Consider the following 288,358-nt stretch of genomic DNA (forward strand, 5'->3'; position numbering starts at 1 on the left):
TCTCAAAATCACCCTCTGCAAACCTTCCAGGAAGAATCTCACTTCCAGCCTTGCCTCTCAGTATTTCTTGAAAAACCTTAATCCTACTCCCAACATCACCACAGCCGAAGCCCAGGCTATCCGCGATCTGAAAACTGACCGATTCATCATCATTCTTCCGGCTGACAAGGGTTCCACGACTGTGGTACTTGATAGTCGGGAGTATGTGGCTGAGGGACTGCATCAGCTTTCAAAGTTTGCCAAGGTAATCCCATTCCTGATGTCCAGGCACGGCTTCAAGGAATCCTCACAACCTTAGGCCCCCTACAAAACCTTTCACCTGACTCCATCAAACTCCTGACCTCACCGACACCTATTTCCTAAAATTCACAAACCCAAACATCCCAGCCGCCCCATTGTAGCTGGTTACCAAGCCCCCACAGAATGTATCTCTGCCTACGTAGATCAACACCTTCAACCCATTACATGCAGTCTCCCATCCATCATCAAAGACACCAACCACTTTCTCGAACGCCTGGAATCCTTACCCAGTCTGTTACCCCCGGAAACCATCCTTGTAACCATTGATGCCACTTCCGTACACACAAATATCCTGCACGTCCAGTGCCTCGCTGCAATGGAGCACTTCCTTTCACGCCGATCACCTGCCACCCTACCTAAAACCTCTGTCCTCATCACCTTAGCCAGCTTCATCCTGACCCACAACTTCTTCACTTTTGAAGGTCAGACATACCAACAATTAAAGGGAACAGCCATGGGTACCAGGAAGGCCCCCTCGTATGCCAACCTATTTATGGGTCGCTTAGAGGAAGCCTTTTTGGTTACCCAAGCCTGCCAACCCAAAGTTTGGTACAGATTTATTGATGACATCTTCATGATCTGGACTCACAGTGAAGAAGAACTCCAGAGTTGCTTTCCAACCTCAACTCCTTTGGTTCCATCAGATTCACCTGGTCCTGCTCCAAATCCCATGCCACTTTCCTTGACGTTGACCTCCATCTGCCCAAAGACAAGCTTCACACATCCATCCACATCAAACCCACCAACAAGCAACAGTATCTCCATTATGACAGCTGCCACCCATTCCATATCAAACGATCCCTTACCTACAGCCTAGGCCTTCGTGGCAAACGAATCTTCTCCAGTCCTGAATCCCTAAACCATTACACCAACAACTTGAAAACAGCTTTCGCATCCCGCAACTACCCTCCCGACCTGGTACAGAAGCAAATAACCAGAGCCACTTCCTCATCCCCTCAAACCCAGAACCTCTCACAGAAGAACCCCAAGAGTGCCCCACTTGTGACAGGATACTTCCCGGGACTGGATCAGACTCTGAATGTGGCTCTCCAGCAGGGATACGACTTCCAAAAATCCTGCCCCGAAATGAGATCCATTCTTCATGAAATACTCCCCACTCCACCAAGAGTGTATTTCCGCCGTCCACCTAACCCTCGTAAGCTCTTGGTTCATCCCTATGAAATCCCCAAACCACCTTCCCTACCCTCTCGCTCCTACCCTTGTAACCGCCCCCAGTGTAAAACCTGTCCTATGCACCCTCCCACCACCACCTACTCCAGTCCTGTAACCCCGAAGGTGTACACGATCAAAGGCAGAGCCACGTGTGAAAGCACCCATGTGATTTACCAACTGACCTGCCTACACTGTGACGATTTCTATGTGGGAATGACCAGCAACAAACTGTCCATTCGCATGAATGGACACAGGCAGACAGTGTTTATTGATAATGAGGGTCACCCTGTGGCTAAACATGCCTTGGTGCACGGCCAGCACATCTTGGCACAGTGTTACACCGTCCGGCTTATCTGGATACTTCCCACCAACACCAACCCATCTGAACTCCGGAGATGGGAACTTGACCTTCAATATATCCTCTCTTCTCGTTATCCAATAGGCCTCAATCTCCGCTAATTTCAAGTTGCCGCCACTCATACCTCACCTGTCATTCAACATCATCCTTGCCTCTGCACTTCCACCTCGACTGACATCTCTACCCAAACTCTTTGCCTTTAAATACACTCCTGGAAATTGAAATAAGAACACCGTGATTTCATTGTCCCAGGAAGGGGAAACTTTATTGACACATTCCTGGGGTCAGATACATCACATGATCACACTGACAGAACCACAGGCACATAGACACAGGCAACAGAGCATGCACAATGTCGGCACTAGTACAGTGTATATCCACCTTTCGCAGCAATGCAGGCTGCTATTCTCCCATGGAGACGATCGTAGATATGCTGGATGTAGTCCTGTGGAAAGGCTTGCCATGCCATTTCCACCTGGCGTCTCAGTTGGACCAACATTCGTACTGGACGTGCAGACCGCGTGAGACGACGCTTCATCCAGTCCCAAACATGCTCAATGGGGGACAGATCCAGAGATCTCGCTGGCCAGGGTAGTTGACTTACACCTTCTAGAGCACGTTGGGTGGCACGGGATACATGCGGACGTGCGTTGTCCTGTTGGAACAGCAAGTTCCCTTGCCGGTCTAGGAATGGTAGAACGATGGGTTCGATGACGGTTTGGATGTACCGTGCACTATTCAGTGTCCCCTCGACGATCACCAGAGGTGTACGGCCAGTGTAGGAGATCGCTCCCCACACCATGATGCCGGGTGTTGGCCCTGTGTGCCTCGGTCATATGCAGTCCTGATTGTGGCGCTCACCTGCACGGCGTCAAATACGCATACGACCATCATTGGCACCAAGGCAGAAGCGACTCTCATCGCTGAAGACGACACATCTCCATTCGTCCCTCCATTCACGCCTGTCGCGACACCACTGGAGGCGGGCTGCACAATGTTGGGGCGTGAGCGGAAGACGGCCTAACGGTGTGCGGGACCGTAGCCCAGCTTCATGGAGACGGTTGCGAATGGTCCTCGCCGATACCAGGAGTGTATGTCTGCTTGTGTCTGTATATGTAAGAATGGATATGTGTGTGTGTGTGGCGAGTATATACCTATCCTTTTTTCCCCCTAAGGTAAGTCTTTCTGCTCCCGGGATTGGAATGATTCCTTACCCTCTCCCTTAAAACCCACATCCTTTCATCTTTCCTTCTCCTTCCCTCTTTCCTGACGAAGCAACCGCCAGTTGCGAAAGCTCGAAATTTTCTGTGTGTGTTTGTGTGTTTTTTTCTTGTGCCTGTCTACCAGCGCTTTCCCGCTTGGTGAGTCTTGGAATCTTTAATATACACTCCTGGAAATGGAAAAAAGAACACATTGACACCGTTGTGTCAGACCCACCATACTTGCTCCGGACACTGCGAGAGGGCTGTACAAGCAATGATCACACGCACGGCACAGTGGACACACCAGGAACCTTGGTGTTGGCCGTCGAATGGCGCCAGCTGCGCAGCATTTGTGCACCGCCGCAGTCAGTGTCAGCCAGTTTGCCGTGGCATACGGAGCTCCATCGCAGTCTTTAACACTGGTAGCATGCCGCGACAGCGTGGACGTGAACCGTATGTGCAGTTGACGGACTTTGAGCGAGGGCGTATAGTGGGCATGCGGGAGGCCGGGTGGACGTACCGCCGAATTGCTCAACACGTGGGGCGTGAGGTCTCCACAGTACATCGATGTTGTCGCCAGTGGTCGGCGGAAGGTGCACGTGCCCGTCGACCTGCGACCAGACCGCAGCGATGCACGGATGCACGCCAAGACCGTAGGATCCTACGTAGTGCCGTAGGGGACCGCACCGCCAATTCCCAGCAAATTAGGGACACTTTGCTCCTGGGGTATCGGCGAGGACCATTCGCAACCGTCTCCATGAAGCTGGGCTACGATCCCGCACACCGTTAGGCCGTCTTCCGCTCACGCCCCAACATCGTGCAGCCCGCCTCCAGTGGTGTCGCGACAGGCGTGAATGGAGGGACGAATGGAGACGTGTCGTCTTCAGCGATGAGAGTCGCTTCTGCCTTGGTGCCAATGATGGTCGTATGCGTATTTGACGCCGTGCAGGTGAGCGCCACAATCAGGACTGCATCCGACCGAGGCACACAGGGCCAACACCCGGCATCATGGTGTGGGGAGCGATCTCCTACACTGGCCGTACACCTCTGGTGATCGTCGAGGGGACACTGAATAGTGCACGGTACATCCAAACCGTCATCGAACCCATCGTTCTACCATTCCTAGACCGGCAAGGGAACTTGCTGTTCCAACAGGACAATGCACGTCCGCATATATCCCGTGCCACCTAACGTGCTCTAGAAGGTGTAAGTCAACTACCCTGGCCAGCAAGATCTCTGGATCTGTCCCCCATTGAGCATGTTTGGGACTGGATGAAGCGTCGTCTCACGCGGTCTGCATGTCCAGCACGAACGCTGGTCCAACTGAGGCGCCAGGTGGAAATGGCATGGCAAGCCGTTCCACAGGACTACATCCAGCATCTCTACGATCGTCTCCATGGGATAATAGCAGCCTGCATTGCTGCGAATGCTGGATATACACTGTACTAGTGCCAACATTGTGCATGCTCTGTTGCCTGTGTCTATGTGCCTGTGGTTCTGTCAGTGTGATCATGTGATGTATCTGACCCCAGGAATGTGTCAATAAAGTTTCCCCTTCCTGGGACAATGAATTCACGGTGTTCTTATTTCAATTTCCAGGAGTGTATTTTTCCCATGTGGAAGTTTCTTTCTAATATATATATATATATATATATATATATATATATATATATATATATATATATATATATATGTGTGTGTGTGTGTGTGTGTGTGTGTGTGTGTGTGTGTGTGTGTGTGTGTGTAGAAGTGTGTAGAAAGAGAGAGCATACAAATACAAGGCTGCATAGTAACCTAGACAATCTCACAACTTTGATTATTTACATAAATGAATGAAAAAGGTATTTTACATTGACAACTTACCTCAGCTTTGCATAAAACATATAAGAGTTGTAACACTTCTGTTCAAAATGACTAGCTCTGATCAAAGCAAAAATTTTACTGAAAATGCTATTGACATGACTATGGCAAATAGTAAATGAATATAATTATTTGCCAACAGGTTATTCCAGGGATTACTTTACACTGTAATATCAGCTGATCATAAACAATTTGAATATTGATTCATTAAATCTAAACAATTTTTATTTTTTTTATATTGGCTGGTAGTTTGTTAACACAATCTAGTACCTTGAATGTTTGTTTCTGTGCTACAGCCTTGTTTATTCTTTTTTATGGCTGAATTATACCTAAGCAGATCTGAGTTGGCTTATATATTATTAGTGCACCTTTTTACATTACTTACACTTTTTGTATGTGGAGGCTTCGTTAAATTAGAATATTTAGCTGCTTAAATAATTGCCTGGATAGTGTTAGCCTTGAGCTGTTGATAATTATTCTAACAGTTAATTTCTATAGTGTGAAGATATAGATATGTCTTATTATGACCCCAGTAACTGCAGCCACAGGTAATAGAAGAGTGAAATTAAGCAAAGTAGACAACTCTACTACACTGTTTATTAGACACATTATTAATTACATGTTGTGCAGAGCAAGCAGAACTTAACTTGATCGTGACTGGGCCAAATATCTCACAAAATAAGCGTTAAACGAAAAAACTACACAGAACGAAACTTGTCTAGCTTGAAGGGGGAAACCAGATGGGGCTATGGTTGGCCCGCTAGATGGCACTGCCATAGGTCAAACGGATACCAACTGCGTTTTTTAAAAAATAGGAACCCCCATTTTTTATTATATGTTCTTGTAGAACGCAAAGAAATGTGAATGATTTAGTTGGAGCACTTTTTTTGCTTTGTGATAGATGGCGCTGGAATAGTCACAAACATATGGCTCACAATTTTAGATGATCAGTTGGTAACACATAGGTTTTTAAATGAAAATACAGAATGTAGGTAGATTTGAACATTTTATTTCGGTTGTTCCTGCGTGATACATGTACCTTTGTGAACTTATCATTTCTGAGAACGCATGCTGTTACAGCATGATTACCTGTAAATACCACATTAATGCAATAAATGCTCAAAACGATGTCCGTCAAACTGAATGCATTTGGCAATATGTGTAACGACATTCCTCTCAACAGCAAATAGTTCGCCTTCCGTAATGTTCGCACTGGCATTAAAAATGCGCAGACGCATGTTGTCAGGCGTTATCGGTGGATCACGATAGCAAGTATACTTCAACTTTCCCCCACGGAAAGAAATCCAGGGACGTCAGATCCGGTGAACGTGCGGGCCATGGTATGGTGCTTCGACGACCGATCGACCTGTCATGAAATATGCTATTCAATACCGCTTCAACTGCACGCGAGCTATGTGCCGGATATCCATCATGTTGGAAGTACATCGCCATTTGTCATGCAGTGAAACATCTTGTAGTAACATCGGTAGAACATTACGTAGGAAATCAGCATACATTGCTCCATTTAGATTGCCATCGATAAAATGGAGGCCAATTATCCTTTCTCCCATAATGCCGCACCATACATTAACCCGCCAAGATCGCTGATGTTCCACTTGCCGCAGCCATCGTGGATTTTCCGTTGCGCAGTAGTGCATATTATGCCGGTTTACGTTACTGCTGTCAGTGAATGACGCTCCGTCGCTTAATAGAACGCGTGCAAAAAATCTGTCATCGTCCCGTAATTTCTCTTGTGCCCAGTGGCAGAACTGTACACGACGTTCAGAGCCGTCACCATGCAATTTCTGGTGCATACAAATATGGTACGGGTGCAATCGATGTTGATGTAGCATTCTCAACACCGACGCTTTTGAGATTCCCTTTTCTCGTGCAATGTCTCTGCTACTGATGTGCAGATTAGCCGCGACAGCTGCTAAAACACCTACTTGGGAATCATCATTTGTTGCAGGTCGTGGTTGATGTTTCACATGTGGCTGAACACTTCCTGTTTCCTTAAATAACGTAACTATCTGGCGAGCGGTCCGGACATTTGGATGGCGTTGTCCAGGATACCGAGCAGCATACATAGCACACTCCTGTTGGGTACTTTGATCACAATAGCCATACATCAACACAATATCGACTTTTCCGCAATTGGTAAACGGTCCATTTTAACACATATAATGTATCACGAAGCAAATGCCGTCCGCACTGGCGGAATGTTACGTGATACCACGTACTTGTACGTTTGTGACTATTACAAAGCCATCTATTGCAAAGCAAAAGAAGTGGTCTAACTAAAACATTCATATTTCTTCATGTACTACACGAATATGTAATAAAAAATGGGAGTTCGTATTAAAAAAAAAAAGTTGATATCCGTTTGACCTATGGCAGCGCCATCTAGCGGGCCAACCATAGCGCCATCTGGTTTCTCCCTTCAAGGTAGACGAGTTCCATTCTATGTTGTTTTTTCGTTTGATGCTTATTTCGTGAGATATTTGGCCTGGTCACTATCAATGGACCACCCTGTACATACACACATACAAATTTTGTGATAGTTACTATGTTATCTTCTTTATTTTGTATCCTGTTGTCCAGGTCATTTTTTGACTTTATTTTCCCGTAATGTATATAATTAGTTTTTGAAATATTTAAGGTTAACTTATTCATTTCAAACCAGTTTTGTAGATATTCCAAAACTCCAGTTGTACATGTTGGCAATACCTGCTTTAAATCAGTACAGTAACATTTTTATTATCAGCAAACTGTGTTATGTGAGTACCATTACTGGAATTTTGATGTAATTTAAATAAATTAGAAAAAAAGAGAGATCCTGGACACTCCCCTGTGGTACCCCAATTTGTACACTCTGAAAGTGAGATACATATGCAATACTTCAGTCCTCATTGTTTTTATTATTCTTAGAACTTATTATTTATTTATGGAGCAAATCAATACTGAATTGACACTTTGTTCTCTTGGGACTGATGTTCCACTATTCCTAAGGCAATTTTTACTCAGGTTGACCGGAGCATTTATGAAGTATTAATGTATGTAATTTGGTAGAGTAAGATTTCTGAGTAAAACTTAGTGATCATCTTTCAAAACAATGTCATCTTGCCTTTTAACATTTTTGTATATTTCTTTTTTTATTACATTCCATATTTTTTTGATGTGTTTGCTGTCCATAAAATTACTTTGGCATTGTGCATTGTATAAGCTTTTTTAATCACCTTCCTATAAATGTTCTCATGTGTCTTAACATGGTCTGTGTAGTGTTTATTTTTGTTGTCAGCTTTTATTTGACTGAGATGTTTTAGTATTTGACTAGATACTCTGAGAGCAGATGAGATCCACTGGTCGTTGTTCCTTGGCAAGACATTGATTTTCCTAAGTTTTCTGGGGAAACATGTCTCAAATAGGGATATAAATGCATTAGGAAAAGTGTTGCATGGGTCATCAGGTTTTTTTTTAAATGCATTTTCCCCAGTTTCTTTTGCAGCTGAATGAAAGTATTTACTTTATTCCCACTTAAATTTTATTATCATGACTATAAAATTCTTACATATAATGAGTGTGTTGTGATCTGAAAGACCTAAGTTTACTTTTTAGTGCCTCAGTGAGACCATTTTTCATATTTGTAAAGATGTTTATTTAATATGGCTGATGGCATCTCTTTTATTCTACTGAGGTCCATAGAGAGTGGTTTCATGCGAAACTTGTTTAGAATACTCAGAGGCTGTCTCTTTCTTCACTTTCAATTAACATTTTAACGTTAAAATCGCCACATAAAAAATAATTTCACTACATTATTGCATACAGTGCTTAACACTGCCTCCAGCTTCTTAAAAATTATGTTTTATCACCCATTGTTGATCTATATATTGATATAACAAATAATTTTTTACTGTTCTCCACAGTTATTATATCTGTGGCGCATAGTTCAAAATATTTTCCACTTCTGCTTTTGCTTTAAACTGTAATCCCACTCTTGTATAAATGTATACTTCTTCATTTTTATATGCACATCCGCTATAATGCGATGCTAATTTAAATTTGCTTATTTCTATACGGCTTAATTCATTACCCTTCCACCATTGTACAGATACACAAATACGTGAGGCGTCACCGAAATTATTTAAAGCTAATTCTAAAGCTAAAACTTTGTTCTTGAGGCACTGCATGTTTTGACACATTAACGTGCCTTTATTTGTATATACTTCACGGGAGGTACTGTGGTTTGTGCCTCTTTCAAAGATATAGTTTGGCTGAAGCATCTGGTTTGGATTTCAAGCTCGTAATTGGTGTGTTTCTATTATAACCACATCATGACTTACGTCCTGTAAATAAATACTGTTTCGATACGTAGAGGATCTCTCGAAAATATTTATTAGTTTATTGGTATTAAATGCCTGAAAATTAACTATCGGTGTATAAAAGTTTATGGAGGTGTATCGTACAGGACAATGTTGTATGGCAACAATGTGGCGTCATGGGAAACGATCTGTGTAGTGTATGAAGAGATGGCTTTGCAAAGGTAATAATTCTGTTTCGCTACCTGCCAGTGGCAAAAATTTTGTTATTCACTTTCACATTACTGAGTGTGCTTCTGGGACTTGTCATTGTCAATCATTTTCAAAGTAAGCATGAAACACGGAAATACGAGTAAATATTCAAAACACATTGATTATGTAGGAAAAACAAATTACCACTCATTGTCACAATTAACCTAAAAAAATTAATAGGTGCCTTGTAACTTTCAGACGCCTTTAAAGTATAAAAGAAAATTTGCAGATTATCTATTTCAGGATATTTGTTTTCCAAACAAGAACGTCTTCAAGTAAAAGCAATAATGCAGACGAAATATATTCTGGTACAGGGACATTTCTCTTGGTATTTTTTTTCGTTGTTTCATTTGTTTTCATAAACAAAGGAAGAATTTTACTTTTCTGGCAGGAAATTGTAACTTTTCACACAAATTAGAAGATACGTCACACAACCAACACATTTATTTAGCAGTGGGGGAGCTTTTTCAGTACAGACACAGTGCCTTTCGTGAAATATATACAAATAAAGGCATGTCACGTATTATCATGAACATTTGCCAGTATTTTTGTTTCTATCATTACCTGGGAATATGCTGCTTTTTTCCTGATAGTTCTCATTTATCTGCAAGTTTTCAGGCTGATTTGTCAGTCTTTCTATTTCTTGCTTTGAAGCCACAATTGAACCTAATTAAGTGAAGTAGATGTACCTTGCTTTTGCAACTGTTCTTATTGATGTTTGTGTTGCTGCAGATATGATTATTTGTACAGGTGTTGTCTTCGTTTCCTTTTCTGATGTTGTTGGTACTGTTGATGTCAGATCTGCTGCTTTTGCTGAAGTTGGTTTTGCCACTGTACTTAGTTTTGTTGCTGTTACTGCGATGAGTCTATTATTTGTATTGAGTCTGATGCTGCTACCGATGTTGGTTTTGTTGTTGTTGCTGCTGCTTCCATTGTTGTTAGTAGTGGTGGTGGTGATTTTGCTGCTGCTGCTACTACTACTTGTGTTGTATCAGCTGCTACTGGTATTTGTGACGTTACTGGTACTAATACTGTTGTTGATACTGCAGATGCATCTTTTTGCCTCTTAGTTTCTTCTAGTATTTTCTACATCACAGTTTGGTTCCTCAAGCCATTCAAGTGAAGTCCATGCGAAGTGTGAAATCTGCGCTCTACGCTGTTAATGTCAACAACACAAACAATCCCGAAAAACGCTCGTTAACAGTAATAATCTCCTTGTTTACACATGACCAGCGTGGCAAATTGTAGCGGTGTGAGATGTTTGCAAAGAGAGCATTTGTGACTGGCAAGTGAACCAGATGCTTCTCTAATTCTGAGCAAGCAATTGATGTTTCGTTCTTGTATACATCGTTTCAGACGCCAAACAGACAATTTGATAATTTCTTCAGTGTGGACGTTTTTATCTCAGAGAGGGATGCCCCAGGCTTCACAAAACTAATGGATTCCGCAATTGATCCTTCATTAAGAGATGATACGATTTCGCGTTTGTCGGTATCCGCTAAGATGTGGAGCTTCCCTAAGCATTTATGAATTTTCTGTTGTGACATGAGAGTATCTCAACGTGGCTTTCGAATGTTCTGGGCACAGCAACAGTTAAATCATATATCTGTGTACTTTCAATTACATTTACTGAAGCGCTTCCATCACTTATTCCTCTTAGCACTTCGTATCTGTTTTTTAGTGGTGTATTTAGTTCATCTCTGTAGTTATCAGACGTCCACTTTGTTATTGTGTTTTCACATGTTTTCGGCGACGGATTAACTTTGCGACACCGAATATGGAACTTAGCTCCGCATACAATACATATGTTACCATTTCTGTCTACTCTCCGGTACTTTTTGCAAATGCTATAGGTTCAATTTTTGCTGCTAAAGTTTCTAGTATCCGGGTGCAGTTTACTATGTGATTCATTTGAGATCTTTGCATTATCCTGTGTGAATTTGTTGCACTCGTATTTAAAAACACCGTACCTCTTGCAGTAACACTGCAATAATTTTTCTTGTGCAACATTCCTCGTTGACTTTTTTATCTACATCATCTACGCTGCATTTTTTGCGGACTCGTACTTCACGTTTCGGATCTGCATTAACAAATTTATAATGAGATATAGGTTTACATATCATTCACATTATACCTTGAACTGCATGTCTCTTGAAGTGGCTGGAATCCAAGCCTAATATTACACTCGATTTAGACCAGTGGTCGTCAAAATGCTACCTGTGGGTCGCATGTGGCCAGAATCAAGTAGTCGTGTGGCCCGCGATTCTCAGCCTTATTTTATAACAATATGCATCTGACAACTAACAGCCGAATCCGAAACGTCAACTAACGTTAAGAGCAGTAGTTTTCCTACTTAGTAAGAAACAAAAAAAAAGAAAATACTAACACAGCCAGTTACGATTTTTAGATGTGCTTCATTTTAATCGATATGGATGAATTTGTCCATGAGCTAAGTAGAGTTACCTCAGGGGTATAGGGGTCAAGTAGCGCGGCCACTGGTGCTTTACAGCGGGAAACGTTTATTGTTTTGTCTTGCAGTACCGATAACTCACGTGTGCGAGCGTCTCGTAGCGATCAAGTGCTACAGTATGAACTTTGAGACGGAAGTAATATGGATTTGTGAATACGTGTTACAGAGACGGTCCTCTTCAAATATAGTTCTTACCTGCAGTGAGGAACATTACATCACAGATCTGATAATACAGTGCAACGAGTAGAACAAAACTGACATTCAAATCATATGTCATAGTGTCTCATATTGAATAACGCTTTGAAACATAAGTACAGTTACCTCTATTAACCAATTTACCATCCGTTCACACAGACAACAGACTGTGCTATGACGTTGGGGTCGCTGAGGGAGCAACAGTCTGAAATAGAGAACAGCTGACACGAAGTGGTCTGAATGGTACCGATTTTTAACGATGACTACATGGGAGATAGCTGCCAACTTATCGCGCACTTACCACAACTAGTCTACTGGACGCTTACAACTTCCCGATTTGTATGTTGTTGTTATTGTGGTCTTCAGTCCTGAGACTGGTTTGATGCAGCTCTCCATTCTACTCTATCTTGTGCAAGCTTCATCTCCCAGTAACTATTGCAACCTACATCCTTCTGAATCTGCGTAGTGTATTCATCTTTTGGTCTCCCTATAGGATTTTTACCTTCCACGCTGCCCTCCAATACTAAATTGGTGATCCCTTGATGCCTCAGAACATGTCCTACCAACCGATCCCTTCTTCTAGTCTAGTTGTGCTACAAACTTCTCTTCTCCCCAATCCTATTCAATACCTCCTCATTAGTTATATGATCTACCCATCTAATCTTCAGCATTCTTCTGTAGCACCACATTTCACAAGCTTCTATTCTCTTCTTGTATAAACTATTTATCTTCCATGTTTCACATCCATACATGGCTACACTCCATACAAATACTTTCAGAAATGACTTCCTGACACTTTAATCTATACTGGATGTAAACAAATTTCTCGTCTTCAGAAACGCTTTCCTTGCCATTGCCAGTCTACATTTTACATCCTCTCTACTTCGACCATCATCAGTTATTTTGCTCCCTAAATAGCAAAACTCCTTTACTATTTTAAGTGTCTCATTTCCTAATCTAATACTCCCAGCATCACCCGACTTAATTCAACTACATTCCATTATCCTCATCTTGCTTTTGTTGATGTTCATCTTATATCCCCCTTTCAAGACACTACGCATTCTTTTCAACTGCTCTTCCAAGTCCTTTGCTGACTCTTTCAGAATTACAATGCCATTGGCGAACCTCAAATTTTTTATTTCTTCTCCGTGGATTTTACTACCTACTCCGAATTTTTCTGTTGTTTCCTTCACTGCTTGCGCAATATACAGATGGAATAACATCAGGGAGAGGCTACAACCCTGTTTCATTCCCTCCCCAACCACTTCTTCCCTTTCGTGTCCTTCCTCTCTTATAATTGCTGTCTGGTTTCTATACAAATTGTAAATAGCCTTTCGCTCCCTGTATTTTACCCCTGCCACCTTTAGAATTTGAAAGAATTTCAGTCAACATTGTCAAAAGCTTTCTCTAATTCTACAAATGCTAGAAACGTAGTTTTGCCTTCCCTTAATCTAGCTTCTAAGATAAGTCGTAGGGTCAGTATTGCCTCACGTGTTCCAATATTTCTACTGAATCCAAACTGATCTTCCCCGAAGTCGGCTTCTACCAGTTTTTCCATTCGTCTGTAAAGAATTCACGTTAGTATTTTGCAGCTGTGACTTATTAAACTGATAGTGCGGTAATTTTCGCATCTATCAACACCTGCTTGCTTTGGGATTGGAATTATTATATTTTTGTTGAAGTCTGAGGGTATTTCCCTGTCTCATACATCATGCTCACCAAATGGTAGAGTTTTGCCAGGACTGGCTCTCCCAAGGCTGTCAGTAGTTCTAACGGAATGTTGTCTACTCCTTGGGGGCCTTGTTTCGACTCAGATCTTTCAGTGCTCTGTCAAACTCTTCATGCAGTATCGTATCTCCCATTTCATCCTTATCTACATCCTCTTCCATTTCCATAACATTGTCCTCAAGTACATCGCCCTTGTACAGACCCTCTATATACTCCTTCCACCTTTCTGCTTTCCCTTCTTTGCTTAGAACTGGGTTTCCATCTGAGCTCTTGATATTCATACAAGTGGTTCTCTTTTCTCCAAAGGTATCTTTAATTTTCCTGTAGGCATTATCTATCTTACCCCTCGTGAGACAAGCCTCTACGTTCTTACATTTGTCCTCTAGCCATCCCTGCTTAGCCATTTTGCACCTCCTGTCGATCTCATTTTTGAAACGTTTGTATTCCTTTTTGCCTGCTTCATTTACTGCATTTTTATATTTTCTCCTTTCATCAATTAAATTCAATATTTCTTCTGTTACCCAAGGATTTCTATTAGCCCTCGTCTTTTTACCTATTTGATCCTCTGCTGCCTTCACTATTTCGTCCCTCAAAGCTACCCATTCTTTTTCTACTGTATTTCTTTCCCCCATTCCTGTCAATTGTTCCCTTATGCTCTGCTTGAAACTCTGTACAACCTCTGGTTCTTTCAGTTTATCCAGGTTTCATCTCCTTAAATCCCCACCTTTCTGCAGTTTCTTCAGTTTTAATCTACAGTTCATAACCAATAGATTGTGGTTAGAGTCCACATCTGCCCCTGGAAATGTCTTACAATTTAAAACCTGGTTCCTAAATCTCTGTCTTACCATTATATAATCTGTCTGAAACCTATCAGTATCTCCAGGCTTCTTCCATGTATACAACCTTCTTTCATGATTCTTGAACCAAGTGTTAGCTATGATTAAGTTGTGCTCTGTGCAAAATTCTACCAGGCAGCTTCCTCTTTCATTTCTCCCCCCCCCCCCCCCCCCCCCCCGCCCCAATCCAAATTTACCTACTACGTTTCCTTCTCTCCCTTTTCCCACTACCGAATTCCAGTCACCCATGACTATTAAATTTTCGTCTCCCTTCACTATCTGGATAATTTCTTTTATTTCATCATACATTTCTTCAATTTCTTCGTCATCTGCAGAGCTAGTTGGCATATAAACTTGTACTACTGTAGTAGGTGTGGGCTTTGTATCTATCTTGGCCACAATAATGCGTTCACTATGCTGTTTGTAATAGCTTATCTGCACTCCTATTTTTTTATTCATTATTAAACCTACTCCTGCATTACACCTATTTGATTTTGTAATTATAACCCTGTATTCGCCTGACCAAAAGTCTTTTTCTTCCTGCCACCGAACTTCACTAAGTCGCACTATATCTAACTTTAACCTACCCATTTCCCTTTTTAAATTTTCTAACCTACGTGACCGATTAAGGGATGTGACATGCCACGCTCCGGTCCTTAGAACGCCAGTTTTCTTTCTCCTGATAACAACGTCCTCTTGAGTAGTCGCCGCCTGGAGATCCAAATGGGAGACTATTTTACCTCCGGAATATTTTACCCAAGAGGACGCCATCATTTAACCATAGAGTAAAGCTGCATGCCCTTGGGAAAAATTGCAGCTGTAGTTTCCCCTTGCTTTCAGCCGTTCGGAGTACCAGCACAGCAAGGCCGTTTTGGTTAGTGTTACAAGGCCAGATGAGCCAATCATCTAGACTGTTGCCCCTGCAACTACTGAAAATGCTGCTACCCCTCTTCAGGAACCACATGTTTGTCTGGTCCCTCAACAGATACCCCTCCGTTGTTGTTGCACCTATGGTACAGCTATCTGTATCGTTGAGGCACGCAAGCCTCCCCACCAACGGCAAGGTCCATAGTTCATGGGGGGGGGCGGGGGGGGGGCCGATTTGTACAGCTTACCAATTAATAATAAGATTGGTACATACGCATCCCGAGGTGTCGTCCCTCAATGTTAATACTGGCTCTCGAGCAAATAGCTTTGACGATCACTGATTTAGACTACCCACATGAGTAATTATTATCACGTCCCCTCGTTAATTCTTTGATTCGTTCAGTTTCTGTTTTGATAATGTAGCACTACAAGCACAAATTATCCCAATATAGACCGATTACATACTAACGTAGATTACTAGGGGGGGGGGGGGGGGAAATCCTCCCCCATAGCTGGAAGAAAGCACTGGTCGCAACCATTTACGAGAAGGGTAATAGAATAGATCCACAAAACTACGGCCCTATGTCCTTGACATCGATTTGCTGTAGAATCTTAGATCATATTTTGAGCCCAAATTTAATGAGGTATCTTGAACAGAAAGACCTCTTCAAGGCTAACCAGCATGACTTCTGAAAACATCGCACTTTTCTTAAATGATACACTGAAAGCTTTGTTAGGAGGATGCGGTATTCGTCGATTTACGAAAATCATCTGAGGCAGTACTACATCTATTCATATTGTGAAAAGTATCAACACATGTCTTATCAAGCGAAATTTGAGACGGATTGTGGATTTTTTGATAGGGAGGACGCAACATGTTACTGCGGCTGGAGAGTCATGATCAGATGAAGAAACTTCGTGTGTGACCCTTGCTGCTCATGTCGCGTATTAATGACCTTTCGGACAATAATAATGGTAACCTCAGAATTTATGCAGACCTATAGTGAAGCACTATCTGAAAGAAGCTGAGTAAGTATTCAGTCAGGGCTTGATAAGATTTCAAAGTGGTGCAGAGATTAGCAACTTGCTTTAAATGTTCACAAATGTAAAATTGTGCCCTTCACGAAGCGAAAAAACGTAGTACTTTATGATTATGTCAATGAGTCACTGTTGGAATCAGCCAATTCCTACAAATACTTGGGTGTAACATTTCGTTGTGGTATGAACTGGAACGGTCACATAGGCTGTCATGGGTAAAGCAGGTGGCAGACATCGGCTTATTGTACATACTGGGAAAATGCAATCAGCCACTCGTGCGAGCCCTTCTGTAATATTGCTCAACAGTGTGTCATTGGTCTTCACTATTTTTTCTTAATTACGAAAACGGGGGGGGGGGGGGGTTGCAGCGAGATTAAGCGTTCCTACCAGGTCGCAGAAATCATTGATCTGAGGGATATGGCGCAAATATTCGTTGCCGAGGGAGACGCGGCTGTTTACTGTACTGCTGCGCCACTGCCTTCCTGATACGGGATCTCGAAAACGGTGGCTGTGGCTACTGTGTCGATGTCGGTGTCATCTCTGGTGCTTGATTGATCGGTATTGTGACAGTGTCGGTGCAGTGAATTGGGTATATGTCGAAGGACGTATCTAGCTGAGCTGTTGTTGTAGTAGACGCAATTTAGCGCTCTTTATATTTTGAGGCAAAAGATACAAAATTAATCATTTACAATGGCTGAATATGTGGAATTTCGTGCGGAGGAAATGATTAAAGAACTTGAACAAATGGAGAAACTTCAATTGTTCGACAAATCGGAAATTAGGTGAGAAAACCACATCGGTATCCTACTGTACATAGCTTGCTGGTTTGTTTATTTTTGTTTGAGAGACAGCGCAACGCCCATGATACAATCGGGTGGCATTTGTTACTTGAGCCCGAGGCACAACTATTTTGTGGCAAAGCATTGCTATGACTATTATTGTTATAGTATCTTTATGTACAGTAGTAACAAATAGTCCAAAATGTGCTGTGCATTTGGATTCGATCTGTCGCCTAAATGCACAGTCTACATCTGAAAATGCTTTTTACTATAGTTCTACTGCACCGTAATGTTGTTTTTGGATGACAGAATTTAGTTTATAGCTCTTTTATACAGTGATATTCGAATAGTTAAGTGCAATATGGGGTAAAAGTTACGTCTTGGAACCCCTTGCATTATTCAATATGGCGCAGACGTGAACTTCAGGCTTCGCTATCGGTCCATTTGTTACCACAAACTTTATTTGGCATTTGCATTTGTTGGCTTCGTCAATGACTACGAGATTGCCGTCTTTGAACATATCCTGGACCTCGTGCCATGCTACAGTTCAGTCTGTCACAAAAGCTTCGATTTGGTTAATGTATTAAAATTTTGAAAACTGTAGGTTAATTTGAGTTAAATATCAACTTGGTTAAACATAATGAATTTGTTGTGTGAATAAAGTCTTTCAGATATTGCTGTCACCAAATCAGACCTTAGAACTTGTAAATAGACGTTGAGAGGCACCATCAGTAATACCTATAGCTATGTGGGATTGGTATTTCTACTGGATGTTGTATGAAAAGTTAGAAGTTTTGATCTAATGTTGACAAAGCCAAAACAATAGTTTGAATAAGAAAATACAATAAACAATTTTTGATGGCTATTTATGGATATCCACAATGATCACATACTCAGTCATGAAATATATTTCTCCAGTACCTACATACATTGGCAAGTTTGTATGCATGCCAATTTATTCACATAACTTAAGTCTTCTTTCCGCACTGTGGCCAATTCTACATACTCTAAAACATTGAATTCATCATATCCTCTGTTTTTATCCAGTTATACTGCTATTTGTTCAGAGTTTGTTGATTGCTGCCTTCTGTGATTCTGATTTGGTTGCCATCAGAAGAGTGTGAGCCAGCAGCACTTTGTGTCCAGCTGCTACCAACTTTTGTTATGTATTGAAACTCTGTGATGCACTGTAGTATTCTTTCCATAGTGAGTGTAGTACTACAGTATTGATTTGTTCATATACTTGTTTTGAACTGAATGATAAATTAATTTCTGGTCCACCCTCTTTGAAAATCATTGGAGAAGAACAGTGACAATATTTAGTGAAACATGTCAAGTCTGTCTTTTTGGTGTGAGACTCGAAGCTTGTGTGTTCTCTATGCACTGTGTGAAGAGGGTGGAACTTGTCCAACTTGTACCACTCCATTCCATGCAGTGAGCCTTTCTGTTGGGTGGATAAAGCTTTATCTACACACTGCAAGAAATATATTTTTATTTTTTGTACTGAGTTATTTGCTCGCTAAACGTTCAGTATGCACTAAGTGAAAGCACAGTTTAAACCTATACTCAGACTTAATTTTTGCGTAACTGCACAGAAGTATAGGAGAACAGTAGAAAAGTCGTAGATATGACCTTCATTGATTGACCTCTAGCAGATGAACATATTATGTGAAAAATTTCTAAGTAGGGCCATTCGATCATGATGCACAAATATTAATGCTAAACTGAGTAAATGCTGAGGTGTACACCAAACTATTAATCATAAGGTTTGGAGTTGGGGATGCACTTGCAATGGAAATGTATAATACCAGTCTTGAAGAGAACACCAAGAAGAGTATAATCAAACAATGGAAGATTCAGGAGGAAGAGGAAATGTAACAATACTATGAAATGGGAAGCTCTCTCTCTCTCTCTCTCTCTCTCTCTCTCTCTCTCTCTCTCTCTCTCTCTCTCTCTCTCTCTGCTGTGTCTGGCAACTGAAGCTTCAGTGTTCTGTTTTTGATGAAGGCCATACTGGTGAAAACCTAACTTGTAACAGTCTTTTTGTTGTGCCTATCTGCGACTCAGAATCTCCACTGTATGTCAAGAAGAGTACAATTTAGACATATTGTTGATAGGTATAATAAATTGGCCCTTCTCCGTCTAAATAAATTGTAAATAGAAAAACATTGCCAGTTAGCAAACTGTTTGGATATCTGATAGCATTAAAATATCTTGGTAAAGAAGTAGGAGCTTTATCATGATATAATAGCCTACAGATAGTCACAGCCAAATTATAACTAATGTAACTGCAGATAGAAACTTCTGAATCATGTCATCAGATAGGCAAAAGCTATACAGGGCAGAACGTGGCAACTCAACCTATTACATCGCTTTGTGTACGAGGATGCAACTTTTAGTGCTCAAATACATCGTTCTTACACACAGTAATAAGAGTTTAATTATTGTATCCTCTTAACAGTTGGGGAAATTAAGTCAAAGGTTTATTGGTACCAGAAGGGTAAGATATTCTACCTGAAAATCTCAAATTTATTTTAAAATTTGGTGCATCCAGTGATCAAAATAAGAGCTGGAAAATTGCCAATTTGCAGAGGTGTATGACAACTGCGAAGAAAGTTGCAGGCTAGCTAAGTATGAAGTTTGGAACTTGTGTAAAATTTACATGCATCTGTCTCATCATAAATTACTATAATCCTGGTTCTATTCCACAGCAATAAAACTTAACATCATGGAAAAGCTAATGAATAGAGCTTTACATTGGTATACAGCATGCCACGTTTCTAAGAATTTTCACAAGTAGCTACTCTGACCTTGACTTTTGACCTTCAATGCCTAAAAACTTATTTATTTCATGTTCCATTGATCCACATTGTGAATATATTGCAGTATATGGAACATGTCAGATTTACAAATTTGTTATGATGTAATGTAAATAGTACTGATCAGTTACATCTTAGATACTTTAAGCTTAGGTTCTGTTAGAAAAAAATAAATTTTGAAGTTAAATAAACATTGCAGAAAAATAAAAATTACAGAAAATATAGAAAAATAAATATCTTTTACCATAATAAATATAGACAGGATCACAAATAAAGATCTGGTGATGTGTGTGAGTGTTACAGGTACATGGGTACTATTCATTCTAGTAAATAAGAGCTCATCATCTGTGAAACAATGTGTGATGCGAGGGCATTAAAAATCACTCAGCCACTGAAATGGACTCCCTTCTGTACCATAATCATGACTGCATGCTCATAATAGATATCATCTTTTCTTCTAGTGTCAGGAGTGTGGTACACACTGCTAGTTTTGAAAATGTGCTGATTTTAACTTATGAAACACATCAGGGAGAATATGTATTGTGCAGTGGATGTGAAGATTTAAAGTTCCTTGAAAAGATTTCCGCATCTGACTGTAGTGGGCCATCTGCTTGTAATTCTTAAGACACTTTTCTTGCAAGTGGCTGCAGTGGCATAGTGAACTGGTGCCCCGGGCACGATACTTTATTGGCATCCTCAACCACCGCCCAACACACACATTGGTGCCTGCAGCAGAGCCCTTCATTAGCTCCCCCTCCTCCTCCAGAAATCCATATAGTAATATAAGGGGCATTCAAAAAGAACCTGGTTAACATCGCAGCCCCAGGTACTTTATGAGACAGCCATTCACTGCCATGTGTCACAGTGGGACAAGTGTCTCAACAGCCAGCGTCAATACTTTTAATGTACAGGTACTGGTTTCTGTAGTTATGTCTTTGGCTCATTTCTTTTTGAACGCCCCTTATATAATACATAAAGTTTACTCTGATGATGATAATAATATAGTTTGTGGAAAATCTTGTTTGTCTTGGATGCCATTTGGTATTGTTCCTGTAAGTGGCACCTGGGACACGATGTCCCACCACCACCCACCTTGCTATGCCACTGGGTGGTAGATTTCTCCAGAATGTGATTCCATATGCCATAATGACATGAAAATAACCACAATAAGCTGATTTAATGGTTCCCATATTTTTTGTGAGAGAAGACAATGCATAAAGCATAAGTTGCGGAATTCAGTCTGTTGCTCAGACTCAGCCTGTGCTCTGCAGTCAGTATGTAAGCCCATGTATTTTGAACTGTCCACCATAGCTATCTGTATGTCACCTACTTTTCCTCCTGTTTCATCGTTTTCAGAGATTGTGTGATACTGAATGAAGTTTTACTGTTACTAACAGAAAGACTGTTTATGCTGAACTAATTCACAGTATCCCTAAGAATCTTATTAGTTGATGCCTCAAATTTATTTGTTGAATTATCAATAATTAATGTAGTGTCATCAGCATAGATTGTGAATTTACAGTTGTCTGTACAGAGAACGAACATTAATAAAAATAATACAATGTAAGGGGGCCAGAATAGAGCCCTTGGGCACTCCCAAGTGTGATGGCACCCCATCCCAATGATGCTGAGACACTTTCTGAATTATCTAGTACAACTTTTCGTTTTCTATTTGAAAGATAGACAGATCAAGCCACTTCCCTGCTGTGCCAGTTGTACCTAGATATGTAGGTTTGTGTAAAGAAATTGTAGGTGACTAGATCAGTCAAATGGTTTTGATAGATCACAAATTATTCCACCCATTTTCATCTTTTTGTCAATGGACTAAAAAATGTTAGTAGAAAATACTAATATTGCATCTTGTGATAACCCCATCTGAAATTCAGAATAACTTTTGTTGGTGATGATATTCTCACTGAGGTGCTTAAAACACACACACACACACACACACACACACACACACACACACACACACAGTCACTTCTATTTACAGTAATTCACTTCAGTAGAGACATATTGTTGAGAACCAGGTTGCTTTGTGCATGTATAACTATTGTAAGCATGTGTGGTCAGGGATGAAGTGGCAGTAGAGTGCTAGTGTCAATATTTAAAATTTTTAGTCGCTCAATAAAATGTTGAAAGGCACATGTGGGAATGTGACAAGTACCAAGCACAGTCACAAAGTGGAATGTCGTACATAAAATAATCGTCAAAGTGGTTTTCAGTCCTAAGACTGGTTTGATGCAGCTCTCCATGGTACTCTATCCTGTGCAAGCTTCATCATCTCCCAATATCTACTGCAACCTACATCCTTCTGAATCTGCTTAGTGTATTCATCTCTTGGTCTCCCTCTAAGATTTTTACCCTCCACGTTGCCCTCCAATGCTAAATTTGTGATCCCTTGATGCCTCAGAACATGTCCTACCAACCGATCCCTTCTTCTAGTCAAGTTGTGCCACAAACATCTCTTCTCCCCAATCCTATTCAATACCTCCTCATTAGTTACGTGATCTATCCACCTTATCTTCAGTATTCTTCTGTAGCACCACATTTCGAAAGCTTCTATTCTCTTCTTGTCCAAACTAGTTATCGTCCATGTTTCACTTCCATACATGGCTACACTCCACACAAATACTTTCAGAAACGACTTCCTGATACATAAATCTATATTCGATGTTAACAAATTTCTCTTCTTCAAAAACGCTTTCGTTGCCATTGCCAGTCTACATTTTATATCCTCTCTACTTCGACCATCATCAGTTATTTTACATCCTGAATAGCAAAACTCCTTTGCTACTTTGTGTCTCATTTCCTAATCTCATTCCCTCAGCATCACCCGATTTCATTTGACTACATTCCATTATCCTCGTTTTGCTTTTGTTGATGTTCATCTTATATACTCCTCTCAAGACACTGTCCATTCCATTCAACTGCTCTTCAAAGTCCTTTGCTGTCTCTGACAGAATTACAATGTCATCGGCGAACCTAAAAGTTTTTGTTTCTTCTCCATGGATTTAAATACCTACTCCGAATTTTTCTTTTGTTTCCTTTACTGCTTGCTCAATATACAGATTGAATAACAACTGAGAGAGGCTACAACCCTGTCTCACTCCTTTCCCAACCACTGCTTTCCTTTCATGCCCCTCAACTCTTATGACTGCCATCTGGTTTCTGTACAAATTGTAAATAGCCTTTCGCTCTCTGTATTTTACCCCTGCCACCTTCAGAATTTGAAAAAGAGTATTCCAGTCAACATTGTCAAAAGCTTTCTCTAAGTCTACAAATGCTAGAAACGTAGGTTTGCCTTTTCTTAATCGTTCTTCTAAGATAAGTCGTAAGGTCAGTATTGCCTCACGTGTTCCAACATTTCTACGGAATCCAAACTGATCCTCCCCGAGGTCCGCGTCTACCAGTTTTTCCATTCGTCTGTAAAGAATTTGCGTTAGTATTTTGCAGCTGTGACTCATTAAACTGATAGTTCAGTAATTTTCACATCTGTCATCACCTGCTTTCTTTGGGATTGGAATTATTATATACTTCTTGAAGTCTGAGGGTATTTCGCCTGTCTCATACATCTTGCTCACCAGCTGGTAGAGTTTTGTCATGACTGGCTCTCCCAAGGCCGTCAGTAGTTCTAATGGAATGTTGTGTACTCCGGGGGCGTTGTTTCGACTCAGGTCTTTCAGTGCTCTGTCAAACTCTTCACGCAGTATCGTATCTCCCATTTCGTCTTCATCTACATCCTCTTCCATTTCCATAATATTGTCCTCAAGTACAGCATTAATATTATTTAGTCATGGAAGTGCAACATTAACTTCATTCAAATTATTCGAGTGGGGTAAAGCATTTTGCCATCACTCTCTTGTAAGCAACAAATGATCAAATGATTAACGCTGTATGAAAAATAAGCTTGGCAAAAGTTTTTATAAAGCCACAGGGGTCCAGTAGTATCATGTTTCTGATTTTAAGGATTTTGATGTTCGTAAAATTCAAGTGGTTCCAGATCCTGCATGATTTTGAACAGATTACATGACTTGTTGTTCGTGCCTATGGCATCATTGCTTAATTAATAGTGTTGATTAATATTAATGTGTCTGTAGAATGAGGATATAATTAAGTAAATTATTCGTAATCTTTTTTGAGCGCGTTTTGTTATGGTGTATGTTGAAATGTCTTCACAGTTAACATGGAATAGCCAAATGTGAATTTAAATTTAAACATATAACTCTTCTAATGTAATAAATTATCACTAAATAAAAATAATGATTTGACGTCCTTCTTTGGTTTTTGGCATATTAAATCCTAGTAACAAGTACAAATCCCCACAAAGACTGTACAAAGATGCTGAGTTCGAGTAAAATAAAATTTAATTTTTTTATTTTATTTATGTTTTATTCCGACTGGAACACAATCATGAAATTTGACACACACATTAACAAATAATTTACGGGTAACACACACTTTTTTTCCAAAACATATTCAAAATTAAAACACAATTTCATCTGGGGAAAATTCAGTGTTATTTCATACTTTTAAAGCTTATAAGAAACTGAATAAAATGGTACAAATTTTAGTTGTGTAAGTCAAATAATTTTTGAGACGATGATGTTAAGGCTTCAAAATGTAACAAAAAATGATATAATTTTGGAAGTTTTAAAAATTAACAACTCGGACATGAAAGGTCCACAACAAATTTCAATTGAGATTTTTCCTCCCCCCCTTGCTCCTGGTACTGTTAATGTACCAAAAATCATCAAAATCTAATATGTCAAGGACTAGACCATGGGTTGATTGCACATAAACTGATCCAGTAATTACTGTTGTTACTTTGGTCTGGTTCACTGTGTTAAGTACATTGGCATGCAGAAAAATCGTTGATATATGGAGCGTTGTGATCCTATTTATTCCATTACTGTTGAAAATGTTTGTGGAGTATGTCAATAACTATTTTTGGATCACTAACAAGATGACCCTGAGTTTTTATTTGGATATTTTCACTGCAAACTGCACTTTTCTCTGCTTCCTTATTTACAAAATTCTTGATAGTTTTTACCATAATACTTGATTTATCAATTTTCTTTGGTGTTTTTACGGTTTTGTTGAGAATGTTATTGTTCTGTTTGTAATGCCTAACCTTATTCGGATCATTTGATATCTTGGCTGCTGTATAAAGCTCCCTTTTCATTCTACAAGAAATTTTGATTTCATTAGTAATCCAAGGTCTGTGACCTGATTTAAACAGAGTTTTCTTTCATTAACTTTTTAGGAAATTTCTATTCAAATGGACTTGTAAATTTACTGCTAAACATATTAAATTTACAGTTTAAATTAACAGCAGCATTTACTGGAGACCAGTCCACATGCTGCAGTTAATGTCTAAAGTTTCCCGTTGTGTGTCTTTATAATCCTAATATTTTTCCGAATGAAATTTACTTTTCTTTTTTACATTTATGTGGCTTATGGTGAGGCATTTGACTCTTGACTGAATTTTTTTCTGAAATGTTTACATATCTGGTAGCAATTTTAGATGCAAGTAAAAATAATCCAACTCAATTTATTCATGGACAAAGAATAAAATAAAAATGCCTGTCGCACATACCATCCACATCAAACACTATGAGCAATTGAAGATGAATAAAAACCATTTGCATGCCTTGAAAAATTGTGGTTGGTGTGTAGATAAGAACTGTAAACAGGTGAGAGCCGAAGTCGGTATCAGTCTTTCACTTAATGTATATGTTACATTTCACTGTGAAGAATTAAGAGTCAGCTAGGGTGCACAAATGTGGTACTATAACCTTACTCCAGTACCGTAAATGAAAATGACATCATCAGTGTAATTTTAGTTAATCTGAGAGAATTGTACATTCAATTTTGCAAGCTGTATCAAAATATCAACTTTTCTAGATTCTGAGTAGAGGTTGAAGTGGTGCATACCTGTTGATGGTGAGGCTTTAGAGCGTGTGTGTGCGCGTGTGTGAACGCATGTGCCCAATTCCAGGGAGGGACTGTACAATAATTCATTGCACATAAAAGGCAGATCTGAAAGACGATGATATCATAAACATTTGTAAGGGCATGTATGCCAACAGAACTACCATAGTCACACTTCAGCTGCCTGTGACTGACTTCTGTGAAAATCTAACCGAGGTGGTTGACGATTTGAAGCAGCATCATTACATGTCGCTAGGAATATTTGGCCTGTTCTGAAATACTAGTTATTTTAGTCTTTGCTGAAAATCATATTTTCTTGGTGGATGCAGAGATACCTCTGGGATAATTCTCAGGCAACACTGCACACACATATACAATATCTGTTCAAAAAAATTCCAGAACTTTGTCCACAAAATTTTTCTGCATGTACCTTATACTTATTGTGGACAGTTTCCTTTGAAATATTCTCCTCCACAATTGATACGCCACTCCCAATGCTGTTTCAACTTTTGAAAGCAGTCGGTCTTGGTATGCTTCTTGTTGGATCACACTAAGTGCTGTCTACGAATTTTATCTTGTCTATCATTGCAAATCTTTGTCCTTTCAGCACCTCAAAACCATAACCATAGACCCACGTCTCATCACCAGTAATGATTGTCTAAAGGAACATCTTATTCTCATTTGCACGATCCAAAAGCATTTTACAGATTGCGAGTGAAGGTCTTACTAGTTTTGTCTCATGAGCTGTGGGACAAATGTGGCGGTAACACGTATTCCAAGATACTGTGTCAGGATTTCATTACATGATCCAATTGAAATCTTACATTCTTCTGCAATCTCTGACAAACAGTCTTCGATTGGCATGCACTATTTTGTCAATGTTCCTAACACGAGCATCATTGGTAGACGTCAAAGAACGCGTACATCGTCAGTCACCTTTAATTTCCCCCTGGCCATTGTTAAACCATGTGAATCATTCGTAACATCGAGTACAGCTTACGCAGACATCACCGTAAGCTTCCTGCACCATTTGGTTTTTCTCTGTAAAGCTTTTCTTGAGTTTCATGCAAATTTTAATGCAGACGCATTGTTTCTCTAACTGTTCCATCTCAAAATTTGCAGACTGTGAGGTTCAACATTCTACTCAATACTGCACAGAACAATAACTAACAGACATACAACAATGAAATATTGGCAGTTACACCGTAATCACAGATGTTTGCAGGGCTGCAGCCCCATTTTGCTCCAACACACCATTGGCGCAAAGTTACAAATGTTTCGGAATTGTTTTGAACAGACCTCGTACACTATATTACAAATTTAACAATTCTGTAAGATCTAAGAGCCTGTGCTGTATACCTGAAAACGTGCAGTACAATACCACAGCTCAGCATGTTTTTCTCATACATTTTGTCAGAATTAAAAAATATGTGTACTTCAGTGATGGTGCTGCATCATAGTACGAAATTACAAGAACCTCACAAACCTGAATGAGCTGCTGGAGATGGCAGTCGCATGCGCGTTTGTTTGTTTGTTTGTTTGTTTGTTTGTGTGTGTGTGTGTGTGTGTGTGTGTGTGTGTGTGTGTCCTTTTCTGAAGAAGACGTTGCCTGGAAGGCAGATGTGTAACAGTCTTTTTGTTATGCTTGTCTGCAACTCAAGATGTCACCTCCTTAAACTGATGTCTACAAGATAATCGTGAGTGAGCAGTACATATTATTCTTATACCACATTTTTGAGCAGTAAAGACTTTGTTTCTTAAAGATGAGTTGCCCCAGAACATTATTCCATATGACGTTATTGAATGAAAACATGCAACACATGTCAACTAAACTGATTTGCCTCTTTCTGAGATTTGCAATGATTTTAAGTGCAAATATTGCTGAACTTAGTAGTGTCAGGAATTCCAAAATGTGCTGTTTCCAATCTAAATTGTCATCAACATGGATACACAAAAAGTTTGCACTTACCATTGATGTAGTGCCTCTAGATGCGCAGAATGGAATATGTTGTGCCTTTTTAAAGTTTAGGTTGAGACGACTCAGAAATAGTCATCGGTACTTTCAAGAACACTGTTTACATTTTTTTTTTCTGTTACTGTACGTATGCTTGGATTGATTACAATATTAGTGTCATCGGCAAAAAGAACTAACGCTTCTGGTTGTGGGACTACACTGGTTGGATTACTAAGTACAAATTTCGATAATATAATATAAATGGATAGGGAAAAAAAAGATCTACTCATCAAGCCGTGGCAGGGGAACACATACACAAAAGGATTTAATTTTTACAAGCTTTCGGAGCCTGTGGCATCTTCTGGCTGAAGAGTCGAAGGGAAGGAAGAGGGCTGAAGAAAATGCACTGGAGAGGTTTAGCGAAAGGGGTACAGTTCAGAAAAGTAACCCAAAAAAGAGACTTACTGGACGAGATGAGAAGGAAAGACTGATTGTTGGACTGCACCGCACGAGATTTGTAAACCTGAGAGCTTAAAGTGGAAGACAGGATAGTATGCAACACAGAGATTACTACTAAAACATTGTGTAAGAGTTAATAAGAGTGAAAAACTAAGTGCATTGTTTGCAAGAGAGATGGGAGGGGGGACGGCGAAAAATAGACAAGTCAGAAAATGAAAGATATGTAAAACTTATTTGGAAGGAAGGAAGGGGTAGTTACTATGAAGAAATACTCAGACGGAAGGAATTAACATAAATTAAAGCTTGGTGGCTGATGAGAACCAAGGACATGTTGCAGCGCTAGTTACCACCTGCGGAGTTCTGAGAAACTGGTGTGTGGGGAAGGAATCCAGATGGCGTGTGTGGTGAAACAGGCACCGGGGTCATGACTGTCATGTCATACAGTATGCTCTGCAACAGGATATTGTGTGTTGCCTGTATACACCCTCTGTGTATGCCCATTCATCCTCACTGATAACTGGGTGGTAGTCATGCCGATGTAAAAGGCCCAGCAGAGTTTACACAACAGCTGGTATATGACATATCACTTCATACGTGGCTCTCTCTTTGATAGTATATGTATTGGAATGGGTAGTGGTAGAAGGGTACATAGGCAGACTGGTCACAGGGGTAGGAGCCATAGGGTAGGGAGATGGGTGCAGAAGGAGCATAGGGTCTGGTAAGGATATTGTGAAGATTGGGTGGGTGACGAAAAGCTATTCTAGGGGTAGTGTTTAAAATCTCAAGCAGAATGGATCTCATTTCAGGGCATGATTTTGAAAGTCATGGCCTTGTCGTAATAGCTGATCAATACATTTAAGACTAGGATAATACTGGGTGACAAGTAGTGTGCTCAGAAGTTGTTTCTTGTTTCAAAATGTAAGTAACGTTGTTTGTTATTAGGTTTGATGTGGATGGAAGTATGTAGCTGGCCTTCAGTGGGGACGAGCAACTTCAAATAAACATTTTCTGCATTCTTTTGTTTAGATATGACTTTATCCATTAGTTGAATATACCATCAATCCCATGAAACCTCATTTGTCTAGGTCAATATTGTGATTCATACAGTCAAATGGCTTTGGTACGCTGCAGGAAATACAAACTGGCACTATTTTGTTATTTAGTCCTTGTAAAATTTGGTGAGTGAACACTTAAACAGCGTTCTCAGTAGAGAAACTTTTATGAAATACAAACTGTGATTTGTTGAGGGTATTATTGTAGCTCAAGTAAGATACTATTCTAGAATATATCACCACATCAAAAATTTTGGAAAATGCCATCAGAGAGAGGCCGGTAGTTTCTGACATCTCTCGTATTGCCTTTCTTAAAGAGGTGTTTGGCGACAACAACATATTTCAGTCTCTCTGGCAAAATTCCTTAAGTTGGTGATGCATTACATATTTCACACGAGACAGGGCTTATTACATGGGAATAAATCTTGAGTATTGTAATGGTAACAGCATCAAACCAGATGAGATTTTATTTTTGAGAGAATATATAATTTTCTTAATTTCAGAGGAAGAAGTTGTTGAAACATTCATGTGATTGAATTCATTTCAACATACTGCTGTGATTTTTCTCTTGAACTGTTTACTCCTATACTTCCTACTATGTTTAAGAAATGATTATCTATGCTACTGTTTAAAGACAAGTTGTCATTTAAATTTGTTACCAAAAGTCTCTAACATTTCTTGTCCAGTTTGCTCCAGATATCTACACATTACTCTAATAAATATTTGGACGGAGCTAGGCTATATATTTTTTAATATGTTTAGGTAGGAATTGAAGGTGATAGCACTTGGATAAACTGAAAGAACCAGAGGTCATAAAGAGTTTGAGAGAGACCATTAGGAAACGGTTAACAAGAATAGGGGAAAGAAATGCAAAACAGAAGAATGGGTAGCTTTGAGAGATGAAATTGTGAAGGCAGCACAGGATCAAGTAGGTAAAAAGAAGAAGTCTAGTAGAAATCCTTGGGTAACAGAAGAAATATTGAATTTAATTGATGAAAGGAGAATATACAAAATGCAGTAAATGGAGGCGGCGAAAAGGAATACAAATGTCTCAAAAATGATATCAACAGGAAGTGCAAAAAGGCTAAGCATGGATTGTTAGAGGACAAATGTAAGGATGTAGAGGCATATATCACTAGGGGGTAAGCTAGATACTGCCTAATGGAAGATTAAAGAGACCTTTGGACAAAAGAGACCACTTGTATGAATATCAAGAGCTCAGATGGGAAACCAGTTTTGCACAAAGAAGGGAAAGTAGAAAGGTGGAAGGAGACTGTAGAAGGTTTATACAAGGGCAATGTACTTGAGGGCAATATTATGAAAATGGATGTAGATAAAGATGGAATGGGAGATATGATACTGCGAGAAGAATTTAACAGAGCATTGAAAGACGTAAGACGAAACAAGGCCCCGAGAGAAGACAAACTGGTAGAAGCTGATCTCGGGGAAGATCGGTTTGGATTCCGTAGAAATGTTGGAACATGCGAGGCAACACTGATCCAATACTCTTTCAAATTCTGAAGGTGGCAGGTGCAAAATACAGTGAGCGAAAGGAGATTTATAATTGGTATAGAAACCAGAGTCGAGGGGCATGAAAGAGAAGCAGTGGTTGAGAGAGGAGGGAGACATAGTTGTAGCTTATCCCCAGTGTTATTCAATCTGTATATTGAGCAGACAGTAAAGGAAACAAAAGAAAAAGTTGGAGTAGGAATTAAAATCCATGGAATAGTAATAAAAACTTTGAGGTTTTCAGATGACATTGTAATTCTGCCAGAATCAGCAAAGGACCTGGAAGAGCAGTTGATCGGAATGGACAGAGTCTTGAAAGGATGTGAAAGTAGTTTTTATGGCTTGTTGACTAATGATTAGAATATACAGAATCTGAATCATCCAAAATGTAATCCTACATGTGTCCAAAACTATGCAAAACTCTCGTATTGAAACTGTTATCCGTAGGGATCCAGCAGCTGGGGAAGTCTGTCTCATATCTTGAATACCAATGAGACAAACAATTTTCCGGTTCTTTTTAAGCGACTTCAATTTCCAATCAAAGTTCCATTTGTAACAACAGTAAACAGGGCTCAAAGTCGGAGGGAGGGTGGAAGCAATGGACAGAGGAGGAAATGAACATAAAGAGGGGGAAGGAGGGGGGAGATGGGCAGAAGGAAATTGCAACATATTCTAAGCAGATACATATTTAGCAGTTGCAAAACTTTGCCAAGTTCACTAGTTAAATATATTTGCTACCTGTGAGTCATCATTCAGGTCAGTAATGAACAGAGTGAGTTGGCACAGTGGTTAGCACTTGGACTCGCATTCGGGAGGATGACAATTCAAATCCTCATTTGGTCGTCCAGATTTAGGTTTTCTGTGATTTCCCTAAATGGCTCTATGCAAGCTGGTATGGTTCTTCCGAAAGGGCATGATTGATTTCCTTCCATATCCTTGACACAATCTGACCTTGTGCTCCATCTTTAACGATCTTAATGTTGACGGGATGTTAAACCCATTCTTCTTTCCTTCAGTTCCTTTTCTGAGGTTGATTGTCCTGTCTCTCGTTTCACTACATTCCGTATAGCCTTAGGTGTGTTGCCGGCATTAGTGTTTTATGACATTATTTGCATGTTCCTTAATTTTTTAATAACAGCTGTTCTTCCAGTTTTGGAGAGCCACTTAAATTGAACAAGATGGGTGACATATTGCAAACGTGTTGCAAACCTGTAGTGACATTAATAGGTTCTGATAACTTTGAACTACATTTGATCTGTACCACATTATCTCTGTACATTTCAATAACAATTTGTAAAAGGTGATCATCCATACCTATATCTTTCATAGCATCCTGCAGCTTGGATCTAGGGACTGTATTGTAAGCTTTTGCTAAATCTACAAAAGCAATGTGTAGCTCCTTCCCTACTGCTGTAAATTTCTGCATAGTTGTTGTAAAATAAATAGGTTATCTGTACATGATCTGTTCTGCCTAAACCCGCTCTGGTATTCTCCAATATGTTGGCCAACATTTTGTCTAATTTTTTTCAAACATTATCTTGCCAAATAAGTGGCTCATTGTACAGTTGACACTAACGCCTCTATAGCAGTTTGTGTCTTTTCTATTCCCATTCTTGAAAATAGAAACCATATATGACTTTTTCCATTCTGAGGGGATTTCAGTCCTTTTACAACAGTTGTTCCTTAGGCAGGTTATTCGTTCTTCAAATATCTTCCTCCAGCCTTCAATAATTCAACAGGAATGTTTCCTGGACCAGGTGATCGGGCCTTCTTCATTTTAATTAAGCAAAATTCAACTTCCTCTATTGTAATATTTATATTTCGATCTGTTTCTTCAGTCTTCTTTTCATTCCCTTGTGTGTAATGTGGCCTATTGTTAATTGAAAGGTCTGCATAATGCTTTTTCCATTTCTTTAAGGGAATTAGGTTGTCTATTGCTTTGTTTATTTGTGTTTTCTTCATACTAGTAATTAATTATCCTTCTGTTGTTTCTGGTCCAACAATTAGACTCTAAATTACAATACATTTCTGTTCCCACATCTTGTTTTTTTTCTAATTTAATTCCGTTTCTTAATTCATAATTTGTTGTCTGGTAGTTTTGCGTGTCGTGTAGTGATTTAGTTGATAACTATTTTTTGTAGAGATCTTTTTTTTCCCTTAATCAACATCTTCAGGTCATCAGACATCCACGGAGGCTCCCATTTAGCTAGACTCTTACTCTCAGTCCATAATACCTCTATAGAAATTTTTGTAAGAGCTTTTTTAATATTTTCATATTCTACTTCAACAATTTCATTTTCTGGAATCGCTTTTTCTAATCTACGTTGAAATAAATACTTTATGCTGAACTGCTTCAGGAGAAAGAGCTTCTACTTTGCCTGCTCTAATTTCTCATGATTTCTGTGGTCAGCCACTTGTCCAGTTGTTGATGGTTTTCTCCTAAATGGGTATATCTACTTTGCTAAAACTGAGTAGTGATCAGACCGACAGTTGGCTCCCAGCATGCCTCTACAGTCCTGAACTACCATTTTTTGGCCATTGCATGGTAATGATGTAATCAATTATTGATTTCTGCTGTAATGATGACCTCTCCCATGTATATCTGTGGATATCTTTATATGAATAGTGAGTGTTCAGAATTTTCAACTCATATTGGTTAGAGAATACTAAAAGATTTTCTCCAGAACTATTAATGACATTTTCTCCACATCTTCCTACTACTGCATCATTTACTTTTGAGCCAACGCTTGCATTAAAATCTCCTGCCATTATTACTTCTTGGTGCTTTTTGACTTGGTTTGTGTAGATCGTCTAATTTCTGGTAGAAATGGTCTTTGGTTTGCTGTGCCGCATCATCATTTGGTTACACCCTTATAACTTTTTCAGTGCCATATACCTTGATGGTAGTAGTAACAATTGTTTTGCATAAAAATGCATAGTCCTTGATGTAACAGCTTTGTTAATTAGAATGGAAACACCTACTTTTGCTTATTTGTTTATCAACTCCATACCAGAAATGGATGAAATTTCCATATGTCTCATTCCCTTGTCCCTTCTTTTTTTGTTCCTGACAGAATAATTATGTCCACCTTCAGTCGACTAATTTCATTCTCTATTTCAGTGTGTTTGTCAGGCTTTGAACTTTCCATGTACCAACTCTCAAAGTCCTTTACCTTGCCAATAATTGTCGTAAAGAGTTTTTATCCAATTTCCAAGACTCCACTTTAGAGTCTTGAGCTTGTAGAAGTTTCTTGTGGATAATGGGGTGCTGGCCCATTGACCCAACCCCCTAACTTGATAGGGGTTTCCTCCCCTAGGAGGGTTGGATTTACCACACCTATAGAGACCCCCCTTCCCTAAGTGGGATATATTTAGTCTGACTCCTCCATTGAGGTCTGCCAGCTTGAGTGACCCTGCCAGTAGCTACGCTACTGCCGGCATAGCCTTCAACTTAGCTGCAGCACGCAAACCCTCCTGCCCAGTACTGAAGGTACCTTTGATAAGGCAGTGTCCCTTGGGAGGATCTCAGTACAATACAGTTAGTACAATATGCTGCCATTAAAGAACAGATGTTGGCTTACTGTGTTATTCCCTATGTAAGTTTAGTTGTTGAGATGGATGCACAGCCTGGAACTTTTGGCTCATACCCATCCCACATTTTTATTCTACCTATGCCTCACAGTCTTATTTTACACCTTTAGGTGAATCTGAAGATGCCTCACAAGGGCGAAACATGGCATTGCCATTAAACTGCCACTGACAGTTTTAATAATGGTTAATAAAGGTCATTTTCCCCTCTAGTGTTGTAGGTATCTACCTCACTGTTCTTCTCAAAATGTGGTAGATTATTTATCACAAATTTCATTTGAGAATATATGTATTGTGGCAGTGTGGTTTAAATGTGTAACTCTTCAAGGAAATACCTACATGATGACTGCGGATGAATACCTTGTATTATTCTCACTGTTAGATTTAGTGGAATCAGTACTTCCTTTCTGTATGGTGTGTCACCCCAGTATATTATTCTATAAGACATTGCTGACTGGAAATATGCAAAATATGTCTGGAGCTTGATTCATTTGTTTCCAAGACTAGCTGTTATACAAAGAGCAAATATAGTCGAACTTTATTGTTTGAGCAGATAGTAATATACTTCTGGTTCAAGTTTTCATCAGTATGTACACCCAAAAATTTGGAGCATTCTGCCCTATTTACTGACTTCTGTTCATGTGCTACATCAATTGTTTGTATGGCTCAGTCATACAGAATTTAATATATTGTTTTTTCTCACAGTTTAGGGATAGCCTGTTTAAAGAGAATCACTTAATAATTACCTTCTTGTAATTTGGGTCCACAGCACCTATGAAGTGTTTAAATAATGTCATCATGGTTAAGCTGTTAGTGGTTTATTTTACAATTGCAGTTTCAGTGTTACTCCCTGTGTTGTATTATGTTTTGTAGATGCTTGAGAAAAGCCAACAGCTAAAGCAAGATTACATAATTTAAAAAATACACTTAACAAGTATTTGAATAACATTATTAAAAAACTCAGCTGTTATTTCTCTGTAGTGAGATTTACTATAACCCCAGTATTGTCTCTGCAAAATGCACAGTTTCTACTTGTTGAATGTAAACGGAAGGTCATTCATATATATATAAGGAATAGGAGTAGAACCACAATTGAACCTTTTGTGATTTCTTTCAAGTCACTAAAATTTTCTACTCTTCCAACATTATTTGAATTATTTAGTACAACTTTTTGGATTATATTTTTTAACTGATAGGAACCAGTTGCGAGTAAAGCGATAAGTTCCATAAAACTTGTGGCTATCTAAGTGAGTAGCATGATCTACATTATCTAACACCTTGACAAGATCACAAAGGATTCCAAATGATGATATTTTAATATTTAAGCCTAGTAATGTTTGGTGAGGGAATGTAAATAGCATTCTTGGTCCAGCAACCCTTCTGGAATACAAATTGCGCTATACTAAGTAAATTGTTTCTACCTAAATATAAGACAGTAAATTACTTTTCAAAGACTTTGGAAAATAATGTCAGTAAGGAAATTGATTGATAATTATTTAATTCTGTATTATCACCTTCCTTCTAAGCAGGTCTAACAGTTGTGTATTTTTATCTTCTGAAAAAATTCCCTGTGTCTTTGATGCATTACATGTCTCATTATGGGCATTACTTGTTAATATTAAATTAGAACAGCTTTTCAGAATTCTGTTAGGCATTCCAACACCATATAGAGTTAATTTCAGTGAAGGGTGTTGCTGGTACTTCTAGTTGCTTAAAGTTTTGTGGAATAACATTTTTAATATAAGTACAACTACATTTATAATCTGCACACCACCTTATATTTTGGTGCAGAGGGTACTTGGTGTATCAACTGTGTCACTTTCCCCCTTTCCTGTTCCAGCTGCGAATGATTCATGGAAAGAATGTTTGCTAGTAATCCTCTGTGTGTGCTCAGATCTCTCTAATTTTGTCTTTGTGGTCTTTTTGTGAGACAGACAGAGGAAGAAGCAGTATATTGGCAGATCCTTCAAGGAATATACACTCTCAGAACTGTGAATAGTAAACCAAACCATGATGCAGATGCCTCTCTTGCAGGATCTGCCGCAGGAGTTGACTGAGCACCCCCGTGACACTTCTGCGCTTGCTAAATGAACCTGGAATGAAACATGCCGCTATTTTTCTGATCACATCTATTCCCTGTTTCAATCCTATCTGGAACAGATCCCAGACTGATGAACATTAGTCAAGTATTGGTTAAATGAGTGTTATGCTTCTTCAGCTGACCCATTTAATTCTGTTTCTGTGGCTAGATTAAGAAAGTGATTGACAGTTCATAAGTTGCAAATTATACTTTCAAGGGTCATGACACTGTCATTTAGTGTAATTGTTAGGGTATCTCACATACTGAGTGGCTGTACATCTCCCATTTGACAGAATCCCATATAATTTTAATCTTACTGTCTCCAATATTCATTTATGCTAGGCTTTACACGCTTTGTAACATTTTCATGACTTTCCTTAAACTATTACAGTATTTTTTAAGTATACAAATAATGTCTGATCTTACCTTAGTCTGACATTTATATAAATTTCCCTCTTCATCTAAGACAAGATTTTAATTCCCTTAGTTATCCATGCTTGCTTGTTTTTTATGTATTTTCTGTATAACTTTTTAGGAAAGAAACTTTCAGATATGGACACAAGTTTATTATAGAATAAATTGAATTTGACATTAACATATCTTTCTATATATGCATCATCCCATACCATTTTTTGAACTTACTTTTAAAATGTTTTACTTGCTGTATTAGTATGCCTCTCTGTTTTGTATGACCCTGCCTCAGGGTTGAAAGGTGACGTATTGTGCATTGTCATTAACTGTGCATTATGATTAGATAGTACATTAACAATTTAGTACACATTGATTATTTCAGCCTGAGCACTCTCTATAAAAATATCATCAGTCGGGTTCCTAGTCTGTTGCTGCATGTGCATTGGAAAATTGACTACTGAAATTAGGTCAAAACATCCAAATAAATCATTCCAAATTATTTTTCCTGTCCTCATCTTTTAAGAAATCTACATTGGAATCTCCCACAAACTGCTAACTGTTTCATCCTGTCTGCCAGGTAGCCCAGTATGCAACTAAATATCTCATAAATAGCTGAAAGTTTCCTAGAGGGGAGACAGAGAGATCGTTTCAATAACCATAGAAGTGACAAATTAAATTCACTGTACATGGATAGTGATGGTACAAGGACCTGTTTTTATCAGTATAGTGTTTTTTTATTCAGTCAGTTATTTCAAATGAAAAGAGTCTTTGCGGCCACACCATATGTATGAATGTTTTTCATTCACTCTCTAGGTTTGAATGGTTTCACTTATTGTGAGACAACCAACTGACCCAAGTATCTGACAGTTAAATCTGTTGTTTGAATGTTTCATGGGCTTCAGTGATTTTTCTTGCATATTTTTTCATCCTTTCTCCATCTGAGGTGACATCAGGGTCTGGTGTGTGGCTTTGCTGCCATCAACTTTCTGCTGTTCCCAGGATCATAGCCAGCACAAAGAGATTGCCTGGCTGTGCGCAACTGCTCGCCAGTTACGCAGCACACATTCGTAGTTCCCCTGAGCATCTGAATTACCGTCTTCTTTTACCACCTGCAGCAGTCCCATCTCCCGCATTGGTGGCCCAGGTCAGGGCTAACGATTGTCGTTCACGTGCGGTCCTTTCTGAACTGGAGTCCTTCTCTTTACCACCTCTACTTGCGGTTCGTTCATGTACGCCTCGGCTGCAGCTTCATCTGGACCTTTCACGTGGCCCTAAGGACTCCATTAACCCAGAGGCTCTCCGTCATTTCCTCTCGATTCTTGATGTGTTCCGGGGCCCTGAAGTGGTTTACACCGATGGCTCGATGGCTGATGGTCGCATTAGCTTTGCCTACACGCATAGCGGCCATATTGATCAGCATTCCTTACCTGATGGCTGCAGTGTATTCACTGCGGACTGGTGACCATTTCTCGTGCACTTCAGTATCTCCGTTCATGCCCTGGGGAGTCTCTTCTTTTATGTAGTGACTGCTTCAGCAGCCCGAAAACTAACGACCAGTGCTACCCTTGTCATCCTTTGTTAGCGTCCATCCAAGAGTCCATCTATGCCTTGCAGTGGTCCAGTCGTTCAGTGGTGTGCGTCTGGACCCCTGGTCATGTCGGAATCCCAGGAAATGAACTTGCCGACAGGCTGGCCAAACAGGCTACACGGAAACCACTTCCGGAGATGGGCATCCCCGCAAGTGACATATGTTCGTTATTACACCACAAGGTTTTTCAGCTTTGGAAGATAGAATGGCAATATCTCAGTACGCAAAACAAACTGCGAGTCATTAACGAGACCAGGAATGTGTGGAAGTCCTAGATGAGGGTGTCTCGCAGGGACTCTGTGGTTCCCTGCTGGCTCCACATTGGCAATGCATTGGCGACCCATGGCTACCTCCTGCGCCATGAAGACTCACCTCAGTGTTGGTGCAGCACCATGTTGACGTGTCCTTCTTTGACTGCCCTGTGACTTTATCTTAGGTTGCCAGACTCGTTATCATTGATTTTAGCAAACACCACCTCATCGGCTGATTTGGTTTTACATTTCATCTATGAGGGTGGGTTTTGTCATTCAATCTGAGTTTTAGTGCATGTCCTTTGTCCCTCTCTGTCCTCCACCCTAATACTTTTAGGTTGGAAGTTTTAACGTGTTGCAGGGTGGCTGGTGTTTCCTTTTTATTTTGGTGGTCGGCCATCCACTGTAATCTGCTTCATTGTTTTACTCTCTTCTAATTGTTTCTTGCATCTCTCTTTTGTTCTCTTGTCCTCTTTCGTACCTTGTAGTGTTCATTGCCTCTCGTTCATTATTGTGACTTTTCCTCTCTTTCCATTTTGTGTTATATGTTTCATCTATGTTATTCTCATCACACTTGTGGCATTGTTTTATTGGGAACAAGTGACCGATGAACTCGTAGTTTGGTCCATTTCCCCCTCGTTTAAATCAACCAACCAACCAACCAACCAACCTGGCTGTCAGTGCAGTGCAAGATCCATCCTCTGCACTAACAGGCCTCCACCTCATGCCAAGTACACTCCTGTGAGGCATACAGGCGATCAAATGAGTTTCTAATTAATGGGCGTCAGTCATCACAGCTTTTCAGCAAACAGGTTACAAACGTTGGTTAAAATTTGGCTTTGTTTTTGTTTTTTCTTCATATACCTCTGAGGGATAAAAAACAGTAACAAAGCCAAATTTTAACCTCTCGGGTCCCCCCCCATAAACCATGGACTTTGCCGCTGGTGGGGAGGCTTGCGTGCCTCAGTGATAGAGATAGCCGTACCGTAGGTGCAATCACAGTGGTGGGGTATCTGTTGAGAGGACAGACAAACTTGTGGTTCCTGAAGAGGGGCAGCAGCCTTTTCAATAGTTGCAGGGGCAAGAGTCTGGATGATTGACTGATCTGGCCTTGTAATACTTACCAAAACGGCCTTGTTGTGCTGGTACTGTGAACAGCTGAAAGCATGGGGAAACTACAGCCACAATTTTTCCCAGGGGCATGCAGCTTTACTGTATGATTAAATGATGATGGCGTCCTCTTGGGTAAAATATTCCGGAGGTAAAATAGTCCCGCATTTGGATCTCCGGGTGGGGACTACTCAAGAGAACGTTGTTATCAGGAGAAAGAAAACTGGCGTTCTACGGATTGGAGCGTGGAATGTCAGATCCCTGAATCGGGCAGGTAGGTTAGAAAACTTAAAAAAGGAAATGCATAGGTTAAAGTTAGATTTAGTGGGAATTAGTGAAGTTCGGTGGCAGGAGGAACAAGACTTCTGGTCATGTGAATACAGGATTATTAATACAAAATCAAATAGGGCTAATGCAGGAGTAGGTTTAATAATAAATAGGAATGCGGTAAGCTACTACAAACAGCATAGTGAACGCATTATTGTGCCCAGGATAGATGCAAATCTCACGCCTACCACAGTTATACAAGTTTATATGGCGACTAGCTCTGCAGATGATGAAGAGATTGATGAAATGTATGATGAGATAAAAGAAATTATTCAGATAGTGGAGGGAGATGAAAATTTAATAGTCATGGGTGACTGGAATTCGATAGTAGGAAAAGGGAGAGAAGGAAATGTAGTAGGTGAATATGGATTGGGGAAAGAAATGAAAGATGAAGCCGCCTGGTAGAATTTTGCACAGAGCATAACTTAATCATAGCTGTCACCTGGTTTAAGAATAATAAAAGAAGGTTGTATACATGGAAGAAGCCTGGAGCTACAGACAGGTTTCAGATACCTTATATAATGGTAAGATACAGATTCAGGAACCAGGTTTTAAATTGTAAGACTTTCCCAGGGGCAGATGTGGACTCTGACCACAATCTATTGGTTATGAACAGTATATTAAAACTGAAGAAACTGCAAAAAGGTGGGAATTTGAGGAGAGTCTGGATACACTGAAAGTCTTAGAGGTTGTACAGAGCTTCAAGGAGAGCATTAGGGAACGATTTACAAGAATGGGGGGAAAAAATACAGTAGAAGAAGAATGGGTAGCTTTGAGAGACGAAATAGTGTAGGTAGCAGAGGTTCAAGTAGGTAAAAAGACGAGGGCTAATAGAAATCCTTGGGTAACAGAAGAGATATTGAATTTAATTGATGAAAGTAGAAAATATAAAAATGCAGTTAATGAAGCAGGCAAAAAGGAATACAAACATCTCAAAAACGAGGGCAACAGGAAGTGCAAAATGGCTAAGCAGGGATGTCTGGAAGACAAATGTAAGGATGTAGAGGCTTATCTCACTAGGGCTAAGGTAGATACTGCCTACAGGAAAATTAGAGAGACCTTTGGAGAGAAGAGAACCACTTGCATGAATATCAAGAGCTCAGATGGAAACCCAGTTCTAACAAAGAAAGAAAAGCAGAAAGGTCGAAGTAGTATATAAAGGGTCTATACAAGGGCGGTGTACTCGAGGACAATATTATGGAAATGGAAGAAGATGTAGACCAAGATGAAATGGGAGATACGATACTGGGTGAAGAGTTTGACAGAGCACTGAAAGACCTGAGTCGAAACAAGGCACCCGGAGTAGACAACGTTCCATTAGAACTACTGACGGCCTTGGGAGAGCCAGTCCTGACAAAACTCTACCATCTGATGAGCAAGATGTATGAGACATGTGAAATACCCTCAGACTTCAAGAAGTATATAATAATTCCAATCCCAAAGAAAGCAGGTGTTGACAGATGTGAAAATTACCGAACTATCAGTTTAATAAGTCACAGCTGCAAAATACTAACACGAATTCTTTACAGACGAATGGAAAAACTGGTAGAAGCCAACCTTGGGGAAGATCAGTTTGGATTCCGTAGAAATGTTGGAACACGTGAGGCAATACTGACCCTACGACTTATCTTAGAAAATATATTAAGGAAAGGCAAACCTACGTTTCTAGTATCTGTAGACTTAGAGAAAGCTTTTGACAATGTTGAATGGAATACTCTCTTTCAAATTCTGAAGGTGGCAGGGTTGAAATACAGGGAGTAAAAGGCTATTTACAATTTGTACAAAAACCAGATGGCAGTTATGAGTCGAGAGGCACGAAAGGGAAGCAGTGGTTGGGAAAGTATCGTGACAGGGTTGTAGCCTCTCCATGATGTTATTCAATCTGTATACTGAGCAAGCGGTAAAGGAAACAAAAGAAAAATTTGAAGTAGGTATTAAAATCCATGGAGAAGAAATAAAAACTTTGACAGAATTACAATGTCATCGGTGAACCGCAGAGACAGCAAAGGACATGGAAGAGCAGCTGAATGGAATGTACATGGTCTTGAAAAGAGGACATAAGATGAACATCAACAAAAGCAAAACGAGGATAATAGAATGTAGTTGAATTAAGTCGGGTGATACTGAGGGAATTAGATTAGGAAATGAGACACTTAAAGTAGTAAAGGAGTTTTGCTATTCAGGAAGTAAAATAACTGATGATGGTCGCAGTAGAGAGGATATAAAATGTAGACTGGCAATGGCAAGGAAAGCGTTTCTGAAGAAGAGAAATTTGTTAACATCGAGTATAGATTTAAGTGTCAGGAAGTCGTTTCTGAAAGTATTTGTATGGAGTGTAGCCATGTATGGATGTGAAACATGGACGATAAATAGTTTGGACAAGAAGAGAATAGAAGCTTATGAAATGTTGTGCTACAGAAGAATGCTGGAGATTAGATGGGTAGATCACATAACTAATGAGCAGGTATTGAGTAGAATTGGAGAGAAGAGAAATTTGTGGCACAACTTGACTAGAAGAAGGGATCGGTTGGTAGGGCATATTCTGAGGCATCAAGGGATAACCAATTTAGTATTGGAGGGCAGCGTGGAGGGTAAAAATTGCAGAGGGAGACAGAGAGATGAATACACTAAACAAATTCAGAAGGATGTAGGTTGCAGTAGGTACTGGGAGATGAAGAAGCGTGCACATGATAGAGTAGCATCGAGAGCTGCATCAAGCCAGTCTCTGGCCTGAAGACAACAACAACAACAACAACAACAACCACCACCACCACCACCACCACCAATCTGAAGGACTGGCCATCAGATTTATTAGTTACACACTATTGCATCTGACTTAACTTAATCCACAACAATACATTAATGAGTTTTAAATTATGAAGAAAAGAATAATAAGCCTATTCAGTACAAAATTAAATGAATATGTATAATGCATATCTTAACTTTGGTGTCCTCCCTGAGATTTCTAATAATGCCTTAATGTATCCCAGAGTTAAGTCTTACTGTCCAGGGTGATTTATGTGTACCACAGTTTTCTCTTTTAGTTTCATTAATGAAAATACTACAAATAGATTTCACTCAAAAGAATCAGAGCATAGCTCACTCAACTAAAATACGTAGGAATGGTTTCAGTTAAAAGAATGAATACCTGGTTCAAGTGACAGAAAAGCTGCAGACTTGTTTCACTCGAAAAGAATGAATGGAATAACTCGGTCAGTACGCAAAATTATAACAGACCAGGTCAGCTGTTTTCATTCGTTTGCTTTTGCAGATTGGTTTTACTAAAAAAGAAGGGATGACTAATAATCTAACGATTACATAAAACTACAGTCAAATGAATCGGTTATTTTCCAACAGCCGACCTGTTAGATTTTCATTCAGTTGTTGCCACCACTACTGCTTGACATTGTCAAAAATATTGTAAAATCTGTGAGATTATGAGCATGAAAATGCTATCAAAGTAACTGTATAATAATTAAGATTCCAAGACTTACCAAGTGGGAAAGCGCCGGTAGACAGGCACAATAAAATAACACACAAACACGCACACACAAAATTAAGAGTTTTCGCAACCGGTGTGTGTGTGTGTGTGTGTGTGTGTGTGTGTGTGTGTGTGTGTGTGTGTGTGCGCGCGCAGACATATTTAATGGCAAAGAGTTTGGGCAGAGATGTCAGTCGAGGCGGAAGTGCAGAGGCAAGATGATGATGAATGACAGGTGAGGTATGAGTGGCGACAACTTGAAATTAGCGGAGATTGAGGCCTGGTGGATAACGAGAAGACAGGATATATTGAAGGGCAAGTTTCCATCTCCGGAGTTCGGATAGGTTGGTGTTGGTGGGAAGTATCCAGATAACCCGGATGGTGTAACACTGTGCCAAGATGTGCTGGCCGTGCACCAAGGCATGTTTAGCCACAGGGTGATCCTCGTTACCAACAAACACTGTCTGCCTGTGTCCATTCATGCGAATGGACAGTTTGTTGCTGGTCATTCCCACATAGAAAGCGTCACAGTGCAGGCAGGTCAGTTGGTAAATCAGTGGAAGTTTCTTTCTATTTTATTAACTGTATAATAAATCACATATTTTGTGTGACATTTGACCTGAAATTCACACAGCCAATGACACGGAACTATGAAAAGTTTATGAAGATTGTGGCTTTTACTCCTACGCCATTGTCAGACACTATAATCACCAACAGAAGGAAATGACATTGCGAATTACTTTGGTTATTATATGATTAGCAAATGACAGGAGCAATCCAACCCAACCAGAAACAAGGAGATACAGTTATAAATTCAAAAAATTTGAAATATCACACAGCTACATTCCTGAGTGATCTGGAAGTAAATAGATTGTCAGTAGAAATTCATTTGTTGATGAGATATTGTAGTTGCCTCACATGGAACCTTTCTGACACTCTGTCATGGAAGTTAGTTACAATCCAGAAAAAAAAAGTAACACCTCTGGCTGTATACAAACTCTTTGTGAAACAGTAGTGTTTATAATATCTGTGTAAGATGTTTTTATTAAAACAACAAGCAATGTAAGTGATGATTTGCATGTGTGTGTAATATTTTCTGTAATAGTTGTAGCATAATACTTGTTAACATACAGACACAATTATAGTATTTTTAGCATTAGCACTTAAAATTAGTCCCAAGATTTACTTTACCCAATTGGAGTATAACATCAAAAAGAAAACTGCAGTGCAAGAGAGGTGGAAAACCACATATGCAAACACCACAAAAAAAGTAGACAAATGCACTTGAAAATGAGAATAAATTCTCTAAATACATTGTGTTAGAACTTAAAAAAAGTCACTTATGCAGTTTTTCATTATTCATTATTATTCCACTCAGTGACACAGTTTCATGCTTTTGAAGAACATTAATTATGATGAAAGAAATTAAGTTATTAGTGCCTAAATGGAAATGGAAGTGACATAACACTTCAAAAACATGAAAATGAAAGTTTTCAAAATGACTGCATACACAAAATTCAGCAGTTAAGTCTGATTCCAAAGTACATTAATGTTAAACCACGATACAGAAGTCACTGTACAAAGATTGTGAAGTTGAAAATAGAAGCAATATTGGTCAAATGCAGAAATAAAGCTGTTGCACAAGAAGAAAATACATTCTAAACAGATAACTTTTGGACATACATTTAGAAATAGCCAACAGCGTGGACCCTAATACACTGAATATTATATGGGAGAAAGTTCATGACATAATATGTAAGGTGTACCTTAAGATCTGTGACACACACAGTAAGAAACTGAAAAAACCTGAAATCCAAATGATATCAGAATAATACGGAACAGTGTTAAAAACACAGACTTTCTACAGTGGAGTAGAGAGCAACAAAGACATAGTAAAAAAGTGAAAACAGTTAAACCATGAAACAAAGGTTTGAAATATGAAAAAAGAAACCTGTCTATGAACACATTAAAACAGTCATAGTGACTAAAACTAAACAGCAATCAGAAATCTGCTGTAAGTCACAAACTAAACAAACTCATAGAGAAGGAATTATTTGGGTATGAAGGTAACGGTAGACTCCATAAAATGATTCAAAACAATAGGCAATATAAACAAAACACTTAGAGAAAATCAGGCAACAACCATAAAAGCAGATAAGTCACACAAAAGTCATTATGAAAGAAAGTGAACACATTGAAAAACCTTTTAAATTTTTACAGAAAACAATGTAGTACATCTGAACAAAGATCCAACAAAACAATTCCACAACAGAAGCAAAGAGCAGTTAAGGTCAACGCATTTCAGACTGACAGAACAGAAAAGAAATATATCACCGGGAGTTGGTTAGTTATTTAGTTTCATGTTCCATTTATCCTTTTGCTCGTTAGATCTTGATGATGTTGAACGAATCATTTACATTTGCATCACAAATTAATTTGCACATGTGGTTGCATTTTGAACATTTCTAAGTGTCTACAAGTTGTGAGTTAGAAAGACGTACCCATTATCCTTTAATAGAAATTCTTCTGTGGAAAAGGAGGAGTTGTCAAGGAGAAACTTTTTCAGTTTGTTTTCAAATTTTACTTTGTATTCTGTCAGAAATTTTATAACACTGGGTAAAATATCAAAAGTTAAGTTGCAGCATTGTGTATCCCTTTTTGTGCTAAGGACGATTTTAATGTGGTGGAATGAAAGCCATTTTTTTTTTCTTGTGTTGTTGTTATATACATCATCAATCCTTTTGAAGTGCTGCAGATTATTTACAACAAACTTCATGAGGGAATAAATGTACTGTGAAACTAGTCAAATGTCCAACTCACTAAATAGACATCTACAAGATGATTGTGGGTAAGCACCACATATTATTCTTACAGCACACTTTTGCACAAGGAAGATTTTTTTCTTAAAGATGAATTACTCCAGAACATTATTCCATATGACATTATTCAGTGAAAATACGCAGAATATGTCAACTTATTGATTTGTCTCTCCCCAAAATTTGCAGTGATTTAAGTGCTAATGCAGCCAAGCTAAGTTGTTTCAGGAGTTCCAAAATATGCAGTTTCCAATTTAAATTTGTATCAATATGGATGTATAAAAAGTTTAAAGTTTCCATCCTATTTATTATTTCGTTGTCGTGTGTTATGCTTATCTTTGGTGTAAAACTCCTAGATGTGCAGAACTGAATGTTGACTTTTTTAAAAATTGAGGGTGAGATAACTTGGAAAAAAAAACATGGTTTACTATTTCTTCTGTTGCTGTATGTATGTTTGGATCAATTACTAGTGTCATCTGCAAAAGTACTAATTCTGCTTGTTGTATATTAGATGGAAGATTGTTTACATATGTGAGGAAAAAAAGTGAATTTAAGATTGGGCCGTGGGGAACCCCATGCTTGATTTTTCCCCAGTCATAATTCTATCACCAGACTATATTGGCTGAAATACTACTTCTTTTAGTTAGATGGGACATCCACTGTATCACCAAACCCATAAAACTTCAAATTAATCTAGGCAAAAACTATGATTCACACAGTCAGATACCTTAGATTGCAGAAAATACCGACTGACACGCTATTATATTATTCAGTGCTTGTAAAATCTGGTGATTGAACATATAAATGCCATTCTCAGTAGATCAACCCTTTTGAAACGCAAGCTGTGATTTGCTGATATTACTGTTGCTAAGGGTAACATCACCCTCTCAAAAATTTTGGAAATTGTCAACAGTTAAACAGGTGAGTAGTTATTGACATCTCTCTTATCAACTTTCTTAGAGAGAGATTTAACAATGGGACATTTCAGTCTGTCTGAAAAAAAGCCTTGAGTTATTGATGCATTACATATTTCAGATAGGATTGGGCTTATTATACAGTGTGGTCCATTGATTGTGATCAGGCCAAATATCTCACAAAATAAGCATCAAACGAAAAAACTACAAAGAACAAAACTTGCCCAGCTTGGAGGGAGAAACCAGATGGCACTATGGTTGGCCCACTAGATGGTGCTGCCATAGGTCAAACGGATATCGACTGCATTAAAAGAAAAAAAAAAAAATAGGAACCCCCATTTTTTATAACACATTCGTGTAGTATGTAAAGAAATATGAATGTTTTAGTTGGACCACTTTTTTTGCTTTGTGATAGATGGCGCTGTAATATTCACAAACATATGGCTCACAATTTTAGGCAAACAGTTGTTACTTGATAACAGGTAGGTTTTTTAAATCAAAATACAAAACATAGGTACGTCAACATTTTATTTCGGTTGTTCCAATGTGATACATGTACCTTTGTAAACTTATCATTTCTTAGAACGCATGCTGTTACAGCGTGATTACCTGTAAATACCACATTAATGCAATAAATGCTAAAAATGATGTCAGTCATCTTCAGTGCATTTGGCAATACATGTAAGGACATTCCTCTCAACAGCGAGTAGTTCGCGTTCCGTAATGTTTGCATACGCAATGACAATGTGCTGACACATGTTGTCAGGCATTTTCGGTGGATCACAATAGCAAGTATACTTCAACTTTCCCCACAGAAAGAAATCCATGGATGTCAGATCCCGTGAATGTGCGTGCCATGGTATGGTGCTTCAATGACCAATCCACATATCATAAAATATGCTATTCAATACCGCTTCATGCGCATGCGAGCTATGTGCCAGACATTCGTCATGTTGCACTTACATCGCCATTCTGTCATGCAGTGAAACATCTTATAGTCACATCAGTAGAACATAACGAAGGGAAATCAGCATTTATTGCACCATTTAGATTCCCATTGATAAAATGGGGGCCAATTATCCTTCCTCCCATAATGCCCCACCATACATTAACCCACCAAGGCCACTAATGTTCCGCTTGTCGCAGCCATCATGGATTTTCCATTGCCCAATAGTGCATATTATGCCGGTTTACATTACCGCTGTGGGTGAATGGTGTTTCGTCGCTAAATAGAATGCGTGTAAAAAAAATCTGTCATTATCCCGTTATTTCCCTTGTGCCCAGTGGCAGAACTGTACACGATGTTAAAAGTCATTGCCATGCAATTCCTGGTGCATAGAAATATGGTACGGGTGCAATCGATGTTGATGTAGCATTCTCAATACCGACGTTTTTGGATTCCCGTTTCTCGTGCAATTTCTCTGCTACTGATGTGCAGATTACCTGCGACAGCAGCTGAAACACCTACTTGGGCATCATCATTTGTTGCAGGTCGTGGTTGACGTTTCACATGTGGCTGAACACTTCCTGTTTCCTTAAATAACAAAACTATTCGGCGAACGGTCCAGATACTTGGATGGTGTTGTCCAGGATACCGAGCAGCATACATAGCACACGCTTGTTGAGCATTTTGATCACAATAGCCATACATTAACACGATATCGACCTTTTCTGCAATTGGTAAATGGTCCATTTTAACACGGGTAATGTATCACGAAGCAAATACTGTCCGCACTGGCAGAATGTCACGTGATACCACGTTCTTATACGTTTATGACTATTACAGCGCCATCTTTCGCAAAGCGAAAAAAGTGGTCCAACTAAAACATTCATATTTCTTCATGTACTACACGAATATGTAATAAAAAATGAGGGTTCCTATTTACAAAAACGCAGTTGATATCCGTTTGACCTATGGCAGCGCCATCTTGCGGGCCAGCCGTAATGCCATCTTGTTTCCCCCTTCAAGCTAGAGAAGTTTCGTTATTTGTAGTTTTTTGTTTGATGCTTATTTCGTGAGATATTTGGCCCGGTTACTATCAATGGACCACAAATTTTGATTGTTGTATTGGAAACACAATCAGCTTTTATTTTTGAGGGAATTTATAGTTTTCTTAAATTCAGGAGGAGAAGTTGGTGATACATTCATATGATTGAATTTTATGAGAGAACTTTTTCAACATACTGCTGTGATTTTTCTCATGAGTTTTTTGTCCCTTTGCTTTCTGATATGTTTAACAGATGATTATTAAACACATTTACTACCTGTGACTCATCTTTTCTAGCCATTTCATTCAGTTCAGAAGTGACGTTATCCTGTTCTGTGGCTGGTTGTCATGCCTCCTGTTTCACTACGTCCCAGATAGCCTTATATGTGTGCCAGAATTACTGATTTCTGCCATTATGTGCATTTTTCTTGATTTCTTAAAAACCTTTCTAAGTAATTTTCGGTAATTTTTGCAGTGTGAACTACTGCAGGAACCCTAAAGACCTCATATTAAGATACCAACCTAAAGTACACAAGAATGAATGTCCAATGAGACAGTTATATCTCTTGACATCAAAAACATATAATCCAGTATCCCTGCTAAAGAAGTCATTGCAGCAATAAATAGCAATTTACTAAAGCAAAAAGTGTTCACAAGCTGAAGTTATTTAACTTATAGAGGTATTGGAACCAATTATCAACTACAATTTCTTTGCACAGTGATGATTATAAACAACCAGATGACATCCCAAATCCGGTACAATAGCAGACATCTTCATAAAGTACTTATAACAGAAAATATTTGCTGGCTTATTCATCAGCCTTGATTACCTATCGGCATGCCCTGAAATGAGGGTCGTCCTTCCCAAGATACTTCCCAGCCCTCCTAAAGTAAAGTTCCATCGCCCACCTAACCTCCACAACATCCTAGTCCATCCCTGTGGCACTCCCAGCCCCAACCCCTTGCCACAAGGATCATATCCCTGTGGAAGACACAGGTGCAAAACCTGCCCAATCCACCCACCCAGCGCTTCCCGTTCCAGTCCTATTACAGGTTTATCCTACACCATCAGGGGCCAGGCCACCTGTGAAAGCAGCCATGTCATTTACCAGCTCTGCTGCAATAATTGCACAGCTTTTTATACTGTTATGACTACAAACTATCTGTCTGTCAGGATGAACGACCACTGCCAAACTGTGCCCAAGAGCAAAATAGACTACCCTGTGACACAACATGCAGCTGAACATGCCACAGTTGATTCCATTGGCTTCTTCACTATCTGAGCCATCTGGATCCTTCCCTCCACCACAAGTTTTCTGAACTGCACAGATGGGAGTTATCCTCAAAACACATTTTCCACTCTCTTAAGTATGCTGGCTTCCACATACTGCCCCCATACCCTCCACCCTACAGTTTCCACCCCCTTCTGTCCTATCATCTTCTCCCCATTCTCATCTCCCACCCTGTGCATTTGTAGCCCTCTGCCAACTCATCTGTCCATCCTTCCCCGCTCCTCTCCTATTTTAGTCCTTTTTTTCCCTACCTCCCTCCTCCACAGCCTCCTGACGTTGCACCTGTTGCCAGTCTAGTCCCAGCATACTCTACCAGACAGCGTTCGTCTCTTTCCCCACTACTATCCCTTCCCCTTCCTGTCCCCTCCAGATGGCTGCTGGCGTCCCACGTGATCCTGCCAAGATGCCGGAATGGGCGTTTGTGTGTGCATGAAGTGTGCTTCCTGGTGTGAGTATCTCTTTTACTGATGAAGGCTGTGGTCAAAAGCTTTGTGTAAGTGTCTTTTAATTGTGCCTGTCTGCAACTTGACGTGTCTTCTTTGCAGTAAATAGCTGTCTTGTCTTTTTCTACCTTGTTGATCGATAATTTAATTAATATAGTGGTCGGTAACAGTAAAATAATTTTTATAATTAATAATATAAATAATGTAATCCACAAAAAAATGTAACACCTTTATACAAACTCTTTGTGGAACCATACTGTCATTGTATTTTTGTAACTTATTTTCATTATGAAAACAGGCAGTGTAAGTGATGATATTGTGTGTGTGTGTGTGTGTGTGTGTGTGTGTGTGTGTGTGTGTGTGTGTGTGTGAGAGAGAGAGAGAGAGAGAGAGAGAGAGAGAGAGAGAGAGAGAGATATTCTGTGTAATGGAGGAGATGTGCTGAACATGAATAACTACATACCTGGTGCATCTTTTCGTTATTTAAAGTATGGATGACACAGTTACAGGCTTTCCAAAAACATCATTTACTGATGAGATGAATGAAATGTATATTTTGTGATGAGGCAGTGAATAGGGTCATTAATTGTGCATTGTAGTCAACTTTTGTTTTACTTTTGTTCCTCTTTCAGGCAAATTATAAAGAAAAGGAAAGATTTCGAGTACAAACTGATGAGGAGAACCAAATGCAAAGAAGATTTTCTTCGATACATACAATATGAAATGGATGTAATGAAACTGGTCAAAATTCGGAAAGAGGTAATGCTTGTTTCTGCATTGTATTAAATCATTAGTACACTCACTTCATGTTTTAGGAGGATGATATGCACATATCTCATTTATTTGCTCTAACTTCTAACAGTTGTAAACAAAATGACTCATAGAGCGATTGCGGAGGTTCAGCACAAGATGTTAGTGATAACAATCAGAATAGTTATTCCTTTTCAGGGAGCTAATGATGTTTGCTGGTGGAGTGTGCAGAGCCTGTTGAGGTAAATGTAATAGATTTGTTTTTAATGTTCCATTCTTTATCCCTATGTTTTGAAATATTGTTAGGCTGAATTCATTGGATTTAGAGGTTAATACATTAAACTGACCTCACCTGTCTGGCTGCTCTTGTTATCAAGAAGCTGAATATTATTTGCCTTACATGAAATTTTTGCATCTTATGCGGTATGAATACTTTTAATGATGCTGCTGAAGATAGGCATAATGCTTAACACTAGTTCAGCAAGACAGAGCTTCAGTCTGTAGTATTATATAAAAAATGCTCTTCATTTAGCCAAGCTTGGTTGCTGACACTATCATATTAGAAGCAGTTAATGGTTACAGACTGCTATATTTTGATGCTTATCTGTGAGACTTTTGTGTGTCCGCATCACCTATTCAACAGCAAATCTAATACAGATTTTGCCAGAAGTGAGGTAAGAACACCAAGGAAAGGTAGACAAGCACTGTAAATGTACACAGACTGAGAAACACACATTAGGAAATATGTTAGACAAAACTTTCACTTAGCATAAAACACAAAACCCATAATACAGAACAGTTACACTGAAGTGACAAATATCATGGGATAGCGATATGCGTGAATACAGATATAAAGACATTGCTTTCGTTTGTACTCAGACAATTCATGTGGAAAGGTATCAGACGTGATTGTGGCCACACAATGAGAATTAAGACTTCGAAAACGCAGTGGTAGTTGGAGCTAGACACATGGGACATACCATTATAAAAATTGTTAGAGAATTCAATAGTCTGAGATCCACAGTGTAAAGTGTGTGGCGAGAATACCAGTTAGTTGTCAGTACTAACAGACAAGCAACAGTGCATGAAATAGCCTCAGGAATCAATGTGGGACATGTGACAAGCATATTAGTTATGACAGTGTGGTGAAATTTGATATTAATGGGCTATGGGACCATACATCTGATGATTGTCTTTGCTAACAGCACGACACCACCTGCAGTGCCTCCCCTGGTCACGTCACCATATAGGTTGGGCCCTAGACGACTGGAAAACTGTGGCCTATTCAGATGAGTCCCAATTTCAGGTGGTAAGAGCTACTCGGAGACCGTTTGCATCCATTCATTGACTCCATATTCCCAAATAGTGATATAATTTTTATGGATGACAATGCACCATTTCACTGGGCCTCAATTGCTCATGGTTCATTTGCAGAACCTTTTGTAGAATTTGTGCAAATGATTTGGTCACCCAGATCCCTAATATGAATTCCATCAAACATTTATGGGACACGATCGAGAGGTCAGTTAGTGCTCAAAATCCTGCACCAGCAACACTGTCACAGTTATGGATGGCTATAGAGGCAGCACCTAAGTATTTCTGCAGGGGACTTAAAATGACTTGTTGAGCTGCTGCACTACACTGGGCAAAAGGAGGTCTGACACAGGGTTAGTACAGTGGTTAGCACACTGGACTAGCATTCGGGAGGATGACGGTTCAATCCTGTCTCTGGCCATCCTGATTTAGATTTTCCGTGATTTCCGTAAATCGTTTCAGGCAAATGCCGGGATGGTTCCTTTGAAAGGGCATGGCCGATTTCCTTCCCAATCCTTCCCTAACCCGAGCTTGCGCTCCGTCTCTAATGACCTCGTTGTCAACGGGACGTTAAACACTAACCACATGGTTAGTAGATAACCTGTGACTTTCGTCACCTTAGTGTAGAATCAGATATTGGTCAACTTATTTGCACTAATTGTAGACCTGATGATCATAAACTTCAAAACACAAATTAATACGGAATATACACAAGTCTCATAATATGTTACAAACCTTCTACACTGAATGTGCCTTTGTGACCATATCCACACATTGGGAGCTCCCATACTTTTCTTTTGACGGAAGGAAGGCTTTGAGAATACTTGTACTAGGAAAAACTTCCTTTTTCAGTGATTACTCCAATTTTAAATCATAACTAATAACACAGAAACCGTAATAAAATTTTTGGAAAATAATCAGTAGTATCAAAATCTGTGATAAAAACCGTGCTATTAGTAGTGTCTTGCAGAACACTTATTCATTTTTCGCAGAACACAGTTTGGGAAATAGTGCCTTATATTATAAAATAAAACAATAGGGACCATCTTCAGAACAAGCTGTCCTCAACCCAAAAGTGCATTTGAATATTGCAGTATTTTAGTATGCACGGTCCCTTTGTAGGTGGTGGTGTTGCTTTTCTCAATTGATTCTACATATATAAAGTTGTACCTCAAGAGGAAACCTTACTCAGTGACATTGCAAACATCAGAAACTGTACTATCTTTAGACTGATAAAAAACGCTTTAACTGAATTACATTTGAAAATAAATTAACGAATACATCGTCCTTTCTGCTAGTAACAAAACTATCTCATATTTTCAGAGCATGCTAATACACAAATTGTATACTGCACATTTCTGTTTTTCATACATTGTCTTGGTTTATTTTTCCATTAATTTGTCATTTTGTGTAGACCCCATCATGAAAGAGGAGCTTCACGGATGAGGAAAAGATAAAGGCACATATTAACATATGCTAAAGAGGAACATAAAATTTGTAAGAAGTATGCCACTTAAGCTACTACTTCACCATTTACTTAGTTTATGAACCAGCTATGCAGTCTCTTACTACCGAGGGAAAGATACGACGCAGTCAACGTTGGAAAGTATTACACTGACACGAATTACATCAATGACTACTGGCTGCCAGTAGCAGCAGACAGCTTGCTGGCCAATAATGCTTTTGAGGCTATCCCATCAGTTGCAGCTATGAACATAGTGGTCTTAAGTGTGTAATGTACTGCTTTATGTCAGGCGCAGATAGGCACCACAGCAGCAAAATACTATGGTGTGGCACTAAAAATAACTACTCTCAACACACGCCTGGCTCTCCATTTGTGCCATCCAATCAAAAATCAATGGCATCCCTGTAACACTGACAGAGCAGGACAAAATAACACTGCATAAGATTTGAATGCGGCATTGTCCCGTGATGATGACTAATTGCTACAGTGGCTGAAACATTGGTACACACACACACACACACACACACACACACACACACACCGGCTGCCCAATAGACTGTACTTTTTGTTCTTTTTTTGTTTATCACTGACCAGTAACAGGCACACATGCCAATCATCATTGGCGTCTGCATTATGGAAGAGTAAAAGTCTTTCAAAATATATTAATCTCTAGTGTCTAGTGAGTCATATGAGTTATGTGAATTATGTGACTGTTACTTTTCCCGTATCATAATTTAACTGGCATTACATATTTTGTGTTTCAAAGTGCTGTGTTGTTATAATTAAACTGAAGGTGTTCAGAGTGCAGGACTGCGGGCTGTATGTATTGGAGGACACAGACATTGTAGGTATATTCATTAATTGGTACATTTTCGGAATATGCTGGAAAAGAAAATAGTTCTACTTTCTGCCACCAGGTGAAAATATGGCACCGCAAGCAATCAGAATGTGGTGTGGGTGCAGAAAAATGGGAGGCACAATCGCACACATGATAACAGTGAGTTGGGCACTTTTATTAAGGTGTGGTCACAAGTTACAACACGGGTCCAATACGATCTCCCTACTCAGCAACACGCTACACCCGTAACAGTGTGGTCGACAGTTGCTCGCAGCATATCCGGTGTAATCAGTGCGATATGTCGTCATATGCTATCCTTCAGATCAGGAAGAGCCCGGATACATCCATGATTGACGTGATCTTCCAAATGTTCCCATACCCAGAACTCGCGTGAATTTAGCTCAGGAATCTGGAAGGCCACACATTTTGAAATTGTATAGAGATGATGTGCTTGTTACCAAAGGTTTCTCGAAGCAAATCTTTCACCTGGTGAGAGGCATGTGGTGTCAGCCAATATTGGATGAAAATAGTGGTGTGGTCACAGTTGCATTTTTGCAAAGCTGTAATTGTGTTGTACACCTAACATGCCCTTTAGGTGTCATCTCCTCGAAGAAAAATGGGCCCAGAATGAAGAGGCTTGTCAAATCGTACTACACCACACAGTGATTTAAGCTGAGTGCAGTGGATGTTCCTGTAGAACATGTGGTTTAGTAATACCTCATATGTGACAATTTTGTATACTCACGGCACTGTGCAGAGTAAAATGTGCCTCATCATGTGGTGCCCATCCTGAATCTTGTGTAAAACGCATGGCAAAATCTTTTGAGCTGTTGACCAGGAGAGAGAGAATTCCCATTACGCAGCTTGAGCACTGGCTGCAGAATTTGAAGCATGTGCTGCATTGCTGGCCGTAGCTAAAGAAAATTCATCAACAGCTGCCATGGGAATGAGTTGCCTCCGTATCCCTGCTGCACCACTTAATTATCAGTTTCTTCAAGTTTCTTAACCCATTAAGTACCAGTGCCCTATTTTAAGGACAGAGCACATATTTATTTATAAATACACAATAAATTATTAATTTGCAACTACTACTGTTCTACATCATTTGTTGATGCTTCTTATAACAAATGTATGCTTACAGGAAATTAAAAGCAATAAATCCTACCATTAATTGATTATTGAATGCTAAGGCACACTTTTCGTTATTAAAAGTATTTACTTTATCGACAGTTTAGTAACATTTGAAATATGTGGCAAAGATCTTTATGCGATTATTTATAGTCAACAATGTGTCTTTTAAACTACTTGCATTGTTAGCTCAATTGGAGCTATATTCATTGTTTTCCATTGTTATAAAATTTGGTGTACTCGAAATAGGACACTGGGACTTGGTGTTATCATTTCAGTTGTTTGTATTGCTGCACGTTCGAATATGAAACTCTGCTACTGCTGATGTATTTTCTTTTTAGAACGTGGTAATTTTACCAGGTTGTTGAGGTAAGTAATGACCCCGAGGCAAGCCTATTAGATTTGGCTATAAGTTGTGGTCTCTTTGTGGAGCAAGTGGCTATTGTTTCAAATTTGATTTATACTGTGGAAAAGATCCAGAAGATACTGCAAGGGATGACCTACTATTGGGATCAAGAGTAGTCCTAAACAAGTCGGACTGCATTGAAAAACCCGAGAATCATTGTGTGTACTTTGACAATTTCTTCATTAATAGAGATCTTCTGACTCATCTGAGAAATTTGGGTTTTCTAGCAACTGGGACTGTCAGAGAGAATTGAGTTGGTGAATGTCCACTATTGAACAGCAATGAACTGAAAAAGACAGTTCGAGGAAACTGTGACTACCAGTTCGACAGGAATGGTGAAGTTTTATTTGTTTGATGGCACGACAACAGATGTGTTAAAATTGGTACAAATTTTGACCACGTTGAACCTTTGGGAGCAGCTACGCGGTACAATATACAAGCAAGCAAGAAGACACAAGTGCAACAACCTGCCGTTTTGAAGTTGTATAACACATACATGGGAGGTGTTGACCATCATGACTGGTTAGTTGGAAAATATGCGACTGTAATTAGTGGGAAAAAATGGTACTGGGTCCTATTACACGTTTGCTGGAAATGGCCCTCGTAAATGCCGGACTCTTCTACAAACTAGTACATGGGAAAAATGCACAGGATTTACTGGATTTCAGACGTGCTGTTACAGTTACATACTTGAAATGGGACACTGGAAGACTGAATATTGGACGTCCAATGGAATACCCGCCAAGTCAGTTGAGGGTGATACCAGACATCAGGTTTGATGGAATTGGTCATATGATTGAGAAAAGAAGCACGCAGAGATGTGCAAGAGCTAAATGCAACGGGAAACCAAAAACATATATGTGTTAAATGCTGTGTAACGCTGTGTGTGAGGTGTTTTGTACCATTTCACAAGAAATAAATAGTTAAGACTTGAAGATAGTTTAGTATAGTATATGATACTGCTAGATCGCAATGTCCTATTTTGAGGACGGCCATTATATCAGCATGTATAAATATTCTTTGGCTATTTTTGTACTTATTGTGGTTCATGCACTATGTACATTATAATTAAGGAATAAAAAATTGAATTAAAAAAATTAATTTGGGACTTAATGGGTTAATCATATTTTTTCCCATTTATTGAAAAGTGTTTCTGTCAGTCCTATTCACGTAGTGCAGTGCTGCTGTTGGTGCTGGTATGATAAAAAAAAACCTTACCAGCTGTGCACGTTCTTTCTTCTCAGTAGCCATTGTGTTTCATATGGAAAACTTCCAAGCTTCTTAGTCCTTTACACCAACAGCCACTTCACAAAAGAAATCAACGTGTGCCACCAAGCAACTAACAGCATGTTGACATCAAAGCAAGAAACATTTCACTTACAGCACCATATTTTCACATGGTGGCAGAAAGTAGAATTATTATTTTTTCAGCATACTCTGTGAACACACCAATTAATGAATGTATCTATGATGATTCAGCATGCTGTGATGTAAACAGCCCACACTGTAGCACTTGGAATGCCATCAGTTTAATTACAACCACCTGGTGCATTCCAAAGATGTTTGCTGACACCATTCTTTAAAATAAAAAATGTAATTAATTATACAAAAGTTGTAATTAGCATATAAATTAGGATGTTGTGTAATTGGCAATTGAGATGTGCTTAACATCCTAAGATTATGATGAATTTGTTTGTATCATAGATTACAAAATTTCAGTTCTAATTTGTATTAGCGATGTTAACAGAATGTGTTTCAGCACTTCAAATTTACAAGAATATTGCTGAATATTTTGATTGAAAATTTTATTTTTTGGGTAGGTTTCGTCATTCAAAATTATATGAGGATATTTTGTCATATACATGAAAAGTTGTATTTCTTTTAAAATGGGTGGCATTTTTAGTGGAGTGTAGGATTGACAAACATTTTTGTCGCTGGCTGTGTATTTAAGTTCTTGAAGGTGTGAACTAAATGAAGACGTGTGTGAGATTTAGACGTTCTCTGAATCTTGTTTTGAAAGTTTTTCCTCATTGTCCTACATATATTTTCTCACAGCTATTGTAGATGCCTGTACTTAACACATGAACTTGCGATGTTATATGCTAATGATATAATTGCAAAAAAATGGCAGATTTCAAGCCCTGTAACTGCTCATGAACTGAGGTGCTTGTAATTTCAAACTACATACATTGTCACAACAGTAATTGTACTGGAAGTGTTACAGTGTAATACCGCTGATCATAAATTTCAGCAACAAAATGAAATTTGATGAGAGGTGATGTTATCACCTGAAAGACTGCAGTGATCCAACATTTAAGAATTTGTAGAAACTAAATCAATACGTAGTAGCAAATTTATTTAAGTCAATTAACGATTTTGATAATTATGACCGACAGAGTGATCTAAAAAAGGACATGTGTACTTATCAGTAAGAGCATTCTGGTAAGTTACAACAGTATAAGCATTGATTCACATGACCTGAGTACCATCTGACAAATTACGTATCTGTCTCCTTGAAGTTAATAAAGAAAGTAAATAAAAATTTTAGCCATGATTGGCACCTTCACAGGATATAAAAACATAATACTGTGATGACCACTTATGACTGCTGATGTAAAGTCACCATTAGCACGCTGATGCACTTCCAGCTGCAATATTAATAACTGTGGGAGCCTGGCTGCTAGGTGCCCCTCACTGTAATCAGGGTTGTGTGTTAAACGTTAAGGAAATTTCCAAGGTTTTGGAGCCCATTGTTCTTTCTCGCAGAAGTGTTGAAGGGGAAGGACCAGTATGAAGAAAAAGTACTGGCAAGGTTTAGGAAATGGGGAGAACTTGGAAAAGTTCCCCAGAACCACAGGTTAGTGGGGAAGAAGATCATGCTCGAATTTTGTGTATTGGCATTGTACACCCTCTGTCTTGTGTCCATTAATCTTGACTTATAACATAGTGGTAATCATACCAACATAAAGGCCAGATAGTGTTTCTGTAAAAGTTGGTACATGATGTGTGTTGTTTCACATGTAGCTCTCACTTTTGCTAGCTACAGGGCTGATACAGGTGGTGGTAGGAGGGTGCATAGGGTAAGTCTTACAATGGGGATGGTCACAGTGGTAGGGACTATAGGATAGAGAAAAAATTGCAGCTGCAGCATAGGGTCTGACTAGGATATTGCGGAGATTTGGGGGTCGCCAAAATGAGGGGGGGGGGGGGGGGGGAGATGAAATACTGTTCTAGGTGCAATGGGCAAAATGTTGGGCAGAGTGGATCCCATTTTAGGGCAAGATTTAAGGAAGTTATAACCTTGTTGAAATGTTCATTCTGCCAAACATTTTTGCCACCACACGCAGAATAACACTTAGTCACCCCCACTCCCCCTGCAATATCGTGGTCAGACCTATGCTGCTTCGGCAACCATTTCCCTATCCTACGCTACCCTATGGCCCATACTCATGTGACAATATCCGCCATAAGATTTATTGTATTCAACCTCCTACTACCCCCTATATCAGCCCTGTAACTGGCAAAACATATACTGTTAAAGGGAGAGCTCACTGTGAAATGACAAATCATTTACCAGCTGTTATGTAAACACTGTTTGGCCTTTTGCATTGGCATGAAAACCACCAAGATATTCGTCAAGATGGATGTAGACAGAGTTTGTACACTGGCAACACAGTTGTGGAGCATGCTCTACAACATAAGTCGTTACCTCGGTGCCTGTTTCATTGAACCACCCATGCCACATCTGGATTCTTCCCCCAGACACTAGCTTCTTAGAACTCTGCAGCTGGGAACTGGCATTGTATATCTTCGGTTCTCACCACCAACATGGCCTTAATTTATGTTAATTTCTCCAGTCTCAGCATTTCTTCTCAGTAAGCATTCTGTTCTTAGCTCCCTTTTAGTGTTCTATATCTTTCATTTTCTGAACTATCAATTTTTGTCTTCTTCACCTCTACCATACACAATACTCTTAGGTTACTGCTCTTATTAACGCCTGCACAACATTTTGCCAGTGATCCCTATCTTGCCTATTGCCCGATCTTCCGCGTCTATGCTCTCTGGTTTTCAAATCCTGCTCAGGCAGTCCCCAATAATTAGTCTCCTTGTCATCCTGTCCTGTACCGGGGTCCTGGATGACTTTTACAAACTCTTACTATTTCCTAAAGCTTGTCAGTCCCTCCTCTTCATCCCTCTGTCTTCCCCTTCAATGATTTTGCCAAAAGGAGCACTGGCTGCAAAAAGCTTACACATTTCTTTAACCTTGACATGTATGTTATCTCTTGGTGCTGCTTGGCAGAGTAGACTCTTTATCTGTCCAGTTTCATTATAAAGCCACAGGAAGGCTGCTTAAGATTATACACAACACAAAATAGGAGTTAAAACTGTAATAAAAATACAGCTGAAATAGAAAATGGAGTTTGCAGTAAATAGTTAGTCACAAATTCCATCTCTCAAATAGGTCTACCTTGTACATAGCATAGTATGAAATTAGTTGAAAACAGCATACCGAGACAAGCAAAAAGGTGCAGTGAGCTTGTGAAAACGGAGCCAAAAAGACAAGAAAACACTGAAGGAGAGAGGACGTGCAGATCCATAAATAAGATGTGAGCTGTGTGGGACCAGGGACACAAATCTAACCTTAAATTTATCACTGAAGTAGAGAAAAAAAAGTATTAACTATTTGGACCTGATAGTCACGAAAACAAATAATAGACATGTTTGTCATTTATAGAAAACCTATGTGCATGGATGATGATGATGATGATGATGATGATGATGATGATGAAGCTACATCCAAACTTACATATACAACTACAGAAATCTGTTATTATTGATACATGTTCACTTACCCAAAAGTTCCTAAATGCAATGTAACATACACCGTACAGTTATAAGGAAGTCACGCTTGATCAAGGTCCGCATCACTTTCCATTTTTAACCAGAAATAATGTCTGAGAAAAGGATAATAACAATACTACTACTACTACTACTAATAATAATAATAATAATAATAATAATAATGTCAAATCCTGTCATCCTATGCACTATAGAACAATTTTTCTTGTACTTCCATGAAACACCAGTTTATTGGCTTGCCATCAGGCAGCCAAGAAATTCATGGAGAATTAGACATATTAAAACAAATACCTGCAGTAAATGGACACACAGCTTTGTCACATAAAACAAGAGAGACACTCTGGCACACAAGGCAAAAAAAAAGAAAAGAAAAAGAAAGAAAGAAAAATTATGCCTTTGTAACATATTGAGGAAAAATTTCTTAAGAGCTGGTGAAACAATTTAAGAATATAACTGTGTGATATTGTTTTCAAATAAATAGTACTCTGAAACTCAGCTGAGACACAATGTAAGTAACAAACATAATAAATGTTCAAATTGACGCATCTACAAAATGATAAGTTTTTTGTGGTGGCCATTTTTGCAGCAGCTGTATATTTTAAACTACTGCAATTCATCTTCAAAATACATTGTGATAGTTGGGATAAATTTTGGGCACACATGTAGAAATTGAAATACACATTACATTCAGGGAATAGACACGTCTGCAGAACAGACAGTATTTGTGCAACAGCTTATTGAACCAAGCATACTGTAACCAAACTCGATAACAACATTAGAGTTGTGCATATTGTACTGAAAGGCTACCTGTTGAACCTTCTGGAGGAACTGGAGATCCACGGGTACAAGAAACACCACTCCACTAAAATTCTGAATGAACAAATCGAAGTCTCACTGAATGCCTATTTTTAACCGTGCGATGGGCTGCCGTTCTTTCATATCATGGTTTGCTGACCATATCTGTTTGGTTTCTGTCCCTGGTCTCATTCCACCCACATCTTATTCATGGTTATGGCTGCCCTTTCTATTTTAGGTATTTTGTGTCTTTTTGGCTCTGTTTTTGTGCTAGTGACTTCTTTCGTGTCTTGGTAGAGTTTGTTCAATGACTTTCATAATGTACATTGTACGTCATAATAGACACCTACTTGAGAGCGGGAGGTATTTGCAGTTCTCACAAATATCTTACCTGGACCCAAATTTATTTTCATTACATTTTAACTCATCCTATTTTGGACTATGTAAAATCTTACATCCTATCTGTGGTTTTGTAATATACACTTGCAATCGCCGTTGGAAGGGCAATTTGCTGACATCACAGGTTACAAGTATTCGTCATGGTATTATCTTGTTTTTATATCCTGTGGAGGTGCCAGTCATGGCTAAAATTTTCAGACAGGTATGTTACTTGTCTGTTGCTTCCCAGGTCATGCAAATCAACTCTAATAATTACACTGTTGTAGTTCATCATAATACTCTTGCTCACGACATGCGCATTGTTTTATTAGATCAGTCTGGTGACGACTGTAATATTCAAAACCGATAACTGAATCAAGTAATATATATATGCAAAGACAATGTTACTTTTTACAAAAATGAAATTTATCTGGTTTTTAAATGTGGAACATGGTGCTGCAGAAGAAAGTTGATGAGTTGGGTAAATTGAATAACTAATGATGAAGGGTTTAATTAGGAATAAAAGCTGTTTATGGCACAACTTCACTGAAAGTGGTAGTAGATTGTGAGGATGCATCCTGAGGAATTGAGGACTAGTTATTTTGGTTATGGAGAGGATTGTGGGGGGAGCAAAAATTGTAGAGGGAGACCAAAGCTTGAACACAGTTTGATTCAAATGGGCACAATGTGCAGAGATTACACAGGTGTGGAAAGACTGACCTAGTATAGACTAGGGTGGAGAGCTGCGTCAAACCAGTCTGCTGAATGACGAGAGCAACAACATGTCACTTAAGTGGTTTGACTCTCGTGAGAAGTTGTTATCAGAGACAGGAGAAATATTTTCTAAATCCATTTTATGAAATAATCATCAGCATGTCCAGTGTGGCCTTAGTATCAATTTGAATTGTTTTGAGAGCTTTCTATTGAGATGTCGATACAATCAACTGGGTACAGGCTAAAGTAATTAATGCTAAACCTGCTACTATTAATTCTTTTCCAGACCCTGGGTATCAACCAGAACAACATTGACTACTTAGTGGCTCGTCGCATAGATAATGTATTTAAAGGAGCACTCCACAGATTTGGTGATGATATTAGACTGTGGCTTTCATACATTAAATTTTGCAAAAGAGTGGTAAGTATAACTGGCAGTTTATCATAGTTTCTTTTCCCTTCCCCAGAGTTTAAAACCGTATAGTGCATGGTAATATTATGAGGAGATATTTTTATAGCTGACATTCCTCAATCCACTGATTACAACACCCAGAGACTTGTAAGCTGAACCGCTAAAATCCTTTTGAATTTTGATACAGTGGTTGAATGCTCATTTTCTCAGATTTGTGTATATGATGTATATTCATACTGCTTTATTACATCGATACTTAGCAAAATACTGTCAACTGAACGACAGAGGGCTTTCTTCCATTCTACCACACATTTCAGTTCCTATTGTGCAAATGCTTCTGTAAAAGGACATTTCAGCTAATCCCACCCTTGCAATCCCTGTGGAACTGTAGCATAGGAGGGAATAGTTTATTCCTATCACCTCCCTTGATATTGGTTCTCGATATGTTGTAAGTAGACTTTCACAGGATAGCTGGCTTTCTTTTTTAGCGTCAGATTGTTCAGATTTTTCAGCATTTCTGTGACACTCTCTCGCAGGTGAAACTAACCTGCCACCATCTACGCCCTTCTTTGTTTACATCCACTATCCCCTGATGGACCTTTTTGATAGGAGTTCTGCATGTTTAAACAGAATTGTAGCATGGGCCCCATGAATATTTTGTAAACTGTCTTGTTTGTAGACTGACTACATTTTCCCAGTACGCTAAGGATGTACTGAAGTCTTTATCACGGTCTGTCTGCTTTACCTGTAATTGTGTCTGTGTGATAATTCCATTTCATATACTCACAAATTGCTATGCCCAGGTATTTGTATAGGTTGACTGACCGAGATCCATTAAAATTGTAGCATAGGATGCTGTTTGTTTGCCTGAGAGATTTGTTGCATATTTGAAATTAAATGTTAATGTAATCGTATTGTTTATGAGTAAGTTCTGTAATAATTGGTTCTGGATTAATTTCTAATACAAAATTATGACAAGTTTATGTGGAATTTTATGTAAACTGGCATAGTTACAGTGACAACAGAACACTAAAATTCTACCACCCAATGGTCTGTGATGCACACTAATGTTACTAAATATTCTAAAGGAAGTTGATGGAGAGCTGCCTAAGTTGAAATCAGTCATGGCAACAAAAAGTAAAAATTAATTAAAAATGCACATACAAGGAAGGGGTGGTGGAGGACTTGTATAATTCTTTATAATATCATAATATTTTAAATGCTTGTCAGAGAATAATCATAGTTGTCCCAACACCCTTTTATTGCAAAAAAAAAAAAAAAAGGAGGGTTTGGGGAGGGGGGGGGGGGGGGGAGGGAGGGAGAGGTTACTCACTGCCCATTTAGGTGGGAAGAAAACCACTCTGACGTTTATTTCTGAAATAAATAATTTTTCCCCTTGTTCTGAAAATGTTTTTGCTCTTAGCCCATTTTTTGGTTATGTTAAATGTTTGAAAAAGGGCACAGAGTTTCAAAATTAAAAGATATTAACAATATTTTGTAGTGCTTAAAGTTTGATTAACAAATGTATACCATGTAAAACTTAATGTATTATTATTAATAATGATAGGGCTGAGAGGTGATATCAAATTTTTGATATTTCATGCCATATTTGTCCTCACAAACCTTAAATCGCAGTGTTTGACTACTGACAGTCTCTCTTTCTTTGTTACTAAATTGGTGATCACGCCAAATCCTCTTTTGGCTAATTATGCAGAAATTGCAATGAAAAACTTCTTTGTACACCTCATAAAGCTGTATATAACACTTGAATTTGCCTTTCCTATCAAAATCAGTCAGTTTAAATTTCAGTTTTAACTTTAATTTTGTTAACATTTGTCTCAACTTCACCTACGGTTAAACTTATGTTTGTGGTTGTGAGAAGGGTTCTAATACCCAATCAGAATTATTTTGTTAAGTGCTTCTAAATACAGACAAAATTTCAGATTATCAGTGTCATTTGTTTTCACAGAGGAGAGGTTTGGAAATCGATAGAACTTTCTCTAGCACAAATTTTATTTGGACAAGGCAAGTTTTGACACAAATGCCAAAAAACTGTTTTAGCTTTAATTAGATTCAAAGAGTGTGCTATAGATTCATCTCATTAAATTTATTATATAAATACATTATTGTATCAATATTGTTCCTAAACTATGCACAGTCTCTCTCTCCCTCCCTCATTATGCTATTAAGTGGCAGAATACACAAGCCTAGCCTGGACATGCTCTGCACATACCACAGAAGTATATACAGCATTCACTTGCACTTGCTACCTAATTACCCACTCCAATAGACCACTTATTCATATTACCTGGAACTGTATTTGCAAAGACGCTGCAGCAGATGAGGAATATGCAAAAGCATGCTACAACTCGGACCATTTGCTCAGTGGTAAATAACCATCACATGAAACAGCAAGCTGTCAAAAATACACTGCACTCTTGGATGCGCCACTCCCTTCTCTCCTCAAAAGGGGGGATCCTGGCTCTAGGAAAAATTACCAGGCTATGTGGAGGAGGGATACGTGTCATTGGGGTCTACCAACTACACTATTGTCCAAAATTAAAGCAACAAACCACTATTTCTCCATCTTGTGTCTAATTCATGATATAATCATACAAAATGTCATTAGATGTCCATACATTGTGTTCTGCATGGAAGATGGCATTCCAGTTGATGGTCAACCACACCAATGACGACTTCAGGCACCTATCAAATGGAGTAGTGTTTGCTGTGCAGTCTCACATCAACAGCTGCTGTGTACGCAGTCTCAGACAGTGCAGAATGGCACAGAGAAGATGCCCACTAGGCTCTCTGTGGTGGTTTGCCATAGGAAGAATGAACGCAGGACATACGCAAACTGATGGGCCCGATGGCTTAATGTGAATCGTTTTGTTGTTTCTCAGATGTGGCGACAGTTTATAGAGACCAAAACTGTCTTCTGAAGATCAGGGCAGGTCACACATGTGTTACTTGGCTTTAAGGGCACGACGATACCATCTTAGTACTGCTTGGCAGCTGGTATCTTAACCTCGCAGCATCCACTGGACGTAATGTATAGAGGTAAATAGTGTACAGAAGGCTATGGTAGAACGGCTTTTACTGTCGGAGGCCTGCAGTATGCGTACCTCTGATGCATCTTCACGGAAGGAAATGTCTAGCGTTGAGTCCTTCACATACCACCCGGACATTTGAACTGTGAGCCAGTGTTGTTTTCATGGATGAATCCTGATGTGGTCTGGAGAGCGATTCTCGACAGATTTGCAGCTGGAGGGATCATGGAAATCTATTTCGGGACCCAAAAACTGTGTAAAGAGACTGGTTTCAAGGCAGATTGCTAATGGGGTGAGCAGGGATTATGTTGATCATTTCGACGCATCGTTGTGAAATTGTAAGGGTGAATAGGCACCTGATAGAGCAAAGTTGGTTGACATTTGCTTGGAAACGAATGATAGTGCAGACATGGTGTGACCTGCTCGCTCTCCCAATTTGAATCTCATAGAGCATGTTTGGGATGGACTTAGGAGATGGATTGCACCAAGTCACCATCCACAAACCACTCTCAAAGATTCGTGAGCAGCTCTGTGGGGAGAATGGGCATTATTGCCTCAACATGAGAGTGATGGCATCATTCACAGCATTCCGTATTATTGCCAGGCCTATAGTACTGCCAGAGGTGGTCAGACCCCACACCGAGCATGTTAACCAGATGTTGGAATGTGTGTGCACATCCATTAAATTGGAAAAAAAATGAAGAACATTTTTGTTTTTCATTATGCATGGTGCAGTTGTTTACATTCTGTATTCTTGACTTTGTTTCTACTTTACTGTCACCTGTTTATAGTGTTTCGTGGCAAGATAAATGCAATCTTGCAAAATTTACATGTGTTGCTTTATGTTTGGACCAGTGTAAATCAGATTGGGAGTGCCGAGTACCAAAGATGCTGAATAAAATGGAGGTTTCTTGCTGTTGATAGCTGTATAGGTACGATGGTGGTGAAATCCAAACTTCAATGGATCTGCTACGATGACTATTACACCTTATGTGCCCAGTTAGCAACCTAATAGTGGGAAATGTAAATTTGTGCATTATGGCTGAAACTGGGCTATTGTCTAGCTTTCTGTGATTTATAAACTTGTTTTAGTGCATTTGTTAGCTGTACACTTTGTTGTTTTATACCTGGTTTATTTAAATATACAGTACACATATCATATGTTTCTGATTCAAATTAAAGAAATTGTATTTTGCAGCATTTCTACGCTTCAGTTAGCCGCATGCTGGTTAAAATGGTGCAGGTACACAGTGATAAACCTCAAATGTGGAAACTTGCTGCTCGTTGGGAATTCGAAGAGAGTAATTCCGTGGAGAGTGCCCGGCAGTTTCTTCTCCGAGGCCTCAGATTTCACCCAGACTCAAAACTTCTATACACAGAGGTACTACAAGAAAGACAAAGTTACCGTTCTTTTTTGTTTTTGCCTTTAGTGTTAAGATTTGATTATTATTTGTCATGTTCTGCGTGAACTGCTGTACTGCTAGTTATTATCAAAACATGTGTTTCTGACATCTGTTGCATAAAGTACAGTACATAATGTTCTTGCTTGTAACATTCTGTGTTGGTGGCATTATTAAAATCATAGATGTAGTGCGCAGTTTTAATTTATCCAGGAAATTCCTACATATCTTGTCCAGTTCCAGCTGAAAGGCCAGTTCATTTTTTCCTATGTTTTGTGGTCTTCACATAATTTAAAACTGAGTGCTTCACTTTGTCTTATTTCTGCACATCTAATTTCCTCTTTTTGAGTTTAACTTAAAAATTTTGTGTAAGTAGGCTGGAGCAGCAAAGGCACATTAACCGCTAAGCCACATTGGCACAGTGACTAGCACAAGTGCACAGATTACCATGGCACGTCTCCCTCCTCAATTCAAATTCTCACTGCTGCCCCAGTATACTATAAATTCCTCCTCACACATGAACCGTGGACTGGAGCGACAGTGAGAATTTTGATTGAGGAGGGAGGCATGCCAGGGTAATCTGTGCAGTCGTGCTATCCACTGGGCCAAGATGGCGTAGTGGCTAATGCACTTGCCTAGTAAGAAGGAGAATCCAGGTTAGATTCATGTACTCATTACAAATTTTCACTTACTGCTTCAGTCTATATACATAAAATTGCACAAACAACTTTCTGATTGGGACAGCCACGTCTCAGAGATGTTACACATAACAATAACAACACTCAACACTTGATAACTATGCAAATTATCATAAAAATTACAATAATTAAAAAGTCAAGATTGATGAGGAGGTGCTTCCAAAAGGCACACAGCTGTATGAAGATGCTTTATTTGCACCTACTGGTTTCACATCAGTATAGATGCGTCATCATGTTTATAATTGTTACATTTCTGTACAGTAGACACAGTTACATAGTCCCAGCTTTCGGGAAGTTATCCACATTAAAAGTCAAACCACAATGGTGAATTGTCATATTAGAATTGAGTACAATCAAAAGACGCTTGCAAAAATTTACAAAGCATGACTACTGAATGAGCCAGGCCGTGTTCTTAAAGTGTATCCTGTTGTCACAGAACTATTTACACCATTTAAACATTTTATTTAATTTAAATAATTTTGTGATGACAGGATACATTTTAAGAATATGTCTTGGCTCATTCAGCAGTCGTACTTTGTACATTTTTACAAGTATCTTTTGGGTGCACACAATTGCTTTATGACATTTTGGTTTTATTTTTAACATGGATAACTTCTGAAAAGCTGGGACTCCATAATTGTCCACTTCTGGAAACACCTCCTCATCTTTCTTCAGTTTTTTAATTGTTGTAATTTTTATGATAATTTCAGTGGTTATGGAGTGTTGTTTTTGCTATACAAAAAATCATATTTGTAAGGGACCAGCAAAGTCTCTCAAATTGTGTCAGTTTGTTAACTTAAAAATATTGTTTATAAAATGTAAAATTCTATTAAACCTGATTCATCAAAATCTCTCCACAGCTGCTTCAACCTACATCCCTTTGATTCTGACAATTTTCAAATCCCCGATCCTCACATATTCCCCATTCCCAGAATAGTAGTTGCTTTTTCTCTAGGTGTCAACCTCTATACCTTTGTTGTGCCATGAGCTCTTTTCTCCCCAGTTTGATTCAGTACTACTTCATTAATTATTCAGTCTGCTCATCCCATCTAATTGCAGAAGTCTTATGTAGGACCACATTTCAAAAACCTACAGTCTCTTTCTTTCTGTACTGTTTGTTGTGTACACATACTTTCAGTAAAGGCTTCCTAACACTCAAATTGATTTTCACTATTAACATGCTTCTCCTTTTCACAGAATATTTTCCTGCATTGTTGCTATTTTGATGCCCAAATTAGAAAACTGATGTACTATTTTTTGTGCCTCATTTCCTTGCCTGCTTCCCTCAGCATTACCCATTTTAAATAGACTATGCTCCTTTAGTCTTGGTTTAATTTTCATGATAGTCGTCTCCGAACTTTTTTCAAGACACTATCCATACTATTCAACTGATCCTCCTCCTCCTAGCCCTTTACTGTCTCTGGCAGAATTGCAGTGCTATTAGCAAACCTTCCAAGCTTTTTTTCCCAGCTCATTTGCACTTTTATTCCGTTTCCAAATTTCTTCTTGGTTTGATTTATTTTTTCTGAATATAAATATTGAGTGACGCAGGGTGTAGGCCTCCAACTTCTGACAGTCTGTTCTCAACTGCTGCTTCCCTTTCATGTTATTTTAACTCCTAGACCTGGAGTGTGGTTTTTGTAGAAGTTGCAGATAACTTTTTACTCTCTTAAATTCATCTCTAATGACTTGGAATTTCAACAGTGTCAAGAACATTTCCTAAATCTACAGATTCTATAAATAGGGATACCATCTTTGAAGAAACCCTGAGCTGTGCACAACTTCTCTATCATACGTAATGAAGAAAATCATGACAGTTTACTACAAATATTATGTAGTACCTATAATTTCTAAACAATCAAAATTTAGTTTGAAAATTGTCAATACAAAAATAAAAAAGGAAGTCTTGAAATGATTTTTTAAATTAACATTTACAGGCAGTGTAATAAGTTCAGTCAAAGTTGACATAAAAAAGAGAAATTAAAAATCTTGGAAGATTACTGAACTGCAAAAGGGAGTTTTCTTCTTCTTCGTCTTCTTCATCGGTTTGAAGTATCTGCGAACACAAAAAAAATACAAGGCTTTATGAAGCGTGCCTGTGACTACATCTTGATTGTATGGGCCAATAACATTTTCTGAGGTAGCTGTTCTTCCACACAAGATTTTAGATGCAATATTACTGTATGGAAACAGGTAATGATGCATTTCATTTGGCAAGCTAATGACTTGTAGTTAAGGCCGTGTTTTACGCTGTGACAGGCAGATGCGACTTTAGCACTTATTGTGGCATCTTCTTCAGATGTGTGCTTCTTCATAAAGGAAGTTGTATTGTTTTCTTTTTATGACACTGCTTTTTATGCCAGAATCTATTTTTGTGTCTTCTGGTGAGCCACTATGTCTTTTATTCCTTAAAATTTTATTGAAAATGTGGCGGGGCAAATCGCACACTTTGCTTTGAACTAATTTTCTTTCTTCCGTCATGTGAAAAAAAAAAAAAAAAAAAAAAAAAAAAAAAAAAAAAAAAAAAAAAAAACCTTGGTCTTCTAACCAGTCTTTGTTGAAAGTAATATATCTTTTTAACTTTCTTCTTCAGAACAGATGAAATTGACAAACCCTTTCATTAGAGGAAGGACGTATCATGTTTTCCAAACACCAGTCTTTCCTAATTTTAAAATGTTCATACTTGATGTGAAATGCGCCGGAACTTAACTTACGGGTAATCCTTATTTTGACAGACAAAGGTGTATTTTGAATCGTGTGATTGAAGGGGGAAATTCTTACATCATTCTTTCTATTTGAGGAAATGCACCTTTTATTCTTTCTCTTCGTTCGCATGATTAACAAATTTAACACAGGGTGGGATAAAAGTGTCTCCAGAGTCCTTTTACTCAGGATCTTGGGCAGTACTTTAAATTCTGGGACCATCCCACTGAAAACTGGATGGGTGGCAACGCTATCTATAACATAAATGTGGGATTTGTCTTTCTGTATTCTATAATAATGCAGTTATTTGTGATTAAGCTACTTCAAAACTTTGTTTTATAATCTGTATATTACCTTTATCTTTTGTAGGCATTCCATTTGGAACTTGCTTATGTTAAAAAATTGCGAGCTGAGCTGGACCAGAAAAAAGAAAAGGAAGCGTCAGCAGCTGCCACAGATGCTCCTTCAACTGTTAGTGGAGATGCGCAGAGTGCAGCAGATACCTCCAAAATATCCACAACACAGCAGTTCCAAGATGAGGCAATCGATGAGGTGATTTCAAAATTTGGCTAAATGTTTTTGAAGCACTACACAATTTATACAGCATAGGCAAAATTATTACTGGCCCAGAAAATATTTACAATAAGACTGAAACAGGAGTGACCCATGTCTACGAACATCACAGAAGATGCTGGGAATGGCCACCATTGATGTCGATGTAGTGCTGTGCTCGATTTATCAAACTTTGTTCTGCTGTCGCTCTTCTAGTAAGTGAGGATTATTTGAGTACACCTGATCCTTCAATTTTCCCTATAGGTGAACATCAGAGGGAGCGAGACCAGGCTATCAAGATGGCCAGGAGATTGTCCTGTCTCTGCTGATTGTCCTCTTGTGACCGAACGCTTTATGCACTCACCACAAGGTTGTCAAGGCAGCGTGAGCTTTTCCCATCTTGCTGAAAATATCTATAGAGTTCATCATCTTCTGTGAGTTGATCTGCATAGGTATTAAACAGTTCCTGGCCTTACTGGTTAGCATTAACAGTTTGGTGGAGAAATAGATTTAAGATGGGGACACCAGACATTGCTTACCAAACATCAATATTGATATTATGCAGTGGCCCTCCATAGTGATGGGGATTTTCTGATACATAATGGGACATGTTCTGTGAGTTCACACATCCTGACAGGCTGGGCCAAGTCTTATCTGAAGAAATGAGAAACTTATGAGCCAGAAGTTCTGATTCCTTTTCCCTCAGAAACCACAAGGGCAGAACTCAACACATGAAAGTTCTTTTGGATGCAGTAACACACATTTAAAAAAACCATGTTCAGAGCAGTACACCTATAACTATACAGATGCAGATACTTCTTGATAATGTTTGAACAAAATGATCTCTTTAATTCCCACCTGCATGATAAATGGCATTGAGATTTTATTTGACTTTGTTACAGGCTTTTCTTCACTTGAGCATTGTTTTGTGGTGTTCAAACTCATTTCACACAGTTGTGGTTTTAATTTGCTACACAGCTGGTTTTATGCCATTTAGCCACGAAGTTGTGCATTGTGATTTATTTGGAGGTTTTCACAAAACACAATGGGTCTTAACTTTCGCACAGGCAGTTCCACACAAGTTTATCATGAATTTGCTTTGCTTGCATAACACTTAAAAGAGAATATGTGGTGTTTTATCATGAGCACCCTTTCTTTATTTTTTTTAATTTAATTGTCACTGAAACTATTTTCTCTCAAACATAATGGCACAGGCACGATCTTGAGACAGAGTATGTGGGATATGTGCATTCAGAGACATGTGACAGCAACCAGTTGGTTTATCAAAATCATGTTTTCCAGCATTTTCTGTGATGGAAGTTCTCTTTTCAATAATAAGGGTCAGTTCTTCATTAGTCTTACAAATACTTTCCAGCCCAGTTTTAGTTTTCCCATCCTGTAGAAATTATCTGTGAATTCTTTAGATTATATGATATAGGTTTTCTCACACAATTGATTAATAAATATAAACCAGAAAAAGTCACTCATTGGACCATAAAGTTTTCCAAGTGTGGTATCAAATCATAGTGTAAGAAAGTATACTGGAGAAACCAATGTTTTGGCCAGGGTTACAGTGGCCTCCTTTTGGGTCACAAGTAGACCCAAAAGAAGGCCACTGTAACTGTGGCGGAAACATTGGTTTCCCCAGTGTAGTTTTTTTACATTATGACGTGGTACCATACTCGTGATAAATTTCAATCATCAGTTGCAAGTAAATTTTAGTGTTTAGCATCTGTCTATATCTCCTTCATAGAAAGATAATGCCATGGTATTTTCAGAAATTTGCGTATTGTATGTGTTTGCCAATTGTCAGACCGTGTTTAAAATAATCACGTACAATATGCAAATTTCTGGCCATACTGAGGCATTATCCTTCTATGAAGAAGATATTGATATCTGGTAAACTAAGCTTCTGAAGATGATAAATTAATTTGTTGAAACCAGTAAAGCATACTAAAATTTACTTGCAACTGATGACTGAAATTTATCCTGTAAAAAATACTACAGTTGCTGAAAATTACAGCCATTAGTAAAGTTTTACAGAAGATTACTACTTCTTCTCATATTTATTTCTCAACCTTTATAGTTACTTTATTTTGAGTGCCAATTGAAACTCATTTTCTCTCCTTCCAGGTTCTTGATGGACGACTTGCAGAGGTCATCTACGAATCTGCAGTAAAGAAAGTGAATGAAGTTTCTTTCATTATTGGTCTCCTTGCTGTGGCAAAAGAATTTGACTTCACAAATAGACTTCAGATGAAAATCATCAAGTATGTATGATGGGTCATCTCTCAATGGTGTGTCACTTAAGTCAATTGCTAAAGCGGAAAAGAATGTTCATAGCATCTTATGAAAACAAGTACACACACACACACACACACACACACACACACACACACACACACACACACAGTAATCAACTGAACATGCACTTTTAAAGAATTTGGTAAAACCAGAAGGAATTACAAGACTTTCTACTTCCCAGTTGTATATGCAGCAGTTTCTACACCACCACCACCACCACCACCACCATCATTATCATTAACCTTCAAGAATCGATATGTACTCAGATTGTGGTTCATGACTCAGAAATTGGTTAATTTGAAATTTCATCCCGTGGAACATTTTGAGTGTCAACAGATTAATGGGACAAGTAAAATTTTCTCACCAGGATGCAAAATGTGAACCAGAATTAAAATTATCTCATTGCTGGTCTTCAGCTCTGAGAAGTCTGTGAATCCATGACTTCTTATGTCTTCAGAAGAATTCCACTTATATCAAAAACTAGAACTCAACAACTCTGATTTGTATGAAGGTTTCCATTATGCCTTTGATTACAAGCGTGATCCGAAGTTAATCAGGTACATCTCATTTTAACAAAAAGCAAAAAACAATAGTCTTCATACATCAGTATTTACATTATTAATCTTCCTTGACGTCATGGTTCTTTGACGCCTCTGATCACTCTGTATGTCATGACACCAATCACCGGTTAACATTCCTGGGATGGCACAAAAGCCCAGCAGAATATATGTCAACTTCTGTACAGGTTTCGCAGATAAGCAAATGAACAGATCTACTGCTAATAAAGTTTGTTCATTTATATTCAGAAATGGTACAAGATTTCACCTTCAGTCAACAAAATGATTTATTTTCAAAGAACTTTTATGATGATCGAGTTCAGTATGTAGTAAGTCTTGTATTAGGACTTGTATACCATGAAAATATGATGATTCAAAGTACCCAGGAAACTAAAAGTTTCCAAAAAATGCCATTTTTTGAAGAATTTAACTAAATAAAATGTTGGGAAATGGTATATCAATAGTTAACGAGTGCTACTATACCTCTAAATGAAAGGATTGGATGGGAATAAAAAACTCTCCAGTGGTTTTACACAGATTATGTAAAAGTGAGAACTTAGTTTTAAATCAACTTGGGGAAGGCATGGAGGCAAAAAGCTTAGAAATAAAATATTTGAGAACTTTCGTAAAGTGCACTCAAACTTCTAAGATCTACTACTGAGGTTTGTTGAGTGTCTCTGATACTCTCGCACACACTAAACGAAAACGTGCTTTAAATGTTGGATCTTACCTGTCTCCTGCATTAATTTTACATGTTAAGAATCCCAGAGCAATATTCAATGTTAGACAAGCAGTGCTTTTGTAAGACACCGGTTTTGCTGGTGTGTTAAATTTCATTAAGTCTAGTTTACACGATGACAATAGGTTGCAGGCAACTGCACTACCAACCACTGTGCATGCATGCCGCGCATTTGTGCAACTCATTTGTGAAATTAAACACTTTACGTGTGTTCCAACATTGGCGACATTAGTTGCATGAGTTTTGAGGTTATGTGTGTTCATAGAGTGTAGACAAACTGTAATATGAAGTCGGTAATAGAGAATAATGTTTGCTTTGTGAATGTCTATGCTTTGCGTAGGTGTTTGTGGGATTTCAGTGATGCTGATTAAAAAAAATAAACAACATATTGCTGCCGCTGAGACCATCATGTGCAATTATAACATAGATGGTTTGACAGTATCTGAGCTGCAGGGCAAAATTTATTGAGTTAGGTGCACATATACAACTGAATTAAGAAAAATACAAGCAAGTATACTTCTAGCTGTAGCACTGCTCTAGTCTAGAAGACTAAAATCCCATCGTTGGAGTTGGCCAACTCTTTAAGGAATATTGTTGACAGGAGGGAAGGCTATACAAATTCAAGAAGCTGCATTCTTTATTCAATATTCATCTATTTAAAACGTCGCTGCAGTGCTCCCCGTTCACATATGTTAGAATTTTGAAATATTGTCACTGTACATATCTATCTTCAAGAGAGTAGTTTGCAAACCTTTCTCTTCTTAATACGGCTTGCTTCGAATAATTATTGTTGCTAATGTTAACAATTATTACTGTTAATGTTAATAATTATTGGTGTTAATGAAAAAGTGTCATCACCAACTAAAACTGTATCTTGTAGCATACTGAGTGTCCTCTATTGTAATGCACACAATATGGTATGTAATTTCAGTTCTGGCGACAGTGCTTCATGCATTACAGAACCTTTATTCCTTATATCACAACTAACTCTGTTTCGAAGAAACGTGAACAGTTGTGGTGACATTCTAAGATAATTAAAAGAAATTCTTGGATCTTCCGTCATAAATTATTTCAGCAAGGATGCTGAGCAATGGAGCTGACGTCTTTTCTTCATCCAGTCACGAATAGAAACATGATTATATTTTTCGTATGCAGTGATTACACGCTCTCCCATCACAACTCGTGAGACGTGCAGCTGCCAAAAGTTTCATTTCAGACACGACTCTGGGACCCACAAAACAATAAAACTGAAGTGTATACTGGTGTTGCTGTGTCTGTCATATATGAAACCACTTGTGTGCAACGAGTGGCGCAACCAAATGTTGGCGTGTAAACAAGGCTTTAGGATGTGTGCTGGTGACTTGCTTTTACAATTTTTTGCATTGCTCTGCTAGCATACTTTTAGATATTTTCAGTTGTTACGGCTTGATTACCAATAATGGGTCTTTCCATATTTTTACATATAATGCGCTACATCCAAATACAGGGTGTTTATAAATTAATATCGGGGTTTTAATACTTTATAATATTTATTACATTAAACTTTCATTTTGACACATCATTTATGACTTTAAATTTAATATAATAAATATTATAAAGCATTAAAACACCCCTATATTCATTTATAAACACCTTGTACTTTAAGACTAAAGAAGACCTACCTGGAGTAACCATTGTTTGACATTTTTATTATTAGGTTGCAAAGCCAGACTAAAAAAAATTCTTAGTTTATAAAGCCGAACTGACTTTTAAAATCCCCCTGACACACTTGTTTGATTGTAGGTCATTTTAAAGCTCCCGTTGGCATCAATTCATGTTGGGTTTTATCCAGCATCCATTTCTTCCAGTACTATCTCACTTACACTTTAAGTGGTTTATTTATTGAGACGTAAAGAGGTTGCAGTTGTGAAATAAGTCGTCCCCTAATAACAGCAAGCTCTGTATTGCCCTATCTCAGTTTCTCTTCATGGAATTTTTCAAGTGGCTACTAAACTGATCTAGCATGACAAGAAAGTTCTTCTTCAGTAAAGCACCATTCCTTCTCTCTCGTCCTTTTTAATCAATAATTTCATAACAGCTTTGTCCCTCCCATCCTTGTCACATATGTGAACATCAATTGTTGAAGCTTTGACATTGTTTTGCACTTGGAAATGATTTTGGGATTAAGTTTAGTATCGTCGACACATCATGAAGGGACAGCAGTGTAGTGCATTTTATCATGCCCATTTGTTTTTATGGTTACAGTTTTAGCACCTTTATGGCAACCGTTCTGGTACTCGGCATAACAGATGTCAGAGGAGTTTCATCCATATTCTCTATGTGGTTTAGTTCCATACTGATTTTTTTTTCAGTACTGAATAGTAATGCGATGGAATAATGTTATTTTCTCTTCATACTCTTGTGGCATTTTCTGAGATATTTTGGTTTTACTTAGCATGCTATGTCCATGGCGCTTCATGAACCTGTAGTACCAACCAACCTCACCTTTAATGGCTGTTAAGTTCCACTGTAGCTCTTGTTTATGAAACTGTATCTGAATCATTTTTATGTGAATTCCAGTGCCATTTTGACAGTGTCCTTGAAGCCATTTCAATGTGTCATCTTTTATTTTTGGCAATGTTGCGTTCATTGCTCTATTCACACATTTAGGGTCTTCCTTATTTTTGTCACTTCTTCTTCACTATCCCAGCAAGTGCAAATGGTTTTTTTCTGTTGGTGGAGGGCCAAAATGCTACTCAGTGCCTTGTTTCCATGTTCTCTGCATATGCTATTATTTTCAGTTTATAGCTCACATCCATGAACACCTTTTATTTTTCCCATTATGAAACTAGCTACTAACAAAATTATTGTGATGTTACTGATAACACAAATTACTTTTAGTTCAGGTTCACTGGCACCGTAGATTGCAATGACGCATCATAGGCTAGAGTGTTCTGGGTTTGTGATGGTGGGGCAGGAGGGAGACAGTGTTAGCAAGCTTGTGAATCCCTGCAGCTGATGTTTGTTGTATCAGTGTTATGTTGCTGCCAGTTGAATCCAGTGTGCCAGAGAGAGAAACATTTCCCCCAGCATTGAATATATGGTCATTTTTAGGACTTGTGGGAATATTAAATAACACACTGCACATTTTTATATTAATGTCAAGTATAAGACATACATAAAATGTTGAGGTAATTTTTCAAAGAAAAAAGTGAACCTTGTAGTCTGTAAAATAAAGTATGTCTAATTATGTATCAACTACTAAATTCTATATGGATACAAAGCTGTATTTGACAGAAAACTGTAGTAATATATAGCTTAAGTGATAACCACAAATGAACTCGGAGAGCATTGATTGTATTACAGGTGCCAAATAAAGATTTAGGTTAATGTTAATTTTCCCAAAAAGAGGATTATTTGCAAACACATAGATTATGTAATTAAGATTTTTATTTTTACTATAGGTCTTTTGTTGTTTACGTTGACTTAATATTGTTAGCAATATAGTAAACTTTGTTGTATTTGCTAGTGGCCATTTAGTTTGTTAAACTATTTTATAAACAGACAAATCGATTGTCTTTGTTTGTTGACTACATTGCCAAAATGCTCAAATTTTATACGATATTGTATTGCAGTGACATGCTGACACGTTACCCAAATGACGAACTCACTTGGGATGCCATGGCCCGCCGAGAATTGCAGGGGCTGCCGTATTCGACAGACGATGCCTCGAGCACTGAGCGCGAGCGCTCCGCACCGGAGCAGGACGCCCCTGATGATGGCGCCACAGAAACGCGGGATGAGCATGCTGGCAACAAGAAGCTTCTGGAGTCTAAAGGTCTAAGTGGGAAACTCTGCTTGAAGGAAAGAATAAGGTGCTAGTTCATTTTCAGTATGCTTTTTATTTCTTGTGTTGCGTAATGAATGTGTCAATTTAATAACATCTGTTGTTTAATAGGGTCTCTTCCTCAGAGTTTATCCCACCTTATGGGCTCCGCTGTTTTCATGACTTTGAAAATTATTTTATTTCTAATTTTGGGGCTGCATGCTGTTCCAGTTGCCAGAGTCACTGGTTAAGCTCAGGAAGGGAAGTCGTGTGCATCATCTTTTTGTGAATCGAGTAAACTTTGTTCTGACATAATTGCATTTTAACTTTTTGTGTAAAGTTTTTTTCCGAAGTCCATATTGGGGACCAGACCAGCATTAGTCTAAATGAACGAGGCAAATCACTAAAAAGCATTAGGCTAGCCAGTGTACGAGACCAGTGATCATTAATATGCCTCATGGATTTCATCCAGGTCTACTTGCTACCGTCCAGTACAAGCAGGTTGCATTTGTGGTTAATCTACAGACTTCAAATTTTCTGACTGGTGTTTATTCTCATGTACCCAAAGGATTGCCTCAAGGTTGAGCATTTTTGACTAACAAGTGTTCTATGAGGGTGGTTTGTAAAGTTCTTGGAATCAGCTCCAGAGGTCAATGCTAGCACAAGAAGGTGTTCACATGATATTCATTGGACTGTTGCCTGTAAACACGTGCCACATCAGTGCTCTTGGAAGAGAGGTGCGGTGATGACTTGGCTCTGTTGTTCCCGTTCAGTGATTAGCGAAGAGGGGAAAAAATATAGATTTGAGCAGTGATTAAGTACTTCGTAAAGAAAGGTACGAAAGCAAAGGACATTCATGCCGATTTCCAGAATATATGGGGAACACTACTCCTTCATATTCAACTGTTGCCAAGAGGTCAAATGAATTTAAATTTGGTTAGGAGAGCTTAGATGATATCTGTGCAGTGGTCGGCCAAGATGTATCACTACTCCAGAAATCATTGCAAAAGTGCACAAAATGGTCATGGAGGATCGCCGATTGAAAGTGCGTGAAATTGCTCACTCTTGCCATGTACCATCTGAAAGGGTGTGTCACATTTTAACTGAAGGACTAAAAAGGAAAGAATTATCTGCAAGATGGGCTGCCACGGCTCTTGACGCATGCCCACACATGTGCCGTCGCCATAGCAAAATTACACGAACTAAGGTATGAATTGTTGCCACACCCTTCTTCCACCTGATATGGCTCTGTCAGACTTTCATCTCTTTACAAAACTGGAAATTTTTCTTTTTGGACATAGATTCACTTCAGACGAAGTGGTAGCCGGAGTTGACAACTATTTTGCAGGCCTGGAGGAAACTTATTTTCGTGATTACACTCTGTGGAAATAAGGGCCCTTGTATGGTTGTTAGACTTGGTAAGTACTGTACTCACATAAACACATGAATTGTATTTTAAGATGGTTTTTGATGAAAAGAGTTTTTTTGGTCTTGTTGGAATACTCTGTAGATGTCAGATGACCCACTATTTTCTTAGTTCAGTGATGAAAGGTCAACATCCATTGTGATATAGGTTCTTGACATAAGTGTTTGAGTAACTTCATTGTAGTACAGTAAAACGTTTCTGCTTGTAAGAAATGCAAAAAGCACTACTCCATGTAGCTGTAGCATGGGATTGTGTGGCATTCTTCAGCATATGATGTAACCTTCTTATGTTTCCATTATCCTGCAGGTATTATGCAGTAGTTTAGTCAGTTTCCAGTCACAGGTCTACGCCAAGGCTCAGAACATACTAGATGCTAACTGTGTTCACTAATCTGCTATTACTTGTGGCATTCCAACCTTGCTAATCCAGATATTTTTGAAAACACTGTTTCTACTGTCCCTGCTTCAATATTTCAAAGGGGTGGATTGATTTGATTGGATTTTAACAGGAGAGCTAAAACAGCTTAGGTCTAACCCGCCACTGCCCGCACCGAAACTAGGTTTATTGTGCGGTACCGCTCCCTGTATATCTAGTAAAGCCAACCAGTGCCCTTAAATAGTGCAAGGAGTCCCTCTACCAAGACACAATTTCTTCAGGTCTAGTTGTCCCGAAGACTCTGTATCTTTTGCTCTCCAATGCCATGCATTGAAAGATTAGGTGTAATGCAGTTTCTTCACCCTCATCACAGATCCTACATTTAGGATCCTCTTCCATTATACCCATTGTGTGTAGGTGTTTTTAGAAGTTCCCATGGCCGGTCATCAGTCCAGTCATGGGTTTGATCTCTTTCCTGTTCAATCCCAGGATTACACAGCTTCTTTCAAAACATGGCTTGGGCATCATTACCTTACCATGTTTTTGTTTATGGACCTTGGTCCAATATCCTACGTGCTGTTTCCTTAGCCAGTTCCGTAGTTCTAATTTGATCATAGCCTTGGTGATTGTCAAGACAGGTTCCGGTCCAATAAATGGAGTTGTTGCCCCCATCATAGCCAATCTATCGGCTTGTTCATGGCCACAGATCCCTGAGTGGCCAGGGACCCACACTAGGTACACCCTATTGCTTCCCCCTAGCTCCACCAGAGCCCTGTGGCAATCTGTAACAATCTTAGATCTTGTTGCAGGAGCTGCCAATTATTTCAGGGCTGCCTGGCTGTCTGAATAGATGTAGATGCTATGATCATTGTAGCACCTACTCATATTCTCCTTCACACATGCCCTGATTGCAGTAATTTCGGCTTGGAATACAGAGGCCTGTTTCCCTAGATAGATGTTGCTCTCCAGTCTTGGCTGAACCCCGTACGACCCTGCCACAACGCCTTGTTCTGTTTTCGACCCATCGGTGAACCACACGATGTCCTCCGCATGGTGTCAAACTGTTTTCTTCCACTGCTACCTACTTCCAATTATTATGTTGTATGGCTTGTTGAAGCAGTTAGGAGTTATCATATAGTCAGTGGGCATTTCCCCAGCCATACCTATATTTACCTCATTCACTAAGTTAGTGTGTGATTCTGGATATCCAAATGAGACCCAGTTTTGGCCAGTTTTAAGTCTGTATGCCCCAGCTGCTGCCTCCATCTTAACCCAGAGGTGAAGTGGAGGCATGTTCAGCATGGCTTCCATTCCAGTGGTTGGTGTGCTGCTAAATCTGCCCGTTATGGCTAAGCAGGCCAATCTCTGCACCTGAGCAAGCTTTTTAGCAGTAAACCGCTGTTCTACCTTCTTCCACCACACTACGGCCCCATAGGAAATCCTAGGTCTAACCACTGTGGTGTATATCCAGTGCATACCCCTGGGGCTTAGGCCCCAGTTTTTGCCACAAGGCCTCCTAGTACTCACTAAAGTGCTTTTTGCCTTGGAGCAGGCACTCTTAATATGAGGGGTCCAAGTTAGCTTCTCATCCAAGGTTACCCGTAGATATTTCACTGTCCCCTTCACAGGTAGAGTTTCATCGAAGAGATTTAGATTCCAACTTGCATGCTAAATATCTCTATTCATAAACATTCCATTAGAACTACTGACGGCCTTGGGAGAGCCAGTCATGACAAAACTCTACAGCTGGTGAGCAAGATGTATGAGACAGGCGAAATACCCTCAGACTTCAAGAAGAATAATATAATTCCAATCCCAAAGAAAGCAGGTGCAGACAGATGTGAAAATTACTGAACTATCAGTTTAAGTCACAGCTGCAAAATACTAACGCGAATTCTTTACAGACGAATGGAAAAACTGGTAGATGCGGACCTTGGGGAGGATCAGTTTGGATTCCGTAGAAATGTTGGAACACGTGAGGCAATACTGACCTTACGACTTATCTTAGAAGAAAGATTAAGAAAAGGCAAACCTACGTTTCTAGCATTTGTAGACTTAGAGAAAGCTTTTGACAATGTTGACTGGAATACTCTCTTTCAAATTCTAAAGGTGGCAGGGGTAAAATGCAGGGAGCGAAAGGCTATTTACAATTTGTACAGAAACCAGATGGCAGTCATAAGAGTCGAGGGGCATGAAAGGGAAGCAGTGGTTGGGAAAGGAGTGAGACAGGGTTGTAGCCTCTCCCTGATGTTATTCAATCTGTATATTGAGCAAGCAGTAAAGGAAACAAAAGAAAAATTTGGAGTAGGTATTAAAATTCATGGAGAAGAAATAAAAACTTTGAGGTTCGCCGATGACATTGTAATTCTGTCAGAGACGGCAAAGGACTTGGACGGCAGTTGAACAGAATGGACAGTGTCTTGAAAGGAAGATATAAGATGAACATCAACAAAAGCAAAACGAGGATAATGGAATACAGTCAAATTAAATCGGGTGATGCTGAGGGAATTAGATTAGGGAATGAGACACTTAAAGTAGTAAAGGAGTTTTGCTATTTAGGAAGTAAAATAACTGATGATGGTCGAAGTAGAGAGGATATAAAATGTAGACTGGCAATGGCAACGAAAGTGTTTTTGAAGAAGAGAAAGTTGTTAACATCGAATATAGATTTATGTATCAGGAAGTCGTTTCTGAAAGTATTTGTTTGGATTGTAGCCATGTATGGAAGTGAAACATGGACGATAACTAGTTTGGACAAGAAGAGAATAGAAGCTTTTGAAATGTGGTGCTACAGAAGAATGCTGAAGATAAGGTGGATAGATCTACATCTACATCCATACTCCGCAAGCCACCTGACGGTGTGTGGCGGAGGTACCCTGAGTACCTCTATCGGTTCTTCCTTCTATTCCAGTCTCGTATTGTACGTGGAAAGAAGGATTGTCAGTATGCTTCTGTGTGGCCTCTAATCTCTCTGATTTTATCCTCATGGTCTCTTCGCGAGATATACGTAGGAGGGAGCAATATACTGCTTGACTCTTCGGTGAAGGTATGTTCTCGAAACTTTAACAAAAGCCCGTACCAAGCTACTGAGCGTCTCTCCTGCAGAGTCTTCCACTGGAGTTTATCCATCATCTCCGTAACGCTTTCGCGATTACTAAACGATCCCATAATGAAGCGCGCTGCTCCCCCGTTGGATCTTCTCTATCTCTTCTATCAACCCTATCTGGTGCAGATCCCACACCGCTGAGCAGCATTCAAGCAGTGGGCGAACAAGCGTACTGTAACCTACTTCCTTTGTTGTCGGATTGCATTTCCTTAAGATTCTTCCAATGAATCTGTCTGGCATCTGCTTTACCGACGATCAACTTTATATGATCATTCCATTTTAAATCACTCCTAATGCGTACTCCCAGATAATTTATGGAATTAACTGCTTCCAGTTGCTGACCTGCTATTCTGTAGCTAAATGATAAGGGACCTATCTTTCTATGTATTCGCATCACATTACACTTGTCTACATTGAGATTCAATTGCCATTCCGTGCACCATGCATCAATTCGCTGCAGATCCTCCTGCATTTCAGTACAATTTTCCATTGTTGCAACCTCTCGATACACCACAGCATCATCTGCAAAAAGCCTCAGTGAACTTCCGATGTCATCCACCAGGTTATTTATGTATATTGTGAATAGCAACGGTCCTATGACACTCCCCTGCGGCACACCTGAAATCACTCTTACTTCGGAAGACTTCTCTCCATTGAGAATGACATGCTGCATTCTATTATCTAGGAACTCCTCACGTAACTAATGAAGAGGTATTGAATAGGATTGGGGAGAAGAGAAGTTTGTGGCACAACTTGACTAGAAGAAGGGATCAGTTGGTAGGACATGTTTTGAGGCATCAAGGGATCACAAATTTAGCATTGGAGGGCAGCGTGGAGAGCAAAAATCGTAGAGGGAGACAAAGAGATGAATACACTAAGCAGATTCAGAAGGATGTAGGTTGCAGTAGGTACTGGGAGATGAAGAAGCTTGTACAGGATAGAGTTGCATGGAGAGCTGCATCAAACCAGTCTCAGGACTGAAGACAACAACAACAACAACAACAACAACAACAACAACAACAGTCTTCTTAAGATTAACTCTCAGATCCTGTTTAGTGCACCATTTTTGCACAATGTACAATCCTCCTTGTGCCATATTCCTGACTGTGTCAGTGAATTTGCCAAGCATTACTATGACAAGGTCATCTGTGTATCCTTGGCAGAAGCATTGTCTGTAATTTAGTTCCTCAATGAGTTAGTTCACCACTAGATTCCACAATAGAGGAGACAAAACTACTCCTTGTGGGCAGCCTCTAGTGGTCTTAATTACCATCTTTTCATTCATCCTGCTAGTCTCTATCTTCCTTCCAATAAGCATGGCTCTGGTCCACCTACACATAGTGGTCCCCAGATTATGCACCTCTGCTGCCCTTACCATTGAATGGAAGGCTGTGTTACTAAAGGCCCCCTTGATATCCAGGAAGACGCAGAGGGCTATTTCATGGAAGTGAAGTGCTTTTTCCACCTTCCCGACGAGTTGGTGGAGAGCTCTTTCACATGATTTACATGGTTGGTATGCGTGTTGGTTCAGGTGTAGAGGGACCCTACATAGCCTCCTCTCCCCAATGTATACATTAACCAGTTTTTCCAGTGATTTGAGAATGGAGGAGGACAAACTGATTGGTCTGAAATCCTTGGCCTTGGTATGATCAAGTCTACCTGGCTTTGGAATGAAGACAACCTTCACTGCCCTCCAAACATTGGGAATGATTCCTGCTGCTAAGCTAACCCTAAATAGGATTCTTATAAGTTTTCCTCGTGCCTGTTGCAGGAGAGCTGGAAAAATCCCATCTGGGCCAGGTGACTTGGCATGTTCCCACCACCCACTGGATTTTGTTGAAGTTCACATACTCCTTGGCCGCTTCCCAGTCCTCTCTTCGAGTGTCTGAGAACCGTTGTCTCTCTGGGGTCACATACTGGTCTCTGTTATCTGGCAGAGCATATTGAGGAAAGTGAGTTTCGAGGAGCAATTCCAGCGTCTCGTGTGCTGTCTTTGTATATTCCCCATCCCCCTTCCTCAACGTGCCTCCTGGATTAGTTGGTACTCTAGTGAGAATCTTGTGAAGTCTGGCTTGTGCAGCCGTGCCTTCCACTTCCTCACAGAATGCCTTCCAGGATGCCTCCTTTGCTTGTCTTAGTGCAAGGTTGTAACTGACAAGGGCCTCACGATATTTAGCCCATTGTCCTTTGCGTCTCGCAATATTAAACAGTCTCCGTACCTGTTTTCTTTGTGTAAAGGGGTGGAACCTGTGCCCAGCTCGTGAATGTATATGGACAAGTTAAAACACTCACTAAATCAGTCAGAAGATGGTGGAGGACAAACTAGGTCAGGCTCTTCCAGCTAAAGTGCCTGCCTGTGGACAACTGGGCACCGTCTGGCACAGGTGAGCAAGGGTGGGAAAACGGCCTGTGTGACCTTCCTGCACCAGTTGAAGGAATGCAGGCTGGGATGACAAAGTGTTTTGACAAATGCACAAAATGTGTACTGTGTGGCCACTTGGTAGGTAGTTTATATTAGCAGTGGGTGACACTCGTGCACTATGGGGTAGGATTGGAACAGCCTGCACTAGAGCAATATATACCACCTGGAAATGTTCATCAACAATGGTCTGGTACCGCGCGCCGCGGAATTTGAATCCCTTTTTACTTTACGAGTGGACGTGGTTGTCTTGTTTGGTTTCTTGACTCTGTTGTCTGTTCTTATTATGTTGTAAGGTCCTTCGTTGGTCGTGTCCGTTCTCTCCCGTTGTGTTGTTGTTCGCGGGCCGCTCCACAGGTCCCGCCACGTTTCCGTCACTCAAACCCCGCGACTGTTCCGGTCGCCGTTACAACAAATGGGGCATCTTCCAGTAGGTGATCTAATATGCCATGTAATTTTCCTTTTCTGGTAAGCTGTGCATAACAGTCCATTGTTGCACATAACTCTTTAAAATTTGGCCAGGCACATTTAGATTATGTTACTGAGTATCTCGCACTCTGTTGAGCCATGTTGTGTTGACACTTAAAAACTCTGATCTTAAATTGTATATGTGTATATGGACAAAGGTTGTAATTAATAAATTACACCACTGTCTCAGTCCACTGGGGGCTGCAAACCACTTACATATCAGAAATTTCAGTAATTGACTACATCAGGTATTAGTATTATTGCCGATACTTTTCAGCCTTTACGTTTCTGACGTACCAGAAACTGGCACAAGGAAGTTCAGATATGCTAATGATCTAGCACTTGCGGTATACCACAACGAGTTCAAAAGTGCTGAAAACCGTTACTGGTGATCTCAACAAACTACTCTAAACTGGAGGTCCATACTTTGAAGAAGCGTCTCAAAGAACTTCTTGGAAATCAAGCATACCAAACAACCTTACCAGAAATTGCAGTACTAATTGGGGAGCATCAGTACATACACTTAAATATTCTGCACTCAGTTAAGTGTTTACTACAGCTGAATATTGTGCTCCGGTGTGGTTGACAAGCTCTCCCGCATTTAAGGTATATACCATTCGGAGCAGCCACAAGTATCACCTCATGTTGCATAAGAACTCCTTCACCGTATTGGTTTCCAACACACAGACCCTCCTCTGTTAAGAAAACAAGAAGCTCTGTTTAAAGAATATTCTAAAGTAACGAATAATCTACATCTTCACATCCATGCAAAAATTCCAAGATTGACAATAAAATGGCATTGTTCCAGAAACCCACAACTGTGACTGATCAGAAAGCTTGTTGCTAGCAACTTCACTATTGACAGAAAATGGCATGAAACCTGGAGTTCGAATGCTCCACCTGAAGTGCGGCATCTTATTGACTGTTTAGAGAGACCCTATGGTTTGAACTCCCATAGCACGATGGAAGAATATAAATCGCATCTGAACAGGACACAGCTTGTGTGCATACAACCTACATAAATGGGGCAAGCAACCCAGTCCAAGCTGTGATTTTGGAGCATTGAATTAGACCACCTGACACATTGTCAAGGGGCATGAATTGACTTTTTCATGGCTACACCATCAAGCCTTAATTAGATAAGAAGACTTGAGATTACCTTATAACAACTATTTTTAATGCACCATTCATTCTTATTTCTTACCTAATTGTATATCTGACAATATTATGAAAATAAAATAGAAAGAAACTTCCACATGGGAAAAATATATTAAAAACAAAGATACGAAGCGGGAAAGTGCCGGTAGATAGGCACAATGAATAAAACACACACACAGAATTTGAGCTTTCGCAACCGGCGGCTGCTTCGTCAGGAAAGAGGGAAGGAAAAGGAAAGATGAAAGGATGTGGGTTTTAAACCCCCTCCACACACACACACACACACACACACACACACACACACACACACACACACACACACACACCAACCACTGTCTGGCAACAAAGGCCAGACTGCGAGCAATTGTGCACGATGGGAGAAGCAGTTTAGGCCGTGGGAATGAGGAGGAGGCTGGGAAAGGATGGCAGGGTAGGGGTGAGGGCCGGTAAAGTGCTGCTTGTGGGAACATGCAAGGACAAGATGGAGAGAGGGTAGGACAGCTAGGTGCAAATAGGAGGTTAGACGGGAGTGTGGACGGGGGGGTGGGGGGAGTGGAAAAGGAGAGAAGTAAAAAGACTGGATGTGTTGTTGGAATAGAGGGCTTTGTGTGCTGGAATGGGAACAGGGAAGGATCTACATGGGTAAGAACAATGAGGCCAGGAGGGTTATGGGAACATAGTATATATTGCAAGGGGAATACCCACCTGTGCAATTGATCACGACTTTGTAATACTCCCTTCTGAAAAAGGACCCGCCACTATTGTTTTGAACTGTGAGTCTTAACTGACATAAGGACTCTGCCAGCTATCAGAGGTGTTCACCTACGAACCTTGCCACAGTGATGCCATTCCAGAAATCCAACAGGATCTCCATCTCTTCTCAAATCATTAGGCACATAACATAACCTCTCTTCTGAGACTTTGCCTCTCCTCATACATACCACTCCCAGCACTCCCACCTTCTACATGCTTCCTAAAGTCCATGAACCCAGCCACCTAGGATCCACATTGTGGCAGATTACTGTGCGCCACTGATACGATCTTTTCTCTAGTAAACCAACACCTTCAATATATTACCACAACCTACCCTCATGTATAAAAGGCACCAACCATTTTCTCCACTAACTCTCCACAGTTCATGTTCCTTTACCACATAGCACCCTGCTCGTGACTATTGATGCCCCTCTGTGTGCTCTAACATCCCTAATGCCCATTGCCTTGCCACTATTCAACACTACCTTTTCCCGCACCTGATAGATTCCAAACTTACAGCTTCCTTCCTAGTCACAATGACCAACTATATCCTCACCCACCAATACTTTGAAGGCCTCACCTGTTAATAAATCCATGATACGGCAATAGGCACTCACAAGGCACCATCTTATGCCAACCTATTCATGGGATTCATTGACGACATCTTTGTTATCTGTATTGAGGGTGAGGACACCTTATCCACATTCCTCCAAACCTCAACATCTGCGCTTCCATTTGTTTCACCTTGTCCTCAACATAACAAGTCACCTTTCTCGATGTTGACCTGCACCGCAAAGATGGCTACATCAGTACCTCTGCCTATATCAAACCTACCAACCACCAGCAATATGTCCACTTTGACGGCTGCTACGCATTCCGTACCAAGAAGTCCCTTGCATGTAGCCCAGCCACTCGTGGCAGTCACATTTGTAGGGCCTCACTGAGGCCTTCATAGACAGAAATTACCCTTCCAACTTTTTACAGAATATCTTGTATCTTGTCTCTCCAACCATCCACAACCTCCAAAAGTCCCACTGTCCTACCACAAAGGAGCATTTTCCTTGTGACTCAGTACAACCCAGGACTGGAGCAACTGAATCTCATTCTCTGCCAGGTACCTCTCGTTGTGCCCTGAGAAGAAGAATGTCCTACCCACTGTCCTTCCCACCTCTCCACAGTGCTATTCCACTGCCCACCAAAACTTCACAATATCCTTGTCCATCCTTGTTCAATCCTTGCTCCCACCCCCTTGCTTCATGGCTCATATCCCTGTAATAGACCTAGGTGCAAGACCTGACCCATACAATACCATTTACTCCAATCTGATTGCAAGCACCTCGTATCCCATCAAAGGCAGGGCTACCTATGAAAGCAGTCATGTGATCCTCAAGCTAAGCTGCAATAACTGTGTTGCATTCTATGTAAACATGATAGCTAACAAGCTGTCTGCATGAATGGCCACCAATAAACTGTTGCAAAGAGACAGCTGGACTACCCAATTGCTGAGCAAGCTGCCCAATTCATTTTCTTAAATGACTGTTTCAAAACCCGCACCATCTGTATCCTTCCTATCTACACCAGCTTTTCCGAATATGTGCAGTATATCCTACATTACCATAACTCCCCTGGCCTCAACCTTCATTAGTTTCTGTCCTTCAATTAACTATCCCCTTCTCTGTTCCCACTCCAGCAGTCACAGCCCTCTATTCCACCAATACACTCGCAGACTTCTTACTTCTCTCCTTTTCCACCCCCTCCCCGACTTAGTCTCCTTCTCACCCCGATCACCCAGAGACACTCTCTCTCTCTCTCTCTCTCTCTCTCTCTCTCTCTCTCTCTCTCTCTCTCTCTCTGTGTGTGTGTGTGTGTGTGTGTGTGTGTGTGTGTGTGTGTGTGTTTAACAGAAGAAGGCTTTAAGCTTACTTTTTCAGCAGTTCCCCCCCCCCCCCCCCCCCCCCCCCCATTCCTGTCTGTGGCAAGTGTCTGCACTACATGGTGAGTAGTAGTGTGTCCTTTTCATAATACTGTCATTGTTTCATTCTGTTATTTATGTATTTACAATATAAGGAAAAGGATATATTGCTGCTCATCATAAAGATGACATGTTGAGTTGCAGAGAGGCACAATTGAAAGGCTGTTACATGTTAAACTTTTGGCCAGAGCCTTCTTAAGAAAGTAGCTATCTGTTGTTTTCCTAATATTGTTGATATTTCAACCTGAAGTTTCCATTGTTTTATTTGTGTGTTTTTATGTAATCTGGATTGTTTCATGTGTAGTATTACATGCTAAATACTAATAACTGCTTAAACAGATGATTAGCCACTACATTTTCTGTGCCAGACATCTGATACATCTGAGTTGAGAAATATACTGGTGGTAATGAAGTTGCGGTGATGAAGCTTTCTCATTCTTCTGTTTGAATGCATAAATTTGTTGGGCATTATCTATGTAGATATAAAATGTTCTTCCTTTGAGCAGGTATTTGAAATTAGTAAATAAATTAACATATCAATGAAAATGATCAATTTTGAAAATGTGATGTAATTGGATAGATAACAAATCTACTCACCAAGCAGTGGCAGAACACACATATAAAGTTATTAAATATTCCTCTTTTGGATCTGCAGCTCTTGTCTTTCTTTCCGTGTTTGCAGTTAAATTATTGGATGTAGATTCCATCTTTTATGCTAAAACATAGTTTCTTTCCTCCATTCTTCCTTTTTCTCTTTTTTTCTTCAGTGTTTTTGCATAAAAGGCAGAGCTTATATACAATAAAGACATTAAAGTTGGCAAGCTTTCAGAGCCAGTGGCACCTTCTTGCAGAAGGGTTGAAGGGGACGGAAGAGGGGTGAAGAAATAGGACTAGAGAGGTCTAGGAAAAGGGGTAGAGTAAGGAAAAGTCTCCTAGAACCCAAATCAGGGGATATGTACCGGACAGAATGAGAAGGAAAGACTGATTATTGGGGCTACATCGGACGAGATTACCTTCTCGTCTTATCCAGTAAGTCTCCCTTGACCCAGGGTTCTGGGCAACTTTTGGACCCTCCCCTTTCCCTAATCTTAGCAGTCCTTTTCCTTTGGCACCCTTTGTTCCCTGTCAATCCTTCTGCAAGGAGGAGGAGCCACTGGCTCTGAAAGCTTGCAAACTTTATTAACTTTATATGTGTGTTCTCCTGCCAACACTTGGTGAGTAGATTTTTTTATCTATCCGATTACATTATATATAAATACCTAGAAATTCTGTCTTAAATTGAGAAGCTTCTGGACTACAGAAAACTTGTCTCAAAAGAAACCACCGGACTTTCAAATTCCATTATGTTTCTCTTGCTGTGAAGTTGATGCGCCCGCAAAATAAACTTGGGCAAGTTATCAGTGTGGCTTGGGCTAGATTTTCCTTGCTTTTCTCAAACTGTTCTGTTGTCTCGAAGGTCCAGTTATTTTTGTTTTGTCATTCTTCTTACTTTTCTTCAGAAGAGCTTGCTTTTGTGCAGCACGTTCTTTATGGTGACAATAGAAGTTAAGTGTGCTAAGAAATCTCGCAATTGTTGCGCAGTTTCTGGACAAAGTGTCTTTACAATGGTTGTTTCTCTCTTCAACCCTGATTATAAAGATATTCGAAAAGTGTGTTTAGATGTTTTAAGTGTTCTTCTTTCAAAATACTAAATGCAATCGGGGTCCTATCTATGTAGGCAAAACAGAAATCTAATCCTTGCTGTACTTTCTTAATAAATGTTTGGAAAGTGCTTGGTGCATTCATTAATCCAAGTGGCATGAAATTAAATTCATGAAGTCCTAATAGAGTGATATCTGCCATTTTCTGCATGTCTTCTTCCTTAGACAGATTTTGGAAATAGGTTTTTAAGAGGTGTGTATTTGAAAATATCTTCTTGCCATGAAGGATTAAGTTGACTTTTATCAGTCCGTGAAATTGCTTAAATGTGTGGGAGTGTATACGTGTAAATGGTGATAATCAGCACAAACTCAACAATGACTGTCTTGTTTTGCAACCATTTGCGAAGAACTGGTCCGCTGATTTAGGCAGTGGAATAAGTTTATGGATTGTCGTGTAAGGGTATTTTTTTTTTTCGCAGTATTCAGTTACTGTGCGTGCAATCTAATATGGCTTTCAGAAGATTGGAGCTCCACTATATGTTGGAATGTAATACATAGCATCATGTTTAATCTCTCTCTGCACGACAGTGTTTTCTTAATGCTGAATTTTTTAAATTTCCCAAAAATTGCAGGAGATATGAAAGAAATTGACTGTCTCAGTTGCTTCAGTATGTGTTACAGTCCCTTTACCTTAACAAATCTCTTGTGTTGACATCAGTTAGAAGGTGAAAACAGGAAAAGAAGAGAGAAAGCGTTGGAGATGTGGTGCTGCAGAATAATATAGAAAATTAAGGCACTGATAAGGTAAGGAATGAGGAGGTTTTCTGCATAGTAAATAAAGAAAAGAACACTGACAAGAGTAAGGGGCAGGATATGAGTTAAGTCATTGGGGAGTAACTTCCATGATACTAGAGATTGCTGTGGTGGTAAAAATTGTAGGAGAAGACAGAGATTGGAACATATCCAACAAATATTTGTGTCGCGTGAGGAATTCATGGTGTCTGCATGAAACTAGTTGAAAGCTTGATGACTCATTTAAAAAGAAAGAAATAAATAGAAATTATAAATAAACAAAGTAACTGTCTGACCAGTTTCATACAATTTAGCGAAAATATTTTTGCAAAATCGATGAACATGAAGTTTTGAACTGCTTGGAAAAAATACTTTTTAGTCAACTGTTCACATATTTGTGTGTTCCCACACACATTTATTGTTTAAATTGGTACAATATCATTGTTTGTATAAAACATCATTTCCCACTGTTTTGCAGACGTTGTGTCGCCGTGTATGATGCTGCTGTAAAACAACTGCCGACAGAGCGTATGTGGTCTCTGTACATAGAAACAATGCAGGAACTCGCTCAGGAGGCGACTCCTTTGCCGACTTTCAAGCGGAAAATGCTGCGTAATGCTTACCAGGGTGCACACAGTGCTGGAAGAATGCAGACAAAATACTATCTTATGTGGGTGAGTACTCAGTATATCATGCCCTTCTTTATATTATGTTTTATAGCTACACAGGGTGCATTGTCCACTACAGGGTGGTGGAAGAAGCCTTCTTTGGGTCATTGGCTGCACCTTCTATTTTCCCATTGTGCATCTCCAATTCTATATCCATTGGGTTAACAGAGGCTACAGGAGTCCGCTGGAGGAGTAGGTGGCTGCTGCAGTATAGATGACGTCCTTGGAAACTGTTTATAGGCACAAAAGTTTAGAGTAACAGATAAATGTCTGACCAAGCCCTCGTCATGTGGCGTAGCAAACTCAGGTGTTGATCTCCCAGACCTTGGCAGCAAAGCTTTGTGTTCCCTTGAAGTTGTCAGTAGCCATGACACTTGAAGTGATCTGAGCATAAGGGACTTCGTATGGTAAACATTCCTGACACCACTGGGCAAGGTGCCGTTGCTGCAGACTGGTATGGCTACACGAGGGGTGGGGTGGGGGAAGGCGGGGGGGGGGGGGGGGGGCAGCGGCAGCCTGCCCCAGCCGTGGTGGGTGATGTGGTGTAGACATCTAGGGAGCATACCCTAGCCAGGCGTCTGCCACTGGTAGGTGCCATAGTGGCTCAGTGGTTAAGAAGGCCTCAGTTCGACTCTCGGCCCATCTATTGGCAACTGGACCCCCTGGCAGTCAGTCCTGTTGAGGTGATGGAGCAATAATGACCTCATGGTGGAAAGGACTATGCAGCTGTGCTGGCATGACAGCAGGTGTGTATAGGACTCAAGTGGGAGCTTGTAAAGGGTAGACAGCTATGGGACAAAGACTAGCAGAGCTTGAGGCCTCAGTCACTTTATTCTCTATGTACTGCAAGCACTTTATGCTCTACCAACTAGATACTACGAATAGTACAACATGTTGTACATTTAATCAATAGGAGATAAATGTACTCTCTTTATTTCAAAAATGTCGTGTACAATCAATCATGACTCAAATTTACAGAGTAATATGAATTCACAGCAATAATTAGGATAATAATAGCTCTATTATTATTATTATTATTATTATTATTATTATTATTATTATTATTATTATAGCTCTATTAGACACGAACCCCACGCCTACTACAGTAGTACAAGTTTATATGCAGACTAGCTCTGCAGATGACGAAGAAATTGATGAAATGTATGATGAGATAAAAGAAATTATTCAGGTAGTGAAGGGAGACAAAAATTTAATAGTCATGGGTGACTGGAATTCGATAGTAGGAAAAGGGAGAGAAGGAAACATAGTAAATGAATATGGATTGGGGGAGAAAAATGAAAGAGGAAGCCGTCTGGTAGAATTTTGCACAGAGCATAACTTAATCATAGCTAATACTTGGTTTAAGAATCATGAAAGAAGGTTGTATACATGGAAGAACCCTGGAGATACTAAAAGGTATCAGATAGATTATATAATGGTAAGACAGAGATTTAGGAATCAGGATTTAAATTGTAAGACATTTCCAGGGGCAGATGTGGACTCTGACCACAATCTATTTGTTATGAACTGTAGATTGAAACCGAAGAAACTGCAAAAAGGTGGGAGTTTGAGGAGATGGGACCTGGATAAACTGAAAGAACCAGAGATTGTACAGGGTTTCAGGGAGAGCATAAGGGAACAATTGATAGGAATGGGGGAAAGAAATACAGTAGAAAAAGAATGGGTAGCTTTGAGGGATGAAATAGTGAAGGCAACAGAGGATCAAATAGGTAAAAAGACTAGGGCTAGTAGAAACCTTGGGCAACAGAAGAAATATTGAATTTAATTGATGAAAGGAGAAAATATAAAAATGCACTAAATGAAGCAGGCAAAAAGGAATACAAACGTCTCAAAAATGAGATTGACAGGAAGTGCAAAATGGCTAAGCAGTGATGGCTAGAGGACAAATGTAAGGACGTAGAGGCTTATCTCACTAGAGGTAAGATAGATACTGCCTACAGGAAAATTAAAGAGACCTTTGGAGAGAAGAGAACCACGTGTATGAATATCAAGAGCTCAGATGGCAATCCAGTTCTAAGCAAAGAAGGGAAGGCAGAAAGGTGGAAGGAGTATATAGAAGGTTTATACAAGGGCGATGTACTTGAGGACAATATTATGGAAATGGGAGAGGATGTAGATGAAAATGAAATGGGAGATATGATACTGCATGAAGAGTTTGACAGAGCACTGAAAGACTCGAGTCAAAACAAGGCCTCCGGAGTAGACAACGTTCCATTAGAACTACTGACGGCCTTGGGAGAGCCAGTCCTGACGAAACTCTATCATCTGGTGATCAAGACGTATGAGACAGGCGAAATACCCTCCGACTTCAAGAAGGGTGTAGGTAAGGGTGTGAAGAGTGTTAAAAAGGACATTGGGGATGAGCCCCACATGCCTAATTTCAACATGAATCAATTCACTTTCACCCTCACTACTGTATCCTGCTTCCTTTCTACGGGATGTTCATAAAGTCTCTCCACAGTGCTGTATGATTGTTCGCTGTGATTGCCATATGCCGCTCTGAATATACCGAAATGAAACTCAGTAAAATAAAAGTTATTAATTTATTGAATATTCATTTTTACTTACAAATTTTCACATTAAATGTTGAAAGTGTCCCCCCTGTTGTTGAACACACAACTCAATTCGTCTAATCTTGTTTCGAAACACAAGCTGTAACATTTCTCCTGTAACAGCAGCAATGAAAGAGGATATTGCAGTTTTCAATTCATCAATGGATTTTGGACAGTTTGTATAGACGGTTGCTTTCGCTTCACCCCAGAAGAAAAAGTTAAGTGGTGTTAGGTCAGGCGATCGTGGAATTATGCAATCACCAAAAACATGAGCAAGCAGTGACATTGAAACGCCATCTTGTTGAAAATAACTGTTCAGTATTTTACTTAACACAATTTCTCCTATGAATGGGTACAGAAAATCACTGCAGTATCGTTGTGCGTTGATCATTTCGTTGAAACACCCAGGCAGGCAAACAGTCACATGGCACGAGGAGCTAACAATCATACAGCACTGCAGAGAGACTTTTTGAATACCCTGTACTACACCTGCAGTGCATATGATACGGATTAATAAGGCTACGTGCACTGCACCTGCGGTATTAGCACAACATAAATCTCAATATTTACAGTTGTCTAACAAATATTATGAATCTCAGTAAATTTCCATATATAAATTATCTTTTTAATAAATATGCCTTCTTAAATAATGGTAATCAGAAGGTGTCTCTACCTTCACATTTCGTTCATTTGGATCATCATTGCTTGCATTAATATTACTTGGAATCAGAATAATATCAGAATAATTCTTACAACTGATTCCAGAACTAGTGATCACTTTCTATGTGTGACGCTTTGGTACTATCTGGTATATTGTATAGATAACTAATTACTTGCATTACAAGTTTTTTAAAGAAACCTAAATTTTCATAAATTGTATTGGTTGACAAATTAAGATCCGGAGATGTAACTGGTTGCTCAGTCAGCAATATAATATTTTCTTGCTATAAATTGTTTCTGTTTTGTTTTATGTAATAAAATTAATGTCCTTCCTATGCATTTATTTACTTCTCTTCCAAATAAATCGTTCAGAATTTTTTTTTCTGTGTATCTTCAGTCTTTAAGATGAATGAACTGACTAGAATATCTTGTGGTTTCAGTTTAGAAATTGCTTTCTGATAACATTATATCACACTTGTTTTTAGAAACCTATGTGCCACTATTACTACACACACACACACACACACACACACACACACACACACACACACACACACACAGAGAGAGAGAGAGAGAGAGAGAGAGAGAGAGAGAGAGAGAGAGAGAGAGAGAGAGAGAAAGCTGGTAAGTAGTAGTAAAGCCTTGACGTGTATGAGCAAATGCTTCTGATTAATTAGTGATGAACCTTTGAACGAAGGTATTGTCAATGAGTGGGCAAAATTAATCCTGTACAACCAATCAACTATTGCATTCCAAAATTTGTTAGTGCTAGCAATATACCAATCATCTCTAATTCCTATTACTGAAAACGAAATTAAATTACTTTCTTACACCAATAAGATACCGAACAATTCTCTCAGTGTGTGCATATTCTGTAGCTCTCCACATTGAACTGTAGATTCTGTCAGAGTGTAGCAAATTCCTACACTAAATCATTATTGCAACACTAAACCATAAATAAGTTTATGGAACTGGAACACTAATAAAAATTTCATGAACTATTTAGATCACCAGGCTCTTCTATGTTGACTGTTCCCCAAGAATAGTTCAAACCCAACTGACTTAATCCCATGTTAAACCATGTAGGAACCATTTAACAAACAGATGTAGAGTGATGTTATTATTTTTAACAATTACTCAATTTTTATATGGCCTTCAGCTCTACTTCTCGTGGCTGACTGCTATCAAAGTAGTCTTTGCCGCTCAAACTGTCTGTGCACTGTAGATAGCTTTTTTGCCGCTCAGATATGAATTTTGGCCCCACGTCAGCATTGGTACACTAGAACATATGGTTTGAAGAGGCACATATGAGCTACATAATACTAACATCAAACACAAATTTAATACATCTTATCTATAATGGGGCCACTACACCAATATGTTAAGACAAAATAGACTACCATTACAACACTTCAAATAATAAAATTTCATTTTGACCCATTGCAGTTGGGATCTGCTTGAACAATACAACAATGATTGAGGGGGAAGCCATTGAGAGTTTTATAGTCTTGCTCATCAGTATGGAAACATGAGTCTTCAGATTCATCAAACACTGTATCATGCCAGTGGTTAATGAGAGAGGGTGTTAGCATTGGACTGTTTGGCTGTCGGTCTGTACATGATTTCATGCCGCTTCAATGCTGTTCATGGTGGGAATGGTCTGAAAGGAAAGAAAGACAACATTGGTCGCTTGTGGTCTGTCACCAAGTAAAACTTTATCCCATATACATATTGGTGGAATTTTGTCATACCATAGTACCTGGAAATAATTTCACTGGACTGTGCCCAAGAGCTTGATGCAAAAGCAATCAATCTGTTCATAGGTCAAACTCTGTGCGAAAGCACTGTACTGATCCCATACAAGGATGCGTTGATCGCTATCATGACTGACTGAATGGAATCAAAATACATTAAACAACGGTCACTCAATAAATCTTCCTTCAATTTGCTGAAAAGTTGTTTGACACTCCCAAGTCCATACAAAATTAACATTTTTCTTGTGTAATCTATGCAGTGGAGCTGCAATTTGCACTGTGTTTGGAATGAAACAAATGTAGTAAATGAGTTTTCCTGGTGCTGCTTGAAATTCACTTGCATTGCAAGGTGCTGGGTTACAGATTGCAGTTAAGAGACTGCAAAGGAAGTGTTGATTACATGGCCTAAGTACTCAATTGCTGCCCGAAAAAAGAAAATAAACACTTGTCTTTGTTGCAGTAGAGACCAGCAGCAGAGAGAACGTGAAATAAGATTCTCATGTTAGAAATATATTCCTCAGTAGCATGACTTGAAACCACAGCATCTAAATAATTTGTATATGAAGGTATTGTAGCAGTCACTTGTTAAAGATATTGCTGAAAAATTGCAGATGCTGAAGCACAGCTGAAGGGCCAAAATAAAAACTTGAATAACCTCATGTGGGTGTTGACCACAAAAAAATCTGAGATTGCTTGTCCACTGTAGACTGCTGATATGTGTCCCATAAATTTATTTTAGAAAAGAAGCAACTGGCTCCTAGCTTAGCCGACAGTCCATCAGGTCATGGTAATGCAAATGAATCAATCAGTGTTTGAGGATTCACTGATGACTTGAAATCAGCATACTATCTTAAATCGGACAGATGGTTTCCTGGTGAGTACAAGAGGAGATTCCCACTAACTGACCTCTACTGGAGTGGTCATGCCTATTTCCTACAAGGTTAACAAATGTTTAGCCTCTTGATCTCTAGGTGCCTGAGGGATGTGTCTCGCCGAATAAAGTCAAGATCACACATTTTCTTTCATTGTAATATGAGCCTCAGAATTGTTTGTTCTGCTTAGGCTTTACTGATTCCTGCACAGAATTTTCAAATAGTGTGCTGAGGAACAGAAAAATTTGCAGAAAGTATAGTGTACTGAATGTGGAGCTGTAGAAGATCAAAGAATAAATATCAAAAAGGGTTTGACTGTCTTTTGAACACAACTCTGTGCATGAAACTGTATTTGTAACAGTGCAAAAAGTGCCAGGCAGGCTGCAAACATCAAAAACTGGCTGTTATAAGCTGAGAGTGTGTCTGTAAGTGTACCATTTACACTTTCCCATTAGTGCATATGTGAGTCTGTTCAAAATAGTCACTGAAGCTCCCGTATCTAACAGCATGTGTACATTGCAATTAGCAATCACCAAAGTGACAAAGTTTGTTTGCTTGATGCTGAACATGAGAACAGTTCTGAGACTATTGCAACTGATTTTAACACTTGACTTGACACCGTGACTAGCACTACAAGGCTTTTAAAGTACAACATCGATGTTCATAGACTGATTCTTGGAGTAAGGAACAGATTGCTTGTGTGACTTCTACTTTTGCAAAAACTCTGATTTTACACATCCATGCTTGCCGCACTGAAAACACTGTGTGTAGCAACAGAGGCACGCCTGCCACTTGTGTGATGTGTATAACTGAGGGCAAGATTTAAATGTCACACACCATGCCAGTGATGTTGTCTAGGGCGCTATCCTGTGTGTGATTTGGAATTACACGGTGCATGAACTGTTTGGTATTGACCCTACTTTGCACCACAAAATGTGAGGAAAGTCAAATTCTAGTGCAGCACTATCATAAGAGTCCTGTGATTCGATTAATTCTAACACTTGCTTCAAACTTGGGTCCGGATATTTAAATATATTTTCCTCCGGTTGTAGACTTGGAGACATTCTGGGTGATAGCCTCTCGAATCATTGTATCACTGTAATATCTACCACATTAAACACATAATATTACAATGCCTCATCAGACCTTGTAAATTGGCTACGTGGTGTCTGTAAGTTTGGGAAAGTTGTCTACGTGATCCGAAAAACTTTTAACAAACAGCTACCACATTCACTTGTTCTTCAAAATACCGATCTACTGCAGTGGTTAAGTCCTCCTAGCCTATACTTTTGGGGCAGGCAGTGTGTAAAGGTTACCATGTCAGTCTGTAAGCTGTGATGCCTGGTGTTGCCAAAAAGTAGGGTTTTCTGTTCATACCTTGAATATGATGTGCAGTGAAGTGTATGTCAAGCTTAGCATGCTATTCAAACCAGTTTTCCTGCTGTGTGTTGAATGTCCAGAACTGTTTAACACAGACAGGCGGTCATGTTGTGGCGCCACTTAGGGTGTTGCGAGTGACATTAATAGACTTGTTTGGATTTGCATCATAGAAAGGTCAGAATGTTCTGATACACAAAAAAAGTTAGTATAATTACAGTTTGATGGGCAAGCACAGTGTTTGTCCAAGAATCTGTAAGAAACACTCACTATCTTTTTTGCTGTAATGTTGCTGTCTGAGAAATGCACAGATCAGCCAAACAACAGACAAATGGAGCACCAACCTTGGTGTCAATGTTGTTGTATCCAGTAGCGATTCACAGGTTCAAAAGCAGAAAGCAGAGAACGAGAGACACAACAGGCACATGAAAATCATTTACTTAACTCCAAGGGCTGCAAGTACACGAGTCCTGGCAGGTCCAGTAATAATACTCAGTGTGTCCAAGTCCATAGTCAAGTCTTTAATCCACTGTAGAACAGACAGAGAGGCTTGAGTACTTGCAGGCATATTTCACAATACTGAAGGGTGCACAATGCTAGCTAGTGGTGATCTTATCCACTTTGGAAGCAGCGCTGCCTGCATAAGCTGAGGAGGGAGTGTCTGTGGGGCGGCCATCAGTTGGCAATGGTGTGTTGTGTGTGACTGCCTCTGGCTGTGGTACTAAGAATGTCTGGTGCCACCCTATGAATTACGAATAGATACCTGGCGTTTGGTATCTGTGGGTTGAATGATACCACAAAGACGTCTATCTGCCTGAGCTTGAGTCGTTCGATATAAGTGAAATAAAGAGTTGCAAGAACAAGAGTGCTGTTGAGTCCAGCAACAATATCCAGTGTGTCCAAGTCCATAGGCAAATCTGTAGAATAGACAGATAGCTTGAGTACTTGCAGGCATAAGCCTCAATACTGAAGGGTGCATGTTAGCTATTGTGTATTTTCAACTCTCGCCAATTACTTGAGAAGAGAGTAATCATGTCACCCCTATCAGTGATGTTCCATTGAGTCTACTAGTATCCACTCTCCAGTTTTTTAATTGGTAGTTTGTTGCCATCCTGACACCAATAATCCTTTAGGGCATTTTCTGTTTCTTTTCCACAGCTGCATTGTACCCAATAGTGATCTCTAAGGAGTATACACTCCAGGGGCCTCATGGTTCTTTTGTGAGTTCATACATGGTGCTGCATTTCTTTCCCAATGCCTCTTCCTCCTCATCCTTGCTCCTACCCAGCTGCCCCCTCCTTCCACTCTCTGTCTTATCACTTCTGTCAACCTGGCTAGCCACCTGGCTTCATGTATTCCATGCTGTATTGTTCCTCTTGCCTTCTCTCTTTCATCCTAAAGCAATTTTGGCCCACCCTTTGGGGCTTGACCTCCACTTCTAAATGTCCCGTCTGTGGTGTGAGCCATTTGGGAAAGTGCTCCCTCCCTAGCATCTATGTCGTGGATGCCTCTCCTCCCCTTCTTTTCCCCTCTTCCTCCCCCCCACTGTAGCCCCCCCCCCCCCGGCCCATCCCACTAGGTCACCAGCAAGTGTAGCCAGCCTATGTAGTGAGACTGTACCCATCTGCTGAGCCCCCTGACAACAGAGGGATCACATTTATGATACCTGAGCTGTTGCCACCCCACAAATGCCAAGGAGTCATTGCCTATCATCCCAGAGCATCGGAACTCTTGGCAATGGTTGCCATGCCAGAGAAGCCTTGTTTTGGTTGTGTGGAACCGATGGGGAGAGCCCCTGGTCAGAGGGGCCCCGTATCAGGGAAGATGCTTTGTGCATGGAGCATAAAGGGCTAAAAATTTTGCCATTCTCAAATGGTCATTTCTTTTAATGGTAATAGATCATTGAATGGTGCTTCTTATGACCTTACAGCCTTCTCTTCCCTGGCTTCACCGTACGAGGAGGGCCAGGCTCGCCAGCTTGGTATGAAGCACTTTCCCCACTACCTGGTCTGAATAAGGACAGACAGGGTAACTTTCACTTCTGCGAAGCCTCTTTTTTTGAGAATATCAAGGCCAAGTTTGGAGTGGAGTCTCTCAGTAAGATGTGGTTTGGCTCCCTGGTGATCAAAGCTGCTGCTGCCTCCCAGTCTGCAGCTCTTCATTCTTTTGATCGTCTTGGTGCCATCCCAGTGTCTTATTACCCCTTCCCAGTCTCTGAATATGGTCCAGGGAGAGATTTTTCATGGGAACCTCGTCCTTCAAACTGATGAACTCTAAGCTGATCTCAAACACTGCCGCATTCATTTTGTCCAACATGTGCAGGAAATATTCTGGCTTTTGAGGGAGATATCGTCCCAGAGGAGGTCAAGGTTATGTTACCAGTGTGATGTGGAGCCATATGTCCTGCCACACAATGAAGTGCTTTTGGTGCTTGCTTTTTGGGCACGTCTTCCCAATGTACGGCAGACCCTCTATGTGGTGACTGGACACCCACCCCATGGAGGAAGCCCCTGTGTTCTGCCACCCATGTGTGTAAATAGTCATGGCCCTAACTCTATGCTCGTCAGACTGCCAGAATTACAAGAAAGGAAAGAAAATACAGGAGTAGAAGTTCCTGGGCCATCTATTGTACATTGAGGGATGTCAAAAATGTGACAGACTCCACCTTGTGTTGATGTCTTCTACTTTTGCCACTGTTACATCCTTTCCCTCACCAACCAGTTCCTTACCCCAGTCCCGCCCCCTCTCCTCTCCCCCTCCCCTGCGGTCTCCACATCCTCTCCTCCGGATGCTAATCCCCCACCCTGCCCTAAGTAGTGGCCCCCCTTCTTGATGAGACTCCCTCCCAGGACCCCTCCCCACCATCGTGTCCTAATCCATAGGCCTGCTAGCACAACTTGGTCATGGGATGCATAGTCTGTCCGCAAGGCACCAGCTGTCTTTCAGTTCCAGATCTTGCAGAAGCCTACTCTTCCTCTGTGCTCTGCCCTCCTCAGCCTCCAGGAGAGGAGGAGAAGAAACATAAGTCCCAGGACAAGGCCCCCACCCCTCAGTGCCCCCTGGAGGTACTTACTATCACCCCCCTCGCAACCTCAGTCAGACGTCTTGTTTATGGATGTCACCACATCATTGTTGGTGACGGATGGTGACACATTGGCGTGATTGGGTCCAACCCTTTTGCCACCCATTTGTATACTGCTTTGTGATCATTCGGTGGAACTGTAATGGCTACTACAATAACCTCCCAGAGTTGCAATCCCTTATTGCCTTTTACTTGGCTGCCTATGTCATTCTCCAGAAAACTCATTTTATTGGTGCTCACTCACTGTCTCTTTGTGGATTCCATGCTGTTGGAACTGGCTTGGCCCTTTGAGGGCTTCCGGTGGCATCTGCATGTTGGCAAAACCATGCGGCAGTCCCTTGGTTGCCGTGAAAACACTGTTAGTGGCACGACACAGGCAGCTCTACGTCATGGTTTGCACATATCAAACCGCTGCCGCCTGCCACGCTGTAGGTCCGCTAATCCAATCACAGAATGCACTGAGTGTGACGGCATGTATGGAACCCCAGGCTGCACGAACTTTCACGACGGCAGCTATGAAGTACTTATCATCCAATTTCAAGGAAACTATATGGTGAAAAAAATTGGTTCTTCTGCATCTTACAGGTCGATACCTTTGCTCGATGAAGGACTGAATTTCTTTTTGTTATTCATTGTGGTTGCTTTCTGTCCCACTTTTATGTAAACAATTACACGAATTTTATTGAGTGTGCAGAGGTAAAAATTCACGCCTGGACTTGGCATATAGTTCATTTTAGGTATACATTACTGCATAAGAAATTTAGCCAACATTCTGAAATTGTTATTTAAAGTTGAGAGCAGAACATTAGCTATCACCTTTCTTGAGATATTGAATGACGTGGGCAGACAGGCCACGCGGTGGTCGCACGCGGGTTGCTTACGATGCGACCAATACTTTGCCTTGCTTGTCGGAAATCATGTGGTTGTATCAGCCCCAAATTTCATGAATGGTTGAAGAAATCAAAATGTGGTTATTTGAAAATGATAGTTCGTAAAGTGTCATGTATTTTGTCGCATGATAAGCATGCAAAATTTATTTCTCTATCGAGATGTGAAAGTAACTACAGTTTCTCATAATGGATTGATTTTTTAAAATGGTGTTTAATAGCATCTGAAATGAGTGTTAAAGTGACGTGGAACATGCAAAAGACAAAGGTCCCGAGTTAGAGTCTCGGTCGGGCACATAGTTTTAATCTGTCTGGAAGTTTCATATCAGCGCACACTCTGTTCGAGAGTGAAAGTCTCATTCTGGAAACATCCCCCAGGCTGTGGCTAAGCCATGTCTCCGCAGTATCCTTTCTTTCAGGAGTGCTAGTTCTGCAAGGTTCGCAGGAGAGCTTCTGTAAAGTTTGGAAGGTAGGAGACGAGATACTGGCAGAAGTAAAGCTGTGAGGACCGTACGCGAGTCGTGCTTCGGTAGCTCAGATGGTAGAGCACTTGCCTGTGAAAGGCAAAGGTCCCGAGTTCAAGTCTCGGTCGGGCACACAGTTTTAATCTGACTTTAAATCAGTTATTGGTAAAATATCTGCAGCTTGTGACACAAGAATAATTGCGCTCCACACCAATTAACACAAAGAACATGAAAATTGTGAAGAAAAAAGTTTTTAACGTGAAAATCAACTTATGTCTTGTAAGTGAAGTTATAGTGCAACCACATGAGAGGAGACGTAAATGACAGCCTAATACTCAATTAACTGCAAGTAATCACTTATTCACATAAAAAAAAAACTTGAACTGTTTCATAATCTACAAATATCGTGAAGATTCCACTGGAAAATTATGTGAATAGTCTTCAATATCCGTGAAGTCTCATTGATCCCCGTCTTGCAAGTAGTTGTGAAGGACCAGTCATAATTGGTTTGACAGTTACCACTTTAGGCATTATAATGGAATTGCCGATTCCATATTTGGTTGCCAAAATGATGTATTTATTTTTTGGTTAACCTGCTTTCTCCGACACAAACACTAACTAAAAATAGTTTCATATCACGTTACTGCACTCTTTAATATGCCGGAGAATGGTCGCATGATATTTGAAGTCAGCAGAAAAGCCTCCACTGCACAAAAAACGTATGGCAGCATATGTACAATTGCATTACGATACATGTGCCATCGATGATTTCTATGTAGTTGGAGAACTGCCACTGCATTCGAAAGTTGTGGATAATATGTAACCAATCATTGGTTGTTGTTTCACAAAGGAATGTGTGTCTTATGGAAAGTGCTACAAATGGAAGGGTGACCAAAACAGTAATGCAACTTTATCATTTGCTGACAGTCGCCATAAGAAAACTGCTTTAAAGTTTTTTAACTTTTCCTTAACATAAGGCTCTTTGCAGAGAGTAATAGACATACATACACAAATACATCACAAGTGTATGTGCTGGCTGCTTTATTAAACAAATATTCTGGCAATAAATATGCAACTGACCTACCTAATGAAAGGTAGTGTTATTTGCTGTTGGGCTGCATTAACAATAAATATAATTCGTCTTTGTATTGATGCAGTGTTCCAAAGTAGTCTATCCTGCGTAGGCCTCTTCATCTTCACATAACTACTGCATTCTACACCCATTCTAAACTGCTTACCATTGGCAAGCCTTGGTCTCTCTCTACAATTTAGCCTCCATTACCAAACTGCCAATTCCTTGATGCCTAATAATATGTACTGTCAACTGTCCCCTCTTTTAGACAAGTTGTGTCGTAATTTCCTCTTCTTTAGTTACACAATCTTCATATCTTTATCTTCAGCATTCTTCTTTATCACTAAGTTTTGAAGACATCCATTGCCTTCTTGACAATACTCTTCATCGCCCACGTTTCACTTGCGTACAAGGCTACATTCCACACAAATAATTTTGTGAAATACTATCCAATCATTAAAATTTATATTTGGTGTGAAAAAATTTTCTTTTTCAGAAACACTTTCCTTGCTGTTGACAGTCTTCATTTTAAATCCTCTCTACTTCTGCCTTCTCAATTATTGCTTTTTTTTTTTCAAGTCATTGGAGTCTTAGAAATGCAGTTTGGTATTTGTACAAGTTGTAGATAATCATGTGTATGGTGTGTGAGTGGTAAATGTGTTATCTATCTAGTACTGCGCACTTTGCTTATCGAGAATAGGCACTCCAAAATATGCTACTGGTGACAATTCACGTTTCTTATAATAAAAAAATTGGTAAATTTATGAAGAATTACATTGAGGAAACATTCACATTGTTAGGAGTAAATTCCCACGTTTTAATAAGATTTCATTTACCATTGACCATGGAAGGCATTTCAATCCTTTCAGCGTTATGCATGCATTACACATTTTGAACACAGTTCTGAAACTCATGTTGGATGACGATTATTAGATAAATGGGCTTGGAGTGGTTCATCCCATAACTTATGCCGCTAGTGTTTGTTTCATGAAGAAAACTGGTGATGTGAATTCAATATAGAAAGTTTGAAGCAAGAAATGGAGAGTTAGTGGAACAACTTGGTTAGAATTCTACAGAATGTAAAGGCAGTATGACAAAATTGGGGACCTACTTCCGGAGAGAGACGTCTCTGAAATACTTACAGGTTACAACAACGGTACTGTGAAAGAACTGGTGATATTTTTAGAGCTATTCAAAGATGCAATAAGAATGCTGCAAGGTTTCCATCAGTTCAGTTTGTTTTGTTATGGGTGCACAAACTGAAAAGCCATTGTAATACAGGGCCTGAAAGTACAGAGGTAAATACGGTTAAATTACTGTAGACACACCGTGTATCCAGAAATGAAAATTGCGCTTAATTGCAAAACGCCAGTTTCAGTGTCGTCTGCATTTTGGCAGTAAAATAGAATGGTCGTATTATCCTCTATTAACTGTAGATAGTACTAGTGCTGAAACATTGCTATCTCCAGCTTGCAAATGAGAAAGACGAAATTTTGATGTTGTACAGAATAGTGCCTAAACGAAAATTGAAGAGACCTGTGGAGAAAAGAAACCACTTGTATGAATATCAAGAGTGCAGATGGAAAACCAGTTCTAAGCAAAGAATAGAAAACAGAAAGGTGGAAGGAGTATATAGAGGGTCTATACAAGGGTGATGTACTTGAGGACAATATTATAAAAATGGAAGAGGATGTAGATGAAGATCAAATGAGAGATACGATACTGCGTGAAGAGTTTTACAGAGCACTGAAAGATCTAAGTCGAAACAAGGCCCCGGGAGTAGACAACATTCCATTAGAACTACTGATGGCCTTGGGTGAGCCAGTCCTGACAACTCTACCATCTGGTGAGCAAGATGTATGATAGAGGCGAAATACCCTCAGACTTCAAGAAGAATATAATAATTCCAATCCCAAAGAAAGCGGGTGTTGACAGATGTGAAAATTACCGAACTATCAGTTTACTAAGTCATGGCTGCAAAATACTAACGCAAATTCTTTACAGACGAATAGAAAAACTGGTAGAAGCCGACCTCGGGGAAGGTCAGTTTGGATTCTGTAGAAATATTGGAACACGTGAGGCAATACTGACTTTAAGACTTATCTTAGAAAATAGATTAAGAAAAAGGTAAACATACGTTTTTACCATTTGTAGAGTTGGAGGAAGCATTTGACAACGTTGACTGGAATACTGTTTCAAATTTTAAAGGTGGCACGGGTAAAATACAGGGAGCGAAAGGCTATGTTCAGTTTGTACAGAAACCAGATGGCAGTTAAAAGAGTGAAGGAGCGTGAAGGGGAAGCAGTGGTTGGGAAGGAAGTGAGGCAGGGTTGTAGCCTATCCCCGATGTTATTCAATCTGTATATTGAGCAAGCAGTAAAGAAAACAAAAGAAAAATTCGGAGTAGGTATTAAATTCCATGGAGAAGAAATTAAAATTTTGAGGTTTGCCGATGACATTGTATTTCTGTCAGAGACAGCAAAGAACTTGGAAGAGCAGTTGAACGGAATGGACAGTGTCTTGAAAGGAGGATGTAAGATGAACATCAACAAAAGCAAAATGAGGATAATGGAATGTAGTCGAATTAAGTCGGGTGATGCTGAGGAATTAGATTAGGCAATGAGACACTTAAAGTAGTAAAGGAGTTTTGCTATTTGGGGAGCAAAATAACTGATGATGGTCAAAGTAGAGAGGATATAACGTAGAATGGCATGACAAAGAAAGCATTTCTGAAGAAGAGAAATTTGTTAACATCGAGTATAGATTTAAGTGTCAGGAGTCGTTTCTGAAAGTATTTGTGTGGAGTGTAGCCATGGACGATAAATAGTTTGGACGAGGAAAGAATATAAGCTTTTGAAATGTGGTGCTACAGAAGAATGCTGAAGATTAGATGGGTAGATCACATAACTAATGAGGAGGTATTAAATGGAATTGGGGAGAAGAGGTGTTGTGGCACAACTTGACAAGAAGAAGGGACTGGTTGGTAGGACATGTTCTGAGGCATCAAGGGATCACAAATTTAGCATTGGAGGGCAGCGTGGAGGGTAAAAATCGTAGAGGGAGACAAAGAGTTGAGTACACTAAGCAGATTCAGAAGAGTGTCGGTTGCAGTAAGTACTGGGAGATGAAGCAGCTTGCACAGGATAGAGTAGCATGGAGAGCTGCATCAAACCAGTCTCAGGACTGAAGACCACAACAATAACAGAATAGTATCAATTCTGTGGTCACACTTCCTATTATTGGAAATAGTGTCTGTTTCTGACAGAAGTGAGACATTAAATACTGTGTGCCAAATTTGTGATGAGAAATATTAGTGTCTGATACGCTAGAACAAAATTATAACATGGACATAATATCTTACTCTGTTTCCACGTGGGAAAATATATCTAAAAACAAAGATGATGTGACTTACCAAACAAAAACGCTGGCAGGTCAATAGACAGACAAACATACACACAAATTCAAGCTTTTGCAACCAACAGTTGCTTCTTCAAGAAAGAGGGGAGGAGAGGGAAAGACGAAAGGATGTGGGTTTTAAGGGAGAGGGTAAGGAGTCATTCTAATCCCGAGAGTGGAAAGACTTACCTTAGGGAGAAAAAAGGACAGGTACACACACACACACACACACACACACACACACACACACACACACACACAAGCAGACATTTGTAAAGGCAAAGAGTTTGGGCAGAGATGTCAGTCGAGGCGGAAGTGCAGAGGCAAAGATGTTATTGAATGACAGGTGGGATATGAGTGGCTGCAACTTGAAATTAGCAGAGGTTGAGGCCTGGTGGGGTAACGAGAAGAGAGAATATACTGAAGGGCAAGTTCCCATCTCCGGAGTTCTGACAGGTTGGTGTTAGTGGGAAGTATCCAGATAACCCAGACGGTGTAACACTGTGCCAGGATGTGCTGGCCGTGCACCAAGGCATGTTTAGCCACAGGGTGATCCTCATTACCAACAAACACTGTCTGCCTGTGTCCATTCATGCGAATGGACAATTTGTTGCTGGTCATTCCCACATAGAAAGCGTCACAGTGTAGGCAGGTCAGTTGGTAAATCACGTGGGTGCTTTCACATGTGGCTTTGCCTTTGATCGTGTACACCTTCCGGGTTACAGGTCTGGAATAGGTGGTGGTGGGAGGGTGCATGGGACAGGTTTTACACCGGGGGCAGTTACAAGGGTAGGAGCCAGAGGGTAGGGAATGTGGTTTGGGGATTTCATAGGGATAAACTAAGAGGTTATGAAGGTTAGGTGGACGGCGGAAAGACACTCTTGGTGGAGTGGAGTGGATTTCATTTCAGGGCAGGATTTGAGGAAGTCATATCCCTGCTGGAGAGCCACATTCAGAGTCTGATCCTGTCCCGGAAAGTATCCTGTCACAAGTGGGGCACTTTTGGGGTTCTTCTGTGGGAGGTTCTGGGTTTCAGGGGATGAGGAAGTGGCTCTGGTTATCTCCACCAGGTTGGGAGGATAGTTGCGGGATGCGAAAGCTGTTTTCAGGTTGTTGTTGTAATGGTTCAAGGATTCCGGACTGGAGCAGATTCGTTTGCCACGAAGACATAGGCTGTAGGGAAGGGACTGTTTGATGTGGAATGGGTGGCAGCTGTCATAATGGAGGTACTGTTGTTTGTTGGTGGGTTTGATGTGGGCGGACGTGTGAAGCTGGCCATTGGACAGATGGAGGTCAACGTTAAGGAAAGTGGCATGGGTTTTGGAGTAGGACCAGGTGAATCTGATGGAACCAAAGGAGTTGAGGTTGGAGAGGAAATTCTGAAGTTCTTCTTCAGTGAGAGTCCAGATCATGAAGATGTCATAATAAATCTGTACCAAATTTTGGGTTCGCAGACCTGGGTAACCAAGAAGGCTTCCTCTAAGTGACCCATGAATAGGTTGGCGTATGAGGGGGCCATACTGGTACCCATGGCTGTTCCCTTTAATTGTTGGTATGTCTGGCCTTCAAAGTGAGGCAGTTGTGGGTCGGGATGAAGCTGGCTAAGGTGATGAGGAAAGAGGTTTTAGGTAGGGTGGCAGGTGATCAGCATGAAAGGAAGTGCTCCATCGCAGCGAGGTCCTGGACATGCGGAATATTTGTGTATAAGGAAGTGGCATCAATGGTAACAAGGATGGTTTCTGGGGGTAGCTTGGATAGCTTGGGCTTCAGCAGTGGTGATGTTGGGAGTAGGATTAAGGCTTTTTTTAAGAAGGATTGAGAGGCAAGGTTGTAAGTGAGAAATTCCTGGAAGGTTTGGAGAGGGTGATTTTGAGGAAGAGGAGGTGGGTCCGCTTGAGATGAGAAAGCGTAAATTTAGTATCTTTTCTTTCCCCCCATATCAAATTTACCTAGAACGTTTTACGTCCCTCCCTCAAATGTAATAGTGAAAGAAATTTCAGTGTGGTTTGGAAAATTATCTCGGATGGGCCAAGCAAACTTGATCCGAATCGAGTTGATTCATTGTAATTATGCCAACAGGAAATAATTTGGGGGATAATTTTGTTCTTGTAAGGTTTATAATTTGTTAGGTGCTCAAGTTCACATGTGTACATATGAATCAATGAAGCAAATGGTATTATAAAAAACAGCAGTGTGACTTTTCATTATGAGAGTGATAAAAGGTTCTGTAAAACTCCAGATTGTTTCCAAATTTTCATTATTGCATAAAGCATGCTATTTTTCCTTATGGATCATAGCAGTATCACTATTAGACGCTACCACCCAGGTGTATGCATCTACAGATAACTAAAGTGATGTGAGTGTAGATCCATCAGCTGGTGGGGCGTAGAAACGGCACCAGCCTGGAGACACACAGAGCTGCTACTGAAACGGTCGCTACAGCAGCGTAACAAACGCGCCAAACTGAGTGGACCTTGTCCTCCCCGCGGCGCCTCATTCAACCACAACCTGTCTGCTTCAGGTGTTCGTACTCAGGTGAGCCGTGACTGAGCACGATGGGTTCATGCGAGTATGAGTGAGCAAAATGCCCTATTTGCAGACCTCTGCTTGCCTCCACTCTGTTCAGGTTCTCCCCCTCTGTTCCCTCCATTTTGTCTGGTCTGTTGTGCTGTTTGTTTCCTTTACTCTTGTGTCTTCTTCCCTCCGTGTTGTCCTTGGTGTATCGTGATAATGGTATGGGGTGGGTGCCTAGATGGGTCAGTGACTGTACTGGTGCCCCACTGTGCATAGTGTTTCTGGGGCACGTCTGCTCTCCCCATTTCCACCCCTTACCCCTCCTGTTCTTTTCTCTTCCTGCTGCACTGACGCCCCGTTTGCATGTTACCCCTTCCCCTCGACTGGACTACACTGTTTGCGTTGTTCCTCCCTCGATTTCTGCTGGCTTAGATCACGGGACTGATGACCTCACCCCCACAAATCGACTAACAGGCCAAATCTAACAGGTATATTCAGAGAACTTGATCTATTCATCCATGGCAGTAGTTCTGTGTTACTTGATGAACAGTCAGCACACTATTTTCTGACTCCAAACCTGACTCACAGTGAGTAGTGCTCTGTGATGGACTTACGTGGCAAACTGTGGTAGCCTAACATTCAAAGTGCATATATTTGATGCCTTGTACACTATGTTAGAGGCCTTGCTCACTATTACTGATATGTGTTAACTGTAATGAAGGCGCTGCTGCAGTATTTATTTGTACCCCAACCTGTCATCTTTCTAGCTACGAAACTCTTGTGTAATGTGAGTGTTGCATTTGGAGTTACTGATAATCAGCATGTAGCATGAATGTTGGACTGGGAAATCGATTACGGAGACGTTGGCCATAATTTACCAAGTGTTCAGGGATAAAAGTGTGTCACAAACTGCAGTTTTTAAGTGGTTCAAGCTTTTCAGAGGTGGTAGAGAGAGAGTGTGGTCGGTGAGCCTCCTGCTGGACAGCTGTTAACATCAAGACTGACTAAAACATGGAATGTGTGTGTGTGTTAGTGTTTAATTCAGACTGTCAGTTAAGTGTGTGCATGATTGCTGATGCAATTGGCATTGATAAGATGACAGTGTGCACTAGCCAGCCACCAGGCCAGCCATCGCCGGAAACTGTAAATTGCATCACACTAATGCACCCACACCTGATCAAGAAGTCACCGGCTACCTGACAAATGGCATCGCGACAATTCACCAGTACTCCCTCGAAGGACATCACTGTGAGAGCCTAAGTGTCATCAAAGAAGCATGCATGCTTACCTTTAAGGGCCTTCTGGATTCGGCACACCAGAACACCTTCGAGTCGAGGGAAAGCTGCTGGTGAAATGTGTCGATGCTCGAGGGCTATAGCTTGAAGAATTTTGAAGCATTGTAACAGTATCTCGAATAAATCTGTCTTTCCAAAACCCGGTACGTAATTTTATGTGGAGCAGTTAACGTTTAGAAACTTTAGTTTCTTCCAGTGTGTAAATGTCCGAATAACTTCTGGGAACACTGCCAGGTGTGCACGTGTCAAAATATTGGCAGTTGTGGAAGATGTCACTAGCTGCATTCCCGTAAGTTATTTGAACAGTTAATAGTTTGTTTCCTTCACACCACTTCCTCATCCACTCCCGTGCAGTACAAGAACTGGCCTCTAAAGCGGCTCCTCATGTTGCTAGAACTTTGCATTTCAAGTACATAGAGCCAGGCAGGTGACATAATTTTTAATTTCTGACAGGTGGACATGCTGCAGTCAGCCGGTAAGTTGAAGAAGCTGTGTGGCGTGCTGCGTGTGGCAACAGAGCGCCTGCCGCTGAGTGCTGAGCTGTGGCACCTCCGCCTGCGGTTGCACTTGGCGCGCAACGAGGAGGACCAGGCGATCGCAGTGTTCCGCGATGCGGTCAGCCACTTGGGCACACGCGAGGCGGCGGCTTTGCCACTCTGGAAGGTGCTGCTGCAGTACTACCAGACCAAGAGCATGGCGCGCGTCGAGGAGGTGTTCCAGAATGCTGTGTCCCAGCAGGACAGCCCTGTCGCTGTCGCCCTCAAGCCGCTGTACCTCGAGTGGCTGGTGCTGGTCAAAGGCAAGTGCTGCTCTGGTGGTCAAATCATCGGATTGAGGTCTACCAGTGATCACTTTCTCTAAGAGTGCGGTTATTTGGTCTGAGGTTGCAGTCTGTAGCTTCATTTGACGTCTCGGGTCACCATAAATGATTGAATAATAAAAAAAAACTTTATCTTATTACTAGCCTCCAGTTCAAAATAAAACATTTATGCTCCACCTCAGTGTGTCAGTTCTCATTGTATTGACCGTACTGTTACTCAGATAGTAAGATCAACAGTACCGTCAGAAATGGTCAACCAAAGCACCACTTTATACTCCTGCCACTCAGCAGTAACTGTCATAACTCACCGAAAAACTGCCTATCTTCTGATGAGGCAGTTTCATTTATAATTGTCATGTGTAACATCATTCCTATGTCATCAGCTGAGCCATATGTCTGAATTGTAAAGTATCTTTTAAATCTAATTATTATTTATACAATTTCACATGGCATTGGAGGCCAATTTTAATCAGCATACAGTGAATCGATATAGAATTTAGGTGTCCTCACGGGTGGTATGATGTGGGAATAAAATAGCTAAAACCATTCCATACACAAGAGTCACTAAAATGCCTAAATAAAAATAGTACATGATATGTTTGCTATGTGTATCAAATGATTGCATTTGATTAGTAGATTACAAAGCTGGAATAAAATTTTGCCACGGCAAAGTATTTTGTGTGTTCTCCTTGCATTTTTATTGGTATTTTGTGTAACCTTCTCGCTGCTGTGATGTTTATACACGCCTTTTTACACTGTTCTCCAGGTACTGTGAATAGGTATATGTGCACTGCTTGGGTTTTCCTAGAGTACTATAGACGTTTGTATGTGTCCTGAGCCGCCGACCTCCCACTGCTGCAGACTAGTTACTACCGTAAAGGTTTGGAGTCATCATCATACAATATATGTGCCTCATTGCTAGCTATCATTGGCAAAAAAACATCATTTTGTTATCTCGAATTTTTTTTATGAGGTATGACAGTTCTTACGACCACACTACTAGTGATGGGGAAGGACGTGGATGGTTAAATCACTTGTGGCTGTTCTTTGGTTATAAAAGCCAATAACTCGAGGACAAAATGAGATATCATTCTGCTCTCAGTTTTAAATAAAATTTTGAAATCTTATCTACATTTCATTCATCGAAAAATACAATTTAAAGTCAACTGTATGCAAAGTCTGTGCAAAGCATTTTTGCAAACTCTTTAAAATTGCTTGCAATGTTTTACTTAATTTGATGCAGTGCAATATGACAGATAACAGAAAGAAGTTCGGTTCTTTATCAAGTGAAGATATCAAAATGTAAGATCTGCAAAAAATCAAATTTTTTTTCACCCAATAGTTTCCAAAAAAAATCAGATATAAGTATTTCATATCGGCCAGAATGCTATCTCCTAGCACAGGCACCCGTGTTTGGCGAGCAGAAAAACTATAACAAAAACAGTCTTCAGCACAGAATGCAGAAAGCATGTCCATAGCAGCGAAAAGGTTAATAAAGCACCAAAAAGTAGTTGAACAATGCTCTTGTATGAGGCTGTTTGTGTGTTAGTTTAAGATAAGCAAATATCCGACCATCTGAAGCAGTTGGATATGTACAGATCAACTGCTCTTAAATGCTGTCAGCTCTGTGCTGGAACTCTGTGGTTTCCACATATTTTGACTGCTTGAGGAAGCTTTTGGTGAGGCAGAGGTGCAATAGTGTGTGCTGTTGACTTCAGGCATGTCCTTGCTCTCTCCCTCTCTTTCTCTCGCTCTCGCATTGAAAAAATTGGTAGCCAGGTCATCAAATTGTATCAGTAAAATGAGTGAGTATGTAGAAAAGTTCCAAACAGTAAATTTGAATTAATTTTCAATTTTACAAATTTTGTTACAAAACTTTCAGTTATGTCGGATCCATCTTTGTACTAGAAAAGTAGTAGTTAGTACTGGTAGCGATTGAGAGAGAGAGAGAGAGAGAGAGAGAGAGAGAGAGAGAGAGAGAGAGAGAATATCTTGGGCACAGACTGAGCTCTGGGCAGTGTAATTTCCTTTCTGTGTGAATAATTGCGTGATTTTTCTCTCGTTGGCAGGAATTGTGGCAGCTCGCAAGATGTATGAAAAGTTGAGTGTGCAGCCTCCATTGTGCCTTGAAATGCACAGCAAAATGGCTGCATTGGAGTGCAGGGTCCCAGAGGTCAACTTCAAGCATGTCCGCCGCTGCTATGAGCTCGCCTGCGAGCAGTTTGGAAAAAACAATACAGGTATGCATATGCAGTGTTGTAGCCATGGGCACTGGCTTGCAGGTGTGTTTGTCATTCAACACTACACATGATCATAGCACTGCATGTCAGAAGTGCCGCAGGAGATTATGTTTGTGTCATTTGTCTTCAGGTTTTGGTCTTACCCTACATCATTTGTTTTGATTTTTATTTTTGTCCAGAGCCTTCCTTTTTTCTTGATTTTGTTACACTGTTGTCATCTCTCACAACTTTGTTTTCTACTTACTTCTTTCACTCATTTTCATTGTGTCTGACTTTTCAGCTCAATTCCACGTAACATCTGCTCTGATAATTTAAAATTGAGGTCCATTCTTGACTTTTGGCCATTAACTGTCATATTCGCTTGTTGTGTACCTTAAATGGGATTTTGGTAACTTCCCTTCTGGTAATTTGTATTTCTATTCATCCATCCATGGTCAGTCTTCATTTTACAGTTGTCATCAAAAGTATATGTAGTTTTAAATACACAAATGCTTAACATGTACACATTTCAAATATGCAAGAGAGTGCCTACATGACACACACACACACACACACACACACACACACACACACACACACACACACACACAAAATGACCAAATGTGTTACAATTTGAATCGTTTGTCACTATTCTGTTGTACACTGGCTCTTGAACATGTCAGTTAATTGACATCAAATGAACATTTCTCTAAATGATTTACATGTATTTTAAAGTAATCCTTAAAATTATAACAACATTTATTAAAGAAGTAGGTTTTTTACAGCTTTCTGGAAGGCGTGAAAGTCTTTGGTCTTCGTACATGTCTGTTATCAGGGTGTATATGCCCCAGGATATCTCGGAACAACGTGGGTATCTGGAAATCTTAGGGATTTTTTATAAAATTCAGTGAGTTTTTCATGGTTTTAGTTTATAGTTGAATTTTTGTAGTTTTGACTAGTAAGAGCTGATACTTACTGCAAACTAATACTGCAGCAATGAATCATATACAAGACAGAAAATGCTCCATTTATAACCACAAACACAGTGCACATACAAATGTCTGTCCACAGCAAAATATGTAAAAGGTTTCACAAGCTGCAAAATGGATGTGAATAAAACAATGACCCGAATATAGAATAAATTTCCTTTTACTTCATGTCTATGGTCACAAATTTTTTGCCAGCAGACTACTAGTTTGTCTGTATTTGCCATCTTCAGATCTGCAGCAAAATATGAGAAAACATAAATACACTAGCAAATTGTCTACAGCTTAAAACAATAAAATAGACCATAATGAAAAGTACTACTGATATACATATACATTTATCCACTTTAAGAATCAAGAGGCATACCTGTTTTATAAAAACATGTCCTAGTGTACTGCAGCCATAGTGGTATCATCAAATGTTAAACGCAAAATCAGCACCAGCATCGTCAAATATATATAAAAATAACAGCATATGCAAGAGTCATGTTGTCAGCAGCAATACTGTTCAAAACAAACTGCTGTACAGTTGCCACAAGATGGTTGTGTTGCAAGTTCACCAGATATCACTACTGTAGGCATAGAAACATTCTTCAAAGATTAATTGAACAACATAAAATAAAGGGGGGATACAATCGGTAAAGTTTGTAATGGGCTTATAAGGTAAGAGAGGCTTTACAGTAATAAAAAGCAATGAAATAAAACATGACAAAAATTAGATTGTTAAAAAGAGGAAGAATTAAGAGACAGTAATTGACATATGCTCAAGTTCCAATATTATAGATAATGACATAAATAATAAACGGCTTTCGTAGTGCACAGAATAATGTAAAACTATAAAACAAATAGCTAAAGAAGCCACAATGAAAGAAAACAGACTGCCGTACATAATCAGCCCCCTCTGTTACACTAACGCCAGAATTATGCATAGGGGAGTAGTAGTTAGAGGAATGTGGCCATCAGAGGGCCCCTAAAGTGCATGAACAAGATTATCTAGTTAATGCAGTATATTATATAAACAGAGAAGGAACTAGAGTTATTTGCACAATGTACGAAAACAAAGTAAATATGTAAGACACTCTACGCTAGGTGAAACTATCAACAAACTATATATAACAGAGGCGTTCAGTGATTAAAGCATAACATTGTCAAACAAAGCAAAGTAGGCATTGGCCACGAAATCGCTCTGCCAGTTAAGCAGTTGTGTTGGTTCTTTCTTTTTTGCTTTATAAATTTCAAGCTCTTCTGCTTTGCTGTCTCTTCCACAACCGCACCACCTACATCTAAATCCACTTCACCTGATCATTCTCAACGAATCAACACACCATTTTCCTGTCTATCTACATTTATTACATGGTTCCATAAATGTTTCCATGTCAAGTACACCAACCATCAGCAGTATCTCCACTGTGGCAACTGTCATCTGCTCCATGTCAGAAAGTCTTTTCCCTACAGTCTCGCCATCTGAGGGTGCTGCAAATGTAGTGGAAAGCAGGAGCAAATGAAAGGTAGTGATAACCTTACCAAAGCTGTTATTGACAAACAGTATCCTATACAGCTCATTCATAAACAGATCTCCCTTGCTGCTGTCTCCTCTGCTAACAGCAGTAACCCTGTTAAGGGGAGCTGGAACGATGAAAATGACAAAATTAACATTTTTTGTTTGTTCATTATAAAATTATTTGGAGTTTTCTGAATAAAACAAATAAAGTTTCACCCTTTTAAGTGAATTCTAAGTCTGTTTTTTTATCGCTGCAAAGTTGACACTCTGCGTAAATGGTTGTAGCGACTTGGTGTGTTACCTCTGACGGCGCCGCTCGCTGGCTGCAAGCGGGGTATCTTTGCGGAATTCGACAGTGATTTGTTTTCCAACGTTTTATGGCTTTATCTCTGTGACAAGTGACTGTTCATATCGGTAAACATAAATGCTATACTATGTGTGTTGACTTGTGGAGTTTCCTTTGTATTGTTTAGCTGTTCAATTTTGCGTATTTGATGAATTTTGCTCGTACCTGTTTTACGTATTTGGTTTGTGGTTATCAATATGCCCCATTTTGGCAATCGAGTGTTTAAGAAAAGGCACAATGAGTGGAAGAAGAAATCTTTAGTTGTTTCCAAGGGAGATGCTGCTCAGACTGCTTCACTGACTATTCCAAATGAATGTGATAGAACTTCTTCCAGCAAGAAACATTGTGACAGCAAAGAAAAATTTGAAAACTATCAAAGTGACAGTAATGATGTGAATGAAATAATGAACATTTCCTTGCTCTCTAAGATTTTGAAACCTAACACATTATGCCAAGCTTGCAAAGAAAGAGAACTGGAATTGAAAATAACTTCACACATTGGTTTGGCATGTAAAATGTTATTGAAGTGTAACAAATGTGCTACAGAAAATTCGTTTTCTAATTCTAACAGTATTCCTCCTAGTGGTAATAGTGGAAAGAAGGTGTATGGTATAAATGTTAGGCTAGTGTATGGCTTGCGTTGCATTGGCAAGGGCAGTGCTGCAGGGACAATGTTATGTGGAATTATGAACTTGCCAAAACCACCATCCAAGTTTGGATTTTATAATGAATTGGTGAGATCTGCTGCTGAAGATATTGCTCGAGCAACAATGAAGAAGCTGTGACAGATAATGGGTACTGTAGAGATTTAACTGTTGCTTTAGATGGATCATGGCAATGTAGAGGTCATAAATCTCTAAATGGAGTTGTGACAGCTACCAGTGGAGACAGTTGCAAAGTAATTGATGTTGCTGTTCTCTCAAAACATTGTAGATGTAAGGGCAATACCAAGAACGAACATGGTGAAAGTTGTGAAGCCAAATTTTCACGGCACGAGTGGAACGATGGAAGTAGAGGGAGTGAAAGCAATTTTTTCCAGATCACTGGAGTCGTATAATGTACAATACACTAACTATCTAGGAGATGGTGATTCTAAGGGATATAAAGCCATAGAGGAACTCAAACCTTATGGCAATGAAATTCACATTAAAAAGCTTAGTGATGGTAAGACCCTCGGAGGAAGAGGAAGATTGAGATGAAGCAATTGATAGGTTGTAGAGGTATTATGGGTGTGCAGTTAGGCAAAATAAGAGAAGCATTGAGCATATGAGGAGAGCAGTATGGGCATAATTTTTGTTTTTTACTGCATCAACAAATAATCACCCACAACATGCACTGTGTCCCACAGGTGATGCCGCATGGTGTAAGTACCAATCAGTTTGCCAAATGCTGTAATTGATGTAATTAAGCCCATATTCAGAGATTTATCACAGCCAAGTTTATTGGAAAAGTGTTTACATGGGAAAACACAAAAATCCAAATGAAAGTCTAAATAATTTAATTTGGATTAGGATTCCCAAAAGAGTGTTTGTACAGATAAAAACATTGCATTTTGGAGTGTATGATGCAGTGGCAACAACAATAAAGGAAACATTATCAAATGTGATGTGCTGAAACGTTTAGGTTTCCAACCAAGTCACAACACCATTTCCACAATGTGCCTAATTGATGAAGAAAGACTAAGAGGTGCAGGAAGAAGAGACAAAAGCCTACAACATGCAGCATAAGGGAAGAAAAGACCAGTGAAAAGGAAACTAACATTGGGAAAAGAAGAAGATGCTGATAATCCATTACATGGGGCAGGAATGTATTAAAAAACTTTGGAAGCCATTTCCCATAACTTTAAAATTTTCATCTTTGAGGAACATTTTCTCAAAAACTGCTGACAGTATAGCAATGAAATTTATACACAATATTGTTTACTTCTTTTCCTTCATTTTTATAACAAATTGTAAACAAATATTGTATAATTCAAGAGTAATAGAAGAAAAAGCGCAAAATTCAAAATTTTAGAGAAAAAAATAAGCATCTGTTACAAAAAATAGTAAATCAAAAACCAATAAATATTTTTTAACATGACGTTATAAGTTTTAGAGAAATGTTCACTGAACATGTTGTCCAAATTTCAGAGCAAAATGTTTAATGGTTTTAGAAAAAATGTTCCTTGTATTTGCGCTAAAATTAACATGGGGGAGATGGATCGTTCCGGCTTCCCTTAACCATCCACCAAGTAGCACTCCTCTGATCACTCTGGTCTTCGAAAGCTCAACCACATCCTCCACCAGGGCTTTGACAACTCCTCGTTGTGCCCTGAGATAGTGGATATTCTAACCAAATTTTACCCGCATCCCACAATGTAGTGTTATGCCACCCACCTAACCTAAGAACATTCTCATCCATTCTTATTCTCATCATACTTGCAACCGTGCATCCCATGGGCCATACCCTTGTGGTCATTCCACGTGTAAGGCCTGCCCCATACAGTCACCTGCATCTCCTACCACAGTCCATTCACGCACATTTCCTACCCAATAAAACGAGGGCCATGTGTCAAAGCAGCCATGTTATACATCAGCTACGATGCAATTACTGTACAGCATTCTATGTGGACATGACAAATAATCAACTGTCTACTTGCATGAATGACCACTACCAAACTGTGGTGAACACAGATTGACCATCCAGTTGCCAAACATGCTGCACATCACATCACAAATAACTTCAACAGCTGCTTCATAACACCAACCATTTGAATACTGCCTTCTAGCACAAGTTTCTCTGAACTATGCAGACGGACCTAATTTCTCTCTCCCTGCCCCTCCTCTATGGGAACATTACATAGGGGGTGGTATTTTTCTGTAGTCATAATTTAAAGCCAGTTCCTTAAACCTTTCAAGAAGGCTGTGTTGGGATAGTTTACATCTATCTTCAAGAGTCTAGCAGTTCTTGCAACCCTCTCCTACAGGTCAAACAAACCTGTGACCATTCATGATGCATATGTTCAATATATGTGGTACAGGTCCCACACATTTGAGCAATATTCTAGGGTGGGTCAAGCGAGTTATTTGTAAGCAATCTCCTTTGTAGACTGACTTTATTTCCCCAGAATTCTACCAATAAAGCAAAGTCTACCACCTGATTTACCCGTGCCTGAGCCTATGTGATCATTCCATTCCATAGCCCTACAGAGGGTTAACACCCAGGTCTTTTTATGAGTTGACCAATTCCAACTGTGATTCATTGGCATTACAGCCATAGGATACAATGTTTTTTTCATTTTGTGAAGCGAACAGTTTTATATTTCTGAGCAGTTAAAACAAGTCGCCAAAATTTGCATCACTTCAGAATCTCGCCAAGATCTCACTCAATATTTATGCAACTTCTTCCAGACTGTACTTCAGTATAGATAACTGCATCATCTGGAGGGGGGAGGAAAAAAAAAACAACAGCAACCAACTGAGATTACTGTCAGTATTTTGCGCAAGGTCATTATTATGCAACATGAACAGCAAGGGTCCCAGCACTGTACTCTGGGGCACACCTGAAGTTACTTCTTCATCTGACAATGACTCGTCATCTAAGATAACTTGCTGCATCTTCCCTACCAAAACACCCTCAATGCAATCACAAATTTTGCTTTATACTCCATATGATCATACTTTTGTTAATATACTTAGATGCAATCCTGAGTCAAATACTTTTTGGAAATCATGAAATACTGCAGCTTTCAGTATGTCATGAGAAAAGTGTGAGGTAAACAGGTGTGACCCGTGATTTCTCACATCATCCGTCATGAGTCAAATCAAATTTGGATACAGATTCATAACAGTATAATTTTGAAATGTGCCCCTTGCAGAATGGCAATGCTTATGGTTTGTAATCATGCTTTACAATTATTTGACTGGACTAGTGTTGCCAGAAGTATTAATATGAATGTCATGTCGAAGCCTTAAAAAATAATTTGCTGGTGCATATCATTTGTCTTTTGTAAATAAAACTTGTTTCTGTTGTTGAAATTTAATGTTTTTTATGCTCATGAGGTATAACTTTGTTGTCACTGTACCACTTACCTAATGCTGCAACCTGTGCTAAGGGATGGCATTCCAGTTGCTGTGAAATACTTACTCATCCAATTTTAAGAAAACTGTTTGGTGAAAAAATTTGAGTTTTGCACGTCTTACAGTTTGACATCTTTGTTCAATAAAGGAGTGAATTTCTTTTCATTATTTGTCGTAGTTACTGTGCTGCATCAAATTTAGTAAAGCATTGCACAAAATTTTAATAAGTTTGCAGAGATTAAAACACATTGTGTAGTCTTTAGTTGTGGTTGATTTTAGCTCATACATTTCTGTGTACAAATTGTAGATAAGATAATGATTTTTTTTTAAATTGAGAGCAGAATGATACCGCATTTCGTTCGTGAGATAATGGTTTTTATATCCAGTGGACGGCCATATGCATAACACCCAGCTCTGTCAATGTGCATTGGAATCCACAGCAGTCAGAGGGTTAATGATTTACTGTGGCTGTATTAATTAATTTAATAATAATGAAAACATCAGTATGCATGTCTACCTGATACATTCCAAATCGCCGCACATAAATATGGGATTCTTCTGGTCCCCATACCTCAGGTTCTGTTGGTGACAAAAAGGTAGGGGCAAGTGTTTTTGTGTAGCCGTTGGGCTAGGGACCATTTGTATACCCAAACAAAAGAACCGTGTTGTTGTTGTGGTTTTCTGTCCTGAGACTGGTTTGATGCAGCTGTCCATGCTACTCTATCCTGTGCAAGCTTCATAATCTCCCAGTAACTACTGTAACCTACATCCTTCTGAATCTGCTTAGTGTATTCATCTCTTGGTCTCCCTCTATGATTTTTACCCTCCACGCTGCCCTCCAATACTAAATTGGCGATCCCTCAATGTCTCAGAACATGTCCTACCAACCGATCCCTTCTTCTAGTCAAGTTGTGCCACAAGCTCCTCTTCTCCCCAATTCTATTCAATACTTCCTCATTTGTTATGTGATCTACCCATCTAATCTTCAGCATTCTTCTGTAGGACCACATTTCAAAAGCTTCTATTCTCCTCTTGTCCAAACTATTTATCGTCCATGTTTCACTTCCACACATGGCTACACTCCATACAAATACTTTCAGAAACGACTTCTGACATTTAAATCTACGCTCGATGTTAACAACTTTTTCTTCTTCAGAAACGCTTTCCTTGCCATTGACAGTATACATTTTATATCCTCTCTACTTCTACCATCAGTTGCAGTATTTTGCGCCCCAAATAGAAAAACTCCTTTACTACTTTAAGTGTCTCATTTCCTAATTAATTCCCTGAGCATCACCCAACTTAATTCGACTACATTCCATAATCCTCGTTTTGCTTTTGTTGATGTTCATCTTATATCTTCCTTTCAAGACACTGTCCATTCTGTTCAACTGCTCTTCCAAGTCCTTTGCCGTCTCTGAGAGAATTACAATGTCATTGGCAAACCTCAAAGTTTTTATTTCTTCTCCATGAATTTTAATACCTACTCCGAATTTTTCTTTTGTTCCCTTCTCTGCTTGTCAATATACAGATCGAATAACATCGGGGAGAGGCTACAACCCTGTCTCACTCCCTTCCCAACCACTGCTTCCCTTTCGTGTCCCTCGACTCTTATAACTGCCATCTGATTTCTGTACAAATTGTAAATAGCCTTTTGCTCCCTGTATTTTAACCTGCCACCTTTAGAATTTGAAAGAGAGTATTCCAGTCAACATTGTCAAAAGCTTTCTCTAAGCCTACAAATTCTAGAAATGTAGGTTTGCCTTTCCTTAATCTAGCTTCTAAGATGTGTCGTAGGGTCAGTATTGCCTCAAGTGTTCCAGTATTTCTACAGAATCCAAACTGATCTTCCCCGAGGTCGACTTCTACCAGTTTTTCCATTTGTCTGTAAAAAATTTGCGTTAGTATTTTGCAGCCATGACTTATTAAACTGATAGTTCGGTAATTTTCACATCTGTCAACACCCGCTTTCTTTGGGATTGGAATTATTATATTCTTCTTGAGGTCTGAGGGCTTTTCGCCTGTCTCATACATCTTGCTCACCAGCTGGTAGAGTTTTGTCAGGACTGGCTCTCTCAAGGCTGTCAGTAGTTCTAATGGAATGTTGTCTACTCCCGGGGCCTTGTTTCGACTCAGGTCTTTCAGTGCTCTGTCAAACTCTTCACACAGTATCACATCTCCCATTTCATTTTCATCTACATCCTCTTCCATTTCCATAATATTGTCCTCAAGTACATCGCCCTTGTATAGACCCTTTATATCTTAGTGTCACTATACTACAGCACAAGGTCAAAGTATGGATATTACACACTTTCTGCTGCTTAGTTAAATGGAGCAAATGTGTTGGTTCTTCTTGCATTTGGTATGGTCTACAGTGGGCCTTAATGGGCTTATGGAGGCAGCATTAATTCATGGGTGGTTCCTTAGAAAACAATTTTTTTCTGAAACTGAACTGTGGATTCCAAGACTATGCACAGCAGAAGGCTGAAATTTTTAGTGTATTGCTAATATCCCAATCTCGAGCGACCTTGAAAATTTTCTTTATGTTTGTATCCATTTCCAAGATACAGAGGTTCAAAGTTGCTATGCTTGAACATACAAAATCTGGTGTGTCGGGAAAACATTGTGTATAAACTGATGTAGCAGGGAGAAATATGCCGTAAAGTGTCTCTGTTATCATCATAAGACTTCTGGGAAACCCACATTGTAAAACTAGTGTTTAGAGCCATTTGAACCATTTAAAAAGTGTGGTACCAGCTGCCTTATTCTGCCTTCATCAGCACCTTTAAAAAATTTCCCAAAAATTCAGCATGCGAACATGTTCACACTTTTTTGTACTTAGAGAGGAGGAGACAGTGGCAATGAGATAGAGGTGAGAAATAATATATACTGGAAGATAGTAGATCGTGATTGTGGTATAGAAAGAGCCAAGGGGATATAGCTGTGTGAGAGAAAGAGAGGGACACAATAGCAGTACAACATGTTGACAGTGAAGGAAAAGTGCTGGTAAAAGTTTGAAGGAGACACTACCAGTGAGAGACAAATAAAGAGAAGGAGAAAATGTAAGTGAATGAGAGCTGGTAATAATGAGACACAATCTGTGACAAGACAACAAGGAAGAGAGGTGTAATAACAGTGAGAAGAGAGAGAGGCCACAGTAGTAAGGCAAAATAAAGGAAGCTGTTAGATATTGGGGGGGGGGGGGGGGGGGGATGAATGAGTGAAAGTGGGAGGATGTGAGCTAGTTAGTTAGGGGACCTTGTGGAAGTGAGAGGTGAATTGCATGTTAAAAAGATTTTGAATATATTCGCTAGGCAGAAATTTGGGGAAAAGTTTTAAAGGTTTTGAGGAAAGTAGAATGAGGTAAATTTGGGGAAAAGTTTTAAAGGTTTTGAGGAAAGTAGAATGAGGTAACTGGTACTCCACTTGTCAGCCAGACACTTTTAAACAGGAGCATATTCACTTTTTTGGGCTCTGATGGGAGATCTTATCTGCTGGTAGCCCTGTTATTCATTTGATTGCGTGCAATAGCACAAACACTCAAAACGTGATCTCGTCAAACGATTTATGTGAAACAGAGCATATCAGTGGTGATGGATCAGTGAAACTAAACTCTGCCCTGCAAACCCTATCATGTCACTATAATGTATTTGTCCTGCTGTCTTCTAATAAATTGTTTCATTATTTTATGTTAACATTAAAGTGATAAATAGAAGTGAACATTGCATTCACCTTAGAGATACCCACACAAGTTAATATATTTAGTGTGTCTGGTATCAAACAGATCAGAAAATTTCAAACATATTTAATTTGTCGGAAGACATTACATTCTGTGGAAGTCAGTCAGTTATGAATTTGGACATGTAGTCATCTATTAAGAGTGAAAGACAGCAGAGAATTGGAATTATATCACAATTTGTGCATCTTTTTTGCTTCTTGTTGTTTCAGATGTCTGGATGGATTACGTTAAATTTGAACAGAAACTTGGTGAAGCAAAGAATGTGAGTGAGATATATTGGCGAGCATTGAAGAATTTGGATCCGAAGCACACGGATGCATTCATCAGTGAATTCAGCCTCGTGAAGACTGGAATGGCGGGCCAGAATGCTGCTACTTCTTCTGTCGCTTTGTAGAGGGGCTTTTTTTTATCTGTGTACGTCCCTGTAGTGTAATCATATTGAGATTTATTTCCCTGTTTATCTCTCAAATGCAAAATGATTAGACTTTTGCAATTTTTGCTGATTGTTAATTTCCTTAGCATTGTAACCATGTTGCTTACCTTCTTTTTTAACTATCAAGTAATCAATGATACACTTTTTTTTCTACATATTAATTTTTAAAGATAATTCTGTGAAATATGTAACACAGTTTGTATGATCTAACTGTGATGTGAAAAATATTTTTTGTTGCGCCAATGAAAACATGCACAATTATTTCAAAATAACGTGAATTACATTAAATTAGAATAGGTTAAATCTACCTGACAATTACAGAAACTGGAACAAATGGGATAGTATTGAGATAAATGCAAAACAGGTGAAGGTAACAGATCTTGGGCTTCCAGGGTAGGAATTTTCTTCCGTCGGTAAAGTCCTGGTCAAGAATTACTGCTTGTGTTCCAGTATATCCACTTCTTGAAATTCTGGTTTATTTCTGTCTTTTGTTAAGAAAAATATGAAAAATATGGGAATAATAAGTGTTGTATCTTGTGTGTGTATGACATAGTAATGTATGGAAAATTCTGAACTAATTCACCTCTTCAGATTTTTCATTATTCATATTGCAAAATATGAAGTCTTAAGGTGTGAAATGTTCCTTTATCGTGAATGGCGCTAATGAGAGATATATGACTTTACAGATTTTTGAAGGTAGTGTAGAGTGACAGTAGATGGCCTGTCTGAAACTGTACACGGCCCTCCTACTGCAGTGGAATTGACCATTATCGTCAGTGATAGTGGGGAGCATTGTTCTCGTGACAGCAGACACAATTAATGTAATAGTCAGAAGATATATAGTCCATTTTGGGCTAATGCACTGCCATTGGTTAGTGCCACATGACGTCATAAGTAAGACACTAGTAACCTTGATGAGAGTTCTCTATTGTGATTGATATATACGACTTTACAGATTTTTGAAGGTAGTAAAGAGTGACAGTAGATGGCCTGTCTGAAACTAGACATGACCCCCTACTGCAATGGAACTGACCATTATTATCAGTGATAGTGGAAAGCATCATTCTCGTGACAGCAGACACAATTAATGGAATAGAGTCAGAAGGTATGTAGTCCATTTTGGACCAATGCACTGCCATTGGCTAGTGCCCCACGATGTCATAAGTAAGACACTAGTAACGTTGACCCAAGTTCTCTATTGTGATTGATTGAGGTGACACAGTGAATAATGCACTGGACTTTCCAACAGAGTTCATATCCTAGCTTAACTATGCAGATTTGTGTTTTTGGTAGTGCCTCAAAATCAGTTCAGAAAAATGTTAGAATTAATCTTTTGAAAAATACTCAGCTGATTTTCCTTCCCTGCCTTGATCTATTCAAACGTGTTCCCTATCTTGGATGATGTCCTTGCTAGGTTTGCTATATTTTTAGATTACCACTTTTCTTTTGTTCATTGTTTAAAGTGCTGTATAGTAACAGGAGAAAGCAGCAGGAAAATCGGCTAGTTTTACATTCTCAGTTAGTTCATATTAAAATTTATGTACCATACAAATGTTTTGCTACTAGTACAGACACACACTGAAATGAAACAGTAGGCATCTTATCTTACAATGTTAGGGAGAGGTATTTAATCTGTGGTTGCCAAAGGAGACACATACTTGGACTGGCATCTTCCTGTTCAGGTAACTTACTTAGATGAAATTTTTTGTACACATGTACAAGGAAATCATCTTATCCTATTATTATATAGAAATGTTCCGAAAGAACAGACACAATTTCTGGATAATATATACATGCCAAATGGCGTTAAGATGTTTCAGTGCGGATGCACAGTAGTATCCAAAAACTTGCAACAATACAGTCCGATTGTGAGCAAGTGAATTAATGGATAGGGAGAGGTACTCCATAGCGTGTAGCATATGGAGATGTGGGTCTGACTGGGGATGTGCTCAATTAAGGTGGCCGCTGATGGAAAGGTTTGACTCCCGGTTTGGCCCAAATTTTCATCTGCTGCTATTGAGTTCGCTCAAAGCTCCAATGCCACCAAATGTCAGAGATTTCTCCTGTCATTTATTATATCCTACATTTGTGTGCATTTCAAATGTTTGGGTAATGTCTGAGTTTCCAGCTCACCTTTTTGTACTTTGTAATGCTTTCTTTGTGAAAAGCTACAAAACTAAAAGTAACCTCTAATTCTGTTGTCACTGTCAGTCATTCATGTTATTAATGTGTGAGTGCTCCAAAAAAAAAAATTACTTATTTGTTGTTTTTTTCAGAAGGCTGACAATTCCCTTTTACATTTCTATTTATATTCTAATATTCTTGTAGTTCACCTCCTCGTATCTCTTTTCTACTATTTGTTTCAAGAGCTTTCTTGTTATGATGTAAACCCAGTTTATTGGGTGATTCTCCCATAGCTTCAGGCCTTCACCAAATATTTGTGCACCTGTACCCATCGGTTTTTATTTCATTGAATTTTGATTGCCTACCTAATTAAAGCTTTTAAACTGTTTCACTGTGCCTCTAATTAAAACTGAATGATGCACATATTCATGTGCAGTGTTCATAATGCACTTTTTTTGCTCAAATTTTGTATTGAGACAGCACTCAGATGTGCGATGTGTATGTTACAGTTCAAAAGGCAAAAATATTAAGCCGCTGTGTGCAGTTGCGAGTAGCATTGTGCTTGTCTGATTAACAGGGTTTTATGTTAGGCATCACAAAGTTCACATACATTCCGACTGGGTGTGTGCAAATGATGCCACGACTTCATTTATTATAGCAACTGCATGGCTCTAGTCCATCACGCCACAGTACAGTTCTGAAATTGAACACTCAGCATTGTTCCTCCAGTAGAGCAAATCAAATTTCTGTCTCAGTGCTGATGCTACATTTATCATCTTTTGAGTCAATAAATCTGGCAAAACACAATTAGTGCACATAAAATTATACTTACATCAAACTGGCTACTTCAGTATGTGATGTTTGGTGACATAGTTCACCCCACATGTTGCTACTTTGTTAGCAGTACACTGTGTGAGACACAGATCTGGGCCAAATGAAGTTGGCTTTACAAATTGTTCCAGCATAAATCTATTGTTTGAGGAAATTTGGACTGTTGGCAGGTTGCAAGGATGAATGGTAACTGATATAAAACTTCTGACATAGAACATCATGGTTGCAAAGCAGATGTCAAAGAAACTCTGAACTGGGAAGATATAAAAATTATGTAGATTAATGATAATTTTGCTGATTGAAGAGTGGACACGCAGAAAATTGAGTCAAATGGAGAAGGGGACTCTTTTTTTGTCAAAGCTTCAGGTATGTAGTGATGTGTAAAGTCCTTGGACATATGCTGCTGATCCTCTCTCCCCTCAAGGGCAATTTTGGACTTGTGGAGAGAAAGTGCTCTGATATCTTCCTTTCACTGTCACCACAGGTGAATACCAACAATTATTTGACACTGTTGTGGATGGAAGTTACAAATCTGAGTCTCAGTGGCGTCAAGATTGATTCATATATTGTGTGGTAAGTTAATTATGTTTAAGTATGCATTATATTTAAGAGTGAGCAGGATTGTGAGGTATTTGCTCGTAAGAGGCAAAACATTCTGGAATTCAGCTGTGTGTCAGTGTAGTTAAATTTGGAGAGCAGTGCAACATTCACCTATAAAAGTGAAAACTATGTAAAACCTGCTGAAGCTTTGTAGTGCAGAACGAAAATGTCTGATAAAATATATCTTTAGGAGAAACTGATTTGTTTAACTTTAAATAGCTTTATAGTAAATTATACTATGTGTATAAGTGTTCTTTGATGGTGTCCTTCACTTCCTCTTGATGTGCTTATTACTGTGAACTTTCAGTTTGCAACATATGAAAGTGATCTAGTGTAGAACAGCAGCCTTGTGTTGGACAAGTACTAAGTGCATGTTTCAGTGCACAATTTCTAACTTTCATTTCAGTTTGCTTTAAATATCCATGAGAATAACTAGATAGTTTCACTACGACAGCTGTGGTTGTTATTTACACATCTCAAGCTAGTGATCTGCCTCTGATGACCATCTCTCAGTGCTTCTTACAAGGGAAACTTCCCATCCTACCCCCTCTGATTTAGTGATAAAATAGCCCAGGGGATAGCCCGTTAAAAATTGAACGTAGTTGTAACATTAAAACTGGAAGAAGGTATACTGAACTGCAAAAAAAGATACAGAGGACGGTCCAAGCTTAAGGTGCACAACATCAAGCAAGTTGCAAGCACCATGGAATCATGGTTGCGTTGTCACAATGTTGGACTGCAAAGCTGGAGGTCAGTGTTCAAATCTCACTCATGCCCCCCCCCCCCATGACAAATTTTGAAATGTCCATCCGGTCATTGACATGTCTGTTCTCTTTCTATAGCCTTGGCAATTGTCAGGCTGTTTGTTGGTCATAGGATATGAGTCATACGGTAAGAATATATTACTGTTGCAAGTAAATGTGATGTAAAGTGAGCGCAGGCAAGAAATGTAAACAACAAATACAGGGTTATTAACCCTCGCGAGTTAAAACTTCGAAACGGAGCACAAGAGTCATAACATGTGGTACTTGCATAGAACAAAGAGGAGGTACGTATGTCTGAGGGTCCCTTCTTTACACCTTGCCGTTGCAGACGGGTGTTACACCACAACACAGACACAAATTTGAATTCAGATATGTCAATTGCTGGGCGGACAGTTCATAATTTTGTGGGGGAGGGGAATGTATCATGAGGGAGGGGTATGCAACACGAGGGAGATTTGAAAAGAATCTTCACCTTCACAATCCAACAACGTGACCACCTAAACACGTCGTCATTTTTATTTAAATTTGCTCAATGTTGCACATTTTGAGCTTGGACCATTTGCCCTTCTTCTTGTTTTCATACTTGACATGTGTTCAGTTTTTGATGGGCTATCCACTCGACCATCTTATCACTAAATCTGAGGTGGTTGCAATGGAAAGTTTCCCTTGTCAGCACCTTAGCAAATGGAATTTCTTCCATGCATTATAATCTATTGACATCCTTTTCATAATCATTTTTAGAAACTGATTGATATGTATTTTATTACTTCAGTCAATTGCTACTTTCGTTCACTGCATGTTTCACATGCCTGGTGATGAATCTTGATTTAAAATTCTTGCTTTGTTTACATTTCCCTTTTATTTTGTAACCCGGCAGATATTTATGCAGGTCAGCAGATTCTTTTGGAGTATTTCTTTTTCTTTTTTCCATTAGAGGGATAAAAAATACTGAAGAACATAAACAGTGCAATGTTGTGCTACCAACACTGTTTCTGTTGTTTTCCACACACATTTTCTTTTGTCTTTGTGTATCCTGAAATTAAATTTGATTCTCAGTAGAGTGGTATTCATCCAGTAGTTTCTGAATAGTCTCTGTCATATTTTCATGTGTTTTATCTCTATCCTTGTAGTAATATAACATTTCTCTTTGTGTACACCGTTTTCAACAAGCCGGTTAGCTTTAAACTTGCTACTTTTGAAGAACCAAATCAGAAAAGTTCGTCAGAGGTTTTCAGACACTTGCTTCAGAATGTTTCTAAAGCCTTACTCTATGTTAAATCAGGTGAATTTATAGAGAAATGCTGAATGTGCCATATCATTTCTTAAACTTGTTGTGCTTAGCTTAGTGGTGTATGTTATTCAAGGTGTATTGATGTTTAGTAGTCTCAGTGTTAAATCTTGAACAAAAACTGTGGTCCTCTTATTCGATGTGGTTATTTTGTTGTCTAAAGCCCACTAAAGTGCAACAATCTGTAAGTATGCTATTGGGTCTTGGGATATAGCTCTTCAGATTGTAAGAGATGGTTTTATCTGCGAGCCCTTTGTTTTTGCATTTACCCGATAAGATTGGATGTTGTTATTATCATACATTCATCTCCCCCCTTTTCCTCTCTCTCTCTCTCTCTCTCTCTCTCTCTCTCTCTCTCTCTCTCTCTCTGTGTGTGTGTGTGTGTGTGTGTGTGTGTGTGTGTGTGTGTGTGTGTCTGTGTCTGTGTGTGTGCGCGCACGTGTGTCTTGGTGCATGCTAGGTTGGAGCCTAAGTTTCAACTAAGCCATCTATCTTTTTAGAAGACTTTAAATGGTAACAGAGCACTTATTTGTGTTTTTGTTCTTAGATTATTGGTGTTAGCTGTTCAGGTGTATTGATGTTCAATTGTCTGTGTTATACCTCAAATAACTATGGACCTCATATTGTCTGTGGTTATACTAAATGTGTAAAGCCCACCAATCCGTCATTTGGGCATTGGGATGTAGCTCTTCAGACTGTCCACGACCTCTTTGTTTTTACATTTCCACAATAAGATTGCATGTTGATATTGTCACCACACATCTCCCCCCCTCCCGCACCTCTCCCTCTCCCTCTCTCTGTGACCAAGCGAGGTGGTGCAGTGGTTAACACACTGGATTCTTTTTGGGAATATGATGGTTCAAACATGCACCTGTCAATCCTGATTTAGGTTTTCTGTGATTACCCTAAATCAGTTCAGGCAACTGCAGAGATGATACCTTTGAAAGGGCACGGCAGACTTCCTTCCCCATCCTTCCCTAATCTGATGGAACCAGTGACCTTGCTGTTTGGTCCCTTCCCCCATATCAGCCAACCAGTCTCTCCCCCTCTCCCCTCCCCCTCCCCCTCCCCCCCCCCCCCCCCCCCTCTCTCTCTCTCTCTCTCTCTCTCTCTCTCTCTCTCTCTCTCTCTCTCTCTCTCTCTCTCTCTCTCTCTCTCTCTCGTGTGTGTGTGTGTGTGTGTGTGTGTGTGTGTGTGTGTGTGTGAGTGAGAGCGCGCGCGCGTGCAGCGTGCACACACACACACACACACACACACACACACACCTGCATGTCCTGTCCTTGCTGTTGTATATTTCACACACTGTTACACAGGATAAGCTACTGTAAAAATGTTTATTCCTCCAAATTTGCTATACATGATAATTATGTGCATTTTAAATATTATGTATGTGTGTTACTAAGTAATTGTTGATATGCAGTCATTCCATAAAGACTGTTATTTAATTGATGTTTAGAGCTTATGTGTCATAATAATGCTCTTTGTATGAGGGTCAGTCAAAAAGTAATGCCCCCTTTTTCTCCTTCCAAATGCACTTTTCAGTATAATCTGCCTCCATTTGCCCAGACTTGACATGTATTTTAGTGTGTTGAAACACACGGTCCAGCTTCTGAAGCCATTAATGCATGGATTCTTCTTCAGTGAGTTTCTGTGATACAGTTCCATTTACCTCTCTGACCTCTTTGACTCGATGATTGCTGTCACACTGTTTCCCCGGGGGGTGAGGGAGGGGGGGAGTAATGTGACACAAATTACCTGCAGTCACCCAGTGGTCACCACGAATGATGTCATCAATTCGCTAAATGTTGTGTGGACTCACCGACCTGCTGGTCAACATTTTGTCAAATTTTTCATTTAACAGGCTTTATATAAGGAGGCAAAATAGTAGGAGGCTTTGTTTTTTGACTAACCCTCATAGTATAGATAATGAATATATTCTGAATTTGTATAACAATTATAATCATAGATAGTATTTAGAGAAAATTGTTAGGCAGTATTTATTTCTTGTTGTTTATGTGCTGAAATGTTTCTGTCGCTTTACTGAATGTATCTACAGCTGTAAAAGTTTTATCTGTTCATGTATGTTACAAATAAAGACCCTCATGTAGTCCAAGTTGTAAGTCAACTCATTTCACACAAATATCTGTTATACAGTCTCCCAGTGCCTGCCAGTTATGTTTTAATTGAAATGCAGAAGTCTAGATGGAAATTTTTGTAATTGAAGTTGAGAATTGAACTGCTTTCATAGTGCACCTTTCATGGCAGCACTCGGTCATTAGAGAACAGCATATTTTGTGTTTTATGGTACTTGAGAGCCTGTCTAATTAAACTCACAGACCCACGTCCTTGCATTTCTGCATGTAATGATAAAACTCTGGGACAAAGAAGCTGTGTTCATTTGCACATGCATTTGCATGCGTGGTGCGAGGTGGGGGCAGGAGATGGCCACTAGGTTTGATATGGACGAGGACTTTTCTGAAAAATCAGCAATATTTTCAGTGATAGTTTATGTTTTTGTGTTTTTGTTAACTGCTTAACACATCTAAATGATAAGAAATTATTTTTACTCAATCTGTTATTTCTGTTCCACCGGGACTTTCGAGTATTTACATTAATAAGTTTGTTTTACTTTGCAGAGAGTAATATTCAAAAAAATTGCTTTGGTATAATTGTCAATGGGAAATTCCTCTGATAAGTTTGTAAAGTTTTGTAAGTGATTGAATGGATGAATTTAGGTCCTAATATCAAACTGAGTGAGATGGTACAGTAATTAAACAACTTGATCTACATATGGGAGGAATTGGGTGCAAATCCCCATCCAACCATCTTGATTTATAGTCCCATGGTTGCCCTTAACCACTCAAAAAAAAATTTCTTTTGTTTGAACAGACACAGACTGCTATCTGTCCTATCCTTATTGAATCAGAGTTTACGAGCCAACTCTTACTAATTTCTTCATTTTCTTATTACAGTATTTCCTATGAATTTTTATTTTCTGATTTACCCAACAACATTTGCTGACACATAAATTGGAGCACTAAATAAACTACTTGCCATGGTTGCAAACCAATTAATTTGATTAATGTAGGGAAATCTAAAAATTCTGCTCATTACTCTGAGTTTGTTTTGGGTTCGAAGGAGACATTTCTATCTCCGCCCTTATCATAAAATTTGGTGCTTCTGGTTAATTTTCATCTGTAAACTTACTATGAAAATGCTATTTTGTTTAGTTATTGGCTGATTCTGATTATTTCCCTTTTTAGTGAAATCAAATGTTTACATCAGTTGACCTAGTGCTTAAATTTCCTTTACTTTACAACTATGGTCACAAACGTTTTGTCAACAGATTACTGGTTTTGTTCTATAATGACTATCTTCAGATCTACAGCAAAATATGGGAAAACATAAATACACTAGCATATTGTCTACAGCTTAAAACAATAAAATAGACCATAACAAAAAGTACTACTGACACACATATACATTTGTTTGCTTTAAGTATCAAGAGGCATGCCTGTTTTATAAAAAACAATGTTGTAATGTATTGCAGCCACTGTGACATTGTCAAATGTTAAACACAAAATCAGCACCATGATCATCAAATATGCACAAATCATCCTGTCAGCAGCACTACTGTCCAAAAGAAACTGCCTTACAGTTGCCACAAGATGTTTGTGTTGCAAGTTCACGAGTTTTCAATTATTAATTGAACAATGTAAAATAAAGGGGGGGGGGGGGGATACAGTCGGTAAAGTCTGTAATGGGCTTATAAGGTATAAGAGATATTACAGTAATAAACATCGATGAAGTAAAACGCAACAAAAGTTAGATTGTTAAACAGAGGAAGAGTAAAGAGACAGTAATTGACATACACTAACCCTCGTTAATCCAGCCATTCCTGACACATGCGGATGCCGGATTATAGAGTTATTTTATTCATGTGTTTTGTTTTTTATTTATTTTGAAAACATAGGCGATATAGTGTACTGTACTTAAATACAAAAATACATTAATTTTCAAAGAAAACTTTGTCCTTAAGTGTATGCTGTACATAATTATAGAGTTGTATCACTCACTATGAAACATATCCCTAATTAACTGTCATGATGATGACACACAACAGTGGATGCTTTATCAAGCAACCGCTTTACAAGCGTTACATTGGTACTGCATGTATCTGGTTTTTGCATAATGTACTCCAGGCAGACCTCGACAGATTCAGCATCAGCCGTGTGAGAAATCCTCATGTTGTCTCCTCCTGTGTCCTCTTCTTTGTCACTTTTGTCATTACTTTCTTACACAATTTTGATTATTTCTTCATCAGTTTTTCCACATTCAGCCATTTCGCGACATCTTCATCATCAATTTCTCGTCCTGGAATATTGTGGAACATGTCAGTATGCAGAGTAATTGATAATTCTGAATTGATTGGCTCATTGCTGCCACTCACTACTGGATGCAATTCAATGGATGGCCACGATTTTCTCCAGCTCTTCATTATGGTAACACTCTCCACTTTATCCCATGCTTCGGCTGCTTCGAAAACAACATCACGTATCTTAATTGGTTTCCACACCTTCAGCATAGTCTCGGTAGAGTTGTTTTCACTTTCGTTCAGCAACGAGACGAAGTGAATGTCGATAATGACGTTTAATTGATTCAAAAATTCCCTGGTCAGTGGGCTGAATTAGGGGAAAAACATTGGGTGGGGGAAAGAGTACTTGTATACCTTCGGACTTTAGAGAAACCTTTGACAGATGACTGGGAACATTGTCAATTAAAAGGATGGCTTTAGTGGAAGCTTTTTCTTCTTTAGCTCTTTTCTTGCTGCTGCTACAAATTTTTTATGGAACCACTGAGAGAATACAGTCTTTTTCTGTCCATCCACACTTTCTTCTGAGCACAATACTGCACTGGTAGAGTATTTATGTCAGTGTGTTGAAAACAACGTGGATGCTGTGATTTTCCACTCACCATAAGCTGTAGTTTATGTCTATCATTTGCATTACAACATGCCATTAATATTACGCACTGTTTCTGTTGCTTGTAACCATGAGCTTCCTTCTCATTCGTGGCAGCTAGTGTTTAAGAAGGAAGCATCTTGTAAAAAGAGACCTGTTTCGTCAGCATTATACAAGGCATCAGCCGTTAAAGCTTCTTCGTCTATTATCTTCCATATCTTGCTTACAAACTCGTCAGCATCCTTATCGTTAGCCGAGTGATTTTCCCCAGTGACTTTCAGCTGCCAAATGCCCTGTTGTTTTTTTTTTTTTTCCAGTTTGGTAGCCAACCTTCGCTTGCTGCAAGTAAGTTAATACTGCCAAGTTGTGTATTAAATGCAGCTGCTTTTTCCTTTATAATTGGGCCACTGACTGGAATTCTTTTACTGTGTTGCTGCATGAACCATCTATAAACAGCTACGTCCAGTTCTTCATTCTCACTGTTTCGCATAACCTTTCATTTCCCCAACTCACTATCCACTTATTGAGTACAGCCAAATAAGATGTTCTTTGTTTAAGATGTCATAAATAGTCGCTCGACCAACATTGAACTCGGCAGCAATGGCTTTCTGCGAAGAACCCCGATTTAACTTATCTGAAATTTTGAGTTTCTGCTTGAGGTCTAGTGTAATGTGTTTCCTTTTAAAAGACATGAATCCGAACTGTAAAGAAAGCTACAAATTCAAATACAGCATATAAAGCATTGTTTAACTAAGCATTGTTGTGCACGATATTTCATTGTGCATGTGTTTTTGGATGTGCGACGGATTACTGAGAGGCCGGATTACTGAGGGCCGGATTAATTAGTGTAGTGTATGCTCAAGTGCCGGTATTATAGATAATAACGTAAATAATAAACAACTTTATAATGCACAAAATAATAAGAATAACTATAAAACAAATAGGTAAAGAAGCTGCAATGATAGAAAACATACTGCTGCATGTAATCAGTGCCCTCTGTTAGTGCTAACGCCGGAATGCTGCATAAGAGAGAAATGGTTACAGGAGCGTGACCTTCAGAGGGCCCCTCGTATCCTGTGGCATGCTGTTGCAGGAAAAGAATTATAAAATTCTGTATCGGTGCATGAACATCATTATCTAGTTAATGCAGTATATCATCTAAACAGAGAAGGAACTAGAAAATACAAGAGTTATGTGTACAATGTACGAAAACGAAGTAAATTTGTAAGGCACTCTATACGAAGTGAACTATCACTAATAAATTGTCATCAACGTACTGTTTATAATAAATAGCTTTATCTTTTAGCTGCGGAAACTTGGCAAAAAATTGACATTCTAAATCGTTGACAGAAATGTCTGCTAAAGTACTAGCTAGACTATTACCCATCCCAAGACCATCTTTTTGACAGTAAACTTTGCTGTTGAAGGTAAAAAAAAATTGTAAATTAAGACAAATTCTAGAAATTCGATTAGTTCTGTACATTTTATTACTAATAGAAGATGACACAAATGAGGTCAACACATTTGCCCTAACAAAAGGTAGCATGCACCCAAAAATAACTTTTACTACTGAAGTTCAAGAAGAGAGCTCCATTAACTATGTTGACCTTACTATTAGGAAAGTTAACAACAAACGTAAGTTTTCAATTTTTAGAACACCTACTCGTACAGATAGTTTCATCAGCGCCAGTTCATACCTTTCTCCCCAACATAAAAAGGCCTCCATGGTTCACTGGCTCCTTTGTCTACCTTTGGACAAAAGGAAATATGTAAAGAACTCGGTATTTTAAAGCAGGTTGCGGTAGCTAACTGATTTTCTGTAAATGATGTCATTCGCCCCTACAATAGGCTTAAGAAACATATAACAAACAGCGTACACACACACACCATTCCTATGAAATTTAATGACAAAATGTCCTTGCAAATAGAAAAACATTTTAAAGTTGGATGTCAGATGTGGCTTTCGGATTAACCCCACCCTAAAACTGCAAATAAAACATAAAGAACATTCACAGCCACGGAACAAAACTAGTTGGGGACAGAATTTATCTGAAACTGGTCAGTTTATAGGGAGAAAAAATTGTTCGTGTATTCTCAAAAGAGTGGAAAATGGCCGTGCCCTTAATTTGTTAGAGGAGCTTGAAATTTATGAAGCAAAAAAGAAAGAACCAACAAAACTGCTTAACTGGCAGTGACTTCATGCCCAGTGCCTACTTTGCTTTGTTTGACAATGTTTTACTTTAATCACTGAACACCTCTGTTATATATAGTTTATTGATAGTTTCACATAGTATAGTGTGCCTCGCATATTTACTTTGTTTTTGTATGTTGTATGCATAACTCTAGTATTTTCTTGTTCCTGCTCTGTTTATATAATATACTGCATTAACTAGATAATTTTGTTCATGCACTGGTATGGAATTTTATCATTCTTGTCTTGCAACAGCGTGCTGCATGGTATGAGGGGTCCTCTGACACTCACGCTCCTGTAACCACTTCTCTCTTATGTGCAGCATTCTCACGTTAGTGCTAACAGAGGGCACTGATTATATGAAACAGTATGTTTCCTTTCATTCTGGCTTCTTTAGCTATTTGTTTTATAGTTTTTTATATTATTTAGTGCACTATGAAAGTTGTTTATTATTTATATCATTACCTATAATATTAACACTTGAGCATACGTCAAATACTGTCTCATAACTCTTCCTCTTTTTAGCAATCTAACTTCTGTGGTGTTATGCTTCATCACTTTTTATTACTGTAATGTCTCTTGTACCTTATAAGACCATTATAGACTTTACCAATTGTTTTCCCCCTTTATTTTACATTGTTCAATTAATCGTTGAAGACTTGTGTATACCTACAGTAGTGACATCTGGTGAACTTAAAACACAAACATCTTGTGGCTACTGTACGGCAGTTTGTTTTGAACAGCAGTGCAGATGAAAGGATGACTTCTACAGATTTATGTATATTTGACAATGCCACTGTAGCTGCAATACATTAGGACATTGTTTTTATAAAACAGGCATGCCTCTTGATACTTAAGGCAAACAAATGTATATGTATGTCAATAGTGCTTTTCATTTTGGGCTATTTTCTTGTTTTAAGCTGTAGACAATCGGTTAGCGTATTTATGTTTTGCCATATTTTGCTGCAGATCCAAAAATGGTCATTGTAGACCAAAACCGGTAATTTGTTGACAAAAAGTTTGTGACCATAGATGTAAAGTAAAGGAATTTTTTTCTATATTCGTGTCACTATTTTATTTGTGACAATGTCGCAGCTTGTGGACCTAGCATTTGCTCCTGAAATTTGGTCAGAATCCCTTTCCAAGTATATTGCCATTATCTCCATGTTGTACTCCTCCAGCTCTCCATCTGTTTTTTTCCCCATACTGTGCTCATCCAGTTATTTGAAACTTTGTTTAATATGGATTTTCTTTGCCTCATTTTGCGATTTATGTAGTCTATTCTGCTATTACGTTAAATGGTTCAAAATCCTGCATGGAATCACAATAACATGGAAAGTAATGAATTTTTGAAAATATGTTATAACACGATAGATAACAAATCTACTCATCCAGGAGGAAATACACATAAAAGTTAAGGAAATGTGCAAGCTTTTGGAGTCAATGGTGGTTTTTTGTACTGCCTGAAGTTTTGTAAGGGAAGGAAGAGGAATGAAGGAAAATTACTAACTGAATGGGATGGAAAGACTGTTTGTTGAGGACTGCACCAAATGAGTTTTGAAAACATGAGATCTTACAAAAGTCATGCAAGAGTTAATAAGAGCAGAAAGCTAATGGCATTCATTATATCTGGTGGACATGTGTCATGGAGAATAAAAGTGACAGTAAACTAAAATGGAGTGAAGAAAGGAATAGTTACTGAAAAGAACTGCTGAGACCAAAAAAACACTGGAAATGCCAAGTTGGAATATCAACAATATTGTGAAAGGAATAGATTGCTGTTCACCATAAAGGGCACACAGAGTGTTGCAGACAGGCACAATGAAAGTTACACACTCAGCTATTGGCCAGAGCCTTCTACAGAAAAGAAAACACATACAAGCAAGGACACCTCATGCGTACATGATGATATATAATGGTGTGTGTGTGTGTGTGTGTGTGTGTGTGTGTGTGTGTGTGTGTGTGTGTGTGTGTGTGTGTGTGTGTTTTCTGAAAGTTCAATGTGTCAGTCTGTTCATTGTGCCTGTCTGCAGCTCAGTATGTCATCTTCATGGTGAGTAGCAATCTGTCCATTTCGTAATATTGTGGAGACCAAAGAAATTAATGTAAATCAAGGCCAGGTGGGTGGTGAGAACTGAGAACATGTAATGCCATTTCCCCCACCTGTGTTGGTCTGAGGGAGAAATCTGATGCACTGAGATCGCGACTGTCATGTTGTAGAGCATGCTCTACTACAGGTTGTTGTATAGTTGATTAATACATTCAAGACCAGGGTAGCACTTGAGTGACAAGTGGAGTGCTCCAGAGCTGTTTGTTGGAGGGACCATCAGTACCAGAATTGGATGTGATGGCCCGATAAATCTGTTTTTGAACTAGTTTGGTGAGGTAATTACTTCCGGTGAAGGATGAGGTGAGAATGGTGGTGTATTAATGTAAAGTGTCTGCATCTGAACAAATATGTTCACCTTGAATGCCAAGGCTGTGTCAAGGGAACGTTTGAGATAGAAAAGACGGCAACTGTCAAACTATAAGTACACTGTTGTTTGTTAGTAGATTTAATGTTAACAGATGAGTGTAGCTGACCATCAGTGAGGATGAGGTCAACATCAAGGAAAGTGGCATGGGATTCTGAACATGAAGGATTTGTTTAGAGATTCCATAAATTTTAACAAGTCAGCCTGTAAACCCCCCCCCCCCCCCCCCCCCCCCCGCTCCCTTCTTGCTAATTGGTTATGCAATAACATAACAGTGACCACATATGCATAATGAATTTCATTTTGGATAAGGCTATCACCTCCAAAGAAAATGTGACCAGTTACTGAAGAGAAATGTACAACAGGCCATTCCAATGAGCAATCTATTCTACTCCTGCATATTCCATTTATTTGGGTTTACTTACGTAAAATATGAAATGAAAAGGGATACCAAATTACTCAGTCCACTACAAATCTAATTGAAAATAACACAGAAATTAGTTAATATTATTGCAGCCCAATTGGGCATTGTTTGTGCAACATCAGGTCAATAATGTGGAGAGCAGTGAAAATGTTGCACAACAGGAGGTTGACCCAAGTTGAATAATGGAAGTGGTTGTCTTATATTGTTAATGCTCAGATCTGTTAATTTACGAAAAGGTACTTAAACGCGCTATTGAAAAGTAAATGATTGACTTGCTGTCGCTATTTCACTAAGACACTGATTTATGTAACCTTAGATTAATGTTTACTTTTGTGCACTAGATTCCTGGACTAGGCAAGCTGTGTACTTTGGAAAGATTGTAATTACTTTGAAATTTTGCTGGATCAAGTAAGCAATTGTTAACTTTCAATAGATAGACAATGGCAAAATGTGAACCAAGCTGGTACACAATAGCCTTATTACAACAAACACAGAGATGCCATATGTGAAGTTAATTTATTCTTTTCTTTGATTTCAAGTTGTCAGAATTACTTTAGTTTTATAATTTTAAGTTACTTTACTTTACATTGTCTTCATTCAATTAGAAAGAGTGACTTGTCATTAAATATTACTGAGCGATACTGATAACTTTTGAATCATAATTATTAATTACTTTCAATTATATTTTTAACAAAAAAACAAAACTGGAAGTGGTAGTCTTTAATCCTCAGCGTTTTCCGAATCTCATTGAACATGGTGATTCTTTTCTGTCTTTAATTCATTTACAAGGCAGATAGTTCTCCATACCACAATATACAGTCAGTGTAAACTTTATCAATAATTCCTCTGTGTCCATCTTACTGGAACTAGGTGATGTCAGTTCATTGTTTAAAAGAGGTTTTAACAACTTCTTATCTGCTCGTTCTAGCAGAAACACTCTCCTAGCCTTCTCAACTAATTATTTAGCGTTCATAACCATAGTCGCTGTGATATCAGAGTCACTAATCCCCATCTCTGTACTGATGCCATCGATAAGGTCTGGCCCCAAACCTGGTCCTCAAACAGATTTCCCATGCTATGTCATGATATGCCCCTAAGTTTCCCATAACCCCCAAGAACCAGCTGCACAGAAGAGCTCCCCTCCCCCCACCCACCCACCTCAAAAAAATTACCTACTGTCATCCTGGACTGGAACAACCAAAGCATATCCTTCTCTACTATCTGCCATTGTGCACATAAATGAGGGATATGTTACTCAAGATCCTTCCTACCACTCCTATCTTGGTATTATGCTGTCTACCCGACCTACTCAATATCCTGGTCCATACCTACGCCGCACCCACTACCAACCCCCGACCACATGCGTCATCTCTGTGTGGAAGACCTAGGTGCAAGATTTGCCTGATTCACCCACCCAGCACATCCTGTATCAGTCCTGTCATAGGCAGGCTTATCCTATGCCACCAGAGGCAGAGCCACCTGTGAAAGTAAACGTGTCATATTTCAGCTCTACTGCAATTTTTGTACACTATGACCATCAGCCAACTGTCTACCCAAAAAAAAAGGGCCACTGCTGAACTGACAGAGTGCTGCTTCGCAACCTGTGTTATCCGAATCTCCCCTCCCAACACTGTCTTTACTGAATTACATAGATGGGAACTATCCTTGTGACACATCCTTCTTTAATGTAATCCTAGCCTCAATCTCCACTAACTCTCTGCATCCACACCCTTTTCCTGACAGTCTCCCCTTCCTCTGTTCTGTCACAGCTTCCTAACCCACTCCGCTACATCGTTCTCATAGTGCAACACACTAACTCACGAGGTCGATGGGCATGTCACATTCCTATCCGGCACACCTGCTGCTTCCGTCTGGGTTATGAGCCAACCTCTCCAAGACCCCCTCCTTCTCCCAGTCCACTCCACCTGCCACAACCCCTCACCCGGTCTTCCTGCCAAACTGCAGTCTTGGTGTCGTGCATGCAGCCAGCACAATGTAGCTGTACGGGTGCATTTATATGTGCCTATTTATGCATACTCCAGATAGAAAAAGGATTCGTCTGAATGCTAGCAAACTTTTCAGTGTTGTTTGGGCTGTTGACAACTCAACCACCTATACAATTTGGTGAGTTGTCATCTTTATCTCACAAATTATTTGCTTTGTACTTCCACATTTGATAATCCACACTTGAACATCTACAGACTGTCTCACAACACACTCCTCTATTGTAATCCCTTGAAAGGGGGCCAAAGACAACTAATAAAGCTTCTTCTAACATCTATAAGCAATATGAATGTATTGCCCAATATCTGTGTTAATGGTGAATTTAATTTTATGGGCATTAGGGCCGTGGTCCAAGGCATATTTCTCTCCCCAACATTTTGTCTTCCAGTACTGAGTTGTCATAGCCTCTGATGATGTATCCAGCATTGGAAGATGAAACATTTAGACAGAGAAATATGTTGCAGACCACGGCCTAATGCCCATAAAACTAAAACCACCAAATATTAACGTAGTTGCTAATACAGCTAACAGCTTCATGAAGTACTGTGGGTCAAGTAATGTATTTGTGTTGCATTAAAACATTGAAACATATATCAGGCAGTTGCACTCCTGACACCATTGACTCCTGTTGCATACATACATTTTTAGCAAAGAATGTCTGCAAGTTTGCAATGGATATACATGTCACAAGCCATTAAAGAAATAACGCTCCTTTTGCTTTATTCTTAGAGGGTTTTATTCTTTGTGCCTATTCCGTATATGTTGCTTTTTATTAATGTATTGGAGTAGTTTACTACATATCTTACAGTGTTTTAACTTTAAATTACAGTCTGTCCTCCGAAATAGGTGGAATATTCTCTTCCAGGCACACGCTGATTTAACCAGACATATTACCCATCACTAGTTCCTTTCTGTGTCTGACTTCAGCCTCATTTGTTTTAGAGGAAATCAATACTCATGCAATACTGTTTGAGTTTGTTCATGTACAGAATAGGCTGAGGAGAAAGCATTATTAAAGAGTACGAAAGGAAAAACGAAAACAGTGGTTTATTCCCGTATGAATTACGATATGGTGTGCAAGAAGTGATTTTCCAGGACAGAAGCCATTCACATCTAAAGAGTGATAAACATGTGGGACCTAGGTCTCTGTAGGAACAAGGAAGTATATCCTAACCAGTTGAATGCCGGTAATATTGAGAGAGTGGGAGGCTCAGACTAATGCTCCTCAGTGGCAGGCAGTAGCCACCCTGTACACTGTTTAAGGAAGGGCTCCTTTTGTGTGTAAATTCCAATGTTACAACAAAAGTATCAGCAACCATTAATTATTTTATGTTGCAGTTACATTCACATTCAGATTTTTGGTGTCTAGATCAGGACACATTGTTCATTGTCAAAGCATTATTTAGAGTCTTAATCACTATGACATACATTTCAACAATGTAGGAAAAGACAGATTGCTAATTACCACAAAGATAGGCTTGATTAAAAGACGCTCACAAACAGCTTTTGCCCACAAAACACACATACAAACAAACAAGCTCGCCTTAGGCACACATGACTGCTAACTCCAGCATCTCGACCCAGTGTGTGTGTGTGTGTGTGGGGGGGGGGGGGGGGGGGGGGGGGGGGGGAGAAAGCGAGCGAGCGTGCGTTTCCTGATGAAGGCTGTGGCTGAAAGCTATATGTGAGTGTCTTTTAATTATGTCCGTCTCCAACTTGACGTGTCCTCTTTACAGTAAGTGGCAATCTGTCTTTTCCTACCTTGTGGATATTCCTCCTGTCTGGAGTTTCCAGTGTTTGACATACATTTCATATATTTATTTAGCTTTAGGAGCAGTGGTCTACAATCTGACAATTTTTAATAGTACTTTTTGCTTTGGTTAGCAAATCTCTTCTTCTTATTCTTCCTTCGCATTTTCGCTGAACCTTGTGACAGTCCTTGTTTGTGTTTCTATTGTGCACCTTTTTCTGTTATGACCTGAGCCTAACTGCCCTGCATATTTTATTGTTAACATTGGACCATTATGGTCAGATCTTTGTCGACGCTCCTTCTCATTACAGGTGGATGCTTCTCATCCTGGTATCTGAGTGACCTGCCCTTTGTTTTTTTAACCTTTCCTAACCCATCCCTTTTCCTCCCTGACAGAAAGAGTGTTAGCTTTGAAACTTAGGTAGTGTCTCTCTCTTACATTTTAATGTGACTGTTAGCAGTACCTCACATTTCATCTTTTCAAGGCAAATACTGGCCACCTGTTTTGTAATAAACTTGCTAAACAATGGCAAAGCTGGGCTGGAATAATAACAATATGGAAAGGATGCATCACTACTCACCACATAAAGAAGGCATTCAGTGGCTGTGCGCAGGAACATGGTGGGGATACAATAGTGGGCTGCTAGGTGCAACACTGGTAGCCAGTGCTTGTGGTAAGGGAGAGGGAATGGTGTGAGGAGAGAACTAGAGGAGAGGAAAGGGCTGTGGAGGTGCAATGGTTGGGGTGTGTGTGTGTGTGTGTGTGTGTGTGTGTGTGTGTGTGTGTGTGTGTGTGAGCTGGAGAGGGAACAAGGAAGGGGTAGGCAGCTGGAAGATATTGACTAGTGGAGGGTGGGGCTAGTGGTGTCACAGGAATGAAGAATATGTTGCACAGAGAGTTACCAGCTATGCAGTTAAGAAAAGCTGGTGTTGGTGGGGTGAAGGTCTTTCTCTGAGGGCTTCACTGGCCGAAATTATCCTTTCCAACTTTCCCATAAAAAGACCTCCTGTGCCTTATCTCTCTAGTCACCTACAATCTCTCACATACCACTGTTGGCCACAAAGGAGTACCTCACTCTCGATCCAGCACCACCCAGCACTGGAGCAAATCAACAAGTACTCTGCTAGTGTTTTGACTACCTCTGATTCTGCCCCAAACGGAGGAATATCCTCCCCACCCCTCCCGCAATGGTTTTCCACTGCCCACCCGACATACACAATACCCTTATCTGTTCTTCTCCTCTCCTGCCCCCTGCCCCCTGCTCCCTGCTCCCTGCCCTGTGGCTTGTATTCCTGCAGTAGACCTAGATGCAAGACTTGTCCCATACTTGCTTCACTACATATACTCCAATTGCATCACAGGCATCACTCACCCCTTCAAAGGCAGGGCCATCTGTGAAAACAGCCATGTGATCTATCAGCTTAGCTCCTACCACAGTGCCCCATTCTGTGTGATCGTGACCACAACAAGCTTTCTGTCTGCATTAATAGCGCCAGCTAAACTATGGTGGAGAGACAGCTAGATTGCCCAGTCATTGAGCAATGTGCTGACATAATTTTCTCAATTTTGACAACTGCTTCACAGCCTGTGCTGTCTGGGTTCTTCCCACCAATACTATCTTTTTTTAATTGTACAGATGGCAGCACTCCCTGCAACATATCCTGCATTCCTGTAAATCCCAACCTCAACCTTAGCTACTCCCTGTCTTCCACATGCCCATCACCTTCCCTGCTCTCATTCCCAGCAGTGTGTCTGTGTAGCACTTTGCCCTTCTCTACTTTACTACTCTCCTCTTTGCCCTTCCCCCTCCCCGGGCACAGCGTCATGATGCTCCACCTAGCAGCCCACTATCTTGCCCCACCACAACCCTGTTCACTCCCACAGGCAGCACTGTCACCTTCCCTCACTCTCACCCTCACCCCTGCCCTGCTATTTTCCTCTCCCTCCCTGCCTCCTACCCTTTCATACCTCCACTACCCATACTGGCAAAGATTGCTACTCGCCTCAGATACAGTCACTATCGGCCTTTAGCGACCAGAGACAACAGTGGCCGTACTATGTGAGTTGGGCATTGGGGAATATGTGTGGGTTTTGTGTTGTCTACATCTGATGAAGGACTCATTCTGATAGCTAATAATATCTAGCAGTCTTCTTTTTTACTACTTTTTATTTATTTATTTATTTATTTATTTTTTAAGTTTGCCTGTGTGCTTTTCACAACCTCCTCTGTATGGTGAGTACAATCTATCCTTTTTATATTGTTGTACTTAGTTATTTGTGTATTCCATAGATCATAATTGTGACCCCCTCACTATTACACACTGAGATATTCTTCTATGGAGTTAGAAGAAATGAGTGACTGGATTTTGATCATGTGATGTACATAGTTCTTTATTTATTTGTCTTGATCACAGAGTTTTTTTTTTTTTTTTTTTTTTTAATCAGCGTTACTGGTTTCAGCTATACAATAGCCGTCTCCAGGCTGTACAATAGAAGTAAAAGAAAAACGTTACTATCTACTACAGTAAGAGATTAAAATCAAAGGACAGAAAATGTAAAGTAAGCATGATATACCTCTCATTCTGCTGCACGGCAACATTTTATAACCATGTAAAAATAATGAGTTGTACTTCAACCAGACATGTATAGGGTGCAAAGCTATCCTAGAGGTCATTGATGCATGCATACATGAACCTCCTCTTAATTACTTTCTTTAATCATCTGTACATTGTGTGTGCATCCACAACCTCTAGGATAACTTTGCATCCTGTACATGCGTGTTTGAAGCAGTCATGGCAGTTCTGTCTTATAGTATTTTTACATGGTTGTGACTTGTTTCTCTGCAGCATCATGCTTGTATTATATTTTCTGTCCTTTGTTTATCTCTTATTGTATGAGATAGTAATGTTTCTCTTCTGCTTCAAATGTAGATACTGAAGCTTGCTAATGTGTAGACAAAATCGATAACACTGTTCAAAAAACTTTGTGATTGAGGCAATTAACAAATTGTGCAGAAGCAATTGTCAAACAGGTATAATTTCAGTTTATGTTCAAAGTTAATTATCTTCACATTGCTAGGTAAGCGGCCAAAACTTTCTGTGGCCGAATATCTCACTTCTTTCTGTATCATACTAAGACTGGGTAGTGAGCTGTGCAACTCATTCCTGTTCCTAGTATTGTGTTCATAAATTTTACTGTTGTTTGTCAACTGTGACTGACAGTTGACGACAAGCTTCACAAGAAGCTGTGAAGCCCCCTAGAATAATGGATTTCCTGTTAATCTACATCTACTTCAATTCTCCACAAACCCCTGATGGTCTGTGGTGGAGGGTACTTCTAGGACCACTAGCTGATCCCCTGCCTTCCCTGTTCCATTCGCGAATGGTGCATGGGAAGAATGATTATTGGTAAGTCCCTGTATTAGCTCTAATTTCACAGTTTTTTCATCATGGTCATTTCATAAGATGTGTCTGTGAGAAAGTAATATGTTGTCTGACCATCCAAGAAAGTACTGTCTCAAAATTTCAATAGCAAGCCCGTCTGTGATGCATAATGCCTTTCATGCAGCATTTTCCACTGGAGTTCGTTAAGCATATCTGTAACATGCACATGCTGATTAAACGACCCAGTGACAAAATGTGTCGGTCTTTCTTGGATCTTCCCTGTCTCTTCTATCAGTCCTGCCTGATAAAAGGGTCACAAACTGATGAACAGCACTCAAGAATCGGTAAAAGAAGTGCTTTGCAAGCCACTTTTTTCATGGACAATTTACATTGCCTTCAGTCTGTCATCTACTTTTCCTACTATGTGTCTTATATGGTCATTCCACTTAAGGTCACTCTGGATATGTACTCCTACACATTTTACAGTGGTTATTGTTCCAGCAATTTGTCATCAATAGTGTAGATGTATAGCAGTGGATTTCTTTTCCTATGTATGTACAATATGACACATTTATTTATATTAGAGTCAACTGCCAGAAAGTGCATTGTTTGTCAGTCTTCTGTAGGTAATGTTGGCAATCAATACTGTCTTCTGGCATCGGTTCTTTCTCATAGCCAACTGCATCATCTGTGAACAGTCTTAAAGAGCTTCTGACACTTTCTTCTGGGTCATTTATACACACTGTAAACAGTAGTGGTCCTATCATACGTCCTTGGGTTACTCTGGAAGTTATCTTTAGATCTGTAGAATTTTTTCCATTAAGAGCAAATGCAAAGAGGCAATCAATCCAGTCACAAATCTGCTCTGATACTCGGTAAGCTTATACTTTTTTCACTAACCTTATTTCTAAGTTTAGTGAATGTTTTATGGAATTTCTGGTACCCTTTCATTTTTGTTTATTGATGTTAGAAGTTCATTCTTTTTGTCTATATATCTTCTTACATGTGTTATGACAGATACTAAATAAGTCTTCTCTTGGATATACTGATTTGCCTAAGCTGTAATGTATTGTTTAGCTAGTAGCAGTTTCATTTGTTACTATATTTATCCTGTAGTTCTGCCTGTCAGATGATTTTACTTTAAAATATAAACTTATACTACTGGAAATCCATTGGATAGTATGGATACAGCTTTGGTCAGCCTGGGTGCCACTGGCAATTAGCTGTGCTATTAGCTTCAGATCTCAAAGAGTAGACACAAATTCTGGCAATCAAAATGTAAACAGATCTTGTTTAAAGTGATTAACATTCCAATGTTCACTGAAATAGTGTTTTTCAGCTTCTTCTTCTTCACAAACCCCTTTCCATTCTGTACAATTTGTAAGGAAATTTAAATTCAAAAATTATTACAAATTTGTCATCACAGGATCAAAAAGTTTCTTGTCATTAATGTCACATTCCAATGTCCTCCCACTCAAGAAAATTGGTGCTTAATGTCATCAATTTATGCTAAAACTGAACATGGTGTGTAAGAAACCTGTTGTAACATCTGTCTGTGATCCTGGATACAATATTTGTGATACTGAAAATGGCCAGGGCCTCCACAGTCATCCTAATTGGTTGTTGTGTTACTTCTTTGCAGGGAGGAATTGTAGAACAAACAGTATGTTAGAGCTAAGTACTGAGATGTCAAAAGAACATATAACTGACTTTAAATTTTAGGATAAGAGGCTTCAGTATTAAAGCCTACCAATTTTCACTCTACTGATCCTTGCTCGAGTTGAAGAAAAGAATTATTTCCAAAGAGGTGATAGATTTCAAACAGAAAAGCAAACAAAATAGGTCTCAAAGATAACAAATGGTACTAACAAATGTTTGCTTGTATTTGTGCTGTTCCTAGGATTGATATAACATTACATAATTTCTTGTTATATGTCGCAGATCATGTCCATACAGATATAATTTTTATTTCTGCGTAAGCTCAGTGTGTCAGATACCACAGCTGTTCGGGCAGGAAGTTATGATAACTTTGACCTTTGTCAGACTTACTGATAGCAGAGTAAGACACCATGAAGCTCTGCAGTAATCTCATCCACTGCCATATTTGTTTTTTTCAACTGCACTGCTGAGACAAAGTTTTTGGCTGCATGTCAAAATTTGGAAGTTTTTGAGAACTAGTATAAAAGAGTGGGAAACTGTTTGTCAGGAAAATTTGTGTATGTGTTTTTCTTTGCCAATATGATGGAAATTAATATGTATGCTAGACACACAGCTATTCTGTGTATACTTTCCTTTGTGATCTCTTGGGCAGATGTAAATGCACTACGATACAGGTATGCCAGTTATTTTTTCTCATGACCCGTAACAGAATTTCATGCAGATTGTTATAAAACAAATTCTCTTGTGAGTAAATGCTGTCAAAATTATTATGAAGTGTAATAACAAAAATACATATAGTTCATGCTAATTTTAAAACAGTAAAAGATATTTTTCGTAATAGGGCATTCTTTGTTTGACTTAAATGAATTGAGGAAAGTATTCTGAATATTTGGATTATCCATACATGGAGCTAATCAAAAGCAACTCATTTCTGATTCGAGTTAGAATCAGGACACTTGGGAGCACTTCATTTGTGAATCAGTCCAATTCTGCACACATCACTACCAGGCACAAACTCGCAATAACCAGTTTGTAACCAGCTCTAAGTAACTCACCTTCCCAGTAACCAATAACTTCCTCATTTCAGAGAGATCAAGTGTGCTTTTTCTGATAGTGAAAGAAATTTCTTAATGCAATTCCAAATGTGCATTAAAATCTTTTCCTAAATCTATTTAAAAATATTTTCAGTTTATCCATATTTTTATTTCTTCAGATTAATTTCATTCAAAATAATGTGATTAAAGTGATTGCTTCATCTGTTAAAAAATAACAGAGGAAAGGGCTATCCTTCACATTGTAATTTTGGAAGGGATGGAGTATCAAGAAATCCACTTTATAAATCACTGTAGCGGTGTGTAATTATTCCATAAAAAAGGCAAGAATTTAGAATCTGTCTTTCTGGAGTTCCTTCACTGCCAGGACAAACCTGTAGTTCACATCTTTGTGGATGTATGGATGAACTTGACATAATCGACATACCAAACCCAAAGATACTTGAGCATAATGGCAATTAGTCACACCTGTCGTCCAGGCTCACACATGGTATTTGCTGTTTCCATACCTTCACAGGAACACTATGTGTGGAACTGCATTGTCAGAATGTCGGTAACCAATCAGTGATTTCAATTAGCAAACAGTTCGTTTCTTTCAGTACTTCCATATATGACAACCTCATTTGTTGTACTGTGTAAGTAGCTTTAAAATGGCTGACTTTCACCACTCACATGCTTACACAGATGAACACAGACATTTTATGCTGCTACCAAAATAAACAAAAACATACACATAATAGGTTTTTTATAGCAGTCTTGAATTGCAAATTCTATTTAAATATAACAAATTTACGATGACAAACAATCCACCATGAGCACTGTTTACAAAGGAAAATGACCACTTGAGTATCTACGCTACTAAGTAGACCTGACATATAATTTACGAAATTAAACATCTATTCCTGCTACAAAGTAACTCTCCAATCTTGGGAGCCACTGTGTGTCAAAGGACATAATGGTAATATTTTAGTAGGTGCTGTAAAGTGACTTACTGTAATACAATTTGGGCACATTAGCCAGTAGTCATACATAAATAGGAAGAGGACGGTGAGAAAAGCAGAGCACTACTTTTGTGTATGAAATATAGAATTACTCTGAGTGAATACATCTCATCAGGAAGTGTAACTCAGTTCTGCCCGGGTGATCATTTTTATAGTGAAGTGTATTGAGCAGATGGATATTTCCATTTGCTGTTGTGTTAAAGAATTAAGTTCCCAGTAAAACATAACAAAACTTTTAACAAAAAAAACCTCAGCCTGAGACTTGGCAGGATCTTCCAGTGTTGTATTTACACCATGAAAAAAAGTATTGCATCACCCCGGTTCCCAGAACTCTTGAAGATAGATGTTGACTGTGGATATTGTATCACAGACACAGTCCCTTTGATTGTTCAGAGATGTCACTAAACCTGCCCAAAGATGTAAGCAACCTTGTATGAGTAGTGTCTGCTAGACAGAGGGGGTCCGACAGCCGATCAGTTCCAGTTGTTCCTCCAGGAAGGAGGTAGACAGCTAGTGTTGTCTGTAGTTCAATCATGCCTAGACGGTCAATGCCGCAGTTCAATTGTAACCCCAATGTTACTTTGTGCCAGGAAGGACTCTCAACGAGGGAAGTGTCCAGGCATCTTGGAATGAACCAAAGCAATGTATGTTGTTCGGACATGGAGGAGATACAGAGAGACAGGAACTGTCAATGATATGCCTCACTCAGGCTGCCCAAGAGCTACTACTGCAGCGGATGTCCGCTACCTATGGATTATGGCTCAGAGGAACCCTGACAGCAACACCACCACGTTGAATAATGGTTCCCATGCAGCAACAGGACGTCATTTTACGACTCAAACTGTGCACAATACACTGCATGATGCGCAACTTCATCCCGACGTCCCTGGCGAGGTCCATTTTTGTGACCATGACTCTGTGCAGTGCGGCACAGATGGGCCCAACAACATGCCTAATGGACTGCTCAGGATTGGCATCATATTCTCTTCACCAATGATTGTCACATATGCCTTCAACCAGACAATCGTCAGAGATGTGTTTGGAGGCAGCCCGGTCAGGCTGAATGCCTTAGACACACTGTCCAATGAGTGCAGCAAGGTGGAGGTTACCTTCTGTTTTGGGGTGGCATTATATTGGGCCGACATATGCCGCTGGTGTTCATGGAAGGTGCCGTAACAGCTGTATGATTTGGGAATGCCATCCTCCGACCGATAGTGCAACCATACCCACAGCATATTGGCGAGGCATTCTTCTTCATGGATGATAATTCGTGCCCCCATCGTGCATAACTTGTGAATGACTTCCTCCAGGAAAATGACATCGTTAGACTAGAGTGGCCAGCATATTCTTCAGACATGAACCCTATCGAACATGCCTGGGATAGAGTGAAAAGGGCTGTTTATGGATTATGTGACCTCCCAATCACTCTGAGGAGTCTATGCCAAATCATCGTTGAGGAGTGGGACAATCAGGACCAACAGTGTCTTGTCAAACTTGTCGATAGTATGCCACGATGGATACAGGCAAGCATCAATGCAAGAGGATGTGCTGCTGGGTATTAGAGGTACCGGTGTGTACAGCAATCTGGACCACCACCTCTGAAGATCTTGCTGTATGATGGTACAACCAGCAATGTGTGGTTTCCATGAGCAAAAAAAAGGGTAGAAACGATGTTTGTGTTGATCTCTATTCCAATTTTCTGTACAGATTCTGGAACTCTCAGAACCGAGGTGATGCAAAACATTTTTTTGAGGTGTGTACTTTATACAATAATTAAGATGTTTTTGATACATTGTTAGTTCTTAAAAATGATTAATCGTACAACTAAAATTTATACTTTTACGCAAGTCCAAGCATTGAAAAGTGTACTACAGTAAACAGAGATCCTCTTTACCTAACATGAGGCATTGTTAAATGTGTTTTTCTATATAAAATTTTATCTATTACATGATGATAACAATTAGTTAAAAAGCCATTAAGTTTTTAGGAACAAAATTAATTTCCAAGCTACTGAATGTTGATTTAGTAATGAACAATATTCGTCTACATAACTAAGTTAAGCATTTTCAGCAACTGATATCATCAATTTTTGTGGAATTTTCTAATAAAGTAAATTTAGTTAAAATAATTATTTGAAAGCCAGGAAGTATCATAGTTGAGCATAAGGTAATTACAAACATGATAGAATTGGAAACGAGATTAATCACGTTAACAGATATATGCTCTACATGTGGCCAGTGTATTGGGATGATCATCATTCCTGTCATTGATAACTTCATGATATTTTTACCATGTCTGCCACATTAGAGTGGCCATTTGTTGATATATTGCCCGTTTGTCTCCATCTTGGAATCCTCAGCTGACATTTTTTAAACCATTTTTCTGACATTGAGCCAGCAAAAGTCACTAGCATTGCAAAAGGTGGTTGACTGCCAGCAATATAGGGTGAGCCTTCAGCAATGCCAACTACTTGTGCTGACAAAATACCATGGAAATTGATGAACAAACGTTGACCAAAGATTTAAAGGGAGAAGCCAACAGGCGATTTGTCATGTATAAAATAATTCTCTTTCCGATGTTCCATTGAGTCAGTTATAAGAATACAAAAAAAGTATGTTAATTGATCGTTTCATTGGTTTTCAGTAGAGTATTTTAAGCATTGTAAAGGAAAAAACACACAATGGTGAAACAGCCAAACATCAGTTTGTAAAATAATAAATACTGTAGGCTATTACACGAGGGTTGTGTGTCTTCTCTTCATAATATGAGAACAAATTAGAAAGCCTTTGGCCCTATTTTTTTTTAGTCACATTACGGCTGTAAATAGGAAGTCAACAAATCTATTCCCAGCATTGGGTCTGTCTTGGTTCATGCCAGCCATATCTGCTGGTAGCACTGACGCACGGCGCTGCTGTCAGTTGTTAAAGATGCTGGTTGTGCTTCACATGTCCATGGTATTAGAGTAACAAAGTGTGATTTGTTTTCTATGGAGCAAGAGACAAATGCCCATCGAGATCTACAGGGATATGCAACCGAAGTATAGGGAAAACTTTCTTGCTTTGAGCACTGTGAGGTGGTGGTGGTGATGCGAGTTCAATAAAGGCGGTCAGTCTTGCATGACAGAGAGTGGTCAGGGGGGCCCCATTCATGACTGACCGACAACATTTCCCATGTGGATGCAATGGAGAAAGCAGATCCGTGTGTGCAAATCATGGTCATTTCCTGGGAGCTTGGCATATCGTATGGAAGTGCTTACGACATCGTTAACAGGTTCTTAGGATACTGGAAGATTTCACGTCAGCGGGTGTCTAAGCAGTTGGATGACATGATGAAAGGCAAGAGAATTGTGTCTTCACTGAATCATCTGGAACAACACTCCAAGAAGGGTGAAGGTTTCCTGGACTGCATTGTTACTGATGGTGAAATGTGGATACTGCAGAATACAAGCAGCAGAGCATGGTGTGGAAACGTCCAGGTTGGCCTGTGACAAAAAAATTCCGTTCACCACCATCTGTTGGGAAAGTAACGTTAACGGCCTTCTGGGATAGCCATGGACCGCTCCTGCTGGATTTCATGCCACAAGGTGCAACCATCAATGCCGACAGTTATTGTGCCACACTGTCATGTCTGTCTGAGGGCTGCCATCAGGCGAAGGGGCTGAGGTATTCTCAATGTGGATAATGTGATTGTGCTCCACAACAATGCAAGACCACTTGTGGCAATATCAGAACTGTCAAAAAGCTCTGGGCAGTTCGCTGGGAGATTCTGGACCACCAACTGTACAGTCCAGACCTTACCCCTAGCAATTTTCATGTTTTTGGACTGCTAAAGAAGCTCTTGTCAGGACAGCAATTCACTAGTAATTATGAAGCAAAGACAGCAGCCAAATGGTGCTTCAATAATCAGCTGGACGAATCCTACCACAGAGGCATCTCAAAGTGCTGCAATGGGAGGAAAGTGAACTGGTCTTGGAGTATGTGGAAGAAGTGTAAAGTATGTAGAATAGGGTGTGTGTGTGTGTGTGTGTGTGTGTGTGTGTGTTATTCCCCAGTGTAACAATTCTAGAAAATGGAATATAGTCTTCTCTCTTTCATTCTCTGTTTTGGTGTGAGCATGGTCACTACTTGATTGGATTCCATTACTGATGTAACATAAGACCAAAAATTCTAAGAATTTTTTGTCAGCTTGGTAGATAGAATTTAACTTTCAAATTATCCACCGTTCTCTTTTTGCATATTTGAGCTTTGATAATTTTTTGTTTGTCAACCAGACTTTCATTACATTCAAATTCGAGGTGTTCTCTTTGCTTTCAGTGCAGCTTTCTGACTCAGCTGATGAATCACACCTAGTCTTTCCCATCCTCTCACAACCTTGCTCAGCATATACCTGTCTAAAGCATATTGTACAATACTTCTAATTTTGTCTGTTTACACTCAGTTTTCATAGTTTCTGAGATGAATGTTTCATACTGACTGCTCTTGTAATCTGAGATCTGTTTCTTGATTCAGTTATAACAAAGGCTGTCAGTAAACCATATGTTTATGGGCATTTTTCAACGTAGTAGCCTTTTAGGGCCACTCACTTTTGCCACTGGTGCTGCAGGCCCGTTATACCCTCTTTGTAAAACTTTTCTTTCTGCGTGGTAAAAAAGGCCTCTACGTCAACCATGACCTCATCTGACTGAAAATGAGTTCCATGTAGATGTTTCTTGAGCTTAAAGAAGAGATGAAAGCCTGAGTGAGATCAAATCAGGTGAATAAAGTGAGTGTCAAAGCAGTTCAAAGCCATAGGACTCAATGACACACATCTCAGTGACAGATGTGTGCAAAGGTGCATTGTCCTGATGAAAGAGCACTCTTTTTGTTAACATCCTGACACATTTCACTTTGACAGCCTCCGTGAAATGCATAGTTACGTAGAATAATACACTGATCAGCTAGAACACTATGACCACCAACCTAGTATTGATGTAAACGCATCCACGCGATAGCAGTGTCACCTGGCAAGGAGTGACTGCTAGTCAGATGCACACGTGGTGCATCTGACATCACTGAGTGTGCTGTCCATGTGTGGAATGGTGAAGGCATTTTGAAAATTGCATGACTTGCCAGGTGTTCAAAGAGTACTGTGGTGAGTGTCATCAACACACAGCAAAACCAGACATCATGGTGTTGGGCAGCCACCCCTCATTACAGATGTTGGACACTGTAGGGTGGGCAGACAGTAAAATGGAACAGGTGATGATCTGTGGTGGAACTAACATCAGAATTTAATGTTGGGCAGAGTACAAGTGTATCTGAACACACAGTGCACCGAACACTTTTAACGATGGGCCTCTGCAGCTGATGACCTGTGCATGTGCCACTGTTAACGCCACAACAGCTATGATTGAAATGGGCACAGGACCATCAGCACTGGATGCCGCCGCAGAGGCAGAGCATTACACAGCCTGATCAATCCCTTTCTTTGTGCAGGTATGAGGGCAAGAATCGGTCGTCTTCCAAGGGAACAGCTCCTTGACACCTGTATTGTGGGACACAGACAAGCTGATGGCAGCTCCATTATGTTCTGGAGAACATTTATGTGGGCAACCATGGCTCCAGTGAAGGTCGTGCAGTACACCATGATGGCCAAGGAGTGTCATACACTGGTTGTAGACCATGTAGACCCCTTCATGATGATGTTTCCCAATGGCAGTGGCATTTTTCAGCAAGATAAAGTGCCATGTCTTAAGGCCAGGAGTGTGATGAACTGGTTTGAGGAACACAGTGGTAAGTTCCAGTTGATGCGCTGGCCCCCAACTCACTAGATCTGAACCCAATCCAACACATATGTAATACGACTGAACTTGGCATCAATGCTACAGCATTGCCAACAACTCCAAAGATCTTTAATAAAACTCTGAGCTTTGTACACATTTTTAAAGTATTGTTTGACAAACACTCTGGTTCTGGTGTGACAAATGTGGATGAGTCAGATCCCAAAAACAATACTTCAGCAATAGGTGATACATAAACTAAATTTGTGCTTATATATGCACAGGTATAAAATGAGTGCCAACGGCCTTGCCGCAATGGTGACACCGGTTCCTGTCAGATCACCAAAGTTAAGCGCTGTCGGGCTGGGCTAGCACTTGGATGGTGGGTGACCATCCGGTCTGCCACAAGCTGTTGGCATGCGGGTTGCACTCGGCTCTTGTGAGGCAAATTGAGGAGCTACTTGATTCAGAAGTAGCAGCCCCGGTCTCAGAAACTGACATAGGGCCGGGAGAGTGGTGTGCTGACCACATGCCCCTCCATATCTGCATACAGTGACACCTGTGGGCTGAGGATGACATGGTGGCCGGTCAGTACCTTTGGGCCTTAATGGCCTGTTTGGGAGGAGTTTAGTTTTAGTTTTATAAAATGAGTGCAGTGCTATATAAATTATATGTACAGATAAGAACCCAGGTTTCATTAAAAGTGGATTTGGTAAATTTTTAATTCCACTTGCAACTATTACTTCCGAGCTTTGTGATGATCAGTTTGCCATCCTTCATGATTAATGAAGTGTTTTCTTGACACTGTGTGGAATGACATGTCCACTGCTGGAATTCTCACTCATGATGCTAAAGATAAGCAAACTGAAGCTAATATGCAAACATAGGTGTGAGTCAGGCTACTACAGCAAGCATAGTGCCCATCAACATTCAAACAGCGTGCCCATGGCTAACTGAGGTAGTCACCAAGGGCACACTGGTCACTAACTGCAGTCATCTAATCCACCATGCACATGCAGCACGAGTCCAGTGATACCAGACACAGTGTCTTCATAGGGCCATACAAGGACCTCCGGGCCCTCCATTGGCAGTGTAGCTGATGCATGTAACTACTTCCAGTGTAATAAATAGTATTTCTTATATGGCCATGTGTGTCCTTGTGTTCCTAGTTAGAAGAAAATTGCTAATGAGTGAGGGTAGGAGTTTCATGTATTTCAGATCCTGTGGTTTTTCTGCCATTTAGCTCTTCCTTGGAGGATCTGCTCCATTTACATCTCCAGCAACAGCAGACAAATATGGCCATGCTGGGGGTGGTTGTTGGCTACGGTGACCCAGGTTCTATTGCCGGTAGTTCATCCATCCTCTTTGCTCAACCCCCCCCCCCCTGCCCCCCAATTATTAATTCATCAAAAGTCTTGGATGCTTATGAGAAACAGCTTTGTCAACATTCTGTGGCCCACAAGGAGGTCTGTAAGGCTGTTTTCTTATTGTGGATCCCCCTCGTATGTGTCACTGTGTCAGTTAGCTCCTCTACAAGAGCCAACATCACTTGCTTCTGACGATATGTGTTAATTGCTGTCCTCCTACCACCACGAGTGTATGCACATGGTAGCTGCAGGTGTTGAATTCTACCAAAGTCGTAAACAACAGTAGCAATCATATTGAACTTGGGTGGCCGAACTTCACCACCTCAGTTGTAAGTGTCAGTTCATCACTCGTGAGTCTCAGGAGTCTTATGCGGACACCATTGTCAGACACAGTCATTCATTTGGCTCTACACAAGGAGGCACATCAACATGCCCTTCAGCTTGAGGACCCTATGTTAGAAGAGGTTTTCAACATTGCATAATCATTCAAAGTCTCCAGCACTGCAGGCTGCTAATTAGAGGGTTGGAGTGATGTCGCCATTGTTGACAGTATGCATCCTCAGCACATGGAGCCTAACACGCTGTGGGAAGAGGAGGTGGCCACACTACAAACAAGCCAACTGGGCTGATGCAGTCAAACATGCCTTTAGCAGCAGGAACAGTGAACACTGCTTCCTTCGTGTCCCTCTTGTTTTGCAGGAATCAGTGAATGCCGATATTCACACTGTTCTATCATCATGTTTGCCATTGTCTGTAGGCCACAGCAAACTTTTCATTGAAGTGCAAGCGAGGGTTAACCCATTAATCCTACAAGTTAACACTGGGGCCGCCATGTCCTTACTCAGCTCAGACGTATGCCAGGCTAGGGTCCCCATTGTTGCCACACCACGAGTATTGATTGGTAAGCTACAACAAACTGAAGGTTCCTAATCTTGGTCATTCACTACCGAAATAGTTTACAAGTTAGTTGTCTGTTCCATTATGTATTTGGTAGTTAATGACGCGAGTACCGAAAGTATGTTTGGGCTAGATGCCTTTGCTCCTTTTGGTTCTTCTATTATGGACACAATCCATCTTGTGTCCAACCAAATGCCTTATTAAGAGTTGGATTCCTTGTGTTCTGAGTTTTCAGGTTTGTCTGCCCTATGATAGGTTGTGCAAGCACTTTCACGGTGCACATCGCCCTCGAATCCCTCACCTGCCCTCACTTTTTTTGGGCACAGCCAGTGCCATTAGCTTTACACAGCAAGGTTAAGATGGAGCTGCGTCACCTAACATCATTGGGAGTGATTAAACTGATTTCCTCAAGTGCATGGGTACAGCCTTAGTGACTGTAAAGAAGCCATCCAGTCAATTTCTGCTATTTGATGACTTTGAGGTCACTACTAATGCAGTCATTGATACGTATCCCCTACCTCACCCAGAGGAGTTGCTCACAAAGTTGACTGTGGGTCAGTTCTTTTTGAAAATAGACAGCTGAAGCCTACCTTCAGATTCCGTGGATGAGGCATCAAAACAGTTGCTTGTGGTTAATAAGCCTTTTGGCCTCTATCAGTATCAACAGATAATGTTTGGGGTAGATAGTGCACCTGACATATTTCAATATTTTTTAGACCAAGTTACATCTGTTGCCCCTCAGTGCATTAACTGACATGATGATACAATTTTGACGGGTGCTACCTTGGAGGATCACCTATGTCACCTCGATTTATTGTTTACTGTTCTACAGGCTGTGGGCCTCAAACATAATTTTGCCAGGTCTCACTTTTTCCATTCTTCCAGTGTTTATTTGGGTCAAGAAATTTCCCAGCAGGGCATGCGCCCCATGGAACAACATGTCACCACAATTACAGCTTTCTCTCATCCATCTAATCTACAAGAACTTCTGGCATTCCTTGGTACTATTATTACCTACCCATCACATCTGTTAGTTCAGAAACATGCTCCTTTTGTGTGGTCTGCTGTGGCAATGGATCTGGTACTCCAACAGGTTGTATGCGCAATACAGCATGGGTGGCCCTACTGGCACTGAGCCAGGCATTGAACCTGCTTCAGAAATTTTATGTGCTATGGCATTACCTCACCCTTTCAGATGATGTTATTTTCCTATCAACAGAAGGGTTTACTCCGTGTGTCACGGTCTCAGTGGCTCTATGGTGGGAAGTCCTCAGCTTATTACATCAGGGCCACTGGGAAATCTCTTGCATAAAACTGCTAGTGTGCCACTGTGAGAAGATGGCATGAATACATACTTTTTTTTTGCTTCACTCAGGGCCCAACCAACCTAAATCCATCACTGCCTCCTGGAGGTAGCTCTTTAGCTTGACAGGTAGCTGCTTAGTTAGATCTATGTTTGATAAATTATATTCTTGATAAACAATGTGATGTGGAACATGTCAACTTAACAAAAGCTTGTACTCAATACTCTAGAATTCCTTTGTGGTACAGGAATTGTTAAGGAGAAACAACTGCACCCTACTGTGATGAAGCAAGCTGGGATAATTTCAATTCCTCTCTTGTTTTGCCTCTGCCTCCTTAAATTCATTTTGTTACTTTCAACTATTTACCATTAACATATGTGAATATGATCTCCATTTCCACAAAAGAGAAAGGTTGGACCTCAGTTTTAAAGTAAATAACATCAGATCTAATTTTGTGCATAGTTTTACGTATGTAATTGATTTTATAATTTATTTTGACTATTCCTAATTGGTACCTTTCATCATAGGGTGAAGTCAGTAATTGTTTCATAACTTAAATTCTATTGTTGGCATATACACAAATATAAATCCTGCACTGATTATAAACGTTTGGAAGATGAAATGCTAGTAATCTTGAAGTATCTATTTGCCTATAGTCGGAAACATGTTAGCAAAGCCAGTCCTTCATTAATTCAAAAGTAATTAACAGTCTTGTCAGAAGTATTGTTTGCAGAACTATATTTGTTAATTTCATGATTTAAACAAATAATTCGGCCTAACTTTTGTAGTAGGAGAAACTGTTAAAAAGCAGCAATTTTTTGATGTATTCAATCAATTTAATGAGTTAAGTTTTAATCATAATTTATGTAAATTTCACTTGAAACAATGTGTAATTTCAGCACCTATTATTGTGATGATATATAAGGGCCCAATTTTTGGTCATGAGACAGTCAGTCCTCAGCCAACTTTCTGATGAGTAACCTGTGCTGGTTAGAACGATAACAATGCTTCAAATTAATTGTGGAATAAGTGTTAAAGAATTAGGCTGTGTGTAAAAACAGTGACCTGATTATTCTTCAAGATATGTGGACTTTGTGGTTAGGTTTTACTGTTCGTAGAGGTTCAACGAGAAACTATTGTAGCAGTATGTGGAGTTCCGTCTGCTAACTATTAATGTGGCTTGTCAAAAGTTAAACAATAGTGCACTGGCTGTATAACTGTGTATTATTAGGAGTTTGTGAACAGTGAAATTAAAGTACTGTAAACCATAACTGTGCATACGTCGGCTACATCATTTAAAGTAGTCAGTGTCGGAATCCACACAACCCATTTTTCAGCCAGTAAATCGACACTGAGAACAATTGTCAACAAACGAAGAAATTAAAAGCAGGCAGAACCACCACACTACATCTGAAAATACTTCTGTCTGTCAGACATTTCACTTCCTTGTGGAGAATGTTAGAGAGTTTTATAGCTCAGCACTTTACTCTTTCCTGTGTCAATTTTAGATTCTGTGGAATGAAATGATCATTTTCCCTTCTAGTGTTGTATTTGTGAACGTCCTCATTACTCTGACTGCAGTGTCTTCCTGGCAACAGATTTTTCAGTAAATACACTGTGCGACAGAATTAAAGGATCACTTTTTTGAAACCCCTTAACTGTTTTCCATTGTGACATAGAAGTTTGAAATTTGGCGCAAGGGTGCGCACAACCTTCCTCTCTAATGGTGAAAAAGCTTGGCACTCTGTGACATTGCCCTTGGGCTCGATGACACTTCAAGCACAAGGTGTAAATGCTTGCAAAAAAGACGAGAGCTCAGAAATTTGTGTGATGTGTAAGGTGGTTAATGATGTCATACTGGCACAAAATTTCACCACAGTTCTGTGAAAGCCACTGTAGATGTGTCACATGCTGGGAAGGTCGTCACACCTCTTCATACACACGTTCACCCTTTCTTTTGATATCTGTGCAACAGATGTCAGAATAGCGACACCAAAGGTTATCGAGATTATGATCCTGATGCTCATTGCACTGAGAACTGTCAATTTAGATGGTGAAGAGTGTTGGTGTCAATGCCCTATGGAAAGGAGCGTTTTCATTGATACTCTTTATGCCACCCTCTGAGGCTTTTTCGTGTCAGTTCTGAGAAGCAAAGTGTCCGAAGTCTTTTCTTCAGCCACTCATAAGAAAACCATGTGATTTCAGCACTGGTATCACTGTTCTGACCTTGTCAAAAAAAGGGATGAAATGTGGGTAAGAGGTGGTGTGACAACCTCCCTGACATGGGGCAAATCCACAGTGGCTTCAGATAGAATTGTTGTGAAATTTTATGTCATTGGGACATGGTTAATTCACCTTACAACTCATATGAACTTCTGACCTGTGGCTTTTCTTGCAGTGTCGATACCCTACTGTTTGAAGCATCTTTCATCCTGATAGTGACATTGCATAGCTCTGTGGTTAAGCACCATTATAGAGGAGGGTTGTAGGCACCTTTGTGCCAAATTTCAAAGTTACTCATCAGAATGGGACAAAATTATAGGGTTTCAAAAAAGTGATCCTTTAATTCTGTTGCATAGTGTGAATGCACTAATAGGCTGTGATTAATATTCATTGTTGCATAAGCAGATGCTTGTATGATGTACTTTTGTGAACACCACAGATAATTCAAATTCCTTTTTGTGCAATCAACATCTTTCCATTGAGTGATAAGTTGCTGCCAGAAAATAGTCCTATAGGACATCAGTGATTGAAAATAGAAGTTATTGGTTTCTGTGCCCACCAAAGTTGTGAATTCTGGTTAAAATGTGTGATCTAAAACATTTTAGCAGGTATTCTATATGAGTTTCCCAGTTTAAGTTTTCACCAATATGCAACACAATAAATTGTTAACTTTATATCCTTTCAATTAAGTTTTGTTGGTACACTATGTTAATAGGAGGTGGAGTATTTTTAACAATACAGAACTGTAGGAGCTGTAGTTTTTCAATGTTCAGAACCCATTATTAAATGTTTACAAAACTGTAATTTACTAGTTTCGGTGTCAGTGTTCCTTTGTATGTTCCAACAATAATGTTTTTCTTATGTGCTAAAAGGGCTAATTCTGTCTCCAGTTGATAATTAACAGAGAGCAAGAACAGTAACAAGTCCCTAATTGAACCCCTGCAGAATGGTTGTTGTGATTTCTCCCATGCAGAAAATGTGGCAGTGTCCTTTGTCCTAGTGTAATTTCCAGCATTCTGTTTTCCAGCCACACACATGCTGAACCATATTTCCTATAATAACTACTTTAACTGGAAAATCCCCTTTCACTTGACAGCATTTAAGGAAAACATTACTTGTTACAAATATTTAAACTGTGTCTATGTTTATATCACCAAACATTTTGAAGCAATTGATTTCTCTCTTAAAACAGATCCAATGAAGCTGTCTACAGGAAGAGAAGAGAGGTTATAATTGGTTCTGATATAAAGGAGACATTAGAGCAGTTAAAACAGGACACTAAGCTGCTAGAGAATGCTCTCATAAATCACAGAAATAATTTGGAACAGCTTGAAGATGACATTGCAGAAATGAAAGCAGCCTTGAACAAGCACGATAAGAACACAAGGCATGTGTTTAGTTTATACAAATTCATTCATAGCACCCGATTAAGAGATAGCTACCAAATATTTTATGAAGTGCTCTGTCTTCATTGTTTGTAAATTAGCATTATTGCTATACTAGTTGAAATAATTATTGTTTCTAGGAACATTCTCATTAATGGTGTCAATCCTCTCAATAAATCTTCATATCTAAAAATAAAACTTCAATGTGCTACATGGAGGAGCATTTATTGGCTGTCTTGATCAATTATTGATTAACAGTGGACCTGGTTATTTCATTTTTACTGTGTATTTTAACTTGTGCACATAGCTTTAGTATACATTGATAGATTTTCCCCCCTATCAGTGAATAAAACATTTACCGGTAGACTGTCTTTCTTGATGAAATTTTAGGATTGTCTCTTTTTTTAGATTCTTATTATTATTGTTTGCAAAGAAGCTTTCAGTTTTTTTTGTTTATGTACCTTGTTGTAAATGAGAAAGAGAGTATTTTTTTGTTGGTCTAGGGCGTTACGTAGCTTCTGGGTCACTCCTTGTAGTTGAAGCTGCATCAGAACACTTCATGAGATCTGTCACCCGATGTAACCTCTGGTGTATTTATCTTTTTCTTTTCAATCCGGTCACCATAGTAGATTCTCTTGAAGCAGAGGTCCTGCTAATCATTGCCTCTAAAATCCCATGTGTAGCTGAGGAGAAGCTTGACTTCTTCACATTCTGTAGCTGTTATGGGAGCAAAAGAAGATAACTTATACTTACATCATGAAAAAGCACATCCATTAATATCCTTTTATATTTTCTTGAATGGGCATACAGATCATTTGAGTGACTCATAAATTAAAGAAGAACACAACTTTTTATACAACATAAGCCTTGAAGTCTCAACGTGAGAATCCAGATTACAATATATCTCATTTGTCACAAAACCATCCTTTCTTATTTTCATTCTTGGAGAGTGTGGTTGCTCCTTGATGATCAAGCTACGATGCCAACACGTAAAAGGCCCCACCCACAGCAGGTGAAGCCATTTATTTGTCATCACATCTTGCTGTTTTCTCATATTTTACACCTCCCATTTAATACCTGCACACCTGTGCACAGTATATGTTCTGCAACTATCTCCTTGCTTAATATTACTCTGTCACGATCATCTTTCCTTTCACTACACAAAGAGTGTCAAGTATCATATGCCTAAACGGCATGTTCAAATTGTATTTCTATTGCCAGTTTTTGTTGCTGATATTTTCTCATTTTTATTTTTTATTTAATTTTTGTATATTTCATTTTCTTGCATGTCTGCCTGGGATATTTTATATCTATTGTCAGTCTCTCTCTCTCTCTCTCTCTCTCTCTCTCTCTCTCTCTCTCTCTCTCTCTCTCAAGATAATTATTCCTCGCCTTCCTGTAACGACAATTTTCATATTTAGCAGTTTTTTATAAAGTGTATGGATTGGCATTTTTTTAAAAAAAGGCCCAGCATTGTGCCAATCTATTTCTACTCATTTCTGTCTGAGACAATTTACCTTTCTTTTACTATCTGTTTATTAGTTCATCACCTTAGTACAACTAGATAACAGCAAATATATTGGAAGAAATCTGTTTTAAAATTTAACAGAATTTTAAAGCTTCACTATACTATGTTTGAAATAATTCTGATCTGATGTATTTAATTTGAAAAGTATAGTACTTGTATTTGTTGCACTGGTCCACATGGTGAGTTACCTACTTGTTATTTCCAAAATAAGTCAATTGCTATCTATAGTAAAGTATTTATTTGCAGAAAAATACATAGTGATGTTGAAATATGCAAAATTGTTTTAAACATACACAGTAATGCTGAATATTCAGGAATCCATTCACTTTTTCACCTTTTCCTGTTTCAAAAACAATTGCAGTTGCCCGAAGTCATTTACTGATTTTCAGATGATGATTTACATCTTTCTGAATCTTCATGATGAAATAGGTTTTTGTAATATGGCTAATATTCTGATCTAAGTGCAGGAAGCACTGACTTGAACAGGGATGTCAAATCATTTTTCTCTGTTATAGCCAGGATGGATATGTACAAAGATTTGGTGTCTGACAATGTGATTATGTTGACTTTTCTTGTTACAGCCCAGAACTCTAAACACTTCAACAAAGTGTTCTTTGAATTGTAAACAAATAGATGCCATTTTGTGAAGTTTACCCATCACATCGTCTGCTGTTTGACTGGCTTCATATTCACATCTTCTTTCTGCATTGTCATGCAGACAATACTTCCAATGAAGACAATACATCCAATTGATAATATTCTCATGGCTTATTTCACGATTAACATAAGGTTTGTTATCCTTCCTCCTTACACTTCTGATAATAGTTGTCTGATCAGCAGTCTAGTTTACTTTTTTGACTCTTTTTAGCTCATGTATGTCTGGTCGCTTCCTTGTCTGTTCAGTTCAAATTTTGCAATTGATTTTAAAATAACTTTCCAATGAGCTAGAGACTTGAAACTTTCAACATAGCTTAGAACCAGATGACAGTTTAGTATGGACTTTCTTTCTTGTCTGGTGTGTGGAGGACAGTACTTCGTGCATCATTTCCGTTTCACCCTTTTCCCATTCCAGTCGCAAATGGTTGCTGGTAAACCTCTGTATGTACTTGAATATATGTAGTTTTTATCTTCATTGTCTTTTCACAAGGCATTTGCAGAAGGAAGCAATATAATGGTCGATTCAGAAGAAGAGAAACTGAAATAAACCTGCTGTAGTCTCATCAAGATGTTTGAAATTGATTGAAAAATTTCACACATTCAAGACTATAAAGAGGAAAATAATTATTTCAACAAAAATTGATATTTAATGTACCAAGTCTTTCAATTGGACTACAAAGTACAAAATAATTTCTGCTAGCTGCTTGCAGATTCCTAAACCCATACAAATAGTCCTAAAAACTTTTTATTCTGAATTTTTGTGAAAATACTTTTTAAGATCTTAAGTGAAAAATGTGGGATGCATGCACTACATAACTGATGCAGGAATAGTTCACCTCTTTGCTATATTCCCAACATAGTATGCTAGTGAAGTATTACAGCTAAGTAACTGAAGTTATCTACATGTAGTATTATAGTTATCTCATCATCGGCAATCCCTGTTACGGCTCTACTGGGCAACTCAAGATATCTGTTTGTAGCACAGAAATACTCCCTGGGTTTAATACCTATTTGTTGAAATGCAGTAAATCCAGAGAGATGTCCAGTTGTAACATTGAATGGAGCATATCGAAATAGGCAAGAGTCATAAAGATAACTCAAAGGTTCAAAACATTATGTTACCTTGTTGCAGTAAGATGACAAACTAATTCCTATGTATTGTCAAATGTAATAAAAATAGTAAATGGCTTACTGATGTATATTTTTAATGTTTCATAGTTTAGTCAGTCTTTCATTTTGCAAACTTCCTGGAGCAATGTTTTGATCCAGGTCATTTCAGTTTTCTGTTTCTTGAGACTGGGTTATTTTCAATTTTAATTTTTGCATATTTTGGTATCAGTAATGGTTATGAACTTTTCTTACTATAATCAATTTTAGCATTACTTCTAATAACTTTTAATCTCAGTTTCATAAGCACTCTAATATATCTGTATGCTTGTATCAGAATGTATTTTATGAACAGTGAGAAGTTGATCATTTTCATTGTCTTTGCTGCATTCACTAAAATAACTTTTGTTTCCAAACACAATCACATTTGTTTTTAGGTAACCAGTTCCAAATGCCTTAAAAGTTTCTATCCATTTTATCTCTTTTTGCCTCATTGACATTTGCTGGATTTCAGCATCAAAACTACTTCACAACTGCTTAAAACCAAAATTGCAATTATGGCATTTATGATAAATGTGTACAGCCAATGGGAAAAACATTGTTCAATATTTTTTTCATATAGGCCATGCAATCTCTTCCTAGGGTCCCGAATGGTGTTTTCTACAAGAGGTTGCTGGTAAACATCGAGAAATGAAACTAAAAATCTTCAAATATTCAAAAACAAATTAAAAGGATGCCTCATTCATCACTCTTACAATTTATTTGAATATTTGGATTCATGGATCTAAATTCCAAGTAATTGTAATATTTGTATTATGCAGGCCTTCACTTTGGCAGTATACAGACAGTTGATAGACATCTGTGTAAAGTGTCAGTGACAGTGGAGCACAAATGGCAAAAGTTCAAAACCATCATTTAGTATCCCTTAGACAAGTGTGTTTTGAGCAAGATCTTAAGAGATGGGGAAGACCCACTGTGGTTTAATAGCTGTGTTAGAAAACTGCTATATAGACAAATAGAAATTTATCACATATCCAAGAGAACTCGAAACCTAGTTGATAAACAAAAGCTGTAGGAAGCAAAGATCAGTATAGGAAACTCTGCAATAGCTTTAATTTTGTCTGGATCAGCCAAAATTCCTTTTTCTGTTATGACATGTCCCAAAAATTTTAACTCAGGTACTGCAAATTTGCACTTTTCTAGTTTTAGTGTCATTCCCCCGCTTCTAAGTTTCTCACACGCCTGTCTTAAAAGCCCAACATGCTCATTCCAATCTTGTCCAGTTACTAAAATGTCATCTACATAAATCACTAATTTGGATACAAGTTCCTGCCCAAGCACATGGTCTAAAGCTCTAATGAATTCTGCTACCAATGAGTTCAAGCCAAACGGGACTACACAATACTGATAGCAACGGCCATTGTACAGAAAAGCAGTGTATTTCCTAGATTTGGGTGCCAGGGGTACTTGGTGAAAGCCTGAGGTTAAGTCTAGACTTGACATTAATTTTATATCCTTGAACTTGTGCAACAGCTCATCAATGTTTTCAGGGTGGTCTGTTTCCCTGTATAAGATCTTGTTTAAAGGCCTGGAGTCAAGAACTATTCTCACTCCCCCATCCCTCTTTGACACAACTACCAGCGGGTTATTATAAGCACTGATACTCCTTTCAATAATGCCACACACTTCCATCTTATGTAATTCTTTCTCAACTGCTGTACATTTTGCTATGGGCACACCATATGGTTTTATGAAAAATGGGTCATGTGGTCTTACGTGCAAAGTACATTCATAACCCCTAACTTTCCCTGGAATATTGCTAAAGATATCACTGTATTCCCATAACAAAGACTCTAGTTCCTGTTTTTGCTCATTGTTTAGACCACTAGCTTCGGAAATCTTTGTGTTTACCAGTGTGTTGAAATCTACTTCACTTAAATCCAGCTCTGTTATGTGTTTGTCAACATATTTATTCTCCTTTACAAGATTTATAGTGTTAAATTTATCATTACACAACACTGTATTTGATCTGACAAACTTGGTGGAGATACACCCCCCATTTGGTGTTGTTATGATAAGTTTTTGTCCTCCCCAGTCAAATCTTGCATCTACATTCCGAATCCATGACATCCCAAGAATACAGTCCTCACTGAGGCCTGGTATAATTAGGCATCCATGTGTAAATGTGACTCCCTCAATTGTAAAAGATAACAAAGTTTGTCTTTTCACAGTTTTACTATGTTTTCCTGTAGCCCCTCTTATTTTCACCCCAATGACTGGCATTTCAATGTAATCTTTCTCACACTTCAGCTTTTTGCTTAGAATTTCAGATACTCCTGACACCTGACTCCCTGTGTCTATAAGGCACTTGCCTCCCAGGTACCAACTTTTGCTCTAATGAACGGACTACCTATGTCATCACCTTTTTGAGGCTGAATGTATTCATACAATAAATCTTTTTGAATTTCACTGAAACAATGACTTTCTGACTTACAAGTACCTATATTACTGTCACCTTTATTATCTACGGTAATAACATTAACACACACATAATTAGCACTGTCACTTGCATTGATAATTTCATTAATCCAAATATTTTCACCCATATGACATTGTTCACCACTAAGGTATTTATCCTTCAGTTGTTCAACAATAATATGTTTAGTGTTTTTCCACCAATCAGGATATAAAATTTGAGACATATTAAGAATCATTTTTCTAAAATTGCTATCATTTTAATTGCCACATATTATAAAGAAATAATTCACCTTTGTTCATTGCAAATGGTAGCCTACTTGCACAGTCAGTTTTACTGTTCAGGGAATCTTTATCAACTGCCCAGGTTCCTTCGTAAGATGTTGGATTACAGAGCCTATTGGTTGTGACACTGGCATTACCACCACTTAAACTATTAATAACATCCTTGGGTACATCTACAACATGCATATCAGTTCCTCCCACAACACCTAATGCCTCCATTTCCTCTTTTAAGCAAACAAAATATTTTTCACCATCATCATGTATCATTAAATCTTCATTTTCCCAAATACTACAATCATCAACCTCTCTCTCCTGAAAACTTAAAATGTTGCTTTCACACCCAAGTGTTTTTAATTCTTTGCTCATTAAATCAGTGTCAAACATTTGCTCACCTGGTTCCTTCATCAGTGCATAAATTCCTAAATCATTTAAACCGTTAACCTGCTGGTCCTCACTCATGTGGTCAGTCCACTTTACTGCTTTGTTTCATCCCCCTTGACTTCCATGTATTGCACTTCTTCGTACCACGTGGTCATTAGACTTCTGCAAAACAGATTTCATCAATCCAGTACATATAAATTTCTAAATCCTGGACGAGCCCCCAGTTGTCACGAAACCGCTCTACTGTTCAGGAAAAGTTATCTCCATAAGGACACCGTTACGGTGTGGCTAATGGCTGCATAATACTTAGTAGAGCTGGCCATGACGTCTCCTTTGTTGATGCTGCTGAGTCTGCATTGTCCATGTGGCTTCTCATTGTCTAGGCGATGATTCCTTTGTTGCTCGGGGGCCAAGAAAAGGTGCGGGTTTTTTAATTATTACTGGACTATCGAAAAATGAGGCAGTACTCCACGGTTTCTTTGTATCAAAAACACATTTATTGCCAAAACTATATACACAACTACACTCAACCGTGGCCAACACTCAAGTGGCCGTAAACCCGTTGTAGACCAAAGATCACCGTTGTAAACTACAAAGAACATACATTCCAATATCGATTATTGATCGCAACACCTAACTTAGTATTATCTTAAGCAAAAGCTTTTTTTAACAAAACTTTAGTGTATAATAAAATAAAATAAAATAATGTCTGTTTGTCAGTTCCATTACAAGTCCTGGGTGGGTGTTTCACTTAATATCTCTACCCATTGTTTCTCCTAAATGTTTTGTAACATGACAGACTCTATTTGTGATTCATTAATCCTGCAGTCAAAAGATACTACATTTTTACATGTTTCGTCAAGTGCAGAACTTTGGCAACTCTCTCTTTCAATGGACAGAAATGCAGTCTTTAAACCACTGTGATAGTTTGTTAAGGTCTAACGATTATTATTGCAGTTTTTATTGGATAGAACTTCCTCATAAATAACTGTATCATCTGTGCAATATGTCTAATACCATCTGCTAAGTCATTAATGTATAACATGAACAGCGATTATACTATTATGCTCCCATAGGGCACACCAGATATTATTTCAGTGCCTATAGACAATACTTTTTACCAGACAAAGTGCTGTGTAATTTGTAATCTTGCCCTCCCTCAAAAAATTTGTTGTTTGTAACTGTTCAAAATAATTTACTCTTTTAATAAGCTTTGAGAGGAATAAGATTTACAAATAACTTTTTTACTTATGTTATTTTCTTGCAGTTGGCTCCAATTCTTCATGTCTGGGGGTTGATTCTTGAGGCTGAAATTTTTTACTTTGTAGATTCCAAATGACATGATACTTCTGAAGTAAGCCTGCTCCATAAATTCTGTTTCTGTAATTTTTTTATTCTATCACATTTTTCTATGCTATACTGTCTTTACAATCTCCACTTTTAAATCATAAATTACATTGTTATTGCCAAAATTAGAAACACTTCCAACCACATCAGAGGCATCCCCATTACTAATTCATTCTGCAGAACTAACAATATTCCAAAGAAATTACAAATTTTCTTGACAAATGAATATCTACCAATTTATGATGTTGTTGTTGTGGTCTTCAGTCCAGAGACTGGTTTGATGCAGCTATCCTATGCAAGCTTCATCATCTCCAAGTGCCTAATGCAACCTACATTCTTCTAAATCTGCTTAGAGTATTTTTCTCTTGGCCTCCCTCTATGATGTTTACCCTCCACGCTGCCCTCCAATACAAAATTGGTGATCCCTTGGTGCCTCATAATGTGTCCTACCACCTGATCCCTTCTTCTAGTCAAGTTGTGCCACAAAATCCTCTTCTCCCATCCAATCTTCAGCATCCTTCTGTAGCACCACTTTTCAAAAGCGTCTATTCTCTTCTTGTCTAAACTACACTCCTGGAAATGGAAAAAAGAACACATTGACACCGGTGTGTCAGACCCACCATACTTGCTCCAGACACTGCGAGAGGGCTGTACAAGCAATGATCACACGCACGGCACAGCGGACACATCAGGAACCGCGGTGTTGGCCGTCGAATGGCGCTAGCTGCGCAGCATTTGTGCACCGCCGCCGTCAGTGTCAGCCAGTTTGCCGTGGCATACGGAGCTCCATCGCAGTCTTTAACACTGGTAGCATGCCGCGACAGCGTGGACATGAACCGTATGTGCAGTTGACGAACTTTGAGCGAGGGCGTATAGTGGGCATGCGGGAGGCCGGGTGGACGTACCGCCGAATTGCTCAACACGTGGGGCGTGAGGTCTCCACAGTACATCGATGTTGTCGCCAGTGGTCGGCGGAAGGTGCACGTGGCCGTCGACATGGGACCGGACCGCAGCGACGTACGGATGCACGCCAAGACCGTAGGATCCTACGCAGTGCCATAGGGGACCGCACCGCCACTTCCCAGCAAATTAGGGACACTGTTGCTCCTGGGGTATCGGCGAGGACCATTCGCAACCGTCTCCATGAAGCTGGGCTACGATCCCGCACACCGTTAGGCCGTCTTCCGCTCACGCCCCAACATCGTGCAGCCCGCCTCCAGTGATGTCGCGACAGGCGTGAATGGAGGGACGAATTGAGACGTGTCGTCTTCAGCGATGAGAGTCGCTTCTGCCTTGGTGCCAATGATGGTCGTATGCGTGTTTGGCGCCGTACAGGTGAGCGCCACAATCAGGACTGCATACGACCGAGGCACACAGGGCCAACACCCGGTATCATGGTGTGGGGAGCGATCTCCTACACTGGCCGTACACCTCTGGTGATCGTCGAGGGAACACTGAATAGTGCACAGTACATCCAAACCGTCATCGAACCCATCGTTCTACCATTCCTAGACCGGAAAGGGAACTTGTTGTTCCAACAGGACAATGCATGTCCGCATGTATCCCGTGCCACCCAACGTGCTCTAGAAGGTGTAAGTCAACTACCCTGGCCAGCAAGATCTCCGGATCTGTCCCCCATTGAGCATGTTTGGGACTGGATGAAGCGTCGTCTCACACGGTGTGCACGTCCAGCACGAACGCTGGTCCAACTGAGGCGCCAGGTGGAAATGGCATGGCAAGCCGTTCCACAGGACTACATCCAGCATCTCTACGATCGTCTCCATGGGAGAATAGCAGCCTGCATTGCTGCGAAAGGTGGATATACACTATACTAGTGCCGACATTGTGCATGCTCTGTTGCCTGTGTCTGTGTGCCTGTGGTTCTGTCAGTGTGATCATGTGATGTATCTGACCCCAGGAATGTGTCAATAAAGTTTCCCCTTCCTGGGACAATGAATTCACGTTGTTCTTATTTCAATTTCCAGGAGTGTATTTATCGTTCATGCTTCACTTCCATACATAGCTACACTCACAAATACTTCCAGAAAAGACTTCCTGACACTTAAATCTATACTCTATGTTAACAAGTCTCTCTTCTCCAGAAACGCTTTTATTGCCATTGAGAGTCTACATTTTATATCCTCTCTACTTCGACCACCATCAGATATTTTGCTCCCTAATTGCCAAAACTCATTTCCTACCTTAAGTGTCTCATTTCTCAACCTAATTCCCTCAGCATCACCTGATTTAATTTGACTACATTCCATTATCCTCATTTTGCTTTTGTTGGTGTTCACCTTACACCCTCCTTTCAAGACACTGTCCATTCCATTCAACTGCTCTTCCAGGTTCTTTGCTGTCTCTGACAGAATTACAGTGTCATCGGCAAACGTGGAAGTTTTCATTTCTTCTCTGCGGATTGTAATTCCTACTCCAAAATTTTCTTTTGTTTCCTTTACTGCTTCTTAGTGTATACATTGAATAACATTGGGGATAGGCTACAACCCTGTCTCACTCCTTTTCCAACTACTATTACTGTAGCAGTAGTAGTAGTAGTAGTAGTAGTAGTAGTAGTAGTAGTAGCAGCAGCAGCAGCAGCAGCAGCAGCAGCAGCTTTATTCATCCGTAGATCTCATTTTACAAGAATATAGGACATGTAAAAGTATTTACAAGTTTACCCCAATTTAAAATAAACTGATTAGTATACACATACACTTACAGACTTCTGGTTAGAGACAGTCATTAGATTTATTCCTGGTATACTATACTTTTTGTACAAATAACTTATTACGTAATGTAATGCCACACTGTTTACTCGTATCTCACTGCCAGTCACTGCACACACTATACACGCATCGTTTCATAACACTTCACTCACTGCACGCGCGCACACACACACACACACACACACACACACACACACACACACACACACACACACACACACACACACACACACACTGGTGATCTCTGGGCCATTTTCTGTACTGCAGCTTCCCATTTGCTATCTTGAAAAATTGAGTCACCATCCCTCTATAATGAGTGAGATGTTGAGTTCAGAAAGAGGAAGAGGTGTTAGTATTGTGCTATGCATAGCTTGGGGGTTAGTTTTTCTAGAAAAGGAAAAAAGAAGGAAATAAACATAGTTTGAAGATGTTATGTGGAGTTTTGGATGTTTTGTAATCATTATTATTATTTATTTGTATAACTTTTTTAACCAAACCCCTACTCTGTTTTGTCTAAGTAATCCTTCAGTGTATAAAATGTATTGCAATTACAGGTACTTTTTAGCTGCCTGTTTGTTGTTGTTGTTGTTGTTGTTGTGGTCCTCAGTCCAGAGACTGGTTTGATGGAGCTCTCCATGCTACTCTAAACTTTGCAAGCTTCTTGATCTCCCAGTACCTACTGCAACCTACATCCTTCTGAATCTGCTTAGTGTATTCATCTCTTGGTCTCCCTCTACGATTTTTACCCTCCACGCTGCCCTCCAATACTAAATTGGTGATCCCTCGATGCCTCAGAACATTTCCTACCAACCGATCCCTTCTTCTTGTCAAGTTGTGCCACAAACTCCTCTTCTTCCTAATTCTAATCAGTACCTCCTCATTAGTTATATGATCTACCCATCTAATCTTCAGCATTCTTCTGTAGCACCACATTTCAAAAGCTTCTATTCTCTTCTTGTCCAAACTAATTTCACTTCCATACATGGCTACACTCCACACAAATACTTTCAGAAATGACTTCCTGACATTTAAATCTATACTCAATGTTAACAAATTTCTCTTCTTCAGAAACGCTTTCCTTGCCATTGCCAGTCTACATTTTATATCGTCTCTACTTCGACCATCATCAGTTATTTTGCTCCCCAAATAGCAAAACTCCTTTACTACTTCAAGTGTCTCATTTCCTAATCTAATGCCCTCAGCATCACCCAACTTTATTAGACTGCATTCCATTATCCTCGTTTTGCTTTTGTTGATGTTCATCTTATATTCTCCTTGCAAGACACTATCCATTCCGTTCAACTGCTCTTCCAAGTCCTTTGCTGTCTCTGACAGAATTACAATGTCATCGGTGTACCTCAAAGTTTTTATTTCTTCTCCATGAATTTTAATACCTACTCCGAATTTTTCTGCTTGCTCAACATACAGATTGAATAACGTCGGGGAGAGGCAACAACCTTGCCTCACTCCCTTCCCAACCACTGCTTCCCTTTCATGTCCCTCGACTCTTATAACTGCCATCTGGTTTCTTTACAAATTGTAAATAGCCTTTTGCTCCCTGTATTTTACCCCTGCTACCTTCTGAATTTGAAAGAGAGTAACCCAGTCAACATTGTCAAAAGCTATCTCTGAGTGTACAAATGCTGGAAACGTAGGTTTGCCTTTCCTTAATCTAGCTTCTATAAGTTGTAGGGTCAGTATTGCCTCACGTGTTCCAATATTTCTACGGAATCCCAACTGATCTTCTCCGACGTCGGCTTCTATCAGTTTTTCCATTCGTCTGTAAAGAATTTGCGTTCGTATTTTGCAGCCATGACTTATTAAACTGATAGTTCGGTAATTTTCACATCTGTCAACACCTGCTTTCTTTGGGATTGGAATTATTATATTCTTCTTGAAGTCTGAGGGTATTTCACCTGTCTCATACATCTTGCTCACCAGATGGTAAAGTTTTGTCAGGACTGGCTCTCCCAAGGCCATCAGTAGTTCTAATGGAATGTTGTCTACTCCCGGGTCCTTGTTTTGACTCAGGTCTTTCAGTGCTCTGTCAAACTCTTCACTCAGTATCATATCTCACATTTCATCTTCATCTACATCCTCTTCCATTTTCATAATATTATCCTCAAGTATGTCACCATTGTGTAGACCTTCTATATACTCATTCCACCATTCTGCTTTCCCTTCTTTGGTTAGAACTGGGTTTCCATCTGAGCTCTATATATTCATACAAGTGGTTATCTTTTCTCCAAAGGTCTCTTTAATTTTCCTGTAGGCAGCATCTACAGGGTGTTTCAGAAATGACCGCTATATTTGAAACGGCAATACAAACTAAACGAGCAGCGATAGAAATACACCGTTTGTTGCAATATGCTTGGGACAACAGTACATTTTCAGGCAGACAAACTTTCGAAATTACAGTAGTTACAATTGTCAACAACAGATGGCGCTGCGGTCTGGGAAACTCTATAGTATGATATTTTCCACATATCCACCATGCGTAGCAATAATATGGCGTAGTCTCTGAATGAAATAACCCGAAACCTTTGACAACATGTCTGGCGGAATGGCTTCATATGCAGATGAGATGTACTGCTTCAGCTGTTCAATTGTTTCTGGATTCTGGCGGTACACCTGGTTTTTCAAGTGTCCCCACAGAAAGAAGTCACAGGGGTTCATGTCTGGCGAATAGGGAGGCCAATCCACGCCGCCTCCTGTATGTTTCGGATAGCCCAAAGCAATCACACGATCATCAAAATATTCATTCAGGAAATTAAAGACGTCGGCCGTGCGATGTGGCCGGGCACCATCTTGCATAAACCACGAGGTGTTCGCAGTGTCATCTAAGGCAGTTTGTATTGCCACAAATTCATGAAGAATGTCCAGATAGCGTGATGCAGTAATCGTTTCGGATCTGAAAAATCCAATGACTCCTTTGGAAGAAATGGCGGCCCAGACCAGTACTTTTTGAGAATGCAGGGAAGAAGGGACTGCAACATGGGGCTTTTCGGTTCCCCATATGTGCCAGTTCTGTTTATTGACGAAGCCATCCAGGTAAAAATAAGCTTCGCCAGTAAACCAAATGCTGCCCACATGCATATCGCCGTCATCAATCCTGTGCACTATATCGATAGCGAATGTCTCTCGTGCAGCAATGGTAGCGGCGCTGAGGGGTTTCCGCATTTGAATTTTGTATGGATAGAGGTGTAAACTCGGGCGCATGAGACGATACATGGACGTTGGCGTCATTTGGACCGCAGCTCCAACACGGCGAACGGAAACCCGAGGCCGCTGTTGGATCACCTGCTGCACTAGCTGCACGTTGCCCTGTGTGGTTGCCGTACGCGGTCGCCCTACCTTTCCAGCACGTTCATCCGTCACATTCCCAGTCCGTTGAAATTTTTCAAACAGATCCTTTATTGTATCGCTTTTCGGTCCTTTGGTTACATTAAACCTCCATTGAGAACTTCGTCTTGTTGCAACAACACTGTGTTCTAGGCGGTGGAATTCCAAAACCAGAAAATCCTCTGGTCTAAGGAATAAACCATGTTGTCCACAGCACACTTGCACCTTGTGAACAGCGCACGCTTACAGCAGAAAGACGACGTACAGAGTGGCGCACCCACAGACTGCGTTGCCTTCTATATCTTTCACATCACTTGCAGCGCCATCTGTTGTTGAAAATTGTAACTACTGTAATTTCGAAAGTTTGTCCGCCTGAAAATGTACTGTTGTCCCAAGCACATTGCAACAAACAGTGTATTTCTATCGCTGCTCGTTTAGTTTTTTTTGCGGTTTCAAATATACCGGTCATTTTGAAACACCCTGTATCTTACCCCTAGTGAGATAAGCCTCTACATCCTTACATTTGCCCTCTAGCCAGCCCTGCTAAGCCATTTTGCCTGCTTCATTTACTGTGTTTTTGTATTTTCTCCTTTTATCAATTAAATTCAATATTTCTTCTGTTACCCAAGGATTTCTAGCAGCCCTCGTCTTTTTACCTACTTTATCCTCTGCTGCCTTCACTACTTCATCCCTCAAAGCTACCCATTCTTCTTCCACCGTATTTCTTTCCCCCATTCCTGCCATTTGTTCCCTTACGTTCTCCCTGAAACTCTGCACAACCTCTGGTTTAGTCAGTTTATCGAGGTCCCACCTCCTTAAATTCCCACCTTTTTGCAGTTTCTTCTGTTTTAATCTACAGTTCATAACCAATAGATTGTGGTCAGAGTCCACATCTGCCCCTGGAAATGTCTTACAATTTAGAACCTGGTTCCTAAATCTCTGTCTTACCATTATATAATCTATCTGATACCTTTTAGTATCTCCAGGGTTCTTCCATGTATACAACCTCCTTTCATGATTCTGAAACCAAGTGTTAGCTATGATTAAGTTGTGCTCTGTGCAAAATTCTACCAGGCGGTTTCCTCTTTCATTTCTTAGCCCCAATCCATATTCACCTACTATGTTTCCTTCTGTCCCTTTCCTACTACCGAATTCCAGTCACCCATGACCAATCATAAACTTCCTTGAGAGTTTCATTTGTTTTCTCTGTAAGGAGTTCATTTGTTTTCTCAGTAGCTATAATATTCCTGTCATCAGCGAACAGAATTTTTTCACCATGAGTAACACTACTGGGGGAAGTCATTGATGTATACCAGGAATAGTGTTGGTCCTAAATGCTACCTTGTGGAACCCCTACATTGATTTATTTTGGTTCCAATAAGTGTTTTACAATATTCTTAGACAGGCGCAGCTCGTAATTAAAGGCTCTGAGGCGGAGCCGCCCCAAAATATATGTTAAAGTAAATTTCGCAAGAACGTATTAAATAATTTAAATTATCAGGACGAATCTCGCATATTTCCCATTCCGATTAAAATTACAACGGTCAACGTTTTTGGAACTGTTTGTATCAATAGATGTTTTCCGAACGGTTAGTAGTGTTTAGGCTGTGCCTTGGTACGTCCGTAAGCTGCATGTAGTAGCGGTTTGGGGCCGTGGCTTCTACATAGTACTGCTCTTAATGGGCGACCCAAAGGCTCAGAGCTTGCAGCCTAAGGGTGTCATATCAACCACCACTCATTTTTCAGGTTCCACTATCTATGTAATAAAGGAATGTAGAGTGGCCGAAACTTCGCTATCCAATCTCTGTCTCTGCACATCTCTACTACGCTTTGATGCATCATTAATCGACATTTAGTATTATTGTTTTGATAATATTTTACATAGTTGTTTTGTTTCTGCCATTGGCTATTTTATCCACATTTATAATAAGTTTGCAATTATCCCGCCAGAGTGCACTACACTACAGTAACATACCAATACTGCCATCTAGCGAGAGTTTCGTAAGTGGTTAGAGGACAAAGCGCGCAAAATTTGTCCCGCTACTTTATTTTCCTTGCTTGCTAATGCTGACTGCATTTGTTGATACCGTGTGATATTAGCAAGTTTCTTTTTCGGAGTATATTTTGCAAGATTTTAGTGAGTTTTACTTGCTGGTGAATATCTGCGACATACCGCGAGTGTGAAACAAGCTCAATATGAATTCAGTGCGCAATTTAATAGGTAAAAACTTGGAACACGGCCATAGGATTAAAGTGAAAGAACTTGGTGCATCCAGACCCGCATTAAAGATCTCTCCAAAATGCGTCTTTTCATATGATTTGCTGCAAAGTGTCAGAAAATGTAATGATGATGTATAAAAACACTAACCAAAGATTTTAACTCGAAGTTAGCTTCTAGTGATATTTAATACCTGATTATAGAAGATACAGTACGTAAAATTATGGGTAGAGAGTGATCTGCCCACCCCCTTCCCCTGAAGTCTTAGTTATTTATGTCAGACTAATCTGTAGCATAACCGGAGGTCTATGTTGGCTCCGATCGATAAGTGCCGCAGCCTTCCCCAGTATAGAAACCACGAGCCGCGCCTGTTCTTAGATCTATTTGAAGTATGTGTTATCTCTGGTCTTTACACGCTATCTGTTAGATATCGTCAAAACTAGTCATTAGCTACTCCTCTTATTCCTAATGCTTCTAATTTATTTAATAGAGTCTTGTCCTCGACTGTATCAAAGGCCTTAGAAAGATTCAAAAATATGCCTGTGACACACTCATCTTTGTCAAGAGCATCAAGTACAACTTTTGTAAATTCTACTATGGCTGACTGTATTTTTGCTACTTTGGAAACCAAATTGTGATTCCCTTAAATTGTAAATGCCTTTTCAAAGTTCAGTTTAAATCATGTGGAGAATTTCATATTCACATTGGTTTCCTTATACATTTCATCCCAGCTTTGTTTTGCTAGTTCTTCTGAAAATTTTTTTTTTTTTTTGATATCTGATAGATGTCATTTGTAGGCTTGTAATTTAGGGAATGATTCAATGCCTGATTTTACTGTTGTTATTTGACAGAGATGGTCTGATAGTTCGAGATCTTTTACAGCTACATCACATTTTTCCCTGTCCATATTTGTGGCCACCTGGTCAATTACTGAAGCGGTCATTGTAGTAACCCTTGCTGCACTATTGACCAATAGGGACGTTCCAAAACTTTGAAGGATATTTATGAGGGTGCTGTGTTAATGTTAATGTCCCCTCACAGAATTATGTTGAACTTTGTACTTGAGACTAGAACTTTTGTTAATTTATTGAAAAAAGTGTCCACAGTTCCACTGGGAGATCTACACACACACACACACACACACACACACACACACACACACACACACACACACACGATTAATTTCTCTTACTGTACTGAAGTCATGTCTTGATTTGAACTGTGTTACTTTCCCTGATATAAATGCTTGATCCTCCACCCCTATCATATGATGGTAATAGTACATGTTGAATTCCTGTGTCTCTACAAAAGTTTCTTCGTCCCTTTCATGCCTCTCAACTGTTATAACTGTTATCTGGATTCTGTACAAATTGTAAATAGCCTTTCACTCCCTGTATTTGATCCCTGCCACCTTTAGAATTTGAAAGAGAGTGTGGGTGTTTGGGTCCTTATTGTTATAAATAACAACCTGTTGATCCACTTGTTAAAACAATGGGCACATTTATTGTCACACTTCAGATATACATCATTACACATTGAAAGTATCACATAGACAGAACATAATGGTCGCCTTGGCCCAAAGAGTTTTTGCACGCCAGAGATGTTATGGCACGTCAGTGCTGCCACAGAGGCCCTCCTCTGCCGTGCGGAGCACGAGGCTCTGGCTGTTATGGGGGGAGGGTGCAGGTGTCGCACCATCTTCGGCCGGAGATAGAACTGGCCTGGGGGGGGGGGGGGGGTTAAGCCCTTTTGGATGGATAAATGTAATCACGGTGCCACACTGGTGGGAGTATGCGGCGGCAACTGGTTCGTGAGCTGACAGGAGGGGGGGAATAGACGGAGACACAGTGTACAACACATACAGTGTCCTCGTGGCGTCAACGAAAGATTGAATGAGGGAAGGATCTAAGGAATCGGGGATCAGTAGGAGTGGAGAATGGAAAATTGGAAGGTGTTGTCGTTGGTGGAGCAGGATGGTGGGGGGGGGGGGGGGGGGGTAGGGGGGGAGGGGAGAGTGGATGACTAAGAGAGAATCATTTGTGGTAGTTATACAGAAGTAGACGTCGATGGAGACGGTAGCGGGTTGTTGAATGTCGGGTGAGAAGTGTGTGACAAGCGTAGCAGGAGAGGGTGGGGACCCCAGACTCTGCCCAGTGAGGGTCCCCGGCATTGGGGAAGGGGGCATGGCCGGTGTGTCGTCCATTGAGGAGGCGGCAGTGTGGAGGTTGTCGTCCGTCGTGGTCGGTGGCGTTGGGTCGCTGGAGGTGTTGTCGTCTGCACTGACCCACGCCGGCTTGAGTTGAGACACTGACACTGTCGAGAGTTTGCCTTTGATACAGATGTCGAATGTATTCGACGAGCGCCTAAGTACCCTGTAAGGGCCTGTGTATGGGGGTTGCAGGGCGGCACGCACTATATCGTCCCTAAGCATCACAGCTTCACATGTGGCTAAACGCTGGTGCACGAATGTTTTAGGGGGAGTTTGTGCTTTCGGAGCGGGTGCTCTCTGCACTCGTATCGTCTGTTGTATGTTCTTGATTAGCATGGGGTACTCAATGGTATTGCCTCGACCCATCTAGTTGTTCTGTCGATAAAAGTAAGCAAGTATTGGTAACCATCCACCTGGGGAAGGGGGCCGACAATGTCGATGTGGATGTGGCGGAGTCTGCCAGAAGGAGAGCGGAAGATGCCTGAGGAGGTGTGCAGTGGCATCCGACTTTGGACCGCTGACACAAAATAAAAGTGCGACACCAGTCACGAGTCTTTGAGAAGTGAAGGCCATATGAAACACTTGGCGATGATGCGCATAGTTGCGCGAATGCTTGGGTGGGCGAGACTGTGCAGTACATCAAAAACTGAGTGACGCAAAGAGGAGGGGACGAGGGGGTGTGGCACGCCAGTGTAAGTGTCACGCCATAGTTCCGATCATGTGCCGGGGTCGTCTTGCGCACCAGGCACAGAGAGTGATTATTGTCAGATAAAAGACTCGCTAAGGAGTCATCATTTGTTTGCGCTCAAGCAAGAGCATCAAAGTCGATTGAGGATCCGGGAGAAATAATCAGTGGCTATGTTGTTGGATCCCCGAACGTATTGTACATTAGTTTTGTATTGTGAAATGAGGTCGAAATAATGGACCCTCGTAGGAGATGGGTTGGCTGGAAGGTTCGTGAGTGCTTGGGTGAGAGGTTTGTGGTCTGTAAAGATCATGAAGGGGCGTCCCTCGACATCTTCACGGAAATATCTAATGGCTTCGTAGACAGCTAAGAGCTCTGTGTCAAAAGTGTACAATTTGCACTGAGAGGGAGAAAGTTTTTTTGAAAAGAACTTAAGAGGTTGCACCACCTCTTCTCTGTGTTGTTGAAGTACTGCGCCAATAGATATTTCACTAGCGTCCGTGGTGAGCGAAAGTGGCACATCTGGATGTGGATGGGCAAGCGTGATGGCTTCCACAAGTGCGGTTTTGAGTCTTTTGAAAGTTGCATTCATGACCTATGTTCTCGGCACGCACCAGTCGCCTGACGTTTGTGCCCCATGCAATGTATCTGTGAGCGGGACCTGTAGTTCAGCGGCTCTTGGAATGTGGCAGCGGAAAAAATTGATCATTCCTAAGAACTGGCAAAGTTCATGGTATGTTTCTGTTTGATAATGTCTATTTTCTCTTGTGTGGGCCGGATACCATCGGCTGAAACTATGTGTCCCAGAAGAACAACAGAATCCTGTCTCAGTTTGCATTTGTCTTTGTTGACGATCACACCGTGGGATTCTAATGTGTCAAACAGTGCCTGGATGTGAAGCTCGTGTTCCTCCCAAGAGGAAGAAAAGATCAAAAAGTCGTCCAGGTATGTGTAGCACAAAGGTAGGGGTCGTAACACTGTATCTAAGAACCTCTGCCAGGTTTGGGCAGCGTTTTTCAATCCGTAAGGCATGTAAATGTATTCGAAGAGGCCAAAGGGTGTGGTACGGCCGTTTTAGGGATATCTTGTTCATACATTGGTATTTGGTGGTACGCTTTCTCACAGCTACCACACTGAAAATTTTAGTGCCTGCCAACTGAGAAGCAAAGTCCTGAATGTTTGGTACTGGATAATTGTTCATGACTGTGTGGTCATTGAGACATCTATAGCCGCCACAGAGAGTGTAGGAACCATCCTTCTTTGGGGTGAGATGAATCAGTGACGACCAGTCACTGGAGGATGGGAGTACAATGCATGCTTTTAATAGGTCCGAGATGATTGCTTTCGCCACTTTGAGTTTGTGTGGATTCAGGTTTCGTGGTCAGTGTCTGACCGGAGGGTCCTCAGTCGTATTGAGTTTGTGACATGCACCGCTCGTGATTGATAACATGCTACACGCGTGGGGTGCGTCGGTAGTATTTGAACACTCGAGCAATGAGTCAATGATTTGAGCACACGCTGGTTTGGGCGAAGAGCGAATACCTCGAGGTGAGGCAAGTTCGGATTTCATGCTCTGTAATGTCTGTTCGGTACACTCGATAAGGGAGGTGAGCTTGGCCTGTGTTTGCTTGAGTTCACTGGTTTCTTGTCATTGTAGTAGCATACCGCAACTTTTACTAGTTAACTTGGCCGCAAGAAGAGCACATTCGCTCTGTGATAGTGAAATGTCAATGTCTGTTGACCAAATAGGTTATACAGATGCAGTAGCCATGAGGACGATAGTCTTTTGCGAAGGTTGGTAGACTAATGTACTGTAGTGTTGCAGAAAGTCAGAAGGCTAAGACCGGACAAGTCACCTGTGCCACATGAAAAGTCCACGAAAACTTCAAGTGTTTTGACAGTTTAAGCATTAACTGCACCGTACCTAACACTTTGATATGAGAGTCATTAGCCGCACAGAACAGTCTGGGCGAGGAAGTTAACACAGTAGTTGTGAGAGCCGGGGGTACTACACTCGTATCAGCACCACTCTCAATGAGGAATTTAGTTCCTGAGACGAGGTCAAGAGCGAATAGACAACCGTCGGTGCTTACCGTGTTAGATGCTGTTGCTGCTGTTAGGTGTGTTTTTTTTCGTGTGTGTGAGACGCTGCACCTAAGGCGCCTCGTGAGCTACGTTTCCCGACGCGCAAGGGCTGCAACATTACCTGGCCGCGTCGCCGAAGTTGGCGTGGAACCAACACAGCGGCCGGGCTGCGTTAGGCGGGGGTGATGTACAGCTCCTGCTGTCGGCTGTGTCCGATGTGGAGCAGTGCAGTGTGGTGTCGGTTGTCATGACGGATGTCATGTAGGCTTTATCTGGTTCCCCACGGTGCAGATGTCACCACTGTCGTAGCGTGAGCGCTGAGGAAGCGAGCTCGCCCGAATCCTGGAGGGGGAAGGGGGGCTTGGCGTGCTGTTGAGATTGCTACCCTCACTCTTCATGCTGTGCACTCGCCTGTTAATCTGACATTCCACGCTCCGATCCATAGAACACAAGTTTTGTTTCTCCTGATAACGACGCCCTCCTGAGTGGTCCCCACTCGGATATCTGAATGGGGGACTATTTTACCTCTGGAATATTTTACCCAAGAGGATGCCATCATCATTTAAACATACATTAAAGCTGCATGCCCTTGGGAAAAATTACAGCTGTAGTTTCCCCTTGCTTTCAGCCATTTCCAGTACCAGCACAGCAGGGCCGTTTTGCTTAATGTTACAAGGCCAGATCAGTCAATCATTCAGACTGGTGCCCCTGCAACTACTGAAAAGGCTGCTGCCCCTCTTCAGGAACCACACGTTTGTCTGGCCTCTCAACAGATATCCCTCCGTTGTGGTTGTACCTACAGTATGTCTATCTGTATCAATGAGGCACACAAGCCTCCCCACCGACTGCAAGGTCCATGGTTCAGGGGGGGGGGGGGGGGGGTCAAATTACATTAGTATTTTGTAAATGAATCTAGAATTAAATTTAATAATAAGCATCAGATTTTCTAATTAATAATAGGACTTTTAAGTGTGCCAGATATTTTGTAATTTCAAATTTTTCTAAAAGAAGAGTAATTTTAACTGTACATACAGAGTTAGTACATATTGATAGAGACAAAGAAAATAAATTAATTTCTTTTTATACATTTTAACCTGAAATATAATGCATCATATACAAAATCATATGAAACTACTTTAGTTAAGCATCTGAGATAATATTAACGTGTTTAAAAGGTAGAAAGTATTTTTGGTATCAGTAACTTCTGTTAAATAATGGTAATGTTGGAGGACGGTGTCTCTTTACAATATCCCCCTCACAAAATTCAAAAACAATGTGTTTACAGTATTTTGTGACACACAATAATCTTTGCCAAACAGTGTACAATGTGATGCCAAAAGATAGAATACAGATGTCTAGAAGTATCTGATGCATAACATATTACAGAATACAGAAGAAAAATATCTACTATACAAGTCATAATCTATACATATTTCAGGACATGGCATTCAGATTTTCAGATCTATGGAACATTCTGTCACAAGACAGTTGATACAAAGTCAAAACTACAACATTGCAACACTAAACCAGAGAAATAAATACAGAGACAAGGTAAATTACTAGAATTACAAATTGTAAGTTTACATCTCTAAAATCATTCTTTCAAAACCTTCAAAGGAGAAGAAAATGGCGAGTGAGCTGACTTGAAAAACTCACGACAACGGCTACAGACCAGAGGAATATACTCAATCTTGAGTAGGATTATAGCTCAAAATCAGTCAGCCACATAAACCAGAGTACTTAAGGATATTGTGACTCATAAAAGGATAAAATAATGAAAAATATTAGGGCCTAAGCTTACGATGTGGGGGCTGACCCATGAATCCACACCACACCTGGTACAAACCAGCAAAAAATGTTTTGACACAACAAAATGAATAAAGCTCATAATCATATCAATAAATTCAACCATATGCAAAGAGTAATTGTAAGAAGCATCAAGCCTCAATCAATGGTTGTACCCTCTCCTTCAGTTCATACACATAGTTGCAATGACCAGGGATACCCAAAACAAAGTTAAACATGACTTTGCCCACAGCTCAACTTCCAATCAGATACAACATTGCATTACTCAGAAAAAATACAGGTAAACAGAGTCTAAATATCTTTGAGTGGTGACATAATCAAGTAGCTTGAGGACCAAAATCAGTGTATGAATGCAGGCACGTATACATCTTGCTATATTGTCTATACTAATAAATGTTGTCTACACTGTTTGCTAATTGTCCATACAAACTAACCTACATACATAAAGGTGTACAATTGTTGAAAAAAAATACTGATTTAAAGTTACATAATGTATTTGGAAGTTAACCCCATACTTGAAAAAACATACTTTTATGTAGACTAACACTGTCTTTGGCAGTCTTGGCACACAGTTTACAAATCTCAGTCACTACACTGATGTGGTTGACAGGTGCTTGAGTACATTACCCAGCACCTATGATCTCTTGTTAAGTCGACTGGTCCAGCCAGGTATAGCCATACAGCAGTGTAGGGAGTGGATCCGCCCACATCTTTCCGTTTCCTCCCCAGAGTTCTCATCACATGCTCCAACAGATAGGTAACTTCCTGTTTAGCATTCACATCAAATCCTGAGACATTGTTTTGTGTACTAAATATGTTGTTCAACACCTTCTTCACATCACACGGCATATGCTCTCCCTATTTGTATTCCAGAAGCGATTACGTAGGATTTACATAAGATAGGATTAAAAAGTGTTCACATTTGAAACTTTAATAAACAGAGCAAAGTGCAATGAGAAAAGAAAAAAAATTAAACTAACAAGGTGATACACAGAGATATACTAAGATACTATCCCTAATTTTTGCAGTACAAATTATGAACATTGTCCCAATTCAAAATTGTTAAAGGATCTACTCATTTAGTCTCATGGCATATATGTATCAAATTCTAAATCACAAATCTATTATGGAACATAATTATATAGTGTATAATAGATTTTACCTCAGTCAGTAGATAAGAAAAAAACTTTAGAAATCACATAATCTTACATACTACATTCCCGACAAACAAACCACCTTTATATAGTCTTATGACTCTGCAAATAGATTTAATCTCAGTCAATAGATAAGACAAAACTCTAGAAATCACATCATCTTACATACTAAATTCATTACAAACAAAACTCAATTATATAGTATTATAAATCTACAAACATAGTGTATATTTTCTTCTAGATTAAGGGTCATTATTCATCCATGTTCAAAGGTTTGCCCTCTTTACTAAATGTTACCAGTACTTGAAGTTTTACATACTTCCTTTGCTTACCAGTAGCTTTACATGTACAGTGGACATTTCCACAAAATTCTTACTATACTTAATCTTGTCTCAATCAAACAGTTCCCTTCCCACTGATCAGTCTCAATCTTAATGTAAGGACACCCAAAATCTGAATCATCTTCTCTGTTATTAGGCACTTCATGCAAAAGATCACTTTCTATTTCATCAAATGCTACATCCACTCTGTCTTTGCAGGGTTTATCAACTTTATTGGTATCATAGCATTGCTGTGGTTGCTCATATTGTCAGGTAAAGACTGAACGTAATGAAACATTTCTATAGCACAACTAACATCACTTATTACAGAAGGAACACAAAATATGTTACTGTCAAAATTACACTTCCTACTTATATCTTCTTCCACTTCATTTACCAATTTGGATACAAATTTTGACTGGACTGGTATACTTTGACTCTCACTTACATCATCACATACATCACTTAAGTTATCTGTATTGTCAACATCATTCACAAATAACTCTAAAACTTCATTGTTCTTAAATTCCACAAATACCTGATACTCATCATCATCTTCATAATATTCTTCCAAAATTATTTCAACAACAACGTTAACACAAGTCTTATGTCCATCAAAGCCATTTACCTCACCTACATTAATTTGCAATAAGCTACCAGTGTCAGACTCAGTAACCTTAGTTATTTCATGGCTCTCATTCACATCTGCACCAAAAATACCACCTAAATCAGATCCAATACAGTTATCACCTGATTTACATACATCGATAGCACTGTTTTCTGACCAAGAGGAGGAATCATTAGTACATTCTACATAAAAATTCCCATTACTCTCACATTCTGGTTTGTGATTAGCACCTACATCGCTATAATTAAACATAGTATACCAAAACGTTTGATCAAAACATAAATGAGAAATCTGCTATTTCTTCTGTTCAACTTCAGATACCTGTGCCACATTATTAACACTGTTATTATTGTCTAATTGCAAGTGTAAATTAGGGATCCTGTGTTTGTTGTGTTTCCTCACCCCAAAACTGTAGCCCTTCATTGAGGCAGACTGCCATTTCCTGAGTAATTACCTCTATGATTGTTTCTCTTGTTAAGCTGCCGATAGTTATCCCTCATTTTTCCTATTCTGCTGATCTACAAAATTTCTGTCTCTATTAACATTCTGACCGTGAAAGAATATGCATTATCTCTGTTTCTGTAGTTATTACCATTGTGATCTCCATCATCCCAATTGTTATGATACATATGTCTTTCGACTGCCTTATCCAGCCTGTCAACATATTGTAAAAATTGTTCAAGACAATTGTCAGGTCTGTGTACTAAATCCCATTGCAACCTTTCTGGTAATCTCCTTTTGAGTGCATTAGTCAATGTCATTTGGGCAAATAGTTTGTCAAAGTATGTTAATTTCTTAAGCTGGTTCTTACAAAATTCTTTCAGACTACTGTCCCTATTCCTATAATTAGGACCATTCAAAAATGCTTTTAATTCTCCCCTATTCAGCTTATGACCAAAATTTATTAAAAAAAATTTTTTTGAAACTTTTTCCTCTGACTTAAATTTAAATTTACTCAAGACAGAGCTTCGCATTCAAGACATCTTTTAACAAATTTAATTTTTTGATTGACACTCATGCCTGACACAAAACTATCTCTACAGTGGTGGATGTAAATTGTCTGATGGAAAACTTTTGATTGGAATGTTGGACCATGCATTACCATTGTTTGAATACAGATTTTTGTGAATACAATTTTCCTGAACTGCTGAAATTTTTTGATCTAAACCTTTTACATTAGTTTGCATATTGTTTTCAACATTTAAAATTTTTTGATCTAGACTACTAAAGTTCTTTTTCATTTTTCCCACTTTGGCCTTCTGTTCAACTCTGACATCATTAATATTCTTCATTAGTTATCTTGCATATTCAGCAGTAAATTCACTTTCCAAAACAATAAATTTATTTTCTAAAACATCAACTTTTCCATTCACACTTTTTAATCCCTCTGTCAACCCATTTTTTGGCTGCGAAACCTGATTACTATGTTGGTCTATTTGGTACTGTACTCTGCCCATTTTACTATTGTTTTCAGTTCTTATTTCAGTTAGCTGATCATTGCTGCACTAAATTTGATACTGTTATCTGCCTTCATTTCCTCTAGTTTTGCCTAAATCAAGTGCATGATATCAGTTTTACTGTTTCCATCTGACTGTGATTTCACTTGGTTCAAACATGTCCTGGCTTGGTCCTACAGCTTTCACTTCTACATCACTACTACCCTCATATCTAGTCATTTTGTTACCTATCTCATGTGTCTATATACAAATTAATTTCACAAGTAGTTTGTACTTATCCATCCTTTTTTTATGTTCCTTGTTGTAGATGTAAAGTCCTCTTTCAATTTATCTGGTTTGTCATTGTTGGTAGTATTTCGTCACTGTTGATACAACTTTGTTGGGCAACCCTCTGTCTTCTTCCTTCAAGTGATTGCAACTTCATTTATATATAAACTTCAATGACACAAATTACTTTCCCTTCTTCTGCAACAGACAAAACTTCACTATCAGCCAATTGATCCTGGATGAAGCCACCAATTGTAATCTTACTCTGTCTCACAAAATTTGTTGTTTGTCACTCTTCAAAATAATTTACTCTTTTAATAATCTTTGAGAGGAATAAGATTTACAAATATCTTTTTTACTTACATTCTTTTTCTCTTATTTGGCTCCAATCCTTCACATCTGTGGGTTGATTCTTGAGGCTGAAATTTTTTACTTTGTAAGTTCCAAATGACATCATAATTCTGAAGTAAGCTGGCTCAATAATTTATGTTCCTGTAATTTTTTTATTCTTTACATTTTTCTATGTCACACTGTCTTTACAATCTCCACTTTTAAATCAAAAATTACATTGTTATTGCCAAAATTAAAAACACATTGTGAGGTAATGGGGAGTTGTGGTGCCCTGAAAATATTCTAAGTTCGGAGTTGGTGTGGCCGCACGAGCCGCTCAGTGGGCGCAGACTGCTCTTCAGGCTGACCACATGGTACTGGATGTTGGCCAAAGCAAGACGGGTCCAGCCTGAACTGCATGGCTGGGAATTCGATGGTGATGCTGTGTCAATGAAAGAGACTTGTATGCCGAGAGTGCCAAAGATGACAGACTTTGTGAAACCATCATGGCAGACATTTCACAGTTCGGATAGAAACTAATAGTAGCCAGATGAATCGTGATACTTCAAAAGCAAACAAGTACATTACTGTCATTTGCACGAAGCTTCTGATGATGTAGTCAGATTTTCGATATCTTTATTAGTTTAAACTTTAATATCTTACAGTAAATTGTACAAGTAACCCCCAGCAACGAATTTCCAAAATCCAAATGGCTCATCCAATTTCATCGATCAATGTCTCTTTCAAAAGCTATTAGTGTAAACCTAAATTGGTATAAATTACAGGCATGTAACTTCAGTAGTACAGGAGTTATTAGAGGTAAAAATGGCCAATTACTATTGATCCTGTCATGCCATAAGTACTCCACAGTTACATGAAAAATTGGTAGTGGCATGATTATAAATATATTTATTCATCTATGCCTTTGTTTCATCTGATATATGCTATTCATGAAGAAATTGGTCAATTATTTACTGTGTTTTAGAAAGCACAGAGACATTAGGCTACTGGCCTACTTTTGATTGCTATTCCTTTGATATATGTTTATTTAATTTGTTTATGTATTTAATAATGTATGTTAGAGCATGTTTATGGTCCAGCCATAGGAATGTTTATTTAACTTCATGTTATTTAAATGTAAATTCAGTATTTTGAATGTGTTTCAATAAATTTGTGAGTATGTGTTGGCTTTGAGACATTGAGGGAGCGCTCTAGCCAATCACAGTGCTCATGAATGGGGATACTGGGTGGAAGTGGGAAAAGAGCATCGATTCAAGAGAGGACAAGGGGCAGTTAGGAAGAGTGTAGTGCGAGTGGACGGCACAGGACACGGGGAGAGTCCGGGACAGTATGGCATGACGGACGGTCGGCGGAAAGACTTAGACAGTGGAGCAGTTTGCACGTGGTCATGGAGGATAGAAATATTTCAGAGTGCTGACCTGTGCTCTAGTGTGATTTCCGTGGCTTCTGCAGTGAAGATGTAGTATATGTTCAGAAGTGAATATCTCACGCCTATATTGTTCATAATTCATTATGTGGAATAGGAATCTATTGTTTCCCTGTTATTCAACTTATATTTTATTTAATTACTGGACCATCAACACCAATAAATGTTTTGTAGAAATATTCCGCATTCTCAAAAGTACTTCTACTATCGTACTCGTCATTTAAAGTCAATAAGATAGTTCCTGCAGATTTTATTTAATTGCAATCTTTCATTTATAAATTTATATGTTACATTCATAATTTGCAATTGCCAAGTGATAGAAACCTTCGACCATTCAATTCGTGTGTGTATTCTTATCGTATACTGTAGACTCAGCAGTATTTGGCCTGTAATGCAGCAACTATGTATCCCAGCCCCTAGACAACGAAATCAGCCAAAACTTTTAATATTGCAACTCTGGGTCAGAGGGTATGTAGTTGAGAGGGCCACACCACATCATTTCATTCATCATTGTTTCTGAAAAGCCCGTAACAGCCAACCGCATCAGAGGCATCCTCACTAGTAACTCATTCTGTGGCACTAACAATATTCCAAAGAGTTTACAAACTTTCTTGAAAAATGAATATTCACCAGTTTACGTTATTCTTTTACAAATGAATCCAGAATTCAGTTTAATAATTAGCACCAGATTGCATAATTAATAATAGGAATTTTAAGTGTGTCAGATATTTCGTATTTTCAAATGTTTCTAAAAGAAGAGTAATTATAACTGTACATACAGAATTAGTACATACTGATAGAGACAAAGAAAATAAATTAATTTCTTTTTACACATTTTAACCTGAAATATAATACATCGTACACAAAAACATGTGAAATTCTTTTAGTTAAACAGCTGAGATAATGGTAACGTGTTTACAAGATAGAAAGTATTTTTGGTATCGATAACTTCTGTTAAATAAAGGTAATGTTACAGAAGAGTGTCCCTTTAGAATTTCATATGTTTAAACTTTTATGTTTGGTAGGAACATTTTCTTTATGAGCTTCACTGATCAATGTAGTAGTGAATTATAAACTTTTCATAAGCCTGGTTCATGGTGTGGGTTCCTGTTGTCATGTCCTTGTTCATGAACCACAGGCAACATATGAGTGGCCAAGTAAGTGGTCCTGACAGTCAGGATACCAGTTACTTTGGAATAAGGCTGAGCATCTCGGACATATTCTGAGTCGTGGCCACCTTTGTGCTCAGACGGCAAAGGCTACTAAATGCACCGGTTAGTCCCTCAACCGTTAGGGGTAAAACTCAATGGGACCCAGGACAAGTAAGGCTAGCAACGTGCTTCCCTTGTACTTTAAATATGATGCTGGCAAGAAACAGAGCAAAATGCCTTGGACCTTTGGAAGTGATGGAGTCCCACCTCTAATTGACAAACCAGAGACTCCTAAGATACAACTCAGCAAACGAATGGTAACGAGATGGGGAGCTATTAATATCAATGGGGGCTACTCTGGGACAAAGGTAGAGCTGGCAGAGGCTGCAAGTAAGATGACGTTTTAGCTGTTAGTGACATTCAGGTAACGGGTGAGATACAAGAAGAAGTGGGAGAATACAAGGTCTACCTGTAAGGAGTCAAAGCAGGAATAGCACAATAGGGTGTAGGGCCTTACATCAGGAAAGAAATGGAACCCAGTGTTGTTGCAATAAGGTATGTAAACAAATGACTGATGTGGATAGACTTGACAGTGTCTAGCAAGAAAATTAGGATTGTGTAAGTATATTCACATTGTGAAGGGACAGATCAAGATAAGATGGATAGTTTTTGTGACTCATTCAGTGATGTAGTTGTTAGAGTAAAGGACAAGGACAGTGTTCTGCCCATGGGTGATTTTAATGCCAGGATTCAAAATTGAACAGAAGGGTATGAAAAGGTTATGGGTAAATTTGGAAAGGATATGGAGGCCAACAGGAACGGGAAACAACTCTTGGATTTCTGTACCAGTATGGGCTTAGTAATCACAAACTCCTTTTTTAAACATAAGAACATTCACTGGTATACTTGGGAAGGCAGGGGAACCAGATCTCTCATTGATTTTGTGAGGCCAAAAGTGCAGGAGGTCAGGTCCATATGTAGGAGGATAAGAGTGGGGAAACTTCAGGATAAGGAAATCAGGCACAAGTACATAACAGTGATCTCAGAAAGATACCAGTTAGTTGAATGTAGTCAATTACAGTCATTGGAAAAGGCGTGGACAAGGTAAAGAATGTCTTGGAACAGTAGTGTGTAAAGATAGGATGAAGCAAACAGCTTGGTGGAATGACACAGTCAAGGCAGCCTGTAAAAGGAAAAAGAAGGCGTATCAAAAATGGCTACATACTAGAACTCAGGTAGACAGAGAAAGTTATGTCAAAGAAAGAAACAAAGCCAACCAGATAATTGCAGCATCCAAGAAGAAATATTGGGAAGACTTTGGAAACAGGTTGGAGACTTTGGGTCAAGCTGCTGGAAAACCATTCTGGAGTGTAATTAGCAGTCTTTGAAAGGGAGGTAAGAAGGAAATGACAAGTATTTTGGACAGGTCAGGAAAACTGCTGGTGAATCTTGTAGATGCCTTGGGCAGATGGAGGAAATATTTTGAAGAGTTGCTCAATGTAGGTGAAAATACAATCAGCAATGTTTCAGATTTCGAGGTAGAATGGGATAGGAATGCTGATGGAAATAGGATCACATTTGAGGTAGTGGAGAAAATGGTCAATAGATTGCAGTGCAATAAAGCGGCTGGGGTGGATGAAAGTAAGTCGGAACTCATCAAATACAGTGGAATGTCAGGTCTTAAATGGCTACACAGGATAATTGAAATGGCGTTGGAGTCGGGACAGGTTCCATCAGACTGGACGAAAGCAGTAATCACACCAATCTTTAAACATGGAAACAGAAAAAATTTAACAACTACAGAGGTATTTCTTTAATCAGTGTTGTGGGTAAAATCTTCTCAGGTATTGTTGAAAGGAAAGTGCGAGTATTAGTTGAGGACCAATTGGATAAAAATCAGTGTGGGTTTAGGCCTCTTAGACGTTGTCAGGACCAGGTCTTTAGCTTATGGCAAATAATGGAGAAGTGTTAAGAGTGGAACAGGGATGGATTGTATCTATGCTTTATAGATCTAGAAAAGGCATATGACCGGGTTCCTAGGAGGAAGTTATTGTCTTTTCTACGAGGTTATGGAATAGGAGGCAAACTTTTGCAAGCAATTAAAGGTCTTTACATAGATAGTCAGGCAGCAGTTAGAGTTGATGGTAAATTGAGTTCATGGTTCAGAGTAGTTTCAGTGGTGAGACAAGGCTGCAACCTGTCTCCACTGTTGTTTATATTATTTATGGATCATATGTTGAAAACAATAGACTGGCTGGGTGAGATTAAGATATGTAAACACAAAATAAGCAGTCTTGCATATGCAGATGACTTAGTTGTGATGGCAGATTCGATTGAAAGTTTGCAAAGTAATATTTCAGGGCTAGATCAGAAATGTAAGGACTATGGTATGAAGATTAGCATCTCCAAAACGAAAGTAATGTCAGTGTGAAAGAGATATAAACGGACTGAGTGCCAAATAGGAGGAACAAAGTTAGAACAGGTGGATGGTTTCAAGTACTTAGGATGCATATTCTCTCAGGATGGCAACATAGTGAAAGAACTGGAAGAGAGGTGTAGCAAAGCTAATGCAGTGAGCGCTCAGCTATGATCTACTCTCTTCTGCAAGAAGGCAGTCAATACCAAGACTTAGTTATCTATGCACCATTCAATCTTTTGATCAACTCTGTTGTATGGGAGAAAAAGGTGGGTAGATTCAGGTTACCTTATCAATAAGGTTGAGGTTACGGATATGAAAGTAGCTAGGATGACTGCAGGTACAAGTAGATGGGAAAAATGACAGGAGAGTGTCCACAATGAGGAAATCAAAGAAAACTGGGAATGAACTCTACAGATGTAGCAATCAGGGCAAACAGGCTTAGATGGTGGGGTAATGCCACACGCATGGGAGAAGCAAGGTTACCCAAGAGACTCATGGTTTCAGCAGTAGAGGGTAGGAGGAGTCAGTGTAGACCAAGGAGAAGGTACCTGGATTTGGTTAAGAATGATTTTGAAGTAATAGGCTTAACATCAGAAGAGGCACCAATGTTAGCACTGAATATGGGATCATGGAGGAATTTTATAAGGGGGACTATGCTCCAGACTGAACACTGAAAGGCATAATCAGTCTTAAATGATGATGATGATGATGATGATGATGATGATGATGAAGCCTAGAAACATTGATGAACATAGTTTTTGCTATCTAATGCACTGACAATGCCATGTATGAAGAGTGTGAGTTGAGTTTTGTATGCCTGTGGGTTTTGTAACTTTTGCTGATTTCCATGGAGAAGATTACTTTGTTCCCTGTAGATCATAATGTTTGAAATCAACATACGTTCAAGAGTTCTGCTGCAAGTTTGTTTAATTAATATAGAATGGTAGTCTAGAGACCAGTTATACTTCCAGTTTTGTAGATAAATGTGATCTTCTCACGGTTTTCATTATGGAGAACAGATTTTTGCTCAGGGGTTTTACAGCAAATTATTGTCAGGAATGGAAGTATATGACTTAAAAATTTCATAGAAAACTCAGTGACTCCATCAGGCTCTGTAATCGTACTGAGCTTCAGCTGTTTAAGCTGCTTTTCAGCTCTGCTGCTACTTTGACATTGCCATGATGGACCATTCAATCATCTGTCAATGGCATCATTCTGATGCATCATGAAACGTGTGTAGTTAGCCATAATCAGCTTCCCAGGAGCTATGACTTCTCACTAAAATATCTCCTTAATAGTCATCACAAAACTGAGTGCACCCCTTTCCAGTTCACCATGGTAAAATCCCTGCCAGTACCAGGAAGTGAACCTGGGTCTTTTGTATGACAGTCAAACAATCTGACCCCTCAGCTACTCTAATTCCTATAGATTCTGAAATATTCATATGGTTCGAATGCAATTTCCTTCTGAAATGGAAATTTGTAAGTCGTCATAGTAAGAAGAGAATCCACTATCCAGTCCCCACAAGTCACTGTATACTAGTTCGTCAATTTGATTGTGCCCCAAAATGCGCCATTTTTTTCACCAAGAACTGGTGCAATTCACCTTTCATGTTTGATAATGAATCAGAAAGAGAAAAATGGCAGTGCAGTTGACTGGCAGTAAAGCAGCGAAATATGTTTGTATGTAGCTGTGTACAAAGGTTTTGCGGATTTCAGTATTTCAAAATAATGGTTCTGCTATTTTGTCTTAAATAATTAAAAAATAGTATTGCACTGTGTGTCTAGGGAAAGGTGGAGTGATGGGAAGGAGTGAAACCTGGGTTTGGGTTGTTTGGGGGAGGAGACCAGACAGCGAGATCATCAGTTCATCGGATTAGGGAAGGATGGGGAAGGAAGTCGGTCGTGCCCTATTCAAAGGCACCATCCCGGCATTTGCCTAGAGTGATTTAGGAAAATCATGGAAAACCTAAATCAGGATGGCCGGACGAGGGAGAGTGAAACCTGAACCAGACCATAAGAACTTGGAACATTCAATAGTAAAACTAAGGATTATAAAGAAAATGAATGTAACAATGAATTAAGAATGGGTCTACCTCTGTGTAAGTACACAATTACTGGCTTGCTTTAATAGCCAAACATGTTTCATCACAATTGCAGCATCCCCCCACATACCTAAATTAATATACTATCATCATTACTATATTTGGCTTGTGCTGACCAGTGGCAGGTTTATATTTGCATGCGAAACATGTTTTTGTTTAGTTTAAATGAAGTTTTTTCTCTTGCACATTGGTGAATCCTGAATCTTGTTATATTTTTGTGACTTGGACAAATGTTTCACTGCACAATTTATGTAATTATACAGTGAAACTTGTCCCGAAGCCACACCAACATAACAAGATGCAGGATTCATAAATAAGCTGGAGAAAATGTCATTTCAACTAAACAAAAACATTTTTGGCTCATAAATACAAACTACTCACAGCTCCGGACAAGCCAAATATAGTAATGATGATATGTATTAATTTAGAGATGGGGCTAGATTTTGGATACCCACATAACACAAACATATACTGAAAGGAAAAAGAAAAGACAAAAGCCCACTGAGGATTCCACAACTGTTGTGAAACATGTTTGTGTATTAAAGAAAAACAAATTATATACCGAGTGATCAAAAAGTCAGTATAAATTTGAAAACTTAATAAACTATGGAATAATGTAGCTAGAGAGGTAAAAATTGACACATATGCTTGGAATGACATGGGGTCTTATATCGTGTGCTCAGCCACCACTTTCGTCATGCTTGGACTCCCAGGTCCCCAGACCTCAGTCCATGCGATTATTGGCTTTGGGGTTACCTGACATCTCTAGGGATGCTGAAAGACATCTGACGCCAGTGCCTCACCATAACTCCGGACATGCTTTACAGTGCTGTTCACAACATTATTCCTCTTCTACAGCTATTGTTGAGGAATGATGGTGGACATTTGAGCATTTCCTGTAAAGAACATCATCTTTGCTTTGTCTTACTTTGTTATGCTAATTATTGTTATTCTGATCAGATGAAGAGCTGTCTGTTGGACATTTTTTGAACTTTTGTATTTTTTTTTTTTTGGTTCTAATAAAACCCCATGTCATTCCAAGCATGTGTGTCAATTTGTACCTCTCTATCTACATTATTCCATGATTTATTCAGTTTTCAAATTTATACTGACTTTTTGATCACTCAGTACTTGCAAAAAGGCACACCCATCCTTACTGCATTATCATTTTCTGCAGTCACGGGGACTGTGTCCAAAATTACAATAAGATAAAACGAATGTATTTAGTGCTCATTGCTGTTTTGTACTTACAGCTTTTTGTGGGAATTCTGCTGATTCTTAATTCTATGTACTCATCAGCTATATTTGTGTCTAATTCAAGTCTAACTTAATCATCTTCAAAACGTGATATAAGTGATCTCCAAATGGACCTTTCCTAACCTTATGTGTCATGATGATATGGTGTTTCTCTGTTATTCTTATTACTGACAACACATTAAACATTTTTATATAATCAATCTCTTGTTTTTGACACTTCCTTGCACCAGTAAAGTTTAGGTCATGTCAGTTGACAGCTCTTACCACATTTGTTGTCACTAACTGCAAATTCAAAATATTGTGTTGGAAACAGCTTTAGGTGACTGTGTTAACCCTCACTGGTACATAACTATGTAAGTCTTTGCATACTTATGCTTACAAATTCAAGAGTAAGTAATGTAGAACTTTTCTTTTTATCACTTGCAGGGCATTGCAGGAGAAAACAGCTTCCATATTGGACTTTCAAAAAGAATTTGAAGTGGTAGTATCTGGCTTCAGGAGTGAACTAGCAGGTAATGACTGCTTTTTTTTAAAAATAATTTTCCAACAATCATGCTGCTCATTGCAATTTTGGGATCCATGTCATGTATCATGTCACAACAGTGCCCATCTTCTGTATATTATTAATTAAGAAAAGCATCCAAGGAGTTTGGAATAGCAAGAACAAGCCTACAAAGGATTCAGAAAAATTTGATATTGAGAACATATAGGCCTACTTTCCTTCAAGGCCTAAATGAAGACAATCTGGACAGGCATATGGAATTCTGCAAGTTCTACACTTTCTGACATGAAGCCAGTCCTGAGTTTTACAAAAACATTCTTCAGACTGACAAACCCACTTTTAATATGAATGGCAGAGTGATCAGACACAGCTGTGCCCACTAGGATTCTATGAATACACATGTGGCATGGGGGAAAAGTTAAAATCTCCTGGCATGTATGTACAGGGGCTAATAGGGCCTAGGGATTTTCAGCAGTGGGCTAATAGGGCCACATGGAAATGTCCATTTTTTGAATGTCTGCAGCCAGTTGAGGAAAACTTGATTTCGGCAGTAAGATGGAACACCCCCCACATTCTGGAGTTATTGCGAGAGACTTTCTAAATGAAACTTTTGATTAATGGATTGGCAGATGGGGTAGGCCACACTATTGAATGGCCTCCATGGTCCATGGATAACAAACCCATTTTTTTTTCAGTTGGAGGTATACTACAAAATTAGATTTATTCAATAAATATTTGTGACAAAATTTGGAAATCAGTGCTGTGAAAGGTTACAGATATAGTTACTCATTGAGTATCAATATCTATACCTTACACATAGTGGTGTAGCACAGCAGCACTGCCACCGGGGAAACCCCCAGTGATCGAGAAGCTCAGTTTGTCACCATCTTTATGGGTGACACAGAAAGCAAGGAGTAGTAGAGAATCATGGCTGGAGGTCGGACAAGGTTGGAAAATATGTTCCTACATGCCATGAGAAGTTCAATAAATCCATTAAATGTTACAGTGTTCATGCCCAGGATTGAGAACTCATCAACCTTAGAAGCGAGTTGTTGGCAAAGAGTGGTAGAAGGAATTTTTACATCTGAAAAGCAAAACCAACCTGAGTGATTATCAGTACATGTGATTAAAAATGTTAGGGATGTGTATTGTGACTCGTACTAGAGACATTAAGCCTTGCAGTTCAGTTCGCTTCCTTAGAAGCGAGTTGTTGGCAAAGATTGGTAGAAGGAATTTTTACATCTGAAAAGCAAAACCAACCTGAGTGATTATCAGTACATGTGATTAAAAATGTTAGGGATGTGTATTGTGACTCGTACTAGAGACATTAAGCCTTGCAGTTCAGTGATGCCAGTGTCTCCTTTTGAATCCTTTTTATATCTATAGATTTTGTGAATGGAAATGTAGTAACTTTGATGGGGCATGTACCAGTAGGCACATGGTCACAGTTTTAGTCTTCAGGTGCATGTTCCTTGGGAGTGAGATGCCCACTCTAAGCTGTGCAGCATAAATATTGATCCGATCACTGTTATTATATCAGCACAGCTAGTTTTAGAGAGGCATTTGGCCTTGATAGATACAAATAACAGACTGGGCATATTATAGTCAGGAAGATGCAGTGTTGCTTAGAACAGAATAAGAACCACTTTGAGCACATTTTGTAAGTTAACTGAGCTCTACATCTATGTAGCATGATCCAAAAATATGGGGGATGAACTTTTTTTGGCAGGAACTGCTGACACTACAACCATTTGATGTATTGAGTTGTTGTGTAAATTCATAGCTTTTTCCATAAGTTTATAATCACAACATATACACGTAACAGAGACTTCAGTCATCAATAATATGTTCATCTTCACTATCTACAACAGTCTGCCAACATTGGGGTAACTTTTCAATTCTGAAACTATAGAAATCATGCGCTTCTGAAGCAAAGAACTTGTCAAGCCGTGTTCAGAGCGCATTTTCATCTGGAACGGGAGGTCCTCGAAGGTTGTTAGATAGAGAGGGGAAAAGCTAAAAATCTGAGGACGCAAGATCAGATGAATAAGGTGGGTGTGGACTGACTTCCCAACTCAATTCCTATATAGTGCTAGCAAAATGTGGGTGGGCAAATTGTGCAGTAGTATCACTTCACACAGTCTCCCTGGGCACTGTTGTTGGACTGTGTCTGCAAGACACCTCAGTTGTTGACAAAAATGTCAGCAGTGATGGTTACATCTCAGGAAGGCAATTGGTAGTACACCACACCATGGCTGTTCCACCTGATGCATAACATTATCTTTTGTGAATGCACACATGACACTGTATAGGGAGTTGCTGCTTTGTTTGGACTCAGCCATTCCTTTTTTCCTCTTCTGTTATGATAAAGACATCATTTCTCATCACCAGTAACAATACGGGATAGGAATGGCCAGTGTTGTTCACAAGCCAATTGATGATGAGCAAGCAGAGTTGAAAATATGGCCACTTCTGATTTTTGGATTTTGGCATAGAGCTTGCAGTACCCATACATCTTATTTTTGAACCACCCCCATTGTTCACTTGTTGGTCCGTAAATCTCTGTGTCGCTGTCAGCATATTAACAGGTTTCGGTTGTACTGGTCTCTCTTTGTATATTAAATCTATTGAGTCCAGTGCAGGTAGAAAGTATTCAATGGCTTGTTCCGGGTTGGTGATTAATTTTTCCCTAATGTGGGCAGGAAGACAGTTCTTTAACATTTTCAGCACATCTACTTGAGATACTAGGTTGAAGAAAGATACAGAAGGATATATCTGGAAATATGAGAGCTGTCGGAAGAATAAACTCCATAGGGGACACACAAAGGTACCTTTACAGATCGCAAAGACATCGGAACTCTGATATTAAAATAGTAGGTCAGACAGACTGAGAAAATAAGTATATTCTTATGCTTCAGGATGCGCTGACCAAGTTTATGAACCTACTGAACAGAAAGATGCTGATGTAGTAGTCTGTGTGTTAGTTTAAAAAAATTGTACTGAGGTATGGATTACCTTTAGTATCATTAAGTGACATGAGAAGTAATTTTATGGGTGAAGCCCTGAAGAGAATATACAAAATGGTGTGAAGCCACAGTATGCTAGCTACAATGCTCAAACAAATGGAGCATTAGAGAGGTCACACTAAACATTAATACAGTTGTTGCGACACCATGTAAATAGAGCTCAAACCGACTTGGAAAGTTAGGTTCCATATGCAGTTTACATGTAGAATATGGCAACAGACAGTGTGATGGGATATGCACCACATGAATTGGGCTTTGGAAGAGTGTGTAGCAATCTGAAGATAAAACAGAGGGATCCAGCAACTGAGGTTTAACTTTGATGATTATGTGGCAGAGCTAAAAGCATGCAAGAAATGCTCTGAGGTACATTCACTATGCAAAACAAGCAACAAATAATATTATCGTAAGATGCGAATAAAAAACAGTTTTATAAATATGTCAGTTCTTTGACAATAGCTCCCAAGGAGGCAAGTTGCATAAGTTAGATACACAGTTGTGGAGATACTTCACAGTAGTACCAAGAAAGGGACATAAGAAATAAGTATCTTATTGCCAACAGACTGAAAGAATTTTTCTAATTCCAGATGTTTGCACTGTACTGCATCATCAGTATTGCTCTCCTACTAATTGAACTTGAGCTCAAATGACAAGAACTGTGTATACACACAGCAAATTTCCAATTGGCACCCAGACTATATTGTGACATGTGAAAAGTGAGAATTTTTTGTGTTACTTGGAGAATTGTGAGTTATTTTAATTTTGCTACAGCTAAAGGAAAAATTTGAATACATGGAAGTTGTTACAAGGTGAGCAATTGGATATTGTAAATATAAGTTGGCTTAATTGAACAAGGGTGCAGCAGTGCGGAACTTGGGTTACATTGGCATGTAAGAAAAACTGAAAAAGCACAAGATGTAATTGGACAATTGGCATGATGTGAATCCTATACAGGGAATTGAAAAATCTTAAATTGGTGGAGAAGATCTGTAAAATCTTGTACGGCATGTTTGATGAAGAAGACACCACGCACTCCAAGGTGAAGATCGATGTGTTAGAAGGGGATCAGAAATAGCTACTCAGACTCTTGAAGGGGCTGATGACCATAGTTAAAGCAACTTAAAGTAGTTTTAATCAAATGGTAAGCTCCATAATGTAAAAAAGGAGAAATGATCATGCAGGGTGTGAAGCAATTGAGTAGACACACAGTACAATATGAGAATAGCACACAACGCACAATTACAGAGAGCAGTGATTTTGATCACTGTTAACGAACAGATAATACAGCTTACAGGTATATTCTGTGAATTAGAACAGGAACATAACATGTTAATATCACCAACAGCCAACATTCAGAAAGGTATTCTGGAGTAGTATCTGATCAATCACGTTCAGATTGTAAATTATCTAGGACTGATAGAAGACACCATCAAGGGCAAATGGTTCCCTGTCACTGTTATGGTAACAGTAGTTACCAGTTGATCAGAATTATGAATCTGGATGTTTTCATTTCTGGGAATATTTTAAGCTATGTGTTAAATATCCAGATGGTAGAAAATGAAATTTTACAACTTGCATAGAATACTGCTGTTGCCATTGGATGTAGACAGAATAAGACATTTATTTTTATACATTGCCCCCAAAAAGGATCTACTGATAACAGATGATTCAAAAAGATAGTATGCCCAGCAGAGTGATGAATGGCTGCACTGTAAAACAGTAAGTCAGAGCCTCAGAATACAGGCAAATATACATACTTTTATTCATGTTCAGCCATGCGAGGTGTGAGGTTGACGCTGCAATTCGAATGAAATTTTCACTCTGCAGTAGAATGTGCTCTTTTATGAAACTTTCTGACTGATTACAACTGTGTCCTGGAGCAAGACTTGAACTCAGGACCTTTGCCTTTTGTGGGTAAGTGCTTATGGACTGAGCTACCCAAGCACAACTCATAACCCACCTCATAGCTTTGCTTCTGCTGGTACCTGGTATTCTACCTTTCAAACTTCACAAAAGCTCTCCTGTGAAATTTGCAAGACTAGCACTCCCAGAAGAAAGGCTATTGCAGAGACATGGCTTAGCCACAGCCGGAGGCATATTTCCAGAATGAAATTTTCACTCTCAACTGGAGTGTGTGCTGATATGAAACTTCTTGGCAGATGAAATGTGTGTGCCACACCAAGACTCGAACTTGGGACTTAGGTCTCCAATTCAAGACTTTGCCCAGCACACAGTTTTAATCTTTCAGGAAATTTCATATCATGCTGCAACTATAGTCGGATCCATGAACACTGGCAGTTTGCGCATGTCGAGACAGGGATGGGGATGGCATTGTTGATGATTCCAAGCAACAGTTGCAGTATGCAAAGTGAGATACATACCTTCAAGAATACCTTAAAAATTGTGTGATAGAGAAGTGTTTGTATACTGTCAAGGATTATCTGAAATGATATCTAAATTTTGTTGGCAACTATGGTAATGATTAACTGCTATGATTAAGAGGCATTTTACAATATTTTCAATAGAACAATAAAATACGATGTACAGACATAGCTAGTAAATCAAATAATGTATGCATTTGCTTGTGTGTATGTGATTATATATATATATAAAACAGAAAGAAACTTCCACATGGGAAAAATATATTAAAAATAAAGATTCCAAGACTTACCAAGCGGGAAAGCGCCGGCAGACAGGCACATGAACAAAACACACAAACACACACACAAAATTACGAGCTTTCGCAACTGGCAGTTGCTTCGTCAGGAAGGAAGGAAGGAGAGGGAAAAATGAAAGGGTGTGGGTTTTTCCATATATTGATATAATAGAGGGAAACATTCCATGTGGGAAAAATATATCTAAAAACAAAAATGATGTAATTTACCAAACAAAAGCATTGGTATGTTGAAAGAGACACTAACAAATACAAACACACACACAAAATTCAAGCTTTTGCAACCTACGGTTGCTTCATCAGGAAAGAGGGAAGGAGAGGGAAAGACGAAAGGATGCGGGTTTTAAGGGAGAGGGTAAGGAGTCATTTCAATCCCAGGAGCGGAAAGACTTACATTAGGGGGAAAAAGGGACACACACACACACACACACACACACACACACACACACACACACACACACACACGTATATCCATCCACAAAATATATATATATTTATGTATTTATATGAATGCATCATATATATTAATATGCTGACAACATTCATAGAATTTATATTGTTTACAGGTGGACAGATAAATAAATGAACCTGAATATGGTGCTTCACATCATACTGATTTCTAAGTTCCAAATCATATACAGTTCTGTCGCCCTAATAATTTATGTATTGTGGATATACTTAATATGTAATATGAAGTCAATTTTAGTCACATGTGGTTTGGTTCTGTAATTTTCATGGATACCAATTTGAATATTAGGGCAGCATAGTGTTTGGTCACAATGATTAAAGTTGTACCTTTCTATCAAATTACTGAGTTTTCTGAACATACAAAAAATCACAGGGTGCAATGAAAACAAAACATTTGTCCTCCTTCAACTACATAAGAACATCATGATGAAATATAGCTTTTATTATAAGTATGAAAATAATAACAATGATTCATCAGTCAATATTTCATGTTTTACATATCCTTCTACCTTCCCTTTGTTCATTTTCTACATATGTTTTTCAATCTGATAAGCACACCAGAGAAAAAAGTAGTCACATGCCCCTCTCCACCTCATCCTCCTGTTGAGCAGACATCATGTTAGCATCATGTAACATGGCCCTCTAGCCTTGATAATGGCCTCAGTGAGAAGGAGTGTCTGCAAATTTCTTTGGGTACACCATATTCAGTTGAATCCACTCATTGATGTAACCTGATGGAGCTATCAAATGTCAATTACTATTTATGATAAACCTGTTGTCCAATTAGTCCCAAACATGTTCTATGGGACTACAATCAGTTGGTTTAATGGGACAGTCAAGGTGTGCCAGGATGTCTTAAAGTTAATCAAACGAGGTAAGTATTCAAGCAGTTTTGTGAACCTGGCTGTTGTCATTTTAGAAGACGTGAGTGTCCCCAGCATACTCATCACAAAGACAGAAGAGAAAGGACAACAAAATTGTTGAAATAAACGTCCTGGTTCACATTTATGGTAACTTAAATGAGGGTGTCCAAGTGATGGTGTGAAAAATACGCCCAAAACATCACAGAACCATCTCCAAACTGAAATTACCTCACCACACTATGTGGCCTCAGTGTCTCATTGGGTCGTTGGTGGCCTTGACACCACTGAGCATTTGAAAAAAGGCAAGATGGCAACTCATCAGGCCACAGTACCCTGAGATGACAAAAGTTATGGGATAGAAATATGCACATATACAGATGGTGGTAGTATCATGTGCACACGGTATAGAAGGGCAGTGAATTAGCAGAACTCTCATTGGTGCACAGGCGATTCATGTGAAAAGGTGTCTAATGTGATAATGGCCGCACATTGGGAATTAACTTGGTAGTTATAGCTAGACACATGGTACATTTCATTTCAGAAATTGTTAGATAATCCAGCATTTTGATTGCACAGTGTCAAGAGTTGTGTGAGAAGACCACATTTCAGGCATTACTTCTCACCACAGTCAACACAGTGGCCGATGGCCTCCACTTAACAACTGAGAGCAGTGACATTTGTGTAGAGTTGTCAGTGCTAACAGACAAGCAACACTGCATGAAATAATCATAGAAATCAGTGTAGGATGTACAAAAAATATATCCATTATACAGTGCGGTAAAATTTGTCATTTCTCAAATGATCTGTGAAAATGTTATACCAGCTAAGTCGTAATTGTGGTGTCAAATGATTAGTATATGGTGGAACATCAGCATGTATCATATGTTTTCATTTCTTGTTATTTTATTTGTGATATGCTGATGTTCCCTGCCATATTTTTTTTACAATTTGATGCAACATCACTATGTGACTTTCAGTGTTTTAACAAGAATGTACATCTAATAATGTTACAAGATCCACTGATAACAGTATAGATCTGTTGAAACCAGTCATAGTAATAAAAAGAATTGTTAGTGATCTTGGAAAACGTGATTCTTCAAAAATGACATAGATATTTACAATATGAAAATTTCTAAGGTGATTGTTTAAATGTAAACTTTCACCAATTTTATAGGGAAAAAATTAATATTCGTGTGAAATATATTCCAGATGTTTTCTGTATTTATGCAGAGCTGGCTGACACACTTAAAACTTTGTAAACATTTAATTTTTCACCGTAAATGTGTAAAAGTATAATGAATGTAATATCCATGTTGGTATATATTTATATAAGGGCCAGTGCCAAGTCAGTTCGTGAGCCACTTTTGAGGCACTTTTTGTGAGGCAGCTATGAAGCAGTTGTCTATGATTATCTATGCTGAAAATGTCTACACAACACACAAACTGGTCTGTCACTCCATAATTTGCGTTAAGACCTCTACCTCTAACAACTTGTGACAATGAGCCAATTTCAACAGCAAAGTGTTCAATAATGCTACGTACTTTTCCTTTTATAACCCGAATTTCTAGGAAATTTTCTTTAATTAATAGCACTGTTGTAGTTGTATATTTAGCTGTAGGTGAGAGGGTATATCAGAACGTTCTACTCTATCTACAGCACACAAGAGCCACCAGTCAGCCCTTTTAAGTGGGTGACTGATAGTTTGGTTGTCACCCTTGTTACATTCTTGCCTATATAAAATTTTTGATATTTGTTTGCAAAATATCTTGTTGGCTTTTAGATTTGAAGCATGAACTGGCTGAGGACAGAAATGCTCTGGAACACAAATTTATGGCCCCACTGGACACACTGAACCAGACAGTACAGCATCTAACACACAAGGCATATGAAGATCTTTTGCACCAAGTGAGTGAGAGTTATTTATTGTTTTATCTGATAGTTTTATGAAAAAAATGTGGAGTGAAAACAAATGCCAGATGCTGGTTGCTACTTCTCTTACCACATTGACCAAATACACTCCTGGAAATTGAAATAAGAACACCGTGAATTCATTGTCCCAGGAAGGGGAAACTTCATTGACACATTCCTGGGTTCAGATACATCACATGATCACACTGACAGAACCACAGGCACATAGACACAGGCAACAGAGCATGAACACATAGACACAGGCAACAGAGCATGCACAATGTCGGCACTAGTACAGTGTATATCCACCTTTCGCAGCAATGCAGGCTGCTATTCTCCCATGGAGACGATCGTAGAGATGCTGGATGTAGTCCTGTGGAACGGCTTGTCATGCCATTTCCACCTGGCGCCTCAGTTGGACCAGCGTTCGTGCTGGACGTGCAGACCGCGTGAGACAACGCTTCATCCAGTCCCAAACATGCTCAATGGGGGACAGGTCCGGAGATCTTGCTGGCCAGGGTAGTTGACTTACACCTTCTAGAGCACGTTGGGTGGCACGGGACACATGCGGACGTGCATTGTCCTGTTGGAACAGCAAGTTCCCTAGCCGGTCTAGGAATGGTAGAACGATGGGTTCGATGACGGTTTGGATGTACCGTGCACTATTCAGTGTCCCCTCGATGATCACCAGAGGTGTACGACCAGTGTAGGAGATCGCTCGCCACACCATGATGCCGGGTGTTGGCCCTGTGTGCCTCGGTCGTATGCAGTCCTGATTGTGGCGCTCACCTGCACGGCGCCAAACACGCATACGACCATCATTGGCACCAAGGCAGAAGCGACTCTCATCGCTGAAGACGACACGTCTCCATACGTCCCTCCATTCACGCCTGTCGCGACACCACTGGAGGCGGGCTGCACGATGTTGGGGCGTGAGTGGAAGACGGACTACGGTGTGCGGGACCATAGCCCAGCTTCATGGAGACTGTTGCGAATGGTCCTCGCCGATACCCCAGGAGCAACAGTGTCCCTAATTTGCTGGGAAGTGATAGTGCGGTCCCCTACAGCACTGCGTAGGATCCTACGGTCTTGGCGCGCATCCGTGCGTCGCTGCGGTCCGGTCCCAGGTCGATGGGCACGTGCACCCTCCGCCGACCACTGGCGACAACATCGATGTACTGTGGAGACCTCAAGCCCCACGTGTTGAGCAATTCGGCGGTACGTCCACCCGGCCTCCCGCATGCCCACTATACGCCCTCGCTCAAAGTCCGTCAACTGCACATACGGTTCACGTCCACGCTGTCGCGGCATGCTACCAGTGTTAAAGACTGCGATGGAGCTCCGTATGCCACGGCAAACTGGCTGACACTGACGGCGGCGGTGCACAAACGCTGCGCAGCTAGCGCCATTCGACGGCCAACACCGCGGTTCCTGGTGTGTCCGCTGTGCCGTGCGTGTGATCATTGCTTGTACAGCCCTCTCGCAGTGTCCGGAGCAAGTATGGTGGGTCTGACACACCGGTGTCAATGTGTTCTTTTTTCCATTTCCAGGAGTGTATATCAAAAATAATATATGTTATTTGTTTTTTTTGCATAACATTATGCATATTAGATTCCATTATATAAAGAGACAATTATGGTTGCAAAGTTATTTTTATTACAAATCACTCTTTTCATCATGTTAAAGTTTCCTCAGATTTACCTAAAAGAAGAGCTTAGCAAGGACATAATTATATGAAATTATAAATTAAGCAGCATGCTTCTAATCTGCACTAAATTAAAAAAAAATTTAAAAAAGTAAATTCACACTCATGAGAAATCATCAAATAAATACATATCACCTGCTGGTAGGTTGGTTAGTCAGAACTAAGGCAACAAACCATCTAAATGAAGAACAGTGTAACAAATGTTACTCTGGAACGAAACCAAATGTATGAATTTAAAAGGATAAAAACCAGACAAAATTTATGAAGGGAAAAGTAAGGGGGGGGGGGGGGGGGCGGGGGCAGCACAGGCGAAGAATAAAGTGATGCAAATTACCTTGGAACAGGCATAACTGTTATGTGAAGTGCAGTGTAAAGCCACACATACATCAAATGAATCTGGAAAGCAAGTGAGTAAATGCTCTATTAGATGGTAAAACGTAACCAGATCCAGAAGCACAGCATGTTTTACATTGTTGGAGGTGATAACTTCAATGCAGAAAGTCTTGTGTCACTACCAGACGTACGCAAATAATTCTGTTAACAACAAAAGTTTATTTGTTACAACTTTACAGGCACCAGAACACACCAGCGAGTACTCCAACCGCTCTCCTCTCAAGCCTTTTTGACAAGGTGTATTTTTACATCTTTTAACAATTACATTCTTTGACATTGTTATGTTATTTCATGTTTGATGTTACAATTGCAATAAGTTAACCCAGCAAATTCTGACATTATGGAGTTTTAGTAGAAATTAAAATGAGTACAATGACACTTCCGAAATTAACGATCTTTTACAAGTGCAATTTTGAAACATACAAACAGTTAACAATTAAGTTCTTATTATTCAGTTCAGAACATTCTCGAATATCTTTCCATAATTTAATTAATTATGTGATTTTATGAAACAGTTCTGAGCTGGTAATATTTCTACAATGTCAAAATTACCATTCAAACATTCCAAAGGGCTTTTTTCAACATTTGAAGGCTAAAATGCGGAACAGTTATGTACAACCCAAAAGCTTTAAATCATGTTACAAAAGATTAATGAATCATTCTTCTAACATTATTTGTGATATAAATTGTCTTTCTGAGACATGATATGTCTCCATCTTCTCTAGTTTTCGTAATATGTGGACATTGCACAGAATTTCTCTATAGAATGTTCCAGAAACATTAATTATGAGTTTAATTACAGATTTTTAGTTGGTGATTTCTGTAAGAATATGTTGTCCTGACTATCAAACATACACAAATGTTAAGCTTTTCCAAAATTAATAGTTTACACAGTTAATTTGCATTATGCTAAACAATGAATTTTTACAAATTGAATTATAATTACAAAACTGAATGAAAAAGGTTACTAACATTTATCCATTGTTAACCCTGATTCCAGAACTTTTTCTTTCTCTTCAAAACATCCCAAAATTCATAGCAATGTGGTAATGACTTATCCTAACTGTACATTACTTTACCTGATTAAAAACATACATTAATTGGTCTGTGACACAGTTTAACATTTTTGTTATCACTACTTCACACTGTTGCAGTAAGTTACCTCATTCATTAATTGTCCTTATACACTACCCATATCTGTTTTAGTGTGTATCGCATACTATGAAACGTGGGTACTCCACGTGACCCAGTACAGCCTGTTTCATTACACAACCCCCTCCCGTCATCACTTTCAAATGAAATACGGAAGGTATGAGGTCTCTACTTTAAAAACCCACACAAAAATAATATTTTTTTTACATATCTTTGGTATCACCTTTTCTTGAGGAATGGTGTCTTCTTTCTTGAAGACTGGTGTCGTCTTTCTTGAAGACTGGCACACCTTAGCAACACACTCTAATTTTCAGTCCCTATCTGATACTTGGCATGGCTTTCTTGTACACTGCTGGCTACCATAGACTGCAATAGCACAGTCTGCTATTAGTACACAGTATACAGTGGTCAAGTCTAGTTAGGAATGAGTAGAGAATGGTTTAGTCTTTTGTGGATAGGTTGTCAAGAACAAAACAGGTTCACAGAAATTTTTACATGTAATTGCACAAAGTTCGAATTATTCTAAAAGATTTGTTTAAAAGTAAGATTAATTTAAAGAATTTCTTAAAGCTAAGAGAGGATAGATTGACAGCTGGAGAAAATTGATTGTACAGGATAACAGAATAAGTGTAAGATGCAATGCTAGCATATGAAAATGAAACATGGCAATTTCCCAGCTAGGGGACTCAGTGTTCACCAAACTTAGCATACAAAGAATTTATGCTCCCCTGAGGAACAAATATATGTAACATAACATAGTATACAATATATCCTGGTAAAAATACATCATGACAGCATTTAAAATTTCTATAAACATCTATTATAAAATATTTCTTACATTTTTTAAAACAATTTCAGTTTGGTCACATTTCATAGGCCAAACAGTCCACCAGAACTTGGATAGACTAGACGTTAAGCATTCAGATGCGGGCTGTCTTGAATTCTGAAAGGTCCAATGTATATGTCAAAAAACTTTTTTAATTCACCACCGATCACTTTAGATTTCTCTTGCGTTTTACCAAGGACTAAGTCATCAATTTTAAATTGTGTAGGATTCAATATTTTGCCATGTCTACATTTCTTTATGTCACCTTGAGATTTCATGGTTTTTCTTACAATTTCCTCTCTCTCTTGAGTTCTTAATGGTTTGCAGACTGGGAAATCAATGAAATCACTAATTGGATGTGGTGGTTTGCTATTATACTGTATTCCATAAAGTGAAAAACCTGTTGAGGAATGCTGCAGGCTGTTCATAACATCTTTGAGATTCTCAACATAGTCAATTCAGCTACCATGATTAGTATTACAGTATGTTCTAAAGAATCACCCAATTTCTCTCATGTATCTCTCCGAAGGGTTTCCTGATGGATCATAGGCTGAAATAAGAATGTGGTTTATCCTTTCATCTTCAATAAAAGCTTTCCATGGCCCAGAAGTAATTTGAGTCCCACTATCTGATAAAATTTTCTGATATTTTCCTACCCTGCTAGAATAGTCCCCTCTGATTTTTGAAATAATGCTCTTACTGTTTGCTTTGTGAAGAGGGTATAACTTAATGAATTTTGAAAACACATCCACCCTAACAAATATAGCAATAGCCTCTTTTGGTCTTTGGTAATGCTCCTTGCAAGTCCACAGCAACTAACTCATGTTGTTCTTTTAGCAAGATGTTCTGCATCAATCCTCTACTAGTTTGGTTGGATACTTTTACACTTTGGCACCTGTCACAATCTGTCAAAATTCTTCTAACTCTTCTGGCTATATTGTTAAAGTATACATTCTCTTGGATTTTCAGGGTACACTTCTGAATTCCACAATGGCCAAAACTTTCATGAATATATTTAATGAGTACATCAATGTATTTATCAGGCCAACATAATTTCCATACATCACTATCTACACTGTTTCTCTTGAATAGAATACCATTGTAAATTTTTTAATAATATGCCACTTTCTCATGTCCCCTTTATCCTAAAAAACTTTTGACCAGCTTACAGTTCTCGGCCTGGTTCTGATTCCAACGGATGTCATTACAAATGTCTCTGATTTCTTGTTCATTGTCCACCCCTTTTAAATAGATAATTTTAAATTCCTTTTCACATTCCCCACTGTTATGTTCAAAGTCACTGCCCTTCAGGTAGCCTAGACAAAGCACCAGCAACTACACTATTGGGCCCTCTAAGATATTTTATTGAGTAGTTACACTGCTGTAACAAGAGTGCCCACCTGGTAATACTTCCATGATGTAACCTACATTCTTGAATATAAATTAATGCCTTATGGTCAGTGTAGACAACTACCTGATTCTCCAATAAATAATTTCTGAATTTAGGAAATGCCCAGTAAATGGCTAAAAGTTCCTTCTCTGTAACAGTGTATTGTTTCTCATGTTTTTTCCAAGTTTGACTAGCAAAAGCGATAGAACTGTATTCTATTTTCCCAATTACATCTACTTCTTGGAAAAGGTGAACCCCTAGACCATAATCACTACTATCTGCCATAATGCAGAAGGGTAAACTCAAATCGAGACGAAATTTGACTGTTACATAATTGTGATTTTGTTTCTTCAAAGGCAGGTTCACATTCATGACCCCAAACCCACATTGCATTTTTCTTCAGCAATCTGTTGAGACTTGGAACATTCAAAGCTTGGGTACTAATGAATTTTTGGTAGTAACTGCACATCCCAAAAAATGACTTCTATTGTTTCTTGGTTTTAGAAATTGGGAATTTCACAATTGCCTCAAGTCTTTCAGAATCTGGCAAAATACTCTCCTCAGAAATGCTGTGGCCCAGAAACTTCAATTTTTTTTTCACAGCAAACTTACATTTAGATAGTTTAAGTGACATTTCCCCCCCCCCCCCTTCCTTAATCTATTGCAAACCTCCCTCAAAGTATTAATATGTTCCTCCCAGATTTCTCCCATAATCAAAATGACAAAAGTTCTTTTCCCAAAAGGAAGGCAAGAGCTCTAATGAATTCTGGTATTGAAACATTAAGGCCAAACGGTACTACACAATACTGGTAACATCTTCCCCCAAACAAAAAGGTAGTATACTTTCTGGAATCATCTTCTGATTCTTCTTGATGAAATCCTGAAGTGAGATCTAAACTAGTCATGTATTTCATTCTTTCATATTTATGTAGTAACTCCTCAATGTTCTCTGGATGATCAGTTTCCCTATCCAGATACTTATTTAGATGTCTTGAATCAAGCATGAGCCTAACACTACCATCATGTTTTGCTACCACTACCAATGGGTTGTTGTATTGGCTCTTACTTCTCTCAATGATGCCCCACTCTTCCATCTTTTGAAGTTCCTTTTCTACATCTTTTCTTTTTGCAATAGGTACCCCATAAGGCTTTATGAACAAAGGCTCATGTAGTTTTAATCTGAGTTTATACTGATAGTCCTTATTTAACCAGGTCTGTCATCAAAAACATCATAGTAATTCCACAATAATTCTTCTAATTCTACCTTCTGTTCTTGGTTCAATTTATCTTATTCACCTAATTTTTCTTGAACTATGTCTCCATAATCTCAATCATCATAATCTTCAGTAATTTCCTCTACACAATAACCACTGTCTTTAGAAAAGATAACTTCCCTAATTTCAATTCCCCTATCAGCACAGTTTTGAATTGATATGTCAGTGCTGGCTGGACCTTACCCCTGTCTTAGGGTAATTAAAGATAAATAATCTGTTTCCCCAGTCAAATGCTGCTTTAGCTTTCAATATCCAGTCCATGCCTAACAGTACATTCTCATTCAGACCACTTATTACAAGACATTCTTGAGTAAACTGTACATCATTTACACTTAAGGTTGACAACACTTGTCTATTAATATTTTTGCTCAGCCTACCAGTAGCTCCTCTAATTTTTATTCCAACATCTGGTAATTCAGTAAAATCAGGATCATGCTTAATTATATCTTTTAATTTGCTTGAGAAGGCACTAATAGGGCTCCCTGTGCCAATGAAACAAAATCCTTCCCAACCTACAGCTTTAATTTTTATGTAGGTACTGCCAATAGTAGTTTTCCCTGTCTTCGTGTTCCTCAAACAAAAGATCTTCAATTATCTCATCAAACCTCTGCTCCATGTTCATGTTTTCTTTACTAGGCAATACCTTCTTCAAACATATACTAGAATTTACTGTAATTTTTGAGTTATTATTTACCTCACACATGTTTTGACTAGTATCTTGTCTGACGATTTCATTTGGCTTATAAGAAGAAGAAGAAGAAGTTGGCTCACAAATTTCCTTTAATTTGATCTTAACTTCACTGTCATCATTGTAATCTTAAATTTGTCCCAAACAGATTTCAAAATAATCTCAGACACATCGGCACAATCAAACCCCTGTCTCCTGATGTATTACTAAGCTGAACTGATACAAACTGATTCTCATGTGGCATGTCATTAGAGTTCCAGCACTGCTATTCTCAACAATATTACTAATAACGTCCTCCTTGACTTCCACATATAATATTCCATCCAATTCACTTTTAAAATCTTCTAGCACATAACCATCATAATCCCTAACATCAACTTCATCTTCATCATCATCATCATCATCATCATCATCATCATCATCACCTGAGCTTACACTACAAACACTATTAACATCACCAACATCACTCACAATAACATTTTCGCTAACCACATCCACATGAACATCAGACTTTCCAGAAACTTCATTAGAAACATCATTATGACAACTTACATCTAAAGCATCACCACACATAAGTTTGCACAACACAAGCGATCGGCTGATTATTCCCAGTAGCTTGCATCTGTACATATAGTACAGGGTGGCCATACGCTACTCACCCACTGTAATTGTTTTAGCTAAATTTTTGGCCATTTGTTTTATATCTACCTTTGTATTTACAGCTTTCTCCATTGCTGTTGTGATTACCATTACCATTACCATAGGTCTGTGTGGGGGAAGGTTGTCATCCGTGTTGTACTACGAATCCATTGTTTACTTGTTGGTCTGTAAATTTCTGTGTCGCTATTGGCGTATTAACAGGCTTTGGTTGTACTGGTCTCTCTTTGCATATTAAATATGTTGAGTCCAGTACAGATAGAAGTATTCAGTGTCATGTTCTGGGATAGTAATTAATTTTTCCCTAATGTGGCAGGAAGACAGTTCTTTAAAATTTTCAGCACGTCTACTTGAGATACTAGGTTCGTCCTATATCTGGTTTTATTCAAATATTTTTCAAAATAGCCCCTTGCTACTGAACGAAGCTGGGTTGCATACTTCACATCTGAGCCTCTCTTGTACAGTCTCAGACCAATAATTATCCAGAAACGCTCTCTCAAACTGTTCATAATAGGGCAATATTTCACCATGTCTATAACCCATAGCAGAAAGTCACCCTGTGTGTATCCAACAATAAATATAATTTTCTGGGCTTCAGTCCAGGTACGCGGTGAAACATTTTGTGTGAAATGCTCTGATAAAGACCACAGGGTGTGTTCTTTTCCCTTCAGTAGTAAATATTGGAAATTGTTGATGATTAAGTAATCCATCATCTGCATGTAATGTTGACAAACATGCCACACTGTCAATGACAGGTGTGTTTATGTTCGTTTGTGGGGTAGTGCACGGCAAGTGTGCTTGCTCGACAGGTGCAACTGCTGGCAAGCATTGTTGCATTGTGTTACCTTCGCTATTTTCCTTTGACGGGCCAACCCCATATTGTGGGTAACCAGTGAAGGTATCCAACTTCTCTAAAAGTGCAAGTTTGTTTTCTGTCAGTCATATGTTGTTTTGGAATGTCAGTAGTTTTGGCTACACTGTCTTGTAACCTTTCATCTGTTTCATTTAAACCTAAGTCTGTTTTAGCTAGAAGTTGACTTTCCTTCTCTTTTAGAGCTTCTTCAACAGTATCTACATAAATTTTGCATTCTGACACTACCTTTTCAGCAAGGGTGCTGCCCTTATCCAGCATCCCAATTTCAGCTTTTCAGTTATTTCACATCTGTACATAACTTCTCTCTCTCTCTCTCTCTCTCTCTCTCTCTCTCTCTCTCTCTCTCTCTCTCTCTCTCTCTCTCTCTCTCTCTCTCTCTCTCTCCCCCTCTCCCCCCCCTCTCTCTCTCTCTTTTTTTTTTTTGCAAAGGGGGGGGGGGGGGCAAATTCTGCCTCTAAACTTAACTGATCTACTCTTAAATTTGACTTGCATATTTCTTTAGATAGGTTTTTGCACATGTCTTGTAGCTCACTTACTGTGTTCGTGATCGTTTCTTACCAATGCATCCACTCGGGATTGAGTCTCCTGAATTTGAGAATATGCTTCACTAAGATTTTGTAACTCACTCTCAAGTTGTTCCTGTTTACAATCTACGGATGTTACTTTTTCCGTTAATGTATTTATATTGCGGGACACGTTGGTAATTATTTCTTGTTTTAGTTGATTACCGAGTTCTGTGAATTTACCAGATAATTCAGTGTGTATAGTTTGCTCACCTCACTGAACCATTGACTAATAATGTCCTTGAAATAGTTAAATGCCTGATTTTGCTGTGAAAACTGTTGTCCTATATTTTCCTGAAGTTCCTGTTGTTTTTCAAGCTGTTGTGTTATTAACTGCATGAGTTGTCAAATTGTGGGTGTCACTAGTGTTAACATTGCTGTTTTGAACTGTTTCCTGCTCTTGCGTTCATGACATAGTGAGCAAATAGTCAGAGGAAATTTCGCTGTCACACGCTTCAGTTTCACTGTTTTGAAAAATGTTTCCCAGTGAGAACTGAGAAATTGTCTCATCAAGTATCATAAAAATGACATCATGATTAGTTATATTACCAGTGTCATCATTTTTTAATAGTGTGACACCAACTTGGTTGTTTTGGTAGCCATGGGCCAATTCAAGAGGTGGCGGGTTACTTTCAGCTGTTGCCAAGCTTGGATTTCCGCCATTCTTGGCATATTGCATTTGGCAATGAATTTTCAACAATGGCCATTTCCTTTGACTCCATTGTGAACAGTGTTTAATAAAATTATAAAAAAAGTTTTTCAAAAACAAAATTTTGTTTGTATTGGTACCTTTCAATTACATCAGATTTATATGCATAGTCATTAATGAATCTGAGTGTGCTCCGATACAACCTTACAGAATTTGAATGAATTATTTTGAATTCTAATGTCGGCTTTACACAAGCTTTCATCTTTCCTATAGAAACACACTTTCCATAAAGAATATTAATTGGAAGGCATTATTTAATTTTAATTTGCTCCTTCAAGTTGTTAATAGTTCCAATCTCACAGACCTGTAAGGCATTATTTAATTTTAATTTGCTCCTTCAAGTTGTTAATAGTTCCAATCTCACAGACCTGTAAGCAATGCAACAAGGGCCTCATTAGTTTCTTCTAACGATGAAATGGAGCATTTATCTTCAAGAAATATATCTCAACAATTGAGAGGTCTGTTAACAAAGATGATGTGACTTACCAAACGAAAGTGCTGGCATGTTGATAGACACACAAACATACACACAAAATTCAAGCTTTCGCAACCAACAGTTGCTTCATCAGGAAAGAGGGAAGGAGAGGGAAAGACTAAATGATGTGGGTTTTAAGGGAGTGGAAAGACTTACCTTAGGGGGAAAAAAGACACACACACACACACACACACACACACACACACACACACACACACACACACACACACACAGACACACACACACACACACACACACACACACACACAGACACAAACAGACATTTGTAAAGGCAAAGAGTTTGGGCAGAGATGTCAGTCGAGGCGGAAGTACAGAGGCAAAGATGTTGTTGAATGACAGGTCGGGTATGAGCGGCGGCAACTTGAAATTAGCGGAGGTTGAGGCCTGGTGGGTAACGAGAAGAGCGAATATACTGAAGGGCAAGTTCCCATCTCCGGAGTTCTGACAGGTTGATGTTAGTGGGAAGTATCCAGATAACCCGGACGGTGTAACACTGTGCCAGGATGTGCTGGCCGTGCACCAAGGCATGTTTAGCCACAGGGTGATCCTCATTACCAACAAACACTGTCTGCCTGTGTCCATTCATACGAATGGACAGTTTGTTGCTGGTCATTCCCACATAGAAAGCTTCACAGTGTAGGCAGGTCAGTTGGTAAATCACGCGTGTGCTTTCACATTTGGCTCTGCCTTTGATCGTGTACACCTTCCGGGTTACAGGACTGGAGTAGGTACTGGTGGGAGGGTGCATTGGACAGGTTTTACACCAGGGGCAGTTACAAGGGTAGGAGCCAGAGGGTAGGGAATGTGGTTTGGGGATTTCATAGGGATAAACTAAGAGGTTATGAAGGTTAGGTGGACGGCGGAAAGACACTCTTGGTGGAGTGGGGTGGATTTCATGAAGGATGGATTTCATTTCAGGGCAGGATTTGAGGAAGTCATATCCCTGCTGGAGAGCCACATTCAGAGTCTGATCCTGTCCCGGAAAGTATCCTGTCACAAGTGGGGCACTTTTGGGGATCTTCTGTGGGAGGTTTTGGGTTTGAGGGGATGATGAAGTGGCTCTGGTAATTTGCTTCTGTACCAGGTCAGGAGGGTAGTTGCGGGATGCGAAAGCTGTTTTCAGGTTGTTGGTGTAATGGTCCAGGGATTCCGGACAGGAGCAGATTCATTTGCCATGAAGACCTAGACTGTAGGGAAGGGACTGTTTGATGTGGAATGGGTCGCAGCTGTCATAATGGAGGTACTGTTGCTTTTTGGTGGGTTTAATGTGGACGGATGTGTGAAGCTGGCCATTGGACAGATGGAGGTCAATGTCAAGGAAAGTGGCATGGGATTTGGAGCAGGACCAGGTGAATCTGATGGAACCAAAGGAGTTGAGGTTGGAGATGAAATTATGGAGTTGTTCTTCACTGTGAGTCCAGATCATGAAGATGGCATCAATAAATCTGTACCGAACTATGGGTTGGCAGGCCTGGGTAACCAAGAAGGCTTCCTCTAAGTGACCCATATAAATAGGTTGGCGTACGAGGGGGCCATCCTGGTACCCATGGCTGTTCCCTTTAATTGTTGGTATTCTGGCCTTTGAAAGTGAAGAAGTTGTGAGTCAGGTTGAAGCTGGCTAAGGTAATGAGGAAAGAGGTTTTAGGTAGGGTGGCAGGTGATCAGCATGAAAGGAAGTGCTCCATTGCAGCGAGGCCCTGGATGTGTGGAATATTTGTGTATAAGGAAGTGGCATCAATGGTTACAAGGATGGTTTCCAGGGGTAACAGATTGGGTAAGGATTCCAGGTGTTCAAGAAAGTGGTTGGTGTCTTTGATGAAGGATGGGAGACTGCATGTAATGGGTTGAAGGTGTTGATCTATGTAGGCAGAGATACGTTCTGTGGGGGCTTGGTAACCAGCTACAATGGGGCAGCCGGGATGATTTGGTTTGTGAATTTTAGGAAAATGGTAGAAGGTAGGGGTACAGGGTGTCGGTGGGGTCAGGAGGTTGATGGAGTCAGGTGAAAAGTTTTGTAGGGGGCCTAAGGTTCTGAGGATTCCTTGAAGCTTCGCCTGGACATCAGGAACGGGATTACCTTGGCAAACTTTGTATGTAGTGTTGTCTGAAAGCTGACGCAGTCCCACAGCCACATACTCCCGATGATCAAGTGCCACGGTCGTGGAACCCTTGTCCACCGGAAGAATGACGATGGATCGGTCAGCCTTCAGATCACGGATAGCCTGGGCTTCAGCAGTGGTGATGTTGGGAGTAGGATTAAGGTTTTTTAAGAAGGATTGAGAGGCAAGGCTGGAAGTGAGAAATTCCTGGAAGGTTTGGAGAGGGTGATTTTGAGGAAGATGAGGTGGGTCCCGCTGTGACGGAGGACGGAACTGTTCCAGGCAGGGTTCAATTTGGATAGTGTCTTGGGGAGTTGGATCATTAGTAGTAGGATTAGGATCATTTTTCTTTGTGTGCAAAGTGATATTTCCAGCAGAGAGTATGAGTGTAGGACAGTAAATATTTGACAAGGGCTGTTTGGTTGAATCTGGGAGTAGGGCTGAAGGTGAGGCCTTTGGATAGGACAGAGGTTTCGGATTGGGAGAGAGTTTTGGAGGAAAGGTTAACTACTGAATTAGGGTGTTGTGGTTCCAGATTGCGTTGATGAGAATTTTGAGGTTTTGGGGGGGAGTGGAGTTGGAAGTGGGAGATTGAATAGATGGGAGAGACGGTCTGTGTGCAATGAGAGGAGGTTGAGGTTTGCTGGAAAGGTTGTGAAGGGTGAGTGAGTTGCCTTTCCGGAGGTGGGAAACCAGGAGATTGGATAGGTTTTTGAGGTGGAGGGTGGCATGCGGTTCTAATTTGTGGTTGGCCTGTAGGAGGATGCTCTGAACAGCCGGTGTGGATGTGGGAGAGAAAAATTGAGGACTTTTATTAAGGATAGGAGTTGACGGGTGTGTTCATTGGCTTAGTTGATGTGTAGGTGAAGGATTAGGTGGATGAGGGCAATTTATTGTTCAGTTTGGAACTGGTATAGGGACTGATGGAAAGAAGGGTTGCAGCCACAGATGGGAACTTTAAGTGTGAGGCCTTTGGGGGTAATGCCAACTGTCAGACAAGCCTGAGTAAATAAAATATGGGAATCTGGCTAGGGCAAAGGCATGCTTACGGAGGGAATGTAAATAAAACTTAATGGGGTCATTGTGGGGATGTTGTGAGGGTAACATGGTATTAGAAGGTGGAAAGTGTAACATGAGGCTGAAATGAAAATAAAAATATATGGGGAGAGATAAAGGTGAACTAGAAAGCAACTGGAGATAAGGTGTGAAAAAAGTCGAAAAAGTGTTGGTTAAAGCTGAGCTATGTTGATCCTGTGGTGAAATTGCGTTGGTAAACAATGATGTGCACAAAAGTTAGGTGGTTGTGTTGCCGCCAAAACACGTTAAAGGGTGAAGAAATTTGGGAAAATTTCAAGAAAACTGCGTGTAAATGTATTAAATACATTTATTCAAATTTAAATTTATGTACTTATTTTTCTTGTTACTGTGCATAGAGCTTGGTATGACAATACTGGTTCTGGATTGCTTCCCTTCTGCTCATGCAAATTATTCTTGTCTGTTTCGATCCTCTGGATGCAGGATTCTCGGCATGTTGCAGAGAGATGAACAGACGGGTATCATTGCTGGGAATGTACAAATAAACTTTGGTATCTTGATAACTTTCTTTATTACTTTCTAATACACAATTGGTATACACACTTATGAACAATACCAATGCAGCGTAACTCATCACATGTCCACCTGCTACCACTTAAAGAGACAGACAGTTGAATCTAAAGCAATTAAAAAATTGAAGAGCATCTCTCTACCTCTTTTGTTTCTATGGCAATGTTATCTATGGAATGAAATCATTAGTTCTTTTCTTTTTTACATTATAACACCGCTGTACTAGAATGGGAAACATGGGTTTCCTCTGCACTTTAGTTTCAATGCGGCCCTCTATTAGACCATTTACTCACCTGCTCTCCAGGTTCATTCAACGTACATGTAGCTCTACGCTGTTTTTTGCCTTGCGGCTATGACTGTTTCAAGGTGTTTCCCATGACTTTATTTGCTTGGGTCCCCCCCCCCCCCCCCCTCCCCTTTATTTTTCCATTCATAAATTTTCAGTGGTTTTTATGCCTTAAAGTTCAACCTTTAGTTTTGTTCCTGTGTAATTTGTGAGACAGTTATTCCTTTAGATGGTTTTGTACCATTGTTCCATCAAATCAAAATTCATTGTAGTTTCTCGATCCCTTTTGAGGACAGTTCTGCATTTCCTTGAAGGTCATGCCTTCTTTTTAATAGTTATCTTCAACCACCTGGATTTTATTTCAATTCCAGTAATTACAGATAAAACTATATTACTGTTTGCCTAATACCTATGTTAAAAAATCCCTCTTGCTTAAGTAAGTATAATCTTTCTGCTCCCAAGATGCTGAATTTGGTGCTTAATTTAACCTGCTAAACTTCCAAATTATGGAATAAATTATCATAGCATACACTTCTGAAATTTCTTGTAATGAGTAAGTTTTTTCTTTCATTGTTAACATTGCCAGTCTCTGAGCACCTAAAATTCTTAAGTTGTTTAGAACCATCCTATACAGTTTTCTTAGTGTCATATAAAATATAGTTATTTTCATTTCTATCTCCATTTGTTTTCTTCTGGAAGGAAGTGCCAACTACAAAAGTATTTATTTTTGGCAAATTTTGATCATGCAAGACCTTTATCATATCTGGTAACTATCCTGCCCAAAATTTCCCATTGTCCCACTTTTGCTCTGATAATGCTCCATTATTATTTTTAAATAATGTTTCCTGTAACTCTTTGCAGAATTATTCTACCTCATCAAGTGATTGTGAATATTTTGGTGCAGTCCTAAACAAAATTACTCACAGGTGTATATCTCTCTCTTTAAATCAGCATTTTATGGAATAATTACAAGCAATGTAAGACTTCAGGTCACTCAGTTTGGTCCAGAGAGGTGTCTATTACTTAAGAGTATACTTTTTCAAGCACTTTCCAGAAACCATAAGAAGTTTAGCCAGTAATAAAGCACAATTTAAGAAAACCCTAAGGAATTTATTGGCAGCCAATTATTACTCTGCTGATGAATTTAGCAGAACCAAATGATTTATTTGTTATTTAACTGTATCACATAATATGAATGTAGCAAGCTCCCAATTATTCATGTTAATGTCCTGATAGAAAAAATCCTCAGTTAACATGAGCAACAGTCTGGGAAGCTAAGGTTTGCAGGCACATCCTTCCAGTAAGGTAAAGTTGCATCACTGTCGCAAATCTGTTCTGGGAGAAATCTGTTATGTTCGATGTAATTGTAGAATTTGCCTCAAAAAGTATTAGCTGCATTTTGTCAGCACCAAGTTTCTCAGCCTGAACAGCAATTTCTCAAATCCTGTAGTGATGTTCATTAAATATAGCAAGCCATCCTGATGAACTGTTAAAGTCTCCTTGAGTATTTAGAGTTTTATGGACCTCGTTTTCTTTCTCTATTACCATCAGACTTTACGTGGAGGTCTCTTCAACTTGAACCACAAGTTTCATGTAAAGATGAACTTTGCAGACCTGTATACTGTGATGGGTCCCGTTTTGCTTTCAGCTTTGGTTTCAGAACTTAACAGATTGTCTTTTTATTCTCTCTCTGTTTGTATGCCTATTCCTTAATACTGGCAAAGTTATATTGCAGATTCTCACTTTTCTAAGTTTTGTATAACTTCTAAATTCTTCTTGAATGTTAGAACAACACATTTGCATTTACTTGCCATCTTCCTGGAACATGTAAACCATCTGTAACTTCAACAACAACAAAAATATAATACAGGTCCATATTCAATATCAGTTATACTTTTTAGGAGCTATAACATTATGAAGACATGTCGGCGGCTGGAAAATTATAATAAAGAGTGCACTCCTCCTTTTTAACAGTTTGCCTTCATTTTGTGTCAAAACAGAACAAGAATTCTGATGGGGACTGTTTCAGAAGAAAACTTGAATCAGTTTCTTTTACTAACAGCTTTAAGTGAGTTGAAAATCATCAACCTTCAGTTTTTAGGGGAAGGACTAGGCAAACACATAGACTGTAATTTGGCCATGGACATGTTACAAAGGGTAGAGTCCCTCCATTTATCTGAAGATGAAATGAGAAACACTGTAAAAATAATTCAGCGATGTCCAAGAATGAGACAGGCCCGCATTGTCTTCTGATGGTGAAACTTGAATCTCTTACACTCTTAACAAAAATATTCATTGTAATAATTATGGACTATGTTAGGCTTTATTTTTTAACACTCACCAAACTATGCATGGATAATACACAAACCTGATAATCCTCAGCCAGATAATCGTGATCATGCTGCACTTTGCAATACTCAATTTCGCCAGAGTAAGCCTTACTGCGTAAGTAAGCCTTATAAACAATTACTGGTTTGTGTATGTTGTATGGCATTAATTTATTTATTCAACCAGTTTTCAGCTTACAACACCATTCTCAGAATTTAACGGACTTTTGTTGTCAAAATATAACAACAATGGAAATTCCTGGATGGAATAATACATAAAATGAAGGAAAGGCAACCAATCACTTACAGCTGACTGATGTGTGGCACGTAGAAGCACTCAACAGAATACAGTATCTACACTATCGTTTCGGCTCTCACTCTTTTTCTAGCAACAGTAAACACATTCACATACACAACCACACAGACACCAAATCAGTCGCACCTGCAGCCATGCTGCCTTTTCTGAAGTGAAGTGTGTAATGCATCACTAACTTGGGCATTTTTCTGGAGATTTTGAAATAAGCCATTGCCAAATCACTCTATAAGAAACTTGATAAGAGAGATGTCAATAACTAATGATCATTTAGCTGTGGATTTCATTTTCCAAAATTTTTGAGTGATGCATTCTAGAATAGTTTTATGCCTGAGGAACAATAATATCTTTTGTAAATTGCAGTTTGAATTTAAAACAAGTTGCTCACCTGAGAATGTCATTTGCACATTCACTCACCAAAATTTACAATCATTAAATAACAAAATAGCACTTTTTTGTATTTTCTGTGAATCACAGTGCTCTGTGAGATAAACCTATGTTTTATTTATTTGATGGTGTAGCCAACAAATGGATGTTGTCATATGTAATCAAAAAAATGCAATGAGTTGCACTTAATAATTCAAAAAATATAAGCAGGCGAAATAGGTGAAATAACTTACTCAACTCCATAAGTCTCAATCTCAAGTCTGGTATTATTTCTCATATATGTAAACGACTTTCTATCTAATAGACAACCAGCGAAATTAATTATTTTTGCAGATGACACTAGTACGTACATACACCAACAGAAAAATAGTAAATACTATAATGTTCTTGAAAGTATTGTTCTGTGGCTATCTGCAAACATTTCCATACTCATTTTAAAAAAGAAACAACATATTCAGGTTTGCACATCTAGTGGTAAGTATTACACCAATGATGTGTGTAAGATATGGTGAGGAAATAATAACTAAAGTCTAAACTTAAAAACAGGTTTGTTGTCCCTATTGATGAGCATTTCAAGGGGGGAGGGGGGGGGGGGGGGGAGGGAGAGCAGGACATCATGGAACTCCTCAAACAACTCGGTTCATTCAGTCATGTTTACACTTAGAATTGTTGCAAATCTTGGGGCAAACAAATCAATAAGTTGGCATATCTTCCATATTCTCCTTCAATAATGTATTGGATAATGTTCCGGAGTAACCCATTTTAAGGTATGTCTAAATTGCTCAGAAATGTGCTCTAAGAATAATATGTGGTGTTCACCTAAAACCATCCTTAAAACAGCTGTTTAAGGAGTTTTGATTACTGCTTCACAGTATATTTAGTGCCTCGTGAAGTTTGTTGTAAACAGTCCACTGCACTTCAAAGGGAACAACAATGTATATAACTACAATGCAGAAGAAAAAAAATGAAATTACTCCACATTGGTAATATCTGAAGTGCAAAAAGGATTTGTACAATGCTGTTGCCAAAATTTTTAATCATCTACCCATTGATACAAAATGTCTGACAGACAGCAAAGTTAAATTTGAAAACAAACTGAAAAAGTTTATCCTTGGTGACTGCTTCTGAGCTGTAGAAGAATTTCTGTTATTGTAATGTGTAAAATGTGGTGGTAGAAATTACTGATTCACATCTGTAGTTAAAAAGAAAACTTGTAAATGGCCAGCATGTAGCCATATTTACATATGAATGTGTAATATGAATGTATAATGGCTCCTTTCACATCATTACAATTAATGCAGTGCAAATGATCCATGGAGCATGAAAGTAACTGACAAGCCTTACAGTATGGGAGAGGATACATTATTTACCAATGTCATCTCGCTACCATGTACTTTTCTTTGTTCCACTGTCAAATGTCAAATGAGAAAAGTAGTAGCACTCTGTACAAGATGTAATTTCTCTGTATATTTTGTATTAGAGAAATTCAGATCTACTTTTTCGGACCATTTCATTCGCCTTGCAGGTTGCAGAACTGAAGGCAGAACAACGACGACAAGCATCTGTGGCTTTTGAGGCCTTTGAGCACACACAGAGCATGAAGGAAGCCTTGCAGGAAATGTTGCAGTTTAAAGAACAATACATTTCAAAGGTAATGTTCTACACATCTGCTCCAACACCGCTAACTTGCATTGGCTGACACTAGAGATGATTATGTTGACAGGATGCATGATTGAATATACCACCTATTTCATTAGCAAATGTTTTGGATACTTGTAGAAGCTGAATTATTCAACATTTGTACTCAGCTGACTACCATGTAGGGTGGAGGAAAATGCATTGTTCACCTCTATCATCCTTCTACCACATCCTTTGCCTTATACCACTTGCAAATATTACACAAGAAAAACTGATGTCTTACCAGCCCTCTGCATGACATTTAATTTCTCTAGTTCAACTATTAGAGAAATTCAAACCTACTAATTATAATCATCGATTAATTATGAGTATGAGTAACAACTACATGGAGTGTTACAGGCCACTTTGTGTTTTTGTGTTGCAATAAAACATTGAAATGTATGTATGTATCTTACATTGATGTTGTTAGTGCTGTTGACCACTCTTACATAACAAGAATGGGGAGGCATCATCAGACGTTAAGGTGTCATCTGCAGTTCCTCTAGGTGGTATGGTAGAGCCGCTGCTGTTCATGATATACTGGGTGCTCAATAGGTGTGAACCACCCTTCTAAAACTATAAAAAGGTGGATCAACAGAAATTTATAGTCAAATGGTACGAGATGTGAGAGAGAGTGGCAGATGTGTGAAATTATGTTACCAACATGATGATCATTAGAGAATTATAGGATATAGGTTTTGCCTTTTCTTGTTACCCAAACATGTTTGGCTTCTTTGTGCCTGTGGTAGTGGGTTTTGTTTACTGAAAACTATAAAAATTAAACATATTTTAGGATGTAACTGATCTAACAAAGTGAGGCCTAAAGTAGGTTTTCGTTTGTTTTTGTTCTTCCTGTGATTTTACATTATATGTTTTTAAAAGAAGACTATCTGTAAGGTGTCCTGCACTGATAGCTTGTAATCTGCAAACAAACAATGTAAATACAAATTTCATCAGCAAGTTAACACATCCCTTGGTTTTTGTTAACTCACTGGTGAAATTCACATTTACGTAATTTGGTTTGCAGATGACAAGCTGTCATTGTAGGACACCATACAGATGGTCCTGCAAAACCATATAATGTAAAATATTGGTAAGAACAAAGATGAATGAAAACTTTCTTTTGGTCTCACTTTGTTCGATCAGTTACACCCTAAAATGTATTCACTTTTTTAGTTTTCAACAAACAAAATTGATGATGACACAGATCAGCAAAAAACAAGAAAAAAAATGTTTTGCATAAAAGGCAAAACCCACATTCAATAATAACTACAAACATGGAAAGAAAGAAAAGAGCAGCAGATCCAAAAGATGAATCATAATTTTCAGTTGGAATGGCGATCATGTGATGTACCAGACACACAAAGAACTACACAAAAAAACAATGATGTCTTACAGGTGATCATAGTCTTATTTATTCTTGCTATATCTTGTACAGAACTAGGGTTGTGATCACATCCACATTGCAGTTGGATGTCATCTGCCTTCTCCATCTGAACCACTGGGTTGTTTCTCGTACAAAATTGCTGGGCTGCCACCACATGTTATGGCCGTGTATTAACAATGAGATGACACGTGTTGTGTCACCCATCAAGCAGCAAGATAGGCCTCTCTTTCCCTGTGGTCTGCCCCCCTCTAGTATCTCAATTTTCCAGGCCCATCCTGAACTCCTTTTAACTTGTGGTAGTTGAAGCTTTCCCAAAATTCCCTTATATTGTTTGTTGCTCGTCCACATCCATAGAGTCTGTGGTCACAGCCCTGTCAAAGATTTTTTGCTAAGAAAGATTGCCATGTACATCATGGTGGATGATGGCCCACATTTTATGACTCAAGATTTTGAAGATTTTTGTACAAAAGAGTAGCATCTGGCATGTTATGGCTCCTCACTTTATCCTCAGCCAAGCGGTGCATCTGGTCCATATGTTCAAAACCCACATGAAAAAATAAATCTGTCTTCTCTGAGGAAGCTCTTGATAGGTTCTTGCATTGCTACTGATTGACTTCAGTTGGCAGTCAAAGCCCAACAGAGCTGCTTCGTGGCTGGCAGCCCAGTACAGCGCTCCATCTGCTCCGGCCAACTTCCAACCACCCGTCTCACGATTCCTTCCAGGCTCCACTGCCTGGGCCTAAGGGTTTGGGCGCTGTCCTAAGTGGATACCAGGGGTCACCCATCACTGCTGAGGCTGCTGCTTCTGCATCATGTGCATTTTTGATGGCTCTATGTCATGACACGACAACCAACTCTGCTTACAAGTGACCGACCATGGGCCAGAGAGCCCTACTCTCGCATGACTGCCTCCATCATCAGCACCGGTCCTCATAACGCAGCCCATGCCCCATACAGCTCCTGCATCATCTTTGCTCTGTATGCTGCTGCAACCAGGCAGAGTAGCCAGTGCCAGGCCACCATCCTCATAGCCCCTGTTGCTACTGCCTCCACTGTCTTCTCTGGCGCCTCCATTGCCAAGTGCCTGCCCAGTTGTTGACACAGTTCCAGTCCCTCCGTGACCATTTCTCCCTTATGGTCTCTCTTGGGGGAGTGAGCACTGTACATCTTCACATGTACGTCATTTCACACAATATTCTCCTGTGATGACATGACATCTGCTCTAGCTGTTGTCCCTATCTGATGAGGGCTCATATATCTCCACAGTGGACACTTTTCCCCAAGGGGGACAGGAGTGAGTGTGTGTAATCAATCTGTGCATGCCTCCACATCCGGCCTGAAGAGGCCACCTTGCATTGAGAGAGGCAGCACAGCAAGTGCTGTGGCACATGCAAAACAGCTTTGTATAAGCTGGCGTGCCAGGCCTTTGGCCAGACAAATGTTTGTGTTATTGTATGCTCAACTGTTAGATGTTTTCTGTGGTTAAGTGCAATCTTACTGATTCCTACTTCATTCATTCTCTTGGTGTATCCCTTCTTGGAGAAGCGGAATAAAAGCTGGTTGGTGGAAATTCTGATATTGTGATTGTACAGTACAATACTTGTGCTCTAGCTATAAGACTGCTCCAGTCAACATGATAGATGCTAGACTCAACTTCTCTCTAAACGTAATCCAAAGAACTCCAAAGAAACATGTAGCTTGGTATAATAACCTTACAACTGGCAGGTTGTAGGAATCAAGAATGGATCAGAGCAGTAGCTGCAACCTACATAGCCCCAAAGTAAGTAGTAATTTAAGTAATGATTGAAATAGTCCTAACTAAAATAACTATTGAAATCTTTATTACTGCTAGAGCTCTAAGAAAAACACATGTTAATCAATACTCCATACTCTTTTGGCATGGAAAAAGAGAGAAATAATTTAAACTTGAAGAAAGTATTAGGGCCTTAAAAATATTCCTATTCAATAAATTTTGTGTCTTCATATACTTTCGTAGTGTTCTATCATAATTTTGAATGTGAATAATGGAAGGAGTAAAAGTAACAATTCACCGAATGGTTGAACTTTTAAGTCTATGATAAGCACAGATATGATAAGAATATGAATATTGTTAACTTTAAGCAGGATTATTCTTCAAGGGTGTTCAGTACAGTATCTTACAGATTTTTAAAAAAGTTCCAATAAAGGATTTGGAGAATGTTATATCATAATTAAAAATTAAAAACTCTGCTGGGTGGGATGGGATACCCACTAAAGTGATTGAAGCAGTGTGTGGCAAAATAGCACCTCCCCTAACTAAAACATTCAACCATTCTTTTGAACAGGGATGCTTTCCCACTGTTTTGAAATATGTTGAAGCCAGACCTCTGTTCAAAAAAGGGGCGAGGGAAGACATGGGAAACTATCAGCCTATTTCTATTCTTCCAACACTGTCAAAAGTGTTAGAGAAAGTCGCTGCAAACCAGATCAAAAACATTATTGTAAAAAATGATATTATTATAAGTAACTAATTTGCATTTCAGCCAAGTAAAACACTTTGTATGTAGTGGACAACTTTGTTGAAAAGATAGGCAAATCATTGGATCAGAGCAGTAAAGTTGCAGTCATCTTCTGTTATCTCACAAAAAGCATTTGACTACGTGAATCATGACTTGCTTACCTACAAATTAGGGATTGAGGACAATGCCCTAAATTGGCTAACATCATACTTACACAACAGAAAACGAAGGGTAACTATCACCTCAGATGCAGTAAACTATTATTCTAAATGGAATACAGTATCACAAGATGTGCCTCAAGGCTCCATTTTGAGGCCAATCCTGTTCCTATTCTATGTAAATGACTTGCCCAAAAATATAAATTCCCCATCTGTTCTGTTTGCAGACAATACTCCTGTTTTAACTGAAGATGATGATGCAGGAAAAATTCTGAGCTCCATTGTAAGCACACGGAATACCTTAGAAAACTGGCTCCAGTTAAATGAACATTGCAAAAATCCATGTGGTATATTTCAAAACCAAACTTTCGAAATGTGTGGAACTTAAATTAGAACATAACAATCAACCTATGAAAGAAGTTGACACATCAAATTCCTGGGACTAAATGTGGACAGGAACTTAAGCTGGAATACACATTTTGACTTCCTATCAAATAAACTAAGCAGTTTCGCATTTGAAATACGAATACTAGCAAACTCCACTGACTTGGGTGCACGGAAAATTGCTTATCATAGCTATTTTGAATCTGTCATTAGACATTGGAGAATTTTCTGAGGAAGTCAAAGAAGTGTATCTCGAATACTGAAACTGAAAAAAAAAATTGTCCGATATGTGTACTGGACAGCTAACAGAGTCTTATCATCCATTATTTCAGAAACTGCAAATCCTAACTGTTCCCTCCATATACATTTCTGAAATTATAATCTTCCTACATAGCAGATTACTCTTTTTTTTTTTTTTTTTTTTTTTTTTTTTTTTTTTTTTTTTTTTTTTTTTTTTTTTTTTTTGAGGAGAATCATTTTAGCCATACATATAACACAAGAAATAAAAATAATTTTATGTTACCCATACACCAGATGAAATTATATGCATGGACCCCACATTATATGGGGATGACAATATACAAGACGTTAATGAGCAAAAATATATTTAATATGAAGCCAGAAATGTTAAAAATGAGGCTACAGCAGATTTTGTGGGAGAAATGGTACTATTCAATAAAATAATTCATAGAGGATGAAATGATCATTTGAGCAAGGTGTAATTAAATGTTAGATTTTATTGTATGTATGTATAGCAAAATTGTATATTATTATTATTATTATTATTATTATTATTATTATTATTATGCTGTCTGTTAAAATCAGCTGCTCTTTGTTTATGGTGAAATTTTACCACAATTTGGCGTGTCTCCTGTAACCGCATCAAGTGACTTAGATTATGTACATTATGAGACAAATAAACACAAATTACTTACATACACATGCCTCCATGGCTACATTATCCTGACTATTTACATTCTTAATCTTGTTTTCAAGTGTCTCAATTATTTGGTAAGTTATTATATTTACTCTGTCCATTATTCATATTGCACTGAGGACATCTTGTGACAGTCCTTTATCAAAGAAAATGTTGATTACTGATATATATTGTTTCACACATTATTTTATCTGCCAGTTTGTGTCATTCAACGAGAAGTATAAGGATTTCAGTCATGTGCAAGTAATTCACAAGATATGACATGCTGAGGCAACTTTATGATGATAGTGTGACACTAGGAAGTTGGATCCCTTTAGATACATTGTTGTTTGTGTCCTGTACAGAGTTGCAGTTTATGGCTACTTTCTTACACTGTTGGAATTAATTTATGATCATTTGGGAAATTCACGCATCTGTATTTGGTATATGCCCCTGCTTATGTTACCTATAGTACATCAAACACATCTGCCTTCCCTAGAATGGCTACAGAATTAAACAGTATTTGTACCTTCTGATAGTATTATTTCCATTGTAAAAATGATGGAACTACCATTATGTATTCAGTGGTTAATGTTGCTTACAAATAAAAACAGTAGAGAATAGAGTCTCAACTGTTTCATAACAGTTCTCTCAATTATAAACTGGTTTCATCAGTATTTTACAAGAACTTAGACATACTCATATTTTATATTATTTTTGTAGGCTGACCAGCGAGAGAAAAGAGGAATAAGCAACAAATGCTCTCTTAATGTCCGCCAGAAACCTGAAGATGGCCGTATTGATGTGCTCATGGTGATGGATCCACCAAATACTGAACCTTCTGCATGTAATTAGTGGTACTTTCATAGCAAGGATTGTATACATTGAGAGGCAGTGTAGATAACTGTTAACATCTTATTACACTACTGTTTATTTGTATTAGTTTCTCTTGATCTGACTACATGTAAAATTTTTTTCAAAAATTAAGGTAATATTGCAGGCCAGAATAGAAGCTTATATTGTTGTGTAATAAATATGTTTGATTTTTCTGTAAATAAAGTCCATGTGAGAACTTCATGTTTTCTATTCATAATAACATTTCAGTTGCATCGGAAGTATCATAAAACAAAAAATAATTTCATCCTGGATCATTCTCCCTGATTTAAAGTGCAGTTTGATTCATTTATCATCATTATCATCATCTGCATCAATTACTACAACAATTTCAATACACATTAAAATAAAAAAATTACACGTTTGAATTAGAAACAGTTTTGGTTATAAGTGCAGTTGCTGTACCAGACAGCTTAATGGAGTGGAAGATATTTTACAAAGTAGACATGTGCAATTATTTACACTGTATAAACATTGAACTGTACGGACTACACACAAATGTCAGAAGACTCAATCCAGCAGAGTACCCTATCAGATGTTTCATGTATATCACCAAGGAAACACCTGTTATGACAGTCTCACAGTGTGACTCATTGTCTAAATAACAACACAGTCATAAGTACTAACAGTGCAAGAGCCTGACTTGTAAATATGATACTGTATTTGCACATACCTTCTCCAGTCCAGTATCTGTTAAGCTGTATCCACTCCTCCCTAAGATGGTGAAGGAACTAAACATGCAGATTCTTAATACGTTCATGGTTCTGGGTTTTCGTGACTTGTTATGTTTCCATTCAGCATCCCTGTTGGATCTAGTAGAGAGCATTTGGATTCTGGTTTTGAGACACTTGCTAGGCATTGACAGTACATCTTTATGACTAAGGTTGATTTATTTTTAGATGCTTGCTGGCAATGTTTGTAGAATGCCACCTGGTGCTGAAGGTGAAATGGACAGATGTCTAATAGTATTGATAGGTAGCACATAAGTGTAGATCTTACTGCACCATTAATGGTTCTCGTGACTGCATTCAAATGAACATCAACTATCTTCACATAGCACTGCGGAGCCAAACTGGGGCAAAATATTCTGCTGTGGATGGTCTGTATTTACTCCCCATATACTACCTACTAACTTGCTCACAATCTTCACTTATGTTTGTAACTTATTAGCTGTACTGGAAAGGTGTTTATGATATGCCAGCATTCTGTCTAAAATGATACCAAGGCATTTTGGCTTATCATTGTATTTGACTATGGCAAGAGGGCCAAACTATGTGCTGATCTTTGCTGATGCTAAATAATTAGAGAGGTGGAAAAGAAATATAAGTCTAAGTTATCATGTCTTAAAATATTGAAGAGTTTAGTGAGGCTGTTTGTAAGGTGTTCTTCACATTCAGGAAGATCTTGACTCTGATATCATACTACAATATCATCTGCATATTGGAATTTCTGGCAGCTCAAGTTCAGAAGGTCTGCCCTATAGACTGGCTTTAAAAATGATGATAAGGAATGAGAACCATAAGAAATGCACAGTTACTAAAAAAATACCTACAAAGATGATTTATTAATGCAAACAACATAAGGGTTTTTAATGGTATGCTAAAAAGGGTGCAGTGGGGCATAGAACAAACTGATGATGATGTACACAAAAAGTATGACAGTTTTCTCACTGATTATAAATATTGCTATGATGTAGCATTCCCATTTAAAAAAATTAAAGGCAGTGAGAAGTCAAACGCATGGGTAACACAAGGGATTAAAAATCAGCCTTAGAAACTTAAGCAAACATGCTGAAATAAATACAACAATAAAACCATACTATAGGAAATATGGAAGGGTCCACAGGAAAGTTTTACAGGCAGCAAAAAGGCTAAGCAATGATTCAAACGTTAACAAGGGAAGCAATAAATCAAAATCAGTTTGGAAGGTTATAAACAATAGGATAGGAAAATGTAAAACCAAGACCAATAATTTCAAAATTAAAAGTGAGGGTAAAGTGATAGAATATGTTCAACAAATAGTCAATATATTCAATGAACATTATGTGAACATAGCACCGAACCTGATTAAAAGTCTGTGCAACTCAAACAACAAAAACATAAAAGTACCAACTTGTAAAAAGACTATGTTTGTGTACCCAGTAACAGAATGTGAAATTAGAAATGGTATCAATAAACTAAAAAATAAAATGTCTTTTGGTATTGATGGAATTCCAGACAAGGTAATCAAACATAGTCCTACCAGTATAGATACTCACCTAACTGACATTATTAATACTTCTTTCAGGACAGGGGTGTTCCCACCAAAACTAAAACTCTCCACAATAAAGCCACTTCACAAAAAGGATAGTACAACTGACATTAATAATTACAGGCCAGTGTCATTATTGTCAGGTTTCTCTAAAGTAATTGAAAGAGTAATGTATGAAAGGCTAGCTGACTTCCTGAATAAAAATAAAATACTGACTAATGCTCAAAATGGGTTTAGAAAGGATAGATCCACAGAAACAGCAGTCTTCCTATTCATGAAAATGGTCCTAAATGCCTTGGACAAGAATTAATTAAGCTGTGGCATATTCTTAGAATTATCTAAAGCATTTGATCTAATCAGCCATGACGTATTGCTTATGAAACTAGAATTTTATGGGGTCCAGGGATTTGCCTTCAAATGGTTCATTTCTTCTCTCTACGTTAGACAACAAAAAGTACAAATAAGTCATGAAGGCAAAGAGTATCTTTCAGATTTCAAAAAAACTAGCTATGGTGTGCCCCAGGGTCCCATGTTAGCCCCACCGTTGTTCTTGTGTATATATAAATGATTTACCAAACCATCTGACAGTTGCAGAAACGGTGATGTTTGCTGATGACACTAGCATTTTTATAAAAGGATATACTGAGTATAATCTACAGCAGAGTGTCTCTAGGCCAATAAATTAGACGGTTAAACGGTTTAGCAATAATGCTTTGATCATAAATAAGTATGAAACGAGATTGATGAATTTCAGTAATATTAAAAGTAAAGCTAGAGGAAGACTAAAAACTGAGGTAGGGAACTATGTTATTGCAAAAGCTCCATGTACAAAATTCCTAGCTATATGGGTGGATGAGCACTTGACATGGGAAAAGCATCTAGAAGTTTTGAGTAAAAAACTAAGTAAATGCTGCTATGTGCTAAGAATGCTTTGGGAATTTTGCAACACTGAATCATTGCTGTGTGCCCATTTTGCTTATATGAACAGTTTGCTTAGATATGGTGTGATCTTCTGGGGAAATACATGTATGGCAAAACAAGCTTTCAGACTTCAAAAAAGGTCTATTAGAGTAATGAAAGGGGCTCCCTGTAGAGTGTGATAAAGGGAAATATTTAAAGAATTTAAAATAATGACTCTTAGGAAGCTAACAAATCTATGAATGTGTCTGCTTTCTGAAAACTCACCAGGAATATTCAACATTAAATAATCATGTTCATAACCAAAGTCACTGAAAATGAGAGTTCAAAAATTCATATTCAGCTGGAATTGATGGTATCCCAGCAGCTGTAATCAAAAATTGTATATACACTATTGCTGAACCATTAACTCACCTCTGTGACTGTTCTTTTCAGGCAGGTACTTTCCCTGAAGCTCTGAAACTTTCTGAAGTAATTATTGTCTTCAAAAAAAGGTGGTAATAAAGAATAACTACAGGCCTATCTCAATCTCATCCTGCTTTTCTAAAGTTTTTGAAGAAATAATGCACAAAAAACTAATGGACTTCATTGAAAAAAAAGATTTACTAAGTTTAGCTCAACATGGGTTCAGAAGCAACAGATATACTGAAACTGCAGTATATGATTGCATAAATATACAATTAGATCTGTTAGATAAAAAACAACCCATAACAGGCATATTTCTGGATCTGTCAAGGGCTTTTGACACTATTGAGCACAAAATATTGCTGGAAAAAAATAGTACTCTATGGTATCAGAGGAATTGCAAACAATTTGATTGGTTCACTCCAAACCAATTGGATGCAGAGTGTCAGCATGAAATACACTAATAGCCAAACCAACTCAATAACCAAAGTTCTATCAAGTAATAAAACTGTAAAGCAAGGTGTAACACAGTGCTCAGTATTGGGACCTCTACTTTGCCTCCTGTATATTAATGACTTGAGCCTGAATGTAGATGCACACAAAACAATAATATTTGCTGATGACACAACTGTACTTCTCAAAGGGGAGAATGCAAAGGCTGTGCAAAAAGCTGTGAACTTGGCCACTGAAAAACTCAGCAACTGGGCTAAAATCAACAGATTAACTATCAACACCAAAAAGACAGCTTACATGAACTTTCACACAACACAAAATGCAAATTCTTCTCAGCCACTTGTCACTATAAATAACCAGCCAATAGATACTGACACTGTTTTCAAATTCCTGGGTTCAAGATAACATGAAATGGAATACACATACAGGAAAATTAAATGCCACAATTAGTACTGGCTGTTATGCTTTAAGTGTACTTAGATACAAGCCCACCTAAAATATGGTGTGATATTCTGGGGAAATTCTCCAACTGCCCTGAGCACATTCAAAATACAGAAGAGAGCAAGGATTATTACTGGGAGCAAACCAAGAGACTCCTGCAAACCCAGCTTCAGAAAGTTGGAAATACTTACACTGCCTTGCCTATACATTCTCGAGACTAAAATTTTTCAGAAACCACATAGTGCCAAATGACTCCAGAGCCGCAAAAATAATGAAATACATAAACAAAACACCAGGAAAAACTCTAATCTGCATGTTTTACGCACAAACACTCAACTGTGTAAAAAGGGAGTTTTCCACATGGGCCTACAATTGTTCAATAATCTTCCCACTAGTATTAAGTCCATCGACGACAATATAAAATTTAGCAAAGCCGTGAAGTCATAGTTGTTGTGTCACTATTTTTACTCTATAAATGAATACTTAGAACAGAAATAGTGCTATTTGTGTTAAATTGAAAACATTGAGCAATTTGAGTGAAGTAAACCTAACCAATCTTTGCAATATAATACATTAGGATACTGTATGTTAATATATGTTAACAATGTTAACTGATATTTTCTGACATCTGCAACACACTGTGTATCATTAGATCATATGGAATAAATAAATAAATAAAACGAGGAACAGAAATATTTTCACAGAAACACCCAAAAAGAAGCATTCTACCAGAAAAGTGTAAATTACCAGCCCAAAATACTTTTTAGTTCATTGCCTGCTATAGTAATAAAAATTAAAGAATTTCATAAATTCAAGGTAGATCTTAAACAATTTTACTAACACCTAGTTTTTATAACATTGAAGAATATCTGAATATGGAAAAGTAATATTATTTATAATATACTGATATAAAATATTTGTATTGATTATCCAAGTTTTTTGAAACAAATTAAATTTAAGAAATTATATTATAATTGACTACATCCATATAACGTATATTGTTAATGGATGAATAAAGAGACTAAATTGAACTGAATTGAGATATTGAATAACACCAGGCCAAAAACAGAGCCTCAGAGGAAGCCATCATTCAGTACACATGATCAGCTCTTCTTTTTGCCTTGGTGTACTTTAAACTGCCAATCGCTCAATATATTGCTTAAGAGGTTATCTAGAGTTTTGCAAGGTACTGTTTTTCAGACATATTAATATTAGACCTTCATACCGCACCATGAAATTAGGTCAGGGAAAACTGCACCAGTCTTTAGTTTCTTCTAGTTGCTACTACATGAATAGTCAAGGGGAGCACTTGCTCACAGCAGCTCTACAACATTTCTCTACAACATTTAAATTCCTCTTGTTCAGGTGGTTCCACAGAATTAACTTGATCTTGCATTTGATTTAATATAATTGTTTCCAAGAGTTTGTAAGCATAGCTAAGTAGAGAAACTGGGCAAAAGTATTCTGCAGCTGCTCCTCTTTTCCCTGACTGTTCTCTTAAATTTTGCTGCTAATGTTCCAGTGTCAAGAATTCTGTTGAAAAGGACAACTAGCCCCTTTCACATTGTAACTCCGCTGTGCACAAAAAATTCATGCTGATGTCAAGGCAGCACCGGACGCCATCGCGCACACACCGCACTGCACCTCACCTCCACACCGCTCCGCTCTCAAGCTATGGCCCGCACAAAGCAAACGGCTCGCAAGTCAACCGGCGTAAAGGCGCCGCACAAACAACTCGCCACCAAGGCAGCGAGGAAGAGCGCGCCCGCCACTGGCGGCGTCAAGGAGCCCCACCGCTACAGGCCGGGCACCGTCGCCCTGCGAGAAATCAGGCGCTACCAGAAGAGCACAGAGCTGCTCATCCGCAAGCTGCCATTCCAGCGCCTAGTGCACGAGATAGCCCAGGACTTCAAGACAAACCTGCACTTCCAGAGCTCCGCAGTCATGGCACTGCAGGAGGCCAGCAAGGCCTACCTTGTCGGCCTCTTTGAAGACACCAATCTGTGCGCAATCCATGCCAAGCGCGTCACCATCATGCCCAAGGACATCCAGCTTGCGCACCGCATCCGAGGTGAGTGCACCTAAACCGCGCCGCGGCACCACCCACGCATGCTTTTCTACATTTGTGTGGCTAAGGGCTGCCTCCAGTTCAACAATCATAAATAGATAAGAGAATTCTGGATTAGATTGTAGAGACTTTTTGACTTCAATAAGTTCTTTCTTTACTAGTTGAACATTTGCTTAATCGCCTGTAACCTTGGAAGTTCTCACTAAGTGTTAGTGGTTGTGTCACATAAGACTACTTACTTCTTTGTGTTGTGGGAAGTGTTTTCTCTCAGTTTCTGAATCTGTATTCTAACTTTTGTACTGGAGTATATGAAGTCAAAGGTCCTGGTTTAGTTAAATCTTTAAGTAAATGTTGTTTTAGCTTTGGGGATAGTTGGTGACTGAAAGTTGCTCTTATTACACTTCAGCGATGTGTCTGTCAACTCCTTTGTGATGTCATTAGACATGTGGTTAAATTTACATTGTTCTTCATTTCTGAAACAACAAATGGCTCTTGATAGCAAAAATGATACATTATGTAAGCCCCATGGAGAGAAATGAAAATATAAAAATTTATTGAAGAAAATAACTTTATGTATGACAATATATCTATTAAGTTACAATATCAGTAGAAGACTAAAACAACATACATTTGAGAAAAAGCAGATATCATAATGAGAGACTGCAATTGTGGTCCATAGAGTATGGAAGTGACTGAGTAACTAAATAACCTAGTCACAGAAAGAAGTACTGTAATGGATTCTTCAACACTGCCCATTCAATGATCTGTCTACAAACAAGAGGTTTACCATTTTTTATAGATAGTTTGCATTGAGTCCCACATCTCATCTATAGTCCTGAATTAGTACTTATTTTGTTTGCTCATTGTTGATTTTGTTGTCTTCCATGGATTGTGCTGTTGGCCCTAAGTCACTGTCCATTTACCAAGAAATATTAAATGATCAAAGGATTGTTATTGAGGTAACTTCCAATAGTTGTTCCAATAAATATAGTTTCTGCACTTTGAAATGGATATATTCTTCAGTATTTACACACTCGGCACTAATAAAATGTAATATTTCTGCCTTCAACAGTACTAAGAAACAATATCAAGTTCCCTTGCAACAGCTCTTCTGCCAAGTGTCTCCACTGCACAACACATTCCTGCCAAGACTGTTCCTCCCACCCAACAAACAAGAAAAGCAATCTCACATAGAGGTCAAAGAGTTTATAATGCTGTCAATAATAATCACTGGCACAACTTTGAAATAAATAATAAAATAGATTTTCCTGAGTTCAAGCTTAAACATTAATTTAAATGTGCAAGATATAAGTATTTAAGTACAGAATAACTCATTTTTATGAATGTGTATCAAAATTATTTGTATCAAACTAAAAAGATCGATGCCCACTGGGATTGTACAGTTCTTTTTATATTATTGGCTTGATTCATCACAGTACTCATGTCTGACACTTTTGTTCACAGAATAGAAAAGTTGCATGTATGTTTCTCAGTTTCCTATGGAAACATTTACAACAACTGTATTGCTGCACACTTGTCACAAGCCCAAAGGCAAATATATTTCTTGACATGATATGAATTTTACATCACAAAAAGAAATATATTTCTCAAAGTGAAATAAATTTTCCGTATCTTAATTGTTCACATTCTGCTAAGGACATTCTGTTAAGGCATGGATGGGAACATCTTTTTTCAGATTCCTAGACAGTTATCAACTGCCTTACACCCAAAAATCAAGAACAACAATGGTAACAGAAATCATAACCACTCACCATTACACATAGAAAGAATGATGGAGACAGGTGTAGGGTAACAACTAATGAGTACAGAAGTCAGTAGGATTACAAAATTGCAGGATGTGTTGTAGGATATAGCAGCCTTCAAAAAGTGTTTGAAAATGTAAAGTGGTGCAAAATCTTTGAAATCTTTAGAAAATTGGATACAAGCTACGTCAAAAGATATTCATTTAATGCATGTACAAGAACCAACAGGGAATAATTAGAATGGAAGATCAAAGGAGATGTGTTTGGATGAAAATGGAAGATGGTACATTCTTTCTCTTCTACTGCTCAACCTGTATTTTGGAGAAGCAATGAAGGAAATGAAACAATGGCTGAGAAGCAGCATTAACTCCTCAACCATGCTCAATGAACTGGACTCAGGCGGGCTGTCCGATCTCAGTTTGGGCTGCCTGGTGGCACCGTGTGGGGTGCTCTACAAACAATCTCCAGGACTTTAGTTATCAACATTTGGGAGGCTCTACAACATATATTTAGAGTTTTACATCAGATGCAAGGGTCTTAATACCTAGTGTAAGTGCTATCTAACAGATATTGCTGGCATATCTTTTGTTTGGAGATGACAACGATGACAATGACTTTAATGACAGTGATACAAAAATGTCAAGTGGCAAAGGCAACATAGAAAAAGTGGGGAATGCTGACAATTCTTCTGCAAGAACATGATCTGCTAATTATCATGCAGGTAGGATGCGCGCAGGTGGGTACCAACAAACTATTGGGAATTCTGTTCTTTTTTGGCAATGTTATTGCTACAAGACGTAGTTCAGAAACCAGATTTTGAAATGTATTACTTGAGGAAAGAAATTCTTGAAGTGCTGTTTTCTCAAAAGGCAATGTGTATCCCTTTGCTCCTTTAGCAGAATCCTTCATGAGACTATCAAAATAAATCAAATGAATGATTTCATAGTAAATATTCTGCTTCATAAATCTTCGAATAGTTTCAACTTAAAATTGTTCAATTTGAGAAAAGTGTACCAAAACACTGCAAGAAAACACCACTAAGTGTGGGAATTATCACATGGGCGAGCGTGTCATAGGATTAATATTCAGAGTGAAATCACTGCGAAGATTTGTTGATGTTACCATCCTGAGGAAGAATTACAGAACCTATGGAAGGGAATGAACAGTCTATTAAATGTAGATATTGAATTGAGAGTGAATCAAAGAAAGATGAAAGTCTTGACGGGCAGCATAAATGAGACTAGCAACAGAATTAACATAAAAACTGGAAACAATGTAGTAGGGGAAGCAAAGGCATTCTACTACCTATGAAACAAAGTAAGAGGTCACATAAGAAAGAATCCAACCAAGGAAAATAGACATTTATTGTCAAGACAAGTCTACTAGTACTAATTACAGGTCTCAATATGAGTAAGAAATTTATGAGAATGTACATCTGGAGAATAGCTTTGTTTGGGAGTGAATCATGGAGTTTAAGAAAACAAGGAAAGAAGAGGAGCAAACTGTTTAAGATATTGTGTTACAGTAAGATGCTGAAAATTAAGTCTAGTGGTAGAATCATCAAGTAAAGGACTATAGGGAAAACATTAGTTACAAGAATAGGCATGATAATAGGCGATGTGTTAAGCATCAGGGAAAGACTCCCATGGAGGTGGAGGAGGAAAACTGGGACATCAAGAGACCAAGGGAGGTAAGAGAAAGTTTTCAGATTCTGAGAAAATGAAGGTCAGAATTTACAGATTATAATTACTTTGGATAAATGCATCATAATACAACGTTATATATTTATCATCACTAATGTTTTTTTTTTTTTTAATCTCTTTCCAAACATATAACATTATTCAACTAATGGTCTTGCTACTATCAGCACATTTCTGATAGTGTGCTGCACTTACCACTGTTGGCCTCTAAGTGAAAATGCTGAATTAAAGAAGAAACAATGAGTGCTTCGACATATTTTGGGGAATTCTTACAATATTAATATGATGAAAATGTGAGAAAAGAAAGGCAATACCACAGCAAAGCATTTTAGGAAATACTGTAATAGGATGACTGGAGCAGGATGACATAGTCGGGGTTGTAGGGCATGGCTGGGTAGAAGAAGGTGGCTGTTTTTAGCAATCTTCCTCTTTATTGTTGATTCTTCCAATACATTTTCCGGTAGCTCAGCCCCACCGCTTGTGTCATGGTGGAGACGTGCTGATGCACACTGACCCGGGGAACGTGACGCCACACTCGGTCAATGGCTGCACAGGTGGTAGGAGGTTAGCGGCACGAGGCCTGGCCCAGCTTGCCCCCTGCAGACGCAGCACTTGTGACGATGCCGGGAGTCGCTGGTGCAGCAGCGGGCAACGCCCACTGCCAGCTTGTCCTCGGGAGACAGCGTCACTGATGATGATGACGTGACAGCAACCAAACGCCCAATCGGTCAAACCAATGCCGACGCCCACCTCTGATGCCCTTAAATAGTGCAGACCGCTGCTGAATCCACCAGTTATGCGGCAGTGTGTTTATTAGAAGGTTCTCGATGAGTTGGCTAATGCAACCGCGCCACACGCAGCCCGCACCTGTGTAATTCTGCTAATGCTGCATTCTGGCTGTTGATGGCTGCTGCACACATACACACATACCGGCGCTCATTGCAAAACTGTGTCACCTGCATTATGTGCTGGCCAGCCTTTGTCCGCTGTCTACTGTGAGGCTGCCGCATTGCGCATTGAAATACACTAAATCACAATTTTGCACCATATTTCATAAAATAACCCCTTGTCCTCTACAATTCCTCCCTCGTACGAAAAGAATTCATCCCCAAATTCAACCAAAAAGTCAAAACAAGTACAGTTCACTTCACAAACACCACAAAATGCGACTGATTCACTATTTACACTGTGTTCATTCGCTTCTATCCTCAGTCTAACCTTTGTCCATAAACATTACTCAGTGTTCTGCTGCAATGCCTCACAACTGTTCAGTGATTTTGTCTGGACCCTTAGGTTAAAAGTTGGAAGAGGCGGGATTTGAGCTACCTGCCTCTTGAGCCGATAGTACACTAATTCTACGACTAAGATAAAAATACAGATGGCGATGGTTGATGATCCAATAACTAGTAAGCGTTGCTTATGCTCATTATGGCACTCATGCACTTGTTGAAAAAGATGTTCCATAGTTATACATCCATCCTGAGCTGCTAGCATCTGGTTGAAAGAGGCGATCAAAGTCGGGTGTTATGTGCTATTCAAAAGAGTGAGATTTTCTTTCATGATGAATTGCACCAGTTGGTTGGGTACATAGATCAATGTGCGTGTTATGTTCAGGATTGTAGCGCTAGTAATCACGGCTGGTAAACAGAAAGTTGGCCCTGAAATGTCACACTGTGTGCCGTTAATTAACAGTCTTTGCCCCTGCAATTCTATTCTTTGCGTACTCCCTTGCTTACCCTGCTCGTAACAAACACAAATGACAACTGTGTTTTCCATTACTGAAAATACCCAATGTGGACTCACTTGCTGAAAGAACTGCACCATGCCTGCTATAATTTCCTTAGGGCACTCCGCAACTGGTTCTCGAGAGCAGAATAGAGAATACTCACAAGATTTGGGAACAGTGTGTAACAATTTAGCAGGGCAGATAGTAACTGGACCTGTTCGACAACACAGCAAGTCTTGTGCGGTGAGGAACACATGAGCTTGTCTGTTATGTGCCACTAACAGTATTTACTGTACAGTTAATTGTACAAATTTGTGCAAAATTTCCCACTTCACTGGATACGTATGCAAGGCGTAACATTCAAATTTACAGTCCTTACATGTTAATGGTATTATGATATGAATTCTCAGCAGGGTACCCGTCTGCGTACTGGTAACAGTGGCCATTTTGTAATAGAGAGATAAGTGTTCATCTGTTAAAGTCATCAATAGCTCCAGGGATGCGGGCAATTCCGATTGAACTTTCCATAATCCTTGCCGAAGTTGTTCCGAAGGTAACAGTACTGGGGTTAGGTACCCGCGCATTGCGTGCAAAAGCTGATCGTAGTAGCTGATATTCTCCCTGTGTGTCATTAAACCTTCACTGATTAGCCATCATGAAATGAAGATCATTAAATGTATCCTTGAATTTACAGATTTTGTCTTCAACTGCCCAAATATTACAGTCTACCCTTAAGGTCCATTGATGTTTGGACATAATTACGTTTGCTTGTCACGAGAACAAAACACCACTTGATATAGGACGTACCTTCAAGGCTTCAGATAAATTGCAACACCAAAACAGAATAACTATGCTGAGAGAGAGTGCACACCTTCCCCCATCCCTCTTCAGTGCAACCCATTATGCTGGAACTACTGGTCTTACCAGAACGTCAAGCCTCTTGAGAAACAAAAGAAAAACAACTCACATCAGCTCTTCCTTTATACATGTGGCCTAAGAGCATAATAGCATGTCTGATTGCTTCCACAATTAACTTGGTTCTCTTCTTTACATACTCCTTTCTTATTCTTTTTCTTAGATTCATCTTTCTCTCCTCTAGAAGTTACTGCAGACAATGAAGGAAGTTCCTCAAAATTCCCCTTGAAAGGCCTAATTCGGCTCGCATGCTCAATAGTAGGATGAGTTGGAAGCTGTAATTTTGCATTCACTGGTGATGTCATCTCGATCACCTGGAAAGGACCTTGATAACGGGATACAAATTTTTTCGTTGTGCCTTTTGGCACATACGGATTAGTCATCATCACCCATTGTCCTACACGATATTTGGGTAAAGCCACCTTTCTGTTGTGAACTTTGTCATGTCTCTCTAACGCTTTAGTGTTCATTTTTTTCACCTGTGGCCAGATTCGTTTTGAACTGTGGATAAATCCTTAACAGCCGAAATAACGGTTCCTGGTAGGATCTTGAGCAGTTCAAATGGAGATGACATCTTCCGATCGAACAATACTTCATATGGAGATAATCCTGTGTTTTCATGCACTTTTGAGTTATACGCCGCAGTTGCAAACGCCAATAGGGCATCCCAATTGTTGTGTCTCGAATTTACATAATAACTTAACATCTTAGCTATTGTATGATGAGCTCTCTCAGTCCAGCCATTAGCCTTGCATAACTGTGTCATCAAATCGGACACAAAGTTTGACACTTGATCTGTAATTATAGTTTCAGGTGTTCCAAATTTCAATATCGATTAATGTACCATGGCGTGAGCCACTGTTTCGGCTCGCTGGTCCAGAATAGCTGTCATAGACACATAGCGCGAAAAGTGATCTATTATTGTTAAAACATAGCGATTACCCACTGGTGTTTGCAGGAAAGGTCCCAAGACGTCTATGCCCAGTAATTGGAGAGGTCTATCCACTTCCGGTAGTCGTTGCAACACAATTTTCTGATGACTCACTTCCGCCCGTTGAGCGCACGGAATTCAATTCTTTACTTACTGATCGACATCTAGCCTACGCGTTGACCACCAATAACTCTGTGCTACCCTCCTTTCCATTGCTCTTCGACCTGAATGACCATTGAATCATGAGCTTGCCTTAAAATTTTGCTTTGCAATTTTTCTGGTACAACTACGCGTGGACCGTTCCTAGTTTTACGATACAATCGTTGACAATCTGTGTCAGCGGTTTGTGCCTCCACCCATTCATTCTCATTTATTCCTGTGTATTCCATGTCACATACTTTATGACTCAGACCATCCACATTTCCGTGTGATTTACCCGGTTGATGAATCACTTCAAAATCGTACTCACTAAGACACAAAGCCCACTTAGTTAATCTACTCATTGGGTCTTTAAGCCCTAACAACCACTTAAGTGCTGCATGGTCAATAATCAGCTTGAAATGTCGTCCATACAAATAACACCAGAAATAGGTTATTCCAAAAATTAATGCCAATAACGCTTTCTTGGTTGTTGAGTAATTTTTTTCTGCATTGTTTAGCTGTCTGGAAGCATATGCTATCGAGTGTTCCTGCCCATCTATTTCCTGAGATAATACAATGCCCAAAGATTCACAAGACAATATAAACTGTTTACTAAAATCTGGAAAATCCAAAACTGGACTAGATGTTAACAAATTTTTTAACTTTTGAAAAGAGTCTTTGCATTCTGCTGACCAGTGAAATTTTGCTCCCATCTTCAACAAGTGCGTGAGGAGCTGTAAAAATTGGCAAGACCTAAATAAGACTGCAACTCTTTTACTTTTGTGGGTTTCGGAAAATTCATTACTGATTCTACAAGTTGTGGGTCCGTGCGGACACCCTCCTGTCCTATAATATGACCTAAATAACGGACTTCTTGCAACAAAAAATGACATTTTTCTATATGAAGAGTTAACCACCCTGCTTTCAGATGATCGAAAACTTTGCACAAATGGCACACATGTTCTTGCACGTCCATTGAGAAAACAATTACCTTATCCAAGTATACCATACACTGATTAGGTTTCAGCCCTCGTAAGATGCTGGAGCATTTTTGAGTCTGAAAGGCATTCGCTGATACTGAAAATGACCTGTAGGTGTTGGAAAAGCTGTCTTTGGTTGGTCTTCTGGGGCAACCTCCAACTGGTGGTACCTGCTTCGAAGACCCAAGGTCATGAAGTACCAACACTGGCCCAAATTATCCAGATTTTCAGTGATATTAGGCATCCGATACAGTTTTTTGATCCAGGAAATGATAATCACAACAAAAACGATATGCCTTACCCCATCATGTGATTTTTTACCCACTATTAGGACAGGAGTGGACCAGGGACTACTACAGGTTTCTATTATCCCATCCCTAAGCTGTTGATTAATAAATTCTTCCATGACTGGCTGTAAACTCTTTCGAACATGATATGGACTTTTATTCACTGGTGCTTCATTCCCAGTGGGGATGTAATGCTGAACTAACAGTGTAGTGGGCAGTGGACCATGAGAATTAAATAACTCTTTATATTCCGTCAAAAGGTTCTCCATGACTTCTCTGTCTTGCCCTTCTAAATGTGCTGCTTTACCCCTCAGTGCGGACCAGCTGACAGACTCTCCCAGCACTGTGTAATCTGCTGCGAAATCCTTATCCAGTTCATCTTCCCCTATTATCTCCAGATTCGCTATTACAGTACCCCATACTAACTGCACCTCTTCAAGGCCAAAATTATCAATTCTGACAGTCACAACCTTTTTTCCTTTCTATTTCCCACATGTGGGACATGCTACGGTGTGTAAAACACTTCATTTTATCCAGCAGCTCATTCTCAGACAAATGTTCAATGACACACAACGAATTTACCGGCACGCTAGCTCCAACATCTGCCAAGATTATTTTCCCTGTACCCTTCGGTACAGTATCCCACGAGTTAACCCTAAGAGACCTTGTACGCAGTTTGGGTGGCCTACCCAATGTCTGGCCGCTTCCTTGTGACAGTAATGGTTTTTCGGCTGCAGAACCTAGGCGAAATTGTATTCCATCCAGTTCAACTGTATGCCGTTCCAGGTTAACTTTTGCGTGATGTGCAACTAGGAAATCCAATTAGAGTATGATATCATAGCTGCTGCCAACAACTGGAAGAACTTCTACCTTCACCCTGGAAGTTCCTCATTTCCACTCGGAAGTTTAACACTGCTGATCTGAGTGACTTCACCTGTCCCCCACGCAAGCCACTTAACGCCCAGCATGGTGGTTTTAATTCTACTTTACTAAGTACATTTCTACTCACCACGGACACCTGAGACCCATTATCCAATAAAAATTTGCACGGTCTGCCCCTCACCAACCCGGTCAGAAAAAAATCTGCCACTGATTCTGCACTAGCATTAATCCTTACTGGGGGTGTTGCACAGTCGACACATCACCCCCTGCCCTGTTTAACTGAGGGGGGTGAGGCCCACCTTGCGGTTTCCTGTCATGTTTCTGCCAGGACCCATTGCAATTACGCTCCCGATGACTCCAAAGTCTGCATTTCCTGCACAGCACTTACTTGCAATCGCGTCTAATGTGTCTCATCCAACCACATCTGAAACATTTTATTTCTGCATTAAACACTGCGTTCCTATCCCACGTCTTTGTTACTGCTTCAACTTCCTCTAATGCCACAGCAATTCTGACTGCCTCATTGAGAGTCTTAGGGTATTCCACCCTAATCTTGTGTGAGTTTTCGGGTTGTATTCCTCGCAAAAATGCGTCTAGTGCCCTATGCTCAGCTTTCTGCAAAATGGCTTCATTAACCATATCGGAATCCATTAGTTCATAGGTATTAACATTAATTTTTCGAATTTAATCTACAAAAGCTTCTATTGATTCCCCATTCCTTTGATACATTCTATTCAATTGTTCTCGATAATATCTAGACATATTTTTCCTCCGATATCCTTCCAGCAACCATTTTTTGAATACTTCAAATGTCTGAGCATCCCTTAATTCTTCATGGCATGTAACGTACACTCTGGCATCCCCAGTTACTTTCAACTTAGCCACATGCAAAAGTGTTCCTGCACCCCAATTTCCCAATTTAGCAGCCGTGCTAAGGTTCTCAAAAAAAAAAAAAAAAAAAAAAAAAAAAAAAAAAAAAAAAAAAAAAAAACATACTCCCCAGCTTTTCCCAAGAAAGGTGTGACCAAAGACGCAGCATTAGTGTCAAGAATTACTGCGTTAACAGGAAACCGTTCCTTGCTCGCTTCTTTAAACCGAGCAAGCTCTATCTCTAATTCTGACACTCGCTCAATTAGCTGCTGAATAGCCACCTTGGCTGACACAGACTGCTCCATCGCTACCAGCTATCAAATCAAGACTACAGTGAGCCCAGAAAGGAGAACAGGAAGGGAAGACAGACTATGCTACAGGTTCAGACAAACCATCAAACGAAAAATTGGCACTTACTTGTCATGTTTCAGGAGTTGCTGATCCATTGTTGCCCTTCTCAGGTGCCACATATCCTCATCAATTACCAGCCACCATTTCCTCCAAATCCAGGGAGAAGACCACTACTGTCACCAATTGTAACAGGAGTGTGTGATGCGTAGGTTGCCCAACTGACACCACTTGTAATAGGATGACCGGAGCAGGTGACGTGGTCGGGGTTGTAGGGCGTAGCTGGGTAGAAGAATGTGGCTGTTTTTAGCAATCTTCCTCTTTATTGTTGGTTCTTCCAACACGTTTTCCGGTAGCTGAGCCCCACCGCCTGTGTCCTGGTGGAGACATGCTGATGCACGCAGCCCCGGTGAACGTGACGCCGTGCTCGGTCAGCAGCTGCACAGGCTGTAGGAGGTTAGCAGCACGAGTCCCAGCCCAGCTTGCCCCTGCAACGCGGCGGCTTGTGACGACGCTGGGAGTGACAGGTGCAGCGGTGTTCAGTGCCCTCTGCCGGCTGGTCCTCAGGAACAGCGTCACTGATGACGACGACGTGACAGTGACCAAACGCCTTATCAGTCGAACTGAATGCCGACACCCACCTCTGATGCCCTGAAATAGTGCAGACAGCTGCTGAACCCACCAGGTACGCGTCGGCGTGTTTATTAGAAGGTTCTCGATGAGTCGGCTAACGCAACTGCGAAACACGTGGCCCGCGCCTGCATAATTCTGCTAATGCTGCATTCTGGCTATTGATGGCTGCCACGCACGTACACACATACCAGCACTCATTGCAAAACTATGTCACCTGCATAACGCGTTGGCCAGCCTTCGTCCGCCGTCTGTTGTGAGGCTGGCGCATTGCACACTGAAACACATTAAATCACTATTTTGTACCATATTTCCTAAAAATAACCCCTTGTCCTCTACAATACTTCAAATAATAGTACATGATAAATAACAATGGTTGTCTTTCTATTTATTAGGAGGCCTTTAACTCTTGATCAGAATCAATAAAATAAATTTGATCTGGTCACTCTCAGTTTAGCTTTTCTTCAGCATTACCATTCCCTTCATATTGCTTTTCTTTCTCTTCTTTTCCTTCCTTTCCTGGGTCCCTGCTACATGTTTTTACTCTTTGTAGAATTTGTGGTAAATTTGGGGGGGGGGGGAGTGGGGGGATGAAAATGAGAAGTTTTTAAAGATCATTGTATTTTGCCAGTTTCATAGGATCTGACATGGTGTTTTGTTGAAGTTCTGGAAACCTTTGAAGTTGTCTGCCCAATTTTTTTTTAGGTTTAAGATCTTTTTTGGCAAGAGCCATGGTTGCACTGAAAGAGGCTTTAAAAAGTAAAGTAAAAGGATTTTTCCAGAATGAAATTTTCACTCTTTAGCAGAGTGTGCACTGATATGAAACTTTTTTACAGACCGAGACTCGAACTCGGGACCTTTGCTTTTTGCGGGCAAGTGCTCTTCTGACTGAGCTATCCAAGGATGACTCACGAACCACCCTCATAGTTGTACTTCCACCAGTACCTTGTCTGTAGCTGAATACCTCACTCCTTCACTCCTTTCTATACCGTGTTAAGCCTGAGTGGTGAAGTGTGTAATCATCACTCTCTCTAGAGGCAGTGATCAAAATCTTTGTCACATCATTTAGATTTATGTCTACATCTACATATGTACTCCACAAGCCACCTGGTGGTGTGTTTCAGAGGGTACTTCTGGTACCACTAACTGATCTCACCCCCACCCACTCCCCTCCCCCATTCCACTGACGAATGGTGTTTGGGAAGAACAATTGTTGGAAAGCCTCCGTTTTAGGTCTAATTTCTCAAATATTCTCATCATAGTATTATGTTTATGAATGTTACTGTTGTGTTACAGCTATGACTAGCTGTTGACAACAAGCTTCATAAGAGAATAAATGAACTGTAAAGCCTCAGAAAATAATTAGTCTCCCGTTAATCTGTATTATCATATTTATAATTTCTGTGATGTTTGGTGGAATTTAACATATTTGCTGCCTGGCAACCTGTTTATTGTCAATAACACCAGCTTGTATCTTCCCAGATAATTTGTACATACTTGTTCCATTGCACTATTTCCAATGACGTAGTGATAAACATACTGTGGCTCTTAATACCTCTGTTGCCCTTTCATTTTCTTATATTGATATTTTTTTCTTGTTGTGTATAAATCTTCATGCATTTTTATGAAAGATATTAAGTAAATTTTCTCTCAGATCTACTTATTTGTGATGGCTGTAGTGTACTGTTTTGCTAGGAGCACTCATGTCCACAAAAAACACAACACCTCAAATGACTATAGACAGGCTGTTCATATTCACAGGACATCTAAATTAGTATGTACTGCAGAAATGATTGTCATTTCAGTCAACTGGATGCAGCATGTGCGCTGTTGCCTGATGGGCACAGGGTCCGCCATGGGCCCTGATAACTTGTTCCATATGTAATGGCATCGGCACATATAAGGCGTGAATGGTATCCTGTGATATAGTCATCCATGCTGCATTCATCTGGTTTCAAAATTCATCTGTAGTGACTGGTATTGGGTCACAGCACTACACCTGTCATTTCACTATATCCTGCACATTTTTGATTGGCAACAAGTCTGGTGATCTGGCAGGTCAAGGCAAAAGGCTGACATGCTGTGACACCAAGAAGATGTGTTTGTGTAGCAACATGTGGTCATCCATTGTCTTGGTGAAAAATGATGTCTGGGGCATCGTGCAGAAAGAGTATGGCTACAGGTTGCAGGATGTTGTTCATGTAGGTCACACTGATAATTGTGCCCTGAACATACACCAACCATGATTTGTGTTTGTACCCAATTGTACCCCAAACCGTAAGGCCTCGAATTGGCACTATATGTCTTGTCTGAATGCAGTCACTGTGATGCTGCTCCCGATGTCTGTGGCGAACAAAAACGCAGCCATCATTTTCAAACAAACAGAACCTGGATTCATCTAAAAACACTGTCTGATGCCATTCCTGTCCCCAGTGATATTCCGTACACCATTGCTGTCTAGAATATTTCTGGAGTATCAGAAGTGGATAAGTGGATGACATGCATGTAACCCAGGCCATAATAAATGGCAACAGACTGTCAACGCTGATAGTGTATGATATGTTATGCTGTTCCACTGTTGCACCAGAGGTCCCACATAAGCAGCAATTTCCCAGATGGATGCATCACGTCCTCTCATGCCAATAATGTGCCCTCTTTCAAACTCAACGATTTCACAGTACGGTTTGTGCATATGCCTGCATGGCTTCCTGCACGTCTTCTCAGGTCACACAGATCCATTACCTTATGTTTACAGAGACAATTAGAGCTGCAGGTACATTGTACCGGTAGGTGCTTTTGTTCCACAATTGATGTTGACATTGAACCTGCGATCCGACATGGTTCAAATGCTAATTATTTCTGTAAAACATACTAATGTAAATGTCCTGTGAATAAGATCATCCTGTCTCTAGTCATTCAAGGTGGTCTGTTTTTTCTGAGCAGGAATGTTTATTTACCATGGAGTTCTGGCTGCCAGATGATTATACACTAAAAATGTCTATTCAAAATACTGAAAATCACGGGGTTGGATAGCGTGAATACAGCTTTGGTCAGCCTGGGTGCCACAGGCAGTTAGCTGTGCTAGTAACTTCTTATCACAAACATTCAGATCTCAAATAGTAGACATGAATTCTGGTCATCAGAAGCTAAAAGGATTTTCTGTAAAGTCATTTACATTAAAATTTTATCACTTAACACTTCCGGGCTGAGATGCCGTGGTCCATACATAAGACTCTCCCCTGATGTTTCACCTTTGACTGTGGAAGGCATCCTCTGAGGACAATCAGTGTACTGCAACGAGAGCACAAGTGAGCTCCATATATATAAGGCATCCAGAGGGCGCTGCAATCAATCACGTGATGTTAGCTGTGCTATGATCTCTGATATTGCCAACTTTCTCAATTTAAATTAATCGATTATCACACTGTTGCTGCAATGTTGATATCCATGTCTTTTCCAGCTTTTCTATTAAAATTTTTGCAGTGTTTGGCAATCTCAGTGGCGTCTCTGTACATTCGTGCATAATAATGTGATGTATTTGCCATGACGGTCATCTCACTAAACTTTATTTCATGATCCCCTTCCTGAAACACATGTTCCGCTACAGCCGATTTATCAATATGTCTGAGACAGCAGTTCCTTTTATGCTCAGCCAGATGGGTGTTGACAATGCCTCTTTTTGTTGTGCCTATATAGACCTTTCCACAACTGCACTGAATTTTAAAGACACCTAGTGTAGCTAGAGGATGTCATTTATCTTTTGTGGATCGTTAACATTCTGTTATTTTTTTGGTGGGTCTGAAAACAGTTTCCACATTGTACTTGCTTAAAATTTTTCCAATGTGATCAGTGACCTTACTGATGGATGGTAAGAACACTTTCCCCTTGGGTTGGTGTCAGTCCTCATCCGTCCTGGTTGTCAGTCTAAGGTGTAGTGCACGGTCTATCTCTCTGTTGGAATACCCATTCTTCTTGAATGTCGCTCTAAGGTGTTCAGTCTCATCATCTAAGTGAGCTGGTTCACATATTTTGTGCACCCTGCCTATTAATGTTTGAAAGGTCTATATAGGCACAACAAAAAGAAGCATTATAAACACACGTCTGGGTAAATATAAAAGTAACTGCCGCCTCAGACATATTGATAAATTGGCTGTAGCGGAACATGTGTTTCAGGAAGGCGATCATGAAATAAAGTTTAGTGAGACCACCATCACAGCAAAGACATCACATTATTATGGGCAAATGTAAAGAGACACCATTGAGATTGCCAAACACTGCAGAAATTTTAATAGAAAAGATGAAGGCATTAAGCTGGATAAGATATGGATGTCAATATTGGAGCAACAGCGTGATAATCAATTAATTTCAATTGAGAAAGTTGGTAATATCAGAGATCATAGCACAGCTGACACCACATGATTGACAGTGGTGCCCTCTGGATGGCTGATATATACAGCACTCACTCTTGCTCTCGTTGCAGTTCACCGATTGTCCTCGGAGGATGCCTGCCAGAATCGAAAGCAAAATGTCAGGGGAGAGTCTTATGTATGCACCACAGCATCTCAACCCAGAAGTGTTAAGTGATCACAACACCTGCCTTGAAAGCCTTCATGCTATGATTAAAATCTTAATTGAAATAATGTGTTTCAGCTTCCTTTTTTTCACTTCTTTCCACACACTACAACATTTCTGCATACTTTAATGCAAGGATTGTTTTAATTTTGTCTGTCCAGGACCAAAAAATTCATCCTCTTCATTAATGCCACTTTTCTTTCCTTTTCCACTCACAGAAATTAGTTTTTAATGCCACAAATTAATGCTCACAGTTTCTGATGATACTTTATCTAACATTGGACATGGTGTGTAAGAAACCTGTTATAAAATCTGACTGTGGTCACGGAGTTCCACATTCCTGGTACTGTAAGAGGCAAAGACTTCCACAGTCACCCTAATTATGAACTATCATGTTATCACTTTGCGAAGAGGAATGGAAGAACAAACAGTATTACAAACAAAATACATACTAATAACAGTTTTCTAGTATTTGTGCTGCTTCTTGGCTGACACAACATTGTATAATTTATTGTTAAGCATCACAGATCATGTCCACATATAGGGCTTGGATAAAAATATGGAAAGACGAAAAATGCAACACAATACCATGCCTAATATGGTGTAGGAAACCAATTACCATTTAAAACTCCTTCCAATCATCTGAGAATGGATACAAATAGGTCCTGTATGGTTTTCAGTGGAATCCTATACATACCATTCTTTCTGCAAAATAGTGATAAGTTCAGGTAATGATGATGGGAAATAGGTAGCGATCACACACTGTTTTCTCCAAATGTAGACCACCAAGGCTCAATAATATTGAGATCTGGTGACAGTGGTGGCACAAGACTAATCATCGGTGATGCAAGCTTTGTGAACAGGGCCCTGTCTTCTTGGGACACAGTGGCACCACTGGGGAATGAAAATTGCTCCATGGGGTGCACATGATCAGCCAAAATGGTTATATAACCATTGACAGTAATGTAACCTTGCAGAGTAACCAGGAGCCAATTAAATACCATGACATGGTTGGCAAATCATCACCAAAACCCACCATGTTTCGCTCTTGGGACATAAATTTGAACAGAAGTTGGAAACAGTGTAAAACAAGACTCATCTGACCAAATGACTTTCTTCCATTACTCCATACTCCAGGTTTTATGGCTTTTGCACCATGCTTGCATGGTTTTGAAATTTCAGCTACCCCTGAAATTTCCTGCTTATGGATCTCCTTTCATCTTGTTTTAGTGCTTACAGGGTTTATGCAAATGACATTCAGATCTGTAGTTATTTTTGCAGCTGTCCTCTTATTTTTTGTTGCAGTCCTCTTCAGTGACCATCTCTCACTGTAGCTCAATGCACACTTTTGTCTATGCTGTGACATAATGGATGATGATGTTCCACTTTCCCTGTATGCTGTATAAATCTTCAATACTATGACCCTTGAGACACCATACATGTCAGCTGCCTTGGTTACAGACACACCCACCATATGAGCACAATGTCCAAATTCACTTAGCTCCAACATAATGCTCTCACAATTACACAGAACTCTTTTTCTTACCACAGCTGTTACTTGTTACATATTGAGAACATTTCATAGGCACTGTTCTTGACCAAATACAACAGTGTAACCTGCAGCCATCAGCATTTGTGTTCAAGCATGCATTTCTCCTGTGTTTCCATATTTTTGTCCAACCCCCGTACCGTCATCACCTACTTCCCTGAGGAGAGCCCACCGCCTGGCTAGGAGCACATCAGCCTGGAGGCCACACAGGGTGCCACACCTCGGCCTCCAAATTTCTTCGAGGTCGGCGACGCAGGAGCGGTTGATCGAAGTGCTGACGGTGTCTAGGGTCGGCAAGCGGCTGTGTGCCGCTACGGTGGAGACGGAGGGCGTGAAGCAGCCGGTGACATCTGGCGACAGGAAGTTCGACCTGCTCCCGATCGAGGTGTTCTCGAACGACTGCTACCTGGCATTTGCCCACAAGTACCGCGTGCCCGTGGTGGGGGCGGCAGCGCTGGGCGGCGGGCTCTGCTGGATGACCGACACGGTGGGCAACCCGTTCCCACACGCCTACCTGCCAGAGCCCATGCTGCCCCTCAGCACCGGCAGGAGCTTCCTGCAGTGCACGCAAAACTCGCTGTTTGGCAACTTCCTCAGATTCTACCGGCAGTTCTATTACCTCCCGTTGCTGGACTCTGTGGTTCGCCAGCATTTCAATGACCCCGACATGCCGTCCCTGGCAGACCTGGAGCACAACACGTCAGTCCTGCTGGTGAACACTCACGTCAGCTTCTATTACACCCAGCCTCTGGTACCGAACATAATAGAGGTTGGAGGCACGCACATCGAGCATCTGAAGAAGCTACCACAGGACCTGCAGAAGTTCACGGATGACGCAAAAGATGGAGTCATATTCTTCAGTTTGGGCAGTAACATCGAGAACTCAGACTTCCCGAGAAACAAAAGGTGGCGATTCTCAGCGTGTTCTCCAAACTGAAGCAGAAAGTTCTGTGGAAGTTTGATCTCAAAAGTGTGCCCAACCAGCCAGCGAACCTAAAACTGAGAGCAAATGGTTTCCCCAAAATGATCTGCTCAACCACAAGAAGATGAAGTTGTTCATAACGCACGGCGGGCTGATGAGTGTATGGGAGTCGATATCGGCCGGTGTGCCGCTGCTGGGTATCCCGGTGTTCGGCGACCAGAACGCCGACCTGGCCAGGGCGGAGGCCGATGGCTTCGGAATGAAACTTAGGGTCAGCGAGCTGACTGAGGAGTCCTTCAGGAGGGCTGTCAATAAACTCCTGACCGAACCCAAGTACAAACAAAATGCGGAGAAATGTTCCGTCCTGTTCCATGACCGGCCAGAGAAGCTGACGGAGACGGCGGTGCACTGGATGGAGTACGTGATACGGCACAAGGGCACGTACCACACGAGGTCTGCCTCGCTGGACCTGGCGTGGTACCAGTACCTGCTGCTCAACATCATCGCGGCGCTGGTGGTGCTACTGGGGGCGCTGCTGCTGCTCGTGGCACTCGCTGTCAGAGCTCTGTACAGGGCCACCAGGGCGGCTCTGTGGTCGCAGCCGGTGGGCGAGAACAGGCCCAAGTGGGACTAGGGCCGCCATTTCTGTACACACACACACACACACACACACACACACACACACACACACACACACACACACACACACACACACGCTGCAATGAGCTTTACATCATCAATAACAAAGAGGTGCACACTGCATAACACGCAAGCAGTGGAGCTAATTTTTATCATTATTTGTATTGTTATTATTACTCATCCATCTCCTATTGTTCATGAAGCAAAATGTATTTCGTGTATGAATGTGGCCTTTAAATATGTCTGCTTGTGTCTGTATATGTGTGGATGGATATGTGTGTGTGTGCGAGTGTATATCTGTCCTTTTTTCCCCCTAAGGTAAGTCTTTCCACTCCCGGGATTGGAATGAGTCCTCACCCTCTCCCTTAAAACCTACATCCCTTCGTCTTTCCCTCTCCTTCCCTCTTTCCTGATGAAGCAACTGTTGGTTGCGAAAGCTTGAATTTTGTGTGTATGTTTGTGTCTATCAACATGCTAGCGCTTTCGTATGGTAAGTTACATCATCTTTGTTTTTAGATGTAATTTTCCCACGTGGAATGTTTCCCTCCATTATATATACAGGGTGTCCCAGCTATCTTGTCCACTCAAAATATCTCTGGAACAATAACAGCTATTGGAAAACGACTTTCACCGGTATCAATGTATGCCTGGGGCCCATGAACGTACATATTTGGAAACATTCTAAACGAAAGCATATGTGTTTTTTAACACAAACTTATGTTTTTTTAAATGGACCTCCTATATTTTTTCTTCAGCAATCCATAGCATGACAAAGCACATACACAATGGTGTTGATTGCATAGCAATATTCCCATTACATTCCGAGATATTAAGACACAAAGTTGACGCTTGAAACACCCGACATGTGCTGCTAGCGCACGTCCTGAGGCTCAGGCGTGAACCCCATGCTGCCCGTAATCACAGCAGGATCGCAGCAGACCGTATTATTCGTTTTGGACCTCTTGATAAGTATGGAAGTGTGATTACGCATGTCAATGACATCGCGATTACAGGGACCATGAGGTTCACCCCTGAGTCTCAGGATGTGCGATAGCAGTGCATGTCGGGTGTTTCAAGCGTCAACTTCGTGTCTTAATATCTCGAGGCGTAATGGGAATATTGTGATGCAATCAACACCATTGCATATGTGCTTTGTCATGCTATGGATTGCTGAAGAAAAAAATACAGGAGGTCCATTTAAAAAACATAAGTTTGTGTTAAAATACACATATGCTTTCGTTTTAGAATGTTTCCAAATATGTACGTTCATGGGCCCCAGCACTACATTGATATCGGTGAAAGTCGTTTTCCAATAGCTGTTATTGTTCCAGAGATATTTTGGGTGGAAGAGATAGCTGGGATACATCCCTGTATTATTTATATAACCATGGACCTTGCCGTTGGTGGGGAGGCATGCGTGCCTCAGCAATTCAGATAGCCGTACCGTAGGTGCAACCACAACGGAGGGGTATCTGATGAGAGGCCAGACAAATGTGTGGTTCCTGAAGAGGGGCAGCAGCCTTTTCAGTAGTTGCAGGGGCAACAGTCTGGGTGATTGACTGATCTGGCCTTGTACCATGACCAAAACGGCCTCGCTGTGCTGGTACTGCGAACGGCTGAAAGCAAGCGGAAGCTACAGCCGTAATTTTTCCCGAGGGCATGCAGCTTTACTGAATGGTTAAATGATGATGGCGTCCTCTTGGGTAAAATATTCCGGAGGTAAAATAGTCCCCCATTCGGATCTCCGGGCGGAGACTACTCAGGAGCACGTCGTTATCAGGAGAAAGAAAACTGGCGTTCTACGGATCGGAGCGTGGAATGTCAGATCCTTTAATCGGGCAGGTAGGTTAGAAAATTTAAAAAGGGAAATGGATAGGTTAAAGTTAAATTTAGTGGGGATTTGTGAAGTTCAGTGGCAGGAGGAACAAGACTTTTGGTCAGGCGAATACAGGGTTATAAACACAAAATCAAATAGGGGTAATGCAGGAGTAGGTTTAATAATGAATAAAAAAATAGGAGTGGGGGTAAGCTACTACAAACAGCATAGTGAACGAATTATTGTGGCCAAGATAGACACAAATCCCACGCCTACTACAGTAGTACAAGTTTATATGTCAACTAGCTCTGCAGATGACGAAGAAATTGAAGAAATGTATGATGAAATAAAAGAAATTATTCAGATGGTGAAGGGAGACGAAAATTTAATAGTCATGGGTGGCTGGAATTCGGTAGTAGGAAAAAGGAGAGAAGGAAACATAGTAGGTGATTATGGATTGAGGCTAAGAAATGAAAGAGGAAGCTGTCTGGTAGAATTTTGCACAGAGCACAACTTAATCATAGGTAACACTTGGTTCAAGAATCATAAAAGAAGGTTGTATACATGGAAGAACCCTGAAGATACTAAAAGGTATCAGATAGGTTATATAATGGTAAGACAGAGATTTAGGAACTAGGTTTTAAATTTTAAGACATTTCCAGGGTCAGATGTGGACTCTGACCACAATCTATTGGTTATGAACTGTAGATTAAAACTGAAGAAACTGCAATAGGGTGGCAATTTAAGGAGATGGGACCTAGATAAACTGAAAGAACCAGAGGTTGTACAGAGTTTCAGGGAGAGCATAAGGGAACAATTGACAGGAATGAGGGAAAGAAACACAGTAGAAGAAGAATGGGTAGTTTTGAGGGATGAAGTAGTGAAGGCAGCAGAGGATCAAGTAGGTAAAAAGACGAGGGCTGCTAGAAATCCTTGGGGAACAGAAGAAATATTGAACTTAATTGATGAAAGGAGAAAATACAAAAATGCAGTAAATGAAGCAGGCAAAAAGGAATACAAACGTCTCAAAAATGAGATCGACAGGAAGTGCAAAATGGCTAAGTAGGGATGGCTAGAGGATAAATGTAAGGATGTAGAGGCTTATCTCAGTAGGGGTAAGATAGATACTGTCTACAGGAAAATTAAAGAGACCTTTGGAGAAAAGAGAACCACTTGTATGAATATCAAGAGCTCAGATGGAAACCTAGTTCTAAGCAAAGAAGGGAAAGCAGAAAGGTGGAAGGAGTATATAGAGGGTCTATACAAGGGCGATGTACTTGAGGACAATATTATGGAAATGGAAGAGGATGTAGATAAAGATGAAATGGGAGATACGATACTGCGTGAAGAGTTTGACAGAGCACTGAAAGAGCTGAGCTGAAACAAGGCCCTGGGAGTAGACAACATTCCATTAGAACTACTGACAGCCTTGGGAGAGCCAGTCCTGACAAAACTCTACCATCTGGTGAGCAAGATGTACGAGACAGGTGAAATACCCTCAGACTTCAAGAAGAATATAATAATTCCAATCCCCAAGAAAGCAGGTGTTGACAGATGTGAAAATTACCAAACTGTCAGTTTAATAAGTCACAGCTGCAAAATACTAACACGAATTCTTTACAGATGAATGGAAAAACTAGTAGAAGCCGACCTTGGGGAAGATCAGTTTGGATTCCGTAGGAATGTTGGAACACGTGAGGCAATACTGACACTACGACTCATCTTAGAAGCTAGATTAAGAAAGGGCAAACCTACGTTTCTAGCATTTGTAGAATTAGAGAAAGCTTTTGACAATGTTGACTGGAATACTCTCTTTCAAATTCTGAAGGTGGCAGGGGTAAAATACAGGGAGCGAAAGGCTATTTACAATTTGTACAGAAACGAGATGGCAGTTATAAGAGACGAGGGGGCATGAAAGGGAAGCAGTGGTTGGGAAGGGAGTGAGACAGGGCTGCAGCCTCTCCCCGATGTTATTCAATCTATATATTGAGCAAGCAGTGAAGGAAATAAAAGAAAAATTCGGAGTAGTTATTAAAATCCATGGAGAAGAAATAAAAAGTTTGAGGTTTGCCAGTGACATTGTAATTCTGTCAGAGACAGCAAAGGACTTGGAAGAGCAGTTGAATGGAATGGACAGTGTCTTGAAAGGAGGATATAAGATGAACATCAAAAAAAGGATAATGGAATGTAGTCGAATTAAGTTAGGTGATGCTGAGGGAATTAGATTAGGAAATGAGACACTTAAAGTAGTAAAGGAGTTTTGCTATTTGGGGAGCAAAATAACTGATGATGGTCAAAGTAGAGAGGATATAAAATGTAGACTGGCAATGGCAAGGAAAGTGTTTCTGGAGATGAGAAATTTGTAACATCGAGTATAGATCTAAGTGTCAAGAAGTCGTTTCTGAAACTATTTGTATGGAGTGTAGCCATGTATGGAAGTGAAACATGGACGATAAATAGTTTGGACAAGAAGAGAATAGAAGCTTTTGAAATGTGGTGCTACAGAAGAATGGTGAAGATTAGATGGGTAGATCACATAACTAATGAGGAGGTATTGAATAGGATTGGGGAGAAGAGAAATTTGTGGCACACCTTTACTAGAAGAAGGGATCGGATGGTAGGACATGTTCTGAGGCATCAAGGGATCACCAATTTAGTATTGGAGGGCAGCGTGGAGGGTAAAAATCATAGAGGGAGACCAAGAGATGAATACAGTAAGCAAATTCAGAAGGATGTAGATTAAAGTAGTTACTGGGAGATGAAGAAGCTTGCACAGGATAGGGTAGCATGGAGAGCTGCATCAAACCAGTCTCAGGACTGAAGACCACAACAACAACAACATATATTATTTGTGCTTAAGCTCTGTCTCTCATCTGCATCTATTCTCTGTGTGTCACATGGTACCAGCTACTAGGGCTCTTTTCCATCTCCATTCATGTATAGAGCACAGGATGAATGATGGCTTAAATACCAATGTGCACACTGTATGTAGTCTAATCTTGTTTTTGTGATCCCTGCATGTGCAATATGTGGGGGTGGGATGGGGGTGGACGTTGTAGTATATTCCTAGATTCACTACTTAAAGTTGGTACCAGAAACTTTCTGAGTAGATTTTCTCTCTTAAAGTGTCTGCCAGTTTCGTTCTTTCAGCATCTTAGTGATGCTGTTGAACATCTACAAGCAGTAAAAGCCTAACCACACAGTTCACTGTTCTTGTAGAATAATAAGGTATGTATGGAACAGACACTGTCACTGTTTTAACACATGGCCTACTGGTGTAACGTCTATTTCGCAGTTCAGTGGATGCATTGTTGTTAATAGAGGTTTCTTGTCTGAAACTTGGCCGTGGACTGACTGTCTCAGGACCAAAAATTAGGCCCTTATATATCCTCACAATAATAGGTACTGAAACTACACATTGTTTGATGTTTAATTTACAGAAATTACAATTAAAACTTAACTCATTTGATTAACTGTATACGTTGAAAACTAGTTCTTTTTAACAGTTTCTTCAACTACAAGAGTTAGGACAAATTATTTGTTTAAATGACGAAATTAACAGATATTGTTACACAATCAATACTTTTGACAAAACTGTTAATTACTTTGGAATTAATTAAGGGCTGGCTTTGCTAACATGTTTTCAAACCGAGCCAAATATATCCTTTGAGAATACTATTAGTTGTTCCTCCAAATGTTTATAATTAGTACAGAATTTATATTTGTTTATAAGTCAACAACAGAATTTAAGTTATGAAACAATTACTAATTTTGCCCAATAATGAAAGATACTCAGTAGGAATAGTCAAAATAAATTAGAAAATCAATTACATGCATAAAACTAAACACAAAATTCGATCTGGTGTTATGTTCTTTAAAGCTGAGGGCCAACCTTTCTTTTATGAAAATGCAGATTATGCTCACGTATGTTAATAGTAATTAGTTAAAAGTGAAAAAAGAATTTAAAGAGTCAGATGCAAAACAAGAGGGGAAGTAAAATTATCTCAGCTTGCTTCGTCAAAATTACATTTCATATCCCTAAAAATTGTTATACCCACATTTTTGTATGAGTTGACCAATCTCACTTGTAACTCATTGATAGTATGGTCATGGGACCCTATATTTCATGAAGTGCACATTTTTACATTTCAGAACAGTTACAGAAAGTTGCTAATGTTTACACTACTTTGATGTGTTATCAAGATTTGACTGAACATTTGTGCAGTTTCTTTCAGACAGAATTTCATTATAGATAACCGCATCATCCACAAAAAGTTGGAGGTTGCTATTAATATTGTCCGCAAGGTCATCAATATACAACATGACCAGTGAGGGTCTCAACATGTTTCCATGGAGCACACCAGAAGTTCTACATCTGTCAGTGACTCTCCATCCAAAATAACTTGCTGCAATCTCTCTACAAAACAACACTCATTCCAGTCACAAATTTCACTCGCTTCCTGATAAAGTCATATTTTTGATAATAAATGTAGTTGTGCTACTGAGTGAAGTGCTTTTTCAGAATGTATCTGATTACCTTGATCCATGGTTTTTAGGATGTCCTGTATGGAGAGTATGAGTTGTGATCCATACAATAAGTGTTTTGGCATGGAGGAGTTCATTCTGTTCAAGAAACCTCAATATGTTTGAGCTCAGAAAATGTTGTAAGATTCAATAACAAATGGATGTCAAGGTCACTGGACAGTTCTTTTGTGGAACATAAGAATCCCACCCTTAAATGTGCGAGAGAAGGGAAGCATTTTAATTACCACTGATGCTGAGTGAGAAAAAGTATACATTTTATCTAGTTCTGTTTATAGTTGGACAGTGAACAGTGGTACTAGTGAATTCTCAGTAATACCATTGGAGCAACTTAATAGTTTGGGCCTCCATCATTCACAAATATGAAGATGAGTGAAAACTAGAAAATTTCAATCACAGTTAATGGAAGTTCACATAATAACTTAGCTGCTCCATATAATGAGATAGTCAACTTTGATATCCTCAGGTCTTGTTGCTGCAGAAAGTGTAAAGAGAGATGGCATCAATAGTAACGAGTACTAACAACCCCAATCCCCAATGCCCATAGCCTCACTGCTACTGAACACTACCTTTCCCAAGGCCCAACAAATTTGAAACCAACAACCTCCTTCCTAGTCGCCATGACCAACTATATCTTCACTCACAATTACTTCTCCTTTGAAGGCATTACCTACAAATAATTCTGGGATACGGCTATGGGCACCTGAAAGGCACCATCCAATGCCAACCTTTTCATGGGCCACCTAGAGAAGTCCTTTCTGGACACCCAAAATCCTAAACCCCTCATCTGGTTCAGATCATTGATGACATCTTTGCAATCTGGACTGAGGGTGAGGACACCCTATCCACATTCCTCCACAACTTCACTTGGTCCTACTCAACCCAACAAGCCACTTTCCTAGATGTTGACCTAAACCTCAAAGATGGCTACATCAGTACTTCTGTCCAATCAGACCTACTAACCACCAGCAATACCTCCACTTCGACAGGTGCCACTGATACCAAGAAGTCCCTTCCACACAGCCTAGCCACGTCATGGTCATCCCATCTGCAGTGATGAGTGGTTCCTCTTGAAATATACTGACGGTCTCACTGCAGCCTTCACATACCATAATTATCGTCTCAACCTTGTACAAAAACAAATCTCCAGTGCCTTATCTTTCCAGTATTCTACCACCTCCCAAAGTCCCACTATCCAGCCACAGAGGAGCTTTCCCCTCATAACTCAGTACCATCCAGGACTGGAGCAACTGAGTTATATCCTCCACCAGTGTTTCGACTACCTCTTGTCATGGCCTGAAATGAGAAATTTCCTGCCCACTATCTCTTCCCATCCCTCCAACAGTAGCACTCCACTTTCCACTGAACCTACATAATATACTCATCCATCCTTACACAACCCCTGTCCCATCCTTACCTCATGGCTCATACCCCTGTAATAGACCTAGATGCAAGACCTTTCCCATACATTCTCCCACCATCACTTTCTCCAGTCCAGTCACGAACATCACATATCCCATCAAAGGCAGGGCTACTTGTGAAACCAGTCATGTAATCTACAGGCTAAGCTGCAGCCACTGTGCTGCACTCTGTGGGCAAGGCAACTAACAAACTGTCTATCTGCATGAATGGCCACCAACAAACTGTGGCCAAGAAACATGTGGACCACCCTGTTCCTGAGCACAATGCCAAACTGGACATCCTTCATTTCAATGACTGCTTCACAGCCTGTGCTATATGGATTTCTCCCACCAACACCAGTTTTTCTGCAATACACATGGGGGAACTTGCCCTGCAATATATCTCACATTCCCACAACCCTCATGGCCTCAACCTTCATTAGTCATTGTCCTCACACATCCAGCCCCTTCCCTGGCGTCATTACAGCACTACACAGCCCTCATTCCACCATCGAACCCAGTCTTTTTACTTCTCTCCTTTTCCGGTACCCCCCACCCCTCCCCAGCTCATGCCTGACCTCCATCTAACATGCAGCACTTCACTGTCTGCCACTCTTACCCTACTGTCCCTCTCCCTCCCTGCCTCAACCTCCTCCTTACCCCTACCCAGTCAACACTTTTATCATGCACTTGTGCTGCTGCTTGCAGTGTGGCTCAGTTACCTGAGACTACAGTCATGTGGGTGAATTGAACGTGCGCTTTTCTGTGTGTGTGTGTGTGTGTGTGTGTGCGTGTGTGTGTAGGTGTGGGTGGGTGGGTGCGTGCGTGCATGCATGCGTGCGTGGGTGCATAAAATGGGCCACATATTGCCCTACATGTACTGATCTTCAGTTTGGTGAAGTTCACTCAATTTCATATACAATTTCAATGAATTTTACAGTACAACAATTTAAATTACATTTTAGTTAACTATAAACAAATCGCTTTGAATAAAGTATTGTTAACAGTACTTTGGTTTGCTGTCAAGTAGAGCTATCATTGTATAGAATCATAATGAATAAACATCATAGCTTTTCAGAAGTGGGAGAGAAGTAAATTTTCAAGAATATTTGGAGCAACATGACTACACAGTTCATATCACGAAATTTCAAAGTTGGATTATTACCAAACAGCTTACTCCCTTTGTTCCTAATATAAAATGGGTAGCATGCTAATGTAGGTTAGTGAAATGCTCTTCTACAATCCTGAAGGTGGAATGTAGACAATTTGTAAAAGGATTACAATCCAGCACACAGAGATATAATATCAAATGTAGGTGTAAATGTCAAAAATAATGTGATGCAGGCGGCGTGAAGCACCAAAAACATTAAATCACCAAACCACATAAGAAAAACACCCAAAACATATAAAATTACAAATGTATAGCATTAGTAGTGGGTAACACTTTAGAAACAAACAATTCAAAATATAGAAACTTACAGTGGTATTTGTTACCAATTACAACAATATATCCTAAAAGTATATATGAGATACTCCCATGGTGTGAATCGAAACAAAGCTCAAAAATGTGTAACATAGGATTCCTATCTAAGTAATACAAGATATATTTCTGCATTCATCTTGAAACTTCATTTTCCTGTGCAAGTTATTTCTTCTGGTGGTATCTCAACCCTATACAGTTTAATGTGGCATTTCGAGCACACTGTCTTTTTCAGTGCCAGAAACCCCACACTATATAAGTTTCCATCTTGATGGATGACATCATGTACAGTAAACAAAAGATTCTGTCATTTATGTACATTTATGATAATGATTTTCTGTTTAACTCATTTTTCACTTCAGAATGCAGTTCCTGAAAAAGGTTGTTTCACCACAAAACTAGACAAAACATGTAGTAGAAACCAGTGGCAGATACAGGAAAACCTCAAGGAAGGGGTGCTAAAGACATCTTAAGCTACCTTTACTTTTACTGTAATAAAAATAATTCAGTGACATGCAAAGTTTAAGAAAATTTAATTAAACTTCTATAGCAGCAGTAGAGGTGGAAGCAGCAATTGTACCTACACACATAACAAACGCTGCAGCAGCAGTACCTACCACACTTCATCTACAGGATTCAACATCAGCAGAAGATGAAGCAACATCCAAATCTCCACTGTCACCAGTTGCCACAACAATGCCTACAGCAGCAGCAGTGGCAGTACCTATCACACTTCATCAGCAAGATTCAACAGCAGCAGAAGAATAAGCAACAACCTTATCTCCTCAGTCACCAGATGCCACAACTGTGCCTCCACACACCATAACAGCAGTTTCATCAATTCCTGTAATAGAGGCCTCATCTACAATATCACCACAAGAAGGGAAGAGTAGGCATACAACAGCAGATGTGCTACCACTCCAAGTGAACAATTTTTTAGTAAAAGGCAACAAGATGCAGAAATCCGAAAGATAAGCCTTGTAAAAGGTTTGAAAACCAATCACCATAGAGTTCAGTGTGTAAGCAATAAAAGTTTGGATCTTAAAATATGTTACCTTAACATTCAAGGACTGAAAGATAAAGAACTTATCATAAAGGAGTTTGGTCTTGATAACAAGTTTGATATTTTTTGTCTGAGTGAATACTGGGCTAATGGGAATGAACTTGCAAATTTGACAATTTTAGTATAGTAAATAGCTACTGTAGGAAAGAGCACATTAGAGGTGGTGTGGCATTTTATTCCAACCAGTCACTCAATTGTACAATAACCAAACTAGACCTAAATTCCTTGTGTGATGAACAGCACTTTGAAGTTACGGGTATAATCATTAATAATCATAAGCTAATAGTAGTATCCATGTACAGATCACCAAAGGGAAGTGTTAACATATTTTCAGAAAAACTGGGCATGCTACTGAGTGAATTAAGTAATATTAAATAGCTACACTATGATATTGCAATAAGAGGTGATTTGAATGCTGATTTTGATGTTACTAAATGTAAGGGTAGTGCTGCAGATCTGGAAAACTTACTACGACAATACAATTTACATCATGTCAATAACAGGCCCACAAGAAAGATAACATCTTTGTAAACGTCAAGACCACTGAAAACACATTCGAAGTTGTAGTGATCCCATTCTCTGAGCATGACTCCGTATCCCTAAATTATGCAAGTAAAATTCCCCTAAATAGGAGCAATGCAAATAGACCTGTCCCAACACTTGTGATTACCAGACCCATAACTGAGGATAAAAGTAACACATCAAGTAATGACCTGCCAGCCAAAATAATATTTTATAGATTTTTAAATGCATTCTTGATCCTATTTAACCATAGCATTCCCATAAAGAAAATCAAAATAATGGACAGCAGCTGCAAATCCAGATCTCAAAACAGACAAAATATATGGTACACTAAACAGCTGACAGATCTGAAGAAACAAGTTTTGTTACTGTACAACATACACAATAGTATGACGTCTCACTATGCCAAATCAGCCTATGTGGAATGCAGGAATGAATACAAAAAAGCCATCCCAAGCCAAAAAAACCTACAATGCCAACAGCATACATAATTCCACCAATAAATGCAAACCACTTGGAAAGTAATTAACAGTGCTGCCACAGATGCTAAAAAAGACAAAATTAATATCCCACCTCAAACAATCAATGAGTTTTTTATTAATTCAGTGAAAGAAATAGGAGATGCAATTATCAAACTTGACATTAGTCCATCGGAGTTACTCTCCCAAAATTGGGGTAGACAGTCACTAAATACAAGCATGTTAACCTTCTCCAAAGTATCACCTAGATTTGTACAGGTGATCAAAAAACAACTGAAATCATCTGATAGCTTAGATATATAAAAGGCATATCATGCAACTTGCTAAAAAAAAGTGTGTGATTGCATTCTGTACCATTATTGCATAAATAAGTGCTTACTTTAGGGATATTTTCCTGATGAGTTGAAACTGTCTAGGATCGTCCCAGTATACAAAAAGGGAGATAAAGACTCTCCATCTAGTTACAAGACTATTTCAATAGTACCCGCATTCTCCAAGGTAATAGAATGCATCACATACCAACAATTACCATTTCACTTTGAGAATCTAGGAATAATTATTGCTACACAGTACGGGTTTAGGAAGAATCTGTCAACCATTCATGCAATCGACACGGTAGTCAGTTACATCCTCAAAGTTTTTGAGAACAAAGGCTTTGCTCAAGTCTCATTCTGCGACCTAAGCAATGGTTTCAATTGTATTGAGCACACGCCACTACTAGAGAAACTAGAATTCTATGGCATCAAAGGAAACAGTCTCAGACTATTAAAAGCTTATCTCAACAACCGTAAACAGGTAGTTTGTGTTGGTAAGTGTAATGTAACGGACTACTGAAGAGTGCGATAGCACCCTTATAATCGCATCTGACCTTGCAGGGTCAGTGCTCCAATTTCATTTCTATGATTTTTTTATTTAATATTATTGTATGTAGTATTTAATTTTGCCCAAATCTTTTTTATTATATTATTCTATAATGTGAACTTTATTTGTTTATTTCTGGAGAATATGTTGGCACCAGTGTGAGCCAAAGACATTCGTGTGTGAAAGGTAGAGAGTCGGACATTGTTAAGGTGACTGTTGGAGTGAGTTAGTTGGACTGGTGCGGGGAGAGCATGGTTTTGTGAGGTGGACTGTTGATGGGAGTACGGAAGGAAGTCTGCCGTCTTATATAGAGAATATCTATAAATAGTTTGTGATATGAAGATGGAAATTATTGTGAAAAAGTTAAATTAATAAAAATGAAGAATCAATAATAATACAAAAAGCAAGTACCAGTTTTCATTAGCACACAATGACCCGGACCTAATATTAACAATGTTAGATGGATGGAAAGCACCATGGCGAGAATCAAGACAATGAGAGCAAATTAAGCATCTAAAGGTAAGGTATTTTAATTAGTTTTAGTATTCTGTGATGTATCATTCTTTTGTCTAAATATTAAGCTTAACATCGTCTGTTGTAGATACAGACCACCCAAGCTGGCAGGGTGTCGTCAATTGATCATCATAATCTCAGGGCTTGAAATAGCATTTAAATGAATTGAAAGTTTGTCACTTGATATTTAATTTTCACCCCGGACGAAAGAGGGTACATTACATAAGGAAATGTCAAACATAGAAAATGTTAAAGTAGGTGTGCCTCAGGGATCTGTACTGGGCCCCTTTCCGTTTCTGATAATGATCAATGACCTCCCCTCGTTTATTAGATCCACCACTGTATTGTATGCAAATGATACGACTTTTCTTCATAGCAGTAACAATCTTAATGATCTTAAAACCTGTGCTGAAAATGCACTCACTCACGCAGCATATTGGTTCAGAGCAAATGGTTTCCTGCTAAATGAAAATAAAACTCGGCAGATAATCTTCACTCTAAGAGACAAGCCACTATCTGATGACCCTAGTTCTGTTATATACCTGGGAGTTTATTTAGATGAAAAGTTATCCTGGGGCCAACATGTAAACTATATTAGTAGTACGCTATCTAGAGTAATTTATTTATTAAGACAACTCCGAAATTGTGTACCTGAAACATACAGCAGATCATCTTATTTTGCATTTTTCTAAAGTATAATATCCTATGGCATTATCTTGTGGGGTAACTGTAGTCATACACATGACATCCTATTATTGCAGAAGAAAGCCATTAGGATAATTACAAATTCTTCACATAAGGCTCACTACAAACCCTTATTTATTATACAAAAAATTATGACAGTAATAAACCTCTATATATACAATGTCTTAATCTTTACAAAGAAGAACCTACAAGATGTGAAACATACAGAAAATGTACATTGTTACAACACAAGAAGCATCAAACACATATACACACCTTACCACAGATTATCAAAATCAATAAATAGCTATGAAGTCACAGGGCACAAACTATTTAATAAGCTGCCACATGCTATGCAGGATCTTCCTGAATATACATTCAAAGAAAGACTGCATGAATGGTTTATTGCCCACCCGTTCTATGATATATGATATCAATGAATTCTTCACCTTTAAAATGCAGTAATCCAAAAGATGACCCACTGTACATTTATTGTAATATAAGCTAAAATATTTCAGTAGTCAATACCTTATCACACTGTATTATACATTGTATCTTCATTTGATGTTGTCAATTGCTATAGTGGCCTAAACACAATAAAATCTTTATTATTATTATTATCATTATTATTATTATTATTATTATTATTATACACATACACAAGACAATGCTATCTTATGATATAAAAAAGTTACGATTGTGGTTCTCTTTCTTAAATAATGAATTCTATGCACCTATTCTTCTGGCAAATTTGTTAATTACATCATCAATAGGGTGAGTGTTCACCAGAGCTAAGCCATTAAATCGATCCTCCTTCATTGTCGACCTCGGCCATGTCTTTGTATGCTGCAATGTTGAAAAAATTTCTTTCTACTGTAGCGATAGACGCAGGTAGATGAGCAAATATTTTGTACAGTGTGTGCAATGCAGGATATTTTTACTGAGAAATTACTATGAATTACTATTATTAATACTTCACAATCAACTGCTCACTCTCGCTCTTTACTAATCTTTACACTCGTACTTGCTACAACTAGGACTTTTTACTTATTCATTCTTAAGTCTTTATGTTTCTGCTTCTGAATGTAAACTAGCTTCCTACTCAGCAAATATTCCATATTTATAATAATGGTATGTTTCGAAGGTTCTCTGGACAAGAAAACAGTAGAATACAACGGTTGGAACTTTAATAGTGAATACAGTAAAACGTGGAGTGCTGCAGGGCTCGGTGCTTGGTCCTTTACTTTTCTTAATCTTTGTAAATGACCTCCCGTGATGTGTGACCCAAGAAGCACACTTCACCCTATTTGATAATGACACAACCTTTATGACTGACGAAGTACCCAACTGCTGTCTAGAGAACACTGTGATCACTATACTCCAAGAAGTTCTAGATTGGTTCGCTGCAAATGGTCTGTCCCTCAATGTTAATAAGACTCACTTCATTCAGTTTCAAACAGTAAACAAAAAACTGGAAAATGTTGAAATAAAATGTGGAGACAAAGAAATAGTGAAAGTTGTATCTTCCAAATTTCTGGGTTTACATATTGATAACAAACTAAACTGCTCTGTCCACATCACTGACCTATGTAAAAGACTGAATTCAGCAGCATTTGCCATTTGCTCAATTGCACCTGTTTGTGACATGGAAACATTCAAAACTGCATATGTTGGTTATTTCCATTCACTTATGACATATGGCACCTTATTCTGGGGAAATCAACCACAAGCAAATAAAGTCCTTGTTGCACAGAAGAGAGTTATCAGGATTATGAGTAGGTTGCACCCTAGATCTTCTTGCAGAAATTTATTCAAACAGCTGGGGATCCTCACCACACCTTGTCAATACATCTTTTCACTAATGAGCTTCGTGAACAAAAATTATGCAATTTACAAAATGAATAGTGCATACCATGATAATAATACAAGAAGAAAACATGGTCTTCACAATTATTTAAAAAAATCTCAGCATGGTACAGAGAGGAGTTCATTATTCAAGTATAAAAGTATTCAAGAAACTTCCTGTCCATATCAAATCAGCCATTGGGGATCTTACTAAATTCAAAACAGAGCTAAAACTTTATCTTTTGGATAATTCTTTCTATTCTTTACAGGAATTCTTTGATAAAGTGTAATACTTCTTGAATTTATGTTTAATTTTATTCATTTCTAATAAAACTGATTACATAGATTAGCACACCACTTGTTGGCAGAATATTTTTTTAGATGAAGTACTTTAAATTCGTTTATGTAATAATCTATGTCATTACTGTACTATTATTTATGCAATCACCTATGTCATTACTGTACTATTATCTGTGTCGTTATCTGAATTTTTGTGTGTAATTATTTGACATGTGGATGTACTTTTTCATGTATCTGCTTATATATGTTAAATTGGTTGCCTCATGGTCATCTACATGTGATGATTACTGTAATAACCTGACACGTTCTACATTCTAGCAATACACTCGCATCAAAGATCCATGAAACTCGAAAATAAATAAATAAATAATTTATTTACAGCTCGTACAAAGTAGATACATGTTTCAAAGTTTTACTGACCTTCAAAGTAGTCACCAGCATTGTGTATAGCCCATTGCCAGCAATGTGGAAGTCATAGGATACTCTTAGCAGTGCCAGTTGTGTTGACAGTTCGAGCGGTGAGGTCTGTTGCCCGACAAATTTGTAGCAGTTCTGAAGTGAATGCCATGTAGTGTTTCCTTCAGTTTAGAAATCGAGTTGACCTCACAAGGGCTTAAGTCAGGGGAGTGCAGTAAGTTGTATAGCACTTAGCAGCCCCATCAGTCAAACAAATCAGTAACAGCTTGCACTGTACATGCTTGAGCATTGTCCTGCAAAATGATGGTTATGTCCTGCAGAAAGTGTCATCACTTCTGTCTCTAAGCTGGTCATAGGTTGTGTTGCAAAAATGAACAGCATTCGATTTTTGATGGCAGAGGGAGTTGGAGGCCGTGAAATATATTGACAGATGAAGGCTGTGTAGAGTGAGTACCGTCAGAGTTGTTCAAGTGTTGTGGAATGACGCAAACAATTCCTTGAGGGGCACAAGTCACTGGAAGATGATGTTCGTCCTGGACAGGCTCTTGGTGTCATCACACATGGTTGCTGGAGTGACTGCTTTAGTCTTGGACAACTGCAGAATCACTGTGGACAAGATCCGTCTGTTACTGGGTATTAGCATGAGCACCACCCACACCATAATGCATCAACACTTGAACTTTTGAAAAATCTGTGCGCAGTGGGTTCCCCACCAACTGACTGCTGAACAGTGTAATGCTCAAATGGCGCTGTCTTTGAGTCATCTGCAATTTTATCATGAGAAGGAATATGGCTTTCTGCCATGTATTGTCACAGGGCACGAAACATCATGTCACCATTTTGAACCAGAAAGCAAGTGTCAGAGCAAGCAGGGGAAACATGTGACTTCACCATCTTCATAGAAATCAAAGGCCGTGCACACCAGTTCTGATAAGATCATGATAGCCTTATTTTTTGACCACCAGGACCCACCGCTTGTTGAGTTCCTGGAACAGTGAACCATCATAAATGCCCAGTGTTATCAAGCCGCTTTACAGAATCATCGAAAAGCCATCAAGTCGAAACACCGACGTATGTTGTCCAATGGCGTTATCCTCCTGCATGATAATTCCTGCCCACACACGGCCAATGCAATGAAGATGACATTGCAGTACTTTTGGTGGGAAATGCTGGAACATCCACTGTAAAGTCCTGGCCTTTCACCATGTGACTTTCATGTGTTTGTACCTTTAAAATTAGCTATTCACAGACATCGATTCGCAATGGACAATCAAGTGTGGGACTGGGTCCAGTCCTGGATCTGACAGCAGCCTACTAGCTTCTTCACAGATGGAATCAACTGGCTATTATCACAATGTGATAAAAGTTCCAACAGTTTTGGCAACCATTTTTGAATACGTGTACCGTGTGTATCTACATTTTTGAGTTTCTAAAATCATTACTGTTACTTTACACTAGTGACCAGGTTTCATTTGAATGCCCCTTATACATATCATAGGCTGCTGCTCCTTGCTGGATATATAACCTCAGTTCCATTATATCCGTCAATCAGACCTTATCTCTGTTGCCATTGGACTCTACATGGGAATCTCTTCTGCTTGAACCAAAAGTGTAATGCTTCATTTATTTTAGCAAAAGTTGAACTTCACAGGCACTTGTGTTACAATGGTCTGGCTAGATTGTCAGCTTTGGTTGCAAAACTTATCAGTTTTTCTTTGTGTCTCTTTGTTTGTATGTCAAAATTCTGACAAATGTTTACTGCAGATTCGCACATTTAACTTTTCTATAACTTCTTATTTCTTCTCAGTTCTTTGAACAGCATGTCTGCAGTTATCTGTCATCTTCCAAGCACATGTAAAGTGCCCTTCAATAACTAGAAGAAATGTGACAAATGTTAATCATGCGTTTTAAAAGCTACGTTATCATAGAGGTCTGTCAGAGTTAGAAAATTATGATGAAGAACTCGTTCCTCCAGGCAATGTTTAAAAATTTGCTTTTGTTTTGTATCAACACATAGATGTAGTCTGAAGGGAACTCTCTCAGAAGAAAATCCAAACCATTTTCTCTTACTATTGGCTTTAGCAAGATGGAAATCAACAACATTTAGTGTCAAGGGAAAAGGCTAGGTAAACATACAGGGTGGAAATTCACCATGGATATGTTGCAAGGGTAGAATCCTTCAATTTACTTGAAGCTCAAATTGGAAACAACAGACAAATATTTCAGAAGCTTCCCATAGTGGGATTGGAGCCCCCATTATCTTTTGGTGGTGAAATGTGAAGCACTTCAATCATTTAAATGAAAATATATACATTCTAATAATAACATAATACTTCAAATTTTATTTTGGTAAAACCACCAAATTATGCATGGATAATACACAAAACTGATAATCTGCAGACAGATAACTGGAATCTTCCTGTACTATGCAGTAGCTGACTTCAGCACAGTAATGTTATCTGCAGAAGTAGGCCTTATGAACTGTTATGTTTTGATGATGGTCATCTGCAATAGCCTTGATATTATCTTATACTCATTAGTATGTACATCCACATCTACATGACTACTCTGCAATTCTTCGCAGAGGGTTCATCGAACCACAATCATACTATCTCTCTACCATTCCACTCCCGAACAGCGCTGAAAAAATGAACACCTAAACCTTTCTGTTCGAGCTCTGATTTCCCTTATTTTATTTTGATGATCATTCCTACCTATGTAGGTTGGGCTCAACAAAATATTTTCGCATTTGGAAGAGAAAGTTGGGGACTGAAATTTTGTAAATAGATCTCACCGCGACGAAAAATGTCTTTGCTTTAATGACTTCCATCCCAATTCGCGTATCATATCTGCCACACTCTCTCCTCTATTATGTGATAATGCAAAATGAACTGCCCTCTTTTGTGCCCTTTCGATGTCCTCCGTCAATCCCACCTTGTAAGAATCCCACACCGCACAGCAATATTCTAACAGAGGACGAATGAGTGTAGTGTAAGCTGTCTCTTTAGTGGACTTGTTGCATCTTCTAAGTGTCCTGTCAATGAAACGCAACCTTTGGCTCACCTTCCCCATAATATTATCTATGTGATCTTTCCAACTGAAGTTGTTCGTAATTTTAACACCCAGGTACTTAGTTGAATTGACAGCCTTGAGAAATGTACTATTTATCGAGTAATCGAATTCCAATGGATTTCTTTTGGAACTCATGCGGATCACCTCACACTTTTTGTTATTTAGCGGCAACTTCCACCTGCCACACCACACAGCAATCTTTTCTAAATCACTTTGCAACTGATACTGGTCTTCGGATGACCTTACCAGATGGTAAATTACAGCATCATCTGAGAACAACCTAAGAGAACTACTCAGATTGTCACCCAGGTCATTTATATAGACCAGGAACAGCAGAGGTCCCAGGATGCTTCCCTGGGGAACACCTGATATCACTTCAGCTTTACTCGATGATTTGCCATCTATTACTACGAACTGTGACCTTCCTGACAGGAAATCACGAATCCAGTCGCACAGCTGAGACGATATCCCATAGGCCCGCAGCTTGATTAGAAGTAGCTTGTGAGTAACGGTGTCAAAAGCTTTCCAGAAATCTAGAAATATGGAATCAACTTCAGACCCCCTGTCGATAGTGGCCATTACTTCGTGCAAATAAAGAGCTAGCAGCATTGCGCAAGAACGATGTTTTCTGAAACCATGCTGATTACGTATCAACAGATCGTTCCCTTTGAGGTGATTCATAATGTTTGAATACAGTATGTGTTCCAAAACACTACTGCAAACCGTCGCCAATTATATAGGTCTGTAGTTAGATGGATTACTCTTACTACCATTCTTAAACACAGGTGCAACCTGCACAATTTTCCAATCTGTAAGTACAGATCTATCGGTGAGCAAGCGGTTGTATATGATTGCTAAGTAGGGAGCTATTGTATCAGCATAATCTGAAAGGAACCTAATTGGTATACAATATGGACCTGAAGAATTGCCCGTATCAAGCGATTTGAGTTGCTTTGCAACCCATAAGTACACTCCTGGAAATTGAAATAATAACACCGTGAATTCATTGTCCCAGGAAGGGGAAACTTTATTGACACATTCCTGGGGTCAGATACATCACATGATCACACTGACAGAACCACAGGCACATAGACACAGGCAACAGAGCATGCACAATGTCGGCACTAGTACAGTGTATATCCACCTTTCACAGCAATGCTGGCTGCTATTCTCCCATGGAGACGATGGTAGAGATGCTGGATGTAGTCCTGCGGAACGGCTTGCCATGCCATTTCCACCTGGCGCCTCAGTTGGACCAGCGTTCGTGCTGGACGTGCAGACCGCGTGAGACGACGCTTCATCCAGTCCCAAACATGCTCAATGGGGGACAGATCCGGAGATCTTGCTGGCCAGGGTAGTTGACTTACACCTTCTAGAGCACGTTGGGTGGCACAGGATACATGCGGACGTGCATTGTCCTGTTGGAACAGCAAGTTCCCTTACCGGTCTAGGAATGGTAGAACGATGGGTTCGATGACGGTTTGGATGTACCGTGCACTATTCAGTGTCCCCTCGACGATCACCAGAGGTGTACGGCCAGTGTAGGAGATCGCTCGCCACACCATGATGCCAGGTGTTGGCCCTGTGTGCCTCGGTCGTATGCAGTCCTGAATGTGGCGCTCACCTGCACGGCGCCAAACACGCATACGACCATCATTGGCACCAAGGCAGAAGCGACCTCATCGCTGAAGACGACACGTCTCCATTCGTCCCTCCATTCACGCCTGTCGCGACACCACTGGAGGCGGGCTGCACGATGTTGGGGCGTGAGCGGAAGATGGCCTAACGGTGTGCGGGACCGTAGCCCAGCTTCATGGAGACGGTTGCGAATGGTCCTCGCCGATACCCCAGGAGCAACAGTGTTCCTAATTTGCTGGGAAGTGGCAGTGCGGTCCCCTACGGCACTGCGTAGGATCCTATGGTCTTGGCGTGCATCCGTGCGTCGCTGCGGTCCGGACCCAGGTCGACGGGCACGTGCACCTTCCGCCGACCACTGGCGACAACATCGATGTACTGTGGAGACCTCACGCCCCACGTGTTGAGCAATTCGGCGGTACGTCCACCCGGCCTCCCGCATGCCCACTATACGCCCTCGCTCAAAGTCCGTCAACTGCACATACGGTTCACGTCCACGCTGTCGCGGCATGCTACCAGTGTTAAAGACTGCGATGGACCTCCGTACGCCACGGCAAACTGGCTGATACTGATGGCGGCGGTGCACAAATGCTGCGCAGCTAGCGCCATTCGATGGCCAACACCGCAGTTCCTGGTGTGTCTGCTGTGCCGTGCGTATGATCATTGCTTGTACAGCCCTCTCACAGTGTCCGGAGCAAGTATGGTGGGTCCGACACAACGGTGTCAATGTGTTCTTTTTTCCATTTCCAGGAGTGTATCTACTTCTAAGAAACTCATGCTAGCAGCTGTTCGTGTTTCAAATTCTGGAATATTCCATTCGTCTTTCCTGGTGAAGGAATTTCAGAAAACTGCATTCAATAACTCCGCTTTAGCGGCACAGTCATCAGCAACAGTACCATCAGCACTGCGCAGTGAAGGTATTGACTGCGTCTTGCCGCTTGTGTACTTTACATACGACCAGAATTTCTTCGTATTTTGTACCAAATTTCGAGACAATGTTTCGTTGTGTAACCTATTAAAGGCTTCTCGCATTGAAGTTCGTGCCATATTTCGAGCATCTGTAAATTTTAGCTAATCTTCGGGATTTCACGTTCTTCTGAACTTCGCATGCATTTTCCGTTGCCTCTCCAACAGCATTCGGACCTGTTTTGTACACCACGGGGGATCAGTTCCATCTCTTACCAATTTATGAGGTATGAATCTCTCAATTGCTGTTGCTACTATATCTTGGAATTTGAGCCACATCTCGTCTACATTTGCATAGTCAGTTCAAAAGGAATGGAGATTGTCTCTTAGGAAGGCTTCTAGTGACACTTTATCTGCTTTTCTAAATAAAATTATTTTGCATTTGTTTTTGGTGGATTTGGAAGAAACGCTATTGAGCCCAGCTATGACCTTGTGATCACTAATTCCTGTATCAGTCATGATGCTCCCTTATCAGCTGTGGATTGTTTGTAACTAAGAGGTCAAGTGTGTTTTCGCAACCATTTACAATTCGCGTGGGTTCGTGGACTAACTGCTCAAAATAATTTTCGTAGAAAGCATTTAGGACAATCTCAGGAGATGTTTTCTGCCTACCACCAGTTTTGAACAAGTATTTTTGGCAACATATCGAGGGAAGGTTGAAGTCCCCACCAACTATAACCGTATGAGTGGGGTATTTATATGTTATGAGACTCAAATTTTCTCTTAACTGTTCAGCAACTATATCATCGGAACCTGGGGGTCGGTAGAAGGAGCCAATTATTAACTTAGTTTGGCTGTTAAGTATAACCTCCACCCATACCAATTCGCACAGAGTATCTACTTCGACTTCACTACAAGATAAACCACTACTGACAGACACAAACACTCCACCACCAATTCTGCCTAATCTATCTTTCCTGAACACCGTCTGAGACTTTGTAAAAATTTCTGCAGAACTTATTTCAGGCTTTAGCTAGCTTTCTGTACCTATAATGATTTCAGCTTCTGTGCTTTCTATTAGCACTTGAAGCTCAGGGACTTTCCCAGCACAACTACAACAATTTACAACTTCAATTCCGACTGTTCCTTGATACAAGCATGTCCTATATTTGCCATGCACCCTTTTAGATTGCAGCCCACCCTGTACTTTCCCAAGGCCTTCTAACCTAAAAAACTGCCCAGTCCACGCCACACAGCCTCCGCTACCCGTGCAGCTGCCAGCTGAGTGTAGTGAACTCCTGCCCTATTCAGTGGAACCCGAAACCCCACCACCCTATGGCGCAAGTCAAGGAATCTGCAGCCAACACGGTCGCAAAACCGTCTGAGCCTCTGATTCAGACCCTCCATCCAGCTCTGCACCAAAGGTCCGCAATCGGTTCTGTCAACAATGCTGCAGATGGTGAGCTCTGCCTTCATCTTGTAAGCAGCCTTCACCAAAAGCAGATAGCCGCTGGAATCCAGAGAGAATTTCCTCAGATCCAAAGCGACACACGTCATTAGTGCTGACATGTGCCACCACCTGCAGCTGGCTGCACCCTGTGCTCTTCATGGCATCCGGAAGGACCCTTTTCACATCAGGAGTGACTCCACCCGGAATGCACACAGAGTGCACACTGGATTTCTTCCCCTCCTTAGCCGCCATATCCCTGAGGGGCCCCATTACGCACCTAACATTGGAGCTCCCAACTACCAATACGCCCACTCTCTGCGATTGCCCGGACCTTGAAGGCTGAGAATCATCCTCTGAAACAGGGCGGGCAGCTGTATCTGGCTCAGCCAGAGACAGTACCTGAAACCTGTTTGTCAGACACACTGGGAAGGCTTTCTGATCAGCCTCCTGGGACATCTTTCGCTGCCTGCCACACCTTGGAACGACCGCCCAATCAACCACAGGCGAGGGCTCAGCCCCATTGCGGGCAGCAACCGGGACAACCGCAGTGGCAGACTGATCTGGGGACAGATGGGACGAGGTTGAAATCCCCGTGATACCCAAGTGATACACACTTAAATGGTTCTGGTCTCCTTAATTAATGTGTAAATGAAGAAAAACTTTTTTGATTTGTGCCACATCACTGTATGTGTGGAAGAAACATTAGCTGTCAGTTCTGTTGTAAATTATATGTATTACACATATCTGTTCTTGTGACATGTTTCTTACGCTTGGTGAATCTCCTCATGATGGGGCTAAGGAATGAACAGTGTACCTAATCTAAGGTATATCAAAAGTGTAATAGTGTCATTTCAGTGAATGTCCTCGAGGTATCACATAAATGACAGGTATTTGAAAGGAGGGGAGCCCAAATGTTAAAGAATATTCATTACTAATTTTGAAATGTGTTATATTCCATTACCACAAAAAAGAACCAA

The 288,358-nt window shown here is 39.6% G+C and overlaps 3 protein-coding genes across 3 annotated transcripts; all 3 read left to right on the top strand.

Moving 5' to 3' along the window:
* Window positions 1–16,997: 16,997 nt before the first annotated feature.
* Window positions 16,998–136,803, top strand: LOC126354765 (U3 small nucleolar RNA-associated protein 6 homolog). Its single transcript, XM_050004658.1, has 11 exons — window positions 16,998–17,377; window positions 52,023–52,149; window positions 64,325–64,459; window positions 68,699–68,881; window positions 72,671–72,853; window positions 74,987–75,123; window positions 80,068–80,307; window positions 94,846–95,041; window positions 115,435–115,780; window positions 117,871–118,041; window positions 128,860–136,803. The coding sequence occupies exons 1-11, from the start codon at window positions 17,286–17,288 to the stop codon at window positions 129,042–129,044; spliced, it is 1,995 nt and encodes a 664-aa protein (XP_049860615.1). The 5' UTR covers window positions 16,998–17,285; the 3' UTR covers window positions 129,045–136,803.
* Window positions 136,804–153,795: 16,992 nt separating this feature from the next.
* On the top strand, window positions 153,796–239,189 carry LOC126354766 (uncharacterized). Its single transcript, XM_050004659.1, has 6 exons — window positions 153,796–154,211; window positions 168,332–168,526; window positions 204,336–204,421; window positions 213,221–213,345; window positions 232,618–232,743; window positions 238,836–239,189. The coding sequence occupies exons 1-6, from the start codon at window positions 154,117–154,119 to the stop codon at window positions 238,965–238,967; spliced, it is 759 nt and encodes a 252-aa protein (XP_049860616.1). The 5' UTR covers window positions 153,796–154,116; the 3' UTR covers window positions 238,968–239,189.
* A 24,692-nt stretch (window positions 239,190–263,881) lies between these two features.
* Window positions 263,882–264,391, top strand: LOC126355624 (UDP-glycosyltransferase UGT5-like). Its single transcript, XM_050005987.1, has one exon. The coding sequence runs from the start codon at window positions 263,882–263,884 to the stop codon at window positions 264,389–264,391; it is 510 nt and encodes a 169-aa protein (XP_049861944.1).
* The last annotated feature ends 23,967 nt before the right edge of the window (window positions 264,392–288,358 follow it).

This window comes from Schistocerca gregaria, chromosome 3, assembly GCF_023897955.1.
Source record: "Schistocerca gregaria isolate iqSchGreg1 chromosome 3, iqSchGreg1.2, whole genome shotgun sequence".
Classification (NCBI taxonomy): Eukaryota; Metazoa; Arthropoda; class Insecta; order Orthoptera; family Acrididae; genus Schistocerca; species Schistocerca gregaria.

Excerpts from the sequence above, each read along its gene's own strand:
- LOC126354765 (XM_050004658.1), top strand. The coding sequence starts at position 17,286 with ATGGCTGAATATGTGGAATTTCGTGCGGAGGAAATGATTAAAGAACTT. Across the intron at positions 75,124-80,067 it reads CTTCAGATGAAAATCATCAA|TGACATGCTGACACGTTACC; the intron begins GTATGTATGATG and ends ATTGTATTGCAG. Across the intron at positions 95,042-115,434 it reads CAAAATACTATCTTATGTGG|GTGGACATGCTGCAGTCAGC; the intron begins GTGAGTACTCAG and ends AATTTCTGACAG.
- LOC126354766 (XM_050004659.1), top strand. The coding sequence starts at position 154,117 with ATGATGGAAATTAATATGTATGCTAGACACACAGCTATTCTGTGTATA. Across the intron at positions 204,422-213,220 it reads CTTCAGGAGTGAACTAGCAG|ATTTGAAGCATGAACTGGCT; the intron begins GTAATGACTGCT and ends GTTGGCTTTTAG. Across the intron at positions 232,744-238,835 it reads AAGAACAATACATTTCAAAG|GCTGACCAGCGAGAGAAAAG; the intron begins GTAATGTTCTAC and ends TTATTTTTGTAG.
- LOC126355624 (XM_050005987.1), top strand. The coding sequence starts at position 263,882 with ATGAAGTTGTTCATAACGCACGGCGGGCTGATGAGTGTATGGGAGTCG.